This window comes from Pieris brassicae, chromosome 3 (genome assembly GCF_905147105.1).
Source record: "Pieris brassicae chromosome 3, ilPieBrab1.1, whole genome shotgun sequence".
Lineage (NCBI taxonomy): Eukaryota > Metazoa > Arthropoda > Insecta > Lepidoptera > Pieridae > Pieris > Pieris brassicae.
Window position 1 is genome coordinate 5292799 of NC_059667.1, and position 288358 is coordinate 5581156.

Genomic DNA, 288358 nt, shown 5'->3' on the forward strand with positions numbered 1-288358 from the left:
TGTTGACCCGCCATTGGGTTCATCGGATCATTGTGTGGTCCGGAGTACTGTGCCTACTACGCGCCTTCCTCGGCCCCGTTATTCGGGTTGTCGTCGTATTTGGCACTATCGGTCAGCAGATTGGGATGGGATGCGGTCTTTCTTTGCGTCCTACCCTTGGGGGCATATGTGCTTTTCGTCGGAAGCTCCACATTCCGTCGCTGCCTCTATCGCCGAAGTGGTTCTACAGGGCATGGAACTTTTTATTCCATTCTCTGCGGTGCCGATCGGTGGCAAGTAAAAGCCCTGGTTTAAGCGTTCTTGCAAGGCGGCATCGCGTCGAAAGCGAGAATGCTTTAATGCATGGGCGGAAGCGGCGATATCTCGTGATGCCAATACCAGCGAACATAAAAAAGCATATAACTCAGCTTCCAGGTCCTTCAAACGGGAAATCGCTAAGGCAAAGTCAGAGCACATCGCCAGATTTGGCGAGAGATTGGCCCAACTCCCTTCGGGGACCCGAGCCTTCTGGTCTCTCGCCAAAGCTGTACAAGGGAATTTTTGTCAGCCATCGATACCACCGCTGCACAGAGAGGATGACTCGCTCGCCCACACTGCGAAGGAGAAGGCCGACCTCTTGGGCTCTCTCTTCGCGTCCAACTCGACTTTGGATGACCGGGGGAGATCACCACCGGCGATTTCGCGGTGTGATAGCTCAATGCCGGAAATCACATTCCGGCAACGTGCTGTTCGCAGAGCACTATCTTCCTTGGACATTCATAAGTCGAGCGGGCCGGATGGTATCCCTCCAATTGTGCTGCGTACTTGTGCTCCTGAGTTGGCTCCGGTCCTGACGCGCCTTTTCCGGTACCTGTACTCGCTCGGCACTGTCCCGAAGTGCTGGAAGACCGCTTCGATACATCCGATCCCTAAAAAAGGCGATCGCTCTGATCCGTCCAACTATCGCCCAATAGCTATAACCTCCTTGTTCTCCAAAATAATGGAATCCATTATTAATGGCCAGCTCTTGAGGTATGGCTTTCGTCGTGGTCGTTCGGCTGGTGACCTTCTAGTATACCTTACTCATAGATGGGCAGAGGCAATTGAGTCCAAGGGGGAGGCACTAGCGGTTAGTTTGGACATAGCGAAAGCCTTCGATCGGGTGTGGCACAAAGCACTGCTCTAGAAGCTTCCAGCCTACGGGCTTCCTGAGAAATTATGCGACTGGATCTCCAGCTTTCTGGCCGATCGGAGCATCAAGGTCGTCGTCGATGGAGCATGTTCCGACCTTAAACCCGTGAATGCTGGGGTCCCACAAGGCTGTGTTCTGTCCCCGACCCTGTTTCTTCTGCATATCCATGACATGTTGCAACTTAGCAACATTCATTGCTATGCGGACGACAGCACTGGGGATACTCTTTACACTGGCCGGGCAGGTATTTCTCGGGCAGTTGTCGATGAGTACCGGAACAAACTTGTGTCTGAAGTCGAAACTCTACTACGCGGAGTCTCGGACTGGGGTAGACTAAACCTAGTCCAATTTAACCCCAAGAAGACACAAGTTTGAGCGTTTTCCGCGAAAAAAATACCCTTTGTCGCTACTCCTCTTTTCGAAAACACTTTTCGTGAAGCCACAGCCAGCATCGGAATACTTGGCGTTGACATATCGAACGACGTTCAGTTTCGCGGTCATTTGGAGGGAAAGGCTAAATTAGCCTCCAAAAAGCTTGGTGTGCTCAGCAAGGCGAGACGGTACTTCACTCCGGGCCACCGCTTGCAACTCTATAAAGTGCAAATACGGCCCCACATGGAATACTGTTCTCACCTCTGGGCGGGGGCTCCCCAGTACCAGCTCCTTCCACTTGACCGTATCCAACGAAGAGCGGTCGATGACCAATCTCTCTCCAAGCGGCTCGATCCTTTGGCGTTGCGTAGACATGTGGGGTCACTCTGCATCTTCTACCGCATTTACCATGGAGAGTGTTCAGAGGAGTTGTTCGGATTAATACCTGCAGCTGAGTTTCAGCATCGGACATCGAGGCAAAATACAAAATTCCACCCGTATCACCTCGACGTCCGACGTTCCACGACTGAGCGTTTTTCAAGGCAATTTTTGCCGCGCACCACCGCTATGTGGAACCAGCTGCCCACTGAAGTATTTCCGAACCAATTCGACTTAGGGTCCTTCAAGAAAAGAGCGTACAAATTCTTAAAAGGCCGGCAACGCACTCGCGAGCCCTCTGGCATTGAGAGTGTCCATGGGCGGCGGTATCACTTAACATCAGGTGAGCCTCCTGCCCATTTGCCCCCTATTTTATTAAAAAAAGTGCTTGTCACATTAAAAATTGTATTTTGTGGTTCTTTTACCTCTGTATCAGTGTGCTGAGCATTGGCAAGCTTTTATCAATTAAAAAATTATGAAAATATAAAATGAAATCGCGAGAGTATTGGTTAAACATAAAGCACATGGTTAAACATAAGGCACAAAATACAGAAAAAAATATATTTATTCAATTTTGTTATTTACTTCATGTGACCCGATATATTACACCGCATACGAAATAAATTTACACTAAAAATACTATCATAAAAGTTCTCGCAAAATAATTGCTTGGTATCTAATGATATTATGCCTCAGTTGCAGTCGGTACATTATACCTGTAAGTAAGGCAGCAAAAGGAAAATCTCACTTTCTTTAAAGTAAATAAATTTTATACCATTCAACTGATAGAAATTCTCTTCTTCTTTCACGGATACAAATTAGAGAAAGTTTATCAGATTTCTCTTATTGGACGGTTTTACCAATAATCGCGTTAGAAATCGAATTACAATTTTATGATCAGGCGTGGAAAAAACCGCAAATGCAATCACATCGCTTCCTCGGATCTGTATGCGAATACAGCACTCCGCAGTATAGCTGCATTACGGCCTCAGTATTACGTATGCTCAACGTAACTTATAAAATTACTAGCTGTGGATTTGTGTCTTGAATTGAGTGTTTGAATGTCTTTATTCGTGTGGAAATATATCCGGGAAAAAGTTTCATACCATTATCAGACCCACCATCATCTTATGCAAAAACTGAATTTTCTCTACCTATATATCTATCTCTATATTTAAATTCAATTCATATAATCAATTGCTTGGCTAAGGCATTTAAGATTTATAATAAATGGGTAATCACGAGTATCAACTACTTAAGACTTACGCAAATTCGGTGTGTTTTATTTTTTATAAAATTGAGTCCCTATGTGGCATAAATTATATTTGAGTTATGTGTCAAGTGTCAATGTTTTAATTTCATTCCTTACTATTTAGTAAGGAATGAAATTAAAAAATTACCTGAATCATTTGATTCAGGTAATGCGTTCAATTTTAAAGGGTCTACGAGGTAACGAGCTCAGAGATCTCCTTTGGCACGTGCGCTTCCAATTCCAGGCATTCATTTACAAACTATCCCAATTCACTATTGACTGGGATTTCGTGACTTTGTTACTAAATAGGAAATTTGTATTCAATACAAAGGCAAACATGGATCTATGCAATAGGGTTGATCTTAAGGTCAATAATTTACACAATTGTGAAGTTGCATTCTTTTTAGATTCTTTTTTCAAAAATATATTTCTGGATTTCATTTTGTTGGCACCAATCTTATCTGCGTGCGTCTGGAATCTAAAAATGTATTTATAATAGGGTGAAACTTATTAAGGAAATAAATAATTGAGACTACTCGTTTCAGTAGCTAATATATTTACGTATCCTTAGACTTATCTAAAGCCAAAGTCGGTCTTGTAAATATTTAAACCTCTACAAACTTATTACTTGCTGAAGCACATGAATAATAAATACGAAGTAACTTTTAAAATAAGAAAAACAACCAACAAGAGTAGTGTATTTCTTTTCTGTACTTTCTTATTTGGTTTAAAAAAATAAATAATTCGATCACCCTGTTTTGCACGGTATTGGGCCAACGAAATTATTTTTTCGGGTAGGGAGAAACTGATTTAAAATGCTGATGACATGATACAATAATCTGTCTGCCCCATGCTTCTTTGTGAGTTTATGGGACTTGAAAAAGAATATTGAAATTTAAACTACAAATACGTGTTTTACATAAAGATTGTGTAACAACTAATAACGATTCTCAGGGTATAATGAAAGTAATGAACACATACTTAACTTCTATTAGTTTTATTTTTCGGTGTACTTATTCTTCTGTTAAGGAGTGTAATTATGTAATTGTAATTATTTTTTATAGCTGGATGATTTCTCCTCTGAAATAAAATATTAATTAAATTTAATATTGCTTTCTCGCGTGGTTTCCTCAATTATTCGTTTTCAGGTGTGTGAGGCTTAAATTATGATCTGATATTTGATAGTGTAAGTAATTTTCCATAAAATATTTCTTGACTTGAATTATTGCCCTTGGTAATAATATGGTCTGTAATTTTAAATTAGAGTGCGTGCTAGTACAACATTCATTTGCCGTGTTTCGTTTTTATGTAACTAATGACGGCTGTAAAATGCCCTATCAATATTTTTATCGCTAAATCAGGTGTTTTACAAATGAGCACTCTAATATAAAATAAGTTTTATATTAGGTTGGTGAAAAAGTCTTTTCGCATTAGTATGTATGAACTTGTAATAAAATCTCTTTGGCATCTGGCTGGTTTTGGTATCATTAAAAGTTTAAATTTTAAAGAATATAATTCCAAATTCAAATGTGTGATTTTTATTTATTTTTCGTAATGTCAAGATGAGTGAATCTAATGAAGAAATTCTATACATTTTAAAATTTGACTACAAAAATGCAACACCGCGCAAAATAATTGCAATGCTTATGGACCTAGTAAAATGGATGCCATTTTTGAAAAAATAGAGCAATATCAGTAGTTACGACGTAGCTGAAGAACTTGGAATTGACCACAAAACAGTTTTGGCGCATTTAAAAAAAACTGGGTACACAATTAAGCTCGATATTTGTACACATTTGTGATTCTTTAATTTCTTTAATACGACGTAATGCAATCAATCCATTTTTGAAGAGGCTGATAACTGGTGATAAAAAGTGGATTACGTACGACAAGAAAAAGGTCGTGGTCAAAGGCCGGTCAGGCTTCACAGACTGTGGCGAAACCCGGGTTAACTAGCAACAAGGTGATGCTGTGTGTGTGGTGGGATTGGAAGGGCATTATGAGGTGTTACCACCAGGCAGGACCAGCGATTCTGAAATCTATTGCGAACAACTGATGAGATTAAAGCAAGAAGTTGAGATAAAGCGGCCGGGTGTGGTTTTTCATCATGATAACGCTAGACCTCACACATCTTTAGCCACTCAGCAAAAATTAAGAGAGCTTGGCTGTGGAGGTGTTAATGCATCTGCCGTATAGTCCTGACCTTGCACCTTCAGATTTCCACCTGTTTCGGTCTCTTCAGAATTCTTTAGGCAGTATCAGGTTAACATCACGAGAGGACTGCCAAAACCAATTGTTGCGGTATTTTGATCAGAAGCCTCAATTTTTTTATAGCAATGGGATCATTTCCCTTACCTACAAGATGGCAAAAAGTTATCGAACAAAATGGTTGGCTTTAGTTAAATGTAAATATATTAAAATATGTTGTGAATGTTCTTAAAAAAATCGAAGAAACTTTTCCCCAACCTATTATTTTTGTATTAACTATTTCTGTTTGTATTTCTTAAGCCAAAAATTTAAGATGAGACTAGTCATGCTGAATACTCTAGAAAATGTCAGTTTCTATCAGCTAGACGAATATTTGTTATTCAAAGAATTAATTAATAAGTGTAGTGTCATAAGTAAAGTGAATTGTTATTCGGTAATATAGAAATTGATTTATAGTGCGAATTGACGTTTGTTAGGTTCTTACCACATATAAAGAGTATGTTTACGTTTTCCCATCTACAATTGATTTCCGAAACATAAACGAGGTATACTTATTTTATTTAAGAACTTATTAACACTCCTCAGCCATTGTTTCAGTCGTATTGTGCTAGCCACAATGTAGGTATTTGTTGGAACAATGGTACAAAATGAGGTTTTATGAAAATGAAGTATGCGTTGAACATTAATACCATATGCACTGAGGTATGTCTAAAGGGCATAGAAAGCAAGGTGTTGATTTTCTCTACTTAAAATTTACGAATATATTTTTTTGGGACCATTATTGACTAATAATATACTACTGTACTTTAATATTATTGTGCAATGACGAATCTGCGACTTGACTGACTGCGTCTAAAATTACATATCTTATTATTACACTATATATTACATACAATCAAGAGAACACTGGTTCTCATTGGAGGAGGTCGTTACCTAGAAATCCTCGAAAATAAATATTATAATACAATTTGTTTTTTCTCATCCTCATTATCACATGTCCCTGAGATATAGAACAACTTTCTAATAGTGATTTAAATTGATTGGATATCCAGATTTTGAAGTGATTACAGTGATATTAGGTTCAGAGTACATATACATTTTTCTAATTACTACTTATAAAATATGAGTTAGAAATCTTTCGATGGACAGGGTCTTCAGGAATAAGCTTCTGGTTTTGTCACATAAATATTACATATATTACATTAGTGACTTATATTTTTTTTTTGGGTAATAGGGGTCAAACGGACAGTAGGCTCATCTGCTGTTAAGTCATACCACAGCCCATAGACACTCACATTGTCAAAATGCTCGCAAGTGCCTTACTGTTACTTCGGTGGGCAGCTGGTTCCTCATAGTGGTGGTGCGCGGCATAATTTTTCTTATAAAAGTTTCAGTTGTGGAACGATAGTGTCGATGTGATAAGGGTGGAATTTCGTGTTCTGCCTCGACGTCCGATGCTGAAACTAAGCTGCAGGTTAATCCGAACATGCCATACTCATACACTCACGCGGTAATATATCGCATTGTATTTAACTAGTAGTTAGCTTCAATTTGAATGCTGCCTTATAATAAACTAAGCTTTAAACAGAGATTGAAGTTAGTAGTATAGCACGAACTTTCCGATTGTTTCGCTTAGTATTCATATCAAACATCTATAAGTAAGTACTTGTTATAAAGTTACTTATGGTTGCAACGAAGCGTTTTTCACGAAATCTCTATCTCTGGCTCTCTATCTCTATAAGTCAGAATATGATAAATGCAATTTAATTACTTTACAGGACAAGCAATTAAATTACTAAGAAATCTTGAAGGATCTATTTAAATATAAAACACTGGATATATTAAAAAGTCATATTGAGCAAAAATTTACTTATCATTGTCTGATCTATGACCACAGATGTGTACTGTACTAATAATCTTCAAAAGAAAACAAAGTGTATTTCTATTTTACACGTAGTTAAGAAAATTTATTTAGAAATGTAGTTTTTTGGAATATTTTGCAGGAGTTTTAAAAATTGTCAAGTTAAGCGATAAATTAAATGCGCCTTGCTAATTCGGTGTCTTTGACGCTAGCGCTGTTGGAACAATAGCGCATGCCATATATACATATTTCCTTTTCAACTCCGTTTACGGCAAAGGTAGGCTTTTGTTGACGGGTTTTCTATATTTCTGGGATAATTCCTTATCTAAATTCTAGAGGAGTTATATTTTTACCGATTTTTTATTTACAACAGTGAATTATAATTGCTCAAGATGAGATATTAAAATGACGAAATTCAGCCATGATATGAGAATAAATTTCTATTACTCTAAGCCCAAGAGATTATTGCTGAAAATTATTTTGGAATGTTTTAATTGTACGAGATAATTATTACGCGCTTTGAATAATATTAATTTCAATGTTTTGTTTGTTTTTATAAAATAAAGATAGGACTACGTACCTACATGACATAATCTGGAGATTATGAGTTCGATTCTCGCCTAAAATATAAGTGTTTTTGTGTTACGACACGACATTCCAAACTTCGACTTAAAAGGAAAGTGTTTGCTAATGGCCTATTGGCAGGCTAAGCTATTTACACTAATTATTCCTACATCTATACATGTACAAAGTATATTTTTGTTGTTAATTAAATAAAATCTATATATCAAACCATCACGCTCAATAACAAATTGTAGTTTTAATTTGTTCACTATTCATCAAGCAGAATTGGAGCTGAATTGGCATAAAATTGTAAATACAATATCAACACTTTTCTATCCGATGGAGTTGCATACGTGCAAAATATATTTTTATGTTTTCGTCATAGGGCCCACAAAAATTACAAACTAACATTTAATACATTACCGTAATATAACAGTAACGTAATGGAAATAAATCAAATAACATCTACCAAAATTATATTTTTATTTAAATATTCCTGGTGTACGCTTATATCATTGGCCGTTTTGTAAGGAGTGTAGGTGATCAATCTTCTGTGCCTACAGATCCGGACCTCACAGGTTTTTGTTTATACATACTGTTAGCTAAAGGATGGTCTAGATTAGATCCTGGGAAAATAAAATTATTAAGATTTTTCAAAAACCTATCAATTTCAATTTCTTAATGTTGTTTTTAGGGTCATCCTCATCGTGGGAGCAGTTTGTAAGGGAATCGTTGGTGCAAGCCGCGTGGCCCGTAGCCCTGGCGCCTCCGCCCAGGCGAGCCCTCACTGTTGACCATCAGTAAGTAGACCTGTAAATGTAATTTGAAGAATTGAGAAGCCTGTGTTTACATGATAATTTTGTGTACGGAGTTATTTCTTCTCTGCCTTACAACCCGAAATATTTAATATCTTACCAGGAATCGACCCTAGGATTTATATGCGTTACATAGGCCTCAAATGTGGTATACATTAAAATATATCTTAATAATAAATTTTGATTCATAATATGTTAGGAATTTCAACTTATTGGTTGGCATAAGCCTTAAGACACCATTTAAAATAATTATAAGACAACATTTGCTACTAAATGTTGGATACATATAAGACATGCCAAACAAAACCCTTCGGTGCTTCGGCGTGTAAACGGGAGTGTATTTCTACAATACGGGAAACATAAAAAAGCTATACAACATTGCCGTTAAATGTAAAAATACGTTTCTATATAGTGTATAATTTGATTAATTTTAGCCAAAACTACAACGTGGTATATTTATATATAGCTAACTATATTACTGCATTACATACCGTGTCAACCAATAGGGTTTTAAGTTCTGCTGCCCGTGCGATCCAGGTTGAGTTAATTGTACTGTTTGCGTTATAAAAAAAAGAAGACTGATTATACAAAAGTAACAGCCAAGGATTTATGAAAAGCCTAACATTTTAAAATGAATGAAAAGGTTTGAACGATGTTCTATTTATTACATGATATAGATAGATAGACTACTAAAGAAACGAATTCAATGTAAGCCTTGACTTTCATCAGACGAAATTTTAGATATAGTAGATCTCAGCACTTAAGTTAGCCACAAGAAAAGTATATGCACAACATACCACACAAAATCTAAGCTACAAGCGAAATATACCAAGACCCACGTAAAATGGCGTTTATTAGGAATTGCCTACAAAAATGTATTTTTATACGATAGAAATTAATATTATTCTAAAAAAATTAATCAATCATGTACTGAATACAAGCCATCAATAATCGTTTAGGCTCGTTTAGCCAACGTTTAATGGTGAGAGTTTCGACCAACAAAGTTTTAATTGTTTATACAAATTTCATGACCTCGTACAAATTGTTACAAAGTTTATTAAAACTTTATAAATACATACATAAGGTTAGTCGAATAATTTACAACACAATCGTGTTGTTTCTATAAACAATCAAGGCTTTTAATACTCGAGATAAAATATTCTGAAAATATCTTTTCAATATGATATTCCGAAATCGATCTCTTTAAACCTGTAAATTCAAACTATGCCAGGCACGTGCCGCGTCTCTCTTATAAATCATTTCATAATTTTGAGGCAAATTGATCAGCTTTCTCTACATAACAAGAATTATAGTTTCAATATAAATTAATCCACGAGTTCATGCGTACTAATCACTAACAATAACGACAGTGGGGGCAAAGGTTAAGCGTTTAATTGCTTTATTGCTAAAGGCTTTATCAAAGTAACTAAATGTATTATATTTTATTTACTATGCGAATAAAAAAGTTTTATTCTAACGAAGGCCTAAGAAGGGCCGAAGTTAGGTAACCCTATTTGAAACAATTTAAAACTATTAACTTTTCTAAGTTTCAAGAAAATCCATCTTGAAGCTGGCATCGCAAGTTTAAACTTATATTTTCTTTTACCTTTAAGATTGATTATAGTGTAGGAAAGGACTTTGAAGAATATATAATATTTTATTACAAATACGAACCTAAGCTTCGTACTCGTAATAAAATCTAGTCAAAAATATGATATTTTCCTTCACTGTAGAAGCAAGTGGTAATTACGCCCCAGGAAATAAATGCACAGCTGAGCTCCAATAGCGATAACGACATCTGCTCTGGTCCCGATCATAATAATGATTTCATGTTCCACGCGTTCTCAAGGTTGCTACATCAGCGCTACGGATATTGAGAGAATTACATCGAACTAGCATACAAAATGTTGGGATCGGTATCGCGGTGGAAGTTACAGAGTATGTGCGCTGAGTTTGAACGCACGGGGGTCCTCAGGGTTGAGAACCGCACACTTAGTCACTGCTATACTACTCATGAATAAGTAATATGTTCTTAGATTTTTATCAGATGGATGTCGACAAAGACAAAAATTAGTAAAAATTTGCAATTTAAATTCGAAAGCAGTTTACTTTTTTGAATCTATTAGTCAAATAAACTTATTCCGTTCAGCGTACTCTGAGTTTTCCTTACATTTTTAAACGATGATATTATTACAGGTTCTCTAATGACCCTAAATTATGGTACATACCTTTAATACAGTTTTAATGATGTAAACGAGATAAAGAAAAGAAAAGTGTGTTTATTATTTTAAACAACTATTGTTAAAATATTATATTTCATATAACCATCATGTGGGGCGTGAGCGTTATGTAGGGAAACACTGATCTAGACTATACTAAGAATTGGAATAGTTGTTTTTTATTACATTATATATTAAGCGATGAGTCCGATGTTCATAGAAACGTAATTATAATTTAAGAGGAGTCTGCTTGTCAAGCTAGGAAATCAAACGCGTAACACGGTGAATATGTGCAAGTATAGCATAAAATAAGATATAGCTTGTTTACTTTTTAAGTTAAAAGCATTTCAAAGTAAAAGGATACAACACTTGTAAATAAAACATCAAAGATAACGAAGGGAAATAAAGGAATTTTTATTGCAAGGGGCCGTCATGGTTTTACTCATAAAGTAATGAGTTTACTTCCATGCCTGTAGCTTACCACAAATTTAAATATTCAGAGGTTTTCGTATGAACTAAAATTGGGTTGAGGGTGGAATGACCTTGATATCTCTGGAGAAAAAGGCTCAACCCGTGTTTATGACTTCCTTTGGGCATTAAGGGGATTTCGGACAATGCTTTTATGATTTTATTCCGCAGATATTTGAGATATTGTGCGCATGAATAACAATAGTTTTAAAGATGTATTTTAATTAGTCAGGCTATAATGAAGCTTGTTTTTAAAGTACAGGAAACGTGAAAATTCTATATCGTATAATAATTGGATCACATGTTCTATATGTAACTAGAAATCGAACTCGACATAAAACTACAACTATGAAGAGTCATTAATGATGATGACGCACTCATTTATGTTATGGCTTATAGACATTAGAAATTTCTGGTAAAGTATTGTACTTTTCAAATGTTAATAACTTACTCTTTAAGTACAGAATCTTATAATGTGAGAAAATTAGTTCGAGATAGAGGTAATAAAAAACTGTGACTTTCAATCTTCGTATACGATAATTATACAAGTTTATGTACTCAAATGGTTAAAATCAGTCTGCAGGAAATCTGTTCAACCTATAAATAAACTAAAACCAATTTAACAGGAATACTATTTCATTCAATACAACTGAAAGTATTACATATTATCAGAGATTACGAATTTCGAGAGCTCTTCATCGTTTTGTTAATTAAGTTGTAACATTTCATACTTATATCTTTAATGTATATTTTTGCTGTATCATGCTCATAATTATATAAATACTTACGTATATATCACCTTTTGTTTATCACGCTTTCAAATTTCAAGGCACTGGACCAGTTTGGACGAACTTAATAATAAAAACATGGGGATTGGACAAAATAACTTTTAATTTATACCTTCTCAACCGAAAGCATAAGCCTACTCAGTGTTGTACATAATTAGTTATAACACCACGGCCAATGATAATACGACTTAAGTTCATTCATTTGAAAACTTATAAAGAACCTAAGTTAGTTAGTTTTAGTTTACCGTCTAAGTAACATCATTATGATTAAGGTACTGAATCCTGAAGGAAAATCGCCGATCTCAAAAAGTTAAGATAGGTTTTTTTCCGTAAATGAGATTGAAATTGATGGATTTGAAGTACTAGTTGCTAGGATGCAATGTAATCTAGAATGTAATACTATTAGGTTGGCAGCACTGTGTTTCGCATCTGTCAAATAGTAGCTAGCATGATTGCAATTTCATTAATCAAAGTTTTGTTTCAATCACTATTCGTTGAAATTGCTTATAGTGTCGACATTTGCGAATATCTCAGGACATCCCTCCTTAATTATTTACAAAATATTTCAGATATTACCGCATCGTGGCGTAACAAACCAAGTATAATAATGACTTAATGGAATGTTACATTGTTTTGGAATTAATTTCGCTAAATCCTTTTTAATTGTATCCATTTCATATTAAGAGATTACAAACGCTACGACACAGAATATTTAGATAACCAGTATACTCTTGAATGTTTAGGCTATCTTCGTGAAATCACCTACGCGTATTCTAGACGCTAGTAAACTAACTCAACCAGTTCTGTATACCAATGTACTCAAATGGTTAAAATCAGTACGCATTTGTATGAGGTCCGAAATTCAAGTTACGTTACACATTACTGCTTTTTATTTAACATAGGTAAGTAGGTGATTTTCATGTTCATCATAGGTAAGTAGATGATGTCCCGGTGCGGTCGCGTTAGTACAAGGTGGTTTTAGTGGCGACCTCGGTCGCCAGACGAACCCCAGCGTTGAGAATCCACTAAGCTAACTTTGGTAATTTTTTTTCAGTCGACGAGCATCAACATAGCCACGTGAGTTAATTTTAAGACTTATATGGTTATTCTAGTTTAAAAAGTTATGTCGGGACAGTTGACATTTGAAATGTCATTCAAATGCATACATCTTCATAGAATCTTCCAACTTCCGCCTGTAAAAACCAACCTAGGTGTTCAGGCACCTCCCATTCGAATTCTTCCTGAATACAACAGAATCAACGCTACTTATTCAGAGCTTGATATATTCTGTAGTGGGCATATCCATTTTAAAATAGCGTTGCTAAGAACCTTTGAAGTAACTTATTAGGGGAATAAATATATTTATAAATAGGTTCATTATTCAATAGGTTTCGTATAATTCGTGCTTATACCATATAGTGAAAAACCCTCTTTTTTGTTAGTGTAATATTTTTATATTAGAAAATTGATTTATATATACAAGGTTTAGTTCATTAGATGAATAAATCGATTGGTTTGATAATTCATATAAAATAAATATGTTTTAAAAGACCGTTAGTTACCACTTCAACGAATAGTTTGTGGTTAATTAATTAAAAGTTTAGCTATTTAAAATACTTTGATTATTATTTAATATCAATTCAAATCTCTTGAACAATAGAAAGGTCTTATGTTTTCTATAACAAATTCTAGATTTTTTTTAAATTTACAGCCTAAACTTAATATACCTTCTGTGCCTAGTAATTGTTTTGTTACAATGCTTATCGAAATTACTTAACCCGGAATTAAAAGCATTGCAAGCGCATAATATTAGATTTAATTTTATTATTATAAATATTTAAATAATATTACAATTTAGTGACTAGTATGAAAATTTATATTTCAATGCGTAGATTATTTCATTTCAGACGGCTAATAGAAAACTCCTTATAATTTTATTTGATATTTTAAATGAATAACAATATATTTACACTGCTAAAATTGTCTATATTTTCTACATATACTACTTTATTTGGAAGTTAATTAGTATTTAATATGCGTTGATTTATCTTGGAAATACTATTATTAATTTCAAATTTACGATTTGAAAACTTCGATTGTCCCGGTTTAAGGCTTTAAACCGGGACAATCGAAGTTTTGAGAAGTTTGAGAAATTGCTGGCTAGCAATATATTGATAATTTTTAGTCAACGAGTATTTTATTTTAAATATGATACTAGTGTTATATTACAATAATTATTACAGGCAACTAATACTGTACGGCAGAGACTCTAAGAGGTCTTAACGCTCATATGAAGAATGATATAGATACTGGTTTCTGGTCTATACTGTGCTCATGAGGTCTCCACAAAACCAAAACGCAATTATGTGTCGAGATTGACGCTTTCGGTTTTGTAATTGCTTCGGAATATGTGGGGAAAGACAGGATAATTGAAAATATATTCTTCCTCTTCTAAATAACTTCCGTAGCTCAGTTAGAAACTTGAAGTAGACAACGGTATTTTTATGGTGTATATAATATCTAGGTAAGGAAATCGAAAAGCAGTTCATTAAAATTGTAATTTAGAAATATGACTTGTAAAGCTGATTTATAATGTAAAACTACATGGAAATTCTTATCATGTATTGATATTTTAATGTTCTACATAAATAAAAAATATGTACACCTAACATTCATATAATACAAACCTTTTTAAGATTTAAACTTGGCTTACGTAAGAGGTGACGGTGGTCTGCATATATATAATATAACTTATCCACTCACAAATAAACGATCACTCCCTGGCCTCTGGGAGCTGTTGACAGCAAAGACTTGTCGTCGTGTGGCGCCCAAAGAGACAGTCTATCTATCTGATTTGAATATAGGACTTCACAAGAGTCTTATTTATACGAATATAATATAATTTATATTGATAACATAATGTAAAAAAAATAATTACAAACACACATTAACAAAACAGTTACTAAATAATATTTTTTCTTAGGATCTCAAAATGTAAATCCCAACGATAAAATTAAATGTAAAATGTCATTTGTATGATGCGTACTTTGTGTAAGTTATTCTTCAACTCCATAATATCAATTGATATTTAGGAACTTAAATAAATATAAACATAAGAGTATGCCAACATATTTATATTGGCTCGTTTGTATCACTGACTTTGGTTGTTTGTTATATATCCCCAGGCACTTAATCGATACCCTGAATATTTTACTTTTATTGCTATATCGACTCTTGTGAGGATTTGGTACATGTGTTATCTATGTCCTTTGTATGTATGGACCACTCTTTTGTACCAATATAAGGTATCCCAATTCCACAACTAACACGTAGTAATAAAAATTACATCGTAACTCAAAATAATGACACAAAGAATACCTAATATTCTTACACTAATACCTTTAAGACCCCAAACCTAGGAGATTTACTAATATGTATAAGTTTTATTTTGTGGATGGATGGTGGAGTGAATAAATTGGGAACAAAATACATAAATATTACGTCGAGCTCGTTTCCCCTAAATGTTTCATTATTTTTGGCGCAAGTTATAAATCTCCAATAAAAAGCTTTGTTCACATTTCATATAGAATATTTTCATTCTATATAAGGTTCCGGTTCATCTGCTTAAAATTGGATCGTGAGTTTTATGTTCTGGTTTAGAAAGGTTTTTTAATTAAATTTATGAAATAGCAGTGAACTACGACTGCTCTATAATATAGTGCGTTCATACAGACCTATTTTTTTATTGTTGGGTAATCAATTTACTGATTGATTGACACCCGAGGCAACGTTTAAAAGTGAGGCGGGGAGTGTGAGTTTCAGTACGTATGGTGCAATGGACACCTACCCACTAAAACCCAAGAGCCCCATCTGTTCGCTATGGACAGGAGGCGCAGTAACAGTTTCCCTTAATCCGTGTCTCCGTCATAAGCGTCTTCTTTACGAGCCCAACTTCTGAGTTGCCCAATTCGGTGCGAAGGTCACAGTGGAGTACGTGCGTAATCACGTCTTCGTCTTTCAGGCCTTTTTTTGCGTTGAGGGTCGGCGTCTGGGTTACACTCCCGAACCCTCTCTCCATTCTCTTTAAGTGTTACGAAGGCCTCACAGAACGCTTTGAAAGTGTTCCACGGGCCGTCACTGTCAGCCTCCGCTATAGCTTTATGACTGGAAGCGACAGATCCAATTCGAAGGGGCAGTTTCTGCAATAACACACGCCTCGCAAGAGACGTTGCGGTACTCCCTAGTCACCCTTACGGCCATCACCCGTTGTGACTGTCTCAGAATCGCCTTGATTTGAGCGAATAGACAATCGGCCCAAATGGAGCATCCGTAGAGAATCTTCGCCCGGACCACACCTGCAAATAACCGGCGACACCCCGCACTCGGCCCACCAAGATTTGTCATTAACCGGCACAGGGCCATAGCCGTGGTAGCGAGCTTCGGGGCAAGTGCCGCAAAGTGATCCTTAAATGACCATCGAGAATCGAGGACAAGCCTGAGATATTTTAGAGTGTGGCTTACCACATACGACCAATTGTATACCATCAGGAGGGGCTCGTCTTGGACCGTAAAAACAGACCGCCCCAGATGCCTTCAAACAGCTTAGGTTAACTGAACTCGAGTTTTTCGATATATGTATATGGCTGATTACCTACTTGCCAATAAAGTAAAATCATTAGCAAAACAGACACATAAAAGTGTTTGTCTCATGGGTAACAGAATAAATACGCTAGTTCTTATCATGTGAGCGAGGTCTCGACATCTGGGACCACAAGCCCTGGGGCTAGCGGATATGATATATTTCCTCGTTACTTTATGTTTTTTGATCTATTTTTAAGCGATAAGTTCAGAAGTATCTTTGTTCACTAAACATCAACTCTAGAATTGATTTTAATCGATTGTGAGAATTACCAAGAGTTTGAGCACTTTGCTATGAAGTCCATTTAGTTCTCGGTATAGTAAAGTGAAATGGAATATCACGTAAGTTAAAACTTTACTTTAAATAATAATTCCTATATAGAGATGAGAAGCGAAATTCTAGATTATTTTATTGCACGAACAGTGAATATAGAAAATATAGTTTTTGGACGTATTGATAATTGATAATTCATTGATCACACTAAACTGACGTCACAGCTTAAACGCTACCATTAAATAACCAGGGCAGTGACTAATCATTAATTAACTATGTAAACGTATATGTTTTAAACTCAGTATCAAATCATAACACTGTACATTGGGCCGTTAATGTTCAACCTTTTTAATTATCAAATGCTGAAAACAAAATATGAGAGCTTTAAAAACGTTCCAAAAATTCTAACGACTATTTGGAGATTATTCTGGTCACATTAATATTTTGTGAGCTTTGTAAGCTCGGAACGAGTTAAAAAGCTGGTTTTAATTGCCGCTGCAATAAAAGGTTCGTTAACTAAATGGTTTTTGTTTTTAAATATAACTCTACAAATACCAGCTTTATATTGTACAATGTGTATACAGTATCCGTGTTCATTGTTCAGGTGGGGAATTTTTAATCTATGAAACATAATTTTATAAAATTAAGGAACTTCGTTCCAAAAACACAGTTAACGTTATGGATAATATTATATCTATTGAGTGTAGGCAAGAGATGCACAATTTTACTAAATACAGACAATATTATTTCAACTTACATTAAGAACATTTTAATATCCTGTATTAATTCATACTCCATAACTGAAGTACTGCATAATTTGTATTCACTGCACTCCGCACTAACATTAAAAATTAACTACAAGTACCAAAAGCAAAATTACATATGCCGGTTATATAAAACATATTTTGTATTTATAGTACAGGGGACAATCGAGCAGGAAGCTCATCTGATGTTAAGTGATATCGCCGCTGATGGAGACTTTCATTTGAATGGCTTCGAATACGCTAGTCATCAGTTTGTTCACCCTGTTTGTGTATCATGTTAGTGGCGCCGCACTCTCCCCTGTCTTCAGCAAGCCTCTGCGCCTGGGTGATAGTAAGATCTGTAAGATATACTTGATTGGTTCATCGAGTAGGGGATTGGCCTCGAGGTCAAGGGCTTAGAAATAGACTTTATTGATTTTATTATTATATATAGCTATGAATATTATTCCATAGTATAAAACAAACAAAAAAGAAATGTAGTTTAATAAAACATAATTTGACTAACTGTCCACCCCGATGAGCAATGTTGACAGTATCGATTATTGTCAGTAATTTATTTAGCTGAAAATTCATTACTACATTATATATATATTGTAAAACGTGGTATTTTTCTTAACTAACCTAGATCCTTACAAAATACGATTTATTTGAAAAAGACGTAAAATAAAAACTTGACTTTTACTGGAACTAGTTCTTACTAAGAAACAATCTTTTATTCAGAAAAGCAACGGACTGAATAATTGTGTGCGGATTGTCAATCTACTTGGAGAGAATGTTGTTGCGGATGTGTTATATTGTATATATGCAGAGTATAATAAACAAATATGTATTGCGTGAGTTGAAATCTAGAAATTTGTATTTAATATAATAAATATTATTTATATATATATTATATATATATATATATATATATAGAGAGAGAGAGAGAGAGAGAGAGAGGCGATATATAGAGGCTAATGCTAATGCTTGAAGCTTAAGATTCATCATCAAATTAGGAGCTAATATCTCCTTTATATCTGTTTTAGTACAAATCAAGTCGACAACGTCAAGACTTATAAAATCTTCACTCTTTTCAGGAGCAGTGCTCGCTGGATTCAGCGTTTGACTTTCATCTCTGAGGTCGTAGGTCCGATCCCTGGCTGTGCACTAATAGACTTTCTTTCTATGTGCGCATTTAACATTCACTCGAACGATGAAGGAAAACATCGTGAAGAAACCTGATCACCTCCTTGTCTATTAGATTAACGAATTGTCATGAAACAGATACAGAAATCTGAGGCCCAGACCTAAAGGTTGTAGAGCCATTGATTTTTTTATACTCCTTTCGGGGCGGTAATTTTTAAGAGGTTGGTAGAAGAAAAAAACGGATCACATACTTAACATAAACATTATCGATGAAGACATATGTATGTGTCATAATCATATTTGGAAATAGTTATTCAATACTTTGTGGGACTACAATAAAAAAAGTGTAAAATAATAAAGTAATATCTACTATTATTATAACGTTGTCTGAACTGTCGAAAACGTACGAAACCTACAAATCTGGTTGAATCGATAATAATGCAAATGTAATTATTGTATTACGCTTAGTGAAGGTTGCGTTGGAGGCTAATCTATTATACAACGAACTAAAAATATATTTTCTTCCTGAAAAAAAATTTGTCACAAAATTATATAAAAGTTTGCAAACGCAGAGTTTACTTTCTTTTTCAAACCACCTTACAGTCAGTACAGATGAACTAATCCAAGCTGCGAAATAATTGAAGTTTTAGACGCATTGTTGTTTGGCCTCAGTTTGCACATTGCATATAAATGAGTTTTTCCATTTTTCATACTTAGCACAGCAGTGTCACGTATATTGAAATTGTTAAAGTGACTTCGTTCAACTCCATTCCGTACGTGTTTTGATTACATGGTCTTAGAATTTTGGAAGGATTTTCGCTTGAAATAATGTGTCTTTGGTGTCAAGTTTAATATCATTCAAATATGAGAACTGAATTTATTCTTGCCGTGTTTTGTGGCGGAATACCAGTGTAATCGGTGGATTTAAATACATGCTCTATTGTGTATTATAAAACAACGTCGCAAGCCGTAAATATTAATTTAAACGATTTTAAAGAGTTCTGTGGAATTCATAAATAAATGCCATCGTCAGGATTCTTAGAAACCTGTACCACAAATCTAATCTAATAATAGGATATTTAATCTTTATTAAATAAACAATATTTTTGGATATAAACGTAAATTTATTATATATATTTTATATGTCGGCAGCGAGTCTATACTGTTTTTTTTATGAATATAATCGCGTTTGTATCTGCTAAAGAGGTTTTATTAATGTATAGTTGTTGTATAAACAAAGACAATATTATAAATCCTGTCTGTACTTACAATAATTTACACAACTAAGAGGTCAACGTCTCTAGGGTATGAGCGATGAAACTTTTGATCAAAGAGAAAATTAGTTTAGAAAACTAAAATGGGACTACGTGTGATAGCACTGTGTGGAACATAAATGAAGAACATATTTTGTCCAACATTCTTAATTTAACTTAGTAACTTAGTTATATTAGATCCTTACATATGAAATTGGCGTTTTGTATGGGAGGAACAAAAAGTCGAATATTTTTAAATTGATATATTTAATTAATCAAAGTATGAACCATTGTTTTCTATGCACTTTTGCCATCTAATAGGTAGTTCATTGATCCCTTTACTAAAAAAAAACAGTCGGACGGGAATCAATAAAATCTGTGAAGGCGATTTGGACTGCCCCATCAGAGTTAATTTTTTTTCCTTTCAAGAAGTTGTCCAAATTTAAAAAAAAAGGTAATCTGTTGGAGCAAGGTTCGGGGAGTACGTAGGATGTCTTAGACATTCCAATTGAAGCTCTTCTAATTTGGTAGCCGTCTGTTGTGCAGTGTGTGGTCTAGCGTTGTCGTGAAGTAGCAGTGGCGTGAAACGATTGACCAGCCTAGGTTGTTTAGCCGCTAGCTTTTCCATCATGGTTTGCAATTGCTGACAATAGACATCAGCCCCAGATTTGAGAAAACTGCAATAAACAATACCGGCACTAGTCCACGAAACGCTTACAAGTAACTTTTTTGGGGTTAATTTTCGCTTGGGGCAGGATTTGGCTGGCTGGCCAGGATCCAACCATTGCGCTGAGCGCTTCCGATTATCGTAAAAAATCCATTTTTCATCACAGGTAATGATTCGGTTTAAAATACCTTCATTATTGTGCCGGTTCAGTAATATAACGCAGCAGTCGACGCGCGTTTGCCGGTTTGCTTCAGTCAATTCGGGAGGTACCCACCTTTCAAGCTTTTTAATCTTTCCAATTTGCTTCAAGTGAATTAAAACAGTTTTATCACTAACACCGCAGCCTGCAGCTAACTCGGACGTTGTTTTCGATGGTTCCGCTTCCACAATAGCCTTCAATGCTTCATTATCAACTTGGGTCTCAGGCCGTCCATGGGGCTTGTTCTGCAGGTCGAAATTTCCAGAACGAAAACGTTGGAACCAAAAACGAACTGTGTTTTCTTTTGCAACATGACCGCCATACACATCATTCACCCTTCGAATCGTTTCCGCAGCACTAGTGCCACGGTGGAACTGGTACTCGTAAATAATGCGATACTTTAAGTTTTCCATTTTGTAAAATGAGTGACGCAAACAGAAAAAAACAAATGAATGACGCTCATCGAAGCACAAATACATGAGTAAATAGCTGTACAAATTTGAATTTGGAATTCTTTACCAAATAGGAGAACATCGTGATTAAAGTGGCCAGTACGAAATACGCCAATTTCATATGTAAGGACCTAATATTAAACGACGACGCAACCGACCAAATAACTCTCCGCTGCTGTTTTTGAATGAGGAGCTGCAAGCAATACGATTACAACTTGCTTCTTGACACGGAATGAATCTTATGTAGATGTTAGAAACTATCAATCAAAGTAAGAAACTAAAAATAACTAATAATTATTATGAAACATGGATACCATAGTTAATTATATAAAAAAGTAAGTAGAGGTTTTATAAGAGAGTCTCATGGCCCATATTATCTGAAAAAATGCGGTGATGGCTTGTAGAGTCTGTGATGACCATCCATGTTGGGTCCTCTATCGTAGAAATGATATGATTAAGGTGTTTCCGTTAAGATTTTGCCTTAAAATAGTTAAATACATTTGTATTTGGAATCAATACAATTTAACTTTCATTACATTCATAAACGAGTTGGAGCCCGACGATAAAACAGTTTTATTTTATACGAATAAACTATCTATCAAGTAAACCAACCGAACAACTAATCCGTTAGACAACTCGGAACAGATGCTCACGCAATTTACTTCTTTAATGTGTTTACATTGTACTGGGTTTCCTCACAAGTCATAAACGTTGAATTTTCATCTTTGACCCTTATCTTTTTCCAGCCCGCGTTCTCTGCGTAGAATTTGAGTTATTTTTCAAACAATTTTGTATACCCCTTTTGTTTTGCACACGTCTCGATACTATAGTACTCTATAATATGATGTTTTACTTTAATAAGCATAATTTATTTACATATTAAATACAATACAATTATAATAATCCAGTGGCACTTCAACCCTTTATGGAATCCTAAGATAGCATATGTTTCTTTAATCATTGGGTGCCTAGCTAACGAAAATTGTTCAGTCTAACGATATGATTCAGCGTCGGTACTTACCACTAATTGGGACTGCAGTATATCGAACAATTATTGGACTCTCTTACCATTATAGGCCAACAGAGACATGCAGTTTCAAATAGTTAAGCATTTTTATCTAAGATAAAAATACAATCTATAGTAACTATATAAAAATCTTTAAGCCTTTTGGGCATTTAATTGCTTTTACATCTCGTTAGGATTCTCTTTCGGAATGGGGGCATAATTGGAAATTCTATCGTGCACAAGGCTTCAAAGTTAATAGCAGGTTGGTCCTAATGAACACCTTCAAACTATAAAGGCTTAGGTTATTAAGTAGTTACATGAAGTGTACCACCAAAAATAGAAATACGGTTTTTCTTAAGGTTACGGTTAATATAATAAAAATAACAATACGTGATTAGTATTGTTTAAATTTTATTGTTTGTTCAAAAAATCAAATCAAAATCATTTATTAATTTTACCTAAATACAGGTAACAGTGAAAATGTTTAGGAAATGAAAAACGGCCTAATTTTATTAACTTAAGTTGACAATAATTTATTGCTTTTTGAAGTGCAGTAACTGTCCTTCCATCTTCTACCACAACTGTCGCAGTTGGCCGATCATCGAAAGGAAACACCCACTGAGCTGATTGCCTTTTGGTTATGGGTTCATAGCAATATATCCAGCTTTCATCGATGTCAAATACAGCATTTGAGTCACCGCCGTTGAACTTATACTTATAACATTTGACGACACCAGTCCATGCGAAGGTGTTTCTGGTCGTCGGTTAAAGTATGGGGAATCCATCTGGTAGAAAGCTTCCTGACGCCTAAATGTTCGTGTTATATTTTTTGAACTTGACTCATACCAATGCTTAGGCTTGCCCGTATCTGCTGATAGGCACTGTCTTATCTTTCTCTATCATGCGTCGCACAGCACTGATGTTATCTTAGTAGTCGCTATTAAAGGACATCCCTCACGCGGAACATCATTGAGATTGCTACGTCCACGCTTAAACTCGTTAAACCAATTGTAAAATGGCACGAGATGGGGCTTAATTAAGAAATGCTAATTGCAGCCTATTATAGTCATACCTTGTTGTTCAGTAAGCCCACAACGAAAGTCAAAATAAATCATTGGGCGAAAAATCGCATTAGGTTAATTTTCACGTGTAACAAGAGTTTAAGATTTGACGTCAGTTCACAAATACAAATGAATACAATATACTACATTAGGTTACCAAAGAGTTCCAAAATTTTAATTCGAAAAAAAGTTTAAATTAGCAATGATTCTACCCACGTACTGTCAGTTTCCAAATCAAGAGTGTAGCACGAAAGAGAAGAACCGGCAAACAAACGGGCTCCGTGTCTATTAAGTGAGGTTAAAATTGTCTAATTTAATATAAATCAAAACCAATTCAGTAGTTAACGAACGACATATTCACTTTTGCTGTAGGGTAATATGCTGTCGTTACGGTAGTGAACACTAAAGTAATTTAAATCAAACAAACTATGACCAGAATTTAGATGTACACAGATACGAAAAAAAAAATCTTAAAGAAGTCTCTTTTATATTGCCTATCGTACTTACTGTGTTGATTAGTCACGTCGTAGGCCTTTACGTCGTCGTAGCACATAAGAAAGTCGTAAAGCGTAGCATGAAGATAAAATTCGGCGCTTTACCCTTCAGCTCGTCATTTTGATAAGGTGACACGTTATATGTTATAAAAAAATTATAACCAAAGTATCGTCTATAATTATTTTACACTCATATAAATACCAATCCGATTAATTATCATTTACTGAACTCGACGTTCTAAATGTTTTACAGCCTAAAGAACCGTGGTAAACCTTCTGTGTCAGTCTAAGGCATGCTGGTTTCCTAGCGATATTTCCTTCACCGTACGAGCGAGTGTTAAATGCGCATTTAGAAAGAAAAATCTATTGGTGCACATCCATGATTCAATCGTACGAGAGAGAGTACGTCAGGGTTGAGAGGCTCAAGGCATTAGACCAACCCTACTCTGTATTTCCAGAAAGTTTTCAGTATAAAGGTCGATTCATAATCGAAATAAACAAGTAATTGTAAAGTTCCGTTTTCTTTTTTCCCTGTTATTTCTTCGTATATGGGTTGTTAAAATAAATCAACAAAACATATCGAAAACAATTTAGTACTAACGTTTCATAAATCTTTAATCTAAGCAACACGTAGCACGAAATACTCGACTATTGTCAGAAATGGTAATGATCGTGTGATACGGTTCTTTTTTTGAGGTTCAGAGTCATAAGCCAATAGTACTATGGTCATATCACTCTAAACAAATGTCTGAATATCAGAATTTAAGTGCAATAAAGGCTTGTTGTTACAACAGTCAAAAATGTATGTCGAGGTTTCAAAGTTAATTGAATTACTGAGAGGTTGCTGGATTATTAAACCGGTGAATCCTAATACAAAAGCGACATCAAAATCCTTTGGCTTCGGTCCAGTAAACACCTTATTTTTGCTTCAGTATATGCAGTATTATTATTGTATATTTTGTACCGACTGTAAGATTATTATGTTATATTAGTTTAAATCAGTACATTGATTATTATAATTAGTAATTAAGTACTTTTGTCGAGTGTATTGGTTTTGTGTTTTGAATATTCCAAGTGCAAGGGCTTGGGGAACAAAACACAGTACTATTTCTAATAAAAATGTATATGAATATTGGCGGTGTTTTGACACCCCTGTACTTCAGATGAACTCGTAACCTCCTGCAGTCTCAATAGATAAACTACATAGCCACATCGGCAAAATTATTACGACACAGAAGTAGCTAACCGGTATTAATTATGTTAATTTATACATCAAACAAATAACCGTTGTCGTTAAAGCATAAAAAGCAATATAAATATTAGAATTTCTGATATTGACACGATTAGAAAAATGATATACTTTTTGTCTTAATGGCGCAATATAGTCAACGATGTATTTGTCGTCCTCATATCGTAAATTGATGACACTGACGATGAAAGATTTCTTCCAATATTGAGTCAGCATTTTTTCGATCACATGAGATTACAAATGAAAATGCTGAGAGACACTTTGATCAATACGTTCAAAGCTATGACTTGAAGTATTAATCTGCCAAACATGAAATGTAAGCAAAGTTTCAATTCGTGCAAAATTGTTTTATCTTATGCGAAATGTGGTATGTTGTATTTTTGCCTGATCAAGAAATGATATTTACATTAAAAAGGATTATTGGAACATTTTCATGTGTAAATATTTGTCACATCGTTTTATGTGAAGCCCGGAGGTTCGATTGCCATAGTAACCTAACCTAGTATGATCAGTTTCTTGATCATGATTGATTTCCGATTGATGAAATCAAAAGTCTAAAGTATATTCCAAAGGTGAGCAAAGAAACAGACGCCCAAATTATACTCCATGTTCATTAATGGGGTTTTACACAAAGTATATATATAAATAAGTCTTTGTATGTATATAATAATAATTTAAGTTTCAATATCCACAGACGACGTCATCGATAGTAGATCCAGTAATCTATGCAACTTTCTTCATAGTTTATCAGTTTACCATTAACCATCTATTCCAGAAAACGTTGACGTTTTCTGGAATAGATAATATGGTTAGTATAGTCTGCGCTAATTAGCGCCGGATAAGTTGTTGTTAATATGAAGATGATATTTTAATACTAATGCCGAGATGATTACATTACAGGGAATATATAAATATACACATACAACAAACAAAGCTTAACATTAGAACGAAGATAAATACATAGTTTACCGAAAATAGATATATAGAAAAATACCTTTTGCATAAAAATAATATAATAGACGATTACATAGAAGATGCTAAATATGAAATATGTGGGAATCTTTTTTATAAGGGAAGTCAGGTGATATCATTGCAATGCAATAATACATGTTTGCAGTAAGATCATGCAAGGCAAAAATGTATACCAACCAATATTTCAGAAAATTCTGATACCTACATATTTCCCCCAAGACAAGCACATGTAAGGGTAGTAATGACATCTTCGGCGACGATATTTTTTACGACTTATTTATGGGATCCCAGTATGCGCCTCCCTCCGTTTTTGGATACATCAATTCCAAAGTATTTACTTTTTATGGGTAACATGTATATAAAAAGGAATTTTATGTAAATTTTAAAACTTAATTATTAAAGAAACTTATTAATTAACCGTTACTTAGGCTCGAAACTCGAAGCTCGAAAAAACCTTGCATCTTTATTGTTCTAGTTTAATAATATAATTATCTCTGTTTTAAGTAAAATATACTTAACGCATCCAAACGCATTTACTCGCATAGTAATTTCGATGGTATGTTGAAACATAAATATTTTATTAGTAATAAAATTGCGATAATTCTTATGTTGAATGAATGATTGAAGCGCAAATTCGGCCCCACATGGAGTACTATTGCCACCCCAGTACCAGCTCCTTCTATTTCATCCTTTTCACTTTTTAGGCAATTTCCGCCGCTCATAATTTCTTTGTGAAACTAACTGCCAGCAGAGTTATTTCCAAGCCGATACGACTTAGGAGTTAAGAAAAGACCGCACTATACACTTAAAGGTTGGCTACACACGCGAGGCCCCCGGCATTGCAGGTGTCCATGGGCGGCGTTTAGCACTTTATTAAAAGTTACCCACATGCTGGTATGCCTTCTGTATCATAAAAAGAAGAAAAAAAAGTTAAAATCCCCACACACCCACTTTCACACCATTACACAACACAACGGAATTAAGTATTACATATCTATTTACTTATAAGTTTGATTGATTAAGGTTCATAAATGTTTAAACCCTTTTGTATATAATATGTATCTTTGGCTATATCTATTTATTATTTATATTTATTAACACTTCGTTACATTACAATATTTATTTTATTTTATTATTAATTACCTATTTATACAAAAAATATAACAAAGTAAAAATTCATACTAAATTTTAGATTATAAGATTCATTGATCATTATAATAAATATTTAATATAAAGAAAGAATAACAAAGCCATTTTTAATAAAAGATACCAGATTAAAAAAAATACTGAAGGTATACGATACATGGCTGAGTTGCGTGAATAGTTTTTATTATACCGAGGAATCTGGAATAGTTGGGTTTGTCTTGTATTGTAGGATGAAGGGGTGTGAAAAAGTAAAAGCGACAATAAGTCAGGGCAGTCAATTAAAAGTCAAATAGTGTGTAAAAACATTATAATAAATAAATAAATAGGTCGTATTGTTTACGTCTATATTCAAGGGAGACAATACCAAAGTACTTGCAGGAATCTATGTAGCTACTATACTTTCGGAAATCCTTAAAACTTAAGAAACTTTTTTTGAATGTTCTCTATTGCTTCAATGTATTTCTAATATATAAAAAAATTGAACATAATTAAATCAAAAGGAGGGCAACTGGCGGCCTTATCGCTTTCGATCGATCTCCTCCAGGCAACCAGTGAGTAAAGAAAAAAAAGTATTAAATTACATAAGATAATTAGACAAGAAGTGCAAAAATACATGTTATACACAGTCTTTAGTATATTGGTTTTTTGTTAAATATAATTTAAGTGTACTGCTGCGAAATACATCAATCTGGAATAGTTATCCGCGTAAAAAGATCTCTTTTATAAAATTGAAGTCTCGAGGCAGGATAGTAGAATTAAATTTAACGAGTAGGTAAATAAAACTTTCCGTTTGCACCCGAAAACCTAAAGAAAATGTAAATTGAAACGTAGTACAGGTGAAATAGATTTATGACGCTTGTCTTGACGTATTTAATGTTAGGTCTCATCTTTCATAACGTGAATTTCTTAGAATTATTCCAGTGTCACCGTTTGAAAATTTATTTCATGTAACTCATTTATCAGGACGGATAAAATGAAATTTCATTAAAAGCAAAATTTAACTACGTGATAAACTTTTCAAAGTTTTGAACAAAAACCATTTTTCGAGGTTTTATATGTATATTAGGCAGGGTTTCAAGGCGTAATAACTAATTTATCCTAACATAGTATAGCGAGGAACATATAGTAACAGATAATGCTCAATAATTCCATTGTACTACTAGATAATCTACTTCAGTATAATATAATTTTAAATAAACGTAACTGTTAAAAATTAACCTGTAAAAAAACTGAATTACTGCACAACCTTTTTAACTTAAGTAATTAGACAGAAATTAGAGCGTGCTTAATGTTTAAGTCCGTAGAGAAAAATACTAATTACATTAAATCTATGTTATTTTCAGTGTATCAAAACATAAGTGGATCTAGGTAAGTTTTAGTTAGACACTACTAATAGGAAACAAATTAGTACTTAGTTGTGCTTGGCTAAAAACACATACGCTTTTGCACAAAACATAGGAAGAATATTGAACGTAGCATTAAACAAATTATTCAACTTGCCAGTACATAATTAGTGAGATTCTCAAAATGTTCTGTTACGCAACTGCTTGTATAATCCTTATTAACGATAGGTACTCTAAGTCGAACTTAGACATTTAATGACATGAATGATTTGAACCTTTTGATAATGAATCCTCAAATAGTGCCCATCTGTGTTAATATGGGGGGAATTATATATGGATAGTATAAACTTGAATATTATAATGAATCCACGAAATGTATGTAGCGCTAACACAGGTATACTAACTAAAAACAGCGCAGCAAAAAATTAGCATACGCTTAATAAATCGGTTTGTACGTTCGGTCTTTAGACTTTGCATGCAACTTTACAGTTCAGATGTTTTGGCCCTCCAGGATTACAATTTTGTAGGCATGATTAGATTGAATTTCGCGGCTCAATTACGTAAGCACACTTTTTAATTTCTGTCACGCATAAGGATTTTTTCAGATTATATAGTTATTTTTACATGCTTCATTTTCTGAATTTTACACGATTTCGAATGATGTGCCATTTACCTAGATATATAAAAAAGGTGTTGTTTCTAACTCTGTAACTATTAAAAATGGCAGAAAATTATTTCGTAAATTAATTGTTTATAATCCACACATACACACATCAAAGTTATGATATCTCCATTTTTTCCTTATCTCAACTAGGGAATGGAGGCATCAGCTATCTCATTAAATTATATAACATGACCCTGCAGTTCTGAACTGCGAAGAACAGAATCAGTGACGCGAAGCTACTGGGGATAACACGTACCTACTAGCTTCCAATCCAATCTTCGTGAATAGCTACATTTACGGTCATCGATTTACATCTGCCTGGATTTGATTAGAAACATTTTTATACAGATATCAATCAGGCATCTCAAGTACTCTTTTTCGGTTATGTACGCATGTGTGTTGCGTCAGTAACATGCTTTCGATAAAAAAAAACTTTTATTTTTGTAACAGGAAAGTATATAAGTATATTGACTGGTATGTACTATTAATTATGTAAATAATAGAGAAATAAAAATATTACATAACTCCACCGCTTTGTACAATTAAATGGCGTCTTTTGATGTACATCTTTCGTGTGTATTATTAAAATTCATTTATTACAATCCATTACGATACGACACTTATTAGCCTGTTTGGACTTCATAGCTAAAAATATCCAGGGAAATGCGCTTACATTTGTGATTACTTATTAAGGTTCTTAGTAATTTAACTGACATAATTAATATTTTTATTGCAATTTAGCCTGCAAATACTAAAGATTATATAAATCTCTTATACATTCCAGAAATTCATATAAACTATAAACATACATAGAAACCACAGATATCAATCAAGGCAAATTCGCGTGGTATAAGTAGTGAGTTATAATCAAATAATATACGAGCCATTGGAAAAGCAATACAATAAAAACCTTCATACACTAGAATGCATATATCAATATGCAGTGGCCAGATAGGCCTTATAGGTAGATTTATAGTTTAGATCGTCCCGTGCTCAGTGTTCCAAATCAGTGGATCATCATCACTCTCGCCGGATGCCCCACTGGCACGGTATTATTTTATATATTTATAATATTAAAACTTTGATTAATATTTGTACACTATTTTGTAAATAATACTTAAAGTGAAACAGTGAGTGTTAATAAGAATTCCTAAGTGTTCTAAATCTCTATTTTTAAAACTGTTAGCTGGACTAGTAAAAAGTATGTCACAATTATACAGATTTATGTTTAATATAATTAACAATAAAATTTTACTATTTGTGTTCCATGTAAAATTAAAAATTAAATTTGGTTTATCTACATGTACTTTTATATCAAAAATTACAATTAAAAGATTCAAATCGGCTGTCTAACAGGGGTCAACTTTTCAGTAGGCATTATTTTCACTAAACAATCAGTACAATAATCTGTCCCAGCATTATCTGTCCACCGAGCTCCCAGAAAGTTGGTTTTTAGACAGCCAACACACATTGTTTTCGCCTGGTACACTGGTGAGGTCTCATCTAACAACCTCTGAGCTTTAGCTGCTCTCAACAGATCAAGCATAAATTTATTTCCATTTCTTGCTTCTGAGCTCAATGATTCCTGGTCTTCAGTATCATCATTAGGGTCTTCCATCTTCACAGGTACATGGAGTTTTGGAAAGAATGTAGATTTCTTGTAGAACATACTTTTACTTTTGTCTTTAATAAATTTATTTTGTTTTGGTGCTCTCCCAGGTATAGGTAAACCAGCTTTTGCAAGTTTATTAAAGTATTTCTGTATACGGCTCATAACCTGAGTTGTTGTTCTTGTACCAAGTGCAGCAGCAATTTTTTTATAACGCCTAGCTTCTATTGGCTCTTCTGGGTATATCTCTAGGAGCTCTTCCAGTCTTTTTTGTTCCTCAAATGACCACAGTTGATTAAAGGTTTCTGGCTTACTATCAGTAAAGGTACGCCCTCGAACTTTCATTGCAGTTTCTATTTCTTTATTAATTTTTTTATTGCTTTCTGATTCAAGAGACACATCTATCCCATATTTTTCCCATTCAATGTGAGGTATATCAGGTATTGATTGACGAGGAGGAAAATTTACAGCACCTGCCTTTAAGTTTTCTATGAATGATAAGGGATCCTCCAAAACTTTGTTTTTCGACTCATTAAGAAGTTCAATATCTTGAAGAGCTTGTACTTTTAGTGCTTCTAATTTAACAATGTACTTTAAAAGCTCATTATAATCCTTGTTACTTCGTAAAACTAAGTGATCTGTTTCAAATGAAAATTCACGATCTTCATCAGAAATAACATCCACTTGATGTTCCATGTTAGGTGCCTAAAAAAATTGGATAATTAAGAATCATTGCAATCTTTCTGGAGCAACCAAGAATAAAGAATTCAAAATATTTATAGAAGAGTAAGCAATGTCAGGTGTAAAACTAACAGGAAGTCCAAAAAGACTCAGTGTAAAATTAAGAAATAAATTAAATAGCGTTTACCAAAGAAAATACACACCTGAAAGTCGAAGCTCTTCTCTAGAAGGTTGCAAAAATCGGTAAGTAATAAAATACATTCAAACTTTACATAACTTTGGTTGAAATTATTTTCTTTTAATGATTTTTAAATCAAGAAACAAACGCTACCTAGATATTCAATGTTTCAATTATACATTTATTATTAATGAAAAAGCAAATTAAGAACACAAAACAATTGTATAATGTATCTGTAATAACAAAACAATAAACAATTCTTCAATTTTGATAGTTGACACCGGTTGCCGACAGCCTTACCAAGCCACTGCATTATCGATGTATTTTTTGTTTAGTTTTCGTACCACCTAGTGGTTAAAATGTCAATTTCCTTAAATTCAGTAAATATCAATGTCTACGCCATCTACCAAAATAATTTGTATTAATCTAAAAATGATGCTTAACTGCGCTATCTCGCGATACAATATTTAACCTAGTGCAAAACTGGTTCCATAAGCGCCATCTAGCGAAACCACCAAAAACTAACTGGAATATTATTAAGGATTGATATATGTACCATCTAGCGAAACTTCTTAAAACTAACGGTGCTAGATTTCCTTTTATATTTACGCCTCCTATCGGAGCTATCAAAAAAATAAAATAAAAAAATATAATTTAGATTTAGATTAATAAGCTATTATCGATTAAAATTTTCGAAGCCCTGGTCTCAATCCCATTGAGATTGTCTGAAATGTTTTAAAAAGATGAGTCAGATCGGTGCAACCTGCTCCACAAAACATCAGGGAGCTAAAAAGAGTAATTGCAAAGTTTCACAAAATTCTTCTACCTTTAACAATCATCTCTAATAAGTTACAACAACATAATGCTTAATAATAAACCTTCACCAGTTTATTTTCTTTATAAAAAATAAATTATAAAAAAATATTAAACTACATCCTTATTAATAATAAAACTAGGACCACCTCCTTCAAAACCTTATTTATTACAGATTGGGAAAGAAGTAAAAAGAGAAACCTTAGACCAGAAAATATACATATTTTAAAGTTAAAAATAGCAGTGTAAAGAACATTTATGCATTTCGCAAGCATGTGTGTTGTGTCTTGCGCACAAACTTTAACGGTCCCTTATTCCTAGTATAAACACCTATACAAGTAATAAATAGTGATTTAACGTGGATTTATAATATCTCAGTAAAACATATTATAATATTCATTATTCGCATTTGCAATTCATTATTACCTATCTTATTATTCTAAATATTTTCTTTGTTTTTCAATTTGAATATCAATCCACATAATATATTTATTATTCATGATAGTAGATAGACACTTGCTTATAGAGAAAATTCAATCAGTTCTATTCCAGGCCAATAAATATTGATAAGCAGTACCATTCCCATTGAAACCCTTCTTAGACCGCTACACATCATAATATGACAAAATATAATAATTCTAAAATTGAAATACTGTATGTTGGTTTTCATAGAATCTATGTGTAAGGTAAATCGAGAAAAGTACCGCCTCTAAAGTGAAAAATGTCTACTGCAGAGTACGCAAAACTTATCTAACTAACTTAACTTTACTTTTTATAACTATTTATAGTTTAACATTTAAAAGTATATGAAAATCGAAGTCTGATCTGGTTTAAAAACTAAATAGATTTTTTAAATACCCGATGCATTCCAGATAAAGTTCTATGTTAGAACAAACAGTGCAACCTTCCTTCTTTTTGAATGACTTTCCGAGGTCACATATCTCTACGTACCAGAAGTTATACTTAATAAAAAACACACCTTCAGGATAATGAAGTATTGTATAATTTTTTGATGAATTTTTATTAGCCTAAGGCGTTTCCTTTGTTATAGTGGCGCGGCGCTGCGTGAAACAGTAACTATTAAGCCATTTAGAAATAACTTATACGTTGCAGAATGTTATTAAAAGCGTTGACTCCAAACCTCCTCTAAATAACGCTGACGAAGTCACGAGTAGTTAGGATTTGAACAAAAATATCACGGCAATCATTTTATATTTAATAAAAAATATTTCAATCACAAACAATTTAATAACAGCGGTACTTATGTGTAATATTACTAAGAGCAAGATCAGGCGGATCTCACGATCCTGGCAAATAATTTTACAGCCTTATCATTCCCGAGAGGATAAAAATGCCGGAGTCGTACGCAGACTGCGGAGTTTCCTTAGACATTTTCCTTTTTATTTCTTTTATTTGTTCGAAATGGAGATGCTAAAAGCAATAAATTACAATAGATGGTATTCTTGACTTACAAAGTAGGCAAGATACTGTTAAGATAAGAAGAAATTTCAGGCAAATTTTTTTGTAAAGAAAATTATCGAAAGTTATTTAAAGTTTTAGTTACTGAATAAAATACTATATATAAAGCTTTTACGTTTAATTAGTAAATTAATTTAAAATGTTCGATGACACTTCGTCAATTTAATAACAATTAATCTACACGATCGATTTTAAGTATCGTAAGTACGATAAGTATATTGTATTCGAAGAAGGCACGGCAACGACGAAGAAAATGGACGCCGCATTTCCATGATTCAGTTTTAAATTAAATCTGTAATAAATTATAACAATGCTTATGTGTTACTATTATTTTAATACATCTTCGGACAAATTAAAACTTAAATTATATTTTCATAATTGTTATTGTAAATTTATATCACATTTAAAGTCATTTACGAACACAATTTCACATATTAAATAATTTTCGCTTTAGCTAACTAGAACGGTAATAGAAAATTATATGGTTTTAATGTGGGACCGGCACTCAATAATAGAATCCTAGGACTTGTTTGGTAAAAGCCGCTTTGAAATAACGACGCAGTGTAATTAATCCTTGAATAAATCTAGGTCAAACCTAACTTACAAAGGTCATAATAGCTTTACGTTCACTTCAGAGGTTTGGCATCGGATGCGTTAATAAAGCGTTCGTTGACTTGACCTAGGTCTTAAATATCGTGACAAAATTTCTAGGTAATTAACGTCGTAAAATTACTATACCTGTAACATAAACATTACTAATGATTAACTATTAATAATTAATGAACTATGAACTACTAATGATATGTTGTAAAATAAGTGTTGTTTGCTGACTACGGCAAACAACACTTATTTTTTTTATTTAGTACGATGATTTGCTATCAAAAGAGTACCGAGAGTTTTTACGTCGGTCTCTCGGCCTACACCCTCTGTCTTCTTTGCCGATAAGTGGGGATGTCTACCGATTCAAATTTAATGACCTACCTGAATAAGTGTTACCTGCATCTTATATTCCATAGTAAACATTTTTTATTTTATAATTTAAAAGAATAATTCTGTCAGTACATTATTTTTACATCTGCAGATACTCGATAGATAAAAATCGAATGGAAGGTTGATGTTTTTTTTTATTATGTACAAGCTACAATATAGTTATTTTAGTAATATTAGACAATTTGAAATAAAACTTATAATATGAAATAGGTATCTGAATACAAAAATCGGCATTAAATATATATGTATATCGGTGAAAATGAACTTTAATATATCATATACATGGATGAAGCTTATTAACAACCGCTATTCCAAATCACAACCTACACACTGATTGTACAATGCAATGCTGAGATGTTGAAAAATCGCGATTCAGAAGAAGTCACGTTTTTCATTAAATTATGAAAACGGTGAAAAGTGAAGTGGTAAGTCTGGTCTGTGCTACGTTTTTGATAGTTTCCTTGTTCATCAGTTTTTTATTGAAAATATTGTGATGCTTCAGTTGACGTACATGTCCTTAATATATCTATACATACGTTTAAGTAGTTTGAATTACACAAATTCACGTTTAAAATCTCGTGGTTTTAGTTTTTAACATTTATGTAATATTCGGCATTTCTATGGCTAAGTCATTTTTAGAAATCGAAAATTTCTTCGCACAAGAGTTTGATATTAAATAAAGATAGATATGTTGATAAACAATATTATGTTGTTGTTCGTACGTTTTTGATATGAAATCTTATTTGTAATGGAAAAGCAAGTAGGATGTTCAGTTATCAATTGGGATGAAAACATTGACAATATTGTCAAGCATGGTTTACATAACAACATCAAAGAAATAGTGCAGCATTTACAATCGGTAAAAATCAGAAAAAACTCTTATCAGTACTACCAATTCTAGCACGCAAATCGTCTATCAAAACTTGAAAGTTGGACACAATGAGGCCATATGCGGTAGGGGCAAAGGGTGTAAGGTTAACAGGCCTACCCTTACCAGTTACCCTATACAAGCGTTCAGTCTTGTGGCAGCACCCGGGAGTGCCGCATCGCTCGACGGCGATTTGTTTCTTCGCGGGAAAACTTAATTGCCTTGAAAAAGTCATACGATTTTCGTATAAGTGTAGCAAGTATTGTGTTAATTGTTCGTTGTCAGTGTATTTTATTGAATTCCTAAAAAATAAATTTTGATCTATCCGTTTAAAAAGGAATTTAAAGAAATTGTTTTGTACATTAATTACCGTATATAAAGAAGTGAAACATTTAAATTATTCGACAAAACAAAATTTTTAATATTCTCTGCTAGTATTACTTTGTGAAGTATTAAATAAAAATAGATAACAGCAGGAACTATAATTGAATTTGTTACGGAGATAAGTATTTCAAGTGACACGCGTAAAAAGCGTTATAGTGGAAGCCGCATGGTTTGCGATGGTCGCGCAATGCTGTGCCTCGAGTCCCTGGTGACAAGGTGGCGTGAACGTGGTGAACGGAGTGAGGCGAGGCGAACCCGTTCGCGTAGCCTATGCTCATCAGCAGCCGATGGCAGCCTCCTGCAACTGCTGCAAAGACGAGCCAGTAGTGCCATGTAAGTCGAACATTATTGCGAATGTTGCGAACCACGCAGAAGAAGATCTTTAAATAAGAAAAAAACTGAAATCCCTGTTACGAATGGACTTCTTAAGAACTATTTATGCGTTCCTCCTTGGATTGCGTTATTTCACTCCCTCACTTTTAATTTTTTAAACCACATGATTGAAAAATAAATTTAATAGACTGCCATTCCACTTATAATTATATATTTTTTGTCATAGTGTTCTATGGTTTGAAATACATGACGATATGAAATTACAATTTCATAAAATTATCTTTTAGATTAAAATACTCTAAATAAACGTACTGAAGACAATATGCACTTGAAATAACATAAAAGCTTTAGATGCTAAAACCATTCTAACAATATCTTTAAATGACGTATTTAAAACTCTTCGCAAAATGTACCGCAGGACATTAAATAAAAAGAAATGGCAAAATGCACTTCTGAATAATTTAAATCAAAAGTACCTTGAAGAGTATCGCGTGGAAGAATGCCAAAGTGTTACCTGCTCGTTTGAAGGGTATTTTCAACAAATTAGAGCAAAATGAATATGATCCTTTTTTTGAAATGTGAAATTCCTAAAAGATTTTGGTTTTCATTAAAAATATATTGATACTCGATTTTATTTATTGATCTTCCTTTATCTTTTTCCTTTTTGCTGTGTCTGTGAACGGTCGCTCGTGATAATATGGTGGAGTCAAACGCAGCTTCTCATGAGCGTGAACAAGCTGACTTAAAAATATCCTTATACATTTAGATATAATAAAATACAACTATTGCATATTATGATAATAATAATAATAAAGCCCATTTATTTCCAACAATATTCAATAACTATTCATCTAAAACTATGTTATTGAAACCCCATGTATGGTAAAGTCAGCCTCTGGTTCACTCCATGCTTTTCAATTTTTTGCTTTTCTGCTCCAGTGTTATTTATACCGGATAATTATTTCATCGACCTCTTTTTTTTCCCCGCAGTTCCTTCCCATGTTGTGGTTTTTAATGGCCATCTGTTGTCCTTGTTTCTCACTAGGTGTCCTGCCCATCCACACCATTTTTGTTTACGAGCATGATGAAAAACGTCTATTAAGTTGGATTTGGCTCTTATATCTTTACTTCCTATTTTTGCATTCTTCCATCAATTTCTGACAGTTAACTAGTTTTGTTTTTATTTTTGTGTTGTATGTCCATGTTTGGCAGCCGTAGGTCAGAGTCGGTAGGATACATGTATCCATTACCAACTTCTTGAGATTTCCCCTACATCTCATAGGTTCTATTTCTTCTTCTTTGTTAGTGTTACTGAATTATATTTGTTTTCTGAGGTATATATAGTTGCTTACGTATTCTAATGGCTTGCCATATAAGTCGATGTTGGTAGTTCTACTGTTATTATTTTGGATCTTGGTTCATTATGAGCCCTAATTCTAGGCTCTCCTTCAGTGTGTTTATCATTTCCTCTAGTTATGAGAGATCGTATCGAAAGCTTTAGCGTAGTCTATGAAGGCTACGTATAGTGGTTTGTTGAAATGTTTGTGTTTTTCTATTGTTTGTTAAAGTGCGTGTATGTGGTTTGCTGTTGAAAAGCCCGAACGGAAGCCGGCTTGTTCTAACGGTTGGTATTCGTAAATTTTTGCGGACAATCTGCTTTCTAGAATTTATGTGAATAATACAATTGAAAGGAGCCTTATAGGTCTATAATTACCTACATCTTTCGGGTCTACTTTTTTGTATAGTAAACTTAAGCCGGAGCTCTTCCATTGTTCTGACATCTTACCAGTATCTAGGACCTTGGTTATTAAGTGAGTGAATGGTCGTGGTAATAGGAGAGAACCTGTTTTTAAAGCCTCATTTTGTACGATGTCAATAGTTTGTAGGCTTTTTTGGAACTTCTGTATTTATTAAAGTTATCTTCTTTTATTTTATTTCTCTTATACTGGTAATCTGTTCTGATGGCTTGACTGTTGTTTGTGATGATTTAGGTTGTTATTTGAAAGTTGTTCTGACTCTCTTTTGTTTTCCTAGGATGTAGGTAGCTTTTACTAGGCGGTGATCCGATCTAAATCCTGAGCCGTGGACAAATTCTGTTTCCTATATTTTTGGGTTCGATTTTTAGAATAAAATCCACCTCATTTTTTGTATTTCCATCTGGTGATAGCCAGATCCATTTACGGTTTTTTTCTTATTCTGAAGAATGTATTTATAATCGAAAGTTTGCTAAGGCATATTGCAATAACTTTTCTCTTCTGTCGCTTCGAGTTCCATAGCCGAATTTTCCCATAATCAAACTAGCACTCGTATTTGTTTGTTCTACCTGAGCGTTAAAATCTCCAATCAGAAGAAGATGTTCTCCAACTAGGTTAAAAGCTATTTCTAAGGTTTTGTAGGATGCAGTAAAGGCTTCTTCCCATGATTTTTCTTTGGGGGCGTACGTCTGTATTATTGATAGTATTTCAGTGTCGTATTTCATTTGTAGTATAGCCACATGTTCTGAAATCCCTGTGAAGTTTATAATGCTTCTTTTATGTTTTTTCTTGATGAGAAAGCCTACCCCGTACAATCCAGGCGTTTCTTCTTTATAAAATAGGATAGAATTATCATATTCTTCAATATAGCATCCCATTTTCCCGATTTCCGCTATACCAAGTATATCTATTTCATTTCATTTATAGAATAAAAAATAAAAATAAAATATCTTTTCTCTGAACCTAATGATCTCACATTAAATATACTATTTTTTAGAGTTTCATTTTTGTTTTTATTTTATTTAGAGGGTTCTGGTCTCTTTCCCCCACGGGGACCAGCCGGCTTGAAGGAGCATATTATGATAATACCTCTAAATCGAAACGAAAATTACATACCTATTATTAATTTTACGTACCTTCTATTTGCGCAATAGATGTCATACAGTATAAAATGAGGTTTAACTATAATGCTAATGCAACATTATTATCATTACAGAAACTCATTACAACATTAATCAATAAGGATGCGCTAATACAGGTCACATAAAAATACATAAAAATATAGAACTTAAGAAGCTTGACCAAAATAGTATACAAATAGCGCACTAGGATTCCAATTAGAGTGAAGTGAAGTGTGATTCGCTAATTAGCATTATTGAGTTCCGGCCACATCCATACATCATGCTCGTATTTAGTCGGACGCTTCCGTAAAACAATGTGGCTTATGAACAGATTTATGGGCATAGTTAATATTCAAAGCGCATTCTTTTATTAAATCAACACAGTGAATATGAAATACGATAGCTGTGAACCCTTGTTAGTGAATTGTTCTCATTTAATGATTTCAGTTGTAGACCTAGTGTTTTTAATTAGGTATGTGCTTGATAATAATTACGCGTTACGTATAGCCAAAATATTGGTTGGGGAAAAAGTCATTTCGCATTATAGTATGTATGAACTTGTAATAAAATCTCTTTGACTATACTATTTATATCTGGCTGGTTTTGGTATCATTAAAAGTTTAAATTTTGAACAAGATAATTTCAAATTCAAATTAGGAAAAATGTGTGTGTTTTTTTATTAATTTTCTGTACTGTTAAGGTGCGTGAATCTAATGAACAACGTGGGAAGAAGGTCGTGGTCAAAGTCCAGTCAAGCTTTACAGACAGTGGCGAAGCCGGGTTAACTCGCAACACGATAATGCTGTACACACAGCATGGTGGGATTAGAAGGGCATTTGAGGACCATCGATTTTGAACTCTACTGCGAACAACTAATGATATTAAAGCAAGAAGTTAATAGGAAGCAGCCGGAATTAATCAACAAGGGGTGTGGTTTTTCATCATGATAACGTTAGAAATCACACATCTTTAGCCACTCAGCAAAAATTAAGAGAGCTTGGCTGGGAAGTGTTAATGCATCCGCCGTATAGTCCTGACCTTGCACCTTGAGATTTCCACCTGTTTCGGTCTCTTCAGAATTCTTTAGGTAGTGTCAGGTTAATATCACGAGAGCACTGCCAAAACCAATTGTCGCGGTATTTCGATCAGAAGCCCCAAAATTTATTTAACAATGGCATCATGTCCTTACAAGATGGCAAAAAGTTATCGAACAAAATGGTACCTACATAATTTAGTTAAATATAAATAAACTATATTAAAAAATGCGACGAAACTATTTCCCCAACCTATTATGTTGTATGGAAATGCTGTTATTGTTTATTAGAACAAGCCGATATCCATTCCACGTTCAACATTAGCATTCATATCTAAGACTGCATGCACGAAATAAACAAAAATAATTCTTAGTAGTAGTTCAGTAAAAGTACGAATCGCATTTACTTTTAGGTACATTATATATTTTTGGCACCGGAAGACGTCTATCTCAAAAGGCTAGTGAAATTCAAATGACCTAATTTTATCTCCTAAAGTAGGCCACAACATTGTATAGTAAGTTATATATATATAACTTTTGTTTTCCTCGCTACGAAAGAAAACAACTGTTTATGATCATCCGTGAACGCCACTTTGTCATAATAAAGAAAGATTTGACGAAAAGATACACATATTTAACTGCCCCTTTTGGAAAATAAAAATGGTGCTTTTTGCAAAATATAATGAATTTTTACTATCGACCTGGGAGTATAAAATGACAAGCTTTTGTTCATAATATTACCAGTCATAAGATTAGTTAGTCTGCTGCACAAGCAATACCTATAACTTATTGTTGTTCAAAACTTTGTCTATATACATCTATATGTGTCCAGGAACTAAGAAATATGATTTACCTCAATAGTGTATGAAATTGGCGTTTTATCCTACTGTCCACTGACCTCAAATATCTCCACTTTGGTTAGGTAGTCGAAATTAAATTTTTACACCTATTTACTTGTGCATTTTTTTTAGAAAACCATGATTCATTTATTTTCCAGGTTTATTTTTTTTTCTTTGCGTCATTCTATTTATAAAATGGAAAACATGAAATATCGCGTTATTTACGAGTACGAATTCTAGCGTGGTACTAGTGCTGCAGAAACATCTCAAAGTGTTAATGATGTGTTTGGCGGCAGTGTTGCACAACAAAACACAGTGCGTTTTTGGTTTCAACGTTTTCGTTCTGAAAATTTCGCCATGCAGAATAAGTCCCGTGGACAGCCGGAGGCCTAAGTTGAGTAAATACTTTATCTATCGGCTATTGTGGAAGCGGATCAATCGCAAACCACATCTGAATTAGCTGCAGGCTGCGGTGTTAGTGATAAAACTGTATTAATCCACTTGCAGCAAATTGTGAAGGTGAAAAGCTTGAAAGGTACATCACGATTGAGTGAAGCAAATCGACAAACGCGCGTCGACAGCTGCGATACATTACTCAAGCGGCACAATAATGAAGGGATTTTAAGCCAAATCGAATTATTGTAACGAAACATTACCTGTTATGGAAAGTGGAATATAGTCGGAAGTTCTCATCGCATTGGCTGAACTCAGCCGAACCAGCAAAAAAAGTTACTTGTGAGAGTTTGGTAGATTAGTGCCAGAGTCGTTTACTATAACTTCCTTAAACCTGGCCAGACGATTACGGCAGATGTCTATTTCCAGCAACTGCAAACCACGATGGAAAAGCAAGCTCAAGGGTGGTCAAACGAGCAAGTTTAATGCGCATAGAGGAAGAAAATCCGTTGGTGCACAACGGGGTTGTGAACGTATGACTTCAAGGTTGACGAGGCGCATGCTTAAGCTACTAGGCGAACTTATTATATACTATTGATTATTGTTTTCAACTAAAATAGTAACCGGAGCCTAAAGCGATGTCAACTCCATAACCCCTAACATATCAAAATTCAATTAAAGCCTGTCAAAACTTCGAATTTTTTGAGTGATAGAGGCTAAATTAAGTTTAGTTTTGGCAATAGTAATTAGTTTTAAACTCAATAAACTTAATACGTTATTACACTGAACTTATTGCAAATATTACTTATTGGTGGCTGTGGGATCTAGAGAAGCCAGTAACAATTATATACGGCTGTATGTGCTACTAAATATTACTAGGATGGGAGGCTGATGAACTCGCGCTTCTTAGTCATATCAACGGGACCTCTAACAAAGGTAGAGAATAGCTGTATGTACACTGTATACACGTGGACTTGTGAAAAGGCAAATAAATTCCTAAATTAAGATAACAATAGATATTGAAAACGGTTAACGTAAACCCGTATAATTTTATTGGATACTTAATTTAACCTATTTGACATATTAAATTTAGACATAATATAATAAATTTAATTCAAATATAAATTATTCAAGGTTCTTAAGAATTAATATCGTTGAAATTTTGATTTGATTGCCAGCAAAGTTTTACTTCTGCAAATTTATACTCGTAGCTTACAATTTAAATTTGTTTAGATTTCATGATTTATCTAAAATATTAACAAAAAGTACCTACTGTTAATATTTTTTACCAAATTTATAAATGAATTAAAAAGGAAAGGAATTCTTAATTCATATACATTTATGTATGTAATGGATACTGCCAAATTATAAAAAGAATAAATACTAACCTACATCAGTACAATATTTGAAATAAAATTTAACTATTTACATTAAGAGAAATGTAGGATTTTTGGATTATTATATATTTTTTTATATTATTTGTTTTACAATTTATATTACTAATTTGAGCTAAAACAAGTGTTTAAAATAAACCCTAAATTATTAATAAACAAAATTTAATATACATCATTTTATAATAAATAAAATATGTATATTAAATTGAACGGCAAATACACGGTTATCACGCCCCGTTACTACATTTTATTCACTACCCTCAACATATTAAACTAACCGACTAGTATATCGTGATGTTATATATACACAGTTTATTGAAACATTAAGAACAGAATCATTTTATGCGACAGTAAAACAATAATTGTAAATAGCAGTATACGAGTAGAGTCGATTGGACGCCGCGTGTATGACCTCGTTGCTGTTGACGTATTTGTGGTAACTGATCCACCACAAGCATTTTCATATGCAAAACATTATAGCTTCGACCACGACAAATCTGGAAAGTCTAGGAATAATAAAATTGCCTTTGGTTACGAGTATAACACGTTCAAATCATCTTACGCCAATTTATTACATTATTTACGTAAGTCGTTACGTTTCGTAGACATTGAGATAATAGTGAATTTACTATTTTGTCTTTCTTACCAACGACATTGTTGCAATATAAAAATAAAATAAAATTAGGCTACATAAGTTTTTAGTCTTACAAAGTGTTTCTTAATTGTTCGTCGTTTTCAAATTATTTGTATCTATGCTATTTTATTCAAATATGCATATATTAAGTAACTACATAACTTAACACTCTCTGTGTGTTAAGTTATTTCTTTGTCTCTCTCACCATGAGGTCGTGCTTTCAAAGCCCGGCTTTGTTGTTGAATGGATTTTATAATTTGGCTTTTACTTAATTTAACTAACTTATATATATATATATATATATATAATAAATGTCTGGCTCACGTTTCAGGGCGTTTGCAGAGCTTTGTACCAATACTTTCACGAAATGAATTATATATATGATATGTACTTTGAGTAAATAAACAAATCGTATTTTGACATGCTTGTTAAAATTCACACAATCCAGTTGTTCAATATCACTTTGTTCTCATGAAAACTGGAATATTTTGGAAAATGGAAATGACATTTTAAAACTTTGTAGGGTGTACGAATTTTCGACGTCACGACACATTCAAAGGTTTCAACATATTTCGTACAAAATATTTTAAAACAATTGAGTCTGTATTCAAATACAATACAATACTGAATTATGAGGACTTTTGACGTTGTTAGAACTAACTGCAATTATGTCTGTTCTCTTATCAAAACATAAATCTAATATTTAAGTTATATAAGAAGGATGTGATAGCGATGTATAGTTGTAATGCGGACATTTGTAGCAGGCCAAGAGACAAGCTGCTAATTAGAGAACGGTTCGAAAACCTTTTCAACACACAAATTGAATTAAGGAACTAGATTAAGTAATAAAAATTTACTTTATGAAAGTATAGTTTTATTAGCTTAGGTTGGATTATTTATTGTTTCATTTATTTTATGTAGCCACATAGATATATTTTATAAACAGCACTAAATAATTAATTACCTCGTAATTAAAAAAAATGCACTTTATTGTAAAAAATACATTTATATGTTTATATGTAGTGAGAATTGGTTGTTTTCCTCTCGCATCAGCTAATGTGAGACACTGTATTTACTAAATACTTAAGTCAAATAAAAAGGATAATCGTGTTCTTATTTCCACATACTAGTAAGTAGTACATACTATTACACAATAGTATATATAAACATCCTAACATAAGCCATATGTAGTAGATATAGTCCCCATTTTGTTTCAAAATATATAAACATCCGTAAACCACTCCGTGTAAGTACATATTTTTATAGAAACATATCGATTTCGCGATCTGCTGTCGCTTAATTAATTCACGTGTTTTCATCAATCTTAATCAACATGAATTAATTAGTGATACATATCACCTTCAAATTCTAAGGTGGTAAAACAATATTCAGTCACGCACAAAGCAAAGTTATATTCAGTTGGTACAACAATAGAAAACATGTTTCAGTTTCAACTGGTAAGAAAGGTTGAATAATGTTATGGGGGTGTAGGGTTGGTGGAAATGAAACCCCATATACTTAAACACACATGTATATTTACTCTAAAATAAATCAATACAATGTATCGTTTAAAACAGTCTACCGGTAGCTTGTGTCGCGATACGTGACGTAGGTACGATCGTACGACCTGCCGGCGACGAAGCTCGGTAAAGACTAGCGTCTCCCGCGCAGTGTTGCCAGTCCCCACATCAGCCCCCCCGGAGACCTATAGGTCGTACAAGTGGCGCGGAAATCGAACTCTTCTGCCTGAACGTTACATAATCAGGCTTCTTCGCAGGGGGCATACTGGGAACTGCAATGGTGTTATTGATAGGCTCCTCCTCAGTCAATATGTGTGCCGGTTTCACTCGATCTATAGACACCGTTGTTGTCTTGCCGTCCATTTCTATTCTCATGGTCTTGTCTGTCCGGTCAAGGACTTTGTACGGACCAGAGTATGGTGGTTTTAAAGATTTACGTACGGCATCCTGCCTTAAGAATACCGACGTTGCCTGTTTTAGATCCTTATGCACGAATGTTTTGGCCTTACCATGTCGCATAACAGGCGTTGGCTTTAACTGGCTGATATGCTGCCGTAGACGCGACAAGAAGTCACTGTGGTCGGTGATTTCAGTACCCGACGATATGAATAAGTCTCCAGGTAATCTAAGACCTTCACCGTATAACAGCTCAGCAGAGCTGGACGATATATCCTCCTTCCATGCGCTACGTATGCCTAAAAGAACTAAAGGAAGCACCTCATGCCAATTCTCGTTATCGTGACACATTATAGCCGCTTTTAATTGTCGATGGAATCTCTCCACCAGGCCGTTAGCTGCAGGATGATATGCAGTAGTTGAGATATGCTCGGAACCAGTAAGCCTTGCAAGTTCTTTAAAGAGATGCGATTCGAACTGCCTTCCTCTATCAGTTGTAATTTTAAGCGGACAACCAAATCGTGCGATCCACTCGTTAACAAAACCATAAGCCACACTTTCAGCCGTTATATCTGTTAACGGAATAACCTCAGGCCATCTCGTGAATCGGTCGACAGCAGTTAAGCAATAACGGTAGCCGTGTGAAATAGTCAGCGGTCCAATAAGATCTACATGAACATGGGCGAAACGTGAAGATGGTTGTGAAAAAACGTGTATAGGGGCTCGAGTATGTCTTCCAACTTTTGAGCGTTGGCACGCTATACAGGCTTTCGTCCATGCCCTACAATCTTTTTTTATATTCGGCCAAACATACCTCTCTGTCATAAGTCGAATCGTAGGCTTAGCACCAGGATGACTCAACCCGTGGATGGAGTTGAACGCTTGTTTCCGAAAATCAGGTGTGAGGTACAGACGTGGCGAAGGGCTGGAGATGTCGCAGTACACTTTGCTGGAATTAGAGATGTAAATTTTCTTTAAATTTAATGAAGAATTACTGTTTAATATATCGTTCAATTCCGCGTCTCTATCTTGTGCTGCAGCCAGCTGGTCTAAGTCTATGTCCGATATAGCTTCGATTCTTGACAGTGCGTCCGCTACGACATTATCATCACCGGAGATATGTCTCACGTCAGTCGTAAATTGCGAGACAAAATCATAATACCGGAATTGCCGTGGCGAACATTTGTCCGATGCCTTGCGAAATCCTGCGACAATAGGTTTATGGTCGGTCCAAATCGTGAAAGGTCTTAACTCGACCATAAACCGGAAGTATTTCACTGCCTCGTAGATTGCAAGCAATTCTCTGTCAAATGGGCTATATTTCCGCTGAGCTGATGTTAACTTTTTCGAAAAGAATGCAAGCGGTTGACATACGTCATTCATCTTTTGTTGTAGTACTGCACCTATCGCTATATCCGATGCATCTGTTACTAACATTAAATTCGCCGTTGGATTTGGGTGAGCTAGGAGAGTTGCACCCACAAGGTTCTCTTTGCACAACTTGAAGGCCTCCTCGAGCTCATGCGTCCAACATATGGGCGTCGTTGCTTTATTGTCATTACCAGAAAGAAGATCATGGAGTGGTGCTTGCATCTGAGCAGCATTTGGTAAATAACGTCTGTAAAAGTTTATCATGCCAAGGAATCGTCTGAGTTCTCTTAAATTCTTCGGCTGCGTAAAGTTCTGGATTGCGATGACTTTCTCTGGAGTAGGACGTGTGCCTTCTGCAGTGATAAGATATCCAAGAAACTCGATCTCTGAAACACCGAATATGCTCTTAGAAGTGTTCAAAACAGCTCCGTGATCTCGTAGACGTCCAAGTACTTGACGTAGGTGTATCTCATGCTCATCATGGCTTCGTGAGGCAATGAGAACATCATCAATATAAGGAAAAGCAAAATCCAGATCTCTTAATATTTCGTCCATGAATCTTTGAAATGACTGGGCGGCATTCCGCAGACCAAATCCCATGTAAGGAAATTCGAATAAACCGAACGGTGTTGTAATCGCAGTCTTAGGTATGTCACTAGGATTGACAGGTATTAAATTGTATGCGCGCACCAAATCAATTTTGCTAAACACTATGCAATTATTTAAATTATGTGAAAAATCGGCGATGTGGCGAACCGGATATCGATCAGGTATTGTACGGCTGTTTATACCTCTATAATCACCGCTTGGGCGGTCTGTGCCATCTTTCTTAGGTACCAACTGTAGCGGCGCTGCCCACGGGCTATCTGAACGGCGTGCAATACCTGTTCTTACCATGTCTTCGAACTCACGCTTCGCTCTGCGGAGTCGATCCGGTGCCAATCTGCGCGGTCGGCTAAACACAGGTGGACCAGGCGTAGTCCGTATGTAGTGTAGCGTCTTGTGTTTGATCTCACGTACCTCTGGCTCACCCGATGGTTTCGTAACCTCCGGAAACTCAGTGAGAAGAATGTGATACCGTGAGGTGCCTGGAACAGTTTTGATTTGGTATACAGTAGCTGAAGCTGGCTTAGCACTTGCTTTAAGAGTTGTTGTTACATCCACTAGCTTGTGATTACGCACATCAACTAATAGATTATAATAAGCTAAAAAGTCTATCCCTATTATAGGTTTCGTCACATCTGCTATTACAAAACGCCAATGAAAGTCTCGGCGTAAACCGAGGTTTAAATTTAAATTGATTGTTCCATACGTATTAATCACTGAGCCATTGGCTGCATAAAGTTTGTACTCACAGTTTTTTAACTGCTTATTATTTACATATTTACAAGGATACACACACAAATCCGAACCAGTGTCTATTAAAAAATCCAGTCTTGTGTTTTTATCTACAACAAAAATACGACGCACGTGGTTGTGGCAGCCATTGTTCGTCGCCATTAATGACTGCTGTTGTCGTTTCCCTTATATGAACATGGCGCACGACACTTTGTCGCGTTTTCTTTGAATGTGTGGTGATACCAACACACGCCACTCGTTGAAACATCTCGTGAACGTCCATGGCTGTGTGATCGGCGTCGCGACTCGTATGCACGCTGTCCCGATCGCGAGCGTGGACGCCGAGATGTAGATGTAGAAAGGGCTGCGACTTGCTTGGTTAGCTCGGCAACGCAATTCCTTAGTTCTTTTATCTCGTTGTGCGGGGACGCCACGTGGTTAATTTGTGGTTGACACATGACGTCAGTAACTGCGTCCGCTAGCGACGCCAAGGAGTCTAGCGAGCTCTTTGGTTGTGACGCAATTATGACTCGAATATTTGTTGGTAATCGGCTCGACCATATGGACCTAATGAAGTCATCTGGAATTTCTGGACCTGCGAGATTTTGTAAGTGTCTTAAAAATTGGGATGGCTTCCGGTCTCCAATGTCTTCGTGTGTTAAAAGTGGTCGCACCCGTTGTTCTTGGGATGATGACAATCTCGATATGAATTCGGTCTTCAAAGATATATACTTGTCCGTAGTGGGCGGGTTTTTTATTATGTCTTTAATTTCCGAAACATACTTGTAATCCAAATTTGACACTACATAGTTATACTTAGTAGTGTCCGCCGTGATATTCGCCAACGTAAACTGGCTTTCGATCTGTGCGAACCATAGCACAGGTTCGTCGGGCCAAAATGGCGGCACTTTAACACTGACGCTATTGATCACGGGAGCGTCATGCGCGTCTTGATTGTCCATCACGTCGGTGTCACCAATATATGGGGGTGTAGGGTTGGTGGAAATGAAACCCCATATACTTAAACACACATGTATATTTACTCTAAAATAAATCAATACAATGTATCGTTTAAAACAGTCTACCGGTAGCTTGTGTCGCGATACGTGACGTAGGTACGATCGTACGACCTGCCGGCGACGAAGCTCGGTAAAGACTAGCGTCTCCCGCGCAGTGTTGCCAGTCCCCACAATGTAATAGTTCTCTTAGTTTACTATTATGAACTTGTTATATACATTATATTGGCCTTTGTGTAGTGTGTAGTTCACATAAACGAATATTATTAATAATTAGGCTTTTAAAACAAATTTAGATATATTTCGCCAAAGGGCAAAATTTTAAAAATATGATCTTGTGTCTATTTCTGAGATATCTGTTTTCCTATACAGTATAGACTGTTTAAGTCACTGAACGGAACATGTCAGGGAAACTGTGGTATAATTTATTAGGTTGAATTACTCGTTTATTTAGTTCTAATACGCTGAGAAAATTGGGCAGAATAACTGATAGTGTTACAGGTTTAAGGAAATAAAAATCAAATTCCAAATATTAAATCAACTTAAATTAGGCTTTTTTTAAACTTTTCGGGTGTCATAAAAACTACCATTCTAATTAAAAATTATTTTATCGATAATAAAACAAAACGAGTACACAGATGCTATAGAGAAATACGTGATATCACTGGTGTGTATAGCACGTAACAAATATATAACGAATAAATCACCTTTTCCTTTTTTTAAATCTCCTCAATATAAACAATAAACAACTAATAATTAGTGTCTGCGAATGTAGTATTTCTCGTTGGCGCTGCAGTTCTAAGTTTTGTAACAACAGGAAAACTGGAAGTTTCAAATCCCTGCACTTTACTGGTAGGTAGGTTAAAGAAACATTTTCAATATTATATAGAGCAATAATTACCACAAAGCTCGGCAGTGCAGCTCAGTTTAAAGGCATTTTAATGCTTTTAACAGAAGATTTAGCAGCACTTAGCGTTTTGTATCCAAACTTGAATAAATATTATTAAAGAAACTGGCCATACATACCAACATGAATGTGATGAGATTTATAAATTGAAAGTCATTAAAGATTAGGCGCCAAAGAGTTTATTAGTTCAACTTAAAAGTGTAAGTTATAACATAACCAAAACTACGGATTATATTGCACTGCAATAGTTGACACACTGTGCATTGCAAAAAAAAAATCTAAAAAAAATTATGAATAAAACGTTTTATATTCTTCAAACTTTCTGTTTTTCTAGTTAGCTCTTACTCGTGACGGAAAACATCATAACGAAGCCGGTACGGCATGCCTTAGACCCAAACGGTGGACGGCTTGTGTTAGGCACATAACGCTGATCACCTCAAGTAGGTGATTAAATTATTAGTATATATAAATAACTTATTAGTAAAAACATATGACGGAACAGATACAAAAATCTGACATAGAGCTTGTAACACCCAACAAATTAAAAGACGTAAATTGCTAACGTTGTCATATTTTTTTTTTTTTTTTGGTTTAGTTTCAGTTTTGTTCTGTTATATTCTACAGTAGTCCCAATAACATATTCAATCCGGTTATTTCATGGAATCGTCATTCAGCCGTATTCAGCGAATTATTGATAAGATATGATTTTAATATATATATATATAAAGATAAATAATGTGTGAAAAACTGTTGTTGCATATTGCTAAGAAAGCTATCATACTCATAAGTATTGGTATAAATGTAAATATTCCTATTGCACAAATAAATAACTTAGAATAGATGATCATGAATGTAAGTTACTCATGCTTCTCATAGTTTCATTTCAAAATATAGCAATAATAGTGTAATAGGCCTTTACTCCAGTCACTTCGCACCCAAATCCAATATAGGTCACCGCAGATATTAAACGATTTTGCCGTTGAATTTGGACTTAAGTGGGTTATTTGACTGAAGTGGGTTAAGGAAATCTAATAACTATTGAAATATTTCTATTGCTCCTCATTTCAAACTACGCAGGAAGATTCACATAATAATTCAGACTTATAATATTCTGTAATGATCTTATAAATATTTGGAGAAATTGCTGACAGTCTTCAGTGTGTGAGTGTATTTTAGTAGGGAGGCACCTACCGGCCTGTCCTTATTTTAAAAAAGGAAAAAATATTTTTTACAACACATATTTCATATGTGTTATTTTATTTTTAAGAAGTTTTTTAGGTTAAAATTGCTCTCGGCCCTTACGTTATTACGTTTACTCCGTTTTCGAATCCGGATCGACTGCCAAAAGCATGTAACATATTATAAATTGTCCCTTAGCATTATTGTAATAATATCTTAATAAAAAATGTTAATAATTTTAATATGAAGTTTTGTATTAATATTAAAAAAGTATAAGTTGTTAAGCACTAAGTCCTCGAAATATCGTATTCAGCGCTCCGAGATATTCATAAGGTAAATTTAAACTAAGCTGATGTCAGATATCACGTTTCGAATTCAATTTGCACTACTTGCTATTAATTTATTTATCGTTAGTTTTATTTGTGAAGAGCGAATTAAAATGTAGACTTACTGGAAGTGTAAATCAAAGAGGAAGTATATGTTTTTCGGGTTTATAAGTGTTGAAGAATTACAAATATTTAATAGATAACTATATAGTTAGTTTTTAAAAGTAACGATAGAGATATCTCTATCGTTACTTTTAAAAATAATTTCACTGCACATTCATAAAAATGTAAATTAAAATTACCAAAAACACAACAACATTGCTGCAAAAAATACAGCAATAAAAAAATTGTGGTAGTGATACTGTTCACTGGGTCATATAGTTAAATATAAAAACCTAATAAAGAGTCACTTAAATCATGTTGAGTGACTCCATAATTGAATTAAGTGAATGGATTTTTTCGTTGACCGATGTGATGTACCTACGCTATATACAGAAATCTTTGTATATACTTGAAACAGATTCAATATCCAGATCTATTGTGACCCTTTGTATAATCGTTGATCGTTAATCATTATTGTACTTAAAAGAAAGATATATATAGATATATTGCTATATTGCGAGCTGATAAAATATTTTGTGTGATCCTCTCAAACCTTAAGAAAACAATACGCTCACAAACACCTAAGTTACTTGGATACAAACAAATCCGAGATTTAAGATTTTAAACTTTTTAAAGTGCAGTCTTTCTTTCCTCTTAACTATATCCGGTTTATGAGAACCTTATATTCCATGAGTATGTAGGTCACTGGAGACCGTTTGTGTCAATTTTGGGTGAACGCAATATTCGAATTTGTTCTTATATTTGCGTTTCTATAGACCGCTTTGATCATCCTTCCGTTTTATATGTGTTTCTAAAAACGTATATTTTTATTAAATTTTTCACCATTCGATCGATAAAAGAATTTCTATTTCACATACAACCTTTTTTATATTATTCGGTAGTATATGAAAAGGTTCGTCAATGGTAATATTATATTTTAATATTGTGTATGTTGTTTGTTGAGTCTAAATATTGAGAACGGATCACCAACAAGAACAAACCCATTCCTTTAACTGAAATAAATCTCAATATTGGCTTTGATTTTCTAGAATTATGAATGAGGGCTTACTATATGTTCTTGTTGCGACCCTATTGACAGGCTACAACTGATCCGCATCGCTTATTCAAACTATGACGACGATTGAAGCAGCCGGTTTAGGTTTCTACATGGCCCTAGAGGTAATTAGATAATACGAAATATATGTAATTATACTGCTTCCAAACAATAACCCGGAATCTTTGTTGTAACTAGATATTCATAAATATAGTTTTTTAAACTATAACTTCGACTTTTCAAAATAAAACTCCATCAAGCTTATATTCAAACCGGAAAGTGTTGCAATTTTATTACTGTGAAATTCTGAGAGAAATGTTCATAAAAAAATATTATCTATTAATAAAATATTTAATAAATAGTGACATACCTATTTCGTGTATACGCTTATAAGTTTTAGTTTTCGGAAAAGGGGTATAACCCGGAAGATTTGGTCACTTCTAATACTGCTGCATTGCGTTCGCATTGCAATTAAACTAGCAATAAAATGGATTGTACTCTCTGCAGGCAATTTACTAAATGTGCCATTTCAGTATTTTCACATAAAAATGTTCATTAAAACTCCACACACAACAACGCCTTCGCCGTGGTAACCCAGTAACGGGGACGGCAATTTTTGCACTACTACTCTTGCAACGCGAAAAATCGCATTAGGGATATTAAAATCTTACGCAGATATAGTTATTGCATACATTATATCTCTCGCCATCCATGTAGCAAAAATTGAAAGATCCCGTCAAATATATTCACTAAAAATTAGTGCAAAGAAACGTGGGAAAGAAAAGAAAAATAACAAAGACAATCACTCAATTTGTAGAATTAGGATATGAGCAATAAACACGACTTACGCGTCATCTCCTAACCTGTATGAGGCTAAGTAATGGTGATTGGGCGCATCCTTTTCATACTCGTCGTAATTCTATGGTATAAATATTATTTTTCTATGGAGATCCATGTGACTACGTGGATGCAGCGAAAATCGATCAATCTGGGCGTTATGCAATACTTGCCTTTTAATCTAGATAGGTGCCCGTTATTTATACTGCTAATGTAATGGGTGCACTAAGTACATAAGTTTATACTATTTAGTTTATTATATTAAGGTTACCGCCGTTATATATTTATAGTACGAATTGTAGTTGATAAAATGCTGACATTTGCATGAAACAACACACAATAAAGATCTGGTATCACCGCGCTATCGCATTAAACTATGATTTGTATAGTTAGCTGATTAACTACTTTGATATGTAATCCATAGGGGCTCGGTGTATTGATTCCCAAAACATGCCGGTTTCGAAGAAACTTTACGTTTAAATTGCACAAATTTACTTGTGAAAATGTAAAATGAATGGAAAAATTGTGTGGAAAACATTAAGTCATGCTGGTTTCAGAATTCATGTCTCAAATGATGTATTGAACGGTATGATTAATTAGCATTTGTCCAAATTACTGAAATACGATGATATTTATTGCAGATGTCGAAAAATATCATATCTCTTTGGAACATTGCTTTTTAATTGTGTCCGTAGGTATTAATATAATCAATCATATTAAGAAAACGATGTGGAAAGAATATAATATATAGATTTTATAATTTTATATTAAGGTGATTTATTTATGTCTCTGGTTAGTATTTAATCTATTTAGAACATTGTTTTAGAATAGAGTGATCAATATTATCATAAAAATGAAATAACTATATGAAAAACACATTTTTAAGTATAATTACTCATTGATTGTATAAATGTTCTAGCCCCTGAATAGTTAACTCTGAGTGATTTTTTTTCTCTATTTTAGATTAAATGTAGACATTAGTATTATAGAATAGATACTTCACAATACAGTTAGTCAATTGCCTTTCAAAGCGAGGGGTGTAAAATATTTAATTCCCCTGATAGCCAAACTAAATCCTCCATGTCCAAGTGAACAACTAAGCCACGTAGGGTTTATTGTATTTCAACTACGTCTTTCAAAAGGTGTCTTTTTAAATGAATATAAGCGTTGAAGCCAAAAATGTAGGTCGCTCAGTGAACAGCTAATTGCAACACTGTCAGACTCAAGTGACTAATGGACTTTTTTTTAACAAATAGGTGTTTTGTATAGTGATTAAACGTATCTAGATAACTTTTTTTATTAGGTATACTTCCGACATTCAATATTTCATTTCGAATATCAGAAATTTTTAGTTTGATTTTTTTAGTAATAATATTTATGATAATCTGCCTAATATTACTTAAATTTTAAACAGACTCTCTAAAACCTGCAATAAAATCTCTTTGGCAATACTATTTGTATCTGGCTAGTTTTGGTATCATTAAAAGTTCAAATCCTAAGAAGATAATTCCAAATTCAAATTAGGAAAATGTGTCATTTTTATTTATTTTTCGTACTGTCAAGATGAGTGAATCTAAAAGAAAGAAAGCTAATGAACCGTGTACTCATTTGTGATTTATTACGACGTAAAGAAACCGAACCATTTTTGAAGAAGCTGATAACTAGTGATAAAAAGTGGAACACGTAAGACAAGAACGTGCAATAAAGGAAGTGGTCAAAGGCCGGTCAGGCTTCACAGACTGTGACGAAACCCGGGTTAACTCGCAACAAGGTGATGCTGTAAGTGTGGTGGGATTGGAAGGGTATTATTCATGATGAGCTGTTACCATCAGGCAAGACCATCGATTCTGAACTTTACTGCAAACAACTGATGAGATTAAAGCAAGAAGTTGAGAGAAAGCGGCTGGAATTAATCAACAGAAGGGGTGTGGTTTTTCATCATGATAACGCTAGACTTCACACACCAACAAAAATTTTAATATCGGAATACTGTACGGAAAAATATGGAAACCTGAAAGTTCTTTTTTTGTATAAATATAACAGCTTTTGAAAGAACTAGGCAAACAATTTGATCATAACTTTTTTACGAACCATATGCAAATGGGAAAATCCTTATCAAGCATTATCCCTTAACAGACTTTATAGACCCTTTAACCTATGTTTGTTTTTAGATCCACCTAATTCTGGATACATACGTATAACAATTAAGCCTTAAAATAACGATAAGCCCGGAGACTAGATTAGGTAGGCAGCTCCATACCTATAGCATCGATATTAACTTTTATATGGCAAATATTATAATAGTACAAACATTATTTTATTTGATACATTACTTTATTGCTGATAATTTGGTGTTTCAGCATCTTAACCTAACCTAACCTTAACCATAGGTTTATCAAGATCATACTAAATATTTCTATGACCTTACTCTGAAGCTATATCAAAATGTTTTATATTCAAGAATATCTAATGACAACAATAAAAATTTTCGAATGTAGAATAATGATTTTGTTCAACACTTACTATACAAATACGAATTAATAATGATATATTAAAAGATGACAAAAGCAAGGATCCCTAAAGCCCTAAGTCTGAAGCAAAATTTTGAAGCAGCTTCAAAGCCCTCTAGATAGAATACACATAATATGAAGGGTACAAATGTTACGTAACATTATTAGAGTGGAAAAATCAGCGGGGGAAAATGATTTTACATTTTCGAATTTCAACGCCAGTCGTGCCGTTGAACAAAAGCGTTCGCGACGTTCATGCTTTTATGAATTTAATTAAATTACCTTTCCCAACTCCTTAAAATATTGATTACAAATTATGTAATATAATTTTCCATGTCCACCATCTCACCATGTTGCCTAAATAATTTTTTTTTTCACCTAATCGCTAAAAACAAGCATTTTGCACAACATTTCGGCGTTATGAATATTTTTATTACGATTTTTTTACAAAACAACAGGCAAATAGCAATTGACATACCAGTCTGCAGTAACTGTGGCGAAATGACCTTTCCGACCAAAGAATGGGGCAATCATCTTAGTTGGCTGATCCTCGAAAGGAAACACCCACTTCCTAGCAATATATCCAGCATTCATCACCCGTGACAATGTCAAATACAGCATTTGAGTACCCGCCGTTGAAGTTATCTAACATTTGTCGATACCAGTCCAGGCGAAGGTGTTTCTGGTCGTCGGTTAAAGTATGGGGAATCCATCTGGAGCGAGGAGAGAATACAAAGCTTCCTGACGCATAAATGTTCGTGTAGTATTTTTTGAACATGACTCATACCAATGCCTAGGCTTGCCCGTATATACTAATAGGTCACTATCTTATCTTCCTCTATAAAGCATCGCATAGCACAAAAACAAATGAAAGCAATATACTACATTAGGATACCAAAGAGTTCTAAAATTGCAATTCTAAAAACTTTTATTACCAACGTTTCTAACTGGCCAGTTCTAAACATTTCAGTGTTATCCACGTAATCATTAATGTGTATCTTTAAGAAGTAAAGACTTACGTAAAACAATACTTTAAAAAATAACGAAAAACGGGCACTTTACAAATTTTTCTCTACTTTAATCAATATTACAAGAAAAAGGTTTTATTTATTTGACGATGCATTGGCATGATTCTTTACGTATTCTTAAATTGCGTTACTAATGTCGCTGAAACTATTTTTTACTGATTACAAAAATTTTAAAACTAAGATATTTTCTGCAAATTAAATAATTAAATCTTTATTTTTACAATAAATACCATTTTTTCATATGACAGATAAAGCGATATGAGTCGGTATAATTATAGCACTACTTGAACATGATTGTCGGAAACTTACGTGTCTCGGGTTTTGGCTGCCAATATCAGGAAAACCGCCCGGCGCTAAATGACTCCGTGAGCACCCTTTTGCTCGACTTCAGTTGGCTCGAAACTGTTCTTCATCCTCTAAAGGACTGGAATAAAATATATTTTTTATAAAGCTCTCTTACTCTGACTCTTTGTGTTGCGAGGACCAACAGTGGCAAGTGCTGCGACGACCACGGGAATGAAATGTGGAAGTATGTTTCGAAGATTCCGAAGGCAAGTCTGACTTAGTAGACTTTCCTCTATTTTATTATATAAAGCGCCAAGTATTACATTATAAGTACCGAACATTTGGGCTGCTATCGATTTATGTGAACTAGTGCAACGATTTAAAAGCGTATGTGACCTTTATTACAAATTTTATGGAACAGGAAATCTTTACAATGACGAAAAAAATAGATTTTAATATCAATAGACAGTACACATAAGGACCGGTTAATTTCGTATCATCTATATCGGTACATATAATTGTGACAAAACTTAATATATATTTTTTTAATAAACCAAATAGATCGGATCTCATACTACATATGACAACCAAATGACATTTTTTATTCCTAAAAAAAAAACATGAAACATTTTCCAGCTAGAAACAGTTTCATATTCGACAAACAGACAAATTCCACACTTTTAAGCAAAAAAATAAAGATCACATTAGATTGTTTCCAACTAATTTTATTTCGAGTTAAAAGTTTAGTTGATACTTTTGACAGAATTGATGAAATTCGATTTTGTGAAACAAACGATGACATTTGGATTTCTGTTCCTAGTCGATCCCAGTAGGACAAAGTTTCGTCCCTCGAGTTTCGTCGTCCTAAATACACGTGTCGAGTTGTATAATTCAGCACAAATTGTTTATAACCACAGCCTAATTCGGGGAACAAATAAACATGATACACTTGAGGGCACTGATTTTAATGCATCTGTCTCATTATCAGATAATATGTAACTAATAGTTCTGTAACGTTCCACGAACATTCAGTTATCAGTTTAGTTTCAGTGACGCAAATTTTTTACCGGTCATTTATATTTCTTATTGTTATATCAAAGACGCATTCTGAAAAGAAAGAACCGTCAGTTTTAAATTTGAGAGCTCTTATGTCTATATGATGTTTAAATAGCTTTAGTTTTACATTTGGTTTAAATTTCTTAATTAACAATTGTGTCGCTAGTCATTTTATTGAAAAGGATGACGCATTCTAGTTAACTTATCTTGATTAAGGAAGCTATAATTATAAATCTGTCAAAAGCTGAACTAGTATCAGAACTCATAATCTATCGATTACAAAGAATACTTGTATAAAGAAATACTTAAATGAATGCCGATCGCAAGCGAAAGCCTTCGTCGTGTCGTAACAATTGGAAACAGGTGCACCCTGACTTTTATTTCTATGGATCTAGTAAATAATAGCTCTTAACCTTAACTTATTTAAGTACAAAGGCAAAGTTAATTAATAGTGTTTATGTATTCCATTATTAGGTAGATTTTATTGCCGGTTCATTGGACAACAACCACGTAATAGTAATGCTAAGGAAATTTTTGTTAGATACATTTTTTGTTTATTGGAACGAATCTCCGCTTGCAACTTATATCTACGTATAGGTACTATAGATAATTCTAATGAAGTTATGCTATTTTCAAGAAAATTAAATTATTAGTACATATTTATAAAATTTTGACACCGACAACTAACTAATTAAAAAACTAAGTAAACGCTGCTTATTAAAAATTATTTCTCAATTTTCAAATACGGTGAATCTCTTTTGTAATTAAAGAGCCCGACGTTGACTTTTTCATCGAATTACTATCACTACATATAACTCAAAGATATTTTTCTACATGATATTTAACAAGAAACTATGTTAAAGAATGGAACCAACTGTTTACGCTCCATTAACTACATTTCTGAGTCATATCCATTAAAAGAAACATGCTCTGATTAAGTGCTCTCAGCACTTATTGAGACAAACACTATTTACCAATTACAATCAATTTTGTTGTATTAATTCTAAATTATTTACGAGAATGATGATGTCAACATTTGAAGCCGACTACTGCTTGCTAGAGACGTTTCACATTATAATGTTTTTTTCTAAAACCTTTTACTTCTAGTAAGCAATACAATATATAAAATACAATAAAAAAATTAAAAATCAATTTCTGTAAGATTCATGTTTATTTAAGAAAGAAATAGATAAAATAACTTGATAAAAAAGCATGTATAGTTAAAAGAGGAAGTGCACTAGCCCCGAATAGTGGACTACTAGGATTCCCTGTGTTGTGGGCAGCTAGTAATTATAGGTACTTACAATTTTAAAAATAAACTACTGCTGCACAAGAATAATTCTTTCCTATATATGTCTAAAAGTATCTATATATAAAAGAACATTTACATTATTTATAACTCAAGAATGGTAAAACCGATTTGGCTGAAAATTTGTGGTAAGGTACCTTAGAACCAGAAGACGGACTCTTTCACACTATTTTCGTGGAACGTATTACAAAACGCAACAAACACAAAAACTAAAAATTTATCAATAAAAACACCATTCGTTAATTTGTTAAAAATGGTATAACAAAACGCAACTGCCACGGAATAACAAAACACATCTGACAGCTAAACGTAATTATATCTATGGTTAAGTATGACTGAAAATTTGACAATAAGAAGACCGATAATGCAATAAATTAGTGGACCCGGGAGAATAGTTTCGATTATTTAGAAATATATGTTTTGTGTTTGTTTATTTTTAAGTTTAAAATTTGGTATTTAAAATGTTTGTAGAGGACAACGTCTATCAGGTCCGGTAGTATGACATATTTCTAGCACAGAATTATCAAAGAAATAGATTCAACAATCTAAACGCCATACCGTGTACATACTAGCATCATTATTAAAATCGAACATGTGATTAAACTTAACACAAAAAAGTAAAAGTAATAAATTCAGCGGTTTCAAGGTTTGAAGGGGCATATTGAATTCAAGTAACGCCGAGAGTTCGAGTCACGGTCGAGTGGCAGCTAAGCGATATCTGAAAACTGCTTACGGGGAAAATAGATATTATTAATTTCACTTTTGAAATTACGCGGACAAGAATATTCGCTAAATTCATAATTTCTGTATCATCCATCTTATAAGAGTAGGTAGTAGGTATTCATGATCATTTAAACAAATTTCAGCATTGATGATGGATGTTCGTAATATAGGCGTTGAAGATTTTTTAAATAAACTGGCTTAGTACATTTAATGCGATAGAATACAATAATGGGGAACAGGCCAGAACATTTCCACATTTGTATTACCGTCACCTTACTTTATTAAAGAGTTCTGGGTCCTTGTAACAAAAGTAGTTATCGTTAGTATATCGATGAGAATCGTATATGGGTAAACCAAATAAACTTTTGGCTACTTTGTAATATATACCTATAGTACGATGGGAGAATATTTTATCCACATATGGCCTTGACTACACCGTACATTTGTTAACTCCTGAAAATGTGAGTTTGACCTTTACGAGCCCTTTCTCACCTCAGTGAACTCTTCTTGTAGGCCAAGAATCTTTACAGTCGAGTACCTTATTATAGATATAGATAACATTTAATTAAGTTAAATTTAGACTAATTATCTGTTCCGATTTCTTTTTATCAGTCAAAATTTAGCTGTTTTTAGACACATATAATAGTGTCGAGTAGTAAGTTCCTATTTTAGATATAAATGGCGATTTTTAATTAAGTGGAGTATAAAAGTAACATTTAAAAAGTTATTTTAATTAAAGTGTTAAAGTCTATTTTAGTTCAAAGTTAACAAAGGACTACGAAATGTAGTACTAAAATACGATATGAGAGGAGAAAGGTTTTGTCAGATTATAAACGGGACATTAGATCTCAACTCTCAGTTCTTTTACAGATAATATGTACGCCATTATTACTCCGCTGTGCCATAAAGCACTCGCTAAGTTGAGTTATGAATATTATGGATTCGCATTTGTATCTATTCAAGGCGCTTTATTAAAATGTATTGAAAATAGGGATGTTAAGACTTAATAATAACGTTATCGTCAAACCCTATGGTGACTATCTAATGATAGACAACTTATTATATTAAATCATATTTAATTTACGATTCAACTTAGCTACGAAAAAAATAATAAAATTTCGCTTTCTTTTTCCACTTCCAATTGTATCCTAAACTAATTGTAATCTTTACGCAAAATTCTTCTAATATATTGTTAAGGACCTTCAAATTTTTTTTAATAAACTGTTAATAGCTTTCTACCAAGTCTTTACTGGTTAAATCCTTATCGTATAGAATCCGTGTTAATTGGTTGTAAAGCGCCCTCCAATTATGCTTGGCCCAAGTAGATCATTATCAAAGAAGATCTTCAAGTATCTATAAAAATAAAATTTAGGTTTATTTAATATCTTCCGTCTTCCTGGTTTTGTTGTTTAGTAGGAACGTTTAGTAAATAACGCGTAATGCATATAAAGTGGAGGGCCTGGTTCTATTTTCTGAAGACGTTTATGTAGCTGAACTGATTTTTTTCTCAAAAACTATACTATAGATCCAATTTCAAGACTTATTATCTTTGAAATATATTTTTTCTTATTGTAACAAACACCATCCTATAGGTACATAGGTATTGTATTAACAAATATAAAAGTAAACAAACATAAAATAAAGATTTTTATGTACACAGAAAATTCTTCTATATGGATCTGATTTTTAATTAACATACAACTTTAATTAAACCATTGACAGCTAAATTACTTCAGGAAATTGCAGCTGATTAATTCAAGTTAATATTTGCTAAGACAAAGCATAAGTTAAATGACGTAGTGTCCAATGACACGAGTATGTCGGATAATTAGATCAGAACTTTAAATAGTGAACTCAATTTGCATTTCTTAAATTATTTATTAATTAACACGTTACACTATATAATTGTACTATATAGTAGTACAATTATACGGTGTACATACAGTATAAGTGTATGCACAATAAAAGCTAAATGCTTATTGATATAAAATATAATGGGTGTGATTGTGGACTAAGCAAAAATGTAAAAGCCTACAGGTGGAGAATCTGAAAATCCTATAATGTATTGTAGCTTATGGCAAGCAATAGTAATATAAGTCTGTTGCAGGGACCTCAATTTGAAATTAAAAATACTTATACAGTTTATCTGACTGACTATGTAGCTCTTAATAAAAATGTCTTGTTACACGTATCTGTGATGAATGATAATCCAAGCTAGTAATGTTTTTGTATAAGCTTTATACCTTTTCTGATCTATGTATGTAGTTAGTGAAACTAATGAATGTAGGTGACATATTCACCTAAAGGGTTCTACTAATTAACTAATTCAAGTCCGTTTTGTCAACAGCTCATCAGCGAGCGAGCTAATCTCCCGACGTGGTGTTTTCTCACGGCGGCAATATGGCTCTGTGGAACAGGTAACATTTTCATACTACTTCGCACCTGTCAGTAACTATGTAATAAAATTATTACATACATATATATAAATCTAAAATAATTAACTAAACCTACTCTTTTTTATATGAAGATGAAAATGTGTAAGCGCATCTCTGGCATGTAAATGAGAATCTAGCCTCTTTTAGATTATAGCCACTAAAACCTAACATTACTCAGACTCTTAGATTATTTGCATTCTATCGAGACGTTTTCTGGCGTAAAAACAAACTCTGTATGTCAGTGCGTTATATACAAATAAATTCCATTATAAATATGTACTATACAATACAATATACACGGTAAATAGAATTCATTATATATACGTTTCAATAAATAAATTCCAATACAAATCTTTCAATTTTAGAGCAATATTGGATACCTTACTTCTTCAGAGCTATTCAAGGCACTTCAAAAATGGTGATATTATATAGCGTTTCACCTTGATATTTCAATAAAAGTAACCGCTTTCATTTTTCTTTCTAATTAATCTACACGTTTATTATATAGAGTACTGATTTTTGTTTGTAATGGCTGTATTCTACAACGACTTGAAACCGATTGAAAAAAAAAACAACATAAAGCTAAATGATCAGCGGGTAATATACGACACATAAAGTAATGTAACAGTCAAGGCAAGATTTTAAAAACTATATACGATTATTGATTAGTGACTACAGAACCTTAAAATATATAATAGGGAGTTTCCTCGTTTAACATTCACAATTGAGCGTCGCACCAGTCCCTTTGCCTGTAAACAAGCTACCGATATAAAGTTTTTTACGCGTTAATTATAATTCTTAACTTGCACAATTACACATTTATTTTCCATTAAAAACTGTCCTCCGACGAAATTTTAAAAATTATAATACAAAACAGTATTAGGATTAGACAGGCGAAGATATATACGTAATATGTAGCTTGTCACGTTAACGTGGATTCGACTATTCTGTTTTGTGACACGTGACTGACGTATAAAATTAGTATGTATTTCAAATCATGGATATTTGATCAAATATTGATTATTTAAATTTTAATTAAAAATTTAATTTCAGAGCAGTGTTGGCATAATGGCTTCAGCGTACGACTCTCATCCCTGAGGTCGTAGGTTCGATCCCCGGCTGTGCACCAATTGACTATTTTCTATGTGCGCTTTTAACATTAGCTCGAACGGTGAAGGAAAACATCGTGACGAAACAGTGCCTTAGACCCAAAAAGTCGACAGTGTGTGTCAGGCACAGAAGGCTGACTTGCCTATTCGATTAACAAATGATCATGAAACAGATACAGAAATCTGAGGCCCACACCTATAAAGGTTGTAGCGCCATTGTTTTTTTTTAAATTTAATACAGATAATACAACTAATATTTACAACATTTCCTTTTAAGAGCTTCCCTTGGTATATTTGGTTGTACGCGCTATTTTGGACGGTCTTAGAAACTGTAAGTTTGCATAAAAAAAATATTTTTGTGTTAGATTGTCAATTTATTGAGAATGAAGGCTGGAGCAATTTTATAACATCACGAATTAAATTCCGAATGAAACTCACATCGCACAGCTAGTAATAAAAAAACAGGATGCCGATTGACATATCTAAATTCGCTCTTTTTCTTTAAATTTATGTGAAAAAGTATAAACAACTAAATTGTTTTTACTTTGCCAAGGCAAGCATTCTAATAATGATTACAAGTTATACAGTTACATCAAAAAGCAGTAAATGTACCTATAGATTCTATAAAAATAAGTGCATATTTAGCCATTCATAAATTGCTTAATCTTTACCCAACCCTTTCTTCATGCGAAACCCAATTCTTTAGAGGGCTTAGGAAGCTCACCTGGAAACTCAATACGAAATCTTACGAGGGGCTGTAGGAGTTTTCGCTAATCGCTTATTCTTTAGTCTTAATCCTATACAACTTAGCTCGTAATAATAATTATTGGGGCACTTGACCTCGGGTCTAAAGACGGTTCTTGTGTGAAAGCAAGCAGCACTTTGATTGGCAAAGAGCTATTGTGCAGCTTGAAAGGTCACGGGGTCATAGCGCAGTCACATTCACGAGGTCACTTATGTAAGACTATAAATAAAATATGGAAACAAAAAATATTTAATTTTTAATAATCTTATCTCAAAACAACATAAGTATCTTAGAAATGGCATAGGACTATGTTGATAGTAACGACTAGCTTAACACCAGAGTTCAGACGACTTAGGACTCTAGGAGACTTAACAAATCCGCTTACCTGTCTCGTGTACTTAAGAAACTATATACTCGTAAATACACGCCTGGCGGCTTTCGTCTACTTAGAATTTGTAGAAAATCCATGTTTGACGTCGTCGCGTGTAGTAATATTTATTTGTGGACAAATCAAAAGTATTCAAGATTCATATGAAACTAGCTATACGAATGAGTATTGAGTAATATCTGTGTTTTAAAACTCTCGAAGACAAGAAAATCAAACTTGTTTATAGTTACCAGCTATGAAATCCCTAAATTTTTATTAAAGTTCAATCTTCATTCGAAAATATCAGTCGTAATTGGTATAAGACGTACATGTAGAGAATAGAGCAATCACAGCTGTAAAAACAAATCAATTACGCCTAAATATATTTGAGGATTAGTTGTTTAAAATAAAGCCCGCTTTTGTTTGTCACCTTCGATAATCTCCTTAATGGTTATGTTTTCTACATATAACAGTGTAGTTAATACAAATGAATTGAGTTATTTAAAATATCATTTATTAAGTCATTAGGGTAGGAACTATCTGTCAATATATAGCACACCAAGGTGTGTGGTGCAAGCAATAAAAGACCGTGCATGTCATTACTAGGCATGTACGCAGTAGGGAGAATGCCACATCACCAACATTACTCTGATTCCGACTCAGTGGCATGCATCTTATATTATAATTTTTTTTTTGTTTCCTGCTGATTCTAATATCAATATTTTTATTGAGTCCCTCCAGTGGGATAGATAGATTTTTCGTCTCATAAGTTTATCGTTGTTTCTTTAAGGAGTGACTTACAAACTACTCATTCGTTTGTATGCCTGACACACATCGTTGATTATTTGTGCCTAATTCATGGTGGTTACAAGATGTGTTCTCTCAGCGTACCTGTTTTAATTATGTATTCATATAGAGGAATCCGTTAGTATGTAGTTAAGTAGGGGTCAAATGAATGGCCTTAGGGTAGATATTCGCACGCATAATCTATGCTCAAATAGTCTGCTTTAACTATACGTTCTCACTATTTAGGTGAAAAACTACTTTCACCGAAGAAGCCCAAAAACATTATCATATCATTTACGTTTTCGGACAGAAACTATCTTGAAACTGAACCACAGTTTGTTTGCTTTATCTTATTTAAAATAAATATCAATTATTAAAACGAAAACTTAAAAAAAATATAGTACACATTAAAAAGATGGTTGTATTAGATTGTTTTTTTAGACAGTCATCGACTTTACCACCAAATGAAAAAAATAAGAAAAAGTCTAAAGAATGCTTTTCTTCGATCATAATTTTATGAAATAAAAATAATACGTACTTGATATTTAAACATAATATTTGGTCTAACATTATTAAATCTCTAGCGTATGCATAATGATTGTACCAAATAGAAGATATTATGTATGTATTAAGAAAAACATAGGCTGTGTTTGACATTAATAATAAAAAATATAGTATAGTAAAGTAGTAGTATATAGTAGTTGAGGTTTATAGACGATGTTTTCATTATTTGTTTTACTTTGCGGTTTCCATAATATCATAAGTGATACTGTACTGTATTTCTACCGTTAAATCTCTTGATACAGGCCGTAGTCGTTATGTGGTATCCTCACGGATCGTTTGTAATATTGTGTTGACAATCAATCATGCCTTTCATAGGTCGCCGGTCACATAATTCGCGTGCTAATTTAATAAAATGAGGTTATTAACTAATTATTATAATTTATACTGAATCACAGAGATAAAATATTCTGAAACATATAGTTATATGTGCGGAGATAAATACATCTTTGGCTACTATTTGATATTATTTTATTGAATCACAGAAATATTTTGTTACGTTAAGGATATTCTATTCATTAACAGAACATTAATAACATAACTCCCACGCAGCCATTAAACACCTCTCACTTCTTTAATTAAGTCAAAATAAACTTTCCCTTACCGTAATCGTTAATAATGATCGCAATGAACAATTTTATGAGGCACGTTTCAAGAGATCGTTTGGCTAGGTGACACCCGGGTTATGGCTGTCATAAAGTCCTTTAACCGATAACAACTGCCACAGATAGAGTATCTGTTGATAATGTAAATAGAAACATAGGTTCTTATTTCAAATATGCTGAACTTATATTACTTCATAGTCTTATTGGTCTATTGGCTAACATAGATTAGAACTGCAGATAAGATTTTGGAATAAAATCCTGCATATAAATGCAATTTCAAAAATTCTTTCGAAAAAAGGCAAGAATATCTTCTGAAAAGAATCAATATTTTGTATTTTATCTATTTGAAAGCCTTCGTCATTACTTGTCAGTTTATTAACCAACTTTCTTATAAAGATATATCAATAAAATAGATACATATTCATGTGCTTGAACTTCCCTCCATGAGCAGGACCCTTGTATGGTGTTGAAGATAGCATAATATACTTGAGTTTAATGAAAAACCACTGAAACCACATTCTAGTCCCTAGTGGAAAATGTTTTTCAATTTGTGAAGGTAAATTGAGCTTCGGGACGGAAATGAGATCTCTGGTGAAATTCAACTTTATCGGGCATAAGTTCAAATATCCATAAATTTGTATCAAAATTAATACCTCAGAACTATGTATTACTTTAATTACTATGTATGTGGGTAAAACTGAAAATGATTAGAACGGGCCAGTTAGAAACATTGCTAATAAAAACTTTTTTGAATTTCTACCTAATGTATTCATATATTGCATTCATTTGTTTTTGTGAATTGGCAGCAAATCTAAAACTCTTATTACACGTGAAAATGAACCTAACGCGATAATTTTTTCGGCCAATTATTTAATATGACTTTTGTTGTGGGCTTACTCAACAACAGAGCTATGGTAGGCTGCGATTAGAATTTCTTAATGAAGCCCCATCTCGTGCCACTATTTTCGATTGGTTTATCGAGTTTAAGCGTGGACGTACCATCTCAATTTCGCCAATCAATCATCTGATGATCCGCGTGAGGGACGTCCTTTAACAGCGACAATTGAACATAACATCAGTGCTGTGCGACGCATGATAGAGGAAGATAAGAGAGTGACCTATCAATACATACGGCAAGCCTAGGCATTGGAATGAGTCAAGTTCAAAAAATATTACATGAACGTTTAGGCGTCAGGAAGCATTGTAACAGATGGATTCCCTATACATTAACCGACGACCAGAAACATCTTTGCATGGACTGGTGAATATTTGAATATCGTGTATCATAGTATTGTATTGAGATAATGGGCCATCTGCAATAGAGTCCTGACCTGGCGCCTTTCATTTACACCCAAGAATTAAAGATACAATTCAAGGTATTCGCTTTATGAGCCCTGAAGATGCGGTGAAAGCGTACGAAAATGCCATAGAAGACACCCCTAAGGAAGCATGGGCCCACTGCTTTTCTCAGTGGTTCCATCGAATGCGACGATGGGTAGAGAAGAACGGACATTACTTCGAAAAACAATAAAAGTATTGGCAACTTTCTACATTAAGCCGTTTTTCATTGTCTTATCATTTTCACTGTTACCTAGGTATTATTTACCTTACAGTAATAGAGTGTGCATTTAAATAGTGTACTATCTCCTTTTATGACAGTTTCTATAAAATTAGGTTTTTAAATATATTTTTTCCAGTTTTTGGTCTGCACGGTTTGTGTGTCACCCAAAATTGAATTTTGAAACACAATATTCCGTATTCAATTTTAAATTAACATCCTTTAACCGTATAGCTTTCTTTTTTCAATAGAAAACTTTGCCAGATTTTATATATGGCGAACCAAAGACAAATGGGCTATTTGATAAGATACAAAAAAAATATTTCAGTTTATTCATAAGTGACTATTAAAGCTATTTATAATATGATTTTTTAAATTATGTTATTTTTATTTTTTACTGACAAATAGGCTTGTCTTTGGTAGAACTTATTCGAGCATATTCATACATCGCCACGGATATGCATGCGCGGTTACATGCTGAGTTTTGACGCCGTGTTATGTTTTATTGTAACTAAATTCATAGCATTAATAATATATTTTCTTACTTATGAATGTCTGCTATTAAAAATGAATGTGAAAAATAGTAACTATGCTATTTATTTGTAATGTTACGATTGTTAATCTATATTTACTTCTTACATATTATATTAGCGTCACGGCTTTATGGAACTTAGTCCAACCTCATTTTTTAGAATTTTGCATGATACATACTATAACAATTTAACAAACAAAACAATACACAAAACAAGCAACCAATACTAAAAAACATTTCGAGATTTAAGTAGAAAATTTAAAGGGATTTTACTCGTATGGATATCATACCATGTTCAGGAGATTTTGTATCCATTCCAACTCACATATTAAAAAACTCAACTCTTTTTAATAATAATAGTCAGCTGTGTATTTTTTTCAACTTAACCATAAAGTACTGCCTATTGTTAACTATACACAATTTCTGCATTTACATTCGGCTTCAGTAATTTTAAATTTAAATGTGTACATGCTACAAACGCCATTACAAGAGGGCACTACTTTTTTGTAACCTGCTATTTAAATATAGGTTAATATGTATCGTATATTTTTGGGTAATATATACAAGTACCTGTATATATACACCTAACCATATGTGTCAAATAGGATAACGAGTTTAGTACATTTATAATAAAGGAGGTAGATTTATATAATCGCATACCTAATTGAAAGTAATTTGCAACTACAATTATTTTAGTCTGCATTTCGGTTTAACACAAGGAAAGAATTTTAGCAAATTACATCCAGCACGAACTAGGTTAATGATGTAAATAATTACTATTCAAAAATATAGTTATTAATTACAGTAATACGCGTAAAATTTTCAATGCAATTACCACGCAGATACGTAATGAGAGGTACAATTTTTAGTACTATCCAGTTAATGACCACTAATAATTGTCAGAAATTTTTGGGTATGGGTTCCAATCTAAAACTAGTGTGGATATGTGTTTGGGCACATTCTAAAAGCCATATAGTATAGACATCCTCTTTAAGCTTTCTTCTACTTCTACAGATTTTTTTAACTTTGTTCTTTATTAAAGCCGTTTTTTTTTATGACTGGTGCAGTACTGGTTATTAAAACAAAAAATATCTGACTTTAAAACTCATGCACGTATTTATTACAGTTATCCGCAACAGCTGGAGAGATCAGTGGGGCGGTGGACACGATCATCCGCCGATATCGACTTGAAAACGGGAATTCACTTGGCGAGAAGGATGAGGTAAATTACGATATATATGATTTATACTGGCGATCAGATGTCTGTATCATCATGTTTTTATAATAGGGGACTAGGCGATGAGGCGATGACACATGCCGTCGACTTTTTAGCTCTAAGGCATGCCGCTCTCCTAACGTTTGTCCTTTACAGAATAGTTAGTTAGCTAAAGGAAATTCTAGCTAAGATTAAAAAATATTTAAATGAAAATTTATCAAGACACAATAGCTGTTGATTGCAGCTTCACTCGCGCTTGTTCGCTTTAAACTCTGATCGTGACAGGTTTTTACACAACCCTATTTCCCTTATATTGCTCTTAAACGATGGAAATTTCAACAGTCCTGCCAAGGGTTTCGAAAGTTTTGAACCCCATTAGTCTAATTATTTATACAAAACTTACTTTAAATCAAAGATTTCAATTAATACATGATTACATTTTTCAGTTATTTGGACCACCAAGTGCTCCGGTACTCGAGAACCCTGAATTTCAAACGCGGTGGTACTTCAAATATTTTCTCGGAAAAAGTAAGTTCTTTTTACTAAGAATGACGTAATTTCATGCTTACATTTAAAAGATAACATAAAATGTGCTTAGCACAGGCTTTCAAACAAAATATTAAAAATATAATTTAAATTTAATTAAATATTCATGAGTCTTTCTGAATTTTTAGCGGATCATTATGTTTAAGAGTACACCTTTTAACTTCATTGTTATTCCATCCTGAAGGAGTTCACGGGATAGAAATATACCTGTGAACCTGAGATTAACAAAACCTGACCCCAGAAATTCAAGCAATTTAATAAAGGCATATTTTAATATACTTAGTCTAGCTATAAATACGGAAACAAAGTAAAAATAACTTCTATTACAAATAACATTTATTACTTTTACAATGTATTAGTTGAAATACATAAATATAAAACGATTTAAAATATAAAATGATTATTCGAAGTGGTCTCCATTGCTGCAATACAGTCCGTTAAACGTTGAGGCCAGATATCAAAAGAAGCACGCACTGTTTTTTCACTGCCTCGTACAGATCGTGTTAGGGACTCCAAATTATCATGGCGTTCAGAGCAAGCCGTACTCTCTAAAACTGGCCATAAATTATAATCCAGCGGATTAAGATTAGCACTAGACGACGGACAGGATTTCTTCAATTTTTCCCCTTACGGCTTTGATCACGTTTTTCGTACGGACGGCCAGATCTTTTTCTGTCACAAACAGAGGAGGTCTCGTTGTACCAATTACTAGTCTACTAGAGTAATAGCCCGGTACACAATTTTTTTACTAATACCAACCTTATGGAAAGTACAAATTTCATTTGGCTCCATACCTACTTTGTGTAATGCAATCACAATTCAGTTCTCCTCATCACTCAATTGTAATATCGAAAAATATTGTACCTGTAATTTATTGCCGCAAAAATGAGAAAACCCAATGAACAATGATATAAATTGACAGATTCTAAATTCAAATTAATATTTTGTTAATTTTCAACTGTAATAAATAGCATTTATGGCCAGACTAAGTACATCACGGAAAGGGTTTATATATATTTTAAAATTACCCTCTTGCACACAACCACATACTAATAATACTCCACGTCACCTCAAATAGTATAATTTTTAACGTGACGTGGTAACGTAATAGCACGCCTCGTTGTTCCTTATACCAAAAGTACTGAAGATTTATTTTATCAATAAAAAAATATTAAAAAAGTCACGGAATTGCGACCATCAACAGTGTGAGTGTCCATCGCGTTATCGTTATCATGTGGTCCTCCAGAATTTACTGTCAAAAAATCTACTGAAGTTTACATATAGAATAGACGTCAAAGACAATAAAAAGTTCTTTATTCAAAGTAAAATACTACGCATTTCTATCGTGACACTTTTAATGCCTTATGAATTGCAGATTTAAAAAATTCGCTATACGAGCGCGAGTCGTCAAGGTCTGTGATAATGCCACTCAGCTACAAAGTAGCTGTAACATACAAAAGAAAAGTCAAGAGTTATTATTATTATTATATAGTTAGTTTGAACGGAATTGTGGTTTTATTACGTTGTTATTGTTTCAGAATATATTATAATACCGGCTAGTTGTTCATTTACACGTAGTTATCATTTAGACTTAGATACTGATAAAATGTGACTGATTTTAATGTTTATTTCGAATGTATAAACCATGCCATTGACAATTTTAAATAAGGTTTTTATAATTTAACTGACAATTTTTTAAAAAAAAATCATATTATAGTAGTGTAGATGTGTACACCTAGAGAGATATATTTATTCCTGAAAAGCATGGCAATTAGGACATAATAATCAGTTACTAACTTCACTTCGTTACAAGAACTCTTTGACACAAAATTGGTGTTTTATTATTAATTTAGTATTATTTTTATATTCCATTTAATTGGCTGGTTGGGTGGTGCTATGAAAATTGTGTAAGCTATCATATATACCAGATTCAGTGCAACTTAAAGTTTATACTTATTAAAATACGTATGCATAAAGATTGTATTTAAGAAAAGTAAAAAAATCCGACTGGTTATGTTAATAAACAATTCATCTGACAGAATAATAAGTAAGACTGATTAGATATATTTTTAAAAACAGGTGGAATACAATTAGAGACCATGATCATTAGTCTTCTTAGGCCTTCCATGCGCCGCCGCCGTGGCATTCTAATTTAATGACTCATTACCATAAAAACGGTATTTTTTGGACGTAATTGTCTTGCGCGATTTAATTTGTCAGTTAAATTTTAATGCTTTTACAACGGTGTGACACACAAAAATTTGGTGTAAATTAGTTAAGAAGGTTCTTTAAAAGATTTAAAAGAAATCAATCTTTGTGAATAATATACCCAACAAAATATTAATGAGCTCATTAAAACTTGAATATTCTGAACATCAAAGTCGTATTTTACGACCTAATCACGTTCAGTTTGACAAAGTTATCAGCCAGAAGCTAGTAAAGATTAATTGTTCCAGTGCATCAAAACTACATTGGAGTAGATGGCGCACGTGAACCATATCTTCTGAGCGTTGTACAGGAAGGGGCTGGACTTTTACGAGCAATTCTCTTTAATAAAATGGTCAGTACACTTTTTATTCCTCATTTTTGTAACATAGTTCTTACATAACACTTTGTAATAAATTGTCTTGGTTTTTTTTCAAATAAAAATCGGTTTATTCGTAAAAATTGTTAAATTTGGGAATCCTTCTAAGTAAAAGAGTCACAGGGATGATTTTTCAAATATTTTTCTTCAACTTTTTACAACATACATATGTATCAGTATATCTTCATACTACGAGTCTATACGTAGCACCCTCTACGGGCCTAAAAAGGGACTATGAAATCACAAAACTTCATTAAGTAAATAAATAAGTATTACATGTTACATTCGGTTTCGTTTTTGTATTACTAGCTGATTATAGCATTAATAAATTATATATGACCATCTCCAGAAAGTATGGAAGGTAAAATTACATCTAGATTTTAACTAAGACTTTTGTACAGGGCGCACACAAAATTTATTTACCGGCGAGTGCTTGGAGTGGTGGAGGAGGCCAAACCCCAACAAGGCCGACCCTTAAACAGATCCTATCGCAGTTCACAGCCATTGAGAAAATCGATAAAATGCCCAGAGAGGTGATTGACTACTTTCACTTTTGCTATCATTAATCTTAAAACATTGTCATTGCATTTTGTGTCTACTTTTATAAATGTATGCTATGTACGATGCTACGTAACAGTATCTACGGGTTTACTAAGTCGGGTCATATAATAACAAAACTTAAGTGGTAATGTAAAACTATAAGTTTATTGTATAAACGACACGTTATATAATATACGTTAAGTCAAGCACGTTGTTGTATGTTTGTTAAGATCACGTGCCCGGAACTACAAAAGGACATATTGTTACTTGAAGAACAGGAGGGGTCTGTGAATTTCAAGATTGGTGTCGTTATAATGAACCCCGGCCAGAGGACTGACGACGAAATGCTGTCTAATGGTAATTGTTTTCTTTTACCTTTGTAGACGGAAACAGGAAAAATGATTTATGTAAGTAAAACATACGACAAGAAACGTGTTGCTTGAGGTTTTAATAAATAAATGACTTTGATGTTAATAATTGAATAATAACTTATAAAATTTCTAGTCAATGTTCATCTAATTTACAAACCATTTTTTTTCCTAAATTAAAAAACAAATATTAAGAGTAAACTTTGTGCAGAATGTTATTTTAGTTTTATTTACAGTATAATTTTTTAAATTAAATTAAGCAAAACTTTGTCTAAAATAAATCAAAAATACTTGTCTTATTTATTTTTATTAAAATTACTATAAAATCAGAAATGTAATTTGTATACAAACCATTCCTTTGAAACTTATTGACAGTTGACACGTATTGACGTGGGTTTTACTAAGAATAATTGTATTCAGTAACTAAATTGTGATCGCAAATGCTTAAGGCATTTCTAATCCTATTGTAAATTACATAAAAGCTCTATTTCAGAAAAAGGTAACGCGAAATGGGACAAATTTATTTCACTTTTGGGCGACAAGATTCGATTAAGAGGCTGGAACCGATTTCGCGGAGGCTTGGATGTCAAAGGTAGGCAATATTTTATGGACACACTAAATAATGTTAGGCTCAACTAATTGGGTAAGAATGTAACTTATTCTAAAAAGTTTTTACGGTTTATACATTTAAATCTTTTAGATGATTTAATTCGCCTTAATTTGTCGATGTTTGGTGTAAAAGAATCATTCTTCAATGTATCTTTATAGATGGTATTGTTATTAGTTTTCAAGATATTAAAATTATGGTGTTATAGTTTTATAACAATATTAGTTCCGTGATGGTACCCAGTATTAGTAAAAGCTTAATATGTGTGTGATATGTGTTCATAATTTAAAAATGTTAAATAGCTGTATAAGTAATATCGCTATGTTAAAATTTAACTATGTTATTTTTATGTATGTTAATAAATTTTATTTGTGTTCGATGTTGCTAAAAGCACATATTGCACGAATTTTTCGTTGATCTCAAAGATTATTTACTTTCTGTACGTTCGGTAAATTGATATTACTTGGAAATATTTATCTGAGGGAAAGCATTTTCCAAATATTATATAAATAAAGCTGTTTTCCTTGAAAGCAATTTAATAATCTATGATAGAGATAAAACTTACTTATTTTATTGTTTTGATCTCTTGTAAAGTAGTGATTTGCAAATAATATAATAAATATACGGCACAATGTACCATCATCCATAGTCTAAAGTAAAATATTAAATTAAAAATACAAGTAAATTCGTCATATAACATTACATATATCTAACCCATTATTAGTTGAAATATCTTTGTAATTTTAAATCCCACAGGTGACATGACAGGCAGCCATTCCATTTACACGATGCACCAAGGGCATGAAATTATGTTTCATGTATCAACAATGTTGCCGTTTTCTAAGGACAATAAACAACAGGTCAGTCTAATATATGCATCACGTACAGTATGCACAGGCATGTTGCATGTAGAAGAATAGATTTACAATACAAACACCTGTGCTCTGCCAATCGCACAAAAGCTTCGTTGTTTCAAAATGTAGTTATATTTTATTTTAACTACAAATCTATTAAAAAGTATATCTAACGAGCGGGCGTCGGTTTCGCACGGGCAACCGCGACCCGCAAAACTTGAAAAATTATATACCTAAATCTCTGAATACTTCTAGATATTAGTGGAAACCGCATTCAAATCCATGTAGTAGTGACTAAACCTTTGAAGAAAATTTTGGGACATAGTCTTTGTTCTTGACATTATCTCCTCCAAACAGGTGTGTGTGTAACTAAGTAAAACGTCAATTTGATCAAAATAAATTTGTAATAGACCGCTAGAAAGTTTAAGAAATAAACAAAATAAAGTATTTTTTTTTAAATCTCCTCAATTATTCGTTAATAAACCTCAATCAACCAAAATCTGTTATCGTTTTTTGATAAATATCGCCTTCTTTCCTGTTTACATTCTACTCCAATAACACGTTTATTACGGTTCTCGAATAAAGAAACCTTTTAAGATAATTCCTGTTTATGGAAATGAGACGGCTTATTACTATCAAAGTTATTATTAACAGATTCAGAATTATTTTAAGGGAAGCGGAAAGTCAACAAAAACAGGGTCGACAAACCGTTGTTTGCGCTTTTCACCTATTTTCGATACAAAACTTTTAAAAGCTTTGTTTCCAGTTATCAATTTAATTTTAAAGTTGTATGGTCGTATAGTTGGTGGGTTTCTGTACCTATTTTAGAAAAGATTAACTGACCGTTTTAAATCTGTGCTAACTAAATTAACCTGTGTGTGAATTACATAAATTAGTTTTCCACAAGGTTTGTGTAAAAATTATACATTTTTAAAAGCCTTTCGTTCTAGTAGCGTCTAGTACCTACTAGCTTTTTCTACGTTTAAATATGTGCCAATGACATGCATGAACTATAAAAAAGTGTTTGTTTATTTACACAACTTTTTAAATTAATTTTTGATCTATTACAGTTTAATAATATAATTAATAATAAATAAACTAGACACAGAATTCCATTCATGTCAATTTGACAGATGGTATCGTAACGGATCATTGGTCATCAGGTGAAATGGAAATTCCGCAATTAGACTAATTAATTCACGGTTCTATCAAGCATTTCAACAATTTTTGGATGATTGATTTGCGTGAATCAATTACTAAGTAATGTAGTAATATTAAGGGAACATTACTTTAGCTTATGTTTAATAAATTAAAATCGACCGTTTCATAAAAATAATAACATAATCTACTTTATGTTAAAGTATTTACTTAAAATGTGTTCATTGAACCCAATTCAATTGAATCTGACATTATAAATACGGAGCAGGGTCAGTGTTATTGTTAAGTATGTGATTATCACTTCTAAGGTCGAACATTCAAGCCTAACTTGAACTAAGGACAGGGTCCAAATTTATCCACGAGGTGAAGAAAACCATCGCGAAGAAATCATCATGTTTCGACAAAAATATTTACAGTTTTAAAATTTAACTAGCGATAATTACATGTAGTTAACTAAGATAGAACTACTCACGTAGATAACAAACATGTTTCTAAATAATAATGCAACGTAATGCATAATATTTAGTTTATTTGTTTGTTTTAACAGTATACACTTTTGAATATTTATATTTAGATCGAAATTTGTATATTATTTAGTTTAGAAAGTTTTGTTTAGTTTTACAATATACGATATTACGTGGGCGTAATTTTGTGAATTATATTTGTACATATAGTAATGGAATACATAAACTTTGCTAGGGATATCGGGTTTTAAATCTGAAACGGAATTAATTTGAACCAGACAAGCAACAACGGGGTGCTTACAAATCGCTTTTCATTTGTCTTTTCTTTTATTTCATACGTCTAGATAACATATCACGATAGACAATCTTGAACACAACCGCGAATGCTCAACTTCACAGAGAAATAGTTGATTCCCGTGACTCGATTTGAGTTTCATTCATTTATTTCCTTACGTTACATAACGTAACGAAATGAAATCTAAACTTTGATACGGTGAACTATATAAGGTACTGTCAGTAATGTAAATGTAATAATTTTACTTTCGCAGCCTAATAACATTCATGTGAGAAAAAGGTGTAACAGCTAGCATATTTAGCTAATGGCTACACAAATTCACGTACATAAGCAAATGTCTTTTTCTTAAAAAAATCTTATTAATTCTTATGTAATGATTAGCGGACAATATTTTCCAAGACAATGTATACAACATACATTGTTTTGTTATAACAAGGATACGAATATAGTCGGTCGGTCACACTCGTTTATTTATAGAAGTGTAATAACAAAAGAAAGAAATTAATCAAACAAACCGAACCATGAAATATATTCAATGTCTATGCTGCACTCACTTGTGTGTTTACTAATGCTATAAAGTAATAAAATTGTTTAAAACAATTAAATGTATGTTAAAAATGATCTAAATACTAAAAGAAGACGTTCCATGGCTTGGCTTGTGATTATCAAATGTGTTTTATTTTATAATATTAGGTCCTTACATATGAAATTGGCGTATTTCGTACTGGCCACTTTAATCACGATGTTCTCCTCTTTGGTAAGGAATTCCAAATTCAAATTTGTACAGCTATTTACTCATGTATTTGTGCTTCGATGACCGTCATTAATTTGTTTTTTTCTTCTGCTTTTTTTAGCGTTTGGTGGACTAGTGCCGGTATTGTTCATTGTAGTTTTCTCAAATCTGGCCAGACTATTACGGCTGATGTCTATTGTCAGCAATTGCAAACCATGATGGAAAAGCTAGCGGCTAAACAACCTAGGTTGGTCAATCGCTCCACGCCAAAGCTACTTCACGACAAGGCTAGACCACACACTGCACAACAGACGGCTACCAAATTAGACGAGCTTCAATTGGAATGTCTAAGACATCCTCCGTAGTCCCCGGACCTTGCTCCAACAGATTACCATTTTTTTCGAAATTTGGACAACTTCTTGCAAGGGAAAAATTTTAACTCTGATGGGGCATTCCAAATCGCCTTCACAGATTTTATTGAGTCCCGTCCGACTGGTTTTTTTAGTAAAGGGATCAATGAACTACCTATGAGATGGAAAAAGTGCATAGAAAACAATGGTTCATACTTTAATTAATTAAATATATTATATTTAAAAATATTCGACTTTTTGTTCCTCCCATACAAAACGTCAATTTCATATGTAAGGACCTAATATATGTGCCCGTTTCCGAACGAACTAAATCGCCTAGACAATGGGTTTACACGGTACAATTCAGTCCAATATTAATACCTGGCATAAAATTTAATAGAATTTATAAACTACGAATTAACGTGTCATATAAACCTGCCCCCTTACTAATCTTTTATATAACAAGAAAGCTTGTTTTTAAAGTATGATTGCTTCTGTTTCTATTTAGAATTGGTTTTGTTTTTTTATTGGCTAACAAAATATTTTTAGTTACTTTCAAAATTTATTTTGTACAGCGGAAAAGAGTATAGAAATAAAACCTCCATTGACCGTTGAATGTTTGAACTTTAAACAATGTTTGTAAATGTAATTGGTATTGTTCATAGTTGGAGAGGAAGCGGCATATTGGGAATGATATTGTCAACATAGTGTTCACTGACGATGCCGCACACAACACTTTCAACCCCCAATGTGTGAAGAGCCACTTTACACGTATCCTTTTTTAAAGAGTGAAGATAGTTTTGTCTTTGTTCGTTTTATTTTACACAATTTTGAATAGTAAATTAAAATTATCTAATTATAGATAGATAGATAGATTTTCAGCTGTTTGTTTTCTGTAGAACTACCATAGTACCAGCGGCCTTGTTCGTTAAGATACCAACAATAAGTATCAGTTACAAAATGTGTTACTAACATTAATTTATTAGCAAATGATATGATATGATATGGCAGTAATGAAGGCAAAATATAAAATAGCTCTTATTGTGTCAATTCTACGAGTATTTGAAATAGTAAAACGTTACGTTATGGTAAATAATTATAATAGTTAGTTATTCCTAATATACATTAAGAATATTAATATATAGCTGTTAATTTAAAATATAAATATCAATAACAGTTTCACAAAAACCTGTTTTAGTTTGGGTTTTAAATCACAGACAAAATCGACACTATTTTCTCAATAGCAAATTTACCTTGTTATTCCCAAACGTATATTAACGTTAGTAAACAGCCATTGAATTTCATTCAGTATTTGGAATCTTGGTAATAAATATACAGGGAAACATTATTATATATTATATAAGACAGAGAATGTAACAAAATTTATAGCTTATTTGATATAAGCTATAAATTTTGTTACATTATTAACTTAATTACATTACACAAAATGAGGTTCATTTCCTTACAAGACAATCAGATATATTTGCCGTAGTATCTGAGGTGGAGGGTGAAGGGTACAGGCTTAGCGTGTACACAGATGACACGGTGCCCCCGTTTGGCCCCTCACTCCCTTGCCCACCGATATTCAGCGACCCCCAGCTCTTTAGGGAATTCCTTTTGGTAATCTTGGCATATTTATTTCCGTTTCGATACATATTGTTATAGAATGAAAACTTATACAAGTAATAGAGGTAGTGTAAAGTATTCTACTCTGTTTTAAAGATCTCATATTAATTATATATTTTATAGTTTCTAATTTTAATATTGTCGATTTTGATTGTTATATAATTTTATAGTGCCTTTGGAGTTAACTCGAAAATCCTGAATACGATTTTCATAATTAACGGGTTGGATTCACAGAAAGCTACACTACAAATAAACATCAATGAAACTGGGCGCTGAAATGTGTTTATTTACTCAGCTGGATTACATAATGTTGTATATATTTTAGCTCTGAGCTACGACTTCGCTTCTGGAGAAACTACAGTCAAAACCTTTTACGACGACATCGTTTAGAACAACATACCGGTTATATAGACCAAAATCAAAGGTTTTGGCTGAACTCTAATGTATTAGTTACATAATAACAGCGACATCGGCTGTTACGACTATCTGTTTTACGACCAAATATGAGTAGTCCCTTCAATGTCGTTATAACAGATTGTGACTGTATAATATATGTAGTTGTTTCTCGTTGTAAAATACAGAAGCCTTATTGTCTATGTATAAAACTAAGAAAACAGTCCCAAAAATGTAATAAAAATCTTATTAAATTAATTATGTGTGAATTATTTAAGTGTCCTCATTATACTGGTTTAATAGTGTGCAATAAAATCTATAATATGTATGCTCGTTATAACACAAAAATTTTGGTTTAGGTAAAACTAATGAATGGAGAGAAGGCTGCGTTTCAAACGCCAACGTTCGCTCTAAAGAGACAAAGAACATTGGACACGTTAATTAGAGATATTTATGCAGAACATTGTTCCGATCACAAAGTGGTAAGTAATTTTAACTTCAGATAAAAAAAAAACATCGATAGTTAGTTTTGCTATGATCGAATATTATGTACAGATTAAACCAAACAATTTATATGTTACTCGTAATACCTTTCGTTCCAGATCATTTACGTATTTCTACGTCGAAGTACTAATAATTTTTTTAAGTAGAAAAATAAAAATAATAACATAATTATTAACGAAAAAGAAGGAAAACCAATGGCGAGATCTAAAATATTGCTTTTAGGTCTAGCATACATAGGGTTCTAATGTTACCCTAAAAACCGAAATTATGTTTGACCTATTGGATGAATATACGTTTTCAGCCAATGTTATCTCGGCGTGCCCTATCAGACGTGTGGTCAGGCGGAGCAGGGGCAGGAGGCGCGGGCGCAGCACGTACCGAGCGATTTCTTCACGTAGGGCAGGCACTTAAGCTGGATGCTGTGTTAAGAGGCGATGCACCTACCAGCCTTGTGTCTACCGGTAAGTTTTATTGGTAAATAAAATCGTGGAGGGCAATGGCTTAATGATCCTAAAGGGAATTAAATTTGTAATTCATTCCGCGTCTTTGGTATGAGAACCCGGCGAGAGGTCATTTTTCATTCGTCATAATGTTTTCCTTCATCGTACGACCGATAGTTTAATGCGCACATATAAAGTCCATAAGTGCACAGCTGGGTATCGAACTAACGATCTAAGGGTTGCGAGTCGCACGCTAGCAAGCCACTAGGCCAACACTGCTCATATGATATGACTGTGAGCGTTAAATTGGCTAAAGAAAATAAAAACTCATGCAAATTGAAAATTAGCAAGAAACATGTTTTTAATTGTATTGTCCAGTTTTTAATTCTTAATTTATTATTCTTCTCTCAGACACAGATATTAGATTAACGTTTATGTATTTGTTTCAGGCTCTGGGGGTTCCCGAAGAGCGCCTTGGGAGGGAAGGTTATGGCGCGCGGCTCCACTTCCCGCCACCCCTGTCTGCGCTGAGCAACTTGATGAAAGCCGAGTGCTCCTCTCTACTACATCGAATACTTATATTTTAGAAGGTAAGAACGAATAATACACTTAAAGAAACATTTTTCCGAACATGGCGGATCACTTATCTCCATCAAATATTCTCAAATATTAATCAACTCAGTCTTAATTCATTGAAAAGTATTACAATAGTAATAAAATCACACGTTACAATCAATTATTTATATAATTAAAGTCTATTTGACAATATAATTTCTAAGTATTGTTTGAAACCATTTTGTAATAAATATATGTATCTAGAAAATGTGTATTTTAATGAAAATACCACTTTAACAAGTAACGCAGCTAGATACTATGCTAATTAAGTATTTTGTATTAAGTTTTAGTTAATAAATAATAATGGCAAAATAGAGGTATAGTCTAGACGGTGTTAATCAATATTTTATTGCTTTTTCTTCATTTTACGTAGATTTAGTTTTAGTGTTTTAGTTCATAGTCTTCAGAGCAAAAATTTGATGTTTTTTACTTATTTATTAAAGTTTGAAAATGAGTTTTCTTAAATATATGTTGTAGCAGACTGTAATCTATGACCATATATTCTAAAATACATGATAGTTGATTTTAGTCTATATATATTATCTATATTATATATAAGTACTTCTGCATTTTTTTAATATGAAAATAAATAGTTTTATAATATTTTACATAGAAAGTGGCACCACAAGAGTGGTACTACGTTGGGAAGGGTGTGTCCGATCCGCAAGGATAACAGAACGCGCTGGCCTATTCCGAGTGGGAGCCAGAGCTACCTCAGGCGGGGGTTCCACTACAGGCGGTGCGGGGGGTGCGGGGTTATATGCCTTACCAATACATGAACTATGTGCTGGGGCTTGGGCCATGCGACCATTGCAAGATTGCAAACACGCGAGACTTCCTCGTACTAAGACTGCACATTTCTTTGATATACTAGAACAAGGTAAATAACTCTAGTTTGTTTCAATTAATAAATACATGTATCTATATATTTTACGTCTTATGTAAAAAATGTGATATTATTATTGATTAACCAGCATATTCCAGTTAAATAGATTTATAGATTAAGAGATCAAATTCACTCTTATTGTTAACTAAGTTAAATAGTTCATTAATTGTTTACGCAGGTTTATCTATTATATAACTATGTTTAACTATTACTACGTTTTTAACGTATCTTTAATTACGACCGTGTATAAGTTTGGGATGTCAAATTTTCAGGTGAAAATGGGAAAACTTTATTAGCGGTAGCAATAGGAAGAAGAATTCTACTTTTAGTTGAAGAGCCTAAGACTGAACATGAGATGGGCTTTGAATATACTCATGTCAAGGTAAGCGTTCAATGCGATTTATTTCTTAATTTATACTCGTATATAACTTAAATTATTATAATCGAGCAATGCACACGTGCACGCGGTGGCCATATGAGGGAAGTCGAGTTCCATTTATAAACGTTTTGAATGTACTTCAAGCCAATAATAAAGTTTTTGAAATATCTCAAATTGTTATCATTTTCTTTTTAAAAAAAGTTGTCAAGTCCTTATTGGAAAAGCCTTTATAACAAAATACTAAGAAGATCGCTTAAGATGTAATACACAATATATACAGAAAGGATTAAACATTTAAGAAACTAAAATATATTAAATACATTCAACTAGTAGCATCCCGTCAGAACTTTGGTATTTTCCATATTTTTGTATGGATCAGAGTCCTGATCAATTCGTACAACGGACCGAAAAAATATTTTTCGAGATGTGTACCCAGGTGATCGACCTCGGCCGTTGTTCTGACCCAATTAAGACAATTATGGGTCTCAACATCCTGTGTTGAGGTTGACAAGTTGAGGATAGAGTAATGTGGAGGCAGCAAAGTATCGGTTAGTGCTTTTCAAGACGGACACGGATGTGTTGTGCTCCATATTTCAGGGAATTTACGCGTGGTGTGAATGTGTGCTCATACTGTAGGTTATTTGGTGCTATGGATATTTTTTATAATCCATTTAAGCATGTTTCGTGATACAAGATGATACCTAATAGTGTTACGATACGACGATACAAAACTGAGAGCTAGAGGCTAAACGTTCATTCAAATTTTTTTATAATAAATTACCTTAATTTAAAATTACTACTTAATACTGTAATGGTTGCAGTTCCTTACAACATGTTTGTAAGACAAAATGACAAAGAGTTTCTTACCTATTGTTTATGTCCAATTTCTGCTCTCTGGCCTTAGAGTTTTGTATCTGTTTCGACATCATTTGTTTTTTCTAAAAAACAAGTTAGTGATCAGCCTGATTTTTTGTTCCTAACACACGCCGTCCATTTTCACGTTCGTCCGAGTGTTGGCCTCATAGAAAGTCCATAAAAAAATATTTTTGAAACATTTAATTTTATACAAATTAGTGATGTGCCGAATTTCCTGGTATATGTGTAAAGTTAACAAAAGCGTGTAAATTCTAATGTTTGATTACTTTAACAGGATATTCAACTGAGTGAAACTCCAGTATTATTAAAGTTAATGGACGGCGAACTTCCTGTCACAGTTGTGGGCTACAAACATCATTGGGAGGTGCTGGAGACTAGTACAGGCCAGGTATTTTCCTTAAATCTTATTTTGACTTAATTAATAATTGATAATCTGAACATCTATATTTACTAGCATGTCGTGTTAAAATCATTGCTCGTTAATATTTTTTTTAATTTTCAATTAAGGTTTATTTTTTAACAAATATTTGATGACCTGCCACAAAGCATACTTTAGTTTATATGGATAATGAATATTTGATTGTATCAAGCTTTTCTCAATAAATAAATAAAATACTTATTTGGGCAAACGTAATGTTAACATGTATAACTTAACAACAACTTAAAAAAAGTGCACAGCCGGGGATCGAACTTACGACCTTAGGGATGAGAGACGCACGCTGAAACAAATAAAAATTATAATAATATCAATTAATGTTATAGACAGTGAAACGAGTTGATGGTAGCGAAGAAAGCGGCCCCCGTCGCGGCGCTCTTGTTAACGCCTTAAGAATTGGTGACGATAGAGATGTACAACTATTACTATGCTATAATCGTAAGTAGATTATTTTAGATAACACTGACTTAGGTAGTATTTTTTTATAAAAAAATGTGTATGTATGTGAATCCTGGGCTTTTTCACCGACTAAGATCCCCTTTTCTTTTATCAGATATAGTCGACCACGAATAACGCGGCTTTCTATTGGCTAAATAATTTTCAGAATCGGTTTAGCCCTTACTAGTACCTCTTCATAATATAAGTAAAGTTAACCTTGCTAACAGATATAAAGTATTTTTTCTTACTAAGGCCGACCATTTATTACAAGTAATTGTGAACAAGTGCAAGAGTACTTAAAATTACTTTATTTCCTTAGACACATGTCACTTCGAGCGCTTGACAACTAAAGGCTTGGAGAGCGACAGCGAATACGACTTCCATTGGACCACTGTTCCTACAGCCGTTGGTACGTTTACTTCATTTATTCGCAAGTAAATTATTATCACAAAAACATTTAAGTAAAATATTTATGTGATAAACAACTTTAAGTGTATTTATGGAGAGTGTTCAGAGGAGTTGATCAGTGTTCAGTGCAGCTGAGTTTCATTATCGGACGTCAAGGCAAAATACAAAATTCCACCCGTATCACCACCCGTATCTTCAGGGCTCGTAAAGCGAATACCTCGTATTTTATATTTAGTTCTTGGGAATAAATGAAAGTCGCAGGGTCAGGTCTGTATGGCGGGTGACTCATTATCTCGACACCTGCCATAGTTAAATATTTAACAGTCCGTTTTGCGGAGTGCGATGAAGCATTGTCATGGTGAAGAAGGTTCCTGCTAGGATGGAACTGCTGTCAAAGGAAACACCCACTGATCTGATTGTCTTTTGGTTTTGGGTTGGTAGCAATATTACGTAATTATATTTCATCACATGTGACGATGTTAAATACAGCATTTGAGTCACGGCCGATAAACTTATCTAACATTTGGCGACACCAGTCCATGCGAAGATGTTTCTCGGTCGTCGGTTAATGTATTTTGGGGAATCCACCTGGTACAAAGCTTTCTGACGCCTAAACGTTCATGTAATATTTTTTGAACTTGAATCATTCCATTGCCTAATCTTGCCGTACCTACTGATAGGTCACTCTCTTATCTTCCTCTATCATTACCACGTTACGAGTTGTTGCCAGTAAGCCCACAACGAAAGTCATAATAAATCATTGACCAAAATTTTCTAACGTAAAGTTCATTTACACGTCTTTCATACACGTGAAGAGTTTTAGATTTGCAGCCAATTCACAATTCAAAATTTATAAGTAATCATAACAATGAAATATACAAATTTTTATTTTACCTATCGCGCGCTTGTCCGCTACTTTTATAGACAGCCGATATACTTCTGTATATGGCTGTCTCAGTCTTTCAACTAAATTTCTAACATGAATATTGATATATGTCCAACCTATCGTAATCTTGTATTATCTACTTTTAAAATGAATCAATGGCGCTGCAACCTCAACCTTAGCTCTCAGATTTATGCATCTGTTTCGTGATCCTTTGTTAATCGAATATAGGCAAATAGGTGATCAGCCTTCTGTGCCTGACGCACGCCGTCGACTTTTTGGGTCTAAGGCAAGCCGGTTCCCTCACGATGTTTTCCTTCTCCGTTCGAGCTAATGTTAAATGCGCACATAGAAAAAAATCCCTTGGTGCACAGCCGGAGATGGAACCTACGACCTCATGGATGAGAGTCGCACGCTGAAGCCACTAGGCCAACATTGCTCACTTTATCTACTTTTAACGAGGTTTAATTTTTGTTTAGGTTTAGTTAGTTATTTAATTGTGTTTTGTTTAAGTTCCTAGCTTTTATGTGTTTTCCAATGTTGTAATTTCTGTGTATGATAGGTTTATGTCTATTTCATCTATTAATTTTATTCGATAAATACGTAACATTTATTATATATAAGAAATGGCAAAAGAATTCGCCTGCGACTCATACTTGACTATTATTCTCTCTGTTTATAATTTCAGTGTGTGCGTTTCCCTACATAATGGCGTTCGCAGAAGATTTGTTAGAGATTCGTTTGGTGGCGAACGGATCTTTGGTCCACGCAGCTTGCATCCCAGGCCTTAAAATTCTATGTGGAAAAAAGGTAAAAAAAATATATCATCGTATTTTTGAACTGATTTTTTAAAGCTCTTATTACGTAGTTGTAATTGCAAGCAATGTTTAACATGCTTCTCAATTCTAGTTTTAAGTTTGACTCCCGTAGAATCAGTACCGGATTAAGCCAGCGCGGGGCCTGTAGCAAATTCTATTAAGGGGCCCTTGGTTTGCTATAGGTTTTCAAGTTTAGGATATTTAATAAAACAAAACCGTTACTAATAAATTATTCTTGATCTGGATCGGCAAATTGAGAGATAGTACCACTTTCAATATAGACTTCATTAAGCAAATCTTGCTCTAGTTTTAACAAAGTGATAAAACGTTCTTATATAAAAAAATCTGGCCACTTCAAAGATAGATGCGGTATAAATGCTGGTCTAAAGATATCGATTATAATTAAACGTTATAACATTACGGTAAAAAGTTTGTAAAATACCTACTTATTTTTACGATTTAACGTAAACTATTACGGTGACATATACTTATAAATTAATAATAATATACAGGACATATTCTACGTGGCATGTGCCCCTGAATACGTCCCCTTGGGCCGTGATATAGACCCATGTCTCGGCAGACACGAAAACTACGAGCTGGTGAGGCAGATGAGCAAATGTGGTCCTTACTCAATAGACGACGACGATGATTACAAGTACGTATCATTATCTATTAAATTACAAAACACATAATTCGAATAATGTAAGTTTTAACTTTTTCGCTGTTAGCGTTTTCATAAAGAAATTGCTCTTTAACTTAAAGAGGTAATAACATATACGAACGTACTATTTATAGGTTACCTACAGTTACAACACAGGAAGGCATATCACTGTACTGACATATGCATTTCACAAATATTTATCCAACGCAAAACATCCAACGCATTTAAAAGATAAACTAAATAAATACATACAATATAAAACATATGTCTGAGTTTATCTTTGTTTTAATTTATGATTATTTTGGCATCTAATTTGTCACCTATAAACAAGAATAAGTACTAAAATCTTTCGTATCATTTCAAAAAAATTAGTTCTAATTAAATTTATTGGTTAATCTTTAAGAAGCTGATAACGTGTTAATACAAATGTTTAGAAACGACCAAGCGAACAGGACACCGGAAAACAATTCAGCGTCAAGCAGAAGCAGCTCCATATCATCAGAACAGGAGAATATTCGTCCGCCACTTCATAGAATGACGCCCATATCTCCACCCACATCACCTCAAGGTACATATTAAATACTTGGCAATTGAATAACTGGAATAGCTACGAGTATAATATTTTGTAAATAATTAAGAAGCCACATTTGCGCAAGAGTCGAATCTTCTAAGCGGTGTTTTACCGCTTCTGCTTAATAAATCTCTCAGCCTAAGCTCTCGAATCTTACCTTTAGCGCTTTAACATGATTATGTCAAAAACGTATTGTATTTGTCATACGAAACTTTAACTTAGCGTTATATCTTGTCTCAAATCTCATACCTGAATATCAATTGTCTTAATTTAATTAAAATTCAAACCACATTTGCTTATTGTAGTTATCCATAGGGTAAGTTAAGATGACAGGCGATTAAAGCACGTTTTGAAAACGCGCGTTTACAACTACAGTAGCCCGTTTTTAGTCAGCCCGTACACATGCTAACGCGCGTATTTATAAAGCGCGCGTTGAACGCTGCGCTAGCGCTCGACTGTTGTTACGGATCAGTTGGACGCGGGTTTTCGACGTGGATAGACGTATTTTAGGGTTCATCAGTTCGTACAGCCAGAGTTAGCCAGATTATTCAGAGTAAATTTCATGAAATTATCATTCGAAGTAGGTAGTTACACAATTAAGTTCTGAATTGCCTTAACTTTGGTTACAAAATTATGTAGTGGCTTTCACTCAGCCTGTGAGACAAAATTGGGTGAGCCGAAAATTATCGTCTTGTGTTGTGTCGTTTCTGCCCTCGGTATAAAATCACAGCTAGAACTGTTTCTACATCCATCCTCGACGCAGTCTAAGTGAACTGAACCAAGGTGGCTGTGGCCACGCGCGTTCATCGCCTGACAAGCGCGTTTCATATGAAGACTACAAAAATCTAGCGCGCGTTAAACACCTGTTATCTGAACTTAACCTGACGGTTCATTACAATATATTGATTATTATTTCACTAATTGCTTTGTAAGACACCGATATATAGGTGCCAAAGCACAAATAGCCTTTATTCGTTAGGCAAAACACTGTTATTTGAGACTTATCGTATTACTTTATCACATATTTTTTATGCTCACAATATAAAGTTCATGTTAAATTATTATCGAATTAAGTTTTCTGATCTTTTTTGTTATCTAGTCAAGTTTAGCAAATAACAGTTCAAATCTAACATAATATACCTTGCTCTTTATAGTCAACTTACAAGTGTCTTTAATCCGTTATGTAAGGAATGTAATTTGCATTATTTGTTCCGTTATAATACAATTTGCTATTACAGAGAACAGCGGTCGTTGTGTGCGAATTTACAAAATTCCGCAGAGCAACCTAAGCGCGGCCACTTACCAGCGACAGTCAGTGTCGGCCGACCACGTCGTCACTTCATACTTCTCTGACAGGTGAATTTATTTATTATTTTTAATTGAACAGTTTACAGCTTTTTTAAAGATATTTACAATTTTTAGATACGTTAAACGTTTCTTTATTTATTTATTAAAGTTCACCACATCATATATAATACATTTTCTATTCTAAATTACATGACAATAACGGTGAACATACTTCCAAAATGTAACTACTAAGTAATTTTAGTTTTGACCTATTTATATATATACTTATAATGCGGATTAGATATAATATACATAGATACAATAACAAGCTTTTTTTTAAATTGATAAATTTATCAAGCTGTGGATATGTAGCGTTTATCTATTGTATTCAGGGATAATTCGAATGAGAGGTGCCTATTTTAATAGACGAAATTTGAAACATTCCGTTGATTTTGAACTTTGAGAATGAATTTGGAATGAAAATTAATTATAAATGTGATAGTTTTCAAATTCTTATATACTTAAGTATCGTGCTTTTTTTATAGAGACATTTTAATACAATAATGAATTTTCAGGCCAAATAGCATAAGACAGAAATTGGCAGAACTGCGATGGGACAGCAAATCACGTGGTGGTGGCGAAGAAGACACCGTTCATAATTCGCAGTAAATAAACGTGTTATTAATGTAGTGTTAACCTCTAGTTTCAAATTGTACTGAAGTGGTGATAAATCATGTAATATTTGAGGTTACCCGCACAACTGATACAAATGTTTAAAATTAGCTTACCGTCAATGTTTAATTTATAAAGAGTTATATATATTTTTCACTTTAAAAATCTGAGTTTGCTTCCTCACTGGGATATCCTAGAAACGACAACAAAACGATTTTTTTGATAACACAGATTTGGTCCTTATTTAAAAATATCTACAACTTACGTCGTTGTATTTTATAATAATAAAGTTGTTGATATTGATTGCGACAGATTACGCGACTAATCCTAGTCGAAATCGAAATAGACACAGAAATGTATCCGACCCATACGCTTTTGCCTCATAGTGGTTGTAATAGAATTCAACGTGAATTTAACGTCTTTCGTTAATCAGAGTTCCAAATATTCAAAACAAAATACACCTAAAAAGAGGCAGATACAATACACTAGCGAGCCCGAGTGTTACATGGGCAGCCGAACACCCTGTCAACCCTTGACCTTGCTTGCTGTAAATACGTAAAACGCATGATTTAATGTCACAATATATACTTGTAATATTCTTCCAAATAAATGTGTTTATCTTGTAAGTATATTTTCTGTGTTTTTTTGTGATGTATAACTGATATTACTATTTACCGTACTGAATTATATCTGTAAATAAGAACCTTGACTGTTGTCCAAATTTAACATAAGTCATAAAGTTTGCTAGGTATATATTTAAGTAGCTGTCAATTGCCCATGTCATTCATAAAATATGTCTGGATGTATATTTAGAATACCAGTGGTAATTTTAACGAATCATAAGTTTTAAACACGCGCAGCAGTTTCATTCAATATAAAAAATTACGAACAGTTCTCTGGATATGGAACCGATATATGAATTCATACAGTTAAACTAGTTTATTTTCGCTCTATTATACGTTTTAAAGATAAGATAGCAATAGTGTAAATGTCGTTTACCATATAATATTTTACTGCATTTATAAGTTTGTATATATACGGATCGCAATAGACTAATTCAGAATTTCCTGATACCCTGTATCACTCTTTATAGTAGCGTAAGGTTGTATCTTCTGACATGCAAGACAAAAAGTGATGTATATAATCTTCTCTAAGAATAGGATTCAAAATAAACTATTAAGTGCCATCCACGTTACGTTCTAGAACTTAATATTAACATTGCGATGCAAGAGAATTGAAGTTATATTTAGAAAATATAGTTACTATTTGTAAATAAATAGTTTAATATTTATTTCATATTGTAGCCTAAATATGTTTAATGTTATTAATTTCTAAGTTGTATGTGTGCTATAAACTTTAAAAGTTATAAAATGTTTTGTCCCATTACATTAGAGCGATAAGGGCAGAACATTCAATGAATCTCTATAGATACTAGAGTGACTCTAGTCTAAGTGTTTTCTAGAACTAATGTTACGCTAAAAGTTCGTCGATGTCTATGTACCCAAAAGAAGAACCAAAAAGTATTGAATAGGGAATATTTTAAGTAGAAAATAAATGTTTAACGTATAAAAATAAGAATCGTTGTCGTTTGAAAGTTTTAACGATAAATTTATTAAAAACTATCCTGATGTATATACTTCGTTTAATAATGGATCAGAATCTAAATACCTCCATTAAAACTAAAAAACATTATTTACATAACAATATATTTTTACCATCAAAGATATCCTACTTATGGGATGAGTAGGTAGGTAGTATTATGTATACTCAAAATTCACAAAGGAAAATGTGATAAATAATTTGTGTGTTGTTATAGTAGACAGAATATAATTATTGTAGATTTTTCTACTCACACTTATTGCCTAATTGTATATTATTAGAAAAGCGAGATAGCAGTTGATTTCTGGACTAAGGAAATGCTTGTGCTAGTCTATAATCTATGAAAATGTTTCTCGTGTGAAATGGTTTTATAGTTGTGTGCACAATTTTGATCGCCAATTACCACCATTATTTATAAAGTCATAATTTAAACTAGGCTTTAAATTACACAAAGTAATGTACCAAAACATGATGATCATCTGAAAAGTTAAAACTGTTGTTCAGTACCTTAAAATTTAACAATCAGGAAAATAAACTTGAAATGGCATAATAATGATAAAAAAATATATAGAAGATGGCTACTAGCTAGCTACACTACACAATTAGTAGTAGATGATTTCTAATAAATATAACAGGCATACAGTACATTAATTCGTTATAAAGGCAATAAGTGTGGACAGATTTGGATTAATGTTTCTAAACAAATTTAGGAAAATGTATAATGTTAAACAGATGTTACCAAATTTATGTAGACGATATTATTAGATTATAAGATAAAGGCTCGTTACCCCCTTTTGAAAGTGAAATAAACTAATTATTTATTTCGATATGTCGGTAGGTGTTTGTTGTATGTTCATGGGATAAAATGCGTAATTTAAATTAGTGTCGCATTTATTTAAAAAAGTTATATTAAAATAACAAGTTCCATTTTTTTTATTAAATAATTTGTATTCGGGGAACGGGTCATGAAATTGTTATTTTCAATAAAATAAAATAAATGTATGTTCTAAAATAGATATTTTATTCCATAAAGTTATCTAAATACAAATTAGTCTTATAAAATTCATACAATTAAAGTAACTTTTGTTGTTGTTTCAAAACAGTCACATCTAAAAACTTGGGTAGTTCTTGTTGAGGTCTTCCTTGATTACCTTAAAATACAATCATACATAAAAAATATTTCTACAGACATCTAAGGACATATGAGGATAAATAATAGTTCAATTTGGTTGGAATCCAAAAGTGCTGGCTTTACTTAAATTATTGAATTAAAAATCTTTTCTACACACTTTCGCCAAAATATGCTGGATGTATCAATATACTACTACGTTTATCAGATTTGTTAAATATATTAATGTTGCATGTTAAGTAACAACAGAAAAATAGAATGTACCTTGAATAATTCTGTGTTTCTCCATATAACTTTTGGTAGCAAAAGACAAATCATTTGCAGGTTTTGTTGTAACTTGAAGTCCATTGTTTAAGTACTTTGCTGCAAGTTGGTTCATTTTTAAACTTGTGTCAGTAGAAGGAGCCCGAGGTTGTATTGGATTTTCTCCAAATGTCACTCTAAAACATAATGAAATATATAAAATATAAACACATTAAATAAATTGGGTAATTAATAAATAGAATATAATTTGAATTTGAAGTCTGGAAGTTTTCGACATTTAAGGTATACCTTATATTGGATTGCCGCTATTAAAAAAATATCCACATCATTCTGACTAGTATTGAATAGCTCTTAACTTTAAGTAAGAACACAAATTTGGTAGGGAGTTCTCTAATACTTACAACCTCTCGTTATAATATAAACTTTTAAAAAAAACTAGCTGACTGAACTAATCTTCCATGAGGGGTAATTAATGCAACCCGAAACTCATTTAGAAACTTAATAATTTCTCAACTCATTAACTTTATCAACTATCTTCCTATCATCTTATTACGCTGCTAGTGTTTACCTAAATAAACACAATAGAAATATTCTTTCCCTAGGGGAGCGTACAAGTATTACGTCACGCAATTTTTTTTGATTCTTGATGCCCCCCCACCCCCCATGGTAAAACGTTTCGTGACCAACTCCAGTGACTCTTTAAACCTAAAACTTACCATTATGTGGTGTAAAGTACTGGAAAGTGGAAAATAATATTAACAATAACGCGTAAAGGAAACCCCCCTCCCTCCTAAAATTCGTTACGTAGTACTTGAACGCTCCCTAGCTTATTTACAGGCATTTTCTTAGAGTGGTTATTCTTAGCCTAAAGTTCCTACAAGTGTGGCGGTTTTGTAAACCCAAGTAGGTTTTCTATAATTAAAAAAATTAAGACTGAGTCAAGGTCCATTTGCACCTTTAGCAGTGCACCTACAAAGTTATTCTAAAATGTGTATTCTAAATACCTTTTAGTCACACTAACATTAGTCTTGTCAATTTGCATTATACGTCTTGTGTTTCTGTATAAGGCACTTGCGGACGATGGCATATCTGAATCTTGAAGTAAGCCATTTACTCGTGTCTGTAATCAGTTTAAATAAATTGATCAAAACATTTAACTTATATTGATATTTCATTCACCAGTTGGCCCAGAGGCTTCAGATCTCCACTCCCATTCCTGAGGTTGTAGGTTCAAACCCCAGCTATGCACCAATGGAGTTTCTTTCTATGTGCGCATCTAACACCTGCACATATAGTGACGAAAAACATTGTCAATCAGCATGGCTCAAATCCAAATATCGATCATATGTGTCAAGACAGAAAGCTGATTACCTACTCGTCTATGAAATAAGAATGATCAAAAACTGTTACATATTCATTTTGAGGCTAAGACCCATATAGGATTGTAGCTACTATAAATTAATTATTACATATTTCAAATACATATTGTGTACAAACAAAAGTACTGACCCTTTTAAAAATAACATGAATATATTACATTCTTACACTTACCATGACTTTATTGTAGTATGTCCATCCAACATTAGCTGGATCATCGCTGTCCGTGTCAGTACTACAAAACAAAATTTTATAGAATTATGTTTCCACTTTTGTACACAGTAAAACTTTAGGTAAGCGTTTTAAAATCTGGTAATATTATTACTTTTTCAAGTTGGTAGGTCACTTGCTTGTAAAAAAAGACTTATCAATGAAACAATCAGGAATTCAATGGCTTTATCATATTGTTATGTAGAAGTTATCTGATAAAATAACAAACTTTTTTATATACTTACTCACTGTAATCCTTAACATCCAAATATAGACTAGGTTCTGGAGACATTTGTGGTGTTGTGTCATTGTTAACTTGCAAATTATACAAACTCAACTCATTAAAAGTTTTATCTTCAAACCCAGTATTTTTAGTTATATTACCATTTACAAAAAGAGAATCGTGCATAGATGTATCTGTTTCATTTTTTTTCTGTATACCATCCAAAAAATTTATATTTACAGGCTGGCCTTTAGACACCACTTCTTTTATGCTTATTTGAGATCTATTACACTGAATTTGAGCTTCATTTTGCTTAATTATCTCTTTGTTTATAACTGTAGATGTTCTTACCATTTCAAAGCTTGTCATTACTCCAATAGATATTTTATGATGCTCTTCATTTGATCCTACACAGGTTTGGTCAATAAGACACTTTTGTTTAGAGTTATCATTTTCATTATCATTTTTGCTAGCAGATGCAATAAACCGATCTACTTTTTCTTGCAATAGCTGTAGCTGTTCGTTTTGCAGCTTAATAATCTGAAACAAATCTGAGACAGTAGGTTCCCTTTTTTCTTTATTAGAGCTTTGTATATTAAGACTTAAGTCATCAGGTTTTCTGCTTTCTTCATATTTCTTTATTTCCCAGGTTTTTTTATTAACAGCATTTAATGGTGTTTTAGTACTTTCTGAATGGCAAACACAACTAGTTGAAGGGGGAAAGTGTTGTGCATAGTTTGCTTTAAGACAAGGTCTTGGAGACCTGAAGCAATGCTGTTCCATGTAATATTGATTATTAAGACAATGATGACAATTGCAAGATCTCTCATATGGATTTAGATGAGTGTGTTCATTTATGTTTTCATTTTGATTTAAAGTACCCAATTTAATTATTTCCTTTTTTCTTTCAAAAGGATTGTTTTCTTTATCGAGTGTAATAATATTAATTTGGTCAGGTAATGGTTTTTGTGCATTAAGTTTTGCAATATTTTCTCTTTTAAGAAAAAAGTTGTCATTTTTATTCAGTGTATTTGGTAACTTAGGATTAGAATCCACTGGGTTTAAGATATTTTCTGGCACATAATTAAATTTGTAAACATTATTTTTATCGTGGAATATTTTCTGAGGAACACTTCGAGGTTCTTGATAACCTGAATCCAACATGCTAAGATCTAAATCACTTGATGGAAGTCCATGGTCAGAAAATGTTGCAAAGTTAGGTGTATGCGTTTTATTAACAGTGGGATATGGTAAACTATTTGAAAATTCAAATTTTTGGATTGGATCATTTGTGTGTGATACCAAACGGGGGCTACCAAAGCCATTATACCTCGAAGATGATAAAGGTTCTGTTTGTTTTTCTATAAAAGGACGCGGAGAGTGGCATTCTGTGTCATAGTTCATAATGTTTGTATCTCTCACTTTTAATGGGGACGCAAATCGTACCCTCTTCATGTAGAACTAATTATTTTTTAAAGTATATTAAAAACCACTCGTATGTATTTGACGCACTCCTTTAAAATAATAACTTAAAGATCGACTATACAGGATATATTTTTTTAATAAAAATTGTACAATAATGAAGTAGTTCGTCCTTTGTTTTGAACTTAATTTAAATCTAAAGTTAAACGTTACAAAATAATTCAAATACCTTTATGACAATTTACGTTTAGGTAATACTCTGTGACTGCCGTCAGTGTCTAATAAATAATTCATGTATATCCACAGACATCTGTTTACTAGTTAAGGCTAGACAAGGAACGTGATATAATTATAGACTAGTATAGTAATTTTGATATTTTTCTTTGAAATTCAGTTTGGAGGTTGCTTATTATTATTAAACCTGATAAAACATATTTTGCCGAATTAATTGTAAATGAGTTTGGTGAAAAAATGAACAAAACAATGCTAAAAGTATTTTCACCGCTCACCTTTTTTTCTAGAGCAAAAGGTTACAAACATCCAGGTGGAATTCGTTGTCCTGGTGGTATTCTCTATTATCCAAGGTAAACAAATGTTTTCTTTTTTGTTTACCAGATGTAGCGAAGCAATATTTTCCCTCTGATGTTGTATATAAGTTGATGTAATGTTATTTTTCTGTCAGCTTTCCATATTTACAGTAACAAGCAAATTGGTACATAACACCAAACACTTTTGAAATACTCTGTATTTAAATTTCAGGGATCCAAATTTTAAAGAAACCGAATGCAATCCTGCTAAGCTCTTTAGAATAGAACAAATTAAAACTACTAGACATCGGCCCTACTGGGAAAAAAATATATTGGAGGAGCTGAAAATTAAAGCTTTGGTAAATTACTAAAATGATATGTATGCTAAAAATATACATTTAATTTACCACAGTGCTTCATACAAAACTTATAATAATTGCAAACTTTTTCTAAGTAAAAGGATCAATACCGATAAAGAAGTATAACCATCTTTTTGTTCTTATTACAAATTGATAAATTTTTATTTGTGTAATTTGTTTAAATATCACATACAAATATCATTACATAAATATAATTATATTACCTTGGTGACATTATTGATCTAGGAAGGGTTTTGTAGACTTATAATTCAAAAGAGGAAGTGCTAAAATTAATGGCTTAGAGAAATTAAGAAATTTAAGTCAAAGATTTCCTTCACCAGCTTTAATTATGAAGCAATACTTATTGATTGGTCTTACTTGGTTTTCATTTCAGAATCAATTTGCTATTGTTAAAAATATCCCTGAGATAAATGCAAAGTTATGGAAAATTAAACACTTAATAAAAGTTACTCCGATAACATTTCCCTATGGAGAACCAACAGTGGATGATATAAAACACACAGTTTTAAAAGAAAATGGTCAATGTATTGTAACCAAAACATTAAAGCCAAAAGATGATGAAATTGCAGCATTGGAAGCATTTGAAAAGGATCCAAGGAAAATGAACTCTGATACCATAAAAAGAGATTCTAGACTAAAATGGAACAATGCATTTTCTGGTGGCTTTTAAAGTATTTATAATAGAAAAATATAATAGTAAATAATAAAAATAATTCATATTAAAACAATTTATTTATAATTAGTTCCAAATATGCAACATTGGCAATTTATCTGTAACTACAGTCAAAACTGTTTACAACATAGCAGTTATATTGATTAAAATAAAAGCCTATTCTATTATAATAGGTACTTAATAACAATACAATAAAATAGGCTGTTACATCCATCAGTTTTTACAATGAAATATGAGTAGTCCCATTTTAACACATTTTGATTCACTGTATAACTATTCACTATTTTCATATTTTTTTTTATCTACTAAGCTATTGTAGTGTTCAGGTGTTTTGAAATAATTATCCAAAATGATCCCATGCTTTTTTCCAAGTTTATATCTAGCATCTCCCCAAGATACAACTAAAGAAGGTTTTAATTTCTTAAATTCATTTAAATGAAATTGGTGTTTATAAATAGAATTATACCAATGCCCTCTAAATACAGCCAAATAATCATCCCCATTTTGATACAGGCGCAATACATATTTGGATATTAACACTTTGACTGCTATATGAAATACAAAGAATGAGATAAGATAAACAAGGCATTCAGTGGCATTATTTGCAAGCACTACATCATCTCCCACAACTACTGGGTCATTTATTGTATTGATATCAAACAAAAATGCTGAATAATAGATGGTTGCTGCTGCTATTGAGCTTGAAGAAAATGTAAGAAAGGTTGAAGCCCAGTTTATTGATTTGTCCAAAGGAGCCTTGTAAATAAGATTCCAATTGCGTGACAATCCATCCTTATCTCTCCAGCGATCTTGTGTTTCTAAAAACCTCAGGGGATGCTGTGCACTGTAGCAAGCATAAGAGATTTTGAGCTTTGTTTGATTTCTGCATAACCCTAGTAGTCTTATGCAATTCATTGTTTACTGATCTATTAAAACTGGAATTAAAATTTATACATAGGTTTAATTTACCATGGTTGAGGTCTTCGAAGACCTACCTACTATTTTATTATAGTAATTTTCTTTTAATTATAGTATGGGCACCAATATTTTTAAAATAGGTTCTTTGCACAGATGTTATTTATCAGCGGTTACCTGATAATTGACAGTTGTGACTTATGACTTTTATTAATGTATAATATGTACAGATAGATGTACTCTGTTAAGAGTGTTGCAAACTCTCGTCTACGAAAGTACGCCGACAAAGTTTAGAAGAAAAGGCACAGGAAACTTCATTCATGGTAGACGTATTTTTACGGTGGTGAAAATTTAATTTAAGTTTACTAGTTAAAACGCGGAGGATAAGCTGGTAGTTTTAATTTTTGTATTATATGTAATTTTTATATCATATTTGTGTATAGTGTCATAGTGTAGTCGGTAAGTTTTAGTCATTTCTGTAAATATGAACTGGTATGAACGAGCTCCGCTAATGAACATGTTAGCCTGAATCTCCCCGTGGGATCGAAAGTATCTGTTGGTTCACAAGATGTATTGGACAAAATGGATACGGATTGTTCGTTATAATCTCAGGCAGGCGAAGGAAGACGTAAACGAACACGTTATTTGCGCCTTTGTCCTTTGTGGAAGATGAGTCAATTTTAGATAAAATATTACTTCTAAATCTCTATCTACGCCATCTCCGCACTCGCAAAATAATAATAATTCAGATAACACATCTCTCAAGACTCTAACGTGGGAAATTCAAATAACACCAAAGTTACAGTAACCAATACGGACTCCCATTCGATTGGCCTTATTGTACCTACTGATATTTTCCCTTATTTAATACATGTTCAACGTATACAAAGTTCATATGACGACTCTTCTCCATGGTCGGGATGGTATGTACTCATTTTTATCTCATCTTGGTGATGGAGCTTTAATGTATTTTTAAAATTTAATAAACTCAGTCATAGTCTAAGGTTACATTCCTGAAGCATGGACTTCTCATGAAGTTATATCGATTAAAAACCCTAACAAACCTACGAATCATGTTGCCGCATATAGGCCTATTGCGCTGTGCTCTGTTTAAACTAAAATTGCTGAACATCTTGTGAAGACTCTGTAGGTGATTAGTACGTGTCGTAATGAAACAGTGATGTGTCCTGACAAGGACAGTTGTAAACGTTATCGTCATGAAACAATAATTTGTTCTGAAAAGAACAGTTAATTGCGTCATCGTAAGACCACGATATCGAACTGTTCTGAGAAGAACACGTTCGTACCCTTCGACGGTTGCGCGCATAAAAGGACAACTTTTTGCCGCGCCTCGATTTTATCGTCTACGCACCCTTCGCATCTTGGTACCACATGTTACCACTAGTGGCCAGTGTAGGATAACTTTTGTATATAAATCTACAGTTTTTAAAAATTAAACACATTCCACATTCCATCTTCACCTCTTCTCAACGAATTATTAGGAAGTTTTATTTTAACCAAATAAGGACCAATCAACTTAAACCAAACTACCCTAAAACTCGTTTGGAATGGTTTATTGAAAAAAATAATTTAATATTGATTATAATACGATTTCGGAAGTTAAAATATACAATGGACAATTTAGGTAAATTAACCACAGATATTAGCTTAGCTTTTTCGCGTGATGTAGATATCGTAGCTGCCTTTTCGGACATCGCTGCTGCTTATAATAAAGTGAACATTTCTATTCTACAACGCAATTTTTTAGAGGTACAGGTTCCTACGTTATTAATACATTTTATCATCAATTTACTATCCTGCAGATACATATCATTAATCGTTCAGAAAGATGGTAATAATACTGAGTTTAAGCGTACAGTTTTTAAAGCCCTTCCCCAAGGTTCCGTACTTAGCAAACTTATATAACATTTACACATATGATTTAGAATCGTCTAAAAATTCCCATATTAATGTACTACAATATGCAGAAGATCTTTTTTATTTCGCAGATAAATCTATGAATAAGGTTTGCAATTCCATGTCTAGTTCACTTAATTGTCTTAATGTCTAGTTGGTTAAAAATGACTTAGATCTATGAGTGTCCAAAAATTCAATAGTATTTACCAAAAACGTCCAACTCCTGTCATAACCTTCAATGGTCAGCCTTTACCACTCGAAACAAAAATTAAATTTCTAGGAGTTATATTATATTCAAAATTGTCTTGACTTGCCTTGAATCATGAACGTGTTGTTATGAAATGTGCACGGCTGCTTAATAACATGAAATTACTCTCAGTGTATAACTTTATACACATAAAAACGGATTTGCACACCACCATACACCTAAGTCATTTCATGGTATTAAGCAGCTGTTATACCGTAACGCTCTTGTAAGATCTGTTCTAGATTATGGCACATTTCTATTAGATGATTGAAATTTCGTGGGAAGTAAAAAACTTGATGTCAACCAGCTTTTAGAATTGTGACAGGAGTGATGAAATTTAGCCCAACCGATGCTAGCGATAGTCGGGGAAAAAGAGCTGGCAGCAGCTACTCCCAGATCTATTTCTATTTTTTTCTTCCCTGCTAAATACTTGGGTCTAGTATGTTCATATCTTCATAATCACTTAATAGCACTATCACAACATGGGATTATGCAACTAACATAGTTCATAAGTGATGCCTTAGATTGTTACCTCTAAGTTCCATTCTCACAGACCTTAGCAAAGCTTTCGATCTTGTTCCTCACTCAATACTCTTGAATAAGTTATTTAGCTACTACTTATTGGCACTTTTTCTTAAATGAATTAATTCATACTTAAGCAATCGCCAATTTTACAACATAACCTGGAGCCAATACTATTTATTATATTTGTAAATGATATAACCTGCTTCAAGCATTCTACAGATGATCTCAACTTTTGTCTTGTAATTATAGTCAACGCAGTAACTTTTTAGTAACTAAGAGACTAGAATGACTGTAGCAACAAGGGTTGGTTGTTGCTTGTTATATACATTTTTGGTATAGAGATGAATGTCCAAAAAAAACAATTTGGTTCGTTTTTCTAGGTAAATAGTTAGAGAATCCTATTAGATATATCTTATAAGAGCTTTGACAATAAACTAACGTTTACAGGACAGGATAGGACCAGTAAGCCTCCAAAATCTTTGATGAGAACTATTAAAGGATTCCGAAATGTTAAAATAAAAATGATGTTATAAGTACAACTGTCTTATGCGCGGCATCCTGGAATACGGTACAGTTGTATGGAGGACGCGACTAGAACGTTTACAAAATATATTCTATTATATTAATCTGGCATCGACTTTTCTCCAATGGCATTTTGAAAGAAGAGTTGCCAACATAGAAAACTAGGTTAGAGCACTCTAAGACTTTGTGTCAATGTCATTTGCCGTTGTTTAAATTAATTGATATAGCGTATAAGTTTATAAATCAGGTTGGTCAACCCAACCTTGTCTAGCTATTCCATCATATCATTTCTCCCTCCTTTTAGAAAATTGAATGTTGGAAATATCTAGAGTGAGAATTATTCTAAACCAGCTAGGACCGGATATCCATAATTGCCATCCATAATCCACACTTTATTTTATAGTGTAGTCATCGATGTTTTTTTACCTCTTGGTGTTTGTTATTTTGTCTAGAAGTGCTTGTCGAGCTTTTGAAATAAAATAATGCAAGTTCGATATAACACTCTCAATTAACGTAGCACTAACTCTCAATTGATGATGACAATGACGACGCCGACTTGTGTCAAGTTAGCTTCGTTATTTATATAATAAATTAATAATTAGTAGTTGAATTCCTGAAAAAACCATCTTTCCATAGCGTTAGCCAACTATTTACATATTGGGGTCATTTATTTCCAATTATAAATTGTAAAACCCCAGACCAATACAAGGTTGGCGATAATGAATTTTGCCAATTATTTTTTTATACAGGACTCACACTTTTTGGGTCTACGGCAAACCGGTTTCTTCACGATGTATTCCTTCACCGTTCGAGCGAGTGTTAAACGAGCACATAGAAAGAAAATGCATTGGTGCACAGCCGGGGATCGAACTTACGACCTCAGGGATGAAATGTTAAGGGACGTTTTAGCCCCATCAATCGATACCAATATAAACAGTTAAGTTTGTTGGGTTGAACGCGCTTATATCAGAAACTAGTAAGGGTATATATACAATGCAAAGTCCAAACTATTAGTAAATGACCACACTAAGGGTGGCCTTAACTGGGTTATATTTAGTCGTATTACTTACATTACCTTCCCCTGTGTATAGTTAAATATAATAACCTACAGTAACAAAAACTAAAATTAGTTAACACAACTGACAAAAACATTTTATTCAGGAAAGCTTCATTATAGTCAAAAATAACATGCTATAATGTATTTAGAGGTTAAGTCTGATGAGAAAAATGCAATTCTTTAAGTAGTAAGATTTATATTCATCCTAGGATAAGTGACTCATAACTATTTCTAAATTGTTATCGCATATAAGAAATGAATATGTTTGGGTTCTCTTGTATAGTTACGTAAATCTATAAAATATGTTTACAGAAAGACCTTATTTAAAAAAAATACAAGAAATATATTTTCTGGATTTACTATTTCTTAGATAATTGCTTTGTAAATTGTATGTACCACGTGTGATTGTATTACAGAGAGCGAACGATTACGCACTTATAAGACGTAATAAATACCTTACCTTATAATATATACCTTATCACGTCCTATAAGTACTATATAATATATAATCGCATTTGCGCATCTTACGATTTAAATCTCTAATTATTAACAGATTAAACTTAAAAGTAGAAGAACAGCCATAACAGGAATTATAATATTACTCAATAAAAGAATCTAAAATAACATTTAACATTCAAAACAACCAATTGTTATAATAAATAGACTGATATATAACTTTTGTAATCACGAATATTGTAACATTCTTACCTTCATTAAAAATTACAAAAGTGTAAAATATTTTTTGAGATCTTGCTGTAGTAACAGCAGTCTGTTTATTCCTAAATATTACTAGTACACATTTCAAATACCTTATCCAAGAAATTGCGAAATTGTGTGATGTTATTTTACTTATTAGTTACATATATCACAAATCGCAATTCGTTACTGTGTGAGAACACCCTGCTTGAATTCTTATATAATATATTTGTGCATTGTAAAATGCACCTTAATTTAAAGGAATAGGGTGTTGAATCAGGAGGGAAAACTACTGTGTCAAAAGACTTGTCGTTATCCTAATGTGATACTAAAGCTTTTGCATACTATCGACACTAGGAAGGGATCAAAATTTTTATTCGGTTTACGTACAAATTAAAATAAGGAAGAAATTTGTATTATGACCAGGTTAAAGATATATATATATATAAATTACAAAGACTTTGTCTGTGGGCATCTATTTAGAAAACGGAACTTTGCTGTGCAGGGATAAGTATGGCTTTCCTATATCAAAAAACTTTTTGACATATAGTCATACTTCGTCGTGAGTCTGTATCTTACCAAAAGGGCCCATTAAATTATATATAGAAAATATCTTACAATGTACTATTTACAGCAATCTGTGTCGGAGAATCATCTATAGATTCCGAATTATTTCCCGTTGGTTTACTTAGTAACTGTGCAAAGGAATCCTTCAAACCTTTCTCTATGTGACTAGAATTATTGAATTTTTGTACAGTTTCAGGTTTTGGTATATTTGCCTTAGGTTTTTCATAGAATGTATTTGTTGCATTTTTTGTTTTCCTCAGGCTCTTCGGTAATGATTCGGACTTCAGTTTGACCAGAGTTGTGTTGACAACTGAGCAGTCAATTTGCATCAATGTCACATGATCGCTTAATACGGAATCTGAAAAGTGTTATATGAAAATAAGTCGTGAATAGGATTAATTAATGGTAGATTATTATTTACTACGTCATGTCTTCATAGCTATAAGTACCGCGAAATGATGTCTAGTATTAAACTAAATTTGAATGAAATAAGATGCTGCCATCTCTTCGTTGATTTCATTGATAATTTTTTAATTGCCTTAAAATATATGATAATTATACATGATCTATCCGTAACAATAATAGTTACTTAGGAAATCGAATCGGACTTTTAGATGCGTATAAATTTTGAAGAAAAGAAAAACGTTGACCTCGTGTGCGAGGCCCAATACCAGGCCAAGCAGAATACTTGCCTATTCAAAAATCAAATGACCGCGAAACGTACAGAAATCTGAGGCTTAGACCCAAAAGCTTACACCACTTATCTTTAAACATTTGACAATGTAAAGACGCTCACCATTAGCACCCCGTGCCGGCAATATAAGCGCCATTTTCGGTGGCCTAGTGGCATTATGAGACACCGCTGGCAACAACAAGTGTTCTCCTTTACCAACACCCACTACGTAAAACGTATCATCACGTCGCTGCAAGGCTTGAAGCAATTCACTCCATTCGCCAAAGTCGTTAAATTCATTATTCTTCCTTATATGCCTATTATACAGTCTTTCATAATACAATCCATCGAATTCGATATCTTTCTCCGTTGATCTGCGCAAGCGCCGTATGCGCGTCTTGTCGCGAATATTTTTGCTGTTTTTAGTGGGAAATTCAACAAAGTCATCCAAACTCACTTTATTGAATAGGTTATACGCTCCTAACAGGCCTCCTGAAAAATAATAGTTGTTATTGGATGTATTAGGGAGCGATCAAGTATTATGTCACACAAATTTTGGCCACCTCCTCCATGAAACACCGAAACGTTTTCTGTAGCCAATAGTAAACGTTTTGTGACCACCACCAGTGACCCATTATATATCATATAAAGTAGTGGAATGTCGAAAATAATATTATCACTAACGCGTAATTCAATCCCCGCCCCGCATTGTAATATTTTACAAGAGGTTACCCCCCCAAATTCGTTACGTAATGCTTGAACGCTCACTTATTAGATATTTTTTTATTAAATAAATGGATTGAGGACAGATGTGTTATCTGTCCTCAAAAATAAAAGAGCTTTAACCATCATACTTCTTACAGTAAGGGGATTATTTGATTTGTCTCACTGACATTTAAAAAAACATAGCAGAAATAAAAAGGTGTTACCATTAATTTGTTCTTCATTGACATATCTACGCTTTTTGGGCGCAGAGGTCCAATTTAAGGTTTTCCCGCCGCGGATCCAACGTTTTAAGTCTCCTACAATTCGTATGCTCTCAGTCTGATTAATATTCTCAAACATTGTACTATTCTGACAGTCAATGGCATCAGTACTTCGGTTTAAGTGTTCGTAATCTAAAATATTTACAAATTGTCATTGAATAAATTCTAAATAAATATATAAGACTGTCTTATTCACAACTTTATTTATAGACAAATAAATAGTCAAAAACATCCAAATATTTATTTTTTATAATTCTTATTAATTCCATCCTACAGCACGGAATTTTTTATCTTTACATGCGTTTCTGATGAAATGTGTAGCCACATATGTTTAATTTGATAATGTGTCAAATACATACAACATTCATACAAGTTAATGTTACATGGAACTTAAATTAACGCATACCTAAAGATACATCCTTATTATCTTCTGCCCATAATAAATGCCGATTACCAACATGAGAATGTGTTGGTCCAACAAATGGCTTGGAATTCCATCTACAGAAAAAAAAAATTAGGTGAGATTGCGTTTCAATTATTTTTATTTGTAATGATGGACGCTCTTAGACATCTGAGGCTATAGACAAACATATTCTGCAGCAAGTTTGACCCGCATAGCTAACAAAGCTGACGTTCGCGGGTCACACCTACCGCCAAAATATATTCAGTCTTGGACCATATTGTTCTTGGTCAATAAGGCATTGCAATTAAATGATTCTATGAAGCTCTATCCAAAAAGTTTTTACTGAGCAGTCGAAGTTAACATTCTGTAATATAAGCAAACATTCGCAGGCATAAAACAGTAACGGGGACCACTACTTACCCTAACATATTAAAGTTTAAGGAGACCATGAACACCATAGCGAAAATAACAGCAATGTTCTTTTTCGGTATTAACAATGACGAGTCTAGTCTTGGTATCTAAAAAAATTACACGTCGCATAATTAACATTCCCTTTTTTAAATTCGGTTAACAACATAAGTAAATAAATAGGAAAGCTTATTTCAATTGTACAATTTATTACTTATCTTGTAAACAATCAAAGTAATAACGTAACAGTGGAATGGAAACGATCCAAAAATTTCATTTCTGGAATCTATTGGCAATATATCAAGTCTTTGTCTTATAATTTATAAAAATTAAAATAGCCCAGTGTCGCATCATGTTTATTTGTATTTTTCCATTGTTTCTTAATTTAGAATATTGCATTTATTGAAAACAAGAATTACCTTTCGAATCCTGCCATTTGATTCCAGTTGATTTCTAAGTATTTTGTTTTCTAGTCGCAACTTTCCTATTTCCTGATGTGCTTCTAATAATTGTTGTTCTAATGCTGTAACATATTCTTTCTTTTTCTGGCGCGATTGGCAGGCTGACTCTCTGATATGTAAAATAAGACACAATTTTTTTTATGTAGAGTGATGATATAAAAAAATATAACAAATAATCTTTTTAGTAAAAGTCTTTAATAAATATAGCTTACCGATTCTTTATCATACGCTGCTGTTTCTTGATCGCTTTAATATCTGCTTCACTTAACTGAGGTATTTCTAAGATAGGACTTGTTGAATTGCATTCTGAAGCTGATTCCACTTGAACAGAGTTTGGGCTTAACATAATATGACTTCTAGGAGGAGACTAAAAAAATATATTTAATTTATAATACATTTCATTTCAGAGCGGATAGTTCAATACTACTTGTAAGTACTCTTAACTGTTTATTAATAAATAGTCTTAGATCATAAATGTTAAACTGTAACAAAATTATACTGGAACCACAAAAATTGTGAATAGTCAGGAAAAGTTTTACTTTATTATCACCTATAAAACTATTAACAAACAAAAAACTTGCATGTCAAATTACTTCAATGTCACAGGTACATAAGACACACTTCTCTTTAACACATTAAAAAAAATTACCTACATAAATTATTAAAATATCAGCATACCTTTATCTGATAACCATTTGAGACCTCATGGTGTAACTTTTGTGGTAATACAGCAACTTTGCTTTTTGTGACTTGGGATGTATAATTAGGTAAAATTACTATTGGATTACATTGGCTTTTTATGGATACTTCTTTTTGATAGGATACTGCTTGTTCTCTTTCTTCTTTCCTTCCATTATTAAAATGCTCATTTATTACATTGAAATATGAGCCATGATTTGTACCTAAAATAAGAAATAGCTTTTATAACTATAATATATATTATTTTCTTCAAAATATTAACAATATTTAATCTGTTGTTTACCTTTAACTTTAGTAGAAAGTGAGCATAAACTTTTTGGATTAACATAACTACCAATTCCATTCACCTGTAACAGGAAAAATGATTCTTAGTATATTATTGACAAAAGCAGATAATGTAAAAAAATGTTATTTTAATTAAGTTACCTTTATCACACCATTTTCTATTGACATTACCGGTACCTTCTGCTCTACATTCTTGATCATTGGTGCATTGTTTGTACATTCGACATCAATATTATCTTAAAAATAAAAATGTAAGTAATATATGTAAGTTAGTGTAGTAAAATAAATATATTAATTTGCTTAAATTTACCGCATTTACTAGTAGGTTACTATATTCTATTTTATGTAAATAAAGTAAATACAATGTCAAATTAAATATCTACCTGCTTTTTGTAAAAACTTTTCAACATCCTCTGGTTTAAGCTGGTATACAACTTCAGAATCATTTGACAACCATTCATTAGGTGATTGAGATGAATCCCTAACTGATATAGAACTGGAACTAATTATAAATATAATTTGGAAAATTTATAAATAAAATAATAACAGAATATAAATGTATAAAAATGAAATATATATAATAATATTTGTTCTCAAATATTGATATACAGTTGGTTAAGTATAACATAACTAATATAATACTCAGGTTCTTATTGATTAAAATACCATAAGTTAGTATTTTCTGGTTTAGGCTTCTAATTACTTTATATGTATCTGAAATCAAAAGATTAATTATAACATACTTTTTTGTATCATCTTCACTGCCAGAATCTGAGTTACTGCTTTCATTTGGAGAAGATTTTAAGCTGGAAATTGGTGAAATTGGGGAAACAAGGCTGGGTGCTGCATCAGCAAGTATCTCACTTGGTGATGCATCTGCTGAATTTAATAATGAAGACCAATGACAGTCATTGTTCAATTCATCCAAGTCAAAGTCTGAAACATAATGGAGGAATATTATAAAAAATCACTGTTCCCTAGTATTCATAAATATCTACTACGGAATATTAGTAGTAGTAGTGCTATTTTTTGGCTACCATAACAAAAGCAATGACAACCACATAATTAACGTCGTAATACTGCAACAAGAATAATGCAGTCCGATTATTCGAAATACATATGAAAATTAGCTGAAGATTAAAAAACCAACCATATCTGTATCACCAATAAACCTTATTTTTTACGTTGTTGTGATAGTCGCCGGATATTACAAAATAATATACTAACCGTAAAGATTGTCTTTATCACTTATTAGAATATCAGTATCCATTGAAATTTTTAGTTGTGACATAGACCCGTAGTGCGGAAATTTTCTAGTATAATATAATTATCAAGAAAAGGAGGTTTTCAATACAAAACAATAGTCCACATGTATTATTTACAAAATACATTATTCAACTATCCACAGATGGCATTTTTCTTATAAGTAGTTGTCATTTTGTAACAAAAGTGAAATAAGTCAATATTAAGTTTAACCATTATTTTAATAGGTTTAATAGGTCTAGGCACGAAGTCTCGATCGTAAACCATTTTATTGTAAATAATGATACATGTGTTCTAACTTGTGGAATGTATTTATTCGTATTATTTTTTTATATAGAATTTAGTCTAGATTTTGAGAAATATGTATTCGAATGTCTTTAGCTCATCCTTTGGCCAAATAAAAAAAACTATTTTTGAAGTTTGAATTTGACTATTGACATGACAGCTGTTTTTATTTCAATTTCGATTTATTTCTATTGGTATACGATTTCCAAATGGAATGGAGTAAACTACTTTTAAATTACATCCTATTAAGCAACTTCTTGCTATTTCTTAATTCAATATGAAACGTTTACAAAAACTTCAGCCTGTCTGCATTAATGGACAGATGTTTTAAGTTTTCTCTTTTATGGATACTGGAATGTAAAACATAGTACATTCCTTTAATTTAAAATGTCTGTGACTGAGGATTTAGAGGATTTTATTTTCCGGCCACAACAACATTTAGACCCAAAGTGGTTGAATCCTGACTTACAAGAAGCATTGCATAGTCCAGAAGCTTTGTGTACTTTGTTTAATAGTTTAATTCAAGATCGAGAAATATATTTCGACGCCGGAAATGGTCTGGTTAATGGTGCAGGGATTACTGCGAAACTCGGTGATAGTGGGAAATATTATTGTGGGCTGAGGGTATGTTTTGTGGGTTAGACGTATTTACTTTTGTTTACTTATATTTTCCTTAATATAAAGTAATTATGTATATATTTTGTAGATTCTTTCTTGCACTTGTTGTGATGGACTATGTGGGCCTCATTCTGGTTGTGCCTGTCCTCCATGCACTGCTCTTTCAGCTGAGGAAGAACTTCGGGCGTCAATTCAATCTAAACTTGTTGCACCATTGCACTCTGCTCAGGTCATTGATGAAATTAAATGGAAGCAAGATCCAGGTGAATGTGTTGTCAGCAATCTTACAGTTTTCTTCTTTTTTCCATGCATTATTTCTTTAGATACTGTATTACTTGACAAATATAGTAACAGAACTGACTTTAATAATCTTTAATTAACATTTTTAAACTGATTTTAATTCGTAGGTTCTGAAAATCTTCAAAATCTTATTGAGTCATTAGTTTGGGAGCAGCGGGTGAGAGCAATACATACAGCTGTAACCTGCCCATACATATCACAAATAAGACGACTGATTGTGCTCTGTAATAGACATCTTGTAGCTGTAATAAGGTGACCATTATTCTGTCATGTTTTTACTGTAATCTTACATATCTCATTACTCCTATATAAAATTTACCTGTCTTGCTGATTTCTTAATGATATTATATAAAAATCAATTTTACAGTTTCTTTTCCAAGGTGTTGTTGTTAAAAATTATTTATAAAATATTTAAATAATGTTTTGTGTCATTGGGGAATCTTTTACAGAGATCAAAGTCATCACAAAGAGCCAAAAAAAGTGAAAGTGGATAAGAAAACATTACATGGAGTCAGCAATAGAGCATTGAGTAATGTTGTTAGTGCACTAAACAAACCAGTTGAAATTGGCTCTGAAATACAAGATGATGAAGAACATACCGAAGATTCTGAAAGGTATATTCTATGATAAATATGAATCTGTTGTTACGTAAGTGAGGTTAAATAAGGTGTTAAAGTAAGTAACCTTTCCAAAATCTTTATTTAGTTATTTTCTATAATAATAATAGTAATATTTGGGAACCTTAAATAGTAAATGTATTGCATGTAAAAATGTGCACATATAAACAAGTGAAAATCTCTATTATTGGGTAGATTTATCGCAAAGCCTCTGCAAATCCATAAATCATGTCCAAAGCTAGACCTACAAATATATGCTTCTGTTGTGTTGTTGTACCAATTATATTCCAGTGCACTAGCTCGGGTGGGTGCCCGCGCTGCTTTACGTCTCGCTTTATCACTTGTACGTCGCGCTTGGCGTTGCGGTGAAGACGCGGACGTTTGTTCTTTACTCCTACGGGATGCCCTTGAAGCAGTAAGGGCATTGCCAGATGCAGCGTTATATGCTGGAAATGGACAGACAGTAGCACAAACTCCGCGCTCGCAAAAGATATGGGCTGAAGTGGTTGATAGTGCTGCAAAATTCTTACATCAAGTGGTAGCTGGGTATGTAAAAAACTATAGTGTATTTTTTGAAAGTATAACTTAATAGAATGTAATGTATATTAAAAACTTAAGTCTTTAATAATATTTATATTTTATTTTATAGAGAAGTTGGTTGTAACGTACCGCAAGGAGACTGGCGTACATCATTATGCGTTTGGGTGGAATTGTGTGCGAGACGAGCCGAATTACCAGCTTTATTGAAAGCAGCGGATGTCTTAGTCACCTTACCACCTAAACATAAACGACAATCTGACAACAGGTTAATTCATTATATATATATATATATAATTCATATGTGAATACATTTATTTTTAAATTTGCTTTAGTTTAATGATTTTCATGAAAATATGTTATAGTCACCAATTTCAATCTATAAGATATATAACGGTGCTGTAGCATTTGTGGGAAAAATAGATATTTTTAAATTGTTCACGCGCATAAAATAACATTTAAAAACCGATAAACACTTAATTTATTTGACTGTTTCAGGATTGTTTTAGAAGAATGCACAGCCCCACTAGGACCGTTTCTAAGACGAATGGCAAAAGTGTCCGCACCAAATCCCATAGTTAATTCTGATGCGATGCCAGAAGACGATGCGACAGCTACATATTTAAAGTATGTAACTGTGTAAGCGTATTCTGCTGAGTTCTTATACGTGTCATGCAACTTTTTTTTCCGTTACGCGCCATCTTTTTCTTGTCCCTACCAAGGTTTATTCGATGAGATTCGAAGCTATTATAAATATATAATAACGATAACAATGATAGTAATAATTCTATTACATTAAAAAAAAAACACTTTTTGAACGGATTAAAGCTATGTATTATTATTAAAAACTTATAAATATTACGCTGAAAAGCACGCGAAACGTCCGAAATAATTTAAAACTATGTAAATAATTATAAGTTTTTAATAATAATACATAGCTATAATCCGTTCAAAAAGTGTTTTTCTTAATGTGTAAACGCTATTTTAACAAAAGACAATTCTATTACAATTAATGAAATTCCGTAATAATCTTAGTAAGTAATAAGGTAAAATTAAACAATTGTATTATTTGTATTCATGTCTATGATAATAAAAGCCTTTTGTTAAACTTTATCTAATTTAACTTTATTTAATCAATTGCTGTAAAGTTGTATATAATAGATCATGTTTTGAAAAATAAGGTCATAAAGAAATTTCACTTCTTAAGTGTGTACACTAGTACACGCGCACATTTTTTTCTATGTATAACTGTTTTTTTCTTTCTACAGAGATTTAGACATTCCAAGTGGCGATGGTCTAATAAGTGTAAAGAAAGCTGGTATTGCTTTGTTGTGCCATTTGGACAGACTTGGTGCACCATTGTTACCTCCATTGAAGGGTTTTGTTACTGTGAGTAATAATAGGCAGTACGCACCAATCGATTTTTCTGTCTACATATATGTATTTTGGGCCTACGAAGCGATATTAATGAATCCTATTGTAAATATTATCGCTTCTAGAACGTACGTTACTACGTTGAAAAATAAATTCTACCTTTGAAACATAATACTTGCTCTTGGTTTTCATTTTTGTATTTTTTAATAGATTTATTTTTTCTAATTAAATAAAATTGCAGTGCACAGAATCGGCCCAAGAAATAATTTCGGTGGGCATTGGTCCTATACAGTTGGGAAGTCTTAGAGTACAGCAAATAGCCTGTGCGGAGAAACTGGCCTTGCTCCTAACACAAGATGGCGCCATATACACCCTACCGTACGATACGTTGACACCACACTTGGTTCCTGGTAATAGTCCTTTCTTATTGTATTACATTACTCACATTACACCCATTTCCTAATATTATGTCTTTTATATTCATATTTTTTTGCGACCTTCAATTATTATTTATCTTCGTCTTTAACTTGCTCTAGAAAGTTTGGTAATGTTAAGTTCCAGTTCAAACAATTTGTATGACTCAATACTTGGCGATTAAAAAGAGTGGCGGAAAGTTTCTTGCCAGTGCTCTCTCGCTCTACGCCCTTGACTTGCGAACTGGGAGTAAATGTAAATTTACAATTCATTTATCTTCTTTTTGACGTTCATAAGTGTACTTGTTTACCTATAAGAAAAAAGATATTTTGAGTCTGATTAAGATAAGATTGCTACTTTACCTAAGCAAGAACAAAACGTAAAATGGTGTGGGTAGCGTATTGGAATAGTAACTATAATTTTTGTATGCATAAGATATTTGTTGGTGTATTTTAAACTAAATTAAAATAACTCTTACGATTAGAATTTCTAAACTAGGTATACTAAATGTATAGTAAATCTATGCATTCAAGTTATGAGAAAGTGTTATTATCACAATCAATATTATTTACTCACAAGAGGATTTGGAAAGAATACCCGCCAATAATTTTGATCGTATTAGAATATTTAACGAAGGTCGAAACGCCAAGAAAGCTTAATAGGATTTAAACAAGACCCAGTAAAAAGAGTTTTAACAAAATTCCAGGTCTGGAAGGAAAGACAATTTCTCAAGTGGCGTCTCATCCATTGGGCCGTCATTTTCTTTGTCGTTCCGAATGTGGGGGAGTATGGACCTGGGGCTCTGGGGAAGATGGACGGTTGGGTCATGGGGACACTGCCCCAAGAGATGCGCCACAGGCTGTGCATCACCTGGCTCATCATGAGGTTGTAAGAGTAGCTGCCGGCCCGGCTTGCAGGTTAGTTGTATCATAATATGTTGCAGAATGAATACTAATTATAAATTTTCTCCAGCGTTTTTTTTACCATTCCTCGGTAACCTTCGGTGGCATGTTTGGTAAAAGGCATTTGCTTATATACAATAGCATCTAATCGACTTTAAGACTGATGTAGTTCTCAGTTTGAGAAGGAATTAGATACTGACACTGCGAACATGGCATGTAACAAATTTTCTTAACGTTTTTACCTTCATTTACTTACAAAACTTTGAAGTCTTGTTATATTTTATCAAGTAGAATTCATTCACATAATATTATTCATACAGTGCCGTAATAACATCTCGCGGCGCGCTTTACACGTGGGGTCGCAGCGCACAAGGCAGGTTGGGACATGGTACAATCGAAAACTGTCTGACACCACAGCCAGTATCCTTCAACGCCCATAATATTGAACGAATCATTGACGTTGCTTTAGGTATGTTATAAAGAAACAAACAATTCCTTCAAAGTATGTCCTTACTAAAAATGTACTTAACTAAAGACTCAGTTTAATGAGATTAATATACACAAATTAGATTACAACAGGAACAATTGATACTGACTGACGTACATCCAAAAACGACTCCTGAGTTTTTAAGATAATTTTTGCAATTATTACTTGCACACTTTAGAAAAATATAATATGTAATGAAAACCAACCAGCTCGAATATTTGTATTGAGGACACACAAAAACTATTTACTCTCCATATGTTTGTGTTATTATTACAAATGTACTATGTCAAAATTACATCTTTGGTAGCATGGGGTGACGGTCAAACTCTGTGTTGTACGTGGGAAGGCGCGGTACAGGTGTTTGGAGATAGTGAAGGTGGCACTCCGCGAACTCTCTCCGCACTCTCAATGTTTAGAGTGACACGCGTTTACACGGGCGAGCACTGGCACGCAGCGCTTACCGATGGGTACGTAATATTATTATATAATAATAAGTACTTTTCCCGTGATTAAATTCGTTCATGATTTTAATGTTTCAGCGGTCAAGTTTACACCTGGGGCAAAGGCGAGAGTTTTCGTCTCGGGCAGGGGAACTTGGAGACATTTAAAATACCAAAACTCGTAGAGGCTTTTCAAGGTAACAGGCTTTTCCGGTTTTCATCCTGTTAATATGAAAGTATACGTTGATATACTTTTAGTTAGATTTATTCGATAAAATATGACGTATTCTTTTAAATTTCTTCAGTCCCTAAAGTGTGGCATGAGATATAAATTTATATATTAATTGTGTGTTGTGGTTTCAAAATAAAAGTAAATAATTAAATTTGAGGTAATCCCATACATGGCGTACACTCTTGGATTGAATTATTTTATAAGATAATCATCATTTCGTTTAAACTCTATTAACAACCGTTGCAGAGTTTCAATACGGACATTTATTTTTCATTAATTTCTTTTATGTCGTATCTTTAATAGGTGTAAAAATTGTCGACTTATCATTGGGTTCAACTCATGCTATTGCTTTGTCGTCGGACGGATTAGTTTACGCATGGGGAACGCACGAGAGAGCCCAAATTTCCAATCCTACCCCGCAACCAATGCAAGTTTTTAACCCATCTTTTAAGGCTAATGGTATGTAGTGATTCTGTTGTAATTTGATTACATAGTTGTTATTCTTCAGATTTAATTTGCGTTTTATATTACAGGTGTATCGAGTGGTCCAAATCATATAATAGCATGGAGTGAAGAAAATCCAAGAGACTTGCCGTCCTCTATGCCATTTGTAATCGATCTATCAGAAAAAACATTTAAGTAAATCTATTCTTTAATCTACAACATTGACAAACATTATGCGAAGTTTTTATTAATTATCAATAAAAAATTCGATTGATTTTTTTTTCAGATTTTTAGAACGATTATTAAGAATAGCAGTCGATCAAAGCAGTTCGGCGAATATGAAGGAAAACGAATGTTTGGCGATCTCATGTTTGAATCTCTTAAGATTACAAGTAAGTGAAAAGTAATTTCTAAATAGCTAATAATGTTTGTAATTGAACTGATATAAAAAATTTTATTCCTCTATAGAATTGGTTGTTTTTACATACAACATACGTTCTGATGTAATGATCAAAAGTATGTAGTTTATATTTGATGCTTAAATCTCTTAAGGCCAATTAGCACCTTGAGGTGGTGGTTATTAATGAAGGCGCTTCACGTTACTTGTTCATAAAACCCTAAAAGCCCTAATGAGTGAATGTTTTTTTAAATTTTTTTGGCATATAGACAAAAATTATAAGAAATTTATATTTAGATTAAATATAGTTGTACTAGATTCTTTCTTAACATATTTCTATTCTAACTTCTATCAGGTACACGCTTGGCAATGCGCCCGAGGTTCCACAGACGATATAGAGTCACGATCGTGGTGTGCCGGTGTGCACGCAGCTCTAGTATCGTTGGTAGAGGGTCGAGCTGGTGCGGCCGCAGCTTCAGCCGCAAGAAGGGCTTTAGCTGCCGCTTGGCCTGTATTATTACCGACACCGCATGTTCGCGCCCATCATCTTATCTCTTTACTACCTCAAGGTATTATATTGTATTAAAAATAAAGATTTACGTTATCGATCGTATCTAGATTGTATACTAAACCTAAATGAAATTGAATTTATTTTCTCAATAACCATCTTTTATTTATTTTCCCAGGCTCTGTAGCCGCAAGTGCAGGGGCCAGGTTTATGACCGAGCTTTTGGTGTGGTCTTTGCTTGGCGGTGGTGGACTTAGAGACGCGTTAAAAAATGCACTTCAAGTTAACTCAACTGATCCCTACAATCATTTACAATTGGACGAGTAAGTCTGCTATGCGATATCATTTCGTTTTGCATTTAGTCTAAACTTTAAAAATTCTTAACAAATTACTAATGTTTTAATATTTAAAAACGTAATTAAGTTATTTTAAAGCTTTTATAAATACTGTTATGTCCGTTCATTATATTTCCAACTAACAAAATAACTAGATATTGCAAATTGACATTCCGGTAGCATATTACTTTTATTGTTTGTCTCACGAAATTGTTAAATAACGAGGCAACCATTAAAACTTCCCTGCCACGGTTGATTCGAAGAGATTCGAAGCCATTAATAACAAAAATATATAATAATGATAACAATGATAGTAATAATTCTAATACAATTAATGAAATTCTGTAATAATCTTAGTTACTATAAGGTAAAATAAAATAATTGTATTATTTGTATTCATGTCTATGATAATAAAAGCCTTTTGTTAAACTTTATCTAATTTAACTCTATTTAACCAATTTGTGTAAAGTTGCATATAGTAGATAATTTTTAGAAAAATAAGGTCATAAAGAAGTTTCACTTCTTACGTGTGTACACTAGTACACGAACCCATATTTTATATAACCTTTTAAGCTCTAATTTAAGCTTTTATCGTTTAGTGAATTTGATCAAGTCGACATAGTGACCGGCCAACGCAGTCGTCCGACAACCACCATGTCTGATGAGACAGAAACTATTCATGGTAAACTTATAAAACAGTAGAATTATGCTCTGAAATTTAATTAACTGCATGATTCGGTTTATGTCATATAACTATTTACTATTAATACTTATTTCATAATGCATTCCGTTCTATTTAAAATAAATGCAAAAAATACATATAATTTAAATTAGAGCCATATTTTGATACGATTATGGGATGTAACTAAAATGGGCTTATATTTAAAAATGGTAAGCTTAATAAGAATTTTCAGTTGAGCCTGTAGAAGAATATCAAATAAGCAATGAAGCAACATCAGATGGAACATCTGTGCCTTTGATGCATCTAGTAAGTGTTGTTTTTATAATTAAAAATAATTCTCACATTTACAGCATAATAGATATCTATCTATTTTAGGTCAAACATTTAATAAAAAATACCACGTGTCAAACTCAAATGCACATAAGGTCTATAATGGACGGCGATACAAGTAAAACTGACGATCTCAAAGGGCATGATACAGTTAGTCCGAGCTGTGATCTCCTCATACGTTTTCAAAGGTATTATTTTCACTTGTTCAATATACTAAGATTGGATTTAAATAAAAACAATTCTTCGTTCACCAACAATGTTTTTCGATAATTTTGGACGTTGTAAATAATGTAATAAATTCGATTTTATATATGTCAAAGGTGATTTTAAAAAGTACTAAATATTGGCGTATAACAAGGTTGTCAATTCACAAAGTACACTGAACTAGATTCTCATTAGACATGGAGTTTCAGAAAATTAGATAGAACACATTTTATTGTTCTTTTACCAGATTTTATTAAATTGATTTATGTAAAATCAATCACTAGTGGCAATAACACCATTTGATGGACTTTTTCATTTTGTTGTTAGCCGTAATTTATTAAATGTTTTCTCGGCAATTCGTCAATAGCCGTGTACGATTCTGTACAAGCCACTTTATACATTTCAAACAGGACTTAAATCCTTCCTTTCGAGAGGCAACCAAGAGTCACTGAGTTATAGTATTGTCTTTTGTTAACATAGCTTTTACACATTGAAAGAAAACACTTTTTTTTTACCGGATTGAAGCTATGTATTATGTCACCGTGACCACGAACGCTGAAAGCACGCGAAACTTCGAAAAAACTTAAATTATGTAAAGTAATTATAAGTTTATAATAATACATAGCTTCAATCCGGTAAAAAAAGTGTTTTCTTGCAGTCACTGAGTTGGTAATGTATAGTTTATCTTCTCCAGGTTATTATTCTGTGAAGCCATGTGGTCCCGTGGTGGGAGGGGTACACGCGGTGGTGTCCGTAACCTTTTGACGCAATACGTCAATCTCCTGTCGGAACACGTACAGTCAACCTTGTGTTGTTTCATTACTGCCGTGCACAGAGCAGACAACACTCAACTCAATAGTCTATGCGATCTCATTAGTGCTGATATTGTAGGTAAGTGTGTCTTGTGAAAAATGAAATTTAAAAATTAGAATTTTTTAAATTGTGTAGAGATTTACACTAGGTCAAATTTTGTTACTAAATACAAGCGTACCTCAAAATTATAGATAAATATGTATCAGTCAATATCATTTTTGATTCAACATTTTTATTGCTTGATTTTCCTCAAATTTTTAGTACCCACGTAAATCGGATTCCTTAGAGTAGGCTAAAGTGGGTTAGATGTGAAATTATGACTCATGATACATATGTTTTACAGGTAGGGTAGTAAGTGAATTAGCAGTATGGGTATGTACGTGTGCAGCGCGCTCTGCCATCGCGATGTCCGATTGTTCCACGTCATTCATTAAAATAATACGTGCATGTGACGAAGCGGCGAAATGTCTTCCATCCGCCCAAAAATTGGATGCAGATCTTTTGGGCTGGCCTGGTTTAATCTCTAGAAAGAACCAAGGCAATAACCACGTTGTCAGAAAGTAAGTGTTTTCTCGTTTGTTTTCTTGATTGCGTGGAAAATTCACAGCGCAACTTAGACTAGGGTTTCTGAATAGTCTGTAAACTTAGCACTTTTACAAAACATCGTAAGTGTTTAACGTTAAAGTGACTTTGCAATTATAGATGTGACCTCCACAACCATACAAAAGAAGGCGGATCATGGATCATTATAGCTGGCTACGTATATGACGTAGAAAACTTTGATTGTGAGAATGCTAGTACTGTGGAGTTGGTACGTAAATTACGTGGCGCGGATGCTACTGCGGCTCTTAGCGTGGACCCTCACGCTGCCTATCTCTCACGCCTTACCGAGAAGTGTGTCGGCCTTTATACTACACAAGTGTATAGTCATAAATGTCAGGTAAACAAAAATCATGATGTAAAGTTTTTAATACTTACAAAATATATAATATAATTTCGCTTGTTTTCGTAACTAGATAAGTATAGGGTCTTGCAAGACTGCAAGAATACTTAACTTTTCAGTATTAAACTGTCGATTATTATTAATTAATTCGATATCTTTTAAATTAAACGCTAAATTATATTTTTGATTTCAGGAAAGTACTTCTACCCTACGCAGCCATCATGTTTTATCTTCATGTGCGTTTCATCTAACTCTTGGTCTATCTCAGTGTGGTTTAAAACTAGCGCGATCGCTGCCGGTACAACCAGCTGAAAGACAGGCATCTTCCTATATATCTGCGGTTTTCTTAAGAGGTGGACTTCAGGTACAATTTATTGAATTGGAATTATTTTTAATTGATAAACCTTTATGCACAAATTATTTGTAACAAAACAGTCTCCGGCGAATCCGATAGACAAACATTCTACGTCACCTTCGATTCGTCTAATCGTGACCGTTTTCTGTTACGTGATTGATGTATAAAAATAAGGTTGGGGAAAAAGTTTCTTCGTATATCTAAATAAAATTCACAACATTTTTATTATAGTTTATTTACATTTAACTAAACTATGTCGGTACCACTTTGTTCGATAACTTTATGTCATCTTGTAGGTAGGGACATGATCCCATTGCTTTTGATTAAAATACCGCGACAATTGGTTTAGGCAGTCCTCTCATGATGACAACCCGACACTGCCTAAAGAATTATTGAGAGACCGAAGCAGGTGGAAATCTGAAGGTGCAAGGTCAGGACTATACGGCGGATGCATTAACACCTCCCAGCCATTCTGAATGGCTAAAGATGTGTGAGGTCTAGCATCATGACGAAATTCCACACCCCTTCTGTTGATTAATTCCGGCCGCTTTTTCTCTCAACTTCTTGCTTTAATCTCATCAGTTCTTTGCAGTAGAGTTCAGAATCGATGTGGTCCTGCCTGGTGGGAACAACTCATAATGAATAATGCCCTTCCAATCCGACCACACACACAGCATCACCTTGTTACGAGTTAACCCCCATTTCGCCACAGTCTGTGAAGCCTCACCGGTCTTTACCACGTTCTTGTCCTACGTTATCCACTTTTCATCACTAGTTATCAGCTGCTTCAAAAATGGTTCGGTTTCATTACGTCGTAATAAAGAATAACAAATGAGTACACGGTTCATTAGGTTTCTTTCAGCGAGCTCGTAGGGTACCCAAATATCGAGCTTTTTTGTGTATCCAGTTTTTTTCAAATGCCCCAAAACTGTTTTGTGGTCAATTCCCAGTTCTTCAGTTACGGTTTAACTACTGAGACGCCGATCTTGCTCCACTTTTTCAAAAATGGCATCCATTTTTTTCGCAATAGGGTGACCAGAAGCTAGCGTTGTATATACATTTTTGGAGTAAATTTTTAAAATGAATCGAATTTCTTCATTAGATTCACTCATCTTGACAGTACGAAAAATAAATTAAAACTTATTTTCCTTATTTGAATTTTAACTTTTAATGATACCAAAACTAGCCAGATACAAATAGTATAGCCAAAGATATTTTTTACAAGTTCATATAATGCCAAGACTTTTTCCCCAACCTAATATATATATATATATATATATATATATATATATATATATATATATTTTACGCCATAACGAATTTTAAAATCAGGTTATATAAATATTGCTGACAAACTATATATACGCCTATTACGCCTTCTTAATATCAGATTTATTGCTTTAAGGACTTTTTGTTATGTCCGAATTGAACGTTTGTTATGTGTGGCGTCAAGCCTGCCATAATAAATGCTATATACTACGTATATAAACAATTACACTGGTATATAGTGTGGTGTCATATTCGGTTATGTGCTTGAATTATACTTACCTTTTTATTAAATCATCTAATCTGTTCTTGTCAATTATTTGCTTTTAACTTTTAAAAAAAGACGTTTTTAACATGAAGACATAAACATTATGAGGAAAAACATTTTCATCTACATTTTATAGACATCCTGCCCTGCGAATCCTTTTGAAGAGGAAAAAGCTGAAGCTCGCAGCGGCTCTTCCACAGGCGGTAATAGTCCGGCGAGCGAAGGACCAATAACTAACATGATTCATCCGACTCCACAAGTGCCTTTGAAAATACGAGTTCCAAGGCTTAATGTTAGTACGTCACCAGCAAGGGCTGACGCTCTATTGCAGGCTTTAGCTGAACCAAAATTACACGTAAGTATTATGAAGTATTCAGATATTTAAAAACCAATTCAGATGAAAAGGACGTAATGTATATGTAAAGCGTTTGATACTCACAAAATTAATGTTGTCGAGTGGCTTTTGAAAGTTGCAGAAACTACGCACAAACTATTGGTTTATATTTAATTGCTAGTTTCTATTATCAAGTAAAGGGTTAAAGTAAAGTGTGGAGTAACGCTCTAAACCTAACAGGAACCACTAACTGTCGGCGTACCCTGATAAAAAAATAATTTGAATGATTTCTAAACTACAGGATCCATTAGCTCTACATCTATGGTGGGCATGTGAAAGGCGAGAAGGCTGTGCTCCACACTTTCCACCAGAACATCCTCTAGAAGAATTGAGAAGAGCCTTATTAGCTGTTCTACTTTATCACGCCGGACTTAAAGAACATGCGCTGGCAACTGCTACTGCAGGTTAGTTAATGTTTTGCATGCCCGAATTCTACTTATAATGACAATTTATATGAATTAATTCACCACATGACAAAATCTGAATGTTGTCAATGAAAGGGGTTTTAATATCTGATTAACCTTGTAGAAATGGAAAAAGGAGAAGTGAAACTTTCACCAGCGATGTCAGAAATAGTGAAAGCGGTACAACAAAGTAAATGGACCTTGATGAGGACTCGACAGCAGCTATCCAGAGGGTATAAGGAGGTAAGTTGTCATACTAATATTTTCGCCGTTCTAACTGCAGTAATAAAATAACTAATTTATAAATTTCTTCGCTTTCTTTCTTATTAAATTGAATAAGTGGATTTGAACTTTTAAGGTATGCGCTGCGCCATTAGAAAGGGCCCGATTTTTGTTACACGATGTTCGAGCGGCGATCTCTCCAGCAGTATCAGCGTTGAACTCACGCCCTCCATCACATCGCTCGCCAACCTCTAAAAGAGTTTTCCGTAAAGTCATGAAGTTATCCAAAACGCCCGACTTTAATAAGTGGTAAGTGAAGAATGTCCGTAGTCTGGTTTAAGAGTTTTTATTATTACCCATAATAAACGACATTTAGTTTAAATACTACGACAAAATGACGTGGAATAATTCGTATTATTAACTCCTATTTTTGCAGTATGGAGACAACAACAAAAGAGTTAAGAAACCGGCAAAACAGTTTGAGTAAAAGTATGTTAAAAGCAACTGGAAGCTTGCTACAAGGTGATGCACTGCTCATCAAATCGTCAATTGCAAGTCAATCAAGTAAAAATATCGAAGAGAACCAACTACTTGTAATAGAACCAAAAGGTGATGGCGATTTCACTAAAGACAAAATTAAAACGAAACTCAAAGTTAGAGTGTATGATAAAGAACTAAAAAACGCATCTAATTATGATGAAATCAGGAGCGAAATTAAAGAAAAAGATGAAATAGACAGGGATGATGATAAAACCCCGACAAATGAAATTTCAATGAGCTCCATGAATGACATAACGGATAATTCAATTTTCAAAGAATCTATGGAAAGTGAGAAACAAGTGATGTTACTGGCTGATGATCTCAAAAACGAACTAATTATAGCTGATGAAGAAAAAGATGATGATAGTTCGGAAAGGCATAAGTTTGTTAATGCGTGGGTATCACGAATGGCTTGTGAAGAGAAAGGTATGCTTATAGAGTTTTGGTCTTGGTTAGACCGTAGAGGCGTTTCATTTTCTGTAACTAAATATTTTTTATAGTGCAAAAAAGTATGAATTTAAAACAAGCAAGCAGAATAATTTAATGGGGATTAGATAAAATGCAACAATTTTTTAAATGCGTTTTTGTAAATAAATAATATTTACTTTCAGATTTGTACTGGCTCCTTGAAGAAGTAACGCCGGAGCAACAAAATATAACGACGGCCATAATAGACTTTGTCATTACCGAAGAACCCTGTGATATAGATATATTAAGAAGAGCTTTATACTGTCAGGTAATTCTCAAATACTTCTGAATCTTCAAATAGGTTCTTTATCTTTTCCCAACAATTCAATGGTTTTTAAATTACAGATACAAAGAGCGGAAATAAGAAGAAATGGCTATTTAATTATAAACAGTATTATTAATTCGTCACAAACTATGTCTGATAGTATAAAGTACGCGGCTCTCAGCGGCATTTTAGGGGCGTGTATGGCCGACTCAGTACCACATACACAACTAAAACCTAGTATTCCATTGAAAAAACCCCTGGAAGGCATAGAATCTGTGATACCCTATTTAAAGTATATGGTGCTGCTGGAGAAGTCTAAATTGATGGATTTCATCTTAATTGAATTGAAATCCAGAGTGATTGAAGGCGAACAAAGCCAACCATTACCATTAAAAATGAGTGCGAATTATGGTGCGCATGCGTTGTTAAACAAACCGGCACGAGCGAGGTAAATGCTTGTTCTATAAAATTTATTTGATTCATCAAATTTACACGTTTTTTAAGAGATTAAAAGTTACAACTGAGATTATAGCAATGCAATTTTTTTCCATTCACTTTTTTATTAAATAATATTCTTTAAAATAATATTTGGTAAGATTTTACAAAATCTTTACCTAAGTTACTAATTTCATAGTTTCATCGTAGATATAGGATTTAGGGTGCTTAAATATTTAATTTATTTTAATTACATCTCAGGTTCCTGATAATCCTCTTATCCCTCCTCATTGAGGGTTGTCAAGGTCCAGAGTTGGAACAACTAATTAACAGTGGAGCCCTGAGTTCCTGTCTTACTTTGCTCAAGCAAATTGGAGGCGACACATCTCAGCACGCATCGCTTATTTGTCACGGAACTAAATCAAGAGGTAGTCGTATCTAATTAATTTACGTATTCTTCAAGCGCTTTTTATAATGTTTTTAAATTGTAGTAATATTGTTCTAACGTAATACTAAAAGGCTTTATTTACTACCTACTACTACCACTGCTTGGTACGTTTTGTATTTCCAAAAGCTTAGAAGGTTAGGTAACAATAAAAGTGAGTAAAAAATTTTTTTCCAGCTGATTGCTTGATAATATACGAGGATGAGAGACTCGGGGCTAGAGCGAGAGGTGCTTCACTGTCTGGACCAGAACTAGCATCTTTAATGAAGATTGGGACGCGAGTGGTTCGCGGTAAAGACTGGAAGTGGGGTGATCAGGTAATAATACAGACATGAACATATAAATAAATAAAAGAAATACGTCGAATTCTAAACCTCGTCCTTGGTATTTTTGAAGTCGAATCACAAGAATTTTTTACCATCTTAAAAAAAAGATGCATAATAATGTGTAATATAGATACCCGCAAACATTTTGAACAAATTTCCTTGCCTGCGCAGAAGCGATTTTTCGATGTTTTCAACATAACGAAATAGGAAATTCGTCTTTGCTGCCTCAAATCCCACGACAGTTTTCTTTATTTACAGACTGTAATATTTTACTCAAACGAAGCTGGAGCATAGATAAAATATATTCAAAGCAGACTAATATATTTTGATTTATTTCGATGAATTGATATAACAATATTATTTAACATCTTTAGATCTTCAGAAAAGGTTGACGGCATTTGTCCTCGTTCGTTCGGAACTTGTGCCTTGTGCTTTGCCTCTTATAGTATTGAAGTATTAAATTTTGTTTTTTATTTATTAGGACGGTGTACCTGGTGGGGAAGGGCGAGTAATAGGTGAATTGGGTGAAGATGGGTGGGTGCGAGTAGCGTGGGACGCTGGTGGTACCAATTCGTACCGTATGGGGAAAGAGGGCAAGTACGATCTCAAACTGGCCCGTTCTCCCTCCCCACCGCCTTCTGTGGATGAAACCGTGCAGGGGTCGCGTAAGTGATTCAACTATTTGAGTAAAAATATTAAGTATATGTGTAAAGATTCTTGACAAAAAACCTCTCCTAGGTCACCTAGCTGATCAGCAGTGTTAACCTAGTGGCTTCGGCGTGCGACTTGAGGGATGAGTCCCTGAGGTCGAACCCCCGCTGTTCACTAATTAACTTTCACTTGATTTCATTGAATGTGCGCATTTAACACTCGCTCGCACTGTTAACGAAAACATCTTAAAGAAACCGGCATGGCTCACATCCAAAAAACGAAGGCTCATTGCTCAGTTTTCTGTCATGAGATAAAAATGATTAAAGGGACGGATGCAATGTGAGGCAATAGGATTGTTGCGCCACTGAATTATTATTACACCACCTAATCGAAATAACTTAAATACCAGTGTTCGTAAATGTATGTACATAAAGGCTGGTTATTGTTTTTATATCTTACGCATGCTTATCGCAAGATAAGTCTTCAAGGTTGTATTGAAAAGAATAAGAAGAAATGTGTTTCTTTTTCTTTTTCTATGCAGATTTTTGTAGACCATGTGTACGTCCTCTGCGTAATTATTTAAGAAGATATAGAGGAAACGTAAAATAAACGTTGATTTTGATTGATGTATATATATTTTATATATAAATAGCGGAGATGACTCAAGACTGGTGGCCAGTGAGCGAAGTCCGCGCGGCTTGCACTAGCGCAGTACGTGCAATGTGCGCAGGAGTGGGAGCTAGAAGAGGTGTAGGCGGTTACAGCGTTACTGCTAGACGAAACGTTGCCGCCCTGCAGAGGCGGTTACTGGCACTCGCGCATGCGCATGTGTCACCTCCACCCACTGCGTTTGCTGGACATTTGCATACTGCATTGGCTTTGTTGAGAGGTACGTGTTACATACATGCCAACTTGTAGAAATGTTTTTAAAAAGGTGAAGGTCTCACTTTGTTTGTTTTTTTGTGCGTTTCGCATACGGCGGCACGGGTGCCTGGTGGTGAAGGGTTACGTGGGACTCGCTGCTATGCATACCCACTAAAACACCACGGCGCCACCAGCAGTCGACCGAGTCAGGACACGGTAACAGCCGTTAAACTCACGGTCCCCTACGAATGATGTTGACTGGACCTTGGTTCTTCCTCGCTTTTGTTACCCTAACCTAACCGCCGGGTATGGTAACAAAATGGTCCAGGGTGATTATAATTACTTTACCGAATGGTTAAGAAAATAGTCTGTTTACTGCTCCGGAATTTCTACTTAGAAAGTTATTAATATATTATGCTACCAGCGAGGTTAGTCACTTTATAACTTCCGAGAAATAAAAATAAGCGTTTATTAATTTCCAATTTTTTTATTTTCCTTTCTAGCGAGCGCTCAAACTTTGGAAATGAGAATATCCCTTTGTACAGACTCGTGGTTTGAATTGTGCTACAGCATTATATCACCAAATGACAAACCAATCACACAAGATTTAATATATTTGCAGGTTTGTTTTTTATTATTATTTCAATATTTTTGAAGACAAATTCATAAGGTATATTAAATTCACGTAATTTTCACTATCGCATATAGTTCTTCAACGTATGGTAGTAGACATACAAAATATATATATTGCAGATCCAAGCCTTATGGCTCCTTCGTAGTGTGCTATCCGAACATAATGGTCCAATAGAATGGCGTCGGACAGTCTCCGCACAACTAATAGCACTTGCTGGTCGTCTATGGTTAGAGACACATACGGCTGATCCGGCCTTGAGGCTCAGTTCACACTACACACAGATGCCTCCGCATATGGACGAGGAGGAAGTCGGTAAGTGTGCTTTATGTAAAAAAAAATGTTTTTTAAATGTTTGTACGTGAATGTCATGGTTTATGTTTAAAAAAAATTGTCATTTTTGTCAAAGTTGCATGAGTTTTAGTTGGTATTAATTCTGCTGGATTTTCGGTATATCCAAGGTTAATTGACCGGATTCTATCATGACCGGTTTAAATTTAATTACGTGACAATATTATATGTGGCAACATTTCAATAGGCTTACTTATATTACGTTGTCGTATGTGAACTGTGAGAGTCTTTCGCTGGCCTCGATTTGAAAGCTCTCAAAAAGTCGAATAATGGTCACAGAAGTTTAAAAAATATATTATTAATACAACTACTTTGCAGACAACAGATGGCGTGCGCCCGCGACATCTAGTTACACGGGCGCAACGTGTGCGGCTATAATAAGTCTTTTAAGGCAACTACACACAATACCGCAGTGGCACGGCCCCATCACAAGCCTGCTTTTGGAGAAAATGCAGTTAGCTGCTCAATTGGTATTAAATTTATCCAAAAGTTATGTGTTAAAAATGTGTTCTGTTAATATATCTCCTATATATGCTTTCTATGCTTTAACGTAAAAAAATCCATGGTCAAGTTATGTTATGTTTACGCCAATTTAATAGTTCCGATGCGTTGTACATGCGACTCAGATCTTTTTGTGATAGTTTCAAGATGTCTTGAATCGTAATTTGCTGCGGCAATTGTACCGGTACCGTCAAAAACTGTAGTGCCGGTACCATAAAAAGTGTTCTTTTTTATTTCATTAAAATATGTCTAGTTCATAATTGTCATTGATTTTCTTCTATAAATGCCTTTTTTGTTATGTGTCCCTATATATGTCGTGCATACATGTTAATTTCAACTGATGTAATAAGTTAATAGTTTTATGTTTGGTAGTGTGCCTAAATTATATGTTTGTGTATTCAAGAATGTTTGTTTCAGATAACGAATGATTGGCATTGGTGGCCACATGCTAGTCAAGATTTGGCGCAAACCCTAAACCCAGCTCCGCCCTCGCTCAATACTTGTTTGATTGGTAATATTTATATTTATGATATATTAGGTCCTTACATATGAAATTGGCGTTTTGTCGTACTAGCCACTTTGACCTGAAATACCTCCTCTTTGGTTCGGAATTTCAAATTCAAATTTGTACAGCTATTTACTCATGTATTTGTGCTTCGATGACCGTCATTCATTTGTTTTTTTTCTTCTGTTTTTTTCTGTTTTGCGTCACTCATTTTACAAAATGGAAAACTTAAAGTATCGCATTATTTACGAGTACGAGTTCCGCCGTGGCACTAGTGCTGCGGAAACGACTCGAAGGGTGAATGATGTGTATGGCGGTCATGTTGCAAAAGACAACACAGTACGTTTTTGGTTCCAACGTTTTCGTTCTGGAAATTTCGACCTGCAGAACAAGCCCCGTGGACGGCCTGAGACCCAAGTTGATAATGAAGTATTGAAGGCTATTGTGGAAGCGAATGCATCGCAAACCACGTCCGAGTTAGCTGCAGGCTGCGGTGTTAGTGATAAAACTGTTTTAATTTACTTGAAGCAAATTGCGAAGATTAAAAAGCTTGAAAGGTGGGTACCTCACGAAATGACTGAAGAAAACCGGCAAACGCGCGTCGACTGCTGCGTTATATTACTGAACCGGCACAATAATGAAGGTATTTTACATCAATCAACCTGTGATGAAAAATGGATTCTTTACGATAATCGGAAGCGCTCAGCGCAATGGTTGGATCCTGGCCAGCCAGCCAAATCCTGCCCCAAGCGAAAATTAACCCCAAAAAAGTTACTTGTAAGCGTTTGGTGGACTAGTACCGGTATTGTTCATTGCAGTTTACTCAAATCTGGCCAGACTATTACGGCTGATGTCTATTGTCAGCAATTGCAAACCATGATGGAAAAGCTAGCGGCTAAACAACCTAGGCTGGTCCATCGCTCCACGCCACTGCTACTTAAGGACAACGCTAGACCACACACAACAGACGGCTACCAAATTAGAAGAGCTTCAATTGGAATGCCTAAGACATCCCCGGAGCTTGATCCAACAGATTACCATTTTTTTTCGAAATTTGGACAACTTCTTGCAAGAGAAAAAATTTAACTCTGATGGGGCAGTCCAAATCGCCTTCACAGATTTTATTGATTCCCGTCCGACTGTTTTTTTTAGTAAAGGGATCAATGAACTACCTATGAGATGGCAATAGTGCATAGAAAACAATGGTTCATACTTTGATTAATTAAATATATTATATTTAAAAATATTCGACTTTTTGTTCCTCCCATACAAAACGCCAATTTCATATGTAAGGACCTAAAATGAATATAAAATTGTATTAACTACTGTAAGTTAGTCAATATCTATTATTAAAATGTAATTATTATATATATGTCGTAGCCAACTAGATTAATTAGCCTTTCAATTAAAAGCCTAGCCGTTTAACTAACGGCCTGAAAAATATTCAGCCGTAGCGTTTGTTACAACATTTAATAAACTGGCTTGGCTAATGCTTCGGCCATTCGTACGATACATCGTCATTATTTGGCATAAATAAAAAAGATGACATAAAACAAAATCTATTAAAAATGAAATTGCTTAAGTCAAATTCACATTTTCACTACACTCTTCAATTGTACTTGTTGTTTTTCATGAAACTTTGAAAAACAACTTCAAAGTTGTGGTTTGCCAACGCCATATTGACAGTTTGAAGAGTTTCGTTTCGAGTTTGAGAGCGGCAGAAAGTGGAATGAAATTTAAATTAACAGTCAACAGGCTAGGCAAATGAAACGTCATCGATGCAAGCCTAGCTGTTTTACCAAATGGCTGAATATCATTCAGGCCGCTAGTTAAACTGCGAGGCTGTTAATTGAACGCCTAATTAAGCTAGTGGCCTGTGACATATATATTATTTTGGTATCGTGTATCCAATGATGTTACGCTGTTTTTTATCATTGACGAATTATTCTAAATTCTTATACCTTATGTATTTTCTTATCAGCTGGTGCATTGGGCGTAGTGGGTGGTATGGAGTGGAGATTGCGTTTAGGACAGCGAGTGTGTGCGGGATCCCCTCCGCGTAATGCTGTCATAACACAACTTTCTACACGCGCTAAGATCACTTTAGTTCACGATGATAATTCGACTACTAAGGTATTAGATTATATTTTTTGTCACACTCATATTATAGCAAATAATCTTATTAATTTATATCAAGATGTTTATATTTTTGAATTTTGTTTCGGTTTCTACTGCAGTAATGTATCTGTCGCAGTAAAGTAGTTAAATCAGAAAGTTAATTGAATTTATATAAAGTTAATTAAATATCGATATTCAATCAAGTCGCTAGCATTTTGATTGAAATAAAGCAGCGTCGAAAACGTTTAACTATGTAGTGACTGTATATAGATCACTGTCTGACCGTAACCAGCGTATTGATTATTAATAATGTAAAACAATTATATCATTCGTTTTTGTTATTTCGGTTTGATCTTGAAGAACTGAGAGCTTGGAAATTCCGTATATTGTTTTATTGTAAATGCTTAGGTTAGGTTAACCTGGCTGCCTAGGTACGTTTAGAAAGTTTTTCGTTATGTTCACTCATTTGTCCGACGGAACTTTAGCGACTTGATTGAATATCGATCTTTAATTAACTGTCTAGAGATTCAATTAACTCTCTAATTTAACTACTTTACTGCGACATATCCATCATTTCCTCATATAAAATAATAATAATACTCCACTAGCCAGCCTTCTGTGTCCGACACATGTCATCACTATTTGGTATTGAGATATGTCGGTTTCCTCTGCCGTCACTGCAAATTGCGCGCATAGGAACAAAATTCCATTGGTACAAAGCCGTGATTCAAACTCGTCTTGCGTTTAGGAGATCTTAGAGATAAGGGTCGTTAAAACCACTAGGCCAACACTGCAATGAATAAATAAGAAAACGTATTTAATAAAAAAAACACAATCAATCGCAAATACACATATATTACATTTTCAGACGGATCTAAACAGTGTACAAAGTATAGAATGTGAGAAACTGTCTCATCCGCTAGTTGGCGGTGAAAGCGCTCTACGAGTGTGTGCGGCGTTATTGGGCGCTGGACCACAGGCTTCGCCGATGCATCCACATCATTTACCTGGTAATATTAGACATAACATTTATTACTAACAAAACACACACACAGAAACACATAAAATAACAATAATAAAAAAATAAAACTAAATAATAATAGAGAGATAATATTTTTTTTTAAAGAAAAAGGTTTAATTGTGTAATGCGTGTGTGCTGTGGTTGTAATTGGCCCTGGCTCAGCATTATGCTGAGGAGCAGAGTTGTTCCACAGTGCTGGTCATTCTACCAGACACCACAGCAGCTAGATTGCGCCTCAGTCGCAAAAAACAAATAAGAATCTAATACTATATCTAATAATATATTAATGAATATAGCTAAGGAGTTTTATCATTTAGGCCTAGTAAAAAAAATTATGAGTTTCTACAGTATTATACCCTATTATATTTATAGTGTTTAGTTAGGGTTTATTAATGCCAAGGAAGTAGGTATTTTATATATCGCATTTGACTCCTCATCCAAATATATTATATTAGGTCATTTACATATGAAATTGGCGTTTTGTATGGGAGGAACAAAAAGTCGAATATTTTTAAATATAATATATTTAATTAATCAAAGTATGAACCATTCTTTTCTATGCACTTTTGCCATCTCATAGGTAGTTCATTGATCCCTTTACTAAAAAAACCAGTCGGATGGGAATCAATAAAATCTGTGAAGGCGATTTGGACTGCCCCATCAGAGTTAAATTTTTTCCCTTGCAAGAAGTTGTCCAAATTTCGAAAAAAATGGTAATCTGTTGGAGCAAGGTACGGGGAGTACGTAGGATGTCTTAGACATTCCAATTGAAGCTCTTCTAATTTTGTAGCCGTCTGTTGTGCAGTGTGTGGTCTAGCGTTGTCGTGAAGTACAAGTAACGTGGAGCGATTGACCAGCCTAGGTTGTTTAGCCGCTAACTTAATTGGGGTTAATTTTCGCTTGGGGCAGGATTTAGCTGGCTGGCCAGGATCCAACCATTGCGCTGAGCGCTTCCGATAATCGTAAAGAATCCATTTTTCATCACAGGTAATGATTCGGTTTAAAATACCTTCATTATTGTGCCGGTTCAGTAATATAACGCAGCAGTCGACGCGCGTTTGCCGGTTTTCTTCAGTCATTTCGTGAGGTACCCACCTTTCAAGCTTTTTAATCTTCTCAATTTGCTTCAAGTGAATTAAAACAGTTTTATCACTAACACCGCAGCCTGCAGCTAACTCGGACGTGGTTTGCGATGGATCCGCTTCCACAATAGCCTTCATTAATTCATTATCAACTTGGGTCTCAGGCCGTCCGCGGGGCTTGTTCTGCAGGTCGAAATTTCCAGAACGAAAACGTTGGAACCACTGCGGAACTCGTACTCGTAAATAATGCGTTACTTTAAGTTTTCCATTTTGTAAAATGAGTGACGCAAAACAGAAAAAAACAAATGAAAGACGGTCATCAAAGAGGAGAACATCGTGATTAAAGCGGCCAGTACGAAATACGCCAATTTCATATGTAAGGACCTAATATATATTTATAAGCCATGGTAACTCTTTCCAATGCCGATTACATTGTAATAATGACAATAATTTTACGATTTACTTTGACTTATAAACCATTCCAGTTACAATTAACAATTTCTGTTCTAAATAACGTCGTTACAATGTTGCTACACTTTATTCGATATTTTAAGGAAGTCACTAAATCTGACAGATCTAAATGTCATTTTTTTTATTGGTCTTATTGAATGGGATTCGTTTAAAGAAATTTCAGTGTTGGAGATAGTAAACTAGTTTATCTACTATACTAATCACATTTTAATGATTTAGCGGATATTGACGTATATGGGTTGAGAAGACAGCAAATGGAACTGCTCACATTATCCGCCGTACGAGGCTTACTGACAACACGAACTCGACTGCGAAATGTACTAATGCAACCTCCGGATAACTCCACAGGTAACATAGCGATAATGGTTATAGTAGATAAAACGAATCAAATTGCGCTTAATTTCCTTCCGTTAAACGTACTTAATGAGGGTTAAAAATTTGATTTAAATCAACACCTGTGCAAAGTATCCTACTATGGAATTCCTTACCAATTGATATCAGACGAGCTCAGTCTCTAAATTTATTTAAAAATCTTCTTTTTGATCGTTTTTCTTCTGACTCGTAATTAGCTACTACTTATATATATTAATTGTGCCTTTGGCAGAGCTTTTACTTGTCTGTTTATACATATTATTTTTTATTTTATTTTAGTTATAGTTGCGTGTTATTTTGAGTTTTTTTCCCACCCCTTCCCCTCTGTAGGTGTTTCTTTTTTTATTGTCCCATATTAGGGTTGCCTGAAAGAAATCGCTTGTTAGCGATAAGGCCGCCTGTTGCCTAATAACTTATGTAACCTACTTACTTTGTGTTTTTTCACCTCGACGTCCGTCGTTCTACATTTGAGCGTTTTCTAAGACAGTTTTTGCCACGCACCACCACTATGTGGAACCAGCTGCTTAATTATAATTCTAATCTGTATTGAATCTTTAGGATCTCTAGAGAGAACTGGAAACTCGCTAGGCACAGAAGGCACTTTACTACGTCGTCTACTAGCACTAGCAACTCGGCCTAGTCCCTTAGCCGCGTCACACACACCCAGAGAACTCGCCGTGGCCGCATTGGCTATAGCACAACAACTGGCTGCACATGTTTCTAGTAAGTATTAGACCTTTACTGTGCAAATGTCATATCTCGGGGAAAAACTAATTTTCTGCGTGAATTTTTAGTACATGAAAATTGCCGATTCTTTAAATGAGCCGTTCTTTCTTCTTTCTACTAACTATTGGTTTCTACTAAATCTACGAAAAAACTACCAAAAATTTACTGAAATACTTAATAAATGAAAAAGGAATACAATCTTTATATTACTTATTTTAAATCCAAATGTCTGAAGTCGCATTTGGAGATAAAAACTTTTATGTCAACTCAAAAATTTTAACAACAATTTATTTTCATACAACGTTGTATAGTACTTTCGGCAACGACGAATACTGCTTCGCTTCTGCCTATAAATAAAGTAAAGATTTATTTTTCTTAATTGTTTTACATAGAACAGGGGGCAAACGGGCAGGTGGCTCACCTGATGTTAAGTGATACCGCCGCCCATGGACACTCTCAATGCCAGAGGGCTCGCGAGTGCGTTGCCGGCCTTTTAATAATCTTAATAATTTTTTTAGACATGTCATTTAGATGTTATCAAATCAGGCTCAAATTATTAGACTTCCAGCAGGATCAGGATCCTGTGTGCACTAAGGGTATCCAACAGAGTTACTGAGAAGGTTGGCATTTCGTGGTCATATTTTTTTTCTAATGAGCAATTAGCTTATGACCATTCTGTGTTCACATACGAAATCAATTGTTTAGTTCTATAGCGTGTCGGCTTTCTAACAATGTTTTCCTTTACCGTACAAGCGAGTGTTATACGTGCACCTAAATAGAAGGGCTTTTAATGGGATGGGAGGGATGAGATTAGCATCTTAAGGCCAAAAGTGCTCTTATCCGTATGTGGTAATTTAATTCCATTTTCGTATTTAACTGTTATTAATATTTTTTTCAGATGACGAAAAAGATTTCGAATCTCCTCCTGAAATTCCTTTAATAGACAAAAGTAACGTAATGCAAATATCTGCGGGTCCTTCTACGAGTACAGCGTCACTATGTAAGTAAAAATAAATTAACGGGACAAATTTTCAGTACTGCTTTATTTGTGTACAGCGTACATAGTTAAATTTACTATTACAGCCCGAAAAGACCTCAATACGTGGGCAAATTCGGCACAAGTCCAACAAGTCGTAGAGATGGGCTTCTCCAGGCATGCAGTGTACTCAGCAATACAGACACTGGGTTAGTGCTTTTTCTTTTAAAAATACATATCGGATGTAATTAGTAGTTGAGGATACGTGCTTGATTCTAACCTGATGTTAAAGTTAACTCCTGTACATACAAAAGTATATGAAATAAATAACCAATACAAGAATTATTTTTTTAATAACACATACATAATAACACAATTTTACGTTCGTTGTGTAACAAAGAACTTTAGTTGATGTTTTTTAAAATAAAGGGCGCAGTCAACTCCCTCATTATTGTTACTAAAGCTTGTCAATACTAATTTCACAGTATTGGACTCTAGTTTAAAGTTTATAATGCCAGCTAAAGTTATATTGTATTGTAATCAACATTATTTATAGGTGGTACAAGTCTGCCATCTGTCGAAGCATTAGTAGCATACCTCTTAGAACTACCACAGCAAGGTATGGACGACTCAGTCTTTGAACCCAAATCTCAGTCGAAAGAGAAGAAACAAACGCCATACCGTTGGAGAAGTTGCTTTGCGTCTGAAGATGAATACGCTCAGTACTTATCAGATATCATAACACCCGGAATGACTGTACGGTGTTGCAAGGCCTTTGAAAATGTAAGTGTATTTACATATAAAAATTGTATAACTTTTAATATAGCCTTTTACTTTCTTCTCACATAACTTACGTAAATGTATGTAAGCATAGAAAAATATTATGCGCACATGCTTATTAAAGCAATTGAAAGTAATTCAAGTGTTAAGTGTACCAAACAATGAATTATGTTATACTATAAGTGATTTAAATGTAGTATGTAATAAGTTTGTCTTCTATCTAGATCGCGTTGGGTGATGTGGGACAGGTGCAAAAGGTTGAACGTGATATTAAGCAAAACGTGTATATACATGTAAGTTGATACATTCTTAACTCTTTTTCTAAATGTATTATTCTCAAACTCTATACAAGCACTCAGATTGGAGTTAAATTCTGGTATTTTAAAATTCGTTCTGCATGTTTAATCTTGAAGCATTGTTGTATGTACAAGTAAATAAAAACAATTTTAAAACAAATGGTGACTTTCACCAGTATAATACTCGAAACAGAATTAATTTAAGCGTACGACCAACCATTTCCAATATCGAAATTTTATTCGTTTTTACAACAAACTCCCAAGCAAAATTAGAATATCACTAAATAAATTCAGAACTCTCGTTAAACGTAAATTAATTATAAAGCTTTTTATAAATTTGACGAATATTTAAATGATCCTAATCCTTGGGATAAAGTTGCTTTAATTCAAACAATTTGTATGATTTAAAACTTAGCGATTAAAGAGTGGCGGAAAGTTTCTTCTGGTAGTAAATTATTATTTATTATTATAATTAATTAGATTCCATTTAACTTTTTTCTGACGTTCATAAGTTTACTTGTGGAAAACAAAGTATACCACACACAAACAAAGTATACACACATATGAATAAAGTCATTTTGACTTCTACTTTGATTTTTGCCACTTACAAAGCTATTCCTGTAGCCCTTGACAATTTTAAAACAAAAATCCTGTGATTGTTTTAGGTCGAATGGCGTGGTCTGGGTCGGGTTTCGGGTATTCGAGCGCTTAACGCTGAAGTAGTATCGGGCGCACCGCCTTTTACCGCAGGCGATCGCGTACGCGTACGTTCAGCCGTCACGCAACCACGATATAAGTGGGGGTGCATTGATCACTCCAGTGTGGGCACTGTTACAGGTTTGTTTATGTCACTACGCAATATTTTTACTGTATAATAGATTTCTCAAAAACGTAAACGTAACAAAAAGTACTATTCAATATTTATGGTATATTGAGTGTCTAAATGCGTGATTACTGCCCTACTTAGGTCAACATGACTAGTCAAATTTGCTAAAATATGTCAAATACATTTATAAGATTATAATTATATAATTTGAGAATTTATAAAAAATTAAGAATGAAAAATATGTAAATTTTGTTGTAATCCACGCCAACGCCTAATTTTATTTGACATCTACGTTAACAGTATTGGCCGTTGATTTTTTTAATAGTCCATGTTAATAACAGTTTTTATTACCTGACATAAACAGCTATATCCAGCAACGGTCGAGACTTAACAGTTGATTTTCCTCAACAACCTGGGTGGACTGGTCAAGTCAGTGAAATGGAATTAGTGACCGATCAATGTAAGTGTTTTTTTTTAATCCTTTGATTCTAAAACAATAATAAAATCTGCAGTTTCTAATTGAATTTTCGTCTATTTCATTGAAAAAAAGGGTGGCTATATTTTTTTAAAGATAAATCTATTGAAAGAAAACACTTTTTTACCGGATTGAAGCTATATATTATATAAACTTATAATTATTTTACATAATTTTAAAATTTTCCGACGTTTCCGTGCTTTACAGCGTGCGTGGTCACGGTGACTATATATATAATAATAAAGATAGATAAATTGATTTTTAGCAACGATTCAGATTTTTCGGCTTTAAGAGATACCTGTCAAAGATTCTGACTTGAATACTAAAAATCTATTTTTATATATTTGCGCTCTTATACCTAACATCAATTTTCAATTCATATAATCTCAAATATTTCTTTTGGATAGCGGAATGGGGTGAAAGTGCCGGTGGCACTACAGTAGGTTGGCGTGGGGCCGTACGAGCGGCGCGAGTTTCATCTTGCCGTTCAGGTGCAGGTGCCCGTCGTTTATTAGACTCGCAGCCGCACACCTATTGGCAGAGCTCTACTGGCACTGGACAGGTTACCTTTTTCTTAATAGTCCAAAAAAGAAACTAAAATTCTTTAGTTTGTTTAGATGTAGTTACAGTCTACTGCAATCTTTACTGCATTAGTTATCAAACTTTACTAACAGTTCTGCTTTAAATGACATTTTAATTATTAACTATTGGCTTAACAATAAATCCTTGAATATTTGGACTTGTTTTAAAGTATGTATTAGTTTACAAAGAATATAAAGTAAAAATAAACATGTGTGCTTGTACGTGTGTACACTACACACGTAAGTGAAACTTCTTTTCGAAAAATAATCAACTATATGCAAACTTACAGAAGTTAAATAAAGTTAAATTAGATAAAGTTTTAAGGCTTTTATTATCATATACATGAATACAAATAATACAATTATTTCATTAATTGTAATATAATTATTACCGTTATTATTCTATATTATTCATTGTTATCGTTATTATCTCTCTCTCCGAATCAACCGTGGTAGGGACAAGAAAACGTGTAACAGAAAAACGTGACGCGTAACCAAAAAATGTGACGGTAATTTTTTTCCAACGCCGATAAAGAAGTTTCACTACAATAATATAAGCAAAGTACAATTTTAAACAAAAAACTTTTCAGCATTGGATTCGTATCGAAATGCGGAGTGGCGTACGCATACGTCGATTAGGGTTGGGTGTGGCTGGTGGTGTGCACGCTCCCTCAGCGTTATCAGTTCGGGCGGGTTCCAGCTTCGAAGACTCCGCTTTAGCGCCACTTGCTGCCGTGCCTTGTGCGCCTGCGCCGCCCTCAAGAGATAGACCGCCTACGCATTTAGCTCAGATACAGTTACTATCGGACTGCAAGCAGGTTATTATTGAACCTTGAAAATGTTGCGCTTAATATTTTACATAATTGTTTTTTACATGTATATTTTTTAAATAGACTCAAACGAGAACATTTTTATGTTGAGTCATTCCATTAAGCGTTAAATATGTATTGTAATTTCAGTGTTATCCATGCATCGAAATTGGGATAAAACAAAATCGCAACGTAAATGCTGATTGTCGAGTCTATGGTCTTTACATTACTGGATTTAGACCGAATCCACTTTACACCGATATATTATCTGTAAGTAGTATTAAACTTTTCTTTTCTAAATGTACGTATAAATGTTTAAGGAATGTATGAAGTTGAACAAAAAGTGTCAAAATATAAACTGATTGTATTGTGGTCATCGGGGTGCTATAAATAATAGAGGATTTTATTTTTACTCTGTATTAACCACTCGCGTACAACATTATTATATAAGCGAAATAATGAAATGTTAATTGCTATGAAATGAATGAATGCAATATAATAGTTCAAGAAAGTGCCTACATCTGTATACAATCTCGGGGCGTAACTCCGACGATTTAGGAAATCGTCACGTTAATTAAACTAAGAAAGCTTGAGTGACCAAGATGTACAACCGATCTTGAATTTAAAGGGGTTTATTAAAAATGGTAAGGCCACTTTTATGTCGCAAAACTCTATGCGACATGGATTTGATGTTTTTTTTTAAATGTAATAGGAGGCAAACGGGCAAGAGGCTCACCTCATGTTAAGCTATACCGCCGCCCATGGACACACCCATTGCCAGAAGGCTCGCAAGTGCGTTGCCGCCCTTTCAAGAATTGGTACACTATTTTCTTGAAGGACCCTAAGTCGAATTGGTTCGGAAATACTTCAGTGGGCAGCTGGTTCCACATAGTGGTGGTGCGCGGCAAAACCTGCCTTAGAAAACGCTCAGTTGTGGAACGACAGATGTCGAGGTGATACGCATGGGATTTTGTATTTTGCCTTGACGTCCGATAATGAAACTCAGCTGCGGGTATTAGACCGAACAACTCTTCTGAACCCTCCCCAAGGTAAATGCGGTAGATGATGCAGAGAGACCTAACATCTCTACGCAACGTCAAGGGATCAAGCCGCACGGAAAGTGATTGGTAGTCGACGATTCGAATCGATGTTGAAGTATTTGGTAAAATTATTCAATTCTGCAGTACACACCAGTATACTTACGTAGAATTTAAATAGAACATTAAAACTTTTTACTAATAAATTTTCAGAGTATGAACTTTATTGCCGAGGATTGGATGGAGAAAGATCCGCCTACAGGTGCCTTACCCACGGATAATAACGTACCTTCTGTACAACCTGACTGTCCAAAAGTAAGTGAACCAGAAACTATGTAAAGTCTTTTCCGATTGAAATACCATAGTTTGGTTATATACTGTGGGTATTCTTATACCAAAAATCAACTTATCTTTTATGGTAAATGGTTTCTCCAATACGTGCTATTTTGGGGCCCTAAACTAAAAAAAATAACTTGCTACTCCAAGTTATCCTTTACATATAACGTAAACGCACGTCTTTTTCTATATGTATCTCTAACCAATTGAATAATTTGAGTCATGTCAACCGCAAAATGCTATTTTACTAGATATCTTTAATCTAAATTGAAAACTATAAAACATTTTTTTTAAATTAGGTATACGTATGGGGCCTCAACGATAAAGACCAGTTAGGAGGGGTAAAGGGTTCAAAAGTGAAAGTGCCGATATTCTCACCGGGGCTTAGTGCTTTACGGCCGGTACACATTGCTGGTGGCTCAAAAACATTATTCATTGTATCACACGATGGAAAGGTAAATACATCTTTTACTGTTTATATATTTAAATACTGTTATATAAAAAGGTCCAAAGACAATTTAACAAACAACTTGGGCCTAAACCTTCACAGTTATACATTTTTGACAGCTTCTCTTTTAAAGCTTAGTAGACAATTGTTTAACAACACGACATACCACTTTTTATAATTTAATATTATTATTTAATATAATTTAATATTATTATCGTTTTCTAGCTATTTGTATGCGGAGAAGGCACCAATGGCCGGCTAGGTTTAGGGCATAGTAATAATGTTTCCACGCCTCGAGCAAATCCGTACCTCTCACATGTACTTGTAAGGCGAGTCGCGGTACACTCGGGTGGAAAACACGCTTTGGCACTCACTGCTGATGGGAAGGTATATTGACTACTTTTAATATTTAAATGTACATTTTCGTTCTGTAATCTGTGTTACGAGCAAGCTACCCCGGCTTCGAAAGGGTAACTATGACCTGCTACCTCCTTGAATTATATATCTAAATCTTGCTCATCGATAATTTTAGATATTGGTGAAAACCGCAAAAAAAATCCTCGGCGGATAGTAGTATAATATAAAAGTTAAAAATGTACTGTTGTCTGTCTGATGACATTTTCAACATCTAAAACCCAATCATATGTCTCCAACTCTTAAACTCATATACGATAAGGTCAAATATACGATTGCTATTATACTCTGATTTCGTAGAATTCTGACACTTCACTTTTACTAAAAAAGTTCTCCACTGAAAAGGGGCCAAATTTGGCCAAATTTAGGGTAATAAAATAAAATGCTACGTATTTTTTACGTTTTACCTACAGAAAGGTAAATTTTAATATTTACTTTTTCATGTGACCTAATACAAACATAACAAATATTTCAATATGTCAATACTTTGTTTTATTCTTTTGCTGGCATCAGTGGCCTATTAATTCCACGTTTAGTAAAAAATAAAATATTATCTTTACTTGTGTGTTTTTTACTGTTTTTGACGAAAAAGGACGTAATTATCACTCGCCGTAAATCCACCTTTACTGCGGAGGACCTTACGTCTTAATAAAATGGATACATTCACTTACAAATAAAATGTATGCATAGACTAAGATGTTCACTCGTATTAAACTTGACTTTAACCACAAAATTGTCAATCAAATCATCAAGATCAACTTTTGAGAAGGATCTAAAACTTTTTGCTTGTTATTGTTGTACCATATTTAAATGATTTTTTACTCTAGGTGTATTCCTGGGGTGAAGGAGAAGATGGCAAATTGGGTCACGGGAACCGTTTAACTTTGGAATCTCCTCGACTAATAGAATCTCTAGCCGGCGAACGAGTCGTTAACATTGCGTGCGGATCCGCTCACAGCGCGTGTGTAACAGCACGAGGGCATTTGTATACATGGGGCATGGGAGAGTATGGAAGATTGGGACACGGGGAGGATAATACGCAGCTGTCACCTAAAATGGTAATAATTATTTTATGAATTTTGCCTTCAGAGTTCTGTTTTATTTATAATTATTTTTTATAGTTCTTTAGGCGTTTTGCCTGACCATACCTCTTAGATTTTTGACTTTTATACCCTTTGACTTTAACCGGCATGGTTTCCTACCAATTGTTTATATTTTATATAGGCTGCCTCTATTTCTTTAAAGTTTAGATTTCTATAAAATATTTATTGAATATTTAGGTGGAGGCGTTAGCTGGTTTTAGAGTGATCCAAGTGGCGTGTGGATCACGTGACGCACAAACGTTGGCGCTCACCGCGTGTGGAAAAGTATTCTCATGGGGTGATGGTGATTTTGGAAAATTAGGTAATAATAAATTATACATATATGTTTGTAGCAATTCTATTTAGATTCAGCATATATTGGCATTTGCAAGTATTTATGTTTACGATAAGTGCTATGTTTTATACTAATGAATATGACTTACAGGTGCAGTGTATAAAATTAATCAATCTATAAACACCGACTGATTTTTTAAATATTTTTTATACGTTCTCTCTATTCAGTAGCTCCTTATTCTCTATTATCTCCGTAGGTCATACAGTGTAAGATTCTTGTCTTATTCTACTTTAGTCTTTTAAAAGACATATACGAAATATATTTTGTGTAAAAAACCTGAATGCCTTCTAGGTCGTGGTGGCTCAGATGGTTGCGCTGTACCGATGAATGTTGAGAGATTAAATACACTAGATGTCGTTCAAGTGGAGTGTGGCGCTCAATTCAGCTTGGCGTTAACACGTGATGGAGAGGTGAGAAAATAACGAGATTTTTTTATTTGCCCTTTTGTGGCTAATGTTATTAATGATATAAGAAATGGGTTATTTGACATGGTCTGAAAAAGTTTTTCAGATTATCTACGTGGGTAACACTGAAAATGTTTAGAACTGGCCAGTGAAAAACTTTCCAAATGAAAACTTTTTTGAATTTCAATTTTAGAACTCTTTGGTAACCTAATATAGAATATTGCATTCATTTGACATAGTGACTAATGAATCTATACAAATTTCTAACTTTAATGCTTTTAGAAATTTGCTAGAAAAGTCAAATTTAACATTCATAACTTCGTACTATGCCATTAAACACTTAAAAAAACGGCTAGTTTTTACGTGTTAATTATCATAACTTGATTACATTTGGATTTGGAGTTTAATTATATAATTAAGTCATTATTACGATCAAAAAGGCAAATTATTTACAAGCATTTTGCGTCATCGTAAATTCGTCTAATGATGTAATATTTATACCGTTTTTGGAAGCAAAACATATAATTTATTAATTATATTTTTATAATAAATTGTCAATATGGAGTTCGCATATGCGTGCATCCCTCGATTAAATAGGTATTATCAATTTGTAGTTAACTTCGTAGTTCCTAGTAAATAACCAATGTTTTCATAAATAAAATAGGAAGAAATATAATTCTTTATTGATATTACATTTCTTTAGGTTTGGACATGGGGCAAAGGGGATTATTTCCGTTTGGGTCATGGATGTGATGCACACGTTCGTCGCCCAACGATAGTAGAGGCGTTACGAGGCAGACGGATCATACACGTAGCTGTTGGGGCGCTACATTGTCTGGCTGTTACTAGTGATAATCAGGTTAGAATATTTTTAACCAACTTTAACACTTCTGAAGGTCGTTCCAATTCAAATAGTCCAACAATTTGCTTCAACTACGAAATGGTCTTTATGTCCTTGAAATATCAAATAATATATTAGGTCCACATATGAAATTGGCGTATTTCGTACTGTCCACTTTAATCACGATGTTGTCCTCTTTGGTAAGGAATTCCAAATTCAAATTTGTACAGCTATTTACTCATGTATTTTTGCTTTGATGACCGTCATTCATTTGTTTTTTTCTGTTTTGCGTCACTCATTTTACAAAATGGAAAACTTAAAGTATCGCATTATTTACGAGTACGAGTTCCGCCGTGGCACTAGTGCTGCGGAAACGACTCGAAGGGTAACGGTCATGTTGCAAAAGAAAACACAGTTCGTTTTTGATTCCAACGTTTTCGTTCTGGAAATTTCGACCTGCAGAACAAGCCCCGTGGACTGCCTGAGACCCAAGTTGATAATGAAGTATTGAAGGCTATTGTGGAAGCGGATCCATCGCAAACCACGTCCAAGTTAGCTGCAGGCTGCGGTGTTAGTGATAAAACTGTTTTAATTCACTTGAAGCAAATTGGGAAGATTAAAAAGCTTGAAAGGTGGGTACCTCACGAATTGACTGCTGAAGCGAACCGGCAAGGCGCGTCGACCGGTGCGTCACATTACTGAACCGGCACAATAATGAAGGTATTTTAAACCGAATCATTACCTGTGATGAAAAATGGATTCTTTACGTTAATCGGAAGCGCTCAGCGCAATGGTTGGATCCTGGCCAGCCAGCCAAATCCTGCCCCAAGCGAAAATTAACCCCAAAAAAAGTTACTTGTAAGCGTTTGGTGGACTAGTACCGGTATTGTTCATTGCAGTTTACTCAAATCTGGCCAGACTATTACGGCTGATGTCTATTGTCAGCAATTGCAAACCATGATGGAAAAGCTAGCGGCTAAACAACCTAGGCTGGTCCATCGCTCCACGCCACTGCTACTTAAGGACAACGCTAGACCACACACAACAGACGGCTACCAAATTAGAAGAGCTTCAATTGGAATGCCTAAGACATCCCCGGAGCTTGATCCAACAGATTACCATTTTTTTCGAAATTTGGACAACTTCTTGCAAGGGAAAAAATGTAACTCTGTTGGGGCAGTCCAAATCGCCCTCACAGATTTTATTGATTCCCGTCCGACTGGTTTTTTTAGTAAAGGGTTCAATTAACTACCTATGAGTTGGCAAAAATATTTGACTTTTTGTTCCATACAACACGCCAATTTCATATATAAGGACCTAATATAAGGAGATACCATTCAAATAAACAAGTATTTTTATTTATGCTTTTCGAGTGCAGATTGGTATCCGGAGAAATAAAAGAAAAGCGTTTTTGTTAATAGTTCATTTAGATTTTTGGCATCCGTATAAAACTGTCAGTTATTAGATGTAGTTTGATTTTTTACAAATCAAATGTATTACTCAATAAATGATTATTTACGTGAAACACTGTAGTTATATAAGTTTAATAACATTTGATATGATGTACGATACAAATAATATAAGAATTTACCAATTTTAATATGACTAATAATGTAAAATGTAAAACTCCTTCAAAGACAAATTTGCGCGCCATTGTATGGCAGAATATGCGGAATTACTATTGTACCATATTCTTGCAATAAATTATTATCTCTAGTTATTGATGAAGTTATGCTTTTTTTTATTACTTTCTTAAAGGGATTTATGCTGTATTACAGGTATGGGCGTGGGGCGACAACGATCACGGTCAACAAGGTAACGGTACAACGTGTGTGAACCGTCGACCGGCTTTAGTAGCGGGGGTTGAAGGTGTTCAGAGGGCAGCTGCTGGCTCCTCGCATTCCGCCGCTTGGGCGATTCGTCCTCCCTTACAAGCAGATGTTACTACACCCCATGTTGCTCCATTGCCGTTCCCATCTTTGAAAGATCCACTTGGAGCTCATAGCCTTGGTAACCACGAATGAATATATATATGATTTTACTAGGGTACCCTATTTCACAAAGTCAAGTAATAGCGAAAAAATATTTGTATAGAAAACTTGGGAAAATATCCAAAAATCTTTCGTTGTATTATTATTTTTTGTATACAATCTCTAATATGCGTAAAATCAATTTACCCATGGCTTATGTATACAATAAGATAGTACGTGTATCTACGTTTTGTTCATTATGTATCTAATAATCTTTTAGAAGCGATTTCATGATTGTTTACGTATATGGAACTTTTTTAAAAATATGTACGCGTTTGTAACTAAACTTTTCATGTAAAATTATAAAATATAAATTAATACTTGTGAGGTCAATGCTCCAGTTATAAACCCTCCAAGTTATAGTCCTCCGGGTTCATCGACCTATACATGTTTATATTCCCAGGGCTTTACGCTGAAGAAAATAACATAGAAGAATCACAAAGTGCGCGACCATCCCTCGCAGCTGCGGCATTGACCTTGGAGCCACCAGTTGCTGTTCAACATGCATTATCTCTCATACTATTGGCTTTACACATCACACAGGTACAATAATCAATGTGTATCAAAATATATAAAAAAAACAGTTTAAAATGTCAATCCACCAGAAAATCCAAAGCTTTGACTTATATATTCTATATACATACGTAATAACTTCAAACATCTAACAGTAAATATACTTATATAGATAAGAATCGCCACAATCCGTAACAAAGAAATATGTATATGACGATCAAGAAATTGTGATACTTTATACAAAAAATAACGGAGTCTGTTATTTATTAAAGTAAGGTGTCATTTTGCTGGTTTGCTGGACTCATACTTTACTCGTCATGATTCGAGCTAAGACAAATTTGTTTATAGGCACGCTGTCTGCTTGTCGAAGCATTGAGGGCACACGAAGTATGCCCAAGTGCTCCGGCAGTGGGTTTGGACACTGAAGAAGATGACACAGAAGCTGATGCTCGTACTGGTGGAGGAGAAGCACCTGCTGATAGAGCAACGTTACCGGTGATATGTTATTTCAGAAACTGATAAAAATACACTAAAAATTATCGAGCTTTAATCTTGTTATCCTACCCGTAGGTCCTCACGACATTTAGAAGGACACAACTTTTCCTTTTAACTTTTTAAGGTCACATACAGCTAAAAGACAGAACTTGCTTTTTGTACAAATAACCTATCGCTAGTGCTACTGCACTTGTGTGTACTTACTATTAATCCAGTAGCACTACATCCTCCCAAAATATATATTTTGATCCTTATAGGCAAATTCCCATAGGTGTTAAGTTTCTTGTTTTGGTCACACATTGTCTATTTTTTGGTCTAACCGCATAGTTATAGGGCAACGGCTATAGCGAACATATTAAAAATCCATGTGTGCACAGTTGAAGTGTTAACCCTCGTCTTTAGGGTTGAGATTCGCGCACCTAGCCACTGGATATTGCGCTTTAATTTGCTTACATTGTCTTTTTTTTAAACTTCGCCATTACCCAAAATCTCAATATACTTTGATAATACAATTTTTTTGCATTATTTTCTTGTTCTTATAGCATTTTTTTATTCCACAGAGTGGAGCAAGCACTCCTTTGAGTGGGTCGATATCGTCCCGGCATTCGGCTGTGATGTCATCTAGCGCTGTTTCCGTTGCAGCAGCTACGATGACAGTTCAACAATCTGAAGCACCCAAGGTTAATATTTTGAAACTAATTGATACTTTAACAGTTGTAGCTTTCCCATTGTAGAAAAATATAGGAAGCATTAGCTCGCTATGTTCACTCTTACTAACCTATAGTATTGGGCTGGCCGAGGTTCTGTAGTGCGTCAGATATGTTTACCGAACTGTTGGGTTTAATGCCATCTTTCGAAAAATAGTGGCATACTTGCTTCGTGTTACACATTGCTATTATATCTTAAATGTGCTGTTCAAAGAACATGTAAATCTTAAAACTTTGGTATGCTGTCTATGTATAGGAGATTTTTCTTCTTTTTTTTGTTGGCTAACCAATATAACCATAGCACCTACAACTACATATGAATATAATCGAAAATAAATAAGTTATATTATATTTGTTTAGGTGGAATTGGATGACTTCACCTCACAACTTGGCGAATCCGATGCGAGGGCTTTAGTGGATCTTTTGAAATTGGCTGCAGCTGGACGGATCCCCGAGGCTAATAATGCTGTTAAAGTTATTACTGACGTTCTTATGGGTATGTATTCCTAACTATATTAGTTTTCGTTGTATTTATATAGACGGTATTGTTAGAGTTTTTAATCTTAATAATAAAAACTATTTTGCTAATTTTCATAGGTGGACTATTGTAAATGTCATGATTTACATTAAGGACAAACAGTGTTTTTAACCCTAAGATCGCTTCTATCATATAGTTACAATCAAAAAAAAGTCACATAGGCTTATACATCATCGCTTATTTACAAATTGTATTTGTTTATTTTATCCATATTACATTAAATGTTGCCTGTTTTCTATATAAAATCCGACTTCGTTTCGTTTAAAAATGATTAACATTATATAGTATCTGCTAGGATACCAATAGTTTTAGATATGTTATGTATTAGCAAAAACATTCAATCAAATTATATACCGAATACATTGATTTAAAGATAAAATGTAAAGGGGTTTGAGCGTCCACGTATACTTTTCCTTCTGTAAAATATGTATCAACCTCTCATGTCATCTATATGTCTTTATTCGTGGTTGTTATTCTAGCTTTGTGCGCCAGATCTGCGAGCATAGCAGATATGGTAGTGGAAGTGTGTGTGTGTGAGCTCGAAGAAGCTGCAGCGGGAGGCGGCCGCGCACCTCCCTTGCCCGTTACCGTTGATAGCCCGCACCCCTACGCCGATGATACTGATATATCAGGTATGCATAAATTTCTATTCTCAAACAGAATGCAGTATGTTAGTGACAAGAAATCTGTGCCACAGGGTATGAAATTAAGGTATAATGTGAGAATATCCTGAACCAAATTGTAAAAATAAATATTGTTTATTTTATAACGCAGTTCGGCGCTTACTTTCTTTTATAAAATGCATACGTCATTGTAGAATCTGAATAAGATCGTAACATATTCGTTCTCGAATCTAAGTATATATTGTGCTTTACAGGCGTAGTTAAAATCCCCGGAGCCTCTTCTCTCAGAGTTTCCTTCGAACAAGGTTGTTCTACGGAGCGACGAAACGATCCCCTTACAATATCTGATGCAGCTGGGCGAGTTTTGGCTACGAGATCTGGAAGGGAACCCACTGATTGGGCACAGGAAGTTATTATCAATGGTATAGTGAAATATTGTTCTAAACTGCGTTAAAAAATTATTAGCTAATCTAACTTTAAGTGAGAGCGATATTGTTAGTTGTTAGTGTGGCACAGAGCATTACAGTTAAGGTGTAAACATAGACGTTTAATATTTTATAAATACCTGCAATTTAAACAAAGTTTAAATTTAATAATAACAATATTGTCCAGTAAGTCCATGCATAGATTAGATAGTTCTATGATACAAATTACATTAAAACATTTATAAAGTAAAAAAAAAATTAACCGGATTAAAGTTATTTGTATAATAAACTTATAATTATTTTACATAATTTTAAATTTAATTTTTCCGACGTTTCTTTGTTTTCTTTCAATGTGTAAAAGCTATGTTAACCAAAGACAATACTATTTATAAAGTATTTATATGTAGGTGATGAATTACGCTGGAGGTTTACAAGCGACGGTTCAGTTAATGGTTGGGGCTGGCGCTTTACTGTACACCCGATTTTACCAACACACACTCCTTCTGTAAGTATCGTAATCAAATATAAACCATAAAATCTACCTTAATTGGACAGGACTATAATTTCAATTTAACCGCCTCCATAAAATATATGTCGCACAGGGCGACATAATTCCATATTATTTTCTTCAAAGTTATGTTAATTTCTATGTATAGGAAAGCGGGACAGACCGATACGTTTTGTCGTGTCCATCAGTGGAGCTAGCTTGGCGTCTGTTAGATGGTCCTTTACTAACCGCTATTTCTAACGACCACCAACTCGCCCCAAGATTGGCACAAGCGCTTGCCATCTGTGCACAAATGCCTACTTTATGTGAGTAACTGGAATATACTTTTGATTCAATTATCCTTTTACCAATAGAAATTAGTTTTATTCAATTGACAGCAGTATATATAGTAAAGTATAGATATTAATAAATGTTTTTAATAATAATAATCAATGGCGCTACAACCTTTTTAGGTCTGGGCCTCCGATTTCTGTATCTGTTTCATGATCGTTTGTGAATTGAATAGGCAAGTAGGTGATCAGCCTTCTGTGCCTGCCACACGCCGTCGACTTTTTGGGTCTAAGGCAAGCCGGTTTCCTCACGATGTTTTCCTTCACCGTTCGAGCTAATGTTAAAATAAATGTTTTTATCAATGGTTTTTATGAGCACTACGTTTTCCATTCATATTATTTTGCTACTTATGAGTTAATATTTTTTTAATGAATTTTTTTTCTATATATCCTAACCTGAATATCTAAATATTATTCTTCCATAATTGTTGAAAGAAATCTAAATCTGTATTTGTTGGCATTTGTAGCGTGGCGTGCACGCGTTTGGTGCGTACGTCGTTTACGAGGGGTCGTATGTGGAGGGGAGGGAGAGCCGACAGCCGGTACTCCTCCAGCCCTACAACATTTACTGCAGCTGTTACAAGCTCAGTATGAACACGAAGAACCGGCGCTAAGGACTGGCACACATCTTATGCACACACACTATTTGAAGGTACAACTATAAGTAATACGTAATATATATTTGTTTATAAATATTTATTTTATATAAGCGATTACATTTTAATAATTGTATGTTGACAAAAGAGGATAACCCTTTATATAATAGATTGACTAGTATATGATTATGTTGGAATTGGATAATATTAAAGTACCTACACGGGCTTTTAAATATTTTGTATATTATACAACAAGCACAAGCTAAAATAACTGTTATATGTCGATAATCCTTTAATTTACCTTTAAACCATTTAGTGGTATATTCTATGTAGATCCAGGAATATTCCAACTTCGGGAACGGTCCTAAATTTCAACAATCCTCATCTCAATAAAAAAAAACTAATAAATTTTAGGAACTGGCGTGGCTAGCGTGCGGTCTACGTGTAGACACTCGAGTATGCAATGGTACAGATGCGGCCCGATGGGCGTGGTTTAAGCGGTACTGTTTATGTGTACGCACTGCGGACGCATTATTACGTCGGGCGTCCCTACCTCCACCATTTCTTACGGATGTACGCAAAAGACTGGCTGATCTAGGTGTATATACAGAAGAAGGCTCCAGTGATAGCGCTTGGGAGGATAATGCGAAGTTTACGAGGCAACACGACGAGCAGTTACTGCATTGGGTCAATAAGTAAGTTGAAAAATATTTCTTTTCCACACCCTTGAACAAATATTCATATTTATAAGATACTTACGATACGAAGGGAATGATTTGATAGGTTTTTATTTTGTTTGATCCTTCTTCGCTTTACAGTCTTCAATAGACAACCACGATTGGCAAACCGGTGAACATATATTAAAGCATTTATCTATATTTTGCAGACGTCCTGAAGACTGGACCGGTTGGTGGAACGGTGGTTCTCGAGGTTGTGCGGTGTACGGATGGGGTCATAATCATCGGGGGCAGTTGGGAGGGGTCGAAGGAGCTAAGGTCCGATCGCCGACGCCCTGCCACGCCCTTGCCAGCCTCAATCCAATGCAATTAGTGGGTGGGGAACAAACTTTGTTCGCGGTGACTCCAGATGGGAAGGTGTATGCTACTGGTATGTTTACGGAACATTGCTTATAAAATTTAGACATCTCCCAACCAAGCTTTTCTTGTTTACTAAAGCATTAAACAGAAAAGGTAAATAAAAATAATAATATCTTACGTATGAGGTTAAACTATAAAGTAATTTTTATTTCCTGTTTAGCCAGATCAATTTGTACTAGTTATTAATAATACGGATACAGTTTTGTACAAAAATTTTGTTCGCGTCGCTTTTCCAAATAAGAGAGAAATTATATTTAATGAGAACATTAGCAATTAGTTTTAAACATATATTTTCATAATAATGTACTTTTAATTATATAATTTTAAAGAGACTACTTTTTCTAGGATACGGCGCAGGAGGACGATTAGGCATTGGAGGCATAGATTCCGTGTCACAACCTACATTACTTGCATCTCTTCAACACGTGTTTATTACCAAAGTAAGTATTCTTATTTCGAGGTCGTTCTCGACCCTAAGATTTCTGGAGAATACAAAATACTGTTTAGGGTTACTTTCAAGAAAGCCAGAAGCAAATAGTACTATTTTGGTAAAACACAAGTTAATTTAGACACTAGTTTAACTCAGAAATGCGAGCACTTTCGAGTGCCTTGTTGCTAACGAAGTCCGCTAGACAAATCTAACGTTTTTTTTAATTTATCAATATTAATCAAAGGTGGCCTGCAATTCGGGCGGTAAACATTGCCTAGCTCTTTCGTCCGATGGTGATGTGTACAGTTGGGGTGAAGGCGAAGACGGAAAACTTGGCCATGGAAACAGAGTGTAAGCGATTTCTAATAATTATGAATACTCATTTGCTTCTAATAGAAACTTTATTTGTTTGTATCAGTAACACAATTAATTTTAAATTTACTTTCCGTTTGTCTCGCTAAAACTTGAGAATGGCTGGACAGATTTGGCTTATTGTGATCTTGAAATATTTGTGGAAGTTCAGGAAACGTTTAAACGGTATATGATAACTGTCGATCGAAATATGTATAAAAAAAACAGGCATAAATAATTTAATTTTCCAATACGGTTCGTTTCTGATGTCTTTGTTTTTTTTTAGAAATATAAATCTTCTGTGTTTGTATTTAAATTCCTAAACGGCTGGACCGATTTTCATGAGTGATTAAGTTGGTTCAGTTTTTTTTTAAAGTTTCAAATTCACTCTAATATAACTATTTCTGTCGGGCCCTTTAGTGTTTATTTTAAATGCGTTATTGATGAAATTCAAATCTTTTTCAAGATTTTATCGAAAGCGCTGTATATATTATAAAAAATCTTTGGTTTTTAAAAATGCCTTAGATTAAAATGTATAACTGTCACAACTTTAATGTGTCACATTGTTAAAATATACAGGAAAATTCATATGCGTGAAATTTTTTTCTCTTCGTAAACTTAATTTTACACATTGTTAATGGTTTGTTCCAATCGATACCAATACCTTTTTCAATACAAGAATTAAATAGTGTATTTATTTGTCTTTCTGTTATATACATCTGTTATGTAAAACAACTTAGATTTTTTTGACTTCTCATTATCAATTGGTTGTTAGAAATTGAACAGTTGCAATAAAAAATAAATTCTAATTCTAGAAGCTACGATCGCCCCAAATTAATAACGGCCCTCTCTGGTTTGGAAGTAGTGGCTATAGCATGCGGAGGTGCACATTCCGCCTGCCTCACGGCACGGGGACGAATTTACACCTGGGGCAAGGGACGCTACGGCCGATTAGGGCATGGGGACTCGGAAGATCAACTCGTGCCAAAAATGGTAAAGATTTCACTAAAAATGTTACTTCTTTACACTATCTTCAAGAAAAAAAATTAGTAATAATTTTGGATCTTATTCGTGACTGTCATACTTTTGTTAAATACAATTCATTTCAACATTCATGCATGCCCATTCATTGTAACTAGGGATCTATATTCTTTGTTAATTTTGACAACCCTGCTGTGTTGACTTAGTAATTTGATTTTAAAATACATTTTAATTATTGTCAATTTTTCAATGAAGAATATATTTTAGACCCATAATTATAGGTTTCTATTGTATTCAACATAACATATAATTAGTTATTTAAATACCATTAAAGAAGAATTATTATATATTTATTACTGGTTTATTTGTGTTACTCAACATAGCACTCCCTTAGCAACTTTTTGTAGATGTGCAGATTAAATAACACGTAATTTAATTTGTCTTTTGTTAACATAGCTTTTACACATTAAGAAAACACTTTTTATACGGATTGAAACTATGTATTATTATTATAAACTTATAATTATTTACATAATTTTAAATAGTTTATGTAAATATAACATAGTATATAAGTTTATAATAATAATACATAGCTTCAATCCGTTTAAAAAGTGTTTTCTTATCCTAATTTAATTGTTAAATTTTTTTAATTGAAAAACCGGATGATGAAGGTTATTTGGTGCGCCACTAAGCAGAAATATGGCTTTTATTAGGAAGGATGCCAGAGTAAAGTTTTCCATTATCTTAACTTTATTAGATAATTTTTTTATTGTTATTGAAATATTTACACAGGTCGAAGCGCTAGTAAATTATCGCGTAGTAGACGTAGCTTGTGGATCGGGTGACGCACAAACTCTTTGTATTACGGACGACGATAATGTCTGGTCTTGGGGAGACGGAGACTACGGAAAACTTGGTAAGTTTTTTTATTTTTTTTAAATTTAAAAACTTATTATAATTACTAATGTAGGTCGCAACAATTATAAAATGAACGGGGTTATTGGTGATTGCACGTATTTCCCTTAGGAGGTGATGATATATTTGCGAGTTTTTTTTTTAAATTAATATTGTATGTTTAATTTTTGACTTATTTTTAAAAATGCTAATAACACATAATCAGTCAAAAATGGTTCACTTTTGCATGTGAGGTAATACTGATAAAACTCATAATTAATATCACAAATAGTACTCCTATCGCCTCTTAACGGGAATGCGTCAAATCACCAATATATTTTTGAATACAGGTTGTATACAAAAAATACATACGCATGAGACATTAACACAAATTGTTTATCTATTTTACTATCAGCTATTGTTTTGTACCTATTTTATGAAGCCCAAACTCCTAATAAAATTTTAGTTGCTTATTTTAGATTACTTTTTTTTTAATTCGTAGGTCAACGATTAATAAAGTTACGTCGTACTTCAACTAAAAAAAATCAATGGCGCTACAACCTTTTTAGGTCTGGGCTTCAGATTTCTGTATCTGTTTCATGATCATTTGTGAATTGAATAGGCAAATAGGTGATCAGCCTTCTGTGCCTGACGCACGCCGTCGACTTTTTGGGTCTAAGACAAGTTGGTTTCCTCACGATGTTTTCCTTCACCGTTCGAGCTCATGTTAAATGCGCACATAGAAAGTATATTCTAAAGCCGGAGATCGAACCTACGACCTCAGGGATGAGCGCCGCACGCTGAAGCCACTAGGCCAACACTCAATTTTTCAGTCTTTTGATTGTTTCAAATCCGAAGACACGAAAGCGACAGCTTGTTATTTATAAAACAATATTATTATTAATTTTATTAATCAATTATTTATCATAATTTTAGGTCGTGGTGGGTCAGAGGGCTGTAAATTACCGATGCGCATAGATTGCCTAAAAGGCCTACGAGTGATCAAAGTTGAGTGTGGCTCGCAATTCTCAGTTGCGCTTTGTCAGTGTGGTAGCGTCTATACTTGGTAAGCATATATTTTATATACGACTAATGATTGCTAACAATATGTATAGAACATTGTAATTTAAAATAAAATGTTGAATCAATAACTTGACCATATCATACGTCATCTAATCTAAGCATCATATTTTTTGGACCATAAATGCTTCAAAGACTTATTGATGGAATTGAATATTTTTTATACAATATCATAATAATAAATAAGCAAGTGGCGTTACACTTAAATTTATAGTTATTAGTTTTCTTATGATTATTAGTTTTCGCCACGATGTTTGCCTTTTAAGAAAATTTCATTATTGCACAGCCGTGATTCAAACGAACGATCTCAAATGTTTGAGAAATATGATATTAAAAAATATATTAATTTAAAATTGTTTTCGCCATTTTATAAATTATATGAAATCGATGTCATTGTATCAAATAAAATTTGTTTAATCTTTAATCACGAAGATTTCGCTTTAGTGGGCTTTTTCGTCTTGATCAATATTATGTTGATCCTCTTACAAATATATTTCCAGGGGTAAAGGCGACTACCACAGACTAGGGCACGGCAGCTACGATCACGTAAGACGACCGATGCGCGTTACGGGAATGCAGGGGAAAATGATCGTGTCTATAGCCACCGGTATTTACATATATTCATAATTAAGTTTAATTCATAAAAATAATATAGAGTCACAAATGAAGTTTAGCCATAATTGTTTGTATTTTTCACGTTTTGCGTATCTTTGATTCTTTCTAGAGATGAAATTATCCGAGTTTAAGTAAAACTTTATTTAAATGAGAGATAATTTAGCTATTTACACTATCTTAGTTGCCTTTAGTGAAATTAAAGGTAATTTATAACATTAGGTTTGGGTTCGTTTAAAAAATGTGTCGATTTGAAAGTCTATATGTCGAATTAATAAAATTATAAATCGACGCAACATTATCCTATATCAAGACTTTTCATTTAAAATATTATAAATAAAATGTGATTTAATTTTTTAATAATTATTAAAAATACTCGGGATAACTTGCAGGAAGTTTGCACTGCGTAGCTTGTACGGATACAGGCGAAGTCTATACTTGGGGAGATAACGACGAAGGACAATTGGGAGATGGCACGACCGTTGCTGCACAAAGACCAAGGCTTTTGGCTGCTATGCAGGTTCATATGATTTTAAATATGTATATTACTATTTTTATTTTACATAACGCCTATGTAATCGTTAAAACTGCGTTAAATTTTTACATAAGTAAATATTCAATGCCTTAAAATAATATTTTATGTATAACGTTTCAATTATTTTTAGCAGATTTTTTGTACTTCAAGACAGCGCCAACGGTTGGATTCCCTAGCTACTATTTGATTATGATACGTAAAATCTAATACATACATATATAATAAATATAATATTTAGGAAAAATCTCGTTAAATTGCTATTACAAACCACAACTGCCACATTTTTTTAATACTATCGATATCTTATGATTGTTAATTAATATATGAAACAGGGTAAGCGTATAACCAAAGTGGCATGCGGTAGTGCTCATACAGTGGCATTGTGCATTGAAGCGCCACGAGCGCCTCGTGCTCCGCCCTCGCCACCTTTGGAGTGCCATTTACTGAGAGACATGTCGCCACAACGCATGTGTCATAGATTGGTAAGGATTTTATGTATTATCCTTTGCTACATTACTTTCATTGTTGTAACCCACTTTTTTCAAGTATATATATTTATTAGAAAATTTAAAAAAAACACTTTGACTCAAAAAACATTACATTTTGTACTTACATTCTAAAGGTTGTAAACATACAATAGGCAACGAAACGTTGAGATACAATATTCATTTTGGTTGACCTTAAACATAATATACTTCTATGAGCACTTGCGTTTAACCTAGCCCTAGCCTGTATCTTAAACGCTAGTTCCTTCCAGTGTCAATAAGAAATTGGTTAAGTTGTTTGTTATTAGGTGTTTATTAATTTTATTGTTTATTAAACTAAATGAGGGTAAAATCTATTTAAGTGGTTGCCATCGGTTAGACCGTAGTGAACTTCGATAAAGATTATAAGATTAGAAGTAGTTTAAGTTGTTGCTTCATTCAATATGTACGGAGAATAAATTTTAAAAGTGTATTTGATTGATCAATTTACGATTATGATTGATAAAACGCCCTTTCCTAGGTATTACTTCACCAGTTCTCTGAGCTCGTTTGTCCAAACTTGCCGCTGCTCATACTGGATGGACCGTTTGATCAACTGCGAACTATGCTGTTTTATAGCGTTAAAGAAGCTGCTTTTAGAAAGGTATGTAGTCTCGTTATGGTAATTTTTAATGTATCTATAGACGCATAAAAAAACAATGTTGAAGATTTAAGCGAAAATGCAGAGTGAACCCTATAACTATTATATATTATGTGATTGTTCCTCTTTATTACCATACTATGTCTTAGACAAACTTTAAAAATAGTACCTATATTGCAGACATGTTTTTTCTATCAAATTTTTTCTTTTAGTCTCGTTAGATGAGCTTTTATTTTAAAGCCCTTCAAAATAAATAGTTATATTTTAAAAGAAATCTTCTTCATATCAATCTTTTTTACCGTATAATTAATACGAATTACACATATATAGACATTTCCGTTGGTGGAAGGCCGGGGTTCATGCTTTAAGAGTCATTCTTAACACTCCCACTCGAATAAAATAAATATACCTTTTAGGCCATAATGACAACAATGGTGCGTGAACGGCAACACGGTCCCGTAGTAGAGTTATCCCGAGTAGCGGCAAGGCGTGCGAGACGTGGTGGGTCGGGACTAGCTGGGCCGGCGGGAATGAGGTCTGTCTTTGGACAAATGGTGGCAAGATTGCCAGCGTTGACTCAGGATGCATTGGCATTGCCACATCGCGTTTGGAAGGTCAAATTTGTAGGTGAGTTTTGCAAATGATATTCACTCTATATTATTATACCTTTTTAGTTAATTTATAAGATTAATTTTAATTATTTTTATTAATAAAAGCAGGTTTCGTGTGAGTTTTTTACTCAAAAAAGTAGCAAATAAAGTAGAAAATAAAATAATAAACGGAATAAAAAATAAAATTATGTTCATTCACTTGATCGTCATTTAGCACCCTGTTTATTATAATTAGGCAACGTTCTTTGATGTCTTAATTATTTGAAGTTTAAACGCTCTTGCTTAGTTACATACATACATGTGTATTAAAACAATATTTTTTATTAAGGTGAAAGTGTAGACGACTGTGGCGGTGGTTACAGTGAGAGTATTGCAGAAATGTGTGAAGAGTTGCAAAATGGCTCGTTACCGCTACTCATGGCCACGCCCAATGGTCGCGGCGACGCTGGCGCATCTAGAGACGCCTTTTTGCTTAACCCCATAGCGAATACGCCATTACACCTTAATTGTTTTAGATTTTTGGGTAAGATTCATAAAGTTATATTTCTGTATGTATTATTTTCTTAGGATTAAAAGCTATTAAGAGCTAACAAGTGTTAACAGTTCTTTGATGTAAGATTATCTAGACTAATTATTACATTTAATTTAATTCAAACTACGTTATATTAATATTGGGTAAGTTAAAAAAAATCCGTCTAATTCATTTAAATATAGTATCTATGTATTTTACATATATTAAAAAAATAGATTTTAATAACAACAAATTATAAAAGTTTTAAGATTTTCTATACTTTGGTTTAGGTGTTTTAATGGGTATCGCTATCCGTACTGGCTCTCCGTTGTCCCTTTCACTGGCGGAAGGCGTGTGGCGACAACTTGCCGGTCAGCCCTTACGTCCACAAGACTTAGCTGAAGTTGATAAGGACTTCCTACCAGCACTTCTGTGTATACGGGATATGACACCTAATAATAAGGTGAGTTATATGAAAACATGTGAAATAATAGGGACATTTAAGTCAATTATCTTTTTAAAATATAATATATTCTGTATGAGCTGAATATATTATATTTTTAATATATCTATTGGTTCGGAAATACTTCAGATGCCCACTGAAATATTTCCGAACCAATTTGACTTAGGGTCGTTCAAGAAAAGAGCGTACCAATTCTTGAAAGGCCGGCTACGCACTTGCGAGCCTTCAGGCAATGTGAGTGTCCATATGCGGCTGTATCGCTTAACATTAGGTGAGCCTCTTGCCCGTTTGCCTCCTATTACATTAAAAAAATGACACAATTAAAGCCATAATTTATGAATCTACAAAACTTAGAAAAGATCCCAGAGTCGATGACGTCATTAAAGCTAGTATCGTTGCGATGAGAAATGAAAATCATTTCCTTGTAAGCAAGGTGCAAAAGAAATCATTCAACCGCAAGTTTAAGATACAACAATCTTTAAAGATATAACAAAAACTTTATTAATCTTATAATCTATTAGTCTTTAAGTGCCTGATGCCTTTATAATCCTTAGTTATAAAAAAGTAGCAACATTTAATATTAAATTCTATAACTCGTTACCAGGAGCTTCAAAACTTGGAGCTGCCATTCTCCATACCGTCAGCAGCAGGTCATGAAGTACCACTGTCGACCCGACACAAACGCGTCACGCCACACAATAAGGATGAATACGTGCAACTGGCATTACATTACAGGTAAATGAATTTCTATAATGTGGTGTTTTAAGGAACTAATGTTGTTCAAGTATGTAACAAGTATTCAAGATAATATAAATAATAGATATTTTCTGAATATTTGTGTAAGCTTTTGTATTTGTAATTTACAAAAGATGAGAATTTTATGTCAACTTTAAGATTGGTTGGATACATAAATTATTTAATTAGGTATATCTTTTACAGGCCTTAATTTTTTTCCGTAATAGACAAGTAGGTGTCAGTAAGTACCTGACAAAAGCCGTCACTATTTTGGTCTAAACGAACGAAACGTCTAGAATAAATAATATAGGTTATATGAATATATTCCTTTTGAATCACGTAGTTCCCTATATCTGTTCAAAATAGTTTGCTAAACATTATTATATTTATAGACTTCACGAATTCGACGAGCAAGTACGCGCAGTCCGTGATGGTATATCCCGCGTAGTGCCAGCACCCTTATTGGCTTTATTCACCGCTAACGAACTTGAGACGTTGGTTTGCGGCTCACCTGATATACCCGTGCACGCACTACGGGCCTCTGCTACGTATAAAGGTATAGTTTTAGAAGATTTGCTGTAAGCGATGTAAAAAACGTAAATTCACACGCATTCTTTTGTCTTTTAAATCGAATTAGTTTTATAGAATTTCGTTTGAACCTTTCGTAGTTATGGATGGAATAAAAAAATAAAATAAATAAACATTTGTTTTATATGTAAATACGTATTATTTTAGTTGCTACGTTAGTGGCGTAAATTGAGGCATTCCTAATTTTATATTTCTTTTATTACAAAAAACTTACTATAATAATTGCTAATTTTGAGGAAGTGATGTCACAAATGTCAAAAAATTTAGTAAACCTATTGGCGTCCGTTTGTGTTTGTTTCCGTGTACTTTAGTAAAAACCTTAAACGCACTTCTACGTATCAAATGATAAACGCCAGAATATTTGCTGGATTTACACCCAATTTATAATTAATTAATATTCCAGGCGTCGAACCAAATGCCCCTCTGGTACAATGGTTCTGGGAGGTAATGGAAGAATTATCTGGAAGTGAGCGCGCTTTATTCCTTCGCTTCGTGTGGGGACGTACACGCTTGCCTCGCGCGCCCCAAGACCCACGACAGAGGGACTTTGTATTGCAGGTAAATTATAGAAACCACTTAACCAGGTGCTCCAATTTTATATTTACGAATAATTTTTGCGTCTAACTAAAATTTCTGAACGGTATATTATGAATTCGCTTACAATTAGGTACGATGGAAAAATTATGGAATCCTAACCCTGTGTAAGCTCTTATCTGTTACATCAGTACCTACACTAATATTTGTAAACAGAAGGCATATCAATGCTCAAATAAGAATCAGTGCTAGTACTCCGTATATCTCAATAGCGATTGCGAGTGCGATTCCGACTTCCATGGTATATTTTTGTACCACACAATGTTTAATTTTCTCGACATTATCGTATAGCCTGTAAGGATAATGTACATATGTTTTTCTGTAATAAATAAATAAGTGCTACGGATATTGTACTACATCGAAATAACATATTAAAACGTCGCTGGATCTCGCTCTCTGGAACGGATCAGGATCGCTATCGTTACTGGTAGATGCAGAATACCTGTGCAGCCTCCATTTATTTTTAAGAATTACATTATTCACGAACGAATACCTTTTTCTCAAATTTACTTAATTTAAAAAAAGTAATATCTGTCTTCTCAGGTGCTTGACAAATATCAGCCTCCAGACCACTTCTTGCCTGAGAGCTACACATGTTTCTTCCTTCTCAAGATGCCAAGATATTCATGTAAAAGTGTATTACGAGAGAAATTAAGGTGAAGCTTAGTAATATTTTGCTACACATTAGTTCCTTCTATATGTCGATTTATTTAAACATTCTTATTTTATGAAGAAGCGATATGATTATTCTAAACCTAACACATTTTTGACCATAGATACGCAATTCATTTCTGCAAGAGCATAGACACAGATGAATACGCACGCGTGGCCCTTAGCGCCGCCGAACGAGTTTCGTCCGAAGAGTCCGACACTGAGGAACCGCCCGCAGCTACGAATCCGCCGCCACTTTACTCACTTACTAGAACACCTACCTGGCTTTAGAATCATACATTTTTAGTTGGTCGCCCTAGAGGTATGTCTCTGTGTTAGCAGACATAGACAACGTACTGAGCACTATGTAGAGTACTGCCAATTGTCAAACTTTTGACACTTGTAAAGACTGAAGTCTGATTCCAGGAAACATGATCGTCTAAGCTGACGTTGTATGAAATGTATGTACATTACGAAAAACATACAGCAATAATCGCTTAACGAACTCACGAGAATTGTAAGAATTAAATAATTTTGCTTACTGTATAATATGGCCAACTGATAAGTTTTATGTATAGATAGTATTGTTGCGTTTTATAACCAACATTTGCTTCCGAATCTCGTTGAAACACAGACTTGAGTAAAGCTTACCTCGACATAACTGTGAAACTACATCACATGCCATCGACGTTTTGACAACGCGATTTTTAAACTACGTATTTCCAAAAGTATTTTTTTATTATTACGTTCCTTTAATTAAACCGCCGCTCATGTTAAATATATAATGGGCGAATTAACACGTCAATACCTTATTTTTCAGAAAATCGCTTGCAGCTCTTAAATATGAACAAATATAAGTGTCATGATGCAGGCTATTTACAATTAACAATTGAATATTTGGGTGTTTAATTTATGGTATTGTAAAATAATTTATTAAGGACTTTGAATAATCATAATATAATTTACAAGCTTGGGATATTACGAAATGCAGCTCAATTATACAATCTATATTCCGCCTTCAAACAACTGAAAAATTCATAGGTTAAGTGTAAGTTAAAGCATTAAAGATTATATGCCAATCACTTGAATGAATAATTACTCCACTACTCAACGCTTATATTAGTATTAAAAGTGTGTATATGTACTAGGATGAATGGCAAAGGAAGATATGCTTAAATCTCTTATTTATCAGGCTATATATTTCATTTTTTTGAGTATGCCTCTTAATCCTGGGTAATTTTTGTACTGTCATTTATTAATATGAAAAAATAATCTATTGTATTCTCTAGCTTTTACTGGCTTGTGACTCAAAGTGAAAGGATTTTGGTAGTTTTTATAAAGAACAAAAGGTGAATGCTAGTCATAGATATGATGATGAGATATTTATTTCATAAGATGTTTTATACCAATAAAAATTATATTGTAATCCATGGAAATTTCATTATTATTATATGATGGTGAAATGCTTTTATTCTGTATGAATTGTTTGTTTTGGTGCTAGAGCTTCAGTAATAATAATCCATTCTTTTATTAACAATTTACAATAATACCATATATTTAATATAACGGGATTTTAAATAGTAGTTACTTGGATACTAGTCAAAATCTTTTTTTACTACATATTGCAAAAATATGTAGATCATTATAAATTTACTAGTTCCTTTAAAATATTTTTTTTTTCAACCAGTCTTGTAAATTGTTAATCTAAGTAAAATATTAGACAGCACAAAATAGATGTAATATCATATTAGATATTAATTTGGCTATAATACTATTCAAATATAATATACTGCTTTTGAATCCCAATGTTTTATCACCAAAGAATTTATCTTTGTGCTTCAGCCGAAGTGTGTAAAATATGTATGAATATATAAACTATTTATTCAAATTTGTCCTTTATTTTTAATAACAGTCAATCTAAATGCCCTTATATCTGCCAATTAAAGCATTTTTAGATAATACCTAATAATATCTAACCTTAATGTTTCTTAAGATAGCAATAATTAAAAACAATTTGGTGTTACATGATTTTAATATCTTCTATTATACAACTGATCTTAAATCAAAGACTTAAAATAATTTAAAGTTCCTTGCTTTTGCCTAGTTAGACACAGGTGCTGCCACTTTCTTAGGTTTCAACATGAAGTACAGTATGACTACACCAAAGAATGCATAGGTAGCTTTGGCGGTCTGAAATTAAAATTTATTACATTACTAAGATTTGTTCTAGTGTAGTTTCTGCTAGTATGTATTGGATATTAACAGTCTTCTTAAAAAAAAGCAGAATTTAAAATACTGTAAGTCAGTCAATTACATAGTTAAAGATATACTGATGGACCTGGGTTGTTGAAACAGTAACTTGTCTCATTAAAGTCGTCTAGAATAGGGGTAAAATATACTTACATTTGCCCTGCCGTTGTTTGTGTAGCTGTTGAAATATCTGGAGAGACCCTTGAACTGGGATTCATCAACTGGTTCACCGGCCATTCTGAAATGATATCGCAGTTACCATTATAAGACCTACAAGATCTTGCTTACAAAAGTTATAATAATAGAATATAAAACTTTATACCTGTTAAATTTTTATTCTTATGTAATAACAACCTTAAATCTCAATTCACACAGTAATCGCCTACTGTGAAATAAAGTGACAAATGACAGCTTTTTAAATTATTACTCGATAACACTGACAATGACAACTTATACTTGTACAAACAGTAGTGTTGTCAAATAGCCAAAGGTTTAGACTTCCTAAAATCCTTAAATCAGTTGATGCTGTCTGGGTACCGGTCTATATTATGGTCGCCAGTTCCTTAACTTAGCATGATACCCTGCTTTGTGTCTAAAGTTTTGATATTTTTTATTATACGTCTACCGTCGAAAAAGTAGTAGCAAAGTATAAGTAGCAGTCGCTTGAACGTGAGACTCACATCTCTGACGTTATAGGTTCGAACCCGGTCTTGCTTTCTGTGTCCATTTAACAACTCAAACGGTGATTGAAAACATCGTAAAGGAGCTGGTATGGCTAATACCCAGAATTTGATGGCGTGTATTGTTGTTTGGTGTGTTGAAAAAATAATGATCATAAAACAGATACATAAGCTAGAAGTCACCACTGCTTTTTTTATAATATAGGTATATTCTAATAAGGTGTAAGTATGCACTGAATATGTACCTTAAATTTTGCATCTCACTGGCGATTTTTAATTTTCTTTAGTCCTCATATTACTTCTTATCTTTTTTCTTCGAAGATTTGAATAATTTATAATACACATAGTACACGGCTAATAAGGAATAGGTAGCCTTGGTTACCTAAAATAAACTAAGTTTTTATTGAACTTAAGAAGAACCCCACCCATACAGTATCCTCCTTTATCTGTCTCTCAATCTTAAACCTCCTAAACTAAAGCCCACCGTAGGTAGCACTTAAACGCAACTTATCGATGCAGCCAGAATCGCTCGACTTTAGCTCGGTTGACAACTATCCGTCAATGGTAAAGTTGATTTACCATTTGCCTCCATTACTAATCTTTTTTATAAACATGTCCCTTCGACGCCCTTAAATTGAAGCATTTACCCGCTCCTTGACTGAACGATGAAATCAAAACTTTGATTAAACAAAGAAACCGCACTTAAGTCAAGATAAGAACAACCAAAACGGACAAAGAACCATGTGCAACTGTTGCAACACGCGTTGTCGGGATGCACAGAGACGACACATTCACGACTCAGTGTTAAATGGGGTTCTCTCAAAAATATGGAAATTTTTTAAATCTCTATATCGGTAAGCCACCACGTACTTCCATGTCTCCCAAAATCGAAGTACACAATTTACCCAATTTACCTCTCATTCTACTTCAAGTAATATCGATCTTGACTCAACATTTGAGTATGTATCACTTTTCCCTTGTCCTAGTTTCCCATCTTTCTCTATCGCTGAATTCTCTAGCCAGAACGTTGAATCGAGAATTTCGTCTATTTATTCCAATACTGTTGGTTCTAATCTGATTGGTCGTGCTATGATCCTACCTATTCTCACTCTTATAGAAAGTATAGTCAACACATATTTTTAATTTCTTGATTCCATCAGGTGAATTCCCTTCTTGATGGAAGGATGGACTTTTTATCCCTATCTTTACCAGGGTTTTACTTGATCAAACTATATCCTGGGAGCAGCATGTACTACGCCAATTCTTGCTCTTTCGATCTAAACGAGGAATTGCTAAATAAACTGGATCTTCTCCAAAATTTCTGTATCCGATTTATATTCGGTCTAAAAAAGTATGGCCAAATCTCTGCGATCCGCAAGCAGCTAGGCGGTTACCCATTAGTCATCGACGTAATGCTGACGTTCTCCATAATATCTTATATTCCATTCTGTTCCACCCTTAATCTCCTTCCTATCTCAAAAATGACTTCAATTTTTTGGGAGCGTATAACTATACCTTACGCACTTCCGAAAACTATATCCTTGAAATCCCATCTCATAACACCTCCTATCTTGGTGTATCCTTTAAGGTGTCTGCAGTTAGGCTATGGAATTCACTTCCCGTTCCTATTCGCTTAACTCCTTCTCTATCTTCCTATAAATTTCTTTTGTACAAACATTACCTCTCAACATCGTATCCCTAACTGTCTTACTAACTAGTGACGTGAGACTGATCTTAAATTATCGTGATTCATGTGCATTTTTTACTGTTTGTTTTTCATGTATCCTTTTTTTAGTTTAGTTTGTTTTTTTCTGCTCCTGGTTAATTTTGTCTTAATAACTATGTGTAATATATATTTTTGCACTTTTTTTCTCTTCTCATAGTGGTTTTTTTTAATAATTCTAAATAATTCCCCGACTATGTAGTCGTCAGAGGTATTTAATACCTTACGTATGGTATTCCTAACCCGGATGATTAAATACTACTATCTATTTCTATTAACAACTTTTTTATGACTTTTACAGGAAATCCCAGAAAGATGCCTCTTAACCTAGTGTTGAACATTATTTCCCTCAAACTCGCCTCCGTCACCTCCATGCACATAGCTTGTTCAGTGTTATACCTATCGCATCCATACATTGGACAGTCGGTCAGAACATGCAACACCGTCTCTTCAGCTGTATTGCTACAAGGACAGGCAGCACTTTGTTTAACCCTGAACGTGCAAAGATACGATAAGAATCCACCGTGACCTGTCGACATCTGGGTAATCAATCCCGTTGGTTTTATTTGTTTAATTATCGAAAAGGCCGAAATAACGTTTGGAAAGAATAACTTAGTTATTGCAGTGGTTTCGCCGTTTCTATATCTGTGATTCCATTTTTCTATCGTGTTTCCACGAGTTAGACAGTCCTTCAAATGCGATATGGGGAATCTACTGTACACGGGCGCCTCTTCTAGATGCGCAGCTTCCTTTGCCAGTTGGTCTGCTCTTTCATTCCCCTCCACGCCCGCGTGCGCTTTAACCCAAAAAAGATCAATTTTTTTGTTGATGTTACGCGCTTTATTTATGTTCTTACGGATATCAACTACAAGAGGATTGAAAGAGCGACCCTCCGCAATGCTTTCGACTGCACACCGGGAGTCACTATATACGCCGTAGATAGCTTCTGGGTGACAAAGGATCCTTTGAGTTGCTTTAAGAATAGCCACCAGTTCAGCTTGATACACGGAACAACCTGAAGATAGTTTCAGTCTATAAGTCTCAAATTCGTCCCCATTATTCCATAAGGAAACACTGGCTTCGACCAATTCGTCTACTTTACTTCCGTCCGTATATATTTTTACTGCTGGTGCCTTTATCCCAGGACGTTCCTGTTCTCTATATGCCATAAATTTGATATCAGGTTCTTTGAAGGGATGAGGAATACGCATCCACGATACTCTTTGCTCTAGATCACCTTCCAATTCAGAGTGAAATAATCCTCTCTTTGCTTTGTAGAGCACAGCTGCCTCCTGGATTCTCAGGTCTAGGGACAATAGTCCGGCGAGGATCAAGCTGGCGTTCAGTGATACGGTTCGGTAAGCTCTGCAGAGCTTCAGTGCGAAGCCTCGTTGTACTGAATTTAATTGCTTCCTGATTCCTAGCTTTTTAGTGGCTGGTGCCCAGACTGCTGCTGCATATAGGATAACAGGCTCGATGACTGCTATATAAATAATATGAATTACATGTCGATGCAAACCCCAGCCAATTCTTGTCACCCTTGCTAATTGATTGTAAATGTTTGTTGCTTTCCTGCATTTATTGGAGACATGTTTATTAAAGGTCAATTTGGCATCGAGAGTCAACCCAAGTATTTTTATTTCATCAGATAGGTTTACGTATACTCCGCCGATATTCAAACGTGGTTTTTCAAATTTTATTTTTTTAGTTATAATCATAGCTTGGGTTTTTTGTGGAGCAAATCTGAGTCTATTTTTATTACCCCAATCTATTACATTCTCACAGTGGTTACAACAACGCAACGAAGTGTTCATAAATAAATAAAATAAATATATATGACCTGGAATAAGGTTACGAGTTTACGAACGAAATGCAAATTACACTTATTAAGTAATTTTCTCTTGCGCCTATTATACAGATATGGAATACAATACTAGTACGTTGAAGAGTTGCAAATACCATGTCCTGGAGCAACCTCCGAAGGGCTTTATTAAGAAGGATTGAAGGAATCTATATTATAATATTCAGCAATACACACAACTAATTTTGGACCTACTTCTCAAATATTTGCCTCATTGTGGCCTCAGGCCTGACATATTTGTGCTTGCAGAATTTGAATATTTACTTACGTTTGCTCGGCCCCTATTGGTTTGACTGTTAAAAATACGACTCCAGCCTTTTAAATTGGGATCATCTTCTACTCCTCCAGCCATTTTTTCCACATTAATATATATTACTGAGTTAAATTTCGGAATTATTTGTTATGACATAGAAAATGTCCGAATCAATTGCTGCTGTCATTTATACTTTAGTTTTCGTATATACAGTTCACAAAGGGTTTATTGATAAGTACGTATCCGTTCGTCTTAGCTTGCTGCTGAAGTTTTTTAACAATTAAAGAAGAGAAAAACATGCGTAGTTACAAATTTTAAGAATATTTTTTATTATTTTAATTAATTGAGGAAAATGGACTAAATTAAGAAAACATAGACATGCTCTATTAAATTAATTTTATTTACATAAAGTATTTTTTAAGAACCACCATAAACACATTCTTATAAAAATGTAATGCTTCATATTATGCCAAATAATAATAAAATCTATAAAAAGCGTGAATAATTCAGATTATAACAAGCTATAACAAAAATAAAACTTTGTTAGTGATTGACTAATTTGAACTTAGTAACTAATTTTTGTGAGTCAGAAAATTATTTTATACAATTTTATTAAAATAGGTATTTTAGACTAAAACACTTTAGTGTACTTGTCACAAGCCACAACACTAAGAACTTTTATATCTTTCACATCTCAAACAATTATTGCCATCATTCCAATCTATAGTGTTTTAAAACAAGGTGTGATTGTAAAAATCTACAAAATATCGAAAAATCGTTAAAGCCTAGATGATGTTATGGTTGACTATACTTAATTATACTTATCACAATCTCTTAAGTACAAAAATGTTTGAGCTTAACTCATTAAATCTATGTAACTAGGATTGCTATGTTCATTTACATAATCACAGTTAATAAGGACCATCCTGTCCTAGGAAGCACCAGGTTAATGTAACCTTAAAAAACTGCATTTCTTTTTCTTTAATTATTTTGTAAAGTGCTTGTAAACAGCTCAATAAAGCATGTTTTATATAATATAGCAATAATGGCATTGTAGTCTGCCAAGCTGCAAACCACTAATGTTCGAATAATAAACATTACAGTATTTTAATTAAAATCATATATAACAAAATACAAATTTATCAAAGCTTTTGTGCTAACTAACTTTATAAAAGCACAGTATTTAGTTATTTTAAGGTCACAATCTCCATTTATCTATTTCCTTTTAAGAACATTCTTAAAGTATAAGATCCTCTTCCCAATCTTCTTTCTGTCGCTCTGACATAGATAGCCGAGGGTGGGAGAGTTGTTTAAGTTCTTCATATGTCCGTGGTGGAAGAGGGTTATCACTGAGATCCACATATTCAAGTGCTCGAGACCTCTCTAATCTATTAACATCAACTTCTGAAATTTTAAAAAGCACAGTATTACATACTGAATCAAATATAATATTTGGATCCAGAACATATGTAAAAAGATTGATTGCTTTCCATTTTCATAGATAGATAACAATATGTCTCTGTCTTGCTATACATTGAGGAGATTATTTAGCTCAAAATATAATAGAAATTTAAAGTATAATTAGAGTAAAGAAAATCATGTACCAATAATTTGATTATGATGTGCCAGTAGTGTATGCAGGCTGGGGCACTGGCAGGCTATGTGAGGTAGTGCCACAAAGGAGTTATGTGAGATGTCCAGTCGTTCTAAACATGCCAAAGTACAGAGCTCATCTGGTAGTTTGGCTATTTGGTTATTTGCTAAGTTTAAGTCTGTAACAAGCCATGTAAAAATTATATAGGTGAAAACCTAGTTTTCAGTTAATAAAAAAGAAATTAACAAAAGTAGGAGAAACTGTTATATTTTTAGCTACAATTAAATCCACAATCCTACAATATGAGCATATAAGAATAGAGCACATTGTATGGTACTTGAGATTTAAGCTATCTGAAAATATATTTATTATTTTAACATACCTGTGATTAAACTAAATTTAACAGTGAACTTTGGTGGAATTTTTGTGATAACATTACCACTGAGGTCACAGCTTTTTAATTCTGTGTGACGCATCAAATGGTACACAGCATCTGGTACTTGCATTAGTTGACATTCTGATAAATCTGTAACAATATAAAAAAGAACTTGAGTCATATTTCAAAAAGATAAAAATTGTAAAAACAAGAATTATATTATTACACATAAAAATCATTAGTATTTTAGTCTTAATTTAGCTTTATATTAGAAAGTGAAATAGAATATTCAGACTCAATACCGCATTTTTCTAATCCAATAAAAAAAATATATCACCATACAAATCTGTTGATGATCCCTTTTGCTCATACATTTATGAAACTGTATAAGAAACTGTTACCTAATATTTGTGTTTCCTGGGCATCCTCACACTTGAGAATCACTCTTGTGACAGCTAAAGCCATTTGTATTGTATGTCAATAACTATCTCGACCCGATTTTAATGAATGCAAAGACGTGTGGAACTAAATTATAACTCGCTATTATGCGTAGTTCAGTCGCTTACGAATGAATCCTAATCTATAAATATAGCGAGTCGGTCTAATTTTGTTATTTACAGACATTCCCACAAGGCCAACTTGGTATATAGCACAAACTAGGAAGACTATGTGTATAGATTTTGGAACATGCTAACTGCTAAGTGCTTACGTTAAATGTATTGAATATTGATGTTAATGCAACGACAACAATAAATGGTGGTGAATTAAATAACTGAAACTTTTTATAAACTTATACATGTACTTAATCTGTGTATTTGACATTCCCATTTAAGCAACAAATTGTCTCTCAGTAGTCAGTATGCACCCAGAAAATTACCTGTTTATATATTCAATTAAGAAAAAGTAGCGAAAGCAAACACTTTAATCTGATCAGGAACTTGTTCAAGACCATAAATACTTGTATGGAATAAAGTAGTTATTATAAATCATAAGGTCGCCAGCAATTAAGCTTGGTGAGCTTGGTTTAATAAATTCTCAATATAATATAATATATAGATCCCAAAGATATTGAAACGTAGACTTAATTTTTAAATACTTAATAGATGTTGTCTGTAAATTTTTTTTGAGGGAAATAAGAAATACCTTCCTACCAATGCAGAATGAAACGAACAATAATTGGAAGATATTGACTTTATTGCAAATTTCACAATTTTTACGAGATATCTTCGTATTTGTGTAATAATTGCGTTGGTACCTATAAAATCTACATGATTAATTTTGTAACCGTATATTTTTTTGTTGTTGTGCGTGTAACTGCTTCCGTACTAACATCATCAAAAATTAAATTTAAATAAAACTGAGATATAAGAAGATTACGTAGTAGATATTTAAAGTTATAAATGTTAAATATAGTTATAATGATAAATCATTTTTTTTATTGCGATTTTTGTTATATTTGATCAGTCAATTATTAATTTAAAACGGTACCTAATATAAGATAAAAGAACCAATAGAAAGTAAGTTTGTAAGCATATTCAATTTAAAGAATAGTTATGTGGCTACTTTTTAGAAAGCTGTTACGTAAACGCGGTCATTATCAAAGATTGGGATCATTATGATGGAAAATGCGGTAGTTTGTCCACTAATCACCGGTAGGAAGTTCCATGTTTTGTAAAAACCGTTTTTATTATAAAGTTATGTCACACATGTTAAACTAAACAGTTTTAAATTGTTGCTGTGTGTCCTAAAGGAACAGCAGCGCTTATAAGAATGATTAGGTTCCTTGTGCGGCTGTTTAAAATAAACAATGTAGTGTGAACATATAATTATACTTTTAATTATGTGAAATTCAACGAATCTTGTTCATGCAAGATCTATGTCATTATACTTATTTTAATATCCGTGTGATTGCAGTCGTCAGTTATAGAATTATGTTTTATTTATTTTGTACGCAACGACTCTTAATAATATCTACACATTAAATATTTCAGTTTAAATGTTAAGGTAGGATCAATGCACGGACAAGGTTAAGTAAATTAAAAGTTTCTTGTTTTAATTCTATTTTGTCTTACCGCAAAAGAGATATAATTTTAAAAAAAACGTATATACGCATAGTCATTCAAAACAAATGCCTGCCTCGAAAAAGAGTACATTAAAAACGGTAATTTATATATTGTACCTGTGTAAATATACGGAAAAGAGAAAAATGCTCGACCTCGATCCATCGTTGTCGCAATATAGCACGATATATGTATACAATACGTAAGTTAATTACACAGGAAGTGTGTTCTAATGTTCCTTAGATTCCTTAGAACTTACTTACTAAAAATAAAAAAGAACATATTATTACCATCAATTATTATATTCCGGTGTGTTTAATAAAAAAAAGGAAATATATTTAACAATTTATGATACACGCGAGATATAGGTATGCATGTATCTGACATCTATTAATTATATGTGTAATTGTTAAAATTTATTATAAAGTGTACCGTGTAAAAAATTAATTCTCATTAGCATTTATAAATATCAAATGTTCGTATGGTCGTATGGTCATGTCGTCTTAATTTTACGAAAGAATTGTATAACTAACCTGTGTCTAATACGTATAAATATTAAATTGCAGCGCATTTTTTTTAGATTCTATAATTTTTATTTTGACGAATTTTTTACTACACTTTTGCGCTGTTTCTCAATACGCAATAACATTGAATTTGGGCCTAACGACTTGTCTAATTACGCGCTGTAGGTCAAGGTCGCATATTATGTCAGGTCATCGAAAACCATTCATGAGAAATATTAATTTAACTAAGTGGGTTAATTAAAATAATGTATAGCGCTATTATCGTTATTGCTCTAGTTTCATATGATTGCAAAAATAGGAGATCACTTCAGCGTAGATGTTTATTAGATAAGATACGGCGTACTTTGCATAAGTAGGTGAACGAAATATTTTGTTATTGGAAATATAATACATAATTTATTGTACAAACATATATTTGTAGATGTTTTACTTTACAGCTTTGTTTTACGTATACCTGTAAGTAGTTTTAGGATTACTATTTTTACGGACTAATGTCTTATTAAATTATTATATGGATCTATATAAGGCAAATTAAATTATATTCTATATCTATCTGATATCACATAAGTAATTTACTAATATACTAAACATAGATAGCATTTACCTACTATTACAAAAAATATGTAACGTACCTAATTGACTGTTTTCCTGTGCATCCTCACAACGTCCAACAACCCTTATAATTGCTCGTCCAGCTAATCTCGCGCAAATCATCATAGCAGGAGCCCTAGTATCTCCCTCCTCCGCCTCAGCGGGCATCCTGGCGTCATTGTAGTCCGATGGGGGCCTCATCACTGCACTTGTCACTACACTTGATGTCACTATTTCACTTTTCCAAATTAACTTTGTATTACATAAAAATAAACGATTTAGCAAAACCGTTCCGAAACGCGTAGCGCCTGGCTGAACGGCAACACTGTTAAATTTGAGCGCGGCCTCAACCTGCCTTTATATCTTCGTCAAAACAAAGAAGCATGGCGTGCGAGCGAGAGGCCAATAATAACAAATGTCTCTCCGTCTGCTGCGTAGTTGACGCAAGTTGACTTTTCGCGGAAGCACGTGGAAAATTAATGGGAGATATATATCGCTTCACAATACGAAATATTGCCCCCTTCTCAATAAACAATGAACCAATTTAGATGGCCCTATTATTTTGATTCTCGAGAGCTCAGGATCTTATTAAACAGATTGTCTTTGTTTATCGCTTAATCGGTGATTAAATGTGCGATTGTTTGGTTTACTGATTGTGATGTGACGCTAGGTACAAATTTACTTTTATAAATATAATAAATATTGGAAACTTTAATATAATAAACCGTGTATGATATTATTGACTAATAATGGGTGATTTATTACCATCTTGGAGCGGAAATTCAATTGTTTACGCCTATCAGTTAATATGGAAATGTTTATTCATGGTCTTGGATGCTAATCCTAATAACAAGATAATTGTTTTAGTTAAATACAAACATAAGAATATACTTAATTTGACATTAGTCGTAGTTTAACTCACATATTCAACTTCTACCAGAAAACTGCCCTGCAGCAGTAAACGACGTTGAACTGAGTATTGTCACAAAATATTAGCTTCTTTTGATTAGAGGTTTTAAACAAGAGAAGGTGATGAAGCATGCTATGACGTCACTTTGACGTTCCAAAAGTTCGTTCAACGCAATGTTTTGATGTCTTGGCCAAACAGAGACGCAGATTTTCTTCTTTGGAAACCTTGAAGTTTTGCCAAAAACAAGTGTATAACAAAGTCCCGTGCTCCAATTTAATCCATGTGATGTCTATTTATTTCAAATACTAGTAAACACGGCAATGCATTAAAGATATTGTTGTATGTTTGTTTTAATTAACAAATTAAATTATTTAATAAGAAATTTAAGTATATCTCAAAATGTTTGTATCTATCCCTTAATTCAGACTATAGGATATCGAGTAACCAGATGTACAAAGATGCAGTCTCTCCATAGATATCAAGGTACATATTTCCTTCATATAAATTGAATGAATGTTCAAAAAATAAACGTTACGTATAAAATTATGATCTAATATTATTCCAAATTTCATAAAAACCTTGGCTCTATGAAAGTGGCTTCCTCCTCTCATGCCCCAAATAACGTGTCAGTATACATTTTATATTTCGTATTGCGTTTCATCATTTAAAGAGAACGACTTATATTTTGAAATGCACTCACTTCATTATTCATGTTTTTGCTAAATCATGGTATGTTAACACAAAGCGAATTTGTTCATTCAAGATATTGCATGATTTTATCAGATATTTATTATTATTATATCATTTACACAGTACCTTAAACATACATATAAACAATCGGTTACATGAGTTATTAGGAAACGGGCGGTCTTATCGCTAAGAAGCCATTTCTTCCAGGTAAAAAAAAAAAAAAAGAAATACCGACTGAAGTAAAAGTAAATAAATAAGTATGTAGAGTTTTTAAATATTCTGTGTTTTACTACAGAATACCCTACCTTTACTGTGCAAAGTATCCTGTTTTTGGACTCCCTTTTGATATCAGACGAGCTCAGTCTTTAAAATTATTTAAAAATCTTTTTCTACTTAATAATTGTGATTGAATTGTGTGTGATAATATATATTTTTTAAATTTAGTCGTTGTTATTTTATGTTCTGTTTTGTTATTTATTTATGCACTTCTTGAACTTTATCCCCTGTAGGTGATAATTTTTTAATTTTTCCATACAAGGGTTGCCGGTAAGAAATCGCTTGTAGCGATACGCTGCCTGTTGCCTAATAGCTTATTTAACCTGCTTTTTATATGTATGTTGTTGTAAAAGCTAACGAAGTGTAAATAAATAAATATATACAACACATATTAGAACTGAAATCGCACGTCCATCCTTATTAATATATTTCGTCATTGTAACCATATTATCTATTTTATAATATACCTTCATTCTACATTACCCGAAAGTTAATAATTAAATATTCTACATCGAATTTCGAACAGCTGATTTTCTCTGTGCAATCGATTTCAAGTCATAGCGATTAGGTGAATAATATTTAGTCTGTAATTTTATTTGTTAAGAAAAATTGTTAACGAAATAGAAATATGTCTGCCTACTACTGCTACAGACCTTTTGTTCTCTTAGTTATGTGTCACCATAAGTATTATAACGTTGATTAACTTTTCCTAATTTCATGTGTTTGACTAAAAATTTATATTAAATTTATATGTACCAGAGCCGAATAAGCGTCCAAAAAACGCTATTTAAATTTGCCTATTCGTAACGGGATGTGACATTAACAATTGTTGGAACGAATCTGTGTTAGTGACGCACAGAAATTTCCACCATATCAGTACGCTGACATTTCGCAGAAGTTTTTCATCGGTGTATCCTTTGTGCTATTTCAGGAAAAGCTGGAAAATGGCCAAAAAGTGATTTTCAGTTTTATGCAGGAAAATAGAGCTTGATTCTTTACATTATGGGCGGAAATTGACTATATGGCCATTAATTTTGAAATTCCTTTATTTAACGACAGGACGTGTTTGCAAATTATTTTAACGATTTTATCTTTAATTTTATTACACTCCCACAGCAGCTTTTGTGCTAGTAGTGATTTTATTCATGTAGCGTAATTGATTGGAATGATCACACCAAAACATTGCATAGGTGTAGTAATTTACGTTAATGTAATTACAATCAAAAAATTTATCCAAATAAACGTATTTTGATAAAAAAAATTACCTCTCTTAGTCGATTTTACATAACTAATATTTAATACAAACTTATAGGGAAATATAAAGCATTAAAACAAAGGCACACAATGAACAATGCATTTAATGTATCCAATTGTGAGAAGTTCGAGATCAGTTTGACCCCGCTCTCCTCACAATGAGTCATCACAGCAACGACAAGCAAAATTGCACCTTAATATTAATACACATAGTTTGCTCTTCATTAACTAATAAATAATTTCCTATTTACATTTTTAGGCAAATATCTTTAAGACGGTTTTTCTCTCGTAAATTCTGACTAACTTTTAGGTTTACTATAATTCTCGACAATTAAGTATTCGTACTTTGCGATGACGTCTTTATATTATTTTAAGGGTGGTTTTGGAATAGAAAAGTAAATAAAAATGCGAGTCTTTTAGTAAACCATGTACTTATTTAACAATATGTAGTTAGGGCGGACTTCGGCATCTGCGACGACTTTAGTATTGACTAATTGACCAAATCCTATTTAAAAACTACACTCTATGCATAGAACGGGTACTAGAACCAGTATTATTATAATCCTTAATCCTAGAGTAAGTATCAGAAACGAAGCTTGGCTCTAAGTCCGACTTATGAACGTCAAAAATGTATATATTTCAGGAAAGTATCGTTTCTGAATCTCACACCTAGCGCCAGTCTTTTCTATTTTCTGTGGTTTTAAATTACGGAATTTCTAGTATCGTGATATGCCTGCCTTACCGTTTAATTTTCTTCCTGTAGCTTACTGTTTAAAAGTGATATAAGATTTCACCATTAGACGATCTTGCGTACATCATCCCATGTTTACAATAGGAGTATTAAAAATCCCCCCGAGACAACTTAGCGTGAGTAACAAACATTTAAAGGACACGTTATATATTTAAGTCAGTTCGGGACCTCACCCCTCTTAAAACTATTTAAAAGGATATTAACATGATTCATAACTAGACAAAAACTATCGCTTTCATAGTAAAGACTAAAACCTTCCGCAGGTTAATCCTTGTTCAATTGACTTAAGGTCCTATTTTAACAACGTCAATAGGAGCATCTCACATAAGATGCAAGTGAATGAAAACCATACTGTAAAGGAAGGATTTAAATTATTTAAAAAGATCCGAGGTTATCGTTATACGTGACAGTTAATACTTAATCGATGACACTTGTAGTTCCATAGTAATATGGGAATGGGAGTTAAGTGTTATCGGGTCGTTGTGCGAGTTGTGCGGCGGCGCAACAATGGAGCATTAGAGCTGTAAGCGCGCAGGCGCGGCCCTCTCCTCCCTCCTCACCACTCGCGTCTGAAGCTGATAGTTCTTCGCGTACGGCTTGAAGCTAGAACAATGTATTGTAGTTAAAAACATAGCCGTTATCTTCAATCGAAAATAATCGAATTTGTTATTTTTTGTACTAATGTACTTTACTTTAGTAGTACAATGTAATTTTTAAATCTTTTTCCCTATACTTACCATATCGTGTATCTGTGCTGCTGTTAGGGCAGCGGCAAGGGCGGGTGCCGAATCTCTGGCGGCTGCAAGAAGTGCGTCGGGCGGCAATTCGCTCCGCACCACGGGGGCCAATACCGCCCCAACCTCCCCTTGGGACAACCACGACGCGCCACATCCACTGAACGGGTTGCCTGACTCCAGGGATCCCTTCCTGCCCGATACAATGGTTCTATTTCCGTACACAAATTAGACTAAGCTAGAATTAATTACTGGGTATATTCGTAGCTGCTTATTTGTAAACGTTTAGCCCAAAATAGCTGTTGAATATTTGTCCTTATTACAACTGAATAAAGTCCAGTTTCGACATTTGTAATCCAGAATTACCGACAAGGATTTAATTTACGACATCACTTATTTTGTAACTTTCATCAATTGTTTCTGTTGCAAATTCTACACCCACAATTTTTTTTGTAAATAGTACCTAGGAACAAAGAAGCCGGCTCGATTAGAAACAATAAATGAACGTTTAAATATGCTTACCAGTGTAGGAACTTTTCCAGGAACTAAAAATATTGTATTGATCTTAGCGACGTTTCTACCCAATTTAAACTATAACTAGGATTATTCCTAGGACCGTAATATTATTACAAATCTATATACATTTACTTTTTTTGCGACGGGTAAGAAGAAAATATTTTTTTTACTAGCGCCGGAAGTAATTGAGCTCTTCCTTCGTCCAATAACTAATATCGTGGAGTTCCTAACCTGGGTGTATGGCTCGGAGAAGGCGGTAACGATCTCGAGGATGAGTTGCTCTTAGACACACAAAGGGAGTGTGCGGAACCAGCTCTTCGAAGCCCTGCAACCAGCGCACTCATTGCTCCACCACCTACCAACAATATACACTATGTCTAGCATATAAACAAGAACGTTGAAATATTAATATTACTTTTCGTTTTTTCTACTTCATTTTTCTTTGTTCTTTGTGCCTTTAAAATGTTCGAATAATATAAATGCTTCGAATCACGAAAATATTGAAAACTTGTTTTGTAATTTATTACTGACCAATTGTATTCAATTAACGAAAAAATATCAAAATATTCTATTAAATAAATACCATTTGAGTATTTATTAGTATTTGAAAAAGCTACGATATTGTAGTGACAATATTTATTTGGGTATAAATGCACAAACGAAGGAGACATCGGTGACGCTAGAAGCTCGAAAGCGGTCAGAGGAATTTAGATGCATCATGCTCGTCATTATCATGCGTGAGTCATGGATATTACAGATTTCGGTCTTTCCCATCTTAGGTAGACGGATAACAGGAAAACAGAAATATTAATCAATATTAAAATTTCACCCATATTTATGTCAACCAGGAATAATTTAGCTTCCTACAAGTGATAGATTGTTCAGTTCCATTGTTCCAGTGATTACTTTCTACAAATCTAAGTAATTTATCCCTTATATAAATTTTAATTTGAAGTTTCTAAAAACGTTTGCAAAATATCAGAAAATCTTGATAACAATCACAGTGCACCGCGATCTAGTTAAAAGATCACATATTGCGTAATTAATCCTTGAGGTTTGAATACTAGTACAATAGACTGTCTGTTACTTAAGACGTTTTGGGTACTGGTACAATTAATCGTTACATGACCTAGTGTGAGGTGTGATAATTGGATACACATCAGAAAACACGGCAGAAATTGCAATGCTTTTCGTAAGGGTTGGCAATATTACAGACTGTATGTGGTGGTTCATAAATTATATTGTAGACGGAAAATTTTGTGGTTTTGGAGAAATAGGCGTTAGAAATGTAAATGGAATTCGAGAGACTAAGTATATTCAACTAATGCTAAGGTAAGTATACATTTGATTTTTCATATAAGGAGTTTTATAATGAATTGTAAATAATAATAAATTGGTTGGATAGCCTTAAAATAGGTTTGCACGGCACAGTGAATAAAAACCTGAATCAACCTGCATGTTTTCTAAATCCAGGTGTTAACTCTTAGCTGGCTTCAGTATTCAAATAGCTCGTCTGTACAAAGAAATAACCTAGTAAGCAAGTTATACAAATATCCTTATTTGTTCGTGTCTAAAAAGTATACAAGTTAATTTTCAATAGAATTGAACCATGTAAATAGTAATATAATATTCGATTTACCAAAAAAACTAAAAATATATATCGAGACGGATTTATCCAAAATACACATATCAGAAACATGTCATTTGATGGTCTAGAAGAAGCTATGGTTTGCATTACTGGCCTTTCTTATAATTTTGTAACATATAAAATTCTTAATCAAAGACAAGATACGCGAAGAAAAATGTAGTAAAAAATATGGAACCTTCTTCGTGTACGTCTAGGGAATCCTTTCTTTCTCCTTTTTCGTCTTCTTCGGAGTCTGGGTCGACATCGGCCTCTGTTGTTATTAGTTCGGGAGGTTGAAACCCAGTCGTTTCTATACAGACAAACAGTATAAGATAATACAGTATGAAATAAAACTTAAATTTTGATCTGGGACCTACAAATAAAGTATGACTTGGGTCAGGTTAGGTCAGTCAATACGGATTTATCTTAATTAATTTAGCTAGTGCAAGCGGTAAGTGAATAGTAAGATAAAGGTTCTTAATGCAATCTGATTTCTTAGCTGACAATGAAAGGTAACATTGCATGTGATAAGAAAGATAATGATAATTAATATTTTATTGAAAATAATTAATGAACTGCATAGATTAACAGACGTTTTTAGCTGGCCGTTGGAAATAGGAAATGTAAGAACTTATATTATTTCTAAAACAAAGTAAAATTACGTATAAGTATAAGTAAAATAATTTAAGTTAATTCAGAGTTTAACGTCAGAATTAGCATCAATATCACATAAGAACCTTACAAAATCCGCATTACACCAAGGTTAAACGAAAGGTTTAAATTGAAGTTTATAAAATTATAAATATTTCACACGATTGCGATACAGAGATATATCAATTTCATAAGTGGAGCGAAGTAGTTTTCCGCAATTAATTTACGTAAGAGGCTTATTTAATACTGATATAGTATGAATCATTATTATTCACACCAAGTAAAAGTTTTTATTGTATTCGCCTACTATGACAAAGAGGATTATAGCGTGGTACAATATATTATATATATATGTGAGTGATACAGTTATGTAATATGAAACAAAAAATGCGGTTTCCTTGTTCGTTGGTTGCGCTTCTTAACCCTGAAGTCAAGCGTTAGAATTCCTGCTGTGCAGCAATGTGTTTCTGCGGGTTCGAACGTTCTAACTCGCATAGTAGGCTTAACAGTTCTTAATGATGTCACAGAAGGTGTCACATTAATATAAAAGTGCTTTATCTCGCTTAGTTTAGAGAAGAAAATTTAATTTACATGAGGCAACAAAGAATGCCAACAATAAGAATTATGACCATCTAATAAACCTGTAATTAACCAGCTAATAAAGTTTATTTTGACAAAGATTCAGAAGTCAGTGACCGAAATGGAAACCATGATTTGGCTGGATGAACCAAAACAGTTGGCAATGGCTCAAAATGTATTTTAAAACGGCACGTGCAAAAACATGTCCTTATGTAGCATAAAATGCATTTACGTATCGAAATTATTAGCAGCTTATTGTAACGAGTAATGGACATCAGATAAAGAACTATTCAGAGCAATTATTTGGACAATGGCCGTTGATCCTTGGGGTATATACATAAAGAAATCGAAGCAGAAAACCGGGTATTAAAGAGTCTTTGCGCAAAAAGAACCTGCGTAGGAGTCATTCGAACTAATTTAATTATTATGTATCTAGATGATTACTGTCAAACGATAATGACGTGTTGTCAACACAACAAAAAGGCAATTTAGTACTGCGATGATCTCATATTCCACGACGGTTCTTTTTGCACAGACTCAAAACACTACCAGATTTGTGGCGACCCTCTCTTTCGCGGTTATTAAACAAGGAAGACGTCAGACGCCTGAGGTCGAATGTTTTTACTAAGAAAACTGTTTGATATCATAATAAAATAATGAACTCGTAACAGTAGCGCGATAAATTAAAACACTTCTAAAAATCATTGTATAGTCTAATGCAGGAGTGACCATTGAAATTCTTATTGATAAATAAATATAAAATGTTGAAACATTCTCATTAATCAATTATACAATTTTACGAATAATTTCAATCAAATTCTCGAGATGTGCTATACATATTCATAACAAAATATTAAAATTGTCAAGACCAAACAGTTTGAAGGAAAATAAATTAAAAACCTGTTTTCTTACGAATTATAACTATGGTGAATCAAACTCGAACCTGAGACTTTCTTTACCGATTAATGTATATTAATACTTATGTCGTTATTATTATAATTAAAATAATAAAAACAGTAAATAATTAGGACGTGGAACGAATACAGCGCTTTTGCGCAATCCTAATTTTATTGTTTCGCAACTAAATAATATTTTGAAAATAGAAAACAGCGAACACATGTTGTGTTCGCTTCTACAAAAGGCCTGTATTCACTTTGATTGGTGCGAATGCAAGTAATTAGTAATTGAGGATGATTAGTGCAAGTAGAGTCCAATTCTTGTTTAGTGACTCTGTTAAGTAAATTCAGTAGTCGATAGCTGTCAATCAGCAAGATTTACACTGTTTAAATTTCTTCACCTCTTGCGAATATGTAGACTTCAAGGTTCTTATTTTAGTATAAGCTTAATTACTACCAAACCCCGGTATAATCATAGCTTTACTTATACGTAAAAGTGCCGCATTTCGGGCTACCTTAATCTTGTATCTAGGCTCTTTACGATTGTAAAGGCATTCTTCACATACTCCTGCTACTTTATAGACCATTTATAATACATACGTATAACATGTTTTGACAGGTACGCTGCGAGTGAGGGAAGGGACGTGTCTACTCGCAGAAAATAGAACACGCTACCAATCACGTTACTACGCAGCCAACTAATCACCTGCACTAATCAGTCGCTGTCCACACATGTTTTCTACTAATCACTAATCACCTGCACTAATCACTAATCAAAGTGAATACAGGCCTTAATGTATAAATATATTTTTTTAAATACAATACAAGGATAATAATATATACGGCTATAATTATGTGTATACAGTTGAAATTATTTTGTAAAAATATATAAATTACTTAATGTATATATGTTTTAAATTCGGTTTTAGTGTAAGCAAAAAAATACATGTACTTATATTAAAAACCTTATTTATTTAATGCAGAATATAATTATCCTTTTTAAAGAATTCCTAGATTCAAACTACTTTTGTTTTCGGAAGCAGTCCAAATGCACTCTATATTATATAAGAAGGTATATTATATCATAAGTATGATATTGATATTATAAAGACATACCTCGATTCTGCTTGGGTATGCATGGTGAGGTCTCCTGACATTTGGTAACGCATTTCTTGTGACAACACAATCCACAGTTTCGACATTGCATTGCGTCTTTCAGCCAAATCTAGTGAAAAGACAAATCCTTTAAATAAATAATAATCTAAGATATTAATTATTTCTATTGAATTATAATGGAAAATAGACGCAGTGTTTCAATTGCCTAATACCTAGATAGCGGAGCAGTGTTAGTCTAGTGGCTACAGCGTGCGACTTTCATCTCTAAGGTCGTAGATTCGATCCCCGGCGGTGCATCAATGAATTTTCTTTCTATGTGCGCATTTAACATTAGCTCAAACGGTGAAGGAAAACATCGCGAGGAAACCGGCTCGCCTTAGACCAAAAAAAATCGACGGCGTGTGTCAGGCACAGAAGGCTGATCACCTACTTGCCTATTCAATTTACAAATGATCATGAAACAGATACAGAAAGGTTGTAGCGCCATAGACTTTTTTTAATACCTAGATAGCATAGCTAATTAGCAGCCTCAGTGTCGCTCTTTGATAGTGCCGTCTGCGAATATTGGTACTGGTGATTTTTACAGCCCATGGACACATGCATACATTTTACGAAACTATATGCAGAGGGAGTATATGCAATTATATATTGATATAATTACTATACGTGCTTTATTAAGCTTCATAAATTAAAAATCAATATTTAGTATTCTTTTATGTAACCTCTTTTTCATATTACAGCTTTTTTTGAATGGGCAATACACGGTAAATAACACCGTTACCGTAAGTGATGTTTAATGTATTTTATAACAATTGAACTACTGATTTCCTTCCGCCCCAATTAACTCCAAATTAGGTACAAATCGTGAAAAATAATAACCGATATTTATCTCAAATAGATATGATTGAATATGTAATAACTGTAATAGAACACGCACGTGTGGAGCAACTCAATGCCAAATTTCTAATATATTTCTGTAATACATATGGTAAACATCCTGACCTGTTACAAGAATGGACATTCTGGAGTCTTAAATTACTTATAATATTGTATTATATAATTATATTAGCTTAATCTTGATCTTTTAATTTCCAAATCTGGTATTTTTTAAATAATTGAGTAATGATGTTAGCCGTAAAATACATTTCGCTTTTATAATGTTATAAAGAAATTATAAAAAGCTTAACTAGATCTTCGTAGGGATTTAGCTTGAATTAATATTTGGTTTGAAGATAATTAATTACTAGACTGATAGTGATAGCGCATACTTGCTGGGAGAGATTACGAGATTGTACGTTCCGAACAGTTATTACCGCTACCGGAAACATTAACTATTGCTGTGGATTCTACTCGTACAGTCCAGCGTCAAAACCTACTTGTATACTTATCTTGTTTAATACACTAAATTTCTAAGGTCCCTGAAGAAAAGCGTTTTTGGCTTACAAATTCCATGAAATAGACGGATTTAACTTTATACATATATGAGTTAAGGTTTCAAATTGATGCAACTTGCATAACTTCGAATGACAACCATGTTCAAGACCCAAGAATTATAATTATTTAAAATAATCCACGGTGTTTTTTTCTTCCGTAACTTATACTAATTTGAAAATCTATCTTTTCAGAATAACAAATCATACCTTTTTATTACAGAAGTCGCATTGAGTGGACCGATGAAAGTGCGTACGTACGAAGTCGTGTGACGTCACAGACGTGGACACCACGGGAGCACGTGAGGGGACTCTAGTTGAAGGGCGGGGGGACGAACGAGTGCCCGTGACGCCTTCCCACTCCCACCACACTAATGCATCTCCAAAACATAGGCACGGTTCAAAGCCAGCGTGAGATGAGAGTTTGTGGCTTTTGCTGCAAAAGAAGTAATACATGAATAATAATAAGGTTGTTGTTGTGTTGTGTTAGAAAAATGTATGGTCAAATTATAACCACGTTATAGTAACTCTAATAAATATTATGTCTTAGTCTTCATTCTTTTGAGTGTGTCAATTACCTAAATTTTATATCAACATCGGGCGGTAGAAACTGGTACCGTTTCATGTGATGAGGAACAGTTGAATCTTGACATTCCGATAATAGCGCCGCAAGTGGAATGTTAAGGTATCCCAGTAAAACCTCATCTTTCTCTCCCGGGACGGTCACCCAAACGTTTATATTGAGGTATTTATGATTCTCATTTAGCTTGAAATCTGTCTCTTCATCGAAAGGAATGATTGGCTTTAGTTGGACATTTTTCGTCCAAAACATTTGGCATATCTCAACATGCTCCGTCTGTCTTGGACCGCCAGCTTCGAAGATTTCATCTTCTTCAATTTCTTTTTCAGAAACCTTGCATTCGGTTTCTGTACGTATTATGGGTAGGTCAGGGTGTTTAACTGTCTTATTGGTTGTAACTTGGCGAAGTGGTGTACTAGCTCCAGAAGCTGGCGGTGTGCTTCCAGCAGAACTGTCAGAAGACTTGTTTTCAACGGAACACCTTCGTTTTCGTAGCCCGAAATTACTAGGTCCTATAGAATCTGTGGATTTAGTGAGCTGGCGTGTTATTTCAATCTTTTGTTTTCCTTGTGTATCGATGTCGTTTTGCTCAACTGTCTTTGCTGGAGAATCTGAATCCTGTGTAAAATATTATTGAATTAATCCAAAAATCAGTAACTGTCGTACAATATTTACAGATCGTTATTGTTTGTTTTATTATTATGTCTTTTTTAATACGTGTTTTGTGATTGTGTGTGATTTTATTCAATAATACAATTCTAGCAATTCCATGGACCGGAGTTAATAATCTTCACTTAAGTCTGTTTCTCTTCTCTGTTTAAAAGAATTTTAAACTTACTTGCACGTTATTCTTAGAAGCAGACCGCATTCCTTGTAATCCTTTAACTCCTTCCATGACTTCTGAAACCCGTCTAAAGGAGAAGTTAGTCCTCAATCGTTTTGGTTCGTCATCTCTTCTTGTAACACCTCCAGCCCCACCCCGTCTTACACGGACTGTTACCGCACGACGCTCAACGCTACGTAGGAGCTTGCCAACCTACAATTTATATTTAAAATCCTTATAGAATTTTTGAAACTGAAACTGAAGGATTTGTTTTGCAATAGATTTCAAAGGAATGTATAAAAACCGGATATATAAGGTAATTAGCCTTCAAATACTGTGTCCATACACTGTTTATTTTGCAATCTTAAAGATGATAACAATATAATAAGTTAGGGTTCTAGTACGATTTATTTAACTGTATATCGATCTGTACATATTAAACAGTAAATTAGGATTTTTAGAAGACTACCTGTGCTACATTAGTAACAGGCTTGTTATCTATCGCTAAAACCACGTCGTCTCTCCGAAGATCAGCTCTGTATGCTGGTGACATCGGTACAACTGTGTCTACTAGAACAACGCCAACACCTTGACAGCACACAAGGCCTAGTGGGCCACTCACTGCTGGGAGTACTATGTCCAGTACTAGAATACCACGTCTTAAAGACACCTAAAAGAGAGAGTTATCTATAAGTCAGTGTTTATTCGTTAATTAAAGTCTCAAGAGAATTTGATGAAATAAATATGAAGCACAGGAAAACAATGGATTTAAGGGGTTGTATGAATGATAGGTTTGACCTACTAGATGATTTTTTTAAATAATAGTGTAATCATAAATTATTAGACAAAGTCATTCCACTTCTTTGCACAGCAACTAAGGTTTTACCGCAAACGACCTAACTGCAACTATAATTGGATATAAGATATAAACAATGAATTCTTTACCTAAGCCTGTGTATATTTACTATTTTCGTAACTCACCCAAGCATGAGAATCTACAGCTAGAGCGGCTCGAACAATGCCGATATTTCCGGGCCAGTACAGCCGACTGACTTCCACCAGCCTGACGGTGAGACGACCGTGTGGTGTAGGACCATCTTCGCCTTCGGTACTGCCAGGTTCTGATTTTGGGAAGAATGGCTTATACCTGCAGGACAACAGTTTAGGTTTTAGGCTATATAAACTTTAATATTGTTTTTTAATGTAAGAGAAATTACTAGAGCAAACGCTATTTCATGCTATGTCACGCGGCTTGAAAGAAAGTGATTAGGTACTTTAGAACGTTCCGTCTAATGATTGACCGCCAACATATGGCCGCCAGTAAATGCTTAGTTTAAATTTGAAGCACACAAAATGACGGACAGCTTTCATTAAATTGAAATGAAAATTATTACACCGTAATTCAATACGTGTTTCCATCCGTTGATGCCATATTGTGTAATACTTGATTAAATAAAACAGAAAATGGTTATATTTATTTAAAATTATTTATTGATATACTGTCAACACCAGTGTTAAGAATTGAAATCCGAAAACTAATAGCAGAATTAGTCTTTCTTAATTATTAATTATTGGGGTTTCATGTGAATATTGAATAAAAATTATAATTTGTATTTATATTTTTTGTAGGTCCTTACATATAAAATTGACGTTTTATCGTACTGGGGCAAACTATATCTTAGCTAGCTGCAGGCTGTGTTATCCCTCGGCTGTGTATTAATCCACTTGAAGTAAGGTGAAAAAGCTTGAAAGGTCAAAAATTTCGTGAAGCAAATCGACAATCGCGCGTCGACTGCTGCGAAATAATAAATAGAATCACCTAATACTTTTTTAAATCTGAGCTGACGATTACAGCAGATGTCTTTTGTCAGAAACTGTAAACCATACTGACACTGCACAACTGACTGCTACCAAATTAGAGGAGCTTCTATTGGAATGTCTAAGACATCCACCGTACAACCCGGACCCTACTCTAACAGATTGAAATTTGTATAACTTCTTGTAAGGTAAAAATTCAACTCTGAAAGCGTCTTTAAAGATTCTATTGATTCCCGTCCGAATGTGTTTTTTGTTAAGGGATCAATGGACTACCTATAAGATGGCAAAACTGCATAGCTACTTTTTGTTCCTTCCAAACATAACGCCAATTTCATATGTAAGGACCTAATATTTTAGGAAAATATCACGCTCATATATAATATAAACCTATAGAATTGAAACAATAAAAAAATAATAATAATGAAATGGCTCAATATACTTGTAAAGATTTCATATACGCGGATATAGAAATAAGACCTTAACGTATGTTGTTTAGAATTATAGGACCATATAAGGCACATACCGTATCTTGTAATTAGGAAGTGTATGTCTCTGTGCAACAGCTCGCCTTATATGAGCGGCGACAAGGGCTGCCAATCTTGGCTTGAGCTGTCTTCCTTGGAAGCGACCTCGTACTCGGAGCTCAAGTTTAGGCTGGTTTTCGAATGCCAGCGCCCAGTGCGTGTACGGCGTTCTACGAAACATCACACGGACAGTACCACTGATGCTCTCGACTGAAAATTTAATACCAATGTTCTTAAGAAGTATTTCCATATCATTTTTCCCATACTATTTACCTAAAAAACTTACCCGTGATAGATATGTTAGCGATCTTCCCCAGTAACATAACAGCGTCAACTTCAATCCTGAAGCTGCCGTCATAAGTCATGTCTAGTCGTAAATCTAAGGATCGGAGTCTCGCACCATCTTCCTCTAACTCTCCGCTCACTACCCGGAGGTTTGATAAACTGGGAAATTCTGTTCCTACTTCTAGTGAACGTAACTGTAACAGAGGAAGATTCGCCTTAAGAGCCTTAAACTTGAGTTTCTTTATAACGCTTTCCAGTTAATCTTATTTTTTTTTATATTGCTTCTGATACCTTAGTCACTTTTTAACTATGATGATGATTTTTGTTAACGAATCTCGGGCATACAAAAATTGCGTGCCATTGCGTTATATAGACTGTTAATGCTTTAAAACTTAGGTATATCTGAATACCTCACTTATACCTCGGTTTACTAACATTATGCCATCTCAAGCTTGTACACCGCATTGGTTAGAAGTATGTTAGAGTGTAACTCGTCTGGTTTGGCTCCGCATGAAACTAAATACTGTCTTATGTTGGATGCGCATATAGAATACACATTATATTTATTACAGACTGTATGGTCCCTTAATGTACCCAACATTATTTGTCTTAGGGATGGTGGGGTATAATCAATTAGAAACAAGACGGGACTTCTAGTTGGCTTACTGACTTGCGGAGGGTGGTGAGCAATCCAAGTTTTCTCCATGAACTCGGTTTCTTTGTACCGACGGGAAATGTGCGACGGCGAAGGCCAAGGTTGTTTGCGATATATAAGGACAGAACGAGTCTGTGGCACAGATCCCCATTAATAAAGACGTTGCGCTTACCGAATGCTGTCTCCGACCCTATCGACATCTGTATATATATTCGCAGAGTGAGTTCAAAATAGCGTTATTATGTGTACCTAATATTATATTTTTTATTATACCTAGTCCAGCCATAAGGTCTGTTATAAACGCAAATGTATTTTTTTAAAGAAGTAATGTAATATTATTAATATGTATACCTACATATTTATGAACATAATCAAATTAAAAACTTTTATTCATGTTACTTTTAACAAACAAATATACAATATTTACAATTTTCTTAACCCACATAGTAATAATGCATTAGGTTTTTTTTTGTATGTAAGTAAAGTATAAAGTGCAAAAAATATTCTATTCGAAATGGCCACCTTTGGCTTTTATACTGGCCTTTAATCTGTTTGGCCACGAATCTATGGATTTACGCACTGTTTCCAAGGGAAATTTCGCTACTGACTACTCCAAAGACTTTTTAAGAGACTCATTGTCGCCGTGTCGTTTTGAGCAGGCCATGTCCTCTAAAACTGACCAAAATTTGCAGTCTAATGGGTTGAGTCCGGAACGCTGGTTTTAAGCCAGGCTTGGGTAGTTTGTGCCTTGTGACCAGATGCAGAATCGAGCTGGAACGTCCACGGTAAGTTTTTAAGAAGTGTATTGCTGAGAGTTTCACAACATGATCCAAGACTGTATCTTGATAGACTTTGACTGAAATTTACACTACTTTTTCATTAAAATGCCCCACCAAACCATCACTGACGCAGGAAGATTACAACTGTGAGCGTACACTTTATCATTTTGCTTATTGTAGTGTTATTCAATCGTGAAATTTTTTTTATTGGTAAAGAGGATATTTCTGTGCTTTTCACCTGCGTATCGCGATAGTTGGCGTTTTGATCGATCCATCTCTTTAATTGTAAATATTGATTTAGGGCATGTCATGTATATCAAAGATAAGCACCGAGCTTCAAGTCTTGTTTTATAATACGCGACAAAGTCTTAGCGGGAATCTTCATTTCTCGTGATAAGATTTTTTTCTTCCTATTGGGGTTTCGACGAATTTTGGATTTAACAGGATTTACAGTCTTAGCAGTTCTAAACGTACGCGGCCGCCCGTATATTTTCTGGTCTTCAATAGACGAAGTGTTGTTCGTCTCTGGATAATACGATATGCGAACATACGACTGATACCAAGCCTTTAAAGTGTATGGAATATGACCGACGGCGTTTTGTGCAAAGCGATCACGGCAATCCCATTTTCTTTAACACCTAATTCTATATTGTAATTTGATAATCAACGCGAATAAAAAAGAAAAAAAAAATTGTTAATAAATTTGTGAACATTAAAACTTTAAAGAAAATAAATAAACATATGACTGTCCGATTAAACGATAATACTCTATAGATATTAAATAAGAATTGTGTTAAATTTAATTGTGACAAGACGGCAAAAAGTACGAAATCGAACCTATTTAACCTCATTTATGTATTCCGTGTTAAGGCATCAAATTAATAATATATCATTACGAGGCTCTACAATATAGGAAGTTGATTTTTGTAATCAATAAAGTGCATATTTCAATTATATTATGGCAATCATATTATTATGAACGCGTGCATAGGGTTATAAAAAATGTCCATAATAAATAATAACCTTATATTTCTATAACGCGAATAAATCGATGTTGAAATTATGCTCTGTACCTACTTCCTTAGTCTGTGTAGTCTGTTCTGTGTAAAGATCGAAAATATCTATAATTATTTCCGTCTTATTGGTAATTAGACAATATAAGTAGAATACAGGGCAAATGCCTGCTGAAAATTCTATTTAGATTCAAGTTAGGTAAATTTATAACAAATGGATTATATTCATGTTGACTTTACTAAGTATTCAATATACATGAAACTAAGTTGATTTTAACTGTCGTAGCTCATTCTTTACCTCAACAATTTAAAGTCGCGAAAGTTCACACCATGTAACTTGACTAGTTCATTTGAGAAATTTAGAAGTAAATTGCCTGTGACTCTTACGCAAAAATAATTACTATAGCTTACGCTCTTCTGAAAACAATGCCCTTGAAATCCCATCTCATAACTCCTCCTTGGCGATTCCTTTAAGGTCTCTGCAGTTAGGCTATTCGCTTAGCTCGTTCTCTATCTTCCTTTAAATTTCTTCTGCATAAACATTACCTACACATCGTATCCCTAACTTTCGTACTAACTACTAACTGACGTGAGATTTATCTTAAATTATCGAGATTTATATGTCTTTTTACTTTCAATTTTTAATGTATCATCTTTTTAGTTTAGTTTTTTTTTGTTCCTGTTTAGTTTTGTCTTAATAACTGTGTATAACGCCGCCAGTTGCCTTCCTTTTGAATTAATTATGATAAAAAAAATTATATTGTAATGTAACGAAGTGTTAATAAATAATAATTGCTAAAGGAGAACTTATGACCTGGCTGAACGCAATGAATTATTGGCCAGCGTGATTCCAACTGTCTTGGAGGAGTATATTTACTAAAGTTACCGTAAGAGATTCAAATATCTTTCCCGATGATGTCTTAGCTAGTAATTCCGCCAGCTCATTCGCCATACGTCTTCTTAACCATCGGGTGTCAGCCGTACTTTGTTGAAAGATAAATTGTAGCATTCCATTCAAGGCTCCCTCTGGAGAGCTGCCGGCACCGTGGCATAATTCATTCAGAATTTCCTGTAATTAAATAATCGTTGACAGATATTTGTTTTATCAACAGGGAAACACATTGAATTAAAAATAAATGTTTTTGCGTAATGTAACCAGGAGACAATTGAATATTTAGGGTTTGTTTGGTTTATGTTGATTGGTCCTTATTTGGTTAAAATAAAACTTCCTAATAATTCGTTGGGAAGAGGTGAAGATGGAATGTGGAATGATTTTTAAAAACTGTAGATTTATATACAAAAATTATCCTACACTGGCCACTAGTGGTAACATGTGGTACCAAGATGCGAAGGGTGCGTAGACGATAAAATCGAGGCGCGGCAAAAAGTTGTCTTTTTCTGCGCGCAACCGTCCCCCTTCCTATATTCACCGGCTACAGGTGCTTCAGTCGCGATTCATGAGAATCGCGACCGGTGCGCCCTTCTATGTGAGAAACGTCGATTTCCACCACGACCTGGAGCTCCCTACCATAGCCCAATGGATGAAGTTGGCGTCCACACGCCACTTTGACAAGGCTAAACACCATCCCAATCCGCTGGTGCGTAATAGCATCAACTATTACCCCTTCCCGACAAAAAAGGCTCGTAGGAGGCCCCGACACATACTAACGGATCCGGATGATCCAATTACCGTAGCAAACGATAAATTAAAAGCCGCCCGCGCGGCCAAAAATAATAAAAATAGCCAATCACAGATTAGGGTAAAAAACCGCCTTCACCGGGGAAGGCGAGGACCTTTACTTCGCACTTCGCTCACTCCAGTGAGCTTCCGTCCTGCCCTTCAGGCGATTGACCGCCCCGCGACGGCCCAAGCCGAGATTCGAGTCTCACAGGAGACGCCCTTGCGCTAGCTGCGGGATAAAACGCCATTATGGCTACGCTCGCCAAAACAGCCCGAGCTGAGCTGTAAAGGCCCTTAAGGCCAACAGCGAGATTCCTTCTTCAAAAAAAAAAAAAAAAACGCAACCGTCGAAGGGTACGAACGTGTTCTTCTCAGAACAGTTCGATATCGTGGTTTAACGATAACGCAATTAACTGTTCTTTTCAGAACAAATTATTGTTTCATGACGATAACGTTTACAACTGTCCTTGTCAGGACACATCACTGTTTCATTACGACACGTACTAATCACCTACAAATGCTAGAATAAAAAAAAATACTTTGTGAATACAACGTATGATCGTTGAAGATACTTGTTTTATGTGGCTTTATATACTTTATTTATCTAGCTATATTATAAATATACCGTGATATTCTAATAGAATGTATAGATCTTTCGATACATATTAACATTCAAATTAAAGTATGCCTAAGCTCCCCAACAGACGGAATAGGGACAAATAGTTACTGGACGTCGTCAAATTAAAAGTTGATCGATTGGAAGTAAACTGAGATTTGCGCAGGGGTTCGCTACGCTCCCTTCGGGAATACATAAGATAATACAAGATTTTATACATCTCCAGATGTATAAAAATATCATTAAAATCAATATAATATTTACTTAATTCTTATAGCTTTCAGCTGAGAGTTCAACTATTTGTATTTCAGTAATTCACAAAAACAAAACTGTAAACACGTATAATTTGCAAAATTGTTTTATTAAAAGTTAGTTTAAAAACTCCATTAGTGTATACATGCAATTTTCAAGACATTAGCATGCTTTCACTTTAGAATAGTGTATATGCGTGATATAAATTTAACTTAATTGTGGTGTAATTAAATAAATAAAATTCAAATATATATAATCTCCACTGTAAAACACTTAATCTAAATAATAATCTCTTTATTTCTTCGTAAATCTATCTCCCAGTCTTGTCTGATATGCCTATAGAACGAATGTGTATCTAAGGTTGGCAGAGCTACCGTTGAATCTGATCCATAGTATATAAACAATTTCCACATATTTCGAGAGTGAACGAAGCAGTATTAGTGCGTATAACACACACATATATACGTATATGGAGATCAGGGTCTTTGCTAATTCCTTCAATTGTACTGTACGTAGATGAAAAAAAATCGATACTAGTTTTGTAACAATTAGTTGTTTTCGGTCATTGCAAAGGCATAATAGAATAATATTCAATATTTCTGCTCCGCAGTGACGTTAGACGTTCCCACAAGATGATCGTAAAGACGTTTTGAGCGCGCCAACGAAACTTTTCCAGTAATCTTCAGTGATGCTGATTTGGTGCCACGTGACTGAGAATCAATTCTTACCTGTTCCTATGTGTTTTTTGTTTATAATAATTTATCATCAGAATTTATTATAGTAATAGTCAACATAATTACATATTATATAAAGAAAAATCTATTCACACACTTTTCGGTAGAACCCATTTTCCGAACTGTCTGTTAAACAATTAACTGCTCAAAGGTGCTACAGTTAGTTTTGTTAAATAAAAGCTTATTTAAATATATGTGTTATACTTTGAATTCGGAAACTATTGGGAAGAAGATAAATATTATAAAAATTTTCAAGAAACCGAACGATTGCATACTATTTAATTTTAGTAACTTTGGGCGGAAGATTAAAGGGCTTATAATTAAAGGGAAATGGCGTCGTTAAATGATAAGTCATCATGTTTCCACCTTGTTTTGCCTTTTATTAAAAGCTGTAAGCATCCCATAACAATTTTATGTAGATCTTTACCCATAACTCGTTTATTGGATTGTTAATTCTTCTTCTCTTTGGCAATACGTTTGGGTCTGTAATTTGTTTTTTTGAATAGAATAGGGTAAATGTAACAAAATCTTCCAGAATTTTTTTTCGATGTTTTTAAAGTTAGTATCGAAAACTATTATTTTTAATCATGGATGTAGATTTTTTTTTAATTTCGGAGGCCTTTTGCGCTGTTTTATAGGTGCATATTATAAAACAGTCATTGCATATATATTAATAAATGTATGATAAATAATCATTTATTTACTAAGACAATTTCCTGGAAATAATATCTCGCTTGTGGACTGTACGATAAATATTTGATGTAACTTTCGACATATTCCTTGGAGACCATAGCTTCTAGCAATATTATTTTCGGTTACTTCTCTGCATATTACTTTTATATAACAAGGACGTATATATTTCACATCTGACATAACATAGCGTTCTGAATAGTATCATCAGGTTTGACTGATATTCTAATCAACAAAAACCTATTGGATATTCGCAAAATCCTTTTTTCTTACAGATTAATTTTTAAACTTATAACCAATAAAATATATAGTGTGGACGTTTTCCCATTTTTAGGTCCAAGGTAAGGTAATACATGTACGCATTCCCCACTCCGGGAAGATTTCAAGGATGTACCTCTCTGTAGATGAGAGGACCGGCTGAATACCAACTAGATCCAATGTCGAATAATATCTACACAGCCGCATTCCTAAAGCTCTTAAAGTCGTTATCGCATTCTACCGGGTATTACGCGTGGTCATCTAGCTATTTTCTCCATCTCTAACTCTCATGGACATCACGTGCCGTTATCTCTCTCGTTCATTTGATTCCTTGTGTAACATTTACAGTTCACAGACCACAGAGCAGAGCGCGGTTGTCCCAGAACCGCAATATGGCATAGTAGTGACCAACACGGACACTACGCTGATGTGTATTGCGACTAATACCTTTTAATCGTTATACAGATTATCATAATTTACTGATATTATATTTGTATGCGAAGATTTTTTCTGCTAAAAATTATAAAAACCAAAATCTGCGTGACGTCATCAGTCGGAGTTTGCAAATGTGATAAAAATATTGTTTCAAAATTAAATGTAATACTTACAGGAGGTAATGTGATTGGAATGCTCAAGTCTTCATCTGTTTGGTCTGCCTTCTCAAACGGCCTAATGAAATACAGCAATAACGCGAATGGAATTGTCAGGGCTGATACGGCGCCAAAAATGGCAGCCATGAACAGCCACCACCAGTCTGGCATTATAACACCTAGAGAAAATCTTAAGTTATTACGGATCACCCTATCTTACCATAATTAATATTTGCTATGTATAACAATTAAACACAATGGTAGATGAGCAATGATACATCACAAGACTGGAGAGAAACTGAAAACTAAGACTGAGAAGTAATCAAAAAGGATTATATTCTACTATAATAAACAGAACAGATCGACTCGGAGCCTAAGTCGATATGATCCAATATCTTGTAGGCACATATGGTACATGTTGCACACTCCCTCGAGAGGGGTGAACTTTGTCCCCTTCGGGGCGTATGGCCCCGTCGTGTGGTATTTCTTTTCGCACCCTGCTGATACAGGCTGGTACGGGGGTATAGCCCTTGGTGGGGGCCGCAGCGCGCGAGGAGAAATAAGCTCCACTCGCTGCCCGCAGCCGGATCTTGTAGGCACATAATCTATTTTTACTAACTTTATCCTCGTTTGTGCTTCATTAAAGCTGCGTCTTAATGGCCTTATAACGCCATCTAGTTTTCGTGTATATTTGTTATACTAAACACACTTAAGCATACGAACATATATTTAAATTTTAAACTTATTTATTATGTTTTGCAAGGTTTGAATTCAACTCAACTCTATCAGTATAAATTGTAAACGTGATATAATAATAATTTGAATTCAATAATATATATATATATATATATATATATATATATATATATACAGGGTGTCCCAAAAGTCGACGTCAAGTCGAAATTTTCTCATAGGTAATCCACACCAGTTATAAAATTTAAAAAAAAAATTAAGTCATGTATTTTTTAAGTTATGGAAATTTTCCTTTTATTCCAGAAAATGTACACCATGTGACAGTTTTTTCATTCCTGTTGTTACAAATATTTACTTTTTGCCAATTTTTTTTCTCTTACGTCATCCCGAATCGTGTTTTATGTAACCTATGTTCCTAAACCCTGTGCCGATCACTCCAACTTGTAGGAAAATGTCATTTTATACCGTACCAAGTTTTCAAAATTAATTTTTCGCACTAGATCAACTGATCGTCTGAAAAAAAAATGTACTACTCCAGTTTGGCAAGCAGCTTTAAAAGTTCGCGCATTTAATAAGGATTCTAACGTGGTATAACACTTACTTCATTATTTCTTAGATCGGCCATAAAAATTTTTTTGTTAAACAGTCAGTTATTAAAAATTTCTCTGGAATTACAAAAAACGATTCTAGTGTACCCAAAGCGTTCCTAATAACCACAGCGTGGTTTAAATAAGATGGCGTAAAGTGTGAGCGAGACAGATAGTGACGCTACTTATTGCTATTGACACGCGCACTACAGGTCAGTACGCAACGCTCCTTCGTTTACTACGCATCTTTTCGTATTCGCTGGTGTTATTTTGTGTTCTAACTACTTTGGCTTCGTTTACGGACTTGTTTGCTTGGTTGCTTGATTTGGATTTTGTGATCTACGACGACCTTTACTTTTCCCTGGACTTACGTGTTATTGTGTATTTGTACCAATTCATGGCTACGTACACTACACAGCAATATGCTAACATGCACCTCATTTATGGGGAATGTTTATGTAATGCCAGTGAAGCCGCTAGACGGTAACGCGATATACCCTAATGCAGATCGCTATCCGGATCACAGAGTTTTTACCAATGTGCACCGTCTACTGTTCTCTGAGGGCCGACTGCCAAACCAAGTGCACGGTGAAGGTAGAATTTCACTACCCTACGAGGCAGTTGTTCTTCAATCAGTTGATGAGGACCCAAGTTGTTCGGTACGTGGAATTGAGGCCAGCACAGGTGTGTCCAAAAGTACAGCTCACCGAATACTACAAAAAAATGAGTTCCATCCATTTCATGTACAGCGAGTACAATCCTTATTACCTCGAGATTATGAACCTCGGGTTGCTTTTAGCCAAACAATAATTCAAAAACACCGAGAAGACCCACAATTCTTAGAAAAAATTTAGGGTCGGATGAATCAACTTTTAAAAAAGATGGCTACATGAACCTACACAATCTGCACGAGTGGCACGTCGAAAATCCACGATTGATAAGACCAGACAGATCACAGTACCGTTTCAAAGTTAACATGTGGACTGGAATTTTGAACGGAAAAGTCATAGGGCCTTTTGAGTTACCAGAAGTTTTAAATGCTGAAATTTATTTAGATTTCTTACAAAATCATTTGCCCAATTTGCTGGAGGACGTGCCGCTTACTATTTTACGAGATATGTGGTTCCAGCAAGATAGTTGTCCAGCGCATTACAGCCGCTTAGTTCGAAACCACCTTAACGAGGAGTATCCAGACAGATGGATAGGGCGGGGTGGTACAATCTCGTGGCCCGCCCGCTCACCCGATTTAAATCCTCTTGATTTTTTTTACTGGGGAGCAGTAAAGGAAAAAGGCTATTCCAAGTCGATTCAAAATGTAGAAGAGCTTAGACAGAGAATAGTGGAAGCAGTAGAAGCTTCATTTCACGATCTTTTTTAAGGAGATGTCGAGCCTGTATTGCAGCTGAAGGATGGCAATTTGAATATCTTTTATAAAAAAAGTAATAAATCTAATCATAAAAAAGAAACTGTCTATTTTACTTATTTGCGTCCGTATGTCATAAGCGTCACTATCTGTCTCGCTCACATTTTATGGAATGTCTCTCTCCATCTTATTTAAACCACGCTGTGGTCATTAGGAACGTTTTGGGTGCGCTAGAATCATTTGTTGTAATTTCAAAGAGATTGTTAAAAACAGACTTTGTTTAACAAAAAAAAATTCTTATGGCCGATCTAAGAAATTATGGACTCAGTGTTATACCACTGTAGAATCCTTATTAAAAGCTACTTGCCAAACTGGAGTAGTACATTTTTTTTTCAGGACGATCAGTTGAAGTAGTGCGAAAATTAATTTTGAAAACTTGGTACGGTATAAAATGACATTTTCCTAAAAGTCGAAGTGATCAGTACAGAGTTTAGGATCATAGGTTACATAAAACACTATTCGGGACGACGTAAGAGAAAAAAATTGGCAAAAACTAAATATTTGTAACAACAGGAATGAAAAACTGTCACATGGTGTGCATTTTCTGGAATAACAAAAAAATATCCATAACTTCAAAAATACATGACTTATTTTTTTTTAATTTTTCTGATTATTGGTGTGGCATTACCTATGAGAAAATTTCTTGACGTCGACTTTTGGGACACCCTGTATATATATATTATTGAATTCTTTATTAATTTTCTTTATATATATATAATATATAATCAAAACACTTAGATGCATGAAATACATGTTTTAGCAGGGGTCTGTGCGGAAAGAACACCTTCCTAGTATTTGAGCCAAAACAGTGCTAAATCATCTTCAGTCGTCAGTATAGTTCGACGGTAATCGTCTTAATAATACTTTATATGACAAAATTGTAGTATATCATTTTTATGAATTAAATAAATAACGCGTAGTAAATAAGAAATTTATTAGTTCGTATAACCGCCACGCCGGATCCTTTTTCCCACAGACTCTTCATAATAAAGGATAAGAAACTAATGAAAGTGGGAAAAATATGTATTAGAACATGTATATGAAATGTTAGTGATGAATTTTATATCCCTAATATTTTATAACTAAAACTAATATATTTTTTCTGCGCAGAATCATTATAAGTACAATAGTTGTGTTAGGTAATTTTAATACTTAGTAAATAAATAGTAAAAATGTATTGCGTGATCAAGCACTTCCCTAATTGCGTAAAATTTAATTAAGTAGAAACATTGTTATTCACAAGATTTTCGTCAGTTTTATATTATATTTATGGTATCTTTTTAATGTGTATTTAGTATAACTAAAGAGTATACACAACTTTCAGATTATAAAATAGTACATTATCTTATTTTCTGTTTACTTAATCCAATAACTTTTATATGTATTTATTTTATTTTCCTTTAATTATGCCTATGATTTTGTAGTAATCTATTTCTAATCTAATCTATTATTTTATTCTGTATGTTTCGTTCATTGTATATTTTAAATATGATTTAAAAAACATCTGATCAAAAAGCTAATGACAATGTTAACAAAAGACCCAAATTATTTACAGCGGCTGACAATAAATAAGCTTATCATCGCAAGAGACGTATATAATTGGTTAAAATAAGTAAAACCGTTTAAAATTTACTCTCAAGATCAAAACATAAAATTGATTCACTTTTTTACACGTACTTATAATAAATATCAATAAAAAAGCGCGTCACTTACCTGCTAACAGATTTGCCTAAAAACAACATTACTTGCATTAAAATCCATTGTTACTCTAGCAATTGACATACTAATAAACTATACATATCATTTTATATCACTATATGATCCGTGGCGGTTATTTTACATTTGGGACATTTTGGGCCGACCGGCAGCGAAACTTGCGTCACGAAGACTACATAGAAAATTATTTTGATATGCAATGAGCATGCGCGAGGGAGCAATCAGACTAGTATCTTTAGTCTTTTAATTGTCTCTAGCCTACAATTAACATTTGATTTACAAATGGTTATGTTATAAACGATTAGTTTTATCGTTCTTACACCTGACTGTTATAAGTTTTGTTGGTGTCCATGAGGACGCTTGCGCGTTGTTAAAATCGATACGGGTAACAGGTAGAAATCAAAGCGATAGACATACGTTTGACAGAGATGGATCTAAATTCTTATTGCGATATTGTGATACGTATTGAGTATTGATATATAAAACTAGGTTGTAGATAGGTGGTAGGAAACAAGGCAAAGGCGATAGCGGTTTACATGTCTTTGTGTAAATTGTATCATTGCTTGCACGGAACATGTTTAATATACATTTCTATTAAATGATTGATATTTTAATGATTTTTACAAATATCTTCCTATCTTCCAACCTTCCTCTCCAAACATTGGGTTGGTTTTGAAGGTAATTAAGTATATATATATTTCAAGTTACAGTTTTAGAATTTGTGTGATACTGGATTACTTTAGAACGGATATCAAAAACGATTCGTGGTTAATATGTAGTAATTGTAATTAATACCAGTCTTTCTTCGTGCAACTTCGTTCAAATGCGGGTAAGAAGTCATCGTTATTAAATAAAGCTTCAATAACTCTGTTGATGAAAATTAAAACCCGCAGCGTCGCTAAAAGAAATAAGCGCACACACGAAGGGACGCGACTTTGTTTTATATGTAGAACTAATACCTGATCGAATAGATTTCATATAATTATAAAATAAAATATTAAACATTGATTAAGCAACATTTATTCATAACAATAAATATACAACACATGACACACTTATATTATTATTTAATTATTCGCATCAGCGCTCTAATCTCATATGCCGTTAAGCGCGTAATTTTCTATAAATAATTTGAATAACCTTTAACTATCTACATTAACTCTCTGGGCGAAAGGGAAGTTCTACTAAAAATCCCGTTTTCATTATTAGTAAGAGCGACATTTCTTTTCTGTGTTATACAGCCGTAACATTGAAGTTTTTGAGTAGTGAATTGGTGACACTTTTGACAGTTGAATACAATTGTACAGTTAAGATCTTCTAAGGACTTAGGCATCTGTAAGAGCTGCAACACCTGGAAGAACTTTGCCTGAAACAAAGAATATCTTATAAACCTGTTACCTAGGATCAATAGTAGAAGTAGAAGTAGTAAGACAAAGTAACGTATCAATGTTATGTGTCTGACGCAGATACATAGTAACTTCTTGCACATCTCATTTAGTACCCAGTATCTGGTAAATGTCTGAGATGAGGTAAGGTAATAATTGAAATTGAGATAATTTCTAATAATACGCCACAGAAAAACTTGCGACCCAAACCAGAAAAATCTGGAAAAATAATAATGGATAACTTTAGGTCGATAATTTAAGCTCGAAAAGCAAATAAATAGCGTGACTATATTAAAAGTTTACCGTATATAAGTTCGTATTTCCGAATTACGTTGCAAACTTTTGCTATTGAAATTTCATTATATTAATTAAAAAAGTTTTATGGAAAACCAATAGCGAAGTTAACGCTATGCAGATCCGCATGACGTAACTGCACTATTTCGATCGCTCTACGTGGTATGAGTACGTACATTGGAGTTATATATATTAGTTAGGGCTCCCAACTTCTGTTTAAGAAATATACTATATTTATAAAATGCAGAATTCTTGACATTCTTAAAACTTATACTTGGAGCTTATTACGCTTTAATCGTTAATTAATATTTTTACTATAATTATGTCATAATAGGTCGTGAAAGGGAGGTTGCTCCTTTGCTAATATTATAAAATGAATTGTATGGCGTGCTACGCTTACAACACGAAACATCAATATGAAAATTAAATATGAGAAAAAATAATCAATAAATAACACTAATGTGACTATACGATGTCGCGCTTTATTCAACGATAAAAGCGATATTGATGTCGCAGCCAACTAGCTAAATTAGCCGTTAAATTAACAGCCTAGCCGTTTAACTAACGGCCTGAAAGATATTCAGTCGTAGCGTTTGTTACAACATTTAATATAATGGATGGCTTAGGCCATTCGTACGACACAGTCTATATTTGGCAGAAATAAAAAAGATGAAACATATGACATAAAAATATTTCTTTTAAAATTAAATTGCTTAAGTCAAATTCACATTGTCACTACACTCTTGTTGTTTTTCATGGAACTTTGGAAAACACCATCAAAGTTGTGGTTTGCCAACGCTATATTAACAGTTTGAAGAGTTTCGTTTCGAGTTTGAGAGCGGCAGAAAGTGAAATGAAATTTAAATTAACAGTCAACAGGCTAGGCAAATTAAACGTCATCGATGAAAGTCATTTGCCTAGCTGTTTTATCAAATGGCTGAATTACACTCAGGCCGCTAATTAAACGGCTAGGCTGTTAATTGAACGGCTAATTAAGCTAGTTGGCTGCGAAATGGACACAATATTAAACCCATTTCATAAAAAAAATATTAGATAATAAAATCAATAATTAGTTGCCTGTCAATTGTTGTTAGGTTGTTGTACACCTATAGTAGAAAACAGTGTCGTATATTTTATTGTCGTACAAAATTAATTTAATTTATAGATTTTGTTACAGTACGCACTATATAAACCTCATCTTTGGTGTACTTAAACCATTTAATTGGCGCTTGATAACGTGCCATCATTTCCTTTCGATATTTGATTAATTTATTTATATTATAGCAGAGAGTTATCATGAGTCATGGCATACATCTGAAAATTGGAGTAAAAAACACATATCTTTCTATAGACATTATTCAATTAAAAAACTTATTGAAATGTTCCTTACCTTCGAGCAACTCCAAAGAAGCGCCTCCACCCGTAGACACGTGAGATACTTTGTCCTCCGTTCCCCACTTGGCGCAACAAGTTGCTGTGTCACCTCCACCTAGCAAAGAATATACTGATATGGTTTTGCAAAGATTTTTGTACATACAGCTAAAGAGCATATATGAATGCTTCTGACATAGACAATAGACATTTTTTTTAAATATTATCATTCTTGACAGTTAACGGATCGTCGCCTAAGTTGGCAATTAAAATACTAAGCGCTTTATTTTGATTGGTTAACAGCGTCTTTAGTCTAATCACAGATACGCGACACACTCTATCGTTCCGTTCTCCCCTGTTTCTGTATACAAAATAATATTTGAACAAATGACAGTTCGCGGTTTCAAAACCGGGTCGGAGGACCACAAACATATACGATGCGCTTGGTTTAGATTTTTTACGTTATAAATGCAACCCGTACACAAGTTACCACTCAGCCATTCTTTAGTTATACCTGATGGGAAACAGATAGGGCTTATCTAACTAATCCCTAATTATATTAATAAACGAGACAATAGTCAAAGCATTCTCTAAATGTTGTATTTAACGTGAAACGTAGGTGTGAAATGTAACTGATGACAAAATACAAATCATCGAGTAACAACAGGTCAAAGGCTTACTTTACGAGATCAGGCGTGACACAAGGCAGTAATTTGGGACCGTTAGAATTTCTGATAATGCTGAATGACCTTCCGAAAGTTGTCAAGAATGCAAAGTGGTTGTTCTCGCTGATGATCTTAAACTGTACATGCCCATAGAGAGTATAGATGACTGTATATGGCTGCAGGAAGACATTGATCGAGTGGTTAACCGGAGCAGGAGAAATAGATTAGAGTTTAATTTGGCGAAATGCAAAGTCATATCTTTCTCGAGGGCACGCTTGTTCACTCGATAGAATTATACCATTAGTGGGCTAACGTTGGCTAGAGTCTCAGAGATCAAAGATCTGAGAGTATATTTTAATGCGAATCTTGGTTTTGCGCACCATGTAGATAAGATATGCAAAAAGGCTTACATAAATCTGATGTTCGTATTACGAATAGCTTGTGGCTTCACGAATAACAGTGCAATTAAATTTTTATACAATGCGCTAGTGAGAAGTCACTTGGAGTACAACGCAATGGTGTGGGCCCCATATGAGGATACAGTCTCATGTTAGAACGAGTACAAAATAAATTCACTAGCTGCCTCTACAAGAGACTGTACGGAGTGTATTCGTTGTATCCGCTTATGTACCAGACCCTGTTTGTTCTGGGTATGGTTGGTTACGACCAGCTACGCCTCAGAAGATAGCTAGCTGTGTCAGTGTACTTATTTAAGATAATTACGGGTCGGGTTCATAATCTTGATATTATGGAGAAACTGGGTCTACGGGTACCAAGTGAAAACCTGAGTCTTCCGGCAAAACTTTTGTATGTACCGCGAGCACATTCCAACTTGGTTAGCAAGCTCGTCACGCGAGCAATACGATTAATTAACAAAATTTCTACCGAGGTAGACCTATATGATTGTACACTGGCTGAGTTCACAAGAGTTGCTCGCTATATTGTTAGTTATAAGATTAAGACATAAATATAATTTTTAAAATTTTTTTTTTAGGATAATCGGTGTAGGTATTATTTTGACGTCCTATCGAATTAGTTGTAACTGTTAAGGTAGAATAATGATGTGGAAATAAATAAATAACATAATTTACCAATGATAGTAATAGCTCCAGCAGCGGTGGCCTTCACAACGCCGTCCATCAGAGCGCGTGTACCTCCAGCAAATTTCTCAAACTCGAAAACACCTGCTGGTCTGTAAAATTAATAATTATTACATATATATTAATAATATTTTAGTACACATTTAAATATATCTAGATTTGGATCATGGATTTGAAACATTGTGGCTTTACTATTTAATTTTTTTTTTAATATAAAATAGGGGGCAAACGGGCAGGAGGCTCACCTGATGTTAAGTGATACCGCCGCCCATGGACACTCTCAATGCCAGAGGGCTCGCGAGTGCATTGCCGGCCTTTTAAGAATTTGTACGCTCTTTTCTTGAAGGACCCTAAGTCGAATTGGTTCGGAAATACTTCAGTGGGCAGCTGGTTCCACATAGCGGTGGTGCGCGGCAAAAATTGCCTTGAAAAACGCTCAGTCGTGGAACGGCGGACGTCGAGGTGATACGGGTGGAATTTTGTATTCTGCCTCGACGTCTGATGATGAAACTCAGCTGCAGGTATTAATCCGAACAACTCCTCTGAACACTCTCCATGGTAAATGCGGTAGAAGATGCAGAGTGACCCCACATCTCTTCGCAACGCCAAAGGATCGAGCCGCTCGGAGAGGGATTGGTCATCGACGATTCGAACCGCTCTTCGTTGCATACGTTCAAGTGGAAGGAGCTGGTACTGGGGAGCCCCCGCCCAGAGGTGAGAACAGTATTCCATGTGGGGCCGTATTTGCGCTTTATAGAGTTGCAAGCGGTGGCCCGGAGTGAAGTACCGTCTCGCCTTGCTGAGCACACCAAGCTTTTTGGAGGCTAATTTAGCCTTTCCCTCCAAATGACCGCGAAACTGAACGTCGTTCGATATGTCAACGCCAAGTATTCCGATGCTGGCTGTGGCTTCAAGAAGAGTGTTTTCGAAAAGAGGAGTAGCGACAAAGGGTATTTTTTTCGCGGAAAACGCGCAAACTTGTGTCTTCTTGGGGTTAAATTGGACTAGGTTTAGTCTACCCCAGTCCGAGACTCCACGTAGTAGAGTTTCGACTTCAGACACAAGTCTGTTCCGGTACTCATCGACAACTGCCCGAGAAATACCTGCCCGGCCAGTGTAAAAAGTATCCCCAGTGCTGTCGTCCGCATAGCAATGAATGTTGCTAAGTTGCAACATGTCATTGATATGCAGAAGAAACAGGGTCGGGGATAGAACACAGGCTTGTGGGACCCCAGCATTCACGGGTTTAAGGTCGGAACATGCTCCGTCGACCACGACCTTGATGCTCCGATCGGCCAGAAAGCTGGAGATCCAGTCGCATAATTTCTCGGGAAGCCTCTGGAAGATTCGGGAAGCCTCGTAGGCTGGAAGCTTCGAGAGCAGTGCTCTGTGCCACACCCGATCGAAGGCTTTCGCTATGTCCAAACTAACCGCTAGCGCCTCCCCCTTGGACTCAATTGCCTCTGCCCATCTATGTGTAAGGTATATTAGAAGGTCACCAGCCGAACGACCACGACGAAAGCCGTACTGATAATCGCTAATTAGCTGGTGGCCCTCTAGATACCTCAAGAGCTGGCCATTAATAATGGATTCCATTATTTTGGAGAACAAGGGGGTTATAGCTATTGGACGATAGTTGGACGGATCAGAGCGATCGCCTTTTTAGGGATCGGATGTATCGAAGCGGTCTTCCAGCACTTCGGGACAGTGCCGAGCGAGTACAGGTACCGGAATAGGCGCGTCAGGACCGGAGCCAACTCAGGAGCACAAGTACGCAGCACAATTGCAGGGATACCATCCGGCCCGCTCGACTTATGAATGTCCAAGGAAGATAGTGCCTTGCGAACAGCACGTTGCCGGAATGTGATTTCCGGCATTGAATAATCACACCGCGAAATCGTCGGTGGTGATCCCCCTCGGTCATCCAAAGTCGAGTTGGACGCGAAGAGACAGCCCAAGAGGTCGGCCTTCTCCTTCGCAGTGTGGGCGAGTCATCCTCCCCGTGCAGCGGTGGAATGGATGGCTGACAAAAATTCCCTTGTACAGCTTTGGCGAGAGACCAGAAGGCTCGAGTCCCCGAAGGGAGTTGGGCCAATCTCTCGCCAAATCTGGCGATGTGCTCTGACTTTGCCTTAGCGATTTCCCGTTTGAAGGACCTGGAGGCTGAGTTATATGCTTTTTTATGTTCGCTGGTATTAGCAAACGAGATATTGCCGCTTCCGCCCATGCATTAAAGCATTCTCGCTTTCGACGCGATGCTGCCTTGCAAGAACGCTTAAACCAGGGCTGTGACTTGCCACCGATCGGCACCGCAGAAAATGGAATAAAGAGTTCCATGCCCTGCAGAACCACTTCGGCGACAGAGGCAGCGACGGAATCTGGAGCTTCCGACGAAAAGCACATAGGCCCCCAAGGGTAGGACGCAAAGAATTATTGTATGTTTATCACAATTTAATAATAACAAATTCAAAAGCAAAACTGTTGTTTCACATGTATATAGGTCCATACATACCTCTGTATGAACCTATATAACTATATAGTTATCTATATAGATATCTGGGATATACTAAGATTCTAATGCCATAGCAGCATGTAATTATGTTTTCTACATTACTTATATTTATTGCATTTATATAAAAACGGTATTTATAATCTTAGCTTTAAAATCTTACCCATTCCATACAATAACTTTAGCTCTTGCAATAGGGTCAGCAAAGAGTTCCCTTGATTTAGGGCCTACATCAAGACCCATCCAGCCTTCTGGTATACCAGTCTCAACGTCTGCAGCACCAACCTAAATATAAGCATATTTTTAAAACATCTATAAAATATAAATAAAAATAATTAATTTTGGACTTACAATTATAAATTTTTAGATATTTTTTTTACCTTGACCATGTACCTCAAGAATTGAAAAATAATGTTCTAAGACACAGAAATAACTAAGTAAAAAAAAACATTTATATAAAAGGCCGGAAACGCACTTGCAAGTCCTCTGGCATTGAGTGTCCATGGGCGGCGGTATCGCTAAACATCACATGAGCCTTCTGCCCATTTGGCCCCTGTTCTATATTAAAAAATATATATAATTGTATGAATCATACCTGTGCATTTTCATCAAACTTATCAGCAGTTACAAAATCAACAGGAAGGTGAATTTTAACATTGTTTTTAGCTGCCTTTTCCAATAATTTAGTGACAATTTTAGCTCCTTCCGCATCATATAAAGAGTTGCCAATCTGAAAAGAATAGCATTTATTTATGTACTTGAAACATTTTTAGTATAACATAAATGCATTGCCTTCAATTTTAGCAATATTGATAGTGTTCCATCATTATGTACAGTAACAACTACATTACAAATAAATATACACTTTTGAAATAATTAATATTATTTTTATACACATGTAAAAAAAATCTTTTAATTTGAGTTAAATTTTTTTTAAATAATGTTAAAGACATTTGTGTCAAGCCTCTGTTCTTACAATTTTTAAACAGATTATTTTCACACATAAATTAGGTTTAGGGAGTGACCTGCCCATTCAGGCTATGGGGCAAACTTAAATCCTTATTGAATGCTATGTGTAAAATTAAATAAACAACATCAATATAAATGAAATTATACTTACAGCCATTCCCTTTGTTTCCTTCAAGAAAGTATAAGCCATACCTCCACCAATAATCATTTCATTCACTTTATCCAGTAAGTTCTCTATGAGCAGGATTTTGTCAGCAACCTTCGCACCACCAAGGATAGCCAAGAAGGGTCTTCAAAAAATAAGGTTATAATTCAAAACATAACTATTGAATAAAAAATAGTAAAACTGTGCAATGGCAATATGCAATTATTATGAAATATAAAAAATAAATATATAAATAATAAATATCTTCTAAAAAATATATATCTAGTTTTCAAGAGAATAAAGTTTTATAAACATTAAATTTTCATTTATTTCCTCCATAGTTAAAGTTTGAGATAAAAGGAGAGAGTTTAAGTTATTAACATTTATATAACATTTTACTCCATTTCACGAATAGCAAATTTTGTATAAAATTACATTGCCCTAATATCTTTTAAGTTTTTAGTTATTAAATAAATTGTACCTTTCTGGTTCATGTAATGCTTTAGCAAAATATTGTAATTCTTTCTTTAATAAGAAGCCACTAGCTCTCTGGTCAAAACCCTCACCCATCATTGAACTATGTGCCCTGTGAGCAGTACCTGTACAAAGTAATATAATGTTAATGGTTAATATTGCATATGTGATAGGATATTCAAGATTTGTTACTTTCTGATGCTTAATTTAAACTTTATTAATACCTACCAAAAGCATCATTTATGTAAATATCTCCAAGTTTCCTTAAGGTCGCTCTAAAAGCCTTAACTTTTTCTGGGTCAGCTTTTACTTTTGACCCATTAGCATCTACACCTTTTCCTTCCTCCTCAATATGATAGCGCAGGTTCTCTAGTAATATTACTGAGCCAACTGGTGGGTCAGCACAAGAAGCTTCTACTTCAGCACCAATACAGTCAGGGAGGAATTGTATATCTCTAGAAAGAGTAATTAATAATAATAGAAAAGCACAATTTTGTAATTAGATACTGCTTATGAGATATCTCATATGATAAATTAAGGAATTCTACCTGTTTAAAAGCTTTTTCAACTCTTCAGCTACAGGTTTAAGAGTATATTTTGGGTTTGCTTGACCATCAGGTCGACCAAGATGTGACATTAAAACGACTGACTTTGCTCCCTTTTCCAGAGCATATTTGACAGAATCCAACGCTGCTACTATACGTTGGTTGTTGGTGATTACTCCTTCTTTGAGGGGAACGTTGAAGTCAACCCTGTAAATATATTGTTATTGTATTGGATTTTTATTGTCTAATTTCCGCACGCATTAAATCCTGACTGTATCTTACCTCATTAAAACTCGCTTGCCACTTAAGTTAACAGCATCTATGCTTAATTTATTTAGCGCCATACTGAATGAAATTTAAGGCAATAGGCAATAAGTTAAGAATAAAAATTTAAGTTGTCGGTAAAATTTCAGGCTATCGCCAATTCAAGTCGAATTCGACCTTGAGATCGGCGAATGTCATAAGGGTCAAATATTGAAAGTTTGCCCTACATAAAAAATATTAATAATAATATAATTTAATCTTTAAACACTCATTAAAAAAACGTAAATATTAATATTGTAAATATAATTTAAATATTAATGTTATCAATTTAACACATTAAATAAATATTACAATTTATTTCATAGACAATTATATTTTCTGGTTTTAAATTGTTTGACTGCCCTGAATAAAAAAAAGATAATCTTTGGCAACGTTGGTAAGATAAAATCGTGGCCCGCTAGAGGCGCGCGGGTGAAATGCGGGAGGGAAATTTGTTCGTTACGGTTGCCAGCATTGTTCGTTCTTCGCGAAATGAACGCATTGAGACGCTCGGAAGAATGTTCTTTGAAAATCTACGTTAAAATTTATGGAACTTTTCGCGTTCATGATAGGTTTTGTTCTGTGTGTGCTAGTGAGACAAATTTAAATTATAACTCATTGTGTATAAGTGATTGTAGTGGGTGACGAATATACTAAGGATAAGTGCGTCGAAAGTTGAAACATGGTGCCGCTAGGGCCCGGGCCAGGCCATACTGCCGCTCATCAAACACACGGTGGGCCTTCAACAAATTTGTCCGGCCCAAATTCGTTATCACAGAGTTCCTCACAGTCAAACAAGTCATCGGTGGCGGTAAGATTGCTAAATATTGCAGCATAAATTGTTATATTTGCGGCTCGCACATGTTTATGTAACTATAGAGCCGAACACGTGCGATTTCGCGCTAATTTTTTATAATTGTTTGCAGAAGCCGAATTATACGCTCAAATTTACGCTTGCGGGCCATACTAAGGCTGTATCATCTGTTAAATTTAGTCCAAATGGAGAATGGCTTGCTAGCTCTTGTAAGTTCGTTTCCGTATTTTTTTATCATTGATAAGTTGTCTAAATTAAAGTGTAGGTCAGGTTTCACAATCTAAGCGACCTACTTTGTAATATCCAAATAGTTTGTTAAATTGTTTAATCCACTTATTATTTTGAGCTAAGTGGCTAATCTTACAAAAAAAGTCCTTGATAAAACTTATATTTTAATCACACTTTTTTATTGTGAATGTAAATTATTGATACATGAAATTGTTTCGTTTTAAATTCAAAACTAAGTTACTACATACAGGTGATACTTGATTGTTGAATTACCCTTACCTACTTATCTCAACTAATATTTAAAGCAACTATATAAGTTGTGCAATGACTCAAGGTTTCTAATAGACACAGTTTATATTACATTATTTTTTTACCTGACTTCTACATATCTTTTGTCAACTTTAAAGTTATTTAGATAAACAACTTTCATATATTTTTTTTATAATTTTATTCATTAAGATGGATTTAAAAATTATGTGATGGATGGAATTATGGATAGGATGGAATTAATAAGGTACAGAGATTCTTCTGTTACCTTATTAATTCCATCATTAGGAATTGAATTTTAGTTCAGTTCAAAAATATTTTAAGATATTTGTATATTTTTTCCTCTCCGGCTTTATATTGACGAGAGTTTAACACTAATGATAAATAAATAAAATATAATTTTCAGCTGCTGATAAACTTATTAAGGTGTGGGGAGCTTATGATGGCAAATTTGAAAAGACTATATCAGGACATAAAATGGGCATCAGTGATGTGGCCTGGTCTTCAGATAGCAGGCTAATTGTTAGTGCTAGTGATGACAAAACCCTTAAGGTGGGAATACATTTACATAATAATATATTACTAATAAGTTAATATTTTGGTCATAACTATGTTATTTATTACACCTCTTATTGTAAACAGTCTTGATTGGAAAAGTCTTTGTTAGATATGGATAAAAGTTGTTGCCTTAATAAATTTTAGTATATTTATGAAATACTTTTAGATAAGAATGTAAGTTTAAAAAGGGTTCTCACGGTTCTTGACCTCTTTTATCAATTAAGATAAGCATCATTATCACCCTTTTTTCGATAAGAATGTTTACTAAACTTTATTAACATTAGAAGGCGACTTTTTAAATAGCTTTCAATACTCGTATTAATATCATTAGTTTATATGAAATTTATTGTAATGTAATGTTTTACAGGTTTGGGAGTTAAGTTCGGGAAAATGTCTAAAGACGCTTAAAGGCCACAGCAATTATGTTTTCTGTTGCAATTTCAATCCACAAAGTAATCTTATTGTCTCTGGTAGTTTTGACGAGAGTGTTCGGATATGGGATGTCAGAACAGGTACTGTTTTAAATATTATTGGTATGTTCCGTTTAAAGACCAGTAACTTACATCTATATCTAGTTGATGGTTTTTTTGGATGGTGACTAACATTATTTTTGAAGTTTCTTTCATTTCTTTTCAATTTGTCGCTCAACAAATAGTGCTTCTATTCTTAACTCTCAAGCTAGAAATTCTTATAATAAAATGTAAATATTGAATTATAACATTGTATCATACAAATGTATAGGCATAACATTTTTTAAGTACTGTATAAGTGACATTAACTTTTTAATTCTGTTTGCATAGCTTATCTAAACAAACAAAATAGAAGTTAAATAAAAAGTGTTTAAAATTACTGAAAGGAGAGATTAATATAAATGTGAAACAGGTAATGTCACATTTGAATTTTAAATCAGTCATAGAAATGAAATAAATAAGCATAGTAAATAAAGTTCAAAAGTACTAATAAGATTTTTTTTATAACAGGAAAATGTTTAAAAACACTACCAGCACATTCAGATCCAGTGTCTGCAGTGCATTTCAACAGAGATGGAAGTCTTATTGTATCTTCCAGTTATGATGGTCTATGGTAAGTAGTAGTCATATAATTTTATAAAAAATTGGTTCCGCTCGTATATTTACGATACGTGCAAATATATATAATTACTTTTCTTGGAAATTATAGTTACAGGTTTTTGTAAAAAGTTTAATAACAAAATAAAATAGATATATAATAAATAAATAAAGATTTGTTTCATCTTTGTTCATGTAATATTTTTATTGGGTCAGGCCTTTTAGTGACTCGCGTTAGTTTGCCTTTAAATTTGTGCCTAACATATAATTTTTGCGTTATCGTGTGGTACAACTGGCAATTGTATAAAATTGCGTATCATAAGTCAAAGAGTTACTTACGCCTAGTCTCAATAGTCTTATTGCTAAGTAAAATTTCTTTAAAACCTCGTCTAAAACCCATGTGTTTCAAGGCTAACGACCTAAAAATAATTTACGACAAGAAGTCGCAAGATGAGTCAGCAGCGGTAATGCGTAATATTCTACAATTACTAACAAATTTGCAAAATACATATCTCATAAAACTTATATTTTCAAATATATCGACTTTTTTACGTAACTCGTCTGATGCGAGTGAGTTTTGAAATTATTTTCCAGAATTTCGATCCCAAGAGACCACGACATATATATACTAACTATGTGAATTCATATATGGTAACAGTGTCCTATTTGAGTGTTAATAGTAAACTTAAATTTTGTTTGAAATTTGCTCAATTATTGTTTGCGTACTGAATGACGAATGAATAATTAAAACATCTTTCATCTATGTACATGTATGAGCTAATCTGTATATATTAATATATAATATGTTTCTGTTATTATAAAACATCTGAATTAAAGTAGACAAACACATAAACAAACTAGATAGTATTATTCCATGTTACTTCTGGAGTATCTGAGGTATCTAACAAAACTTACAAATATAACAATCACGCATGTTTAATATCCATATATGTTTATGATATGACTTCTACTTCTTATTTGATGATGTGTGTCTCATTTTCAATGGACACTGATCAAACTAGAGGGTTTTATATGTATGATATTTCAATATTCATTGTAATAAAATTTCACAGCCGAATTTGGGATACAGCCTCCGGACAGTGCCTTAAAACGCTCATAGATGATGACAACCCGCCAGTGTCTTTTGTCAAGTTTTCACCTAACGGCAAGTACATTCTAGCGGCGACCTTGGACAACACATTGAAACTATGGGACTACAGTCGGGGCAAGTGCCTCAAGACCTACACTGGACACAAAAATGAGAAATATTGTATTTTTGCAAACTTTAGCGTTACTGGCGGAAAGGTATGTAATTTTCGATAGTGAAAGACCATTCAGTTTAATATGACTATTTGGAGATGTTTCTAATAGATTTTTGTATATATGTTACATTTGATTTGCTAGATTTAATTCTTGTAATTTCCATCAAAAGATTAAGGTATACCTTGTTCCCTGCCCACAATAAAATAACATCACTTCTAAGGAAATGGAATCCTCACATAGAAAATTACCCTCATCAAAAAGTTATGAAAATAAGTTGAATTCAGTAGTAATAAATAAAAATTAAAGGAATATATTTTTTGTAAAATCGAATTTAATTGAACAAATTTTTACACATAAATAAGCAATTGATATAATTAGTCAAATAAGTCTAGGTGTTCATTTATATTAACATAATTTAAGATAATACTAATCATTACAACATTATACTGTCCCTTATATATAAAAAAAATAACAGAAATGAAGTGTAGCAGAAAATGGGGTTGTTGTTGAGAAATGTCAATGTTCAATTGAGCATATAAGATTTTCCAAATAATATTTCCAAATCTGAGAATTCTAAATTAATTTTAGTATTTATTTATATCAAATATTAAGACACCACAACTCAAATTATATTATATGTAAATTCCACTAAAAAGCTATGCTATGGAAATGTTCTAACTTCGTCTGTAATAATATAGTATTTATTATAGACATTCTGATATAAATAATTAAAATAAAACCTTATGTTTTCTTAATAAGTTCCTGAATGAACAATCTGCCTTATCTGCTACCATGCTTTGAATATTTCTATTATAATTATACTAACTAACTTACAAATTTTATTACTACTTAAAAATTACTAACATTTTTCTCTCAGTCATTCCAAACCTGTCACAAATATATCCAGTTCTAAATCAACGTTTGCTGATGGCATTTATGCTTTCTTGTCGCCATACTGTGTCGATTATAAAGATTAATTAATTTCATGTTTATTACAGTGGATAGTCTCAGGCTCGGAGGACAATCTGGTATACATATGGAATCTGCAGTCAAAGGAGATTGTTCAGCGACTATCGGGGCATACAGACACGGTGCTGTGCACGGCTTGCCATCCCACTGAGAATATTATCGCCTCTGCCGCACTTGAAAACGACAAGACGATCAAGCTTTGGAAGAGCGACACCTAGTGGTGAGTTGTACTAATAAAGCTCTTGGGTACAAAGAGCGTCATGTAGATATGTACCGGAGATAATTTAAGATTTTTAAATTTAGAATGTGAAAATACTTTCTTGTTTGAAGAGCGACACCTAGTGGTGAGTTGTACTAATACAGATCTTGGGTAGAAAGAGCGTCATGTAGATATGTACCGGAGATAATTAAAGATTTTTAAATTTAGAATGTGAAAATACTTTCTTGTTTGAAGAGCGACACCTAGTGGTGAAATATGAAAATGTAAGGCGTTAGATGACATAATATACATCTACTTGTAGTTGAAATAAATAGGAACATTCTGGGGCTGGACTGTGCTAATTGTGTTTACAATATAGAAACGGAAAGAATTTTAGTTTCTATTCAATTAGGGTTTAATATTATATAAATATCTATGTTCTTAATCAGTTATTTGTTATATTTAATGAATTATTTAAATGAATTTGGCTGTATTGCAATCGAATAATTTTTTTCGTTTTAACCTATTTTGATTCCCAAGGCAAAGATTTTTTACATTGAAAGGTTTATTAATAAGATATCCCTGATTGGTAGAGCAGATGTTTAGTTAAACTTTATTTCTTTTCAGAAAGTGTGATTTACAAGTGACCTGCATATTGTGGCTTCATATTGTGAGCCAGGCCCTTTGGCTTGTGAATAGTTTATTGAATAAGTTCAAATTACGAAACTACGGACAATCGGACATGTTTCATTTATGCTAAGTCAATCACGAGTGTGAGTTTTCATTTGTTTACATATTTTTGTACTTGACATACAAGTGAAAGAGATATTTAGCTATTTACGAATAAGTATTGAGATGTTAAGGATCAGCTTAAAATTTAACTTGTTGGATGCAATTAAAAGTATAGTAGTTCTTTGTGCGTCTTATTTACCCCTGAATTGAACCCACCTTATAAAATTAGGTTTTTTTTTATGGCATCTCGCTGTTGGCCTCAAGGCCCTTTACAGCTCAGCTCGGGCTGTTTTGGCGACCGTAGCTCGGCCAGAAAAAAAATGTGTGTATATATATATACCTTATATTTGCGGCGGAGGACTTGTTAATGTAACTAAAAGTTGACATCTTTATTTTTCCGGATAATATACTATCTGAAATGTAGTTTTATTTCGTTTTCTTCATAAATTTAAAGGGATTTTAATATTTTTTGTGGCGAAAAGAAGGAAAATATGCCCACAATAGTAGGCAAAACGCCGGGCGGGTCTGCTCTCATTACATTTTCACCTCAATCGAATTGACACTGTAACCGAAGTTACGAATTAGAAGTGATTTGTAAATACCAAGTATGAATTAATTACTAGCTTAAGACTATAGGTAGAAATACAATTAAACTAGATACAAATAAATCTGAATTAACGTTTGCTAAAAACAGAAATAATTTTAGATGTCACTAAAACTTAATCTTTAAAGCTACACTTAACCGCAAAAAGGAGTAAAAACCTCGGAAACAGAAGTAAGATTCTTACTTTAATACATTACTTAAAGGATCTTTACTATAAAATATGGGTTGCCATAATTGCTGTAATCATTTATTTGATATTAATTATAATTAGCTAAAACAATTTATTAAAGAATGGATAATATATTTGTATTGTTTCGTTTTTAAATCAAAATCTTGATTGAAAAAAAATTCGTATTGATAGGTCGCCACACGCCACAGATTACCTATAGTTTATATTTATTTAAATACTCAAAAATATACAATAGTATCCTCTTAGGTAGGTATGATCTTTATCCTACCGAACGACCTACTTTTATGAAAATGTGTATAACGTCGATAGTCTTGTTTTTTTTCCTTGTATTGTCCACATTCAACGCGTGTACAATGTACATGTACGTACACGTGTATAACAACATAACATTCGCCTGTTGATGAAATAATTCCCCTAAAATCCTAAAACCTTACACAATACCTCTGTATAATGTTGGTATTGAAGATAGAGATCACGTTTATATGGATCTCAGTTGTCCTCAAGGATTGTTTAACGCCTGTAATGAATATAGTTGGAAAGGTCGTTTGAATAAGTTGCCTATTCAAAAGCTAATTACATATTTAAAAAACAAATGATTACGAAATAAATAAGCCTGAGGCCGAGACTTGAAAGGTTGAAGGTATTGAAGGTAAAGGTAAGCTCTTAAACGAAGTGTGGCTGATAAAAAGGTAAAATCTTCAAAAAAACTAGCTTGTTTTATAGAACAAATTCAAATTTATGCAGCGCATGTATACATACATGATTTCAAAAGAACAGGTAAATTATGTATATAAAATAATCAAATATTGATAAGGAAGGAGATTGTTATTCTCACTAATTTTATACGAATCCCATTACTGAACTACGAGTGAAAAAATTAGGTCAACACGCTTGGGAGTATTGTAGTGTGTAGAAAATTTCCTTCCATTTATTAAGTTCCTAATTGGATTTCACATGAAAAGGATATCCATTTCTCTATAAATATGATGTTTAAATTAAAACATGAAATGCGAAATTGGTTGTTACTAGTATTCTGATAACTAAAAACTTTCGAACGAGACGCTCGAAACTATCTGCGAGCATCATACTTATTTTTATCCAGTTTCCTTTCCTCCTCCTTCATTTAGCGTGTCTATGGTACAATGTAACCAAATATAATGTCGCATATAAACTTTTTTTTTACTTTATGTGAAGTAATCGTTTTCACTATAGGCCACCTGTGAAATATTGGATTCAGTAAGTCAGGTAGGTAAATTACAAAAGGGTTTCTATTCAAAAGTGCCTTTGTGTACTCCATCTTTCGCGGATAATCCTCAATTTGTGGACAGGAAAATACTTTCATTGAAACGTTATTGTGTATGGATACATTTGCATAATGGAAGATTATTTAAAACGCTCGATATCAAAGTGCACGGTATCTACCTACTTCAAATAATGTTACGTATTTTATCCTCCACGTTGTTATAAAAAAAATGTCTTTTCAATGATCAAGTAATTTGTATGAAAATGGTTTTTTGGAAGAAATGTTAATTATTTGTATCTACAATCTTTATACAATATACACTCACATTTTTAAAACGTTCAAGGATGAGTTTCCTTCACAAATATAGTGGAATCTCGATAACTCGAATGTCAAAGGTCGGCAAGAAAAATCAATAATATTATTCTATTATATAATGTCGAGTTAACGAGTCTTTGACATAACAAGAACTTTGAGAACTTTCGTCGTTATATTTTACTTTAATTCGAGTTATAGGGTATAAATATGTATGTTTTATCAAAACTTCGTAGGGAAATAGCATTTTGTTCGAGTTACAAAGTCTAAATAATTCGAGATACCGCGTATTTAGGGGTTCAGTCGAAGGGAATGGCAACTACATAAAAAAACAAGACACGCGCGTTTCTAGATAACGACAATGATCTATAAATAGAACCTAATATTTTCTTAAAACCCTAATTCAACTGAAACAAACTGAACAACTTACAAATACCTAATCTATAAAGCTGAAGATTTCAATTCAAGTAATATTATTTTATATATTTTTTTAAATGTTATAGCAAAAAACAAAATACTTTGTTTCATAAAAATTCATTCCTTTATGTATTGTGTGCTTCTTAATACGATAAAAAGTGATATTTCATCGAACGGGAAATGGAAACTAATTTCAACATATAAATTCAAAAAACACGAATGGGTATACAAAATGACAATGAATGTGTTGCTAATCTAATGCTATAGCATTCTCATCTATAGATTAGGTATAAAATCATTGAAATAACGCCATTCAAAGTTATTAAACAATATCAAGGTTCCTAAATTAGTAAGCGCATTTCGTAATGAAGATACAAAGTAGATCATCAAAGATTTTCATTAGGTAAGTGAAGTACAGTATCGGGCCATAAAGATTGAAATACAGCCCGCTCTACGCCGAGGTGCGTTAACGATAATAAAATTATAATTATAATCTTTTCCAACATTTCATTAAACTCATTATATCTTAATTTGCTAAAGTAAAGAATGAAAAATTAGGGTCCCTTTTTTGTTCCTTTGTGAATTATATCACATATCACCATTAAATAATATATTACTACTGCGACCTCGTGAACGTAATTTTTACGTCGTACAAAAGACGATTTTTTAATAATACAACAGATGCGAAAAGGTGTGAATTTAAATAGGAACGTACAGTTGGATATTTAAATAAAAGCAAGGAAATATATACTTTGAAATTCCGATTAATTAAAAAAAGAGCGGTGTATGGGCAGGATTACAATACGATAGTATTAATACGTCATTAAAGCCAGGCACATACCAATAATCAAACTGTATTAAATAATAATAAAAAAAAACACTACTTTTAGTAGAAGCATACGAATAAAAAAGTTCTAACATATGTAAGGCTTTTTCGATATACACGGATTTGTTATTTCCCCAGAAAACTGTGACATTCAACGGTAACAAGATGTTATCTTTTATATCCATTTTATATAAAAGTACAGTATGATCGGGATTATATTAAGTTCCCTGCGTGCTTATATGACCTGGTGTGCAGGTAACAATGCTTATGAATTGTAGCATCTGCAATGTATATTCGTGTTTGCTGGATAATAAACTTTCTTTATCGATTAGTTAATAAAATTACCCTTTGTATTTAAATTTGATGTATTAAGATCAAATAAATATCTATTAGAAATATGTAATCTGCAACCCGTGAATGAGCGTCATATGTAGCGTCTTTAAAATGACTGCATTTTAGACCGAGTTTAAATACCAACCTACTACCAACACACAAAAAAGTTTAAAATAAAATTATATGTAAAACGGTTCTAAGTATTTTTTCTCCTGTCAAAATTTTTCATTTTTATAACGTACATTTCCATACGAGTAATCGATTAAGCAAAAGTCTTCTCATTTTATCTCGGGAATTGATACAACAGCGTAGGATTTGTAAAACATTTTATACCTATATAGATTCTCACCTAGATTTACCTAACCTGATTTCAACGATATGATAGATAAAAAGTATATTGACGAATTGTGTGTGAATGAGTCCTCTCGAAGCCTTTGTCTAGAGTACCCGTATCCAGTCAGGTCTGCCACAACGTAGGCATCATCGTTTCTGCTCGAATATACGAAGGAGTTAAGGATTGTGAATGAGAGAGAGATAAGAAACCAAGAGTCTTCTGGATCAGGATAAAAGTAGGCGGAATTAATTTTTTTATAATTGGGGTATATGTACCAAGATCAGTGTTGGCCTAGTGGCTTCAGCATGCGACTCTCATCTCTGAGGTCGTAGGTTGGATCCCCGGCTGTGCACCAATGGATTTTCTTTCTATGTCCGCAATTAACATAAGCTCGAACGGTGATGGAAAACATCGTTAGGAAACCGGCTTTTTTATGTAATAGCAGGCAAACGGGCAAGAGGCTTACCTGATGTTAAGCAATACCGCCGCCTATGGACACTCACATTGCCGGCACAAGTGCGTTGCCGGCCTTTCAAGAATTGGTACACTCTTTTCTTGGGTCCTTCCCTAAGTCGAATTGGTTCGGAAATACTTCAGTGGGCAGCAGGTTCCACAGAGTGGTGGTGCGCGGCAAAAACTGCCTTAGAAAACGCTCAGTTTTGGAACGACGGACGTCGAGGTGATACGGATGGTATTTTGTATTTTGCCTTGACGTCAACGAACGAACAACTCTTCTGAACACTCCTCATGGTAAATGCGGTAGAAGATGCAGATGATTATGAAGATGACTTGTCTTAGAACCAAAAAGTCGACAACGTGCGTCAGGTACAGAAGGCTGATCAACTACTTGCCTATTCGATTAACAAATGATCATGAAAAAGATACAGAATCTGAGGCCCAGACCTAAATAGGTTGTAGCGCCATTGATTTTTTATATGTACCAACCATATGTGAATGTGACAGAGATACCACCCAAAAGTAACGATGATGAAAAGATTATTATGTTTAGGGTATTTAATCTGTAAATGTACGTAACGGTTTTATGCAGTTTCGGTGACCCTATGATAATGGAACGAAATTGCTGAGGTGTGTTTATAGTCGAATCATTTCGCGACGAATAATAATTCGTGAAATGATGATGATTATATGTAGGATCATAAAACATGTTACATACCTGGGAAAGACGACATAGTGATAGTGGACGAAAGGTTCAAGAAATGGTACCCGATACCAGGGTGTATAGTGGTATTTGGCGATATCTTATTAAAAATATATTTCGGGTTTGGCGGCACAAACGGTTGAACGTGGAATTACTGCAAGACATAAACTTGTAAGCGGGAACAAATAAATTTAATTTACTTCTACTTTCTACGATTTTGAAAATTTACGTTCATACTTGAAAGTTAAAATTCCCTAGTTGGGCTAATTTTGGTCAGTAGAAAAAAGTCATAATAGATCCTTTTTATGTAAATTTTAAGCTCTAAAATGTTTTACTTTTTGAGCTTTTTGACTTACTTTAACCGTCGAATTACTACGAAAAATATTTTTTTTATTTTTTCTTCAACCCTTGCCCGGGATTGCAGACAGTAAGACCTCATTCAAACTACATTATATTGTTACGAGCTAAGGGATCATATAGAAAATGCCGTAGATCTCTTCTTCCGTCCATATTGATTACTCTAAAGACGTCATAATCCCTTGTTGAATATTTCCCTTTAAAGCAAACTTCTTGTTCTCCACACTTGAAGATCCCTTTTTCCAGATCTATCTTACAATTATAATACTTCATAAAGTCTAAACCAATTATGCAGTCATCTACTATATCAGCAAGAACCACTTTGTGTCTGTAAAACTTGACTATAAAGCCACAAATTACGCGCAGAAATACACTTGTCTTCACTGTATTGGCACGTTATCTCTTCGGTTATTATCTCTTGAAATCGCATTCGAAACTGAAAGAATTAGACGCGTTTCGGATCGCTTATATATCCCTGGGAATAATCTCTAGGCAGGATTGCTACTGAGTAGTAATTGCACAATTCTAGAAGGTACGTATTCTTTGTCTCTTTCGCACATTGCTCCGTCCTTGTCGTACAGCGTTCTAGAGTGCTCAGTCAAGCTTCGAGAAAGTTCCGATCTTCTCTCTCTCTCTCTCGTATCATTTCGTCCTTGTCCCACACCTAGAAAATTCGGTCTAGAATATTCCTTCAGCAAAGGGGTATAACTAGTCCTGAAAACGTCTGAAAACAGTTTTCATGAAAACCGGTTCAGCCTCCTGAAAACTCGGGTAATATGCAAGTTACAATCTTCTAATAAGTGATTGACACTCCCCTGAAACGGTGAGAAATCACATTACAGCCTTCTGAAAAGTTCTCTAACTAGTGGAAAATTGAGAAATCAGTCAACCCGTCTTCGTAACAATATCCAAAATAAAGTTCAGTGCCGAAATTGTGATTTAGGAATTTAAGAAACTGGACTATATAATGCCTCACAACCTGCATTCAAACCTACCCTATTTTCCTAGGAAATTAATTTTTAATGTTAATTTCGCAAACTGTTAATATAAAATTGGTAAAAGAATTAATTTTCAAAGCTTGCTTTCACGGTAGTTTCCTCTGTTGAAACTGAACTCGCGTTACTCAAAGCAATATATAGATAGGTTCTAATGTTTCATAAACATTGTATTATGAATGTAAGGAAGTTAAAATATACCTGAATAAAATTCCTTTGACAGCAAAGAGTAGTCTCTCGTTTGCCGTGCTTCCAAGAAAGGTAACGTTAAATTATTTTAGACAGAACTGTAACTAGTTAACGTACTAAATACACCATTAGTTTTTCAACGTTTTTATTGCATTTCCTTTGTTTTATGTGTAACAAGGATAGCTAGTATTTTGAATTTCTATTAGTTTAAGGATTTACGCATCGATGTATATAGATGCGGATAATGATACAGACCAAGGTGCACAAGGAACATGTTATAAAATATTATATGTATTTTTCAAGGCCGAAACACATTATTCAACGCCACGCGGCTCGACGAAACGCGACGCGTGTTGATGCGAATCAAATTGTACTATCTTCTATGACTAGAATCACACTTTAAACATCCGATGCGACTACATGCGAGCACAGCGCAGCGAGCGAGTTGTCGATGGTGGCCACCCGATTCGACCCGACGTCTCGCGCGCAGTGTGCTTCTTGACAACACCAGACGCCACGTGTCAGTCGTTCGAGGTACACTCACATTATGACATCAGAAAAAGAGAATAGAGAAGTAGGGGTAGAAGCTGAATAGTCACAGCATGGTAAGTACAGTTTGAAAGCATTTAATGACAATTTTGGTCATATATAGTACCAGATATGTATCCAAAATTTGCATCAAACCTTCTTTAAAATCTTCATCTGACACTTTATTTATTAAATCCATAGCACAATTAGCACACGACTATACACCTTCACTATTGTCAGCTAAATGAATTCTTAATTTGCAAACGTGTCAGTGTCGCGTGTTGGTAATGTGCACGATGCACATCGGGTGGCGTCGCGTGGTGCCATTTTGCTTCAATTAAATGTCTCCCACCGCTACTTATACTACACGATCAAGTTATCATTTATATTGTTAATTAATTTAGAATCAATCGCAACTGACAATTATAAATAAATAGATAGCATATAGTTCCCAAACATAATCTCCTTAATATAATTCGTACAAACCCAAATCTGTGTGAAGTAACGTAATCAACGTAAAGTGATTCGAATCGTCTTGGCATTGCGAAGAGATGTGGAGTGTCTCCGCATCTTTTACCGCATTTACCACGGAGAGTGTTCAGAGGAGTTCGGATTAATACCTGCAGCTACGTTTCATTATCGGACTTCAATTCGGAATACGAAGTACCATATCACCTTGATGTCCGTCGTTCCACAACTAAGCGTTTCTTAATATAGTTTTTGTAGGTTTGGCGGGATTGGCAGCTGCGCACCACCACTAAGTAGAACCTAGTAAGCTGCCCCCTGACGTATTTCCAAACCAACTCGACTTAGGGTTTTTCAAGAAGTCCTTGGTCGGCCGTATCACTTAACATCAGATCCAGCCCGTTTGCCCCCTAGTTATAACTTTTTATATGTATATATATAAAGTACCAACGCGAAACAGGTCTACATAATTGCTCCCTTTGTAATGCTATATACTCGTAAGTATGACACCGTAAAAATGTATTTACCGTAACATAAATACTATCTTTTAACTATCGCAACGTTGTGATCAAAAACATACATTACGCATTTTACCGCGTTATTTTTCGGTATCCTGTCTTTTAAACTTACATTTTTTTTCACATAATATACCATTAAGAATAGGTTGTATATAAGTTTAGAAAATGATAGACTTATCTATCTATTCCTTGAAAATTGCTTTGTTAAATAGAAATTGTATAAATGGCTCCATAGTAAGAGACACAATTCGTCACACTATTAAATTCAAAGAAGACTAAAATACTATTGTAGCTATTCATTTTCAAAACGGTTCTTTGTAGTTTTTACTTTTTTTTACTATGCTTTAGATAAATAATATAATGGTAATTGTTAACTATTCAATTAGATTCCTTTTATCTACAATTCCAAGTCAACTACATATTCCAATGTAGTGTGAAAACCTGTATTATTAGGAGTTTTACTACGCTATTACATAGCTTTACTATCAATTATATGTATCAAATATACTATATTTGAACTGAAAACGTTCATTTCCAGATATAATGTAATATATAGCTTTCTTAAATATGTCGTTAAATAATCGCATATTAAGTTTCGCAATTGAATCGTTTATAGTACAGTCCTAAAATCAAAATTATTATTCTACAGCTGATAAACGCTATTATAATAAAAAGTCGCCAAGTTAGTAGGGACCGTCGTTTTATTGAGAGATTACCGGAATTCAATAAAGACGCACTCGACTGAAAATAACTGCAATTGCACGAGTTGTTTGTTGAAGGATACTAAGAAATACGAGCGTCGTTATAATGAGATTTCGATATTTAGTCAGTATCTTTTTCTCAATATTGTTACGAGCTAGAGGATCGGATAGAAAACGTCGTAGAGGGAAGGGGTATATTACAATAAATTAACGAAGAATTCATTCAATATAGTAACTTAACATTTATAGTATTGTTGTTACTATTAAATAAGTTAGAAATGACGAAATAAATAAAAAACAGTGTTATGTCCTAGTTAAACATAATCGTTTTTCTGTTATAAAACTAACTACTAACTAACACAGTTTCGTTAATCGAACGAACTTTCTTTCCGTAGACCGTCTACGCCGTAGCAGACGTGAATTACTTCTTACCGGCGACGTTATGAAATATCCACGAAATATTGAATGACGGAAGCAGTGATTATATTTCGCTGGGCAGTAATACTTTCGGATGGAACGTCATCAATCATGGTACCGCGAAGTCGCACCTGAGACGCGTATTGTTGGAAGTTAAATATTTCGTTTTATGATTAATAGAATGGGAAAATTTTAGGCTAGTTTAGATGGGGAATCTTTTTAGTAGATGTAATATTTAGTTGAGATAATTGTTTTCTTATATGGACTTGCATAGCACACGTACAAAGTATATATTATTTATGTACAATGTGTCATGTATACACGAGCTATTAATAGCTTTTCTGTATCTAAATCTTGGACGCTAGTTTGTAATATTATCGATTGTATATAAAAACAAGTACAGGATGTAATTTAAAATGAAGTCATCTAAATTCATTGAAATTAAATTAGGGAAACGGTCTAGAATTTTAATGGCTAATATTTATGTTTAAAATTGATAATTGTAAAATTTTAATGAAGTGCGTTGATCGGTAAAGTGAATTTTCTTATATTATAGTCGTTAACTGTAAATTTAACATTCACTAATGTCTAATGTCCAGCAATAATAACACTATTGTTCACAAACACTTGACCTTTAGTCTACTTTGCAATACATTTATAGATGCAATATAACACTAGCCAAATCCGTTTAAATATTCACATATATTCTTACTAACAAAGATATAAAAATAATAATTTTGCGACCATTTACAATTTCAAGAAAATAATTTAGTATAACAAATATACTTAAATATATTAATAATATCTGAAGGAGGCCTTTACTCTGTATAGACCCTAACAACTAAGGATTGACTAGGATTACGTTTCTTTATTTTATATTAGTGAAATATATATTTTCTTTCATCTTTTCAATACATAGACGGAGTGATAGAAATAACAAAATTATTGAAGCAACTGTATTTTATTATTATTAGGTTGCCTGTAGAGATTTTTAGCGATAAGACGTGGAACCTTCCTTATGATTTATACCTTAACGTTTAGTTTTGTTATGAAATGAAATGTTAGCTATTTTATAAATACAATGTTTAATAAATGTTATATACCTTTTATACAATACATCAGAAACTGAACTTCACACTTTTTGGTCTAAATTTATCAACCTCAAAATGATTTTGTCCCTTTTTTTTAATTAAAAAAGTCAAGACCGTAATCCCTAGGAGTTGTATACATCACACATATGCACTTACCATAGTATTATAGTACTAATATTAAATAAATAACCCGTATGTTACTGTTAATGTACGTAAATTTCGTTTCTATTAAAATTATTAAGTTTAGCATATGCTATAAAACAAAAGCTATATATCTATAAGGCCATACCTAACTTATGTTTTTTCTACCTGCGTTTTTTATACGTATGATTTTGTATAAGGTAACGAAATTTAAATAAATAAAGCTATACAAACTGTTTACATCTATTATTATTATATTCCACACTACCTAGAAATTATTTCCCAGGACAGGCTAAGCTGAATCGCGCATCCCAGCAATAAGGCAGTAGGTGTCATGATTTGTAGCTGCTAGGTCGCGTACACACTTCGATGTCCACCCGCGAGTGTTGTATATGTAAGTGTATGTGTTTTAAAAGTGTTAGTGAGTGTGGTGTATTTTTATAAGGATGTAATTGGTAAGTAAATAGATGTTTATATTCGAAATTTATGATTGAGCTTGGAATATTGAGCCTCTGTTAATTATATTTCAATTAAAAAAAGTGTATTTTTACACCGAATCAACTTGTTTTATATTTTTTTAATAACTTCGACACAAAGTAAAGGTATTTAAAAATTGAAATTTCAGAAAAATGATATACTCATTAAAAGTATTTTATTTCGTGAGCGATTATAATTAAGACATTTTTGTTATTTAATAACCTGTAACGTTCTAAGTAGATTTTCCTCGGATCTCGAAAAGCTACGCCATGAAGAATTACCAAGTTAAGCAACGCTCATTTTCGTTAATGATCTAAATGACTAAAGTATCAAAAAAATAATTTAATACATTTATTACTTGCAAACGTAATGTGAGTGACAAAGACAACAATAAATAGCTTGTAGCTTGTTTATAATAAAGGTCTGAGCTAAATAGGTGTTATTTCGTTACGTCTATTGTAACATTATTATATCTTTAAGTTGGCAACATATTGTGATAATTAATTTTGCGTGTAGCCTACACAAAATACGCTTCGTATTTAGTTATGAAAATATGTATTAATCCCTAAAAACAAAAAAGAACTACGGACTTCATCCTTTTAAGGTGTAGATTTTTGTATTTCGTGATCATTTATTTCTTCTAATAGCTAGCCTTCTGTGCTTAACACTGCCGTCGACTTTTTTGAGTCCAAGCCACGTCGGTTTCATCGCCGTGTTTTCCTTCACTGTAGACACAGATAGGCAAGTCCATTAGTGCACAGTCAGGGCTCGAACCTACGTCCTCAGAGATGAGAGTCGGAGGCTAGAGAGGACAACGCTGCACCCCTAAATACATGGATTACTTATTTTTGGGTGGCTTTTGATCTCATTTCATTTGCATAAAACTACATATGCAAAAATTATTCGAAAATCTTTAATTTTTATGAAATGAACCTTATCCATTAAAATAAAAATTACTACATGATATAAAGAAATTAAATCGGGAATTACAAATGTTTTTTTTATTAAAAATCATGTTGAAATTATACCATGTATGTAATTATATGCCTTTCTTATATGGTAAAAATTTATTTCGTTCATACAATATATGAACTAAATACTGGATGCAATTAACATTACTACCGCAAAGTTTAAATGTGTAAGTAAATGCTTGTGGTTTTAAGAGTGCTGAAATTATTCAGTAACTACTTATATTAGGAACTTTACTTAGAAGTTTTAACTGAAACCAGAGAAAATTTATCGTTCATATCATATACGTAGACATAGAGACGGAAAAAATAATCCCCGTTTAAAGTTCAAATGTTCATGTGGCTCAAATTAATTTTAAAAATCTAGGTAAACAGACATACATATAACGAATCCTTGGTATATAAAATAACAATCATAATAACTATGCAATATTTTACTATTTGAATCATTGGAATTTGTAAACGCGTATTTATTTTTAGAGATTACTTTGACTATTCTATAATATATCACACTACAAGCGATTATGAAACTTTCAAGTGATTATTATAGACGGTCGTAAAAGTCGTAAGTACAAGGATTTTTGTCAAGCACAGAGTGTATTAATCAATAAATTCGATTTGTTTACCGTTTGATATTTACGTAGCACAACGACACTTGTTAATGGTGATTGACGCCGCCGTCGAAGTGTTTCGATTAAGTGTCAGCCTCAAATAAATTGAGTATAGGCACGCCTTATAAGCTGCCACCCTGCGGTAATTGTCATTACGAGGTTTGAACGATGATTCATGTTGCTCTGATGGTGGGATGAAATTTATCGTTTGAGTCATTAGCGTCTTAGGCTTCAGACATAGTCATAAGTGCGAAGTCATATCTGCCCGATGAAAAATAAATATATTTATATTTTATAAATAAATAAGTGTAATTTAAACGACTAATGTATATGTCGGACCAATGGTGCTGGTATCGGATGCCATTTTAATTATAATTTAATAAAATCAAAGTCAAATTAGTACAAAACAATTAAATAATTGTTATTTTGATTTGATTAATAAATCTACAAATTAAATGACTTTTGGGAAGTCTGTAGTAATTTTAAAGTCTAGTATTTTTTATCTTGTAGCAATGGTGCTAGTGTCAGCGGCCATTGTCTTTATCATTTAATAATACACAAATCATATTAGTTCAAAACCGATAATACGAATGGTTTATTTAATTTGTCAACGTTGCTAGATCTATAAATTAACGACTATAATAATGACTCCATAGTCATTATTATTAAATAGTATTAAAAGTAATTTATCATAAGTTTAAATAGTTTATATTCTGTTTTGGGTAATAATAATAGTTGTCATAGCTGGCTTAACCAACCCTAAACAAATATTATGTCGCTAGAAATCTAAGGAGAGTATGCAATTGCATTTATATGATAGATTGCAAAAATATGGTATTGATTATTATTTAAGTGAATATCACCATTATTTATGATTGACTCCTATAAGATAAATGTACTTAATGAGCTTAAAGCTTCCTGCCGGATTTATTTGAACATTGATTTTCATCGAGCTATGCTTTCGAAATTCCACCTCGAAATTTCATGTTAATTAAAGGCTATACATGCTCAGAGACATTGTGAAGTGGAATTCGGGTACCGGTTAGAATGTGTGCTATTAAAGGAATTATTATTTTGAAATATCATAAATGGTCTCAGTACGCTATATTTTTTTTTACGCAATTAGTTTATAATATACTAGCTGACCGGGCGAACTCCGTTCCACTTAACAGTCTAATAACATTGGTGTAATCTTAGTTTAACTTAATTAAGGATTTCATTAAGGTACTTAATAACATTATTACAACTTTTTTTTTGTTTTATTGCTTGCCATTTCGAAAGAATAATAACAGTTTTACATATTAGGCCTCGTCTCTCTAGCACTAATATTGCGATACTGCTTGTTAAAGCACTTTCTGTTATACAACTTTTTTTTTGTAATCCGGTGCAAGAACAAATAAAGCTATAGTTATAAAGGTATATAGGTTTGCTATCACGTGAACATGCCATATAAAAGTGACCATGAGAAAACATGCATTTTCTAGATATAGACCACAAACACTCAATGATTGTCCTTGTGACTTATTAATCGTCATGACGAATGCAGGACGGATCGGAAATTGCATTCGCTTTAACTCAAAGGGTAAATAAATCGGTTGGGATCATCGGAAACCTCGGAAAGAGAAGTTCCTCACCTTTGAGTATCGTCACGTGTATCACATCTGGTAGTGGTAGGTTTAGTAGTTGTAGTTTTCTCAACTGATGTCACCACATGCTCTTTGCATTTGTATTTCAGTGGAGAAGAATCCACCAAGAAAGAGATAACTAACATCGGTCCAGCTGATCTTGTGTTATAAGTGTGTGGTGTAAACAACACGATTTTGTTTTATATATTTAGATATATATTTATCTGAAGAGGTAGGTTGCTAAGCTTTTCAGTCTAAATCGATAAATTTTGTGCTAAAATAAGCGATTGCTCAGAATTTGTAAATAACTAACATTTGTTATATTTTTCGGATAAATGCTTTATAATATCAAATATCGAATGCAGATCATACATCAACTACACACAAAAATTGTACACAAAAGTATAATATTTTCGATGTTATCGCTTTGATAACATCTTGAAATTTTTGGTTTCGGTTAAATCCAAACGCAATTGTGCACGCTCCTTTTTTGAGCGTGTGGGAAGCAAAGTACTCCCACGACTCTTGTGTGGCTTATGTCTAAAATTTGTTGTGCTCAGCGTAATGTAATAAGTATGAGCGCAATCTGATTTAATTCCTGGTAATCCATTTAATATACATATGTTACTTGTATCGTAAGCTAGGTGACTAGCCACTTCGCTGCGGGGTTGGGCCACCCTCCAAGTGGGATGATCAACCACTTAAGAAATTAGATTCGGTCTAGAAGACTCGTAAATAAAATTTACAATCTAATTTGTACCTGGTAAGCTTTCAGCTCTAGAGATTTCTCATTAGATGTTTCTAGATGATGCTAAAACGACCTAGGTACTAAAAACTAGGTTCTTAACAAAAGGACTTCAAGCATTAACATAAGCTTAGTGTGCTTGCTTGCTTCGTGTGAGCATATAACCTTTATTTAATTAAATTGCCTTTGATAATTTTTTGCAGATCTTTACTTAGACTGTGTTTGTCGTGGCATAGAGTGTCGATGTTTTGAGGGCTACATTGTGTCAGAGGAGTGAAACACCAAAATGTTATATATTTTTGTTTTGTTTTAGACAAACATAGATACATTTATTACTAACGAAACACACAAAATAAGAATAATGATTTGAGGATGAAAGAAAAATATCAAGAAACAGATACAAAAATCTGAGGCCAAAATGGTTTGCGTTAGTAACGACCACTGGTCATTGCTTTTTATTTTTTCATGACACATTAAATAACTACATAACCTTATACATCAGTGGCTACTACTTTAAGGATTTACGTGACCCATAGGAGTCATATTTTTGATTAAAAAGATGTCTTATACCTATAGTATTTTAAGCCCTAAGCATTTTATAATACATCAATATTTTGATTCAGTCATTTCGAAAATGGAACCAGTTATGAAAATGTTCATAAATTCCATAGTCACCTGTTATCTATGTTTCTTTAGCTCTGACTATCAGTGGTGCTAATGATGGCGGTCGGTGCACGCAACTATTAGATTAGATCGCCCTATTTCTTGGGCCGCAATTTCCGGCCCTTACTCCCAATATCGTGTTTCGTGCTTAAAAAATTGGTGGCTTAGTGATTTTGGACTGATATAATTCGATAAATTACCTTCGAACCTTTTTTACGTTAGCTGTATGGTTAGAGATTTTCTATTTTCGAACAAAGTGCGACAAGCAAGTAATGTATATAAAAATCTAATTCAGGTATGTATTATCCATTTAAACTAATTTTTTTATAACGCATACTTAGTAGTAGGCTACAAGCACATAACTGTTCAATATTTTTTACATACACAGTACAGTAGAAATTTGAGGAATACAGTAGAAGAGTTCTTGTCAACGATTACGTTCTGATGTTTATGACGCCCTCAATCTGGTTCTCAGAGCTCTCTTAGTTATCTCCTAAGCTCCCACTATTGCTTTAAGAAAAACAGTGCCACCTGACAAGTCACGCATGATTTTTAATATGTGAATAGACAGTTGCTATCTCCGATTCACTAGGCGACAATACGACCAAAGGTTGGAAACTGCTGTTTTGGTATATGATATAAAGCTAGAACTTAATAATGTACCCCTTCTTAATCTTAACAATTTTTATTATGCTCTATTTCTATACGCTTCGGGGTTTGAGTAAGTTAATACTTGCAGGTGGCGGTTACAACCATTAATATTATCTTTAAGACCAGGTCCAGAACACGTCATCAATATGTATGTGCACAAATGTTTATGATTTATTAACAGGAATATAAAATATAATTAATTTAATTTTTAATAATAAGTCTTCAACGTGTGTCGTCCTTATGCTAATAAAATAGATATCCAGTCTTTGTCAGACGACGTAAGTTGTTTATGTGTTGATAAATTTAATTGACTCAATAATAATTTTATATTTTCGTTATCCTTTTAGGGCGTGGCTAGGCATAGAGCTGCTCAAGGCTAATACTTATTTCTGTAATATTTTACCACACTTATTAATTAGAAAGTGATTAAGACAAACTTCTATAACTAAATATTCGAAATTATATTTACGTTAATTAGACTATATAACAAACACAAAAACGATTACCATACTTTATGTTGCAAGCTTATTACAATATAGTATCCGTCAGCACCTCAAAGTCCAGAAATAAAAATGATGCAGAGTATTAAGTGATGCAGAGTAAATGGATTTAAAAATAATCTATTACTCGGGCGCTGTTCTAAACATGTTAAACTTCTAAATAGGTGCTTAAACGAATACTTCTCTGAACAAACGAGTTCCTTTAAGTTAGTTAACACAGCAATTTATCAGACGCTCCGCATGTATTGATATACCGGAAGAAAATGTTGTGAACTCAATGGAATAAAATTATTTTTCCTTAATTAAGAATAATTATGTTTCTATTAAATAAAGAAAGTAATTGACCGCGTTTGTTTTAAATTAGTTAATATTTTTTAGTAAACAAGTTATTAATTTTTAAATCAGAGATTAAAGAGTTTTAATACAACCCTCTGAAAATCCCCGCAAATACTTTGCCTAGGACAATAATGAATATAACTTAAAAAAAAATTATAGAACCTGCAAATTGCGATGTTTTCTTCAGTGGATGTCCGCGACATGTAACACGGATACGGAAATACGCTGCACAACTGGCGCATAAATAAGTATGAACTACTGTACAAAAAGCATATTTAATTTAAATTACTGTATGGATAAAGGAAGCTGTATACGAAACTTTGATTTGACAGTAGATCCGATTACACAAAATCGATAATGTTCGTAGTCATTATAAGTGGTATATTATAAGTTTTAGGGTATGAACACAAAATTCTTTTGGTGTAAGCAACTATACCATATTTTGTGTAACTCGTTAAACCATATTTTGTTTATGATTTTGACCACTGAATTCATTTATCATTGACTCATTAATCCTCGTGTCTAAAAGTACTTCTACTTGCTACATACCCTTTGATCAAAAAGCTCTCGTTGACCGGAAGAACCGCAGAAGTGTCAATTGCACATAAAATGTAAAATCGATTGGTACACCGCCGAACCACTCAGGATTGTGAATCGTACGCTTAACTGGCTTAGGGCTGCTTGTGTATCCGTAGGAAAAAGGAAAATAATTGTAGTACCTATTAGTTCGGTATGTTTTCTTATCGCACCGATCTCTAATCCAATCTTGATATTTCTAGTTTGTATGCATAAAAGCTTATCGAATCTGTTATGAGTTTACCAACTAGGTCCATTGTTTACCCTTTTAAAACCAACTTAAAAATATTTATGGTATGTTATCTTCAGAAATATATATTCCAGTAGTTTTCAGGATATTCAATGAGTAATATGAAGGTTGACTTGTTTTCTAAAATGATGTACTGGCCCCTGACAACCTGGGTACAGTTTCAGCCCGTTCTTCAAAACATCCCTGTGCCCCAGACACAACTTTTTTTAGACCCTCCCACAGATATTCAGGCATGCCATGAAATTCAGTCAACGGAGGAAATTGTAAACTCTATAAATTCAATTAAACTGTCAACCTCAACATCTAAAAGATGTTGAACACCATTCGCTAGTAACGCTAGTGCACTCTTTTTCAGTGTTTCATAACAGTGTACTGTGTACGACACTGTATACTTTCAACAGTGTACTGTGTACTACACTGTATACTTTCAACAGCGTACTGTGTACTACACTGTATACTTTCACTGCAAAAGATCCATCAAAATCAACATAAAAGAGTTACGAGCTCTCGTCAGAAGTTGGTTGTCAAATAGGAGATCTTCTTGGGCCACCTATTTTTAGTCGCCATAAATTCTTGTTGTTGTTAAATTATAACGTCTGATATCTTGATGGTACTCCAGGAGGTAACTCAGATGTTGTACTGTTAAATCTGTCAGATTAGAATATCAGATTTTAGTTCAAAGTTAGACGACTTTTGATAAATGTGAAATATATCGCCATCGTGAGAATTTGGATACCGCAATAAAAAAATGAATACCTTAGCCAAGCAACCAAGCTTTTGAAGAATACATTAATATTTAAAGATCTTTTTCTGCCACCGTCTTCTGGATGTTACCGTACACTCAGCACTGTTCATTTTAATATTTACGTACTGCACTATAGGCCTCTATGGAATCATTTAGTTCGTGATACGTGATTTGGATAACTTTTTAAAAACTTGTTTGGAATCTATTTTAAACGTTCCTTTTGAAACATCTTCTTAGGGCATCGCTCTCTTTGGCAGATTAGGAGTACGGAAGATAACAAGTTTAGCTCTTCCAGCGTTTCTCTCAACTGCTCCCGAATCTGGCAGTCTGGTAGGTTTAACAACAATACAAACTACGAGATTGAGGATTTAACAAATGCGAGAAATGCGTGGTTAGCATCCGACCTAGGCTTGAGTTTGCCTTCTAGCGTCAATGTTCAAAGGAGCTGGCATGATACACTTTGTAAATCTGAATTCCAAAGCTTTCAAGGTCACCCTTGAATTACATACCGCGGAAGGTGGATGGCAGTGAGGTCTAGGCCTAATACTTATCCTTCGCCAAACACTGGCTACGTTTTGAACCCTAAATCACTTTACAATGCCTTCAGCCTTCGCTTAGAAGTGCCCATATGTACCCCTGTCCCTGTGGCTTTGAAGTAAGTAGCCTTGGACACCATGGCCTCTATTGCCAAAAGAGTGCAGGTCGTTTTTCTCGCCGAGTTATGTGGACAAGTTAGCCAAGTTAATCAAGTAGACAAGTTAGCAAAAAAGCTGGCGCGGCCGTAGAGCATGCAGCAAATAATAAACGGCTCAAATATCTATCTGTCTTTCCTCCAACTTTGTTCGCTAGTTTGATAGACGCTAGTTAAAGATTTAAGTGGGCGCCTGGTACCGGTGACCCCAGAGCTGGTGCTTTCCTCGTTCAACGAATAAGTTTCACAATACAGCGAGAAAATGCTGCCAGCATTAGAGGTACACTGCCAAGCTTTTAAAATTTGTTTTTATTTTTTATTTATAATTTTTTATTATTACTATTTAGATTAAGAAAATTTTTTATACTGTACATGTTATTTAAAAATGTTAGCTACGAGTATAAAAAATAGCATGTGAACTTTAATAACAATCTAAAACAACAAAGCTTTGTTCACCAAAATTAACAAAATATGTATAGTTATAATATAAACAATACATTTTTAGATAAAAAAACAAAGGTGTGTGAATTAGCAAAAAGGCAGCCTATAAAAAACACAAATTGGACAATAAATAACAATCCATGGAACTTCACACATATACGTACACTTCGGTTGAACAAGCGTTTATATGTATAGTTATAATATATATAATATATTTTTAGATAAAAAAAACAAAGGTGTGTGAATTAGCAAAAAGGCAGCCTATAAAAAACACAAATTGGACAATAAATAACAATCCATGGAACTTCACACATATACGTACACTTCGGTTGAACAAGCGTTTGAAAAACGCGTTGTGTACTAAAACTTTGGGTCGCACCCTTCTTGTAGCAATTATTCTCTCCCATACATCAAATACACGTAAATACAATTTGTCATTCCCACACATACGACTCTGCACACCGTTTATTTTCAAGGCACACATAAGAGATTAGAAAAGAGCTGATTTATTTTCTTTAATAACAGCTGCGCCATCATCTGGCTAGTTAGGAATCTATTAATGTGTTTGTGTATTCTATGTTCTGCTCAGAGAAGTATGGTTTTTGAAGTGAAACTTTTGGCGCACGAGGGTAAAACTTTGACGAGATTTTGTGCAGAGTTTTTGTCGAAGAAAAGGGAGAGAGTGATTGAGACCGATTGAGAGAGATCGAGAAAAAATACACGCTATTGGTTGATGTGTTCATTTAGTAGTTATATGTTAGAACTTTAGATGGCAATTCTGACGCATAACGTCTTGTGCAGTAAATAAAATTAACTCTGATTTTTTATTAAGTTATATTTTCATTAGCACGTTAAAGTGTGTAAACAGTGTGAATATAGATATACAAATACATGGAGTGATCATATACTGGTACATGATAGATGGGCCCCAATAGACGGGGCTTTTACCTTAGTAATAATAATTTATTTACAAAGAAGTTTCACTTCTGACATGTGTTAGCTTCTAATATTTATTTAATTAAATTCTAAAAAAAACTATGAAACATATTCTTAAGAATCTTGCTACAAGTGCGCATGTGCTATAGTTATTCATTTGAATTGTTACGAATTGACTCGACCATCTCCCCGAAGTGGGATGGTCGAGTCGGAGTACTGGAGTACCGTTTTATAAAGTGGTTATAAATTTAATAAGTATATAGGAAAGTTTATAATCTTTATTTATAAGTGGTGATTAAGATAGTGAAGCGTTTATTTAGCTAGTTATAGAGGCTTTATGTGAACTAATATATAGTATTTTTCACGCCTTGGGTGTGAACTGAATGCTATAGTAATTTGTAAAAATATTCTTTAGCCTATGTTCATTCGAGATAACGTAGGGTTCTAATCGTAAAATAATTTGTATAATTGATCAATCCTGTCAATTACCGCTAACACATGTGTAATTTTTACGTACCCACTTTTTTAATCATATGGAACACTGTCGTCTACATAGCTTCCAGTTTTAATAAAGGAGCTTTAAAACATGCTTTAAATTTATACCCATTATACTTTTTACTAGAGAAGGGACAAGTAAAAGTACCCGTAACCGTGGATGTATGGTGATTAGCCTACCCCTTCGAGAAAAAGGCGTAATAATATAAATAAAATTTTATACACTCGTAAGATAAGAAATGAAACATTACATTAGACTATATAGGTACGTTTAAAATATTGTAAGCCAAAAATAGAATTTGCAAAACCGATTACGGTCGATATTCAATTATTATGTTCGCTGTTTGACTTCGATTGTTTTGGTTCTTAAAGTTCAAGAGTTTTCAGCTCGAACATGAGAGTTATTGACTTGGCTAGCTTGAACATTATTATAGATTGGTGCGGATAGTATGTTGTTTATTTGAATATAGAATCTATCTTAGATACCACTGAATTCGTTATATAGTGTTAATTTACGACAACATTCGTTGACACCCACAAAACAACTGGTGGCAACAAAAATAAGAAATTATACATACAATTGTAAATACCTATAAGTATAGCTTTGACGGGTTAAGTTATAAAAATACTTAACCGGATCATAACACGTTCTATTAATACAATTTACATTTATTCATTTTGATCAAATGATTATCCATTATATTTATAATTAAATAACGTGTATATATTTTATAACCATCTATTAACATAAGAAGAACATTTGTAACAAAAGAGAATCGGTTAAATTAAGAATTCATGACAAAAAATTATCAGTGGAGTTTAAATCTTTCAAAAATAATGAAGAATTAAATCTAATCAAGAATGATACATATAATCACATTAAATCTAATCAGACGAACATCACTGAAGTAGATAAAGCTTAAATCTCCAATCTTATAATAAAACTACGTCAGTTTTCACTACGATTGTTTACAAAAGAAATACAGTCTATGTTGGATTCGTTCCTTCGTTTTCAATCATTATTCAGACCCTTTGATGTGGGCCCAACTTAGTTGAATCACGTACTGAATTGAATAATGAAGGAATTATAATACTGTTTCCGCAGGGTATGGTTTACATGTAATATTTGCAAATAAGTCTCACCAGCAAGATAATTATTATTTTGGTACTATTATTAAATCTATTTTAATTACCGTTTGAATACGTATTTGTCAATTGTCGGATTTGTTTTAATTTTTTCCTGTCCTGGATTATTTATATTAAACTGAAATATATTACATTTTAAAACGCATTATTTAAATAAAGAGCATATCAATCGCTAGATGTTTTAAAGAAAAATTAAAATTAAGTCAAATGTAATTGATCCAAGGTCTAGTTAGCATTGTAACTTTTTTTAATTTGCAATGTTTCGTTTTCTACCAAAGTGAAATTGATTTGCCGTGGAGCAAATTGCACGGTTCAAAAACTAAAAAAAGTTCGTTCGCGTTGATACAGTGCACTTGAAACAGTCAATCTGAAATATAGTTATAAAATAGCTATGATAAATAGGCCTTTTTGATACTGAAAACGTGCAGCAAGCCTTAAATAGTAGGGCACATCCATAAGAAAAAATATCACTCGCTATTTTCCCTTGCTAAAAGTATCGCTGAAATTTGTAATATGAAGCTAGCTTTGTATATTCTGGGTTTTTTAATACTATGGGATTTATAGTAATATACCACCGTATTAACAGATAAAGCGGAGAAAGCAAATGAAAAAAGAATATAGACAATTTTATCACCAATAAAATATGTATGATACTTCATCGCTGGTGAATTCAAGTTCAAATATTCCAAAACGGCCTTTGTAGCGCGTTCTTTTATAGAGTCAAGCGTATATCGTATATAGACTTGTGATAGTTTCAACACATTTCACATGCACGTACGGATAAGATAAATAAACCAAATATGATCTAATATGTACTAAACATACATTACACTTTCAGTATATGCGCTTTGAAGAGACATGAATTATTAAAAAGGCTAATTATATAAGTGCAAATAAAATAATGAATTAATAATTAGAAAATACACGTTGCGAGAAAAGCGCTAACTTTAGAATAATTCCAATCAAGGACGTGCTTAGGTCGTAGATATCTGCATTTAGAGTCTCAACTTGTTGAATGAATAGCTATTATAGTCACTGATCACTTCTGAGGTTCTAGTTCAATTTATTTATTGTATTGTATATATCCACTAATAAATAAAGAAAATATTTTCATAGATGATACAGAATAAAATTCACCTTCTTCCGATCGATCCTTTAATGTAGGTAAAGTAATTAAGTTTACCATGAAACAAACATTTTACTTATTAAAATTAACGTAATAACGAAATAAACCTTTTATATGTATATATTATTATTAATATATATATATATATATAGGTTATATAACACTGTAATCGTAATGAGGACCTAGTCATTACTATATATTAGGTCCTTACATATGAAATTGGCGTTTTGTATGGGAGGAACAAAAAGTCGAATATTTTTAAATATAATATATTTAATTAATCAAAGTATGAACCATTGTTTTCTATGCACTTTTGCCATCTCATAGGTAGTTCATTCATGCAATTGCTGACAATAGACATCAGCCGTAATAGTCTGGCCAGATTTGAGAAAACTGCAATGAACAATACCGGCACTAGTCCACCAAACGCTTACAAGTAACTTTTTTGGGGTTAATTTTCGCTTGGGGCAGGATCGTAAAGAATCCATTTTTCATCACAGGTAATGATTCGGTTTAAAATACCCTTATTATTGTGCCGGTTCAGTAATGTAACGCAGCAGTCGACGCGCGTTTGCCGGTTTGCTTCAGTCAATTCGTGAGGTACCCTAACCACCTTTCAAGCTTTTTAATCTTCCCAATTTGCTTCAAGTGAATTAAAACAGTTTTATCACTAACACCGCAGCCTGCAGCTAACTCAGACGTGGTTTGCGATGGATCCGCTTCCACAATAGCCTTCATTAATTCATTATCAACTTGGGTCTCAGGCGGTCCACGGGGCTTGCTCTGCAGGTCGTAATTATCAGAACGAAAACATTGGAACCAAAAGAAAACGAATAGTGTTTTCTTTTGCAACATGATCGCCATACACATCATTCACCCTTCGAGTCGTTTCCGCAGCACTAGTGCCACGGCGGAACTCGTACTCGTAAATAATGCGATACTTTAAGTTTTCCATTTTGTAAAATGAGTGACGCAAACAGAAAAAAAACAGAAAAAAAACAAATGAATGACGGTCATCGAAGCACAAATACATGAGTAAATAGCTGTACAAATTTGAATTTGAAATTCCTAACCAAAGAGGAGGTATTTGAGGTCAAAGTGGCCAGTACGACAAAACGCCAATTTCATATGTAAGGACCTAATATTACTTTACATATAACTGTATTTCGCATACGTCCCGTAAGCATGGGAGAATCATTTAGAAAGAGGATGCCATTTTTATAATATATATAACACAAAGATTTATGCGAAGTAATAATCTATAAAGAACTTAAATAATGTTGAAAATTTCTTAATTTTCTTCATAATTTAATACGAATTAATTTTTTTCCGCTACTTTAAAAAAAACCTATGAAATCTGCACTGACATTAAAAAAATAGTTTTCTTTGAAAAATAGGTTACCTAACAAATTGCAATAAAATATATATGTATATATAGTATAAGCAAAGTGAATAGGCTATATTCAAAGGGTAGTCAGTTTAGAAGTTACAGGTTAGTTTAGAACTCCATCGGATTTCAGAAAACGTATTGAAGTTAGTTGTACCCTTTAGTTTGCATGATGTGATGCGTGGGAGGAAGAACAAATATGTCCTACAATCAATAAACCTGAGGGAATCTTTTAAATATTTCTTACGTAATATAATGCTTAAAGACCCTGTAGATACGAAAGTTTAATGCTAATTTAAGAATTTTAGCTTCTGTAGAAGTTGTGTGTATTTGCAAAACATATATATCGTATCTTATAATAAATGTCTAAATTTAAATTAACGGTTAAAAAAACTAAGCGTTAGAAATAAACCTACGTACTTTTCTATTATAACATTATTATCAAGTTCAATAACTAATAATATTCTCTTTAACTTTCCAATTAGTATTGACTTAAATACTGAGACAGAAATCAATGCAAAACCATTAGAGACAATCACAAAGGAAAACCATTTTCCGATGAATGTCGGACGGAATGGCATATCCTGGAAATGTATTTTTGGCGCGAGCGCGATTGAGACGCCCTAGTCCCTGCCAGCCAGTGTGGGACGGGACCTGTTGAAGTGAAGCTGGCAAACCCGCGCGATTCAAAATTCGAACGGTTTATTATCTATGAAAGTTTTATTTTGTGTAAAAGTTTATAGTGCTATCTATGTTGTGATTACTGAAATGGAATTTTTTGTGCACAGAGCAGGTAATATTTTTCTTCGTGCAAATTATTTTAAAAAAATGTTTAAAATAATTTTAACTGTATATTTTTTGATAAAAAAGCAAATATATAAATTATATTTATATGTCATTGCCTGCTGCTGCCTGGCGGATTAAAATATTAATTATATATTTTATATATACATATTTGCATAAAGAATGAGATTACGAAATATTTTTTTAGTACATTAATAACGTACAAAACAAATAGAGCTTACATTTCGAATCTTTTTGAAGAGTACATAGGAGATAAGGTTTATCTATATAGTGCGTGTAAAAGCGTCATGATAATAAAATACATTTACATTTTATTATACCGTATATAAGTGCTAGTTCACAACAATTTATTAAGGCAAAACTGTGTCTTATCGGTTTGTATGAAGTCCCATACATTATCATAACTGTATTTTATTTTAAAATACTTATTTGGAATTTTTATTGCGTTTAATGAAGCCTTTATATACAAAACGATAGTACGCTACATACTAACAAACATAACTAATCTTTAGTAGACGCTTCTGCGGCGTAGGCCTTCCCGAAATCTCACTCATCTTAGGACACGGCTTAGGGCTACATATTACAAATAAGCCCATATTGCAGTGTTTCGTTTCTAAAAATAAATTAATTTATCATACATAGATCATGTTAATTTGAGTCTCACATTACTTATATTACTAAAAAATTAAAGTCAAATCAGCGACGTTAAATATTGAGCTCATAATTTTTAACTAAAATATTTATTTTGAATGTTGCAAATAGGAAACAACAACTGGGTAATAAATAAACTGTATGCATGGAAATAAAATTCATTCGATGATATAAGGAGCGCATGCAAGACCTAAAGTAACGGAGCCCTACTACGTGTTCACTAGTAGGGCTCCATCTTTAGGGTACTCAAAATTATCAGAAAAAATCACCGAGATTATTAAAGATCTTGGGCCTTGATATATTACGTGCATACAAGATATCTATGATGTTTTATGACCAACGTTTACAAATTACGAGTTCCTTGATGTTTGAGAGACGTTTAACGCCTGTCATTTCATTTAAAAGTCCTTACTTCTGTTAATAGAATTCGCTTAATGCGTATATACCGAATTTAAATCGACAGGCAGAAAGCTCAATCGAAGAGTCATCAAGGCTTTTAGGGGAGAACTTTTTTAATGGACTTCGCCCATTGATGGTGCTTTTGTTAGCTTACATAATTTTGTTTATGTTCTTTTTGTTTCTTGCGTAGTAAATTTCAGTATTAAGTTGCAAATATCCTGCTAGATGTACATTAGTACAAATATTTATTTGAAGAACGTGTATATTTGTCCTAAGCCCGAGTTTATTTATATAGTAGTTATATTAAAATATAGTTAAATATTCAAAATACCTCAATTACTCCTATTTACGAAGGAAGGAATTAAGGAACGATGAGGTAATTTTCCGACGGTTCGAGGGAGATATATAGTAGGGCTTTCTAATTAGATATGTGGGATTAAAATCACTACAGATCCACTACACTTATTCATACTGAAACCCTTGCATGCTGCACACGAGATATTGTCTGGGTCACCTTCGCTTTGTAATTGAGTGCCAATAGGACGCCTTCTAATAGTAGAAGATAGAGAGATAGATAGATATAGATCTATCTTCAAATCTACTATCGATCAAAGGATTGTATAAACGTATATAATTTTGTCTAATTCTTTTTCAAGTGCACGGATTGTATTTTTTACGTAACTGGTATTTCTTTGTTGTTGCGTTATGAAACGCCGGACAAAAAGCCGTCGGCATACTATCAATTGGTACGTAGCGTATAGAAAAATATACAGTATATTTTTCTTCTATACTAGTATATGACGAGGCGCTACGGTGTGCTACGTACCAATTGGTAGTTTGTGGACGGTTTTTTAATACAATACAAGCTTTTAAAAATATTTATAACTTTGAATTGCATGAATCAAATATTATGTAACTAGAATATTCTTTTTCCATCAATCAGGAACAACCTACGCTTAAAATACACAACTGCCTCGGAAACTTAAGCTTTTAAAAGTGTAAATATTGTTCTTTGTTTCAGGTATAATAGTGAAGTGCTAAGTGATGAGGTGAAGTGTAGTGAAGTGGGTGGAATAGTGGTTGACCGTTCATGCAATAATGTCACCGAGTTGACGACTGTGCTAAGCCGCACGTCACGCCGCTCGTCTACTCGCACTTCAGGTATATTTCTTTAAGATTTTATCCATAGTAATAAATACAGCCAACACGCAAATCTCAGACAAACATACTAGCACTGAAGTGACATACTATACGTATTTACTAAAAATATATATTTACTTATTGGTTTCATAGAGCAGTGTTGACCTAGTGGCTTCAGCATACGACTCTCATCCCTGATGGTTCGATCCCCGGCTGTGCACCAATGGATTTTCTTTCTATGTGCGCGTTTAACATTAGCTCGAACGGTGAAGGAAAACATCGGGAGCAAACCGGCTTGTCTTAGACCCAAAAAGTCGACGGCGTGCGTCAGGACCAGAAGGCTGATCACCTACTTGCCTATTAGATTAACAGATACAGAATCTGAGGCCCAGACCTAAAAAGGTTGGAGCGCTACTGATTTTTTTCATGGAGTGTACATTTATATTTTATTAACATCATTGGTAAATTTTAGGAACCATTGTAGTTTGTAACTGAGTTTTTTTAGCATAAATTTTTTTAAATTGAGTGCAACAACTACAATCAGGTATTTTTTTTGGAATTAATATGTTTCAACCATTTTGTCTCCATTTTTAAATAAGCTAATTGCAATAATTTAATTGCCCGTGTTAACGTCCTCGAGGGTATGGGGTCGCTTTGATCTATAATTATTGGAAATATTGAAATCGTATGCACTCTGTCTTCTTACTAATTGGAATACAGGAATTTTTAAATCAAATGAAATTATATAAAGCATATGCATATTGCATGATTGCAATATTTTCTCGCAATGTTACAAATGTCTCATGTTAATAATCTTCTCTAAATCTCTAATAAGATGTGACATTTTGTGATTGTATTACGCAAATTAGTATAATTTTTATATAGGAATTCTAAGCGGAATATAATGAACAGCGATTCGTTAACATAAATTCTTTACAAATACTCAAAATATTCTTCGTAATTGAGTAACGTGTTTACTTTAGTGATTTTAAGATAGATCTAATCAAGTGTATGATGGGGAACTGTTTATTACCAGTTCTTCTCTTCTGTTCTGCGCCCTTGATTTGAGAACTGGCATTAAATGTAAAATTAGAAGCATTTTTTATGAATTCCTTTTTTGACGTTCATAAGTGTACATTGTGTTACCTATATGAATAAATAACTTTGACTTTGACAATAAGTATTTAGTTCGGAAGGCACAGATACAGATCATATTAAAAAAGTTATTTATTAGTTATTTATAAACAAAATTTTAACTGACATTGCATCTTGATTCAATAATATTGAAAAAAAGTTCTTGTCAAGAAAAAGTACAATTTTCATCATTAAACGTATCTTAAAATCGTACCCTTCGGGTTAGCGTTTTTATTGAGCCACCACGTTTATGTGGAGGTAAATCAAAAATGGCGACCTTATTTGGCTTACTTTTGACTAAATCATAAATCACAGTTGTCACGACAATTCTGCCTTCCCCTTGGTACTGGGCTTACAACTCCAAAACTCAAAATTCTCTAAGCCAAGTTTTCATACGATTTGCATAATTATAAGTGCTGTTTGTGTCGTGTAGTTTATCGCTTAATTACAGCAATATTGCACGGAATAGGTAATCAGTTGACGCTGGCTTAACACTGGACACAATTTGGTCTAGTGTTTACTGTTTGTTCTAGTTCAGCACCTGGGTATACCAGTCATATATGTAGAAAAATATTCTCCAGTATAATATATTTATGGTATCTATTAATGGATTTGTATTTCCAGTCAAAGTCAAAGTCAAAAATCATTTATTCATATAGGTAAAACATTGTACACTTATGAACGTCAATAAAAAAGAAATATACATTAAATGCTTCTAATTTTACCTTTACTGCCAGTTCTCAAATCAAGGGCGTAGAACGGAAGAGAAAAACTGGCAATGAACTCTCCGCCACTCTTTTTAATCGCCATGTATTTTTTTGTATTACACAACGTTTGTAAGGAGCTGCAACCATAACACCATGTTCCACATAACATCACCAGGAGGCATGGTGAAATAGGAGCACGCACTTACATTCTCGTGGGAACTACACGCAAATACATAGTCAAAAATAACTATCATCACCACATACACGAATAGTATTTGGGTATGCAGTTTACTCGTAGTATCCACGATAACAGTTTTAGAGTGAGAATCGTGACGTAGCTCGAACTAGGGTTACGATATCTTGCCAGTTTTCGTCCATTATTAACCTTTGCTTCGAAGTTATAGATATATAAAGGTTAATTCTTGTGACGTTCATAAGTGTACGTTATGATATTGTTACGAAGACGGGTCGACTGCAATGTTTCTAGATTTTTCCACTAGTTAGAGAACTTTTCAGCAGGCTGTAATATGATTTTTGACCGTTTCAGGAGAGGGTCAATCACATATTAGAAAATTGTAATTTCCATAATGTTACCCTAGTTTTCAGGAAGCTGAAACCTTTTTTCAGTTGGTTTCAGAACATGTGTTGTAGAGTGGTGCAGTTTTCAGGGGACCCGTTTTCAGGCGTTTTCAGGCCTAGGCCCTTTGATGAAGGAATATTCTAGACCAAACTTTCTAGGTGTGAGACAAGGACGAAATGATACGAGAGAGAGAGAGAGAAGATCAGAACTTTCTCGAAACTAGACTGAGCACTCTAGAACGCCGTACGACAAGGACGGAGCAACGTGCGAAAGAGACAAAGAGTGCGGACGTTCTAGAATTGTGCAATCGCTACTCAGTAGCAAGCCCGCCTAGAAAGTTCTCGAATATTGTTTAGAATTATTCCCAGGGATATATAAGCGAGCCGAATCGCGACTAGTCGCCTTTAGTTTTGAATGCGATAACACGAGAAGAACACCGAAGCGATAAGTACATAGAGATAAGAATACAAGTGATAAAGTACAGTGTGAAGAGTACATAAGTGAAGTAATTAGTGACTGTGTTTTTGTGTGTTATAAGTGCATTTTTCGTAGTTTTTGTGCCCATATATTCCTCATTGATTTACCAAGAAATAAACCCTTGAATAAATCCACGGCATTTTCTATCCGATCCCCTAGCTCGTAACAATATACTACATTTTGCAGTATGTTAGTTAATTAAACAATTTATAAAGAAAAAGGGGTATGAAACCCAAGATTTTTTTAAAGAGGATTATGTAACTAGCTTCCTCCCGCAGCTTCACCCGCATGGATATTCATGTATTATAGTAAGGTTATGACGAATTTTTCAACAATTATATTTCGGTGAATGTATAATATAAATCCAAAATGAATATATATACCTATTTCCTTGATCAGGAATTCCCCTTAGATGTTGGCTTAGAAGTATCGAAGAAAAATATTGATATGTCGTTTGCGTTTAAAATATTTATGAATCACCTGATTGCTCCTATCTTCAAACTAAATTTAAATTTCGTCTACCCTCTTTATACCACTCTTTTCCCTCCTTTCAGAAGAATTCGTATTGGCTAATACTCACAGATATCCAGATTGAGCATTCTGATAAACAAGCTTGATATCCATAGTTGCTTCCCGCGCACTTTGAAATCTGAAAATTTTCCGTAAGTTTTCTTCGTTTATGAAGCCATTTTTATTTTCTCTTCGTAATTGTTATTTTTGCCTAGAAGTACTTTTCATATTGAATCTTGTATTTTATTTACATCCTTTATGTACAAATGTATCAGTGTGTCGAGCATTGGCTTATAACTAACAGAACAAATATCGATTGGTGAAAATCGTACATTAATATCTGAGAATCTGAGATTTACGCATTCAAACACACAGACAGACGCAGTAGTAGGACTTTTATAATATTATATAATGATAATGATCGTATTTAATTTCTGGCTGTCAATGTCATATAATAATGGCAATGTTATGAAGGAATACCTTCGAAACATTGTAATTGTGTTTGTAACCATACTATCATAGATTTTGTTCAGGTCATTAATGTTATCCGAGTGTATTCAATAGATTAAATAACCCGTATTAAATATAAATCACAAAACTGAATGAAACATAAAAAATCAAATTGTATTCTTCCCCATCAATGCCTTGACAACTTTGGTGACAATAATTGTAAAAATTTGCGTTCAGCCATATAAAAAGGAAAACCGCAGAAATAAGAAAAGTTTTATATTTACCGTTATTCTAATTTAAATAACTTTTTCCGACATCAATTTAAGACTGAGTTTGGTAAAGTAGTAATCGTCGTGCACTTATATACATTTTGTCACACTCATTTCAGTTCATGCGATTGAATTTTGGAACCTAAGCCATCTTCACAGGATAGTTTTAATGGTAGCCTATGGACTTACCATATGAACTCATGGTAGGTCCTTAAAAAATCACCAATGGAATAGTAATTTGTAATTTTCTTTAAAAAGTTTACCTGTTTTTTAAACGGTCTAAAATATAATGTAAATACTACATTTTGTTTACAACCGGTCTAAAATATAATGTAAATACTACTGATGTTAAGTGATACCGCCGCCCATGGACACTCACATTGCCAGAAGGCTCGTAAGTGCGTTGCCGGACATATTTTATAAACAAATATATATTGTAATTCAAACATTGGCCAAACATTTTGTTATAATTTTTTTTAATGTTTCTTGTTAACCAATATATCCATACTAATAGATATGAAACATCACGTATAGTAAATCTCTATATATATATGAAATTATCGTGTAACAATGTTCGTTCCCATACTTCCCAAAACGGCTTGACCGATGCTTATTAATTTTTTAGGCATACTCAGTAAGTCTGACAATTGGCTACTATCTATATTTCAAAACCCTAAGTAATAATCCACGCCAAAAATGTGATTTTTTTCTTGATTGAAATTTTTTTCTACATTCTACATACAATACTTAATTATCACCACACCATGATCAACCCGTATTTTTATTATAATAGATAGGTTATTTTTATTGAACTAAAAAAATGTTTCCTGGAAATAATATACATGGCAAAACGACGTTTGCCGGGTCAGCTAGTAGTTATAATATTTTTGCGTATTTCGTTTAAATTTTTGTTAAGTGTCGCTGCTATTACGTTTTTAGTAAAGCGTCAATCTGCACTTACTTTAAATTAAGGAAACTTCATCTCAGCTCAGGACCAAAGTGAAACTAGTAATAAATTACGAGACCACCGCAGTTCTTTTTACTTGTAGAGAAATTTAATATCTGCTAACAACTGAAAAATAGATTTTTATCTACAGTTATTTATTTTGAAACAGTAGTTATACCTCTAGTTAAACGTAATGTAATCATTCGAATGAAAATAGTATGAGGGACAAACATATTTAAAAAAAAGTAATCGGTAAATGGATCCCAAAATATATGTTATCGTGAAATTCGAAGTTTCTAAACGAAATTATATTATTGAGCATATTAAACACAAGTTAAAAATAGAATCATACAGTTTTTGAAAATGGAACAAATTATTGTCGGATTTTGAATAATGCGACGTTGCCGAACTTACCAGATTTCCAATGAATCGAATGCATCTGCAAACTATCAATGTTACAAATTTCCATTTCAATTTTAATTGGTAAATATTAACGGATTATTCTGTATCTTTAGCTTAATTAATTTGATATCTCGATACTCAGTACAATTTCAGATCCCATAACTATTCTAAGCACGTTGCTAATGCATTGATGCTTGATCATTCCTCTATGATCAGATTTATACTAAGCACGACTATTATAAATTATATTAGTTCCAGGCCCTGACTCATTTTATGCGTTACGTGATTTTGTGTCAAATTGTTATTTGAGTTCGGTAAACTGCTTTCAAAATCCTTTTTGAAAAAGCCTAAGTTCGTAATTTTTGTTTCTATCGTCTTTGACTATATATTTATACCGTATATTATATTCCTTGATACATAAATATTTTTATATAATTCGTTGAGGCAGTGTATTTCTCTTTTTGGGCTGGCATTTAGTTTGACTCTTTACGCGTTAGTGTTTTAATTATACTACTAATACTAAAAAAATTATAAGCAGATGTAAAAAAAATGTAGTTGGTTTGTTCCTTCCAGCGCGCTCATATTAAAAGTTACTGGTTCCAATTGAACATTTATTCCACTTCTACATAAAGGGCAGCAACGCACTTTCTAATATGCATGTCCTTGGGCTGCGGTAGCTGTCATTCATGTAGGCTCGCTTACCCCTCTGGTCTCTTGGCTGTCATTAATATAGATATATTTCGTATATTTTCGTACATTACTGCTGTTATGAAACTTATAATATCTTTTAAAATAATTCATACCACGTTCTATTGAATATGTGTATTTCGCATATTTTTGTAAAATCATGTTTTTATTCCCTGAAATTTCGAAATGCTGGCTTTTCGCTGAATTGGTTGTGAGTGATTTGGGCTGTGCATAAAGTGCTTTTCGCATTAAAAATCAAATTGTTTTACGACACACTTTGTGTGCACGAAAAACCGGAATAACAGCTGTCCTATACTATTGTACACGATTTGTGTAAAAATAAAGTTAAGTATCGGGAATGAGCGCGTCAATTAGTATTGAGAAAGGCAACTGTGTTTTTTCAAAAAGAGACACAAATTCATTAGCTTTTTTCTTTGTTAATTTTAACAAAAGGTTTGGTTATATTAGTATGAGAAAACTAATAATATACTGTATTTTCAATTTTATTATCCAACATAGTTATGATAATATATTAATAAATAAATATAATATTAATAAATATTTCAACAAATTTAAAAAGTTTGGTCCCTGTGGCACCTTTAACGCTGGCAGCATTTCCTCACTGTATTGTGAGTGAGTTCGTTGAGCGAGGAAAGCATCAACTCTGGGTTTATATGATTATTATGTTAAGGTTTTGAATAAGGTTTAAATGAGGATCATCATATACCTATGAGAAATAGGTGGGCTAAAACTTCGAAAGAAAATATATATTTTTTTCATAGAATTTGTTTTGATCATTCAATGTCGACTGAATATAGACCGATACCACGAATATAGCGGTCATAAAATTTTTTGATACCATTTTTTTTGGTTCGATTTGTCAATCAATTCAGTTTCGGCGATTACCTATCGGCGATTAGCATTCTTTTGAGGATTGAGAATAGGAAAAATAAAGGTAAAGATATAAAAACCAGAGAAATGTGTCTGCGGTAAACTTAAGTCCAAGTTTTCTACAAATTTTATGCGTAGTTTTGAAACAAAGTTACCTTTAACAAGTTTAAAGAAATTAAGGGAAAAGTAATGTACAATTGTGGTAGGTACTACTATATGCAAACGAGGCATACGGTCCCGTATATCTAGTGTGTTAGATCATAGGCTATTAGTCCTCCGTTATTGAATTGCCTGCTAATGAAAGTGTCTTTGTGCTCTGCCTTTATGCTCAAGATTAACCATTATCGTTCAGAAACAGGACTGAGATTGTGGTTGCCCCTGAGGATATAGTATAGTATTAGTATAGTACTAAGTTCCTTGCACTTTGTAATGCATACAGTTGTTACTGTAGTCAAAGAACTGTGTTACTGTAAATGATAGTGGTTATAAACGAATGTAGGGAATTAAAGCGTCGGTTTGTTTGTTAAATAGTTTACTTTTAGGTGAAGGTCTTAAACAAATAGTTTATAAATAAATCCAAATATAATCTTGAATAATTAAAAATACACTTTTAACACAGATAATCTCTGTGTCGCAAAGAGTTTGTATTTATAGTTGTGTTAGGATACCAATAATGCCAGTATAGCGAACTAATTTCAATTATGTGACAGACTAAAATTATTACAGAAATAGCAGCTTTATGTTTCATAATCTTATAGGACGATTTTTAATTGTGTTGTCATGTAGCAGTTATTATTGAAAATAAAAAGATACAGGTAATTAACGTGATTGTTATTGTTTTACCTTTGAATGTTTGATAGTTACTTTAATCTGTACTTAATTTATACGTTAAGCAATCTGTGATATTCTAAAATAATTTGACAACTAACAAATAATATAACTGTTTCTATAGCGAACAAGTATTATACTAACATTAGGGTAGATTATAAATAATTTCACGTCATTTAAGTATGTTAGTACAGTAAATTCTATCACGTTACTGTAAAAATAATGTGCAATTTGCGATATTATAAAAATAATATACTAAACTAAAAACACTTTAAATAAAAGCTGTTATAAGTTTAATCTCACCGCAAACAATTTAAGCTGTGATGGCGCGCTTATAAATTTAAAATTAGTTATAGCTGGGGCAGGTCGCAGTTCGTATTATCCTGATGCCGCGGCCGAATTACTTTGCGCTCGCAGACACTGCCTTTAGAGCTCTATGCTGAACCAGTAGTTCTATTATGAGTTTGACAAAGTTCCAATCATGAAAATGTATTCATATTAAATGCTACTTATACCGACGACGACACAACCATTTCATGAAAAAACGGCGCAGGACTGAACATTCTTATATCTCTTACTTTCTAACTTACCCCACAACTTTTCTTTGTTCATGCAATAGTGTCATTTAATTTTCAGCTAATCATTATTAACTCATTACATTCAAATCACGGGTTTTCATTAATATAATTGTATATCTATGTACATTATTATAATCGCTCTTACGGTGAAGGCACAGTGATCATTATGAGATCAGTATTCTTTAGACCTAATCGACGGCGTATGACAGGAACCTACTAGCCTATAAAGATAAAACCTGATCACAACACTGAAACAGATACAATCTGAAGAGTAACTAGTTGGACTATCTCTTTATAGCCTGAGTTGTTTTAAAACGACTGTGAACTCAATAGCCCCTAGACACTAATCATTTCAGTGGAGCCATATATCTATGGTTCCCTGAAACAAGCACATACGTAGCGAGCATTAAGACATCAAAGACTGCAATTATGACTGAAGCTGGCTGCAGCTTGAGATTTTCATTATAATGTCCCCTTTTATTATAGACACGAGCTGTACGGGTACGATTTACATAATAAACACAACAGTACATAAGAGGATTTTATTAAATGTTTAAAGGCTTTAATCAATTTAATATCGGATTTCCGCAATAAGTGAGTATTCGATATTACTTCAATGATCGTTACGAGTAAAATAATAGTCAAGAACATCTGCCTTCCATAACAAGATTAGAACAACGGACTTAATTTACATTATCTTAATAAGATTTATTTAAACAAATTATTACTAAATTAAAAAACGAATGCATTTCGCGTACGTATTTTGTAAAATTCTTCAAAGGTTTACGGAGTCTTGATTACATAAATTATATATATATATATATATATAAATATTGGCTTTTATATATAATCCCAGTGCTCTAATACATTTCCGTAGAAATATAGCAAATTATCCAACTCGAAATGCTTGGCGCTTTTACGTTGTTTTAGATCTTTCCTGTTCGTAAAGGAACTTTACTCATTATCATTATTAAGTATGAAATATTATGTTTTTCTTTATTCTAAAAAAAGTAAAAGATTAGGACTTTTAACGCGTGTAATTAACACAAAATTACAATTATTATACAATTGAAAAATATATAAAGTAAAATGTATTTGATTTTACATGTGTTAGTATTTTCTTTATAAAATGCAAATTTCTGATACATAATTCCTAGTTAAATGTATAAAAACTTCATATCACAGTTACATAGCCCATCGTTTCAAGTACTTCACGGTAATGCATAGACAAGATTGTATCTTCATTTTCTATAAATAAGAACAGAATGAATTGTATTGTAAAAGCCTTTATAAGCTCGCTTCGCCCCCAAAGGGAATGGGGCGCCTCCACGTCGCAACAGGTTTGCCCCCTTCCAGTCTTGAACTTCCCTACCGTGTTTAATGTACTAGTTGAAGTTACTAACTTACGACTCAATTATCTTACAAGTAATACATGAATTGCAGCGCAGAATATTGTTTCTGTTGTTCGAGTTATATATCCGAGAGTTACTAAAGAATTTCAAAAAGAGCTTAGTTTGACCATTACCTATGTGATGAAGATGTATAAGGTACAAACAGGTGTATTATCCTAAGGCTATGTATGAAACATGCTGGTGTATGTTTATCCACCAGTTTTTTTATAAACTTATAGTCCTTGCAAGATGCTCCTTTTTACTGATGATGTTCATTAGGATGTTCAATATACCAGGGAACAGATCAGGTTTTGAATTCGTCTCACTTATATGTATTTAGGTCGTAAATGTTTGTCTAGTGTTGTCGTGCCGTATGCATTGGAACGTGATTGCTATTTGACATCCATGGTTTTTAAGAAACATTTTCATATACTAAGTGAATTAAATATGCGATGAGCACAATTTTCTTTAGTCACACTGAATTCTATGTCAAAATACTAGTTAGTTAGAGTGTTAAGTTCGGTGGCGGTTGTTCGAGAGATGTTCAAATCTATGTTAAATGAAACTGTTTGTTTCGTTTAAAACATATGCTTATAACTAACATAGAATTAAAGAGGCACTGGGTTTGTGACGCTGGATTAACAAAAAAACATAACTTTACTCATTTAAGGGTTCTTTAATCTATGTGACACTTATGTTACCTTTAAAGTTATCGAATGATGAAACAAGAATGTTAAATTACAGTTATGAGTGTGGAAACAACTAAAGGGCTCATTTTGACTTCTAGTGTGCGATAGTTGCTCGACTCATAAGTTAAGATAGACTCGAGTCATAAGTTATTTTTATATACAATAATCAGTCAGACGGGCTGAAAGAATTAATAATGATTGTAGGTTGAAATAAATAAAGTTGTGAAGGTATATTATTAGTTTTTCATTTAAGTAGTTTACGGGTTAGGTTAGGTTAGGTTAGGCAGGCATCCGCCACTAAACCATCAGGTCGTGCCTTAGAAGCCTAATCTCATATCTTTGTATGCAATTAGTTCTTGACCATATGGTGAAGGAAAACATTGTAAAGAAACCAGCTTGTCCTGAACCCAAAAATCTACGGCGAGTCATCAACGCCTAATATATCTCTTTATAAATCGCAAAGTAGCATTTCCGAGTCAACCATAGGTTAGGTAAATATTAGGTCCTTACATATGAAATTGGCGTTTTGTATGGGAGGAACAAAAAGTCGAATATTTTTAAATATAATATATTTAATTAATCAAAGTATGAACCATTGTTTTCTATGCACTTTTGCCATCTCATAGGTAGTTCATTGATCCCTTTACTAAAAAACCAGTCGGACGGGAATCAATAAAATCCGTGAAGGCGATTTGGACTGCCCCATCAGAGTTAATTTTTTTCCCTTGCAAGAAGTTGTCCAAATTTCGAAAAAAAATGGTAATCTGTTGGAGCAAGGTCCGGGGAGTACGGAGGATATCTTAGACATTCCAATTGAAGCTCTTCTAATTTGGTAGCCGTCTGCTGTGCAGTGTGTGGTCTAGCGTTGTCGTGAAGTAGCAGTGGCGTGGAGCGGTTGACCAGCCTAGGTTGTTTAGTCGCTTGCTTCCATCATGGTTTGCAATTGCTGACATTAGACATCAGCCGTAATAGTCTGGCCAGATTTGAGAAAACTGCAATGAACAATACCGGCACTAGTCCACCAAACGCTTACAAGTAACTTTTTTGGGGTAAATTTTCGCTTGGGGCAGGATTTGGCTGGCTGGCCAGGATCTAACCATTGCGCTGAGCGCTTCCGATTATCGTAAAGAATCCATTTTTCATCACAGGTAATGATTCGGTTTAAAATACCTTCATTATTGTGCCGGTTCAGTAATGTAACGCAGCAGTCGACGCGCGTTTGCCGGTTTGCTTCAGTCAATTCGTGAGGTACCCACCTTTCAAGCTTTTTAATCTTCCCAATTTGCTTTAAGTGAATTAAAACAGTTTTATCACTAACACCGCAGCCTGCAGCTAAGTCGGACGTGGTTTGCGATGGATCCGCTTCCACAATAGCCTTCAATACTTCATTATCAACTTGGGTCTCAGGCCGTTCACGGGGCTTGTTCTGCAGGTCGAAATTTCCAGAACGAAAACATTGGAACCAAAAACGAACTGTGTTTTCTTTTGCAACATGACCGCCATACACATCATTCACCCTTCGAGTCGTTTCCGCAGCACTAGTGCCACGGCGGAACTCGTACTCGTAAATAATGCGATACTTTAAGTTTTCCATTTTGTAAAATGAGTGACGCAAACAGAAAAAAACAGAAGAAAAAAACAAATGAATGAGGGTCATCGAAGCACAAATACAAGATGTAAATAGCTGGACAAATTTGAATTTGAAATTCCTAACCAAAGAGGAGATATTTGAGGTCAAAGTGGCTAGTAGACAAAACGCCAATTTCATATGTAAGGACCTAATATAAGGTTACCATAAATTACCATAAATGTAATTCATATGATCAGGAAACCTTAGAGAATCCCACAAAAGACAAAGTCCTGACCGCAATAAAAACTTTCTAATCAACCGAGGAAATTTTAGTAGTATTCAACTCCTCTCGATTCAGATTCTCTTGGACCAATTAATTAATGTTCGGAAACTGCTTGTTGTTTGAGCCATAGTGCTTTGGGCGTCTTGTCAGATTAATTCTAACAACAAAGTACGCGCAGTGATTCATATAAACGTTTATGTTCGCAAAACATATGTTCTCGCAGACAAATATTATTAGTAACTGGCCACTTAGCAAAATTAAAGAAGTACTAATTTTATGAAATTGACGCGGGCTTTAGTAATGATTTTATGCGATTATAATTTATTAATTATATACATTAATTTATTGTGTCCAATTTGTTATTATTTTACTTGTCGTTTGCCGTCAGGCTTCGTTCATCAATTATTTCAATATAGAATTACAAGATATTTGATATATTATTTTAGTTAATCGCCATATTACTTTGAATAAAGTACACGTAGGTTAATCACCTTAAAATTATATGACAGCGTTTTTTTTAATTTAGCTCATTTCACCTCAAATATATGATATATGAAATAGATTATTATTACTTATTGAAACTTCTTTTACGATCTTAAATGTAAATCGCCATTATCGATCTTTAAGACCTCTGAGACGTGAGGGACACAAAGGGTCAAATTATAGGCCACACTGGAGTTTTAATAGTTCCTGCGACTGTCCAATTACAAGTCAACCATGAAGGATGATTGGGTTGAGTACCTGTCCTAAAATGGAATTACTTTAAGTAAGTAGTTTGTGTTTCACAATTTTTTTTGTTCAGGAGTTTAAGTATAAAAGTATGATTTAAATATTAAAATAAAAATCGCTTAGAATTTCACCTTATCTGTAGTTTTTTTTATAATAATAGGGACACAAACGAGCAAGAGATGGTTTGTGGTCAGTTTTGTGGTTTCGCTTAGCTTAGCTTTTTGCACTTTACACTCTGTACAAAAAAAGTCCTTTGTGTGGTTCGGTTCCTGTTTACTCTTAATAACCTAAAAAGTTAACATTGGGTAGACTAAAGATAGTACTTTGTTACCATAGTTACGATATTTTAAAAATTCTAAGTACAAACATAGTACTCTCATTTTCCGCTTTAAAGCTAGAGCCAGTTAAGTTTTAGAATGTATCATATAGCTATACTGAAAGAAAAATAATCGTAATAATAAATGAAAAAAAAATTACCAAAGTTAATTACAAAAACGCATTTGACAAGCCACAGATATTTTTAATCGAATAAAACTGCATATGACAGAATATGGCTGCTATTATTGATTATATTTTGTATCGACACAATCCACTAAGGTCTCTAGAAATAAAAATTTCACACAAAACATATAAAATTTATATACGATTATAGACCAACATACTTTTACCCACCATTTATTTTTATATGAGGTTCATACTTTTCGATATGCTTACGGTACTCAATACTGAAATCAATTTTCAGTTTTGAACTTGTAAAACTATATACGGTATGAATATTCAGGGGAATTTGTAAAACATGGCTGTTGTAAACAAGTTGTAGGGATTTTAAACTTACGAGAGTGCATTATATCTGGGATGTGAGGCACTTGTCTCGAGTAGAATACGTATCAGACTGGGCTGAAAATGTACGTAGTATTTCCTAGTACCTTGAGAGCGATATGTTTTTTAAGTTACGTCATTTTTTTGTTTATTCTTGTTACTTGTTTTTTTACGATGTCGAAAAATGTCTTAATTTTGTTTTAGTTAATACTTAATTAGTATTGGAAATAAAAGAAAGATCTGATACTGCTCAAATATATTCAATGTATATGTAGAATCAAACAAAAAAGTCACTGAAGCTGAAGACAAAATAATATATATAATTTAGATTTAAAATACTATTCTTACTCAATGATATCACAACTAAAACTCTCGCCCCTACTTTGGTAAAATTCTTTATAACAGTCTTTCTTATTAACAATTTTATTTAAACGGAAAAGTCATTGTTCATACCAAGACCTATTAGTATACATAGCGCTTTTCATGAAAATCCAAACGTAAACACGCCTTCGAAATGAATATGGAATCCTTGTAAAAAGTTCCACAAAGCCGTGTCGTACAGGCATCCAGGTCTAGCTTTCAGACTGCTTTTAAAAGCCTTTGTGTCAAAAGAAGCAAAATGAAAGTAGAACTAAGAGCGATTTATCGAAATTTAGGTGATGTTTAATTTATTGAAATACGTTTTAGTTAAGAGTCTCGACTATTTTTGGTATATATATTGCATGTTTGCCAATGTTTTTATTTATTTTTATGACATGACACTTTGTTACATTACATATTTGGTAAACATACATAAATTATTGAGGAGGTAACGAGTGGCCTTATCGATATCATATTATTATTAATAATCGTTTTCTTATATATATATATATATATATATATATATATATATATATATATATATATATATATATTATTTGTATGTATTTTAAAACCTAGTATTCTTTATTTATATAGATATATCATTCATTCTAACTCTATATATAAAAGGGTTGGAAAATATTAAAAGAATTATGATGAATACGCCGTAGTTATGATTAATACAGAACATTAACCCTCTTATCTTTATGACTTCTTTGAATATCTTTCCTAATTTTCAGATGCATATCTATTATTTAAATAATCAGTTTTTAATTACAATAGTTATTTTTTAATATATTATTATACGGTTCCTAAGTTAGTATATGCCTAAAAGATACGTTTTTATACACAACAAAAAATATAGTAAATTGCCTACTACGTACGTACTAAAATAATGTACATAGATTTAACGCTACAGGGATCACTCATGGCTTTCCTATACTTTCAGTACTAACACCAAGAATCAATATTGAAGGCGCTTGAATACCTAAAATCCTGTGTTATATTCTTAAACAGTGTATGCTACGTAGATACATACATTTTATATGGAAATAAAATCAAAACATGTTTGTAGTTCTGTGACCCCATTTAATCAATCCATACTGTGTATGACAATGCATTGACATCCCGTCAATGTTATTCCTGCTGAATCTTTTGATATGTAAAATTGTATGCCCGCGATCACTGCCTGAATAATAGCTTTGTTAAACGCTGTTAGTTTATCATACACCTACCTGTTGCCACCCACTCCCACTCGTAGGGTTGGTACGTGAAAGTTTGTTATAGTCATGACTCATGCATGAGTCGCATTTAGGCTGTGATAAACATAACAGATAAAACAGAACTATTGACATGTTAAGATAATCAAATTCAATCTGAATTGTAGTTGTAACTTCCAAAACAAATTAAAAGAAAAAATGCATTGTTGTACACCAGCGAAAACCAGTCCAGGCTCTATCCTACTTAGGGAGACGGGAAAGCCTTATATCTCATAAAATCTACCAATTACCAACGCAGCAATATTGCCTCTTAAGTACATTGTGTAGCTATGCCAATAAGTAATTTCCTTTCATAAAGTCCTAATCTTTATAAAGAAATGCCTTCGTGGCGTGAATTCCAACCATGCTTTGCGAAACACTTATAATTCTTAGGCTGGCTTCGAGGCACAAAGAAAGAATCACTTACTATTTAGCTTAACACGATAAATCAAAAAATCTATGGCTTCCGTCAATGGAGTAGACTAGATTTAATTAAAAATATATAAAATACTATTTAAACCGTTGCGTTCGCCAAAGCTTGAAGGATGAATTTGAAAGTTCAGGCTCGATTAAAGTGAACTGTATGTATTCGTTAAACCTAAGAAACAGTATTATGTGTCATTTTTATTTACAAGTAATTAATACAAAGCATAGCGATCGTGTTAAGCTCCCTTAAACAAGATCACTGTGTATATATGCTACGAGTGCCAGACTGCTTTTTCTAGTACATCTACTAAAGTAAATGTTTTAGGATATCTTATATGACCATTGGCCATTAGGATATTCCTTCGTCATACATTCGAAAAATTTAATTGATCATAACGTTTAATCAAACTGTTATAATGCACACGGAATCAGCCATTAAAGTATTATTATAGTGAACAAATTTATTTATTTTTATTATTTATTTTATTTACACTTCGTTACACTACAAAATAAAAATTAACATAATTAAATCAAAAGGAGGGCAACTGGCGGCCTTATCGCTTACGAGCGATCTCTTCCAATTTATAGAAAATACCTACGATTTCATGCCCGAAAGGAAATATTTGCTTGGAACAGATAGTTTCTGTTCACTTTATATAACATATAATAGAAAAGTTAATAATAAGTAATCAGAAATTTCATCGCTTAATCCATTAAGTAAAGAAAACAAAATTAAAGAGAAAAACAAATCACGAGGGATTTGTGTAAATTCCTATACGGTGTTTTTTGTTGGTAAAAATAATGGGCATTGAAATTTGTTCAATGGCAGAGTAAACCTTTTTAAAATTCGGTTTGGTGGTTATGCATAAAATTTTGTGAAAAATTGAATTTCACAAAATCAGCGCTAGTTCACTCACTTCCATTAGCGTTGTGAATTGAGTTTTATCTGTAGTGAGCCGTGAATGTGAACGATTCAATAAACGAGTAATTGTTGTAATTGTCGATAAACCAACGCGTAGTCATTTCGTGCAGTTCATTTTCATTATTTCTATATTTTCAAGACGCTTCTTGCCGCTTCTTTTTGGAACCTGATGCATTTCCATTTATCCGAAGTGTCTTTAAGAGAAGAGCGTATTACGTACCACTACCTTAAAGGGGGCTTGAAAAGCTTCTGGTGTTGCGGGTGTCCTTGGGTGGACACTTAACGTTTGACTCCTGTCCACTAAAAAAAATATTTTGGTCTTGGTTTGAAGAAAGGTATAGGACATTAATAAATATCAACAGGCGGACTTATCTGACCATGGTCAAGTTGATCAAGGGATTAATTTTCAAGCAACATAAATATAATGATTCATTTTGTACCTATGTAAATCGGCTATCGTTTTATTGTGATTATTTTAGGAACGACTACATTGTAATGTTCATCTAAAGTATTATTCTCATGTAACTGACATTTTTGTCTTTTTTGAGAAATAAAGTCTTTAAACCTTAAAACCTTACATCACCAGAGGTCGAACGGGTTTTCAGTTTCTAGGATTGAAATTACCAAAGAACTAAGCTAACGCTTGTAGTAGTTGGGATTAATTAGCATATAATTAATAGGATACAAAACAAAAAGTTTTACTTACATTTACTTTAGTAGATGTACTAGAAAAAGCAGTCTGGCACTCGTAGCATATATACACAGTGATCTTGTTTAAGGGAGCTTAACACGATCGCTATGCTTTGTATTAATTACTTGTAAATAAAAATGACACATAATACTTATGTTATTATATGCAATGTGAACAAATATTTGACGTGATTAGTACAATTGTTTATTTTATCTTTACTCTATGTAAACAGATAAAACAAACATTAAGCGTAATTGCTTGTTTTAACAAGAATCATTATTGCGATATGGTAAAGTATTTTAGTTCTCGACATAAAACCCAAAGTAAAGAACCTGTATGTAAGATAAGAAGAAAGAAAGTAGGCGTTACTTAACCTGTATTGCATCATTAGATTCGTTCCGTAAATTTTATTTTAAATGCCTATTAAAATAAAACATAACATAAACATACAATAAGTTGCAAACATATCTTTAATTTCTAACGGATTACATTAAATTCAAACATATTTAAGAGACTGTTTAGTTTATATGAAAAGTCTTTTGTACTGATAGTATTATCTTTATATTCGCTTTAACTTTGAAATATAAAATAAAAGAATTAGATTAGAAGGGAAATTTTCCTCGTTTTAAGAGTTACAAATTGCCGGCAATTTAATAAGGGAGGAAATCTTTACGTCCTTTAATAAACAATGAGTGAGATTTAAACGTTGAATATTATTTAGATAAATTAAAGATATTCTTATTCTTAAAATAATCAGAAGGTAACCATACACTTTGTTTAGCTACAAATAGTTATATTAGTATTTAATTAAATATATTAATTAGAAATAAACGGATAACAAACATAACATACAAATGGACTCACTAACTATAACTGTTTATAATGTTGGTAAGTTCATTGAAATCTCCGGAAAATAAGCGATTTCAAAAGTTCATAAACATCTAAAGGATAAGTATTTCATATTCAAGAAACTAAGGGTGAGATTCAGAAACAAGACAACTCTAACTGATACTCTCGTATGTCAAATTCCAAAACATTTTTGGCGTCCGGGAGTCTAAGAGCTCTGTCTTGTTTTTGAATCTTACAGCAGTTGGTTCCACAGAGTAGTTTATCTTTTACTAAGCAGAAAAGCTAACACAAAAAGGTATAAATATATTAATGATAATATGAATCAAAACAAAAAATAAATGATAATAATTAATCTAAACTGTATAATTAAAAACATACAGTACAAGAGAGAAAAAAAATTATATAATCATATGACAATGGCCACACCGAAGAATACGATAGGGTAAAAAAGATTTTTAAGGGTCAATTGTGAAGAAGCTTAACGAACGGGAATCTGGAACGGAATTCCAGACATACATATACATAAATGCATGCAGCAATGAAAGAAACACGTGTGTTTTTCGTATTATTAAAATTAATTGGTTACCCCGTCTAAAGATTCTAAAAGTATTGTATTAAACACAGTTCAGAATGTTTCAATATACTAATGGATCAACTTTATGGACGTGAAATGCAAACTTCAATATTTTCCTTCCATATTGAAACGAAACAGCTGCGAATCGTTCGCCATTTCGAAAGGTAGAATAAAATTCTAATGAAATCAGTCCTTTTATCACACTCGAGCCATTCAAATAAAAAACTCAAGAGATAATTTAGTAGGAATTTCAAAGACCGTTACCATGGCGAGGACCTGTTGATAGGCCACTCCCGCCCCAAGGTGGCGGCTCCATCGATCGGTCGCCGACATGTAATATTGAATACCTGAATACTGGTACAATAATCAATATACAAAATGTTTAAGGGTTTACGCAGATGTCTACCTTGTCCGGCAGAATATGAAAATATTCAACCTTGTTTGTACTCAACGGTTTAAAATTTTAGAGTAATTTGGTTTACCTAAAAATATTATGAACATTTCTAATTGCCTGTGCAACAAGTGGCAAACAACTCAATCAGTACAATCGTGATAAATAATAATAATTTTCAAATACATTTTACTCTATGTAACGATTAAAAAAGCAAGTATTCGCAAAAGATTCACATTTCGGTCATCTGTGACTTGCGCCGAATAATCTTAAAACTCCCTCTGGAGCGTAATCATTTCCAATAGTAAAGATTGCGGCTCGTAAACACGTTTAAGACTTGCAAGGCCCTCAACATTTTACGACCCACTCGGCTATTTGTGTCGTGTGAATGTTGATCCTTATTATTCGCGGCTTTTGCTATTTTTTAAGCAGGTTTTATAGTTAGTCGTAAAATTGCTCGAAATGTGATCAGAATAATACTTATAAATTAATAACTAGCGGCGCTATATCCTTTGGTGTTTGTCCTCAGATTTTTCAATATGTTTAAAAAAGTAATATACAAGTAGTTTGTAGGAGATCAAGGTCAGCTAGCCTTCTATGCCTGTTACACTATGTCGACTTTTTTGGGTCTTTCTTGGTGATTTTCCGGTACAGCCGGGGTTCCAAGTTACGACTACTTGGGGTTGAGAGTCGCGTGCCTATGCCACTAGGCCATATATATACAGTTCGAGATTCTAATAAATATACTATGCTTACAAATTAGTCTAAATAATAAAGAGAACCGCTAATTTAATTCAACATTTCTCCATACAATATAATTTTGTTTTTTCTTACTACTTTTAATTTAAATTTACAGAACTTTATTAAGTTATATCGTCAACTATGTTTTAAATTTAAATATCAATCCTTCACAAAAGCTATTGTCTATAATGTTTTAAGCTGGAAGTTAATTTAACTCGGTATCAAACGATCTAACCACGTAATTTACTGGCGTAGGGCGTATTGCTTGATTAGCGCCTGCTTGCATAAACAATGACGGCCATTTTGCACTCAGGCCCATATATCTATATCCTAGCTGTCATGTTAACCTACAGACAGAGGTATATACTCGACTTGACTATATCAAAATAGTATATAAAACGTTTGTATAACAATTGACACTGACTGAACGGGGCTGATATATAGGATAGTTTTTAAAATTAATCTAAAATGTGTAATTTTAATGTAAAAGTATGAACTTTCTAATTCGAGACACCCCTTGCATTATTTTCTTACAATACGCGAATTATGCATTTATATTCATAAGATATTTCTAGATTTTGGAAGATAATCGATGTAATATCCTAAGACTATCCTGTCTTTGTCCTGAGTTGAATGTATTGAATGAAAAAAAAAATTGCTGCCTTAGGAGAAACCAAAGACTAATCACCTTATTGAAAATATATTCAGAAATTTGTGTGTCCCATTTATGACTGATGATTTTGACTTTAAAATCTGATGGTGATTGTCGAATAATTATCGTTATATTACGTTATTTTGTCGTGAAATGCAGCGTTGAAGCTTAAAATTATTGATTAAATTACACAATGATTATCAGAAAATTTAATTTTAAAGCATTCGAATTCGCCTAACAACCTGTTAATATTATTCAACTTCATTCATTTTTAAATTGTAGTCTATGCAAATGAAGATAATATTTTATTTGAAATTACTTTCAACAACATATTTTGACAAGCTGAGTATTTAAAAAGCGATTCATCGGTTCGATCGATTCATTGTTACTAAAAAGGAAGTTAGCTTTTATCGATATGATACATATATTAGTTTTAGTCTAAAAATATAAATGAAATTCATTAAATTTTTTTAAAAGTTTTATTCTACTAGTTTCGTAGTATATATGTATATACGTAGTTGAGCAGTGTTGGTTTAGTGGCTTCAGAGTGCCATTCTACGACATCCCTGAGGTCGTAGGTTCGTTACCAGGCTGTGCATCATTGCACTTTCATTCTATGTGCGCAATATGCTGAAAAACGTGAGGAAACCGGCTTGCTTTAAACCCAAAAAGTCGACGGCGTGACAGGCACAGGAGGCCGAAAAACTACTACTATTAGATTGACAAATAAACATGAAACAGTTACATAAATCTGGGGCCCAGACCATACCATATACCAGAGTTTACCATTAGGTAGTAAACAAAACGTTGCCCCACAATAATTTAAAATAAATATATTAAATAAATATTTCTAGTAGATTCACAATATCCCATATATATATGGTACATATTTCCTACGTGAAATTGTAAAGGAAATTAAAGCGTTTTACTGCTGTGATCCAACAGGCAACAGTTCCGCACCCTTCCGTTACAGGTGCAATTGAAAATTTAATTAGCGAAAATTTTAATATTTGATGATTATTATTTTACATTGAGTTTTTAAGGCAACAAATATATTATATCACTTGGAAGAAAATAATTATAGAATAACGTAGGCATCGCAACAATATTAACCGTTCCACAGAATTAAAAAGTAATAAATAGATTAACATTTTGACTCATCGCAGTCACACTGATTGTAAAACAAACACCTTTTCAACCTAACATGTTTTATTAGCATAGTTAAAATAGGTATATAATATGTCATACAATTTTATCCTAATACAACACAAACTGATTGAAATACTAGAATGTGGAGTCTTAAAAACTCTTATACAACTGTGAATGTATATTCACAGGCAAGATTCTGTAAGAGGCATAAGCGGAACTACATCCTTAGATGTATAAGACGCTCATCTCACTTTTCCTATTGTGTATTTCATATGTTAAATGACAGCGTCTCCCATGTCCTAGATTCGCTTAAACATTGTAAGCCAGAAATAATTGTCATGTCGTGATTGTAGCATATGGGAACTACATTTCTTTTCTGTTCCTGTTAGCGTCTAATACTAATTTTATAGTAATAAATCCTCTTCCAAATAATAATAATTACGACTGGATACATCATAAGCACAATATCCTTCTCTCTGAATCAGCTACTCAGGTGTGAGTAGCTGATTCAGCCCCGCCCCGCCTCTTTTATAACGATGTATAATTTTCAAGGATGAAGAGTCTTTGCCCAGATCGGTCCATCTAATTGGCCAATGTCCACGCAACCTACGATAAGCTTCTCTAGGTTCTCATCGCTCCTATGCATTGTGTGGCCAAAGTGCTAAAGCATGCGCTGTCGGCATATAGTTGATTAGCGGGTTTTAATAAGGATCTATGGAGGAGCGATGCGTTCGTGGGCTTAGTGGTCTTACTGTATATTTAAGATTTAACCTAATAATATTGACATATAAATAGCAGCATATGATTTATTATAAACGTCCATTTCCATATTCAAACACATTTTAAATTTAAATGAAATATATTTTTTAAAGAATCATAAAAATATCTCGACTGTATTTGCACCATATCGCCCAAAATTTCTGATAATATGTAGAACTCTAATCTAGGTTCTTCTCAGAGGGTCGGAAGGCCGGAGGGACGCATTTAAAAATACGCTGCCTGAAGCACTTTGTACAATTCGCATCGTCGAGGCCGTAACCGTCCACCATGGTCTTATAGCTTAAACTTATTAAGGTTAAATCTGCGAAGATTGACGACTAATCACGTCGTTGGTAGAAGATGAACAATATTTTACTCATTCCTAATTTTTGATCGGTACATGGGCACTCACATTTCAATGAGCTTTAAGATCCCAACGTGTAGAAGAAAGCCGTAGAAGCGGTGGCAACAGGTTATTATTCAAAAAGTTCAGGTGGTCACGATTTGTTGTTCCTTTGGGAGGCGGCAAGAAACAAACATCTGTGTTCAAAGTTTAGGTCGACCCGAAGGTCATTAATTTACTTGTGTCTACTCTAACTACTTCGCGAAATTGTTTTTTTGATTAGCGATTATATTTTTTACCTCTAGAGGTTTCATTGTTTTAATATTTAGATTAAGAATTGCTGAGGTCAAATAGATGGTTTCATATTTACATTTTAAATTCTTACCTGTATGAATACCTATGTACCTGTATGGGTCTTTTAATATTTCTTATTTGGACACGAATTTGGTACATTACAAAATAAGCAAGCACGTCGCACGATTTTTTATGAAAAGATAAAAAAAAATCATTTTGAATATTTTTTTAAATTATTTATTTATCAATAATAATGATTATGTTAACGTTCGTATACATTTGCTTTTCCGATGTATTTATGCTGATAGTATATATAAGAGACGTCGCTATAAATAATCCTGTCAATGAATTCATATTGGCAAAACCGAAAACGAATTTCACGCAAAGTGAATCTTTCATAAATTAATTATTCTGCCCCGTCCCTTTTAGATGGTACGCGATAGTAATTTTTATAGCAGATTTGTCTTTATCACCTTGAATATAAGTACTATTTTCCAATATTTTGTGGGGTGATAACAAAGTAATTTTCAGGTCTGGATGCGGCGAAAATAAGAAATCGGATTTTTAATGTAATACAACAATTTAGGCTTTAGGTAAATTTCGGTTTAAAAAATTTTCATTTTCGTTCATTCTTATAAAGGCTAGTATAAAATTTATAATTTAGTAGAAAGTTATCCTAAATGTTGCCGTTTTTTTAGCTGCTGACAGCTACTTGGTATGTGACTAACATAGTTCAGCTTTTCAGGAATTAACTAAAATACTCGGGCGCAGCTTCGCCGCGCATTGCGCTAACTTAACTGACTTTTGTTGACAGATTAATCGCAGGGTACATTTGGTATTAGTATAGATCACTTTTTCTAGTAAGAACTAGGCTTCGTACCGATTCCGAGTTCAGTAAAAGGCTCCCGTATACCTCAGAACATCAACATATTGAGCTTCACAATAGAAGGGCCGATAAGCGATTTCTGCGCAGCTATGACGCGTATTAAAAATGTAAAATATTAAATGATAGATACGCGAAGCTTTAAAAAATAGTTTATACAGATACAAAAATCGAGGAAATTCATGTAGGTCATTTATTTTTGGTTATTAACGAGACCAAGATTACAGTAATATTGGTATAAATGCAAGATAATCATTAATTTAAAAAAAAACTTATTTAAATAGCTCAATATTTGTAATGAAATTTTAAAAATAGAACTATTGAGACGTATTGAGGATTCTATGCAAACTATCTATTTGAAAGTCAAGACGTTCCGTCGGAATGCTTAGAGCTTCCGATCAGTAACTAATTGCTATTTGAAGAATCCAAGAAGATATTATGTACCAATCCAACGTGAGCGAAAATTTATAAGGTTATCTTTATTTTATATTTTATAATCGGTATATATAATAGAACAAAGAAAAGTAAATAATTTATTTGATATAATCAAGTGAACGGTTGTCATCGCCAAGTTATCGTGAAATTTATAATACATACCTATACCACAAACAGTCTAGTTTTTACAGGGTAATTGTAATTTGAATTTTTTTGGGCCTTTATATAGCAGGCAATTCGCTTAAAGTTAAAGGAGGTGTGCCAGTGAGTTGCCGGCAGTTAAAGAAATGGTACGCTCTTCTCTTAAAGACAAATAAGTACCTCATTTTAATAACACAGGGTAATCAAACTGTTTCTACCTATTACTGATTGCTATTAAATTTGTTCTGAATTTCTCATTCTCAATGACAAGCATGAGACAAAAGTGAACTAAATGTTTTTTTTTAAAGCGAATTTGAAAATAATATACACACTGAAAATTATTTTTAAGGAAACTTGTTACTATTACGTCACGAACTGATAGACCTTTCATCCAAAAAGCTTTGAAACATAAAGTTTTGTTAATAAACGTAGAAAAAGTTTGACGGTAAAGTGGAATAAAGCCTTTCAGTATTATAAGTTGGGACTTGTTTTCTTTGAGTAATACGCGCAACGTAATGCGTACTGACGTGTCCTACGTACAGGTCAGTCTACTGTGAAACATGTCTCTTATAAGGTGGTATGATACTGGAAAATAGTGCGTATGGCAGTTGAATTAATTTAGATTAATCAGGAGTCGATACATCGTTTTGCCCACGCTTATAATTTTATAAAAAAGTATTTCAATCTCCTATTGCTTGATTTTAGGTCTGACGCAAAAGCTCCTAAAGTAAAGTGAAAACTAAAGAATCGCTAGATCCGCACCAACAATGCCACAAATAAGAAAAAGCAATAAAGAAAGATAAGAAATGAATTTTGAAAATTAAAACACATATATGGCCTTTATAATAGGTGTGGACAAATTACTAATCCCATTTTTATATATTTTTCTGGAAATCATATTTACGTACACGAAATTTAAGGCGGGTTTTGTTATATCATTTTTAATTCTCAGGAAGAACTGTTGGAATGTAATATTTAGTTCTACTGTAGAGAAACATATAACTGGATTTACAATTCAACTACAACATACTAGTACTCAAATATAAAGGCAGCAACTAAGCGTTTAACTTTATACAACTATAAACTCTGTATAAAGTGGCGAGTATCTACTTCATTTGTTTTGGGTAAAGTGTTATTTGGAAATAAAGTGTATTTGGGAGCATATTTGAGCTGTTACCACATACAAAATAGAATAAAATACTTTTTCATAATAAAAAAAACGTATCAATAGTCCACTGTGTCAGTCTTAGTAACATAGTATTAAAAGGTTTGTTAGTAAAGTTAGCTACTGCGACAATAAATTCATGGTTCGGCTAACAAAATCCACTTATGTCTAAGTAATGCTTGCCGTCAGAACAAAAACAAGAACTGCAATAATTTAATTGGCTATCATCTTCAGGATATTACAGATATCGGCAAACTTCTTGAGCATTAAAATAGGAAGTGGGGGAAAGTTTGCGCATCGTACATATAAGCAGAACACAAACGTTAACTGATTTACCAATCACGCGATCGACACGTCACTCTCCCGCCGCCGCGCACCACCACCACATGATCCATCTGTAAAAAGTGCGTTAATAATAAGTTTAGATTTAATAACTCTGTGTACAGATATGATAGATAGACAATAAAACTAAATTTACCATACGTATAGATTAACTTTTATTTTGTTGCTCATCAAAAGCCTTTTGAGAAGAAATTCTCAAACATGTCCTTTAAATTTATAATTTGAGATGGTTAAACCACGACCGTACCCTACTTTGCATTTGATACAAATCCATTCCGTAAATTGAATTCGTATGAGGTTGGGTTCACCAATATTTATTTGAGTCGCCGTGTTTGTTTACCGTAAACCACAGTATTGACGGATACCACTTCATCGTATATTAACGACGATATTGCGGTTAAGGAATACTATACAAATTGGTATAGATTAATTGACGAAAATTTTATTTAAAATAACATATTAAAGTATAGGGGTGTAAGATAAATATCATCTGGTATGTTCAAGTTTGGACCACGTCTCACGTTGAGTAAAAATATTATTTTTTCATTAATAATTTTTGATCCGCCATTTTGATTATGGCGGTGATATAATATAAATAGGTATCCTGACGTGATTAAGGTTTAAGAAACTTGAACTATTGGTATTTTTTTCTTATAAATGTAACGTATTCTCACATCAACAATGTGTAATTATTTGTTTATATATTATTTTTGTTGGCTGTAGGATTACGAAATAAATAAATAAATTATTTGTAATAGCATCTCTAAAGTGGTACAACAAGTGACTGATATTAAAGTTCAAAATGTTGCGAATACACTTAAAAGTAAATGAAACCACAATTTTATGTCCAATTAAGAATATATTCTCTTTAAAATGTAACAAATAATAATAAATTGTAAAAAAGTCAAGCTATCTATTTAAAAATGACTAGTTATATTCGGAGTTGAGCCATACGTGGTTGGCGTGAATCTAAATCACAAAATAAACATTTGACCCTTGTCAAATTCGCGCGTGCCCTTTCCCGAGCCTTTTCTGCTACTTATAATTCTTTGTTTAAGGATTATTGCCACTTCATTTGGACATCACTGGAACTCTTTATCAGATTTACCTATATAATTATAAAATATAAGCTTTTAACGAACACTAATGTGCTAAGCGTCAGTTGATAAAATACTTCATTAATGCTAATTTAATATTCCTTATTGTTGTTCTTTTATATAAATATCTTAACTTTCGTTTATGGGAAGCTTAAGCTTTCCTTTATGGGAAATTGGTAATATTAATTTACCTAATAATTTATAAAAGAGATTTTTATTGTTTGCTCTCTTGTAAGCCTTTCAATGACAGCCTAGAAATTTTAAGATATACGTCTATATTGGCGACCGTATGAAAATATTTGTAGAAAGCCAATGCCACTTTATCAAATCATGTCAGGTGTTGTCTTGTCTATGTAAGTAATAATAATAGATAATCAAAGTCAGCTTAGTAATTTATAACTCTGGAACAACTGGACTTATTTTGTTGGATTTGTCTTCGCAAAAAAAACAATTTAACTAGTAATAAAATTGGGGTATTGTAGAAAATATATAATAAATAACGATAAAAATAGAAAAGATTATGTTTAAACAAAACTGTCCTAGACAAGAATTTCTTTATAGACATTTGCTCCATAGATAATTTATAATTCTTGCGATCATGCGATCTTTCGATCTTTTAAATCTCGTATATTGAGACAAGACTGTGATAGATCTTCAAAATATTTACATAGGCTAATAAGATTATGCTGCTACTAAATTAAGGCCCCAAAAACCATAGGGCCTAGTTCAATAACTATTTGCGAAACAGATTTTTTTTCGATAAAATGATCAAAAAGTCATCTCATTGGGAAATGATTAAAATACGAATATAATTATCATACAAATTTGATTACTTCCTTACATAGTCTCTTAGTATCGGGGTTTGTTCTACAGGTGTTTTATATCTAAAAACGTTTTTTTTTATATTATAGCAATAACTTTATGCCAGTTTCAAGTAAAATCTAAAAACTTTTTCTTTACAACAAAACGAAGCATTATGGCGCCAAACCCCATTGCCTTATCACTGCTGATACGTCAATACGCGCGTGACGTGGCGTGCGCCATTTTTCGCCATAGCTTTCGTTTTACTTATCTATGAAGCGCTGAGCTCTTAACTCTAACTATTTGGTCAACCTTAGATAAGTAATGAAAGGCTTTATATTACATTTTAATCAAATTAAAAAGACAAAGATTTTGGCACTTGATATTACTTTGGATTAAGTTTTAAGTACCATAATGTTGACTTTAGTGGATTCAGGATAAACGAATCCACATGATTAATTAATCAAACACGATATAATATGGGTTTCTCATAACCAAGTTATTTTCATTAGAGTTTTGACCATTGCATTAAAATATCCAATTTATTAATGCACCTGCGGCTTTCCAGCTCACTACTGGTAATTATGCTTATTATATTATATTGTTTTATATAAAGATTAATAACTAAGCGGTTTTAAATGATTTCTTGATAAAAATCTCCTCTAGAATTAAGCCCTTGTCAGTTATCCCATCGATCTTCATTCAAATAAAAATCAGTTAAAACTATATTGTTTTTTTTTCTAATGTATAAAAATAAGTGAACTCTATATTAATTCCAATGTATAAAAATTGTAAATATTATAATTTTAAAAACTCCCATATGTCAATTTCATTGTCATTACAGCTTGTCAATTATATTTGCTGTTTACAAATTTGGCTTTTTAAAATACTAACTACTGAAGTGTTCCGAGCCAGTGGTAACTAAACAATAGACGATTCAAAAATGCAATCTAAGAATTTACATTGCATTATGTATTTTTAGGATAAACTAAATACTTTAAATTTTCACAGCTTATACCTTGATTACGTTGTGGCATAATAGATTTGTTAGGCGCAATAAATTTGAAACATTTCAAGTTGTATGAAGTAAATTAAAGAAACTTTTCGAGATATTTTAACAAGTTGGTATAACTTAAATTTATTTAATTAAGTTTCGTCGTCACGTTTTATAGACCTTTGTTATATTTAACGAGATGTCATTGTAAAAAGAATATGAAATGTAATTTGGTTTAATTCTTAATTATTATTACTATTTTGTAATATAATTTGATCGAAGTATGTACCGCACGCTTCCTTTTATCGGACCAGCAGTAAGAAGATATAGTTGTAATTTTCATCTTCTTCATTCCTAGAGGTTGGCCGTCTTCCCGTGAAGCGTGAGTTGTAATCTCACCACAACCCACCGCACAGGGGCTCCCTAGTACGGAGACTAGCGGTAGATCGATCTTGTCACAAACATATTTCTGTCATAATAAACGGTTTATTATTATTATTAAATAGAGGACGATTTTAAGAACCCAGATGACCAAATTAATCCATTTATCGAAAGATTGAAACAAAACAATCCTTCAGAGATGAGGATGAATAAAAAATAAGAATATACATTAGGGATTAAACAACAAATAAACAGCAATAACAATTGGATATCGAAGAATTCCAAGTCGATAAAACTCGGCTACCATTGCTAATGAATTGAGTTTTAATTAATGCGATAGGAGCGATCGGTCTCAGAATAATAACAGGATAACGCTGTTTTAAACATTCCCGGGTCAATTTAATTTAAATCCGTTAATGAAGGGTTGACTAAGTTAGGAATTTGTTAATTATGTTTTTAACAAGTTTAAAATATATATGCTAGAAATTGTTTATTTATATTTAAATTTTGATATGATATTTCAAATACATATACTTGGTTTGATGTTATCCTTATAATCTCAGCTCATGAGTATTTTAAGAATAGTAGTCTCTTTGATAAAAAACATAAGTTGTATAGAAAACGCCGAGTAGTTTTGGCCTGGGTTAGTGGGTCTCTAAATGGAGCATCTTGCTCTGTGAAAGGAAGTATCGAAACCGGCATGTTTCTCCCTTTCAAACGTTTGACATACGGGAGTCGCTGATCACCTACGACCTACTAAGAGAATGAACCAAAGAAACAGATGCCGTCTGAAGTCAAGACTAATAAGGCACAAAAGTTCCACTGGGTTATTTATTCAGTATATCTAGGTAACCTACATATACTAAAACTATAAATATTTCGAACTTGTCAATATTGTGTTAAATATACGAAATTGAAGTGTGAATTCTTAAGGCGGTAAAGCCAAATTCTGTTTATGGTAGTAAGAAATATTTATTCAACCAATGTAATTGAATTAAAACTTATTAAATGCGCACGAATTGAAAATATTTGCTTTCTAATTTTTTCAGGATGCTGGGCGGCGTGGGCGGGCGGCATGCGTCCGTGCGGAGGCGCGGCAGCTCGCCGGGCGTTCACTTGCGTCGCGATATATCGCCACCCGTGTCACCGCGCCCCATGCGTCGCCGGCGCGCTGTTGCCGTCTCCGACCACAAAACATGCGCGCTTATACACACGCGCCTCAAACTCGGCGACATCATGTTAGTAATTGTTGGAATTATATTATAATAAAAAATTTCAATAGGTACATTAATTTGAAGATGCGAAATTTATTTGAAAAAATTTGAAATGGAGAGGCACAAAGTGAAAATTAGGTTAGAGGATGATGCAGATGTTGGACATATTTATGTTACCTTTTGACAAACGACGTAAAACAATGTATGTTCTTCTTGTTGTTGTTCTTCTTCAACAACATCGATATAAAGACACAAAAGTTCAGACGATTTCAGTATGCTTATTTGACTTATATTTCTAATTTACTATAACTCAAATGGTTCCCTAACCTACAACTTCGAACTAATTGGCAGGACCTTTCAGAAGTTATAAGTATTATTGATCAAGTTAATAAACGCTTTCAATAGTTACTGTACATATAACTTTGTCAAACTTACCACCTCCAACAAAAGGTAACGTTCAAGACATATTCTTCCACTATATAATATAACCAATAATAAAATAATACATAAATAATTTTCTGTAAAATTTGAAATAACAGCTATTTAATAGATTATAGAAGTAGCTTAGATCAAATTTAGAATATGTGATTATCCTTCGAAACAAGAGAACGTTAACAAGTTTTGTAATAAACTGAACTTTCTTGTTGTATTATGATAATAAATCTAAAAAAATGATTTAACTTAATATGATTGAACAGTTCAAACTAACATTTTATTTCAGTAGCTGCGCCCTCTATCATCACTTATATAAAACTTAATAAGACAGCGACCTCTGTGTTTCATAGAAACATTCCAATCGCATTCAAGGCAACAAAGTCTGCAATATCATTCCTACAACCACTTGGTTCTGTTGATAATAACTAGAGGGCGCTAATCGTAACTTTATTGTTATTTTTCTGAAAATAGATGACACCTCTGTTACGAATACAAATTTTCTTTTATGCAAAAATTATAATGTTTCAGTAATTATTCATTACAATTTGCTTGCTTATGAAGAAGGGTTTGTAAAAACGCTCACAATAGCGCGAAATAAATCAGATTAGTTCATTTTCTTAATTTCAGAGCTTTTCTTTGACTGATAACCGTAGAATTTACATTCAATTTCACATACATTGGACTCTTGTAAAAACATTTTAATCGTTGGTCCAAAATTAGTCTGTTTTTGTTCGGCCAATGTAAATGGAACGGGCTCTGCTTCCTGACTACACGTGGCGAGATGCCATTATTGATTTCCGGCGCTAGAACAGGATAGCGTTATGCCACAATTTGTTGCACTATTTTCCGTCTCGCTTATTCGCCAATATATGACCTATTTTTATGCCGCTTTCCCTATATTAATACAGCCTAAGTAATTAAGTAGATGGAAAGTTGACAAGGCAATAAATAACGATTATTATTATTTAGACAAACGAGTTAGTAAATGAGGAATTGTAAGTATATTATTAAAATGTAATGTTTGAATTAATTGATTTTATTATTATTACTTATCGTAATCTTATATAGAAGCCTCTAACAGATACTCTGCACTTGCGTAAACTTTATCAATATTGCTTCGGAGATTTAAGTTCTAAAGATGTATGACTGTTAACACATTGAAGTCTCGGGGAATTGAGACAAATTTCTGTGTCTGTTTTATAGAAAATTTGACGCGTGTAAGTAATCTGCATTATGTGTCAATCAAGCCGAAAAATATTGTATTTATAGTAAAAATTGAAATGTATGGAATAAGCGATCTATATCTATGTTTTGCTAACATTATCTAAAATAAGCATCGGTGGCTTAGTTGTTAGCGCAAAGGCTTCGAATTCCAGTAAAACAATATTTTTGGTATTTAAAAAGTGACCAATGATCTCAGAAATGTGTCCCCAAGTCCCACTAGGGGGTTACGGCTACAGTTTATTTACGGTTACAGAGGTTGTGGGTTTCGGTTATTGTTGTAATGTATGATATTGATTTACAATATGTCCCACTTGTGCCCACATATCTAACTTAATAACGACTGCCCACTTAAGCTTAGGTACTGATGTATCTGAATATGATGAATTATAGTTATCAGTTCATATTGTCTGTGACGTAATAATCGTGATTATTTACTACAGGTGGAGTAGTTCACTGGTCTGTCAACTATCTATGTTAATATACATATTTATTCGTTGAAAGAGTGGTAAAATATCTAATATAAAAATAGCGTCAGATATGTAACGATACCGAGAATTTACATTGTTTTTTGAAAGTTTTCAGATTAGGATATATGACAAATGCGTGGTTTTCTTTTGTTATTCTATAACGATTGAAATTTTCGTATTGTAATTCCATGTATTTCAGATAAGTCATGCGGAAACCTTATAAATTTATTTTATACTCGGCGTCAGGTCGTATCCAAAGTAAATCTTGTCCGAAACAAGTGAACACTATTTTGTAGATATTCGTGTGTTTTTGTGCTGCCTGCTGTCGAAAGAGACTCATATTGACAGACGAAAACCATTTTCACGTCTTGTTACCCGTATGGTTAAAAGAAGACACACATTTGAGTGTGACAAATAGTCTAAAAAATAAAACTAATTCTATGATTAATAAATATGATTTGTCTCAATAATCTTACGGGCTAATAGTCATTCTATTGGCTTTGCCCATAACCAGTCTGAATTCGTCTAGATAACAACTAAACATATTTATATGACAGTTATACTAATACATATAAACAAAACTACTACAGTAGGTAATATTTAAAAAAAGATATCTTAACTAAAAGTACGTTTCACATGAAAATTTTATCATGCCATCAACACCCGATTGCACTTGTTAGACGTCATTTATTGAATTGGTTCTATCCTGTGATTTATACTGTTACCAATACAATAATGGATAATTGGGCACTTATCATACAAACATTTTTTGCTCACACTTGTATCATCTAATGTGATGGACTCCATTTTTTACTAGTTTATCCTTTTCAGACTCTCTAGAGGTCTTCAGGCTAATCCCTTTCGTCGTCACATGGCGATAGCATTCTCAAAACCCGAAATATTTTATATTATTTATAAACAGTAGATTATGTTTTTTTCGCGGGATTAGAGTAGTACGAATACGTACTACTCTAATCGTATTCGTTGTAGTTTTATATTATAATGTTAGTTTTATACACTCACGAACGTCGAATTTTGGGTCAACTTTTTGCAGTGTAATTAGTTTCACTATAAAATTGATTTAAAGTTCAGGACTTTAATCTTCCTTCTAAAACTTAAATTTACACGTCACCTACCAACTTTTGAGTAGAACAATTTATTTTATTCAAACATCTTATCGTTGTATAGAAACAGTTTTAATAACACACGTACTTTGTAAATGTCGCTTTTAAAAAGCATGCAATTACTTTGAAAAACAAAAAGAGAACCTTCTACTTATTTCAACAACTTGGCAGCTTACTTTCTGTACGTATTGGAGCTCTTTTGTCTGAACGTTGTGTTTTTTAGGACCTTTTTGAGTATTATATAGTATATTGTAATATATGATCGGCTACCAAGGTTAGATATACATTATTAAATCATTAAAATAGTAGCCATACTAAAAGTTATGTTATGTTATGTAAATGTAAGCGATCGAAGTTAAGTGTGTGTTTTCAATTTTAGATTGCGTTACCTAAAAGTCGTGGGCCACCAACGGTATGTTAATAACAATCGCTTTTCAACTCCAAGTGTGTTTGGGACACTTCTTCTTGATTAAGAACGGTAAACGCACGCTCACAACATCAGTACATATAAATATCTTAACCTATCGCTATAAAAGCTCTGCGGTAGTAATGAGCCGCGACTGAGCAATGTACTGTTTGTAGGGCGGCATCTGTTTGCTCGGTGCATTGTAGGTGGAGTGCATGTCAGGGTGTGACTTTGTGTGTCGATAAAAGCTAAACGCTGTGACGTTAAATGACTTGCCCATAATGGTCGCTGTTTTTAGTGACTGCGGCCTAAATACGGAATCTTAAGGAATTGAAAGCAAATTTTGGCTTTTAACTCGATAATTTGGACCATATCAGCATTGTTTTTAAAGGCTTTGATTTAATTAATTAATTTTAAATATTCGTTGTTTGGCATTGACATAAATTATTCTGTCTTAATTAATACTTAATACTTTATTAATGTTTAATCACACAGCACAAACGTATAAATAACGTGATTCTAAAAAAATACCTATAATACCCTGATTTACATGAAATTTTACTGTATATGAAATACATTCCGGATCCGAAAATTGTAACTTTAAACAAATTAAGGAACACCACTAATCTACGAAGGTAAAACTGTATTTTATCTCCACGTTATACACAAAAGCCTACATTTTCCAGTGAAACCTTGCGTTGATGTAGGTTACATGAATACGATTAATTATACAGCGTTCTGCCTGTGAAATGAGTGGCGTAAGAAAGAATGCTCTTCGGAGCGTTGACCGTAAAAAATATTCGCCATCAAAGATATTGTTACTATTTCTAAAATTGGTGCTTAAAATACCTATCCCACGTCTGAATATAAAAATAATATAGTAGAGTTTTATGCACGTGTCCCCTAATATATGGGATATTAGTGTGCTAATTTTCCAATGATATGTTTACACTGCGCTATGGTATCTTTTTATGGGGAAATTGGGAAGATATTCATAAGGTATAGGAGGTAGGTAGGAAGATATATAGGTAATTTTACTCAGAAAAAATGTATTAGGTCTATCGAGACCTTACGAGACCGAGAGAGAGACGGTCTTACGAGATATCCAACGCTTATATCTCGTAAGCTGTAGACCATTTTGTACGAACTCGGTGTTTTGACAGTACCAAGATTATATATCCTTGAAGCACTTATAACTGTAAAAAAGCATGCAAAATTGTTCAAAACATTTGAAGAAACTTGCCTGTATATACCGAAACAATCACCTTCTTCGTAGTTATAGATCACTGCCATCATCATGATCATGTATGACGGCATTGTTTTGTCTTATGCAAAATTCCGTAACAGCATATATAATAATAATAATAAATATGTTTATTCATTTTAAGTTCAATTTCATTACATTATATATTTATTTTTGGTAGGTTTCCTATAACCTCTTTATGATACTTAATTTATATTTATTACTTCAAACATAATTTTTTGTACATTATTTGATCTCAAAAACTCTTGAAGATTTTATCACGTTGAAAAACCTCCTCACCAGAACAATGGTCAAGTACAGCGCGCTTCTTAACACCTTCCCGTAATTAACACTAGAACAGAAAACAGTAAAGTTCTCAAGCTTAACAGTAAATGTATTTCTTTACGTGTAAGAGAAGAATGTATTATAAAGGAACAAGGATTCCTGGGACTACTGGTTTCTAGGCTCGCAGGTCAATTGCCGGTGCATCGGGCATCGACCTCGGTTAGTAGGTCGCGGGTCACACGATGCAGCTATGACCATTATACCTACACTTGAACTTTATCGGAATTTCTTAGTAGATTTCCTGGTATACTACTATTGTTTGATCCTGAGTTTTATGAAGAGCTTATTTATTAAGAAAGTAAAGGTTCGGGATTTTTTTAGGTAGAAGAAAAAGCAAAGATTACATTCCCTAAAATAATATAAAACATCTTCTATACTATTATAAGTTTTATTGGTACTGTTTACTATAAGGCTGCCCCTTAACTACACAAATTCTTAAACAACATGCTATACATCTATACAAAGGTAAACCTAATTCTACTGTCTTTTTAAAAATGATAAGAAATCTACTCTGGGGAAATGACAAAAATAGTCAAGTTCGTCTTTCCTTATTTAATCCATGAAATATTATTTTACAGTCATAAACAATTTAATACATCAACCGAAAAATTTGATAAATCTTACATAAATTATACATTTTTTATTTTCCAAAAAATTTATATACAATTCTTTAATTTGTTTCTTTCCAGACTTTCGCATGACTGTACCGCTACTTTATAATATATAGAACAAAGTATTTATTTCCAACTTAAACATATGTATTATTAAATAATAATCTTTTTCAGGCACATCACCTAAATTTATATTTGTAGTAGCTAATGCTCTATGTGCAAAATACGAGCGGTAATTGCAAGTCATATATCCCCCTACAATGAGTGGAACAGCAGTATTTTTCTATATAAAAATACATGATTGAACTTCTACGTAGAAACCAGGTTAACACCTGGTTTCTACGTAGAAGTTCAATCCAGTTAAAGAATGAAAGGGTTAAGAACAGAGAATAATGTGTATATTCCCTGAAATAAATGCGTATGAAATAATAGTTTAAAAATATACAGTCTCTTAGTTACTCACACATACCAAGACAAGAAAATGGGAAATATCTATTATTAGTAAAAAATATTAATAATTATCAAAATTCGCCATGGGAAATTATAATGTCGTTCACAAAAGGCTAGAGTGAAGTATGATGCTTGTTGAGGCGAAGAGGTTCTTGCATTCCATTATTCAATATTGCTGAGTTACCATATCTTGAGATTGGAGCTGTGCATTAAATAATTAAGATAATAGTGTGACCTGAAAGTTTATCCGAAATTCATATCATCATATATTTCGAAATCATTACACAGTCTAGTGATGTAAAATTTGATGAACATTTTATTTATGGATTCATACATGCAAAACGTTTGTACAACGGAATTCCTTTGTTAGTTATGAAATTTTCTAAAATTCTTCAATGATTTTTAGGATTTTGTGTTCAAAGACAAAATTTAAATTTAGAAAGTCATGATAAAAGTAACAAGTTTATATTTACTGAATACAGTATTCTACTACTGGCTTTATGTCAATCAAAACGGTCAAGCGGTAATCCTGACATGGCATAGTTCGTCTATGATGTACGTGTGTGACTCGAAACCACATTTGACAGGAAGATATATATGTTTTTTGAGCTCACTGTCTGCTCAAGTTATGAAGTGTTATAAAAAAAATTACCATCAGTATTAGTGTGAAGATAGATACAATTTGCTTTGATACAATTTTTTATAATACAGGCAAAAGGCATCATAAAATTAACACGCAATTCCCTTTCAGTCTATATTTATTCCCTTGTTGAAACCATTTAAAATATGAACTAATTAGTACTAGTAAAAGAGAAAACAAAGTCTTTAATTTAATCCATGATCAATGTACTAAAATCTCATGTTGCAATATATGTTATAATTTTATTATGCAGTGTAATAGAATATACCAAAGAATATAAGAGTATCTACTATTGAGGCTACAAAATTAGTAGACAAAATGTTTTGTTCTTTATATTGTTTTCGTTATAAATTTGGCTACTACTGTAATACATTTACAAGAACAAAGCGACACGTAGCAATTACAAACCGTATTTTTAAGGATCAAATCGTAAGTAATTCTTTGCGTGCAGTAAGGCTACTACAATTAACATATGTATAATTATACTGTACGTGCACCTTTATATGAAGACCGGCGGCGAAAACAGAGCGCGTGAAAATAAAAGATTCACGAACGAAGAGCCTGTGAAGTGCAATATTCGGCTGACGTTGTATAAAACTTTGCGCAAGAAGCCGTCTTTGAAAATCCTATTCTAATTTTTCGTATATATTTTTATAAACTATATTTTATTACTTCGTTATAGACTCTTGGTGCAATGGAGTGGGTAAATAACGTTGTTCAAATTATGTGTTAAGACCAGTGCATAGACAAGTCATTGAATTACACACTAATATTCAAAATCTATGTAGTACGAATAACGTGATTTATGAATGCCTTAATTTTCATATTTATATACTTCATGGGGAGTAGATAATATTCGTTTTAAGGCAAACAGACACTTATAAAAATAAAATGTTAACATTTTTGTGCTTTGTTTCTTGTCGTAGCAGTTTACTGTTAAATAACAAAGAAATTAAAAACATAATAATATTTTTTTTAATAAATTGTCAAACTATAAATGGATTTATACTACAGGAAGCCCGCGTGTATGTGGTTCACATGTAAAGTAATGGACGCCGCCTAACATGCAATTTAGTCGCAGAATGCCAGTAATTTGTCATTTTTACTTCAGTGATGTAGTTTAAACTATAGAAGTAAAATGTAAATGAAATGTTATTTTTTCTCAACCCAATAGTTATTATTGAACCAGGGCTGTGAAGCAATGATTCTTCGTCCTATCTGCACAATTAAGACTTTCTTGGAGCCAAAATTCGGCGAGTAAGACACAAAAATGGACAAATGTCAGGTAGAGAGGACTGATCACCTACTTAACCTTAAAAGTTAACCCATATATACTGCACTACACATACTATATTCGTGGGAGGATTATTAATAGATTTTATGAATAAGTTTTTTGGTTACCTTACAATTTCAGCGGCCATATTGATTTTACGCTATTTCCTCTTGCAGCTGAAATAGTCTTAATATTTTACATGGCAAGAAACTAATTTCGTAACTTTGTAGTTCCGACTTTCGAAGAAATATTTTACAGTATATTTATTACTTGTGCTTGCCAATAAAATTTAACAAAGCTAATTCAACACATTTTTGTAAGTTTCTTTTAAATTTCAATGTTGTATTATTGTTTTTACCGGCAAGTTACACTTTCTAAGGTCGCAAAAGTTGATAAATACAACGAATTTAACAAAGTAAGCCATATTAAATGAAAAAGAGGTTTTTGATTTACATTTTAAACAAAATTTACTTTCTATAAAAATACAATTTTGCTACATTATTTCGTGAATATGTTTGCCGTTAAGTAGAAACGTATATAATATGTTTTTAAATAAATATCCTGAATACATGCATTTAAAGTAAAGTATTGCTCATGAACAGAGAAAAAATACAACATATTTAATTTACATATTAACAAAAAAAGGGTACTCAAAGAAAGTACTTAAAAAATAACACAATATATGCAGTAAAATTTATTAAATATTAGGTCCTTACGTATGAAATTGGCGTTTTGTAAGGGAGGAACAAAAAGTCGAATATTTTTAAATATAATATATTTAATTAATCAAAGTATGAACCATTGTTTTCTATGCACTTTTGCCATCTCATAGGTAGTTCATTGATCCCTTTCCTAAAAAAACCAGTCGGACGGGAATCAATAAAATCTGTGAAGGCGATTTGGACTGCCCCATCAGAGTTAAATCTTTTCCCTTGCAAGAATTTGTCAGAATTTCGAAAAAAATGGTAATCTGTTGGAGCAAGGTCCCGGGAGTACGGAGGATGTCTTAGACATTCCAATTGAAGTTCTTCTAATTTGGTAGCCGTCTGTTGTGCAGTGTGTGGTCTAGCGTTGTCGTGAAGTAGCAGTGACGTGGAGCGATTGACTAGCCTAGATTGTTTAGCCGCTAGCTTTTCCATCATGGTTTGCAATTGCTGACAATAGACATCAGCTGTAGTAGTCTGGCCAGATTGAGAAAACTGCAATGAACAATACCGGCACTAGTCCACCAAATGCTTACAAGTAACTTTTTTGGCGTTAATTTTCGCTTGGGGCAGGATTTGGCTGGCTGACCAGGATCTAACCATTGCGCTGAGCGCTTCCGATTATCGTAAAGAATCCATTTTTCATCACAGGTAATGATTCGGTTTAAAATACCTTCATTATTGTGCCGGTTCAGTAATGTAACGCAGCAGTCGACGCGCATTTGCTGGTTTGCTTCAGTCAATTCGTGAGGTACCCACCTTTCAAGCTTTTTAATCTTCTCAATTTGCTTCAAGTGAATTGAAACCATGTCACGTGACCATGTCTGTGGTAACGAAACATTGATTCATTCAATTTCTTCATAACTAATTGTTAACTGTGCATAGTCTCATATTATCGGGCATAGCGTGTTTTGTTTTAACTTAAGCAAATAACGAGTATGGTTTAGTCAATTTAAAAACGCTTTTACGAATCACATCACCTGTAGCTGTGTTGGTAACGCGTATAACTTGAACCCCTTGGGTTGGTTCTGACAAAACCATAACTGTATCGAGGTAGCTGGCATACCAGAATGCACATAAGGATAATAAACGATAACAAAATAACCATACGTCTGTTGTAGAGTATACGGGACCTTGCTAATAGTTCTTTCTTCTTACAATTTGTATTAACCTAAATATCAGAATTCTGCAGTTAATCGCAATTTATTCAAATATGATACCTACTATGAATTGCAGTTGAAAAGTTTTCATGCACCGTTTATACATAGGCATTCAAGCGTTCTTGTTTTGCCACAGCTAGTATAACATAAGCTAACTCATTCTTTTAAACGTACTTAATTTTCATTACAACGAAATTTAAATTAAGATAAAAAAGATATCTGTGTCACATTTCCGTTCTATATTTAAGAATAAATAAATATTAACATAAACATTTACCGAAATAAATTACGTAATGGACCACAAAATTATAAACTATCCTATAGTTGATCGAATTTGTAAAGTTGATGTAATTTCCCTAATCAAGAAAGTAGAAAGGAATAATATAAGTGATATATGTGAAAGTAACCCGATAAAAATAATTTAGAAGTTGCATTTGGCCTATTTTATTATTTATTTCAGTTAAATATTATCAACGTAAACATTACAAATTACGCAGTATTAATTGGGATCAGTACTGAAAATGATTTATTTATAAAGTACAAGCATAG

At 33.5% G+C, this 288358-nt stretch overlaps 11 protein-coding genes across 20 annotated transcripts; 4 read left to right on the plus strand and 7 right to left on the minus strand.

Moving 5' to 3' along the window:
- Positions 1 to 29880: 29880 nt before the first annotated feature.
- On the minus strand, positions 29881 to 32115 carry LOC123706978 (ZZ-type zinc finger-containing protein 3). The gene is made up of 2 exons (XM_045656680.1): positions 31897 to 32115; positions 29881 to 31717 (listed from the first exon to the last, which is right to left on the minus strand). The coding sequence occupies exon 2, from the start codon at positions 31706 to 31708 to the stop codon at positions 30740 to 30742; it is 969 nt and encodes a 322-aa protein (XP_045512636.1). The 5' UTR covers positions 31709 to 31717; positions 31897 to 32115; the 3' UTR covers positions 29881 to 30739.
- A 4101-nt stretch (positions 32116 to 36216) lies between these two features.
- Positions 36217 to 91529, plus strand: LOC123706976 (GTPase-activating Rap/Ran-GAP domain-like protein 3). Its single transcript, XM_045656678.1, has 24 exons — positions 36217 to 36738; positions 63211 to 63280; positions 70688 to 70783; positions 71224 to 71305; positions 73780 to 73883; positions 74309 to 74440; positions 74678 to 74804; positions 75309 to 75407; positions 76179 to 76282; positions 79942 to 80047; positions 80754 to 80896; positions 81655 to 81777; positions 82101 to 82260; positions 82689 to 82829; positions 83468 to 83734; positions 84013 to 84122; positions 85270 to 85383; positions 85758 to 85869; positions 86189 to 86278; positions 87849 to 87970; positions 88491 to 88636; positions 89077 to 89210; positions 90452 to 90569; positions 91076 to 91529. Exons 1-24 carry the CDS (start codon positions 36572 to 36574, stop codon positions 91167 to 91169), a joined length of 2961 nt encoding a protein of 986 aa, XP_045512634.1. The 5' UTR covers positions 36217 to 36571; the 3' UTR covers positions 91170 to 91529.
- Positions 91530 to 93773: 2244 nt separating this feature from the next.
- LOC123707620 lies at positions 93774 to 97591 on the minus strand. The gene is made up of 5 exons (XM_045657849.1): positions 95997 to 97591; positions 95716 to 95776; positions 95169 to 95284; positions 94165 to 94340; positions 93774 to 93922 (listed from the first exon to the last, which is right to left on the minus strand). Exons 1-5 carry the CDS (start codon positions 97427 to 97429, stop codon positions 93843 to 93845), a joined length of 1866 nt encoding a protein of 621 aa, XP_045513805.1. The 5' UTR covers positions 97430 to 97591; the 3' UTR covers positions 93774 to 93842.
- A 122-nt stretch (positions 97592 to 97713) lies between these two features.
- On the plus strand, positions 97714 to 99025 carry LOC123707570 (39S ribosomal protein L30, mitochondrial). The gene is made up of 3 exons (XM_045657721.1): positions 97714 to 97980; positions 98156 to 98282; positions 98677 to 99025. Exons 1-3 carry the CDS (start codon positions 97868 to 97870, stop codon positions 98971 to 98973), a joined length of 537 nt encoding a protein of 178 aa, XP_045513677.1. The 5' UTR covers positions 97714 to 97867; the 3' UTR covers positions 98974 to 99025.
- LOC123707569 lies at positions 99017 to 100081 on the minus strand. Its single transcript, XM_045657720.1, has one exon. The coding sequence runs from the start codon at positions 99889 to 99891 to the stop codon at positions 99250 to 99252; it is 642 nt and encodes a 213-aa protein (XP_045513676.1). The 5' UTR covers positions 99892 to 100081; the 3' UTR covers positions 99017 to 99249.
- A 4106-nt stretch (positions 100082 to 104187) lies between these two features.
- LOC123707453 (cyclic AMP-dependent transcription factor ATF-6 alpha) lies at positions 104188 to 110825 on the minus strand. Of its 3 annotated transcripts, none has more exons than XM_045657505.1 (13): positions 110565 to 110825; positions 110081 to 110273; positions 109721 to 109833; positions 109479 to 109573; positions 109336 to 109399; positions 109032 to 109255; positions 108566 to 108720; positions 108312 to 108462; positions 107905 to 108002; positions 107488 to 107579; positions 107025 to 107213; positions 106219 to 106587; positions 104188 to 105780 (listed from the first exon to the last, which is right to left on the minus strand). In XM_045657505.1, exons 1-13 carry the CDS (start codon positions 110626 to 110628, stop codon positions 105470 to 105472), a joined length of 2118 nt encoding a protein of 705 aa, XP_045513461.1. In that variant the 5' UTR covers positions 110629 to 110825; the 3' UTR covers positions 104188 to 105469. The 3 variants fall into 3 exon arrangements, with proteins under 3 accessions (XP_045513461.1, XP_045513462.1, XP_045513459.1); XM_045657506.1 differs by having other exon boundaries at positions 107025 to 107117; positions 109721 to 109839; XM_045657503.1 differs by having other exon boundaries at positions 104189 to 105780; positions 109721 to 109839; positions 110565 to 110823.
- Positions 110826 to 111102: 277 nt separating this feature from the next.
- On the plus strand, positions 111103 to 165667 carry LOC123707649 (probable E3 ubiquitin-protein ligase HERC2). Of its 3 annotated transcripts, XM_045657902.1 has the most exons (90): positions 111103 to 111509; positions 111592 to 111766; positions 111911 to 112055; positions 112253 to 112417; positions 112712 to 112966; positions 113070 to 113225; positions 113456 to 113584; positions 114226 to 114346; positions 114573 to 114741; positions 115452 to 115662; positions 115968 to 116116; positions 116442 to 116601; positions 116674 to 116771; positions 117110 to 117265; positions 117340 to 117445; positions 117537 to 117642; positions 118003 to 118216; positions 118334 to 118478; positions 119090 to 119172; positions 119405 to 119478; positions 119548 to 119690; positions 120401 to 120597; positions 120863 to 121079; positions 121222 to 121459; positions 121656 to 121826; positions 123488 to 123706; positions 123987 to 124149; positions 124274 to 124392; positions 124508 to 124680; positions 124808 to 125337; positions 125523 to 125647; positions 125725 to 126092; positions 126341 to 126510; positions 126702 to 126841; positions 127332 to 127515; positions 128154 to 128390; positions 128869 to 128987; positions 129119 to 129311; positions 129666 to 129817; positions 130266 to 130359; positions 132335 to 132486; positions 133340 to 133481; positions 135265 to 135393; positions 135976 to 136140; positions 137042 to 137143; positions 137227 to 137328; positions 137676 to 137902; positions 138124 to 138192; positions 138861 to 139032; positions 139386 to 139481; positions 139904 to 140058; positions 140668 to 140895; positions 141037 to 141156; positions 142137 to 142238; positions 142559 to 142714; positions 142933 to 143094; positions 143949 to 144179; positions 144402 to 144525; positions 144850 to 144968; positions 145666 to 145821; positions 147582 to 147813; positions 148237 to 148376; positions 148695 to 148841; positions 149402 to 149521; positions 149909 to 150044; positions 150566 to 150718; positions 150964 to 151131; positions 151542 to 151639; positions 151791 to 151947; positions 152439 to 152623; positions 152982 to 153262; positions 153454 to 153674; positions 154010 to 154104; positions 154339 to 154445; positions 155261 to 155438; positions 156219 to 156342; positions 157257 to 157386; positions 157901 to 158007; positions 158405 to 158532; positions 158880 to 159029; positions 159553 to 159675; positions 160089 to 160299; positions 160612 to 160806; positions 161085 to 161257; positions 161862 to 161992; positions 162385 to 162548; positions 162984 to 163138; positions 163718 to 163830; positions 163951 to 164147; positions 164646 to 165667. In XM_045657902.1, the coding sequence occupies exons 1-89, from the start codon at positions 111273 to 111275 to the stop codon at positions 164114 to 164116; spliced, it is 14403 nt and encodes a 4800-aa protein (XP_045513858.1). In that variant the 5' UTR covers positions 111103 to 111272; the 3' UTR covers positions 164117 to 164147; positions 164646 to 165667. The 3 variants fall into 3 exon arrangements, with proteins under 3 accessions (XP_045513858.1, XP_045513857.1, XP_045513859.1); XM_045657901.1 differs by having other exon boundaries at positions 163951 to 165667; XM_045657903.1 differs by having other exon boundaries at positions 126341 to 126507; positions 163951 to 165667.
- Positions 165668 to 170973: 5306 nt separating this feature from the next.
- On the minus strand, positions 170974 to 176078 carry LOC123707508 (leucine-rich repeat-containing protein 40). 2 transcript variants are annotated; one of them, XM_045657600.1, is made up of 4 exons: positions 175779 to 176078; positions 172569 to 172712; positions 172197 to 172364; positions 170974 to 171996 (listed from the first exon to the last, which is right to left on the minus strand). In XM_045657600.1, exons 1-4 carry the CDS (start codon positions 175936 to 175938, stop codon positions 171830 to 171832), a joined length of 639 nt encoding a protein of 212 aa, XP_045513556.1. In that variant the 5' UTR covers positions 175939 to 176078; the 3' UTR covers positions 170974 to 171829. The 2 variants fall into 2 exon arrangements, with proteins under 2 accessions (XP_045513556.1, XP_045513557.1); XM_045657601.1 differs by lacking the exon at positions 175779 to 176078 and adding an exon at positions 172964 to 173295.
- A 2875-nt stretch (positions 176079 to 178953) lies between these two features.
- LOC123707538 (PDZ domain-containing protein 8) lies at positions 178954 to 203036 on the minus strand. Of its 5 annotated transcripts, XM_045657654.1 has the most exons (16): positions 202966 to 202984; positions 202882 to 202897; positions 198484 to 198644; positions 194531 to 194713; positions 191199 to 191391; positions 190912 to 191122; positions 189552 to 189717; positions 189040 to 189240; positions 188586 to 188783; positions 187746 to 188365; positions 187378 to 187603; positions 185738 to 185846; positions 182692 to 182805; positions 181100 to 181223; positions 180356 to 180563; positions 178954 to 180221 (listed from the first exon to the last, which is right to left on the minus strand). In XM_045657654.1, the coding sequence occupies exons 3-16, from the start codon at positions 198634 to 198636 to the stop codon at positions 180081 to 180083; spliced, it is 2847 nt and encodes a 948-aa protein (XP_045513610.1). In that variant the 5' UTR covers positions 198637 to 198644; positions 202882 to 202897; positions 202966 to 202984; the 3' UTR covers positions 178954 to 180080. The 5 variants fall into 5 exon arrangements, 4 of the variants coding, with proteins under 4 accessions (XP_045513610.1, XP_045513609.1, XP_045513611.1 ...); XM_045657653.1 differs by having other exon boundaries at positions 202882 to 203036; XM_045657655.1 differs by having other exon boundaries at positions 180356 to 180545; positions 202882 to 203034.
- Positions 203037 to 203887: 851 nt separating this feature from the next.
- Positions 203888 to 212796, minus strand: LOC123707227 (phosphoglycerate kinase). The gene is made up of 10 exons (XM_045657096.1): positions 212624 to 212796; positions 212345 to 212548; positions 212025 to 212251; positions 211804 to 211921; positions 211329 to 211467; positions 210804 to 210938; positions 210372 to 210493; positions 207691 to 207791; positions 205954 to 206052; positions 203888 to 204250 (listed from the first exon to the last, which is right to left on the minus strand). The coding sequence occupies exons 1-10, from the start codon at positions 212683 to 212685 to the stop codon at positions 204210 to 204212; spliced, it is 1248 nt and encodes a 415-aa protein (XP_045513052.1). The 5' UTR covers positions 212686 to 212796; the 3' UTR covers positions 203888 to 204209.
- Positions 212797 to 213096: 300 nt separating this feature from the next.
- Positions 213097 to 218922, plus strand: LOC123707543 (WD repeat-containing protein 5). The gene is made up of 8 exons (XM_045657665.1): positions 213097 to 213455; positions 213571 to 213667; positions 214360 to 214505; positions 214879 to 215023; positions 215492 to 215594; positions 216652 to 216883; positions 217840 to 218030; positions 218637 to 218922. Exons 1-7 carry the CDS (start codon positions 213327 to 213329, stop codon positions 218026 to 218028), a joined length of 1041 nt encoding a protein of 346 aa, XP_045513621.1. The 5' UTR covers positions 213097 to 213326; the 3' UTR covers positions 218029 to 218030; positions 218637 to 218922.
- Positions 218923 to 288358: the final 69436 nt, after the last annotated feature.

Coding starts and splice junctions, on each gene's coding strand:
- LOC123706978 (XM_045656680.1), bottom strand. CDS start 31,708: ATGGAACATCAAGTGGATGTTATTTCTGATGAAGATCGTGAATTTTCA.
- LOC123706976 (XM_045656678.1), top strand. CDS start 36,572: ATGGTTTGCGATGGTCGCGCAATGCTGTGCCTCGAGTCCCTGGTGACA. Junction 73,884..74,308: donor CAATTCTCTTTAATAAAATG/GTCAGTACACTT, acceptor ACTTTTGTACAG/GGCGCACACAAAATTTATTT. Junction 88,637..89,076: donor GACGACGACGATGATTACAA/GTACGTATCATT, acceptor ACAAATGTTTAG/AAACGACCAAGCGAACAGGA.
- LOC123707620 (XM_045657849.1), bottom strand. CDS start 97,429: ATGAAGAGGGTACGATTTGCGTCCCCATTAAAAGTGAGAGATACAAAC. Junction 95,777..95,996: donor GATGTTAAGGATTACAGTGA/GTAAGTATATAA, acceptor TTTGTTTTGTAG/TACTGACACGGACAGCGATG. Junction 93,923..94,164: donor GAAACACAGAATTATTCAAG/GTACATTCTATT, acceptor TTGTATTTTAAG/GTAATCAAGGAAGACCTCAA.
- LOC123707570 (XM_045657721.1), top strand. CDS start 97,868: ATGAACAAAACAATGCTAAAAGTATTTTCACCGCTCACCTTTTTTTCT. Junction 97,981..98,155: donor GGTATTCTCTATTATCCAAG/GTAAACAAATGT, acceptor TTTAAATTTCAG/GGATCCAAATTTTAAAGAAA. Junction 98,283..98,676: donor AGCTGAAAATTAAAGCTTTG/GTAAATTACTAA, acceptor TTTTCATTTCAG/AATCAATTTGCTATTGTTAA.
- LOC123707569 (XM_045657720.1), bottom strand. CDS start 99,891: ATGAATTGCATAAGACTACTAGGGTTATGCAGAAATCAAACAAAGCTC.
- LOC123707453 (XM_045657503.1), bottom strand. CDS start 110,628: ATGTCACAACTAAAAATTTCAATGGATACTGATATTCTAATAAGTGAT. Junction 110,274..110,564: donor TGATAAAGACAATCTTTACG/GTTAGTATATTA, acceptor ATTATGTTTCAG/ACTTTGACTTGGATGAATTG. Junction 106,588..107,024: donor CAATGAAGAACAAATTAATG/GTAACACCTTTT, acceptor ATTATTTTTCAG/GAGGCCTGTTAGGAGCGTAT.
- LOC123707649 (XM_045657901.1), top strand. CDS start 111,273: ATGTCTGTGACTGAGGATTTAGAGGATTTTATTTTCCGGCCACAACAA. Junction 117,643..118,002: donor TGAATCTCTTAAGATTACAA/GTAAGTGAAAAG, acceptor AACTTCTATCAG/GTACACGCTTGGCAATGCGC. Junction 141,157..142,136: donor TTTACACCGATATATTATCT/GTAAGTAGTATT, acceptor ATAAATTTTCAG/AGTATGAACTTTATTGCCGA.
- LOC123707508 (XM_045657600.1), bottom strand. CDS start 175,938: ATGAGGCCCCCATCGGACTACAATGACGCCAGGATGCCCGCTGAGGCG. Junction 172,713..175,778: donor ACAGGAAAACAGTCAATTAG/GTACGTTACATA, acceptor ATATTGTTACAG/ATTTATCAGAATGTCAACTA. Junction 171,997..172,196: donor ACATCATAATCAAATTATTG/GTACATGATTTT, acceptor TTAAAATTTCAG/AAGTTGATGTTAATAGATTA.
- LOC123707538 (XM_045657653.1), bottom strand. CDS start 198,636: ATGCCAGACTGGTGGTGGCTGTTCATGGCTGCCATTTTTGGCGCCGTA. Junction 189,718..190,911: donor CTTCCTAATTACAAGATACG/GTATGTGCCTTA, acceptor GTTGTCCTGCAG/GTATAAGCCATTCTTCCCAA. Junction 185,847..187,377: donor GCGACTTCTGTAATAAAAAG/GTATGATTTGTT, acceptor TCTTTTCACTAG/ATTTGGCTGAAAGACGCAAT.
- LOC123707227 (XM_045657096.1), bottom strand. CDS start 212,685: ATGGCGCTAAATAAATTAAGCATAGATGCTGTTAACTTAAGTGGCAAG. Junction 212,252..212,344: donor TTGAAAAAGCTTTTAAACAG/GTAGAATTCCTT, acceptor TACTCTTTCTAG/AGATATACAATTCCTCCCTG. Junction 211,468..211,803: donor GCATTACATGAACCAGAAAG/GTACAATTTATT, acceptor TATTTTTTGAAG/ACCCTTCTTGGCTATCCTTG.
- LOC123707543 (XM_045657665.1), top strand. CDS start 213,327: ATGGTGCCGCTAGGGCCCGGGCCAGGCCATACTGCCGCTCATCAAACA. Junction 213,668..214,359: donor AGAATGGCTTGCTAGCTCTT/GTAAGTTCGTTT, acceptor TATAATTTTCAG/CTGCTGATAAACTTATTAAG. Junction 215,024..215,491: donor GATATGGGATGTCAGAACAG/GTACTGTTTTAA, acceptor TTTTTATAACAG/GAAAATGTTTAAAAACACTA.